At 43.3% G+C, this 288,358-nt stretch overlaps 4 protein-coding genes and 2 long non-coding RNA genes across 7 annotated transcripts in view; 1 reads left to right on the top strand and 5 right to left on the bottom strand.

The window, feature by feature from the left end:
* Positions 1–73,204: 73,204 nt before the first annotated feature.
* Positions 73,205–112,198, top strand: ALX4 (ALX homeobox 4). Its single transcript, XM_008919743.3, has 4 exons — positions 73,205–73,601; positions 101,475–101,785; positions 109,594–109,722; positions 111,782–112,198. The coding sequence occupies exons 1-4, from the start codon at positions 73,205–73,207 to the stop codon at positions 112,103–112,105; spliced, it is 1,161 nt and encodes a 386-aa protein (XP_008917991.2). The 3' UTR covers positions 112,106–112,198.
* Positions 112,199–122,301: 10,103 nt separating this feature from the next.
* Positions 122,302–193,850, bottom strand: EXT2 (exostosin glycosyltransferase 2). The gene is made up of 13 exons (XM_008919742.3): positions 193,296–193,850; positions 193,034–193,123; positions 188,337–188,453; positions 184,055–184,250; positions 180,611–180,750; positions 179,645–179,738; positions 159,526–159,657; positions 149,795–149,984; positions 139,952–140,118; positions 132,698–132,841; positions 132,039–132,167; positions 130,762–130,844; positions 122,302–124,929 (listed from the first exon to the last, which is right to left on the bottom strand). The coding sequence occupies exons 1-13, from the start codon at positions 193,829–193,831 to the stop codon at positions 124,791–124,793; spliced, it is 2,157 nt and encodes a 718-aa protein (XP_008917990.2). The 5' UTR covers positions 193,832–193,850; the 3' UTR covers positions 122,302–124,790.
* A 10,402-nt stretch (positions 193,851–204,252) lies between these two features.
* Positions 204,253–219,258, bottom strand: ACCS (1-aminocyclopropane-1-carboxylate synthase homolog (inactive)). Of its 2 annotated transcripts, none has more exons than XM_018083022.2 (15): positions 218,598–219,258; positions 216,854–217,467; positions 215,294–215,353; positions 212,566–212,636; positions 211,950–212,019; positions 210,749–210,815; positions 210,199–210,296; positions 209,546–209,623; positions 208,425–208,525; positions 207,633–207,722; positions 206,596–206,641; positions 206,306–206,447; positions 205,573–205,715; positions 205,042–205,195; positions 204,253–204,834 (listed from the first exon to the last, which is right to left on the bottom strand). In XM_018083022.2, the coding sequence occupies exons 1-15, from the start codon at positions 219,232–219,234 to the stop codon at positions 204,536–204,538; spliced, it is 2,670 nt and encodes an 889-aa protein (XP_017938511.1). In that variant the 5' UTR covers positions 219,235–219,258; the 3' UTR covers positions 204,253–204,535. The 2 variants fall into 2 exon arrangements, with proteins under 2 accessions (XP_017938511.1, XP_017938512.1); XM_018083023.2 differs by having other exon boundaries at positions 210,199–210,293.
* Positions 219,259–260,416: 41,158 nt separating this feature from the next.
* LOC108641326 lies at positions 260,417–264,821 on the bottom strand. Its single transcript, XR_001921893.1, has 2 exons — positions 264,481–264,821; positions 260,417–263,571 (listed from the first exon to the last, which is right to left on the bottom strand). It is a non-coding gene; the product is annotated as an uncharacterized LOC108641326 (long non-coding RNA).
* Positions 264,822–283,968: 19,147 nt separating this feature from the next.
* On the bottom strand, positions 283,969–284,487 carry CUNH11orf96 (chromosome unknown C11orf96 homolog). The gene has a single exon (XM_018082270.2). It carries the CDS (start codon positions 284,470–284,472, stop codon positions 283,969–283,971), a length of 504 nt encoding a protein of 167 aa, XP_017937759.2. The 5' UTR covers positions 284,473–284,487.
* A 2,363-nt stretch (positions 284,488–286,850) lies between these two features.
* The window catches only part of LOC115307932, a 2,553-nt gene continuing 1,045 nt past the window's right edge, over positions 286,851–288,358 (bottom strand). Inside the window, exons 3-4 of the long non-coding RNA XR_003916289.1 lie at positions 287,985–288,153; positions 286,851–286,970 (exon numbers count right to left, since the gene is read on the bottom strand). This is a non-coding gene — a long non-coding RNA (uncharacterized LOC115307932). The remainder of the gene's footprint in view (positions 286,971–287,984; positions 288,154–288,358) is intronic.

Below are 288,358 nucleotides of genomic sequence, written 5' to 3'. Positions count from 1 at the left end.
GAAAGACTTGTTATACAACTTAAACATTGTAAATGTTGGTTTTGCTTCACCACCCACTGGTGGTGGCCAAGATGAAATAGCCTGAGGAGGGTATTTAATACTTACAGTCATTGGAGAGCTCTGGGCCTAAGGCTGATGGGAGCAGACCTCTGTCTGCTGCTGAGAGTCCCCCATTGCCACCCAGCACACAAGCCACAGGAGCAGGTGCCATTAGAGGACTGTTTTGCCCCATGAGCCAAAGGAAGGGCAGTAACAGCTCTTCCTTCTGTATCTTCCTCAGCCTTCTTTATCTAACAGCTGCCTTCCTAAGGAAGAGTTCAGGGGGCATTTTCTGAAGAAATTCTCACACGCACATATACACACGCATACCTCTTAGAAAGTTCCAGTTTTGTCAGAACAATTGCAGTTGCAGGGAAGGGCTGATTTCAAAAGCTCTTCTGGTCTGAAGACCAGAACTTTGAGGAGAAACAATGGTCATACTATCCTATTTTGGCACATCCAGCAGGAAAAGGCAGGGGTTCTCCCACAGTTAATTGACATAAAATTAAAGTGAAAATCCAGGAGAAATATTTTGATTGACTGAATATGTGCTTGGTTTTCCTGTGGACTGTAGGCATGCAGAGTTATCAGAAAGCTTCCTCACCTCAGGACAGAAGGGCAGAGCCTATCCATGGCTGGTGCCCAGCCATCCCTCCCCACAGGCCCAGGAAACCTTGGCAGAATAAATCCTTACCTCTGGAGCATTCCTGGTGCTGACTTTACAAGACTGTTTACAGAACCATTGTTTCCCTTACACCACGTTTCCCCTACAGCATGTGAAGCCAAAGATATTGCCAGACCGGAGGGCCTTGTATTATTTTACCTTTAAGAATACTTTAGCCTTTGCTGCGAGCTCATCATCATTTCTCTTTGACTTTCTGCATGCATATACAAGGATCTGCTGCAGAATCACATGTCAAGGAAAGAAGGGTGATACTACCCTCAAGCAGTAGGAGGCCAGCCCATTGGTTTATTCAGAGGGTTGAAATAGGACTTAAATGATGCTTTTGTTTTTCCTAAGTTTTACTGTACAGGCAAGGTGTTCATGACTGGAATAGAGCATGGGTACTTGGCTATATATGTGTATTTATTGTATGTATGTAAACATATATAGATATATATATACACACATACTCTTCCTGGGAGACTTCTCAGTCAGGGGCAAGGAGTGAATGGGAGCTGGATTAGCTGTTTTCAGTTTCTAAATTGCCACAGTCCCACAGGTGTCTAGTATAATATCTTGCAGTACTGGATAACCAGCACTTCTCATGCAGCAATTTCCAAGCACTTACAGTAAAAATAACAGAGTAGCCAGGCATGACCAGCCCAAGGGCCTGCCAGCCCACCATCCTGTCTTTGTATAGACAGCAGTGCAAAACCACAGAAATCTACAGTAATGGTTATAAATATTAATGGTATGGTGAAGGAAAGACATTTTGTAAGCACATGAAGAAATCTGTATCCCAATCCCACTAACCTGGTCAACAAAGTCAGCATAATTTGGAGTTCCTAATTCTCTCCTACAAGGGAGGAAAGAATTATCCTTCTAACTACATTTTTGGGGTAGTACAAAGGTGCAACAATATTGAGGTAAAATAGTTGAGGGAAGTCTAGAGACCAGGATATGTTTCTGTGAGCACAAGTAATTATGGCAGTACATTTTAAGAAGATAAGAAGGTTTGCTTAATAGAGGTGTTGCTAGACATGGTGCAGTGAGTTCAAGAAAAGTACTGATTTGACTGAATGGTTTTCCACATCCTACACATTTCTCACCATACCTTTTCCTTTACTAAAATCATAGGCTTTTCTTTTTCTCTCTCAATATGATAGTGAGACTTCCTAAGTAATGTTGGAATAATATCAAGACATTTGCAGCTTCACCAATATCAAATCTTGACATCCGCTTTTTTCAAGTGCCTCAGCCAGCAAGACGAGAGTTTGAAAAGCTGTCATACCACAACACAAACAAGTTTGCAAAGCAGTGACTCTGTGAGCTCTGATAACCCCTTGATGGTGCAGAAAGACCTCCAGACATTTCAGGACTGCAAACTTTTGAACACTAAATTGATGATTACCATTGAGCTTGACAATAAACTTGGCTGAATAACCCAGACCTCATTTCAACCCGCAGATCTTGGATCTCCAAATGACCTCTTGCCAGATTTACATCTGTTTCCTCTATGGGGAATGTGGAGTCTTTTTTAAACTCTTTGAGCTTAGTTTTTCTTCTCCTCTTGGCTTTGCTGCCAGATGATAAAGATTTAATTCATTTATTACCACTACAATCCATCTGGTTTTGAGCACAGAAGCAAGCTGAGTTTTCAGAGTAGCTTCTGTTCCTAAGGGAAAATTAGTGTCCTCACCTATCCTATCCTGCTTCTCTCTTGGGTACAAAATTTCACTAAATACTGGGGTCTATCCTTGCTCTCCTCATGCCTTCCATCTCACCTGTACTGTAGCATGGACTTGGAAATACATAAGGATGACCCTTATTCCCTTAATTCTTCAGTCCAGGGGACTCTAACATGGAAAGTTCCCATTTTATCTTCAGTCTTGACTGAGTTTATGCTTGCTTTGGTTTAGAGTGGTATGGGGATAGAGAGCAGTCCTGAGCACCAAAATTCAATTGCTGCAAAGGAAGCAGTGTGCTGATATTCCCTTTGGTAGCCCCAAGTTCCTGCTAACCTCCTTTACAGACAGTTTAGTGACAATATATTGACTCACAGGCAAAACCTGTGCTTGTAACAATTACAGTGGGCTTTTTTTTATGAGAACTAGGGTATTAGCTGGGCTGATGCATATTGCTGCTGTAGAAATTTCTTTTACAGTGCAGGTAATGCATAGGCTATTATTTACTCCCATTGTGCATTGTTAGAAAAAATATTACATCCCAAAACTAGCTTCTGTCCACTGATGTCTAAAGTAGCCAAAGCACTTCCCTTGCCCTCTAAGAGCTCTGTGATCTCTGGATGAAAGCTCCTAGATATATGCAAATTCTTCAGTCATACAAAAGTTCTCACTCAACAATTGTGGCACCTCTCTGTGGAACATCAAACTTTTCCCACTTTTTAGTACAGCTCCAGGGGCAGTATTTCTCTAGAATAGGATCACCCAACACTTTGAGGATTTACTGTGAGTTTTCTCTGATATTTGCAGTGCCTAATATCAGAGGCCTCTCTAACCAACGACAGGACTACCAGAGACTTCAGCGAGGTTATTCCATAGTAATCAGGCATACCAGAGATCCAGAAATTCTGATATTAATATTGAGCAAAGTGTATGGAAAAAACCATAGTCAGATATTTCTGACGAGACAGCAATGCCTCACAAATACAGTCAGTCAGGGTGTGTTTTTACCTTTCAGTTTATGTGCTCATTTCAACCATAGCTGTAGAACTTTCTGCAAGCAAAGTTGATACTGGGGGTTAAAGGTCAAAACTAACAATCCAGACACTTCTCTGACCAGGCTGCAAAAGCAATAGAGTCAAAACATGAGAAAAACCTTTTCAGTTCACAGCTTACCTGCTCCAGGGGTTTGCTAGGAGTTGGATTGAGGAGATAAAAGAGAGTGGGAGAAACCCAGGACTGAAGCTTGGAGCTAGAAAAAGAAACAACAGTGAAAAGGTCAATGTTCAGATGATGGTATCACATCCTCCTTTCATCCCTGCAGTTCACACGAAGGCCGGGATCCTTGCTTTGCTTTACTTTGGGGAAAACTCTTGCTTTATTTGTTCATGTTGAAGTGCTATCAGAGCTCAGTGTCTCAGTGTTGTGTTTTAATAACTTCAGTTTCCCTGGACCAGATACATATGAAGTCGGTTAGACGATTCTATAAACAATGGATCCAAGTCACGCAACGCAACATTTCTGATTGCAAGATAACCTTTCCAAGGGCGAAGTTAGCGAGGTGAGGGGTTGGATTCCTCAGTCAGGCACGTAGGGAGACCTTCAGCATTCAGAGCTGCTCCAGTGGGACAAGGTTCATCTCCTCTTGTTTTGGGGGAACAGCTCCCTGGTTTGTTTTTCTAGTCCCCAGTCAGCACACTGGGTGACTTTTCTGAATTCTGGCTGCCCGGAGCATTCTTTGTTGACAGTTCATTTAAGGAGATCTGCGCAGAATATTTTCCTTTGAAATCAGTTGAGAAGAGGAGTTACACTGAAGTTTTAGTGAGCGCAATAGCCTTCATTTTTATTTTGGAGTTTAAAAAAAGCGACAGTTGTGGGAAGATGTTTCCAAACCAAGAAATGGGAAGGTTCATTTAACATAGTATGGGAAAGGTCAGAAAGGAAAGGAGGATAGAATCAGCCAGATGAAGATTTTGGAAAAACCTCCTCTCAATGTCTTGCATTTGTAGTTATTTGTTGATGAAGATATTAGTCTCTAATGTCTTTTAAGGTAAACAAATACTCCAGGATCCAATATTAAATGTTTGTGAAGTTTGAAAATTTTTTTCTCCCCTCTCTCAAATCACCAACCTGTAGCTTTACCTTCACCAGCTGACGAGTGTGGTTAGTGCCACATGTGAAGGGGTCTAGCCTTTGCATTTATAAACAACACCACTTTGGCACCTACAAATACTCTAATTCTGTGTCTTGGCATGAAACCCATTCCTACTCTTAGGAAAATTCATCTCTGGAGTTTTTTTGTGTGCTTGTTGCTCTATGGCCACACATGCACTGAGTACAGAGCCACACAGGCTTTTTTTTCCCCTCTAGCAAAGTTTATACGCAAACCTATATATTTCATGAGATGATGATGTGATTTTGTTTGTGTTTCAAGCCCTCATATGATGGCGTTAACTTCGGATACATTTGTTGAGTGTACATCACAGTGAAAACAACCCTTCACTGCAGCAAAGTGAGCAGTTCTGAAACATGGACTTTATTCTTTAGGTACCAGGAGCAATCTTGTAATCATGGCATAGGGCTTCATGCTTCCCATAGGCTGCTTTGTTCTCTACTAATGAGTTCAGAGGAGAATGAATAGGGGAATTTGATCCGGTTCATAAAATTTAGGTCTTCAGTTCAATCCAAAGGTGTAGATACTCAGACCAGACATCACAGTTGTCATCCATTTTTTTATTAGTTATACCCATAAATAATATGGGTATATTATATATACCCATAAATAATATAGTAGATATTTAGCTCAACCTGCATCTCCATAACTCTCATCCTTTGTAATAAGTGGTATCAAAGTTTCATTTAGGGAGAGCAGCTAAAGGAGTGAGCTATCAAGTGGAGGCTAGACAGCAAACTCAAATTCTTAGTCTCTCCCAACACCCTTTAAAACACTCATTCACTTCCACAGCAAGGAAATCCTGGAACAGACGCATAGAATGGCTTCCCGATTCAAGGGGTGGTCTGGAGTAGGATTACAACCATGGAGTATTCCAGATCCTTTCTAGTCCCCAGCTTTATGTTTGTCTGACAGATCAGCAACCAGCTGATTGTCAGGTGTGGTGACAATTGCAAAATTCCTTTGGAGACAGCACATGAAGGCTACATTGGCTGCAAGTGGCACATAGTTGCAAGTGATTGCCTGCTGTGTTTTATCAGCTTCTCCTTTATGTTGTAGAGAAACAAGTTCATATTGCTCAATAGTTAGGATCTCATGCAGCTATCCTGGATGCACTGGATTATCAGGCAGTTCCATGCACAGACAGTCAAAATGGAACACAGTTTTAGCTGCACAGACTGCCCTTGTGAACTGGGCTGCTGTATTTTAGATCAGTGATTATGCTACTAAAGTCAATCACCAGCCCATCCCTCTGTGCATGTTGCTGTCTGTCTGCTTTTCTATACAGAAAAGGAGCTAACATCTCACATATGCTTTTGGAAGATTTGTTTAATTAAGCAAAAATTAATTGACATAATGAGAGTTCACTTAGAGTTTCCAGTGGCTTACATATACACATATAAAGCTGGGTTTTGGAAATGGCTCTGGCTGAGTATCCTGGAGATCTGGATTCAATTCTCAGCTTTGCTGTAGGCTTCCTGTTTAACCCTAGGCCAGTCATGCAAGGACAGATCTGTGAGGTATCGAGGTATTTGGTTCCTAAATGTTTATTGATTTCTTCTGTAATCAGGGCTATGGTGCCTTTCTGCTTCATTTTATCCACCTGTAAAATGGAAATAATTGAGGGTCTCTTCATACACTGTGGCTAGAGGATTTGTTTCAAGCAAAGGATACTTCTGACTGTGCATCAGCAAGAAAAACTGGGTCTTGATCTCAGTTATGATCTTTTGAGTATTACTGTGCTGTGAACAAAAATAGTGCAGAGACAGTGACATGCACACTGACACTTAAACTAACACACACTCTATTTATTTGTTTGTTATATTTTTTTCTTGGAATACTTGCTGTACATTCCCCCTAGCTATGATACTGTGCTCCAACTGCAATGATTAACAATGGGAAGATTTCTGACCTTTTGTCCTGACCTAATATTAACTGAATGGATTATTTTAGCAAGAGGAAAAGTGAGTTTTTCCACTTCCTTCTCAGTTTAAGCCTTGTGTAACAGTCACTGTCTCTGTTGGACTTTTTCCGCTTTCTGTCTCCCCCTTTTTCTCCTCCCAGCTTTTTGCTGAGCCAAATAGTCTTTTCCACATGACATTATGCTCCATTGGTTTATAGTTTTTTTGTTTAAAACCAGTATCCAGAATTCCCAGTAAGCATTAATTATTGCCTCAATTATGACACACAATGTTTTTTTGGGTGAAATGAAAGCCACCATCATCAAGAATTCATGACCAGCCCTCTCGGCAAGGACCAGTAATCTACCGGGTAGACATTTTGGAAAGATACTTCACTCCATAAGTCATTGTATTGATTAAAAGCAAAATAGGGTTAGCTGTGTTAAAAACAAAACATTCTGTAGCTTTTCCAAGTTAATTATTCAGCCACAGAGCCATTTTACCACCCAGGAACTGCATTCACTTTCTTCTTGAATTCTAAAGGAAATGGTTTTTCAGGCCCTTTGCATTTGCCATCTCCTGGGCCAGGCTGGCCAAGATGAACTACAAAAGCTCAACATAAAATGCCTTGCCCTGGAGGACCCTCATTGCCAACAGTTTTTCCCATTTCTTTGCAAAGACATTTGGAATGATCCACCATTCTCCAGTACTCAGCACATCCATTGTGATGTGGGATTTCCCAGGTTGCTTCCCCATACTAGAAAAAGCCTCTGTATACTATTTTTTATTAATGTGCTGCAGCCCCTGAACAGGCTGACATGCTCAACACTGTTTTGTCCCTAATCACCTTAAGCTTCTAGGAAGAATAAAAAAACAGGTGCCACAGCAGGTTCAAGTTTTTCTTCCTTCATCTTCTATCCCCAAAGGGTTTTAAAGATGTGGCTGAGCTGCTCCTCAGCAGGGACCTGGCCTGCTGTTCAGTCCTGCTGGATTTCAAGCTCTTCTTGCCAGACTGCCCTGGTGCTGGTTCAAACACATGTCATCACATGCAATATGGACACAATACCCTCATTCCTACAGGCTCCAGGACCCAGCAGAAGAAAGCGCAGGCAGGAGATCAAACATGGAAGGAACAGAAGACAGAGGAGCTGCTGTTGCCGTCTGTGTCTGGAATAGAAAAATGAACACAAGGGAAGAGACAGGGTAGTGGGATAATTACTTTCATCCCAACTTTATTCCCACAATTCCCAACAACTTTTGAAGCCAATTTTCCTTTAATAAAATATACTATTAGTGACTCAAGTAGAAGCCTTTTGTGCAAGACAATACTCAGCTCTCCAGATGGAAATATTTTGTATTCTTCACAATATACATATATGTATATTTATATACATAAATTGAGCTGTGAGCATAGCCTGTATTACCCTATTTTTCAAATCAAGTAAGTTATTTCAAAATATGTTTAACATACTTCATTTCTTTGAAACTAATTCTTTCATAGCTCTCCCGCCCCTTCTAGCTCTCCCTACCCCTCAAAGACAAACACAAGCCAAACAGCAACAACCATCATTTCTGGAAGCCATTCATTTGCTATTTCTGTTCATCAGAGCTTCAGAGTGAAGGAATTTAAAGAGCTACTGATGCCTTTTGTTACTTGGCATATATATCCAATATTGTCTTTCAAGCAGCTTAGACACATCCTTCTTCTCTTTCTTCTTTAACAGCCTGTCAAAGAAATAGGCCTAATTAGTTTATTGTGGGTTTGTGTGTGAAGAAGTTATTGAGGGAGTGCCAAGTCAAAAAGTCAAACACAAACTGATTAATTTTCACAATGCACCCCTCTGAGGTGGGGAAGTTCTGACAAATCCACTGAGTGTTCACAGTTATCCTGTGTTCTGCTCACAGAGGCTGGGAACCATATGGAAAGCAGAGCGCTGGCACCGCAGTTCCCAGTTCCCAAAACTCACACTCCAGGTGCTGGGGCTGATGCTGAACCTCAATGCCCGCTGGGAGCTCAGCCCACCAGAACTGTCACTTCCTCTTCTTCCCCTGCCAGAGACACCTCATATCAGCCCTTCCTTGAGGTCAGCTTTTTGGACACAGCAGAATATACACGGCTTAGGAGTGCGACACAATAATTTATTGGATTACAGACTAGACAGCTGGGGTTTGATAAGCTATTAGGCTAAGCATTGGTGTGCCCATCACCCTGATAGGGCACCCAAATCCTGGCTGACCAGGCAGACACCAGTCAGGAGCAGCTAGTTTGGCCTCTGCAGCTCTTGGGAGCTACCTCCTCTGATTGCTCACTTGTCATCTTCCCCTGGCTCCACTGGCACCAACAATGCTGACTTCTCCATACAGGGCCACTGCAGTTCCTCATAAGCCTTCATGGGGTTTTGGATTTTTTGCTGTTTTTTTTTTTATTTATTTTTTGCTTTAGGGTTTTTCATATTTCAGGATAGTGCTTTCCCTATGAAATCCTTGAGCTATAAATGAACCCACCTCACCAGTGCTTTCTCTGTCAGTAATTTTACTTTTCCTATCTCTGTCTAGACTTTCTCACAGCTCTTCCTCAGCAGCCTGAATCAAGGTTATGCAGCTGTGTCATATCAGAGCAGGGCTTTGCTCCTTGGTTCACAGGCCACTCAAGCTGGAGGGGGTTTACAGAGGGCAGCTACAGCAGTTACTTGGGAAGGTCAAAAGGAAATGACTGGCTGGGCAGGGGTTACAGTCTGTCAGGAAACTGGGCTAGATTGGTGGCTTTTAGCTCAATGAAACTTCCAGAAAAAAAGTTCATGAGCCACAGTGGTTCCCATTTCCAACCAAATACAAATTAGAATGACCTTTAAGAGTTTGCTTAGCAATTTGCAATGCTACCCAATGCATTTGGTTGCTTTCTCAGATGCCAGAGAATATCAGGAAAGAGAAAGGTTTATTTCCCCCAATGGTTTTGTGAAACGTTTTGTAATGCCTTCCAGATCAGCAGTTGTTCCCCTGACACTAAGCTAAGAAACACTGTCCTAAATGATCTCCTAAGGCCCCTTCCAGTGCTATTTTGTTTAATTCTGGAAACTCAGAACCTCTTACATTTCTATCACTAATTCTACTGCCACCAGCTATGTGTCTTCAGGCTCTCAGGACTATCTTTTGTCCTCTATTATGCTAGCCGAATAGTTGCAATAAAACAGAATATTTGTCCAGAAGGGAGTTATTGTTCCTGCCGCAAAAGGTTATTTGAAGTTGCAGCTGCCACAGGGAAGAGTTTGATGGCACTGCAGCCTTCAAGGACACTTGGAATTTTCTCACTTAAAGCAGTTTCCAGGTTACAAATTGCACGAACTTGTGCAGGTTGCAAGGCCAGATCTCTCCCTATTCAAAAAAAAACCCCTTCAAACCTTATTTCTATGAACTTTAGATTGTATTTCAATAAAGCTATTCACCCCTCAGTCTTTAACAGTTTTCTCCAATGTGGTATTTTTTACAGTTGTGTGCTTCAAACAGCATCAAAACAGACACTGAAGCAATATTAAGAAGCCATCAACAACACATCTACTTCTACTAACAACTTCTCTGATTTCAAGTCTTACCTTTTTTTGACAGAAAATATATAAATATATATTTGAACAAATGACTAGGAGGCGAGAGGAGAAGTTATTTCTGTGTTCAAGGAACTGACAATCACAGCCTTGAGGTCACCTACCTGAAGCCCATGAACCCGTGTTTTCATAGGGGGCCCATCAACACACTGATCTGGCAGTGACTACAGGATCATTCAAGCCTCTTGCACTGGTTTAGGTTTAAACCTCTATGCACTGGGTCAGGTTTGCAAGAGTTGGTTTTTGTGGTAAGGCACTGTGCCGCAGCCATCAGCCTCATTTGGATTCAAACAATATTATGAGACTCGAGGGGTTTATATGAAATATGAAAACACCATAAATATTCATTTTGAGAAAATCCTGTTCAGACAGGGAGCATAGAGCAGACTGATTTGTGTCCTGCTAATACCATCCGGCTGTGAGTGGGCAGGGGGACCCCAATACTGCATGTTCATCAGACCCATATCAGATCCATGTGCCTGGCTTGAAGTCCTCTGCTATCGGCAATCTCACAGTCCCCCAGGGAGCTGTGGGCTTCCACTGAGCAGCTCAACAGTGACTTACCATTCAGCTTACAGCAAGAAAACACAGTTCCCATGCATTTCACATGTGCTGACTAAAATGTGTTGCACATGGGTGTGAGGCAGGCACGATAGAGATATATAATGCTGGTCTGATTTAGTGGAAATGAAAATAACATATGTTAAGCACTTTAAAAGTACTGATGCATATTATGCCCTGCTAACTGTTATTGGGTAATATCCTTCTTTTTTTTAAGGAAGATGTCTGTGCCATTAGAAGAACACTTTCTTGCAAACCCTCCCTCTGTGCCCACACATAGCTTCATAGGGAAGAAGGGCAGATTTTTAGAAAAATAGTACAAATCTACTCCATGGTCAGGATAATAACTGTAATGATTAGAATTCCATCCTGAGTCAGACGGGAACATTTGGTGGAGTTTTCACTGAGTGCAGTGCTGGATCTTATCCCCCTTGTCTGTGCCCCAGTATCAGCGACCCACAGTCCCTCGCCAGTCCCAGACATATTCAGAGGAAAAGGACAGGCAGCAGCCACCTTAATCCAATTTCATCTAAGTATGTAATTAGGGCTGTACATCTGGGATCACTTTTTCTCCCCTTCAAAAGTTAAAAAGCTTTATGAACTAGAGGCAGGAAGGAGGGTTTGATCCAGCTTTGGGTGTTGAAAAATTCCTCTCAGCTCAGCTCAGCTGTACAAGGCTCCAGAGACTCGCGCTCACAATTTGATGGCCCTGGGGAAAGCCAAAAACTTGTGCAGTCATACCACGGCTGTCTCATTATAACCACTTCTCTGCTGTCTCTGCACAGGACTTCTGTTTCTCCCCAGTATAATCTCCTGGCCTTCTTTTGCCAGGGTGAGACACTGCAGTGGTGGTCACTGCTCACCTGAGCATCCCACCAGTCTCTGCAGTTTTGCCTTTCCCAGTCATTGGTGTTTGGAAACACATGCTTTATGGGGGACATTCACATGCAATGCTTTGTGCAAAAAGGGGCATCTCTGCCATTCACATGTGCCCCTGTTGGGCCTCCACATTTGGTAAGATTCAACAGAGGCTGGATATTTTCAGAGACAGCAGAATTACTCAAAATATACTGTCTAATGTAAATGCATTCCAGCAAGGTTGTCCAGGTCCCTGCTTTGGGAGTGGATTTGCTTGGCCTGGCATTCACAGCCAGCTTTTGATCTGAGGAAAATTATTTAACATTTCTACCTCTTTGTTAAAAATCTTCCAGATAAAGTTATCTGGCCCTAGCGAAGGGATGAAAATTTTGGGAAGAGGCAAAGAGGAAGAACTGGGAAACATCATGCTGTAGAGGTACTGTTGAAGAAATTCTCCAGCCAGCATATGTGATCCAAAAGGTTTCCTCCTAGCCTTCAATAAAATTATCTTTTGCCCTTTCCAGTGGGACAACACTGAATCAACTATTTGTGTGGCCAGATCTCAGCTGATTGCTTGGAAACTCCACAGGCAAAGCACATGTGGGTGAGGACACAGTTGGATATGTGGAAGCAGTAGACACTTATCAACGGATTTCGGGGCTTAAACACACCATTTACTACCAACAAGTAGGAAAGCACAGAGAGAGGGAAGAGGATACTCCAAGCCTGCTCACAGATGTCTCCTCCTCAACCACACAAAGGGATGGTCAGGGCACACCAAGGCTGTGTGTGAGAGCTGAGATGGCTGCACCTGTGGGTGACCTTCTGCTGAGGTGTGGTGCATGTGCCAGACTCTCACATGCAGGATGCTGTGATGCTTGCCCACCACGTCCACCACCGTTGCCTCATCATTGATTCACCACGGGCTCCAAATAATCTTGAAAGATTAGAACACACTTGATTTTAAAAGATTCCCAAGAAGAAAAACAACTGTTTCTGACCCCTCCCTAGGCCTTGCTTCATCAGATTGACGGGGCCAGTCTCAGCTTTTATGGAGGCAAAAAACAACTTCTCTAACTGCAGCTATTGAGCCAAACCCTCAGCTGGTGTGACACTGTTTTCAATGGAACTGTGCTAATTTACAGCAGTCTTGTGTCTGACCTTCTTCTGGGGAACAATTCAGTGTGAAGGGAATGAGGATTATAGGAGAGTAACCTCAGCCTTTCTTTTAATATAAATCACAGAGGAGCAAAGTTGGCAACTGACACTGGTCAGAGAAAGCTGATGGAATTGCACTCTGTGAGAATATGCCATTCCATCAAGATAAAACCGATACTGCCATTGTTATGTGAAGAAGAAACATGGGGGAAGGGAAGGAATTTCAACAATGCCAGTAAAAAACACAAGATATTTTAACATTTTGGAACACAGAAATACCACTTTCCTTTTCGAAACAAAGTTTTGCCAATACTTTTTCTAATTCATGCCACATTTAGCATTAGAAAACAGTTAAAAAATTAGAAATCCAAAATCAATAGTAGGTATTTCAATGAATCCCAAATATATTTTTCTGTAGAATTTTCTATCATAGAGAGCTTACCCCATGGGGGCTGCTCAGATTTGGAGCAGAACCGAAGTCCCAAATTTTGCACTATTTCATGAAGCAAGCATTTCATCCCCTCCACTGAACTATTAGTCAGAAAACCTGGGTTTATCGTAGGAAAAGGGTGAATGCTTCCTGCTACTTCCTAACTGTTTTTTAACCTTCCCAAACACTAAAGAGGTCTGCTTTAGTTTTTGTTTGAGACTCAATGACCTCAGTCCCAGAAAAGTAACAAAGAAGCTTGTTTGAGCAACTTACACTTACCCACTTAAAAAATTAATAAATTCAAATGCACTAAGCGAAGGATTACAAAGTCAGATTTAGAGATAGACCCTGAAGAAACTTATTTGTAGATGGGCTTAAACTGTGGATAATAATACTGACTCACCATTATGAACTCCTTTGAGGTCTAGGGATAAAAGGATTTATGCTAGTACTAGGTATTATTACATTTTATTGTTAATTTTTAAAGCTAGAAAATTAATAACAAGCCGAAAAAAAAATCTTTCAGTGACATTAAAGACTTAACCAGATAAGAGATCCCAAATGTCAACATTGGCATTATGACTGCCTCTCCAGCCCTTCTTACCTTGCTGGCCCTTTTCAACCTCTTCAGTGTGGAATGGGTCCAAGAACTGCAGGCATTTGGACTTGAAAATTCATAGGGTTTTTCATAACCTATTTCCTTTGCTGTAGGTGTTGTCATGTATGACTCTGTTGCTTGTTACGCTGTAAGAGAGAGCCCCTATATGCACTCTCACACATTTTTCCTCCCATACACACTCTATCCTTGACAGGTAGCACATACAGCACAAAAGGGGGAGAAAACAAGAAAGCACTGAGAAATCGACATCTGGTTTGAATAATTCCCCTATTTAAATTTTTACTTAGAGAACTCCCATTGGTATTGAATAATTGAACTCAGTTATTTACAGTTAAAAATCTTGGTAGCACCATTTCTCTCTGGTTTCATGTGGTGGTTTGTCACACCTAGGATCCTAAAGTCTCACGGGGGATTTGTGTTGCAGGTACCACACAGCAAAAGGCAGCTCCACATTCCTCTCTGCCTCCTCCTGCCATGGGCAGACACTAAAAGATGCTGCTTTGCTGTCTCCCCCTCCTCTCCTTTATTAGGAAACGTTGAACTTATAACAAATACACTTCACTTTGCAAAAAGGCAGTGTAATTAGCCTTGCTTTTTTTGGCCTGCATGTGTGTGGTAAAATGTCTAGTAACAGTTGGCAAGACTTCTGCAGGGAATGAGATTCCCATGGTTAGATCTAAAGCCCAAATACTTGGAACAAATTAACACCAGCCAAGAAAGTGAGGTTAATTACTGGAACACTTGAAAGAGGAGGTCTCCCTAGTCTGGAAAACTGCAGTACACTATCTGCAAGTATGGTATGTGGCCAAGCAGGATCTCTCCCTCTCCTTCTCTCTCTCACTCGCTCTCTTTCCTTCTTTCCTTTTGTGTCCCAACTGCAGACAAACATCAGAGCCACTGAGAGCAAAGACCTAATCTTCCTCTGACCTGTTCTTCCATCAGGCCAGTACCATCGATGGCTCTGGAAGCTACTCAAAGCTCAGAAACACTGCCATCAGGGGCCAGCTCTCCTTCTGTCTATGTTTTCTCATTAGTGGTTTTGCGTTGTTGAAAGGCATCTTCATTGGAGGCCCAGTCTTCCAGCAACATGCTGCTTTAATCTGGGGTGGGCACTGAGGCTTTCAAAAACACAGCCTGCAACCCAACAGGAGAACAACCATCTTCCCTAATATGCTCTTTGGAGAGTAAATCTGTAAATCCTGTAGGCCCCTAAACATCTGCCTTTGGTAACATTTTAATGGGGAAAATTTGCCTAGTAACCACATTGCTGTTGACCTTTGATGCGTGAGGAATGTATACATGCACACGTCTGGGGGAGCTGCATGTGTGCGAAAACCTGTGAAATCAAGGTTGAAAAATCCTGTAGGTGGAAGCTACATCCTCCAGTTCAGTTACCTGTGCACCTTTAAGAGGGCTCCCTCATGTGTTTGCATTATTCATGACACAGACCTCTGTGGCATGAGGACAAGGCTTTCTTCCATGGGATGACTGCCTCACTCTGTGCTCAGGAGGGATACTGTTCATTATAGGAACAGCTATTGAAGATTTTGTTTTTTCTTCATTGTTCAGCTTGTGACCTCAAGCCTTACTGACTGCGCGCTATTCAAATCGTGCTCTGAAAACAACATCATTTTGTTTTCTCATGGGCTTTTCTATAGCAGTCATGACAATAGTATCAAAGTGTCTCATAAAGATTAATTCATCTATTTTTGCTACAGCCCCAGGAGGCAAGTTGGTATTTTCTTCATTCTCCAAATGTTGAACTGAAAGCATAAGCTCTGTCTATACAACCATGGGTGCAGTTTACAAAGCAGCTAAAGCCATGGTGTCCTCTGAGACCCCACGATTGCTTCAAACAGTGCCTGGATGGTTCATCGGACTACATCTGGCTTCAGCGTGTGCACTGCCTGACCCCCTGGCCATGCTTGCAAACTTACAAAATTGAATCTAGTCTTAAAAGCTGCCTCAGGGCCTTTGACAGTATAGACATAGCCATATGGTCAACAGTGTGTCTACAAGATCCGTGGTAAGCATTAATTTTGAATCCTGTCATTGAGATGCCTAGGTCTTGATATTTCCTCTTATTTCTCATTAGCCAGCACTGCAGATGTTCATAGCAGAGCTCCCGATAACCTCAGTTCCAGCTGAGACCCCAGGATCTCAGGTTGGGTCCCCCAGAAAACGAAAACCTACAGTTAGGAACCCTCTGTGAAAAGTTCACTGTAGGCAGCATGGCTTAGCATCTGCAAAGGGCAAAATCCCTGTTCCTCACAGCTCCATTGGGTACAGCCCCAGCCCTCCCATTGCTCACCCTGTTTTACTCGTTTCCCACTTGCCGCCACCTGTGATGATTGCAGCAGGAGTCCAGGGTCTGGAAGCCTTCCCTGTGTGGTGGACCATAGCAGGATACCTGTGGGAAACAGGCTTCAAGGCTGTTACGCTTGATCTGCCCAAAAGGGTGGAATTAATATTGCGCATGAAGGCCTAGTCCACGCATCTCCTGACTTCTGAGTGATCAAATAGAAAACCTTGGTAATGTTCCCTTAGGACAGGGATACCTCATTTCCTATGTTTTAAAGTAAGCTAGGTGGTAACATAGGCATACCAATGTGGCTGTGCCACGGACATCTACAGGGTTTGCCATCAAGATGGGAACTTTCTAGTACATGGTGTTGTGCCAAGATTTAAGCCAACAGAAGTAACAGATCCTTTCCACGTGGTTTTTCTAAGTCTTACAACTTGGCCAAATGCGAGTAGTTTTTCACAAGGACAGACAAAGCCCATCCCCAACACAAAAGCCACCTCTTCTGCCAAGTGTCCGATTGCACTTCCAAAGCACAGGGGTTCTAGGACTTTCCAAATAAAAGGTTGTAAAAAAAATGAAAAAAATAAAAGAGCAACAAGGCAAACAATGTATTTTTCCAGACTTCTTCTCAGAAACACTATGTCATTTTGGCTGAAATTTCCATAAATAATTCCGTTTGAGGCAAACACCCTGTACATAAAATTTAAGACCAAATAGTTGAAGCTGTCGAAGTTATAAACAAGTGAAAGAAGGACCCTATAATCAAAAACGCTAGTCAAACTTACTAATAAGCAGTTTCCCAGCTCTATATGTTGCTGTACGTGTGCATTTGCACATAGTCAGTATGGGCTGATACATCAGGCTGACTTTTAAAGCTGTTCTGGGAGTACTGTCCTGGGAAAAGGACCCACACTGGCTGCTTACTGTGCCATTTAGAAAAGAATATTGGAAAATGGACAGACAGAGGATGCAAAATACACTGTAGTGGCAAGAAATTAAACAGTGCAATCTATACAGCCCAGAGAGGCTCTCTTCTTCTGCCAACCCAGCCTCTGGGGCTCTCCAGATCCTTAGACTAAGGGGTCAAACAGAACACAGAAATACAGGGTTGAAAGCAAGGAATTAATCTAGCCAGGCCCTCATATCTAACCTAGGATTAAACCAATCTATTCTTGACCAATTGCCACCTAATTTTTCTTACAGCACTTCAAGAAGGGGATCTCCAGTACCAGCTTCTCCCAGTGCTGAACTGAAAGTGCTTAGATAGCTTCACTCAATTTCAAACAGCTTATTCACTGCAGGCTGAACATATTATTTCTACTTCTGCCCACTGTAACAGGGAGTATGAAAGATCACTGTCCTTTTCACAAGAAGCTTTACATATCAGAGGACTTTCACATTGCCCCCACCTTTTTCTCTTTTCTGGACACACATGGCATTTCTTTGCTCTTTCCCAGTAGCTGTGTATTCTAACTCTTATTATTCTGGTCTCTCTTCACTGCATCTTTCCTGAAGTACAATACCTAATACTAGAGAGTCTTCCAAATGGGTGTAAAGCAAAAGCCTTATCTAAGCAGCCCATCTGCTTACAGCACGAGTGTGTCTCAGCCAATGCTGCACAAAGAAACTTCATGACTTCTACTGAGGAGCCAGGATCCTGATTTTATATCTAAGTTAATATAGCCCAGCATTTAGGAAGACCCAGAATAAGGTGTAAGGTTTAAGACTTGTGTCTATAAGCCTTAAAAAGACTTGCCCAGTACTCTGGCCACAGAGTACAACAGGGTAATTGCCTTGCATAAAACATTCATTTTGCCACATTGCAAAATCTGTTTGGTGGGAGTTTTTTTGTTGTGCAACTGCATCATGTTGTTGACTCATGATCTTGGGGATTTTTTAACTAGTTTTATACTGTCTCCAAGCTGGTCATACTTTTCTGTTTGCATGGGAGGATATCTGAGAGTTTTCTTGATGCTAAGGTATACCATAGACACACATTTTGTCTATACCTGCCAGACTAGTTACTATATTCAAGAGAGAATTCTATTTTAGGTTTCTTTACCTGAAACCTTGGAAATCTTGTACAAAAAACCTGAAATCTTGTACAAAAAACCTGAAATCTTGTACAAAATTAGGACTTAATATGTTTCTCAAACCTATATATCATGGAGTAAGGGCCCCTAATTATCAGAAATATGTCCATAAGGGGATCTGGGTACCTGACATTGCTTCCAGAGTTCACAAAGTACACCTGTTGTGCCAGAAACAGCCAACTAGTAATGAGATGTACTACTTTATCTTCCAGTTTATCCAGTCTCCTAGGTGAATGGAGCAGGTACCTCTGCTCAGCAAAACAAATATATCTCATTAAATCCAAGTCTGCTTGCTGTGCTAGAACCTTAAATCTTTTCCCTGCCAAGATCTATAGATATGTCCTCTTTGCACTTCTGATTGTACTTTAAAACCACATTTATCTTGCTAACACTTGCAAAGCACATAAGCACCATTGTATACCCAGGGGATTCTCCGTGCTCTCTGTGATATCCAGAATCTCCTGTCTGTACAGACATGTGCACAAACAAATGATCCTGCAGCTTCCTCTTAAACAAAAAAAAATGTTTCTGAGCCCTGTTGGGTTTTGTGAATCCATCACACAGTACAAGAATTTTTCAAGTTCCCAGATTAGCAAAGTTCACTATGTTTATGCATGAAACAAATGGAAAGGGAGGTAGGTACAGCAGTAATGTAAATATGTGCATTATCATCTCCCTCGTGTTAAGGTTATGCACCTTCAGAAAAAGGAAAATGATACAAACGTGCCCAGGCTTGCAATTGCTGCCCATGGAGGCAGCCATCCCAAGGTCTGGGCACACTCAGAGGATGGAGGTTTGGGCACATTCCTGCAAGAGAGGAAAAAATGTTTCCTTCCTAGCCTTCGAATGCTAAGTCAGCAGACATCACAGATGATCTGTATGTCTTGCGTGTGCTCATGGACTGGCTTGCATTGGAGAAGGGTGAGAAATCCTCTGGCTGAGCCACAAGTGTGATCTCCCATCAGTAAAGTGAGGGCAGGAGTAGGGGCTGTGGGCCTATGGAGGTAAGCTCAGCAAGTCATTCAGGGGTCCTCCAGGGAAGACACTGTAAGAATGCAAAGATCTCTGATAGTAGTGTTACTCCACGCTGCTTAGTAGAAGGTAATGTGTACAATAAATACATATCGCAAAATGGGTTTTATTTCCTTAAAAAATCATTTCATTCTCTTCTTCAAGGTGTTGCTGAAAGCTGACAGTTTAGAGGAGCTGAGGTTGTTATTGTAGGGCTGGTGGGAGGCAATTGTATTTGGGTCATTTCATCACTTGCATATGGAGAAAATTTTGTTATTAGACTCTCTAAAAGTCAAAATCTGTTTTCCTGAACCCCAAATTCCAGCTTTGAGAAACAGAGACTTCCAACACTGGTGGCATATGAGGCCTAGGACATGCATCCTTAGCTCAAGCACATGAAGGTCTTGAGAGCTATTCTTGTATTGAATTTATGTTTTCCTGCATAAAAGCACAAAAACTGGTTTTTGTGTGTGCTCATGGATTGACTTGCATTGGGGAAGGGTGAGAAACCCTTTGACCAAGCCACAGATGCGAGCTCTGGTTGAGCTCCCTTTCTGTAAGATAAGAAATGCCATGGCTCTGTTTGGAATCCATTGTCCATATGTTCTTTCCTCCATAAGATCTGGCAAACTCAAAAAAAGCGTAACTCAGCCATTGATACGCCTGTGAGTAACCCTTCTTTAGATAATTTTCCTTAGGATTTCCACAAGCCTTCTGAGAGCCTGCAAACATCTTTTCCTAATAACTGCATTGCATCATGAGGAACAACATGCACTAGTACCAATTTGCTCTTCCTCCAAGATGTCAGACATAGCTTTTCAAAGATGCCTTAGTTAAGCCCCGTAATCTCTCTGGCAGAGCAGTTGGCACTGTTATCCTCTGAAGATGACAGATCCAAGGTGCAGAAAGATGAAGTAACTTGCCCACATCTGCACAATGCATCAGTCACAAAGCTGCACACAGAGTCCGAGAAGCCCAGCTCCCAATCTTTGGTGTTAACCACTAGACTATGATCTGTACAATACCAGAAGGATCAGGAAGGACCAAGAGGCTGCTACATAACAGGAGGAATGAATTCCTCTGGATGAGTATCGGAGAGGCGGAGGAGCAAAGTCTTAGCACAGGCTTTGCAATGATTGCTGCCTTACTCTTCATGGGCAGCAGTCTGTCTCCCATTCCTATATCTGCCCTGAATCTCACTGATCTTCTTTCTCTTTTCCAGTTTTCCTGTCTCCCATTGTCTTCTCACAACCTCACAGATGCTGGTCTTTCGACATCTTTAGAAACGGAATCCTGTCTTTTACCCAGATGCTTTTTCTTGACATTGATTGGGAAGAGCTCCAAAACGCCTGTGGTTCTCCAGGGGCTTAGGGCAATACAGCTCATCTGGAAATGCCACTGTCTCCAGGAAGCCAAGCTCTTAACCACCATGGATTTAAATCCCAGCACAAACCCCCATAGAATGTATCATCTAGTACAGTATAATAAAACTGCACAGTATCTTGTACCTATCAGCTGTTTTGTACAGCGAATTTTCATCAGAAATTAATTTCTCTTAAGATTCCTAATCCAAAGAAATTTAGCCTGTCTCATCAGTTTTTCTGCTCTGCAGAAGGAGGATTTTCAGAAGCTACACATCATTGTGTATCTACAAGCTTCTGGAAATTCATGGGGACCCAAAGGGGAGAAACCTGTATGATTTGGCACCGGGAGAAGGATATATTTTACAGGTTTTTCAAGAGAAGCCCCCTAGATAAATTTTCAGGATGGAGAGCCAGGCTGCCACTAAGCAAGTGAAATTTGAATGCTAGAGAGATGACCAGTAAAAGTGAAAAATTGTTGCAAATTGTAAATCTGAATGACCAGACCTCTGCAGCCCTGAATGAACTCTGAACTTCAGAATCAAAATTCTTTTTGAGGTAGACATTACTGCCAGTGCAAGTAAGCAGAAGGCTTAGAATGGCTCTCTAGTTCATATTTTGAGTGAAAAATTATTTGTGGAGTCTACTGATTTTTTCCAAATAAAATTCTGATATAAAGCATTAGGAATACTTACACAAATAGGCCTTGTCAAAGTCGTAGGAAGAAAAGAACATTTACAAAGAACAACCACATTTTGCCAGAAAAAAAGCCCAACTTAATCCCATTATAAGTAATACTAATTATAGTAAACTCTGCCATAACAGAGAACATTGCATAGAACTCATAAACAACATTTCTCCTGTAAAACAGGACTGTCAACAGCATACAGAATGCTAAAAGAGTTTGGAAAAAAAGCCCTATTTATTTCCCTTATTGGTCCTCCAGTGGTGAGTTTTGCAGGCCACCCTTTGAAGCACTGGTGATTGCATGGAGTCAGCATTCCTGTCTTGTTGCTTCCAGGAGCAAAGCAGCGTGATGAGTCACCAGCTACAGAGTTAACTGACAGTGGTATCTCTGGTGACTCCAGGATGCTTAGATGGCCCAGTTCCAGGCCTGAATAGTGTTGATGGTGCTGTTTCTAATGGAGAAACTGGAGTGCCATTTATCAATGTTTTTTATTTTTAGGAGAGGAGATATAAAATGTATATGGCTATGAACTGCCCATACACTACTGTACATATTCAGGTGATCAGAGACCCTGATGCCTGTTGAGTTAAATGGAGTCTTCATCAATAGGAAAGTGAAGTTTGGCCATCTGGTATTCATCAATCCTCTTACAATTTCACAAGTGTCCATTAGAAATCTATATGGATGATCCCTGAATTTCAGTTGTTAGAAAAATTAGCTGTTAACCACCAGGAAATTACCTGTTTCCCAGCACAGTCACTCAGACCCATTATAGGCCCTGTTCTAAGTCCTCTTCTTATTGAACACAATTTAACAGAAGTTCGCCATAATCCCTTTAAAATTAGATTTTTGTTCTTTCTTTCAAGCCGTTCAGATTGGTCCTTAAATAAAATCTTTTTATCTGGATGCAGAGAGAATGAGAAGCCAACACCAAGGTTGGTGATGTGTTATGTATGACTATGGGAGGGTTGGCTAATAGCTTGGGGTGCAAAATAGGTTTTCATCAGAAGTGGCTAATTTAAAAAGAACATCTCCCACTTATGGCACGGCGTTTCTGGTGACAGTTGGGAAGAGACAGGAAGAAGTTCAAGGGAAGACAGCCCATAACCCCAAACATGGCAAATCTTCAGGTCCTCTTTGCCCTCCTTTGGAGAGAGTGGAATGGTGCCCCTTTCCATACATGTCAGGCATGTGGCTATTGCCCCTGCTATCAACCTGCCTGCAGTCTCTCCTGCCAAAGCTGCTAGATATCAAAGAAATATTCATTGGAAAAGTGAGAAAAGGAGCCACAGCCTTATAGTTAAGCAAGGGTTTAAATCCACAGTATGTGAGCACTTTGCCACCAGGCTTATTAAAAATGTTTGTCTGGTTTTCTCTGTTTTTAAGGGGAAGAGAAAAAGGGAAGGGGTGGACAAGTCTTTCGGAAAAAAATATTTATGTGGTCTGCTTTCCATTTGGCTGTGCAACAGCAAAGCACATTTTTAAAGCTCTGAAATATTTTGTTTTAAGGAAATGCTCTCGATTTAAAATTTTCAATTCCTGCCTAGTTCTCACCAACAGCCCTTTAGGGAGATTGTCCATGGCAGGTATTCTGTCTTCAGCTATCCCTGTGCAAACTGCATGCACCAGTTTCCCTAGGGAAATTGGAGACTACAGTTGTGAGGTCCCATTATGGGATATACATCCCACACATGGATGCTTGTCTTCAGTCTTTAAGAAATACCCATTGACTGGTCTTGGTCCCTTTCTCAAACACTGTGGGGAAAGTGGATTTAGTCATATCAGGATGTTGAGACTGAGCTCTGTGTAGAGACTGGTATTATATCTGGACAGTGTTTGTACAGGAGGCAGAATAGGGCAACCAGAAAACTTGGGCACTTCAGAGGTGTCAAAAAGATATGACTGAGGTCCAAGACAAGTGTAGACACACAGCTCCCATCCTCATAATTGTTCATGACCCAGAAGAGTACAGTGTCCATGAGACTTTGTAGCAGAGGCACTGTTTGCATTTTGAAGAGAACAGAGAAAAATTCCAAACTAACTGTAAAGTGTCTGTTTAGAGCAAGAGCTGTGTCTACCACCCTTCTCCATCTAGTCACTGCCCTTCTGAAACTCATTTGCTGTGAATTACTCTAGAAAACATCATCCCAGTGGCAGACCAGAAGAAGCCACGGTGGAAAAAAAAAACATAATTTCAAACTATAATTAGAGGATGCTGAAGGCAACACTTCAACAGTCAGATGTATCCAGCACTGGAAAGTCTCTCAGGAGAAGCAATGGAAAGAATATTGCTTCAATCATAGTGACAAAGCACTGAGAAATCCACACTAGGCAGAAATTTCGCCTTAGCTGGTGTTGGTTATCAAAAGGCAGGAAGCCACTTCTCACGCCAGTGAAAGCACACAGCCTATGGCAGTGGGAAACCCACTTCCCACAGAAATCCAAGCCTCTGTTTAGGTTCACATACTGCAGGTGGAGGTAAGAACTCACCCTGATACTCAGGGAGAGCCATGAGTGCTGCTGGCATGATGCTCAGCCGCCCCAGTGCTTGCCATCCACTGGCTGCTGAGCTCACGCTCTCCCCAGACTGCCTTACACAAGTCTGGCCTCCCATCTTCAGCAGTACTTTCTTTTTTTTTCCAAGTAAATTTAATCAAGAGTTTACTCTCATCCCTAACTCACTTCATGTGAACCTAATTTCCAGCTTGGGTAGTTATTTTTAAAAAGGAATTTTTTAAATGCAGAGGGGTTTGAGGATGAAGGAAGGAGGAGGGAAAATTCAATTAACATCGCTTACAGTGTTTCCTTATTTCTCGGGTGTATGAACAAAGCCATTTCAAGCATTAGAGAAGTTGTTTAGATTTGGACTGTACCTTGCCTGACAGATCATGTAACCCGGCTTTTGGATTGTTGGACCTTATCCAGTAGGAAGGATGGTTTCTGCACTCCACCAATCCAGAGCAATGCCCATGGGAGCCCCTGACTGCAGGGACAGTTTTGTAGCATTGCCAGGGTTAATATGCATGAGAAGGTGTTACAGCCTTGGATTGTTAGTAGGTATTTAAGAAAACACAGAATCAAGGAGGTGTGGGCTAAGCCTATTTCAAAATAGAAAAGAACTGTGGAAAAGGAATGGATTTTATGGAAAATGAGCTTTTCTCCCCTAATCTCCAGAGCAAGACTACCCTTCAAGGATTTTAGAGTGAGGTATTTTTTTTTGTTGTTTTTTAATATCAGAAAGCATAGCTACTTTTAACCTTCCCGTTCAGTGGGAAGGCATAGGAAGAGTCAGTAAGGACAAAAGAATGCCTTAAAATAAAAATATATAGTTTTAGATTAATTTGTAATGTCTTTTAGTTTTAAAAAACTAGAGTCAAATCAAATAAAGTAATTTTGAAATAAAGCTGTTATATTCTGATTTGAATCAAAGTTCTAGTTACAATTTCCAACAAAGTAAAAATTATTCCTTTTTGTAGTCTTTTTTTTTTTTTAAGGAACAAAAAAGTGAACTTTTTTTTTAACTCTTCATGAAGGAGAGCACTAATTTGCATCCAATTACTTAACCCACCAAAGGCATGAGTTCCTAATGAGTATGTTATATGATCACCAATTTAACCATCTTTTCTTTGGCAGAGACAAAGTTCTCTGGGTATGGTCCAGGAGACAGGAGTCAGAGAATGACCTATTCCATTGAATTTGCTTAATCAATCCTGAGCAGTTTCTGATGTGTTTTCCATTCATCAACATGTCCAAATGTTTTCCCTAACAAAAAAATCAAAAATAAAAATGTGATGAAAGCCAAACATATAAACCACACTAATGCAACACACATCAATATTTTGGTGGCCATCCCTAGAAGGTCTATGTAACTCCCCATTACTATATACTTTGTACAATGAAGTCTAATGTGTGGGGGTTTGTACCTTTCTCTAACTTTCTATTTTTCAGAAAGATGTTCAGTGCTTCCTGATGATCCAAACTTTAATCCTGAAGAAAATGAGTAGTTGTTTGACTGATGACAATTTCAAAACCATGGATCTTGTTCTCCTCACCACTTGCCGGTGGCAAGGAGACCAGGTGCACCTTCCCAGGACCTCTCTGTCAGCAGGTGGCAAAATGAGATTTTTCTCATTTTCTTTCTTTCTCTATTTTTTTTCCCCTAGATTTTCTGTATGAGGTACCAATTTAGTAAAACTCATAAATATTCACAAAAAAGAAAAAAATTAATTTTAGTCATGCAAGAGAGAATTGATTTGTGTATTTCTACTTCTGGACTTGAAATCTGTGAATGATTTTTTTTCCATTATTTCTTTTTCTTTTCAAGCTGTAAATGCTCATGAGAAAAAAGATTGCCTTTCTCTCCATGTCTGGAGATTTCTTAGCTAGAGACCCGGATGGAGCTCTCTGAGCTAAAATGGATCTAGATGCAATTTGCAAGTTAGTCCCAAATATTTCTACCTTCCAGTAGCAGACAGCTATCAAGCATGAATTTTCGGGAGGAAGGCTATAGACAGTGCATTCCCCTGTAGCACTACTTGTCATAGCAAAGACCAACCTGATGGTGTGATGCAGCAGCAATTGGCACAGCAATGCACTCTTCCCAACCCCCTTTACTTTAGCAGAGGTTTTCCCAGCCCTCTCTGTAGCTTCCTTTCCTTTTCATCTTCTCCCTAAGAATGCCTCTGCTGAATCATTCCCTGGTACCTTGCTGACTCATTCCTTAAGGCATGTCACACAATACTGATCCTACTCATCGCTATTGAAACTTTTCTCATAAAGTCATCATCATCACCATCAATTACCACTTTTTTGCCCTTCTCTCTCTCACTAACTTGCCTCTCTGCTCAGTTACTCCAGCAATACAATCCCTAGTTTTCACTCTCTCTCACAGACCACTAGCACTTCCTGCTGTGATCTGTAGTTGGGACAGCAACCTCATTCATGGAAGAATTCCCCTGTACTTTGACATGAGACTTTTCCCTGCAAATCCTGAGCAGAGACTTTTGCTCCTGCTGGTCAACAACTTATCCAAATGAAGTACTTTCCAAGCAAGAATTGCTGTGACACTCAGTAATTTTCACTGTCTTTTCTTCTGCTTAGAAATTTGTTTACTGGGGAGTAGTGACAGTCCAGTTCCCCCAACTGGAGCTGCCTGAACAGTGTTTTCCCTTTGCTTGTCTTCCTATGGTAGAAAGCTTTGGAGGCTTTACCACTACTTTAAAATATTTTGGCAATGTGTGAAAATGAAGGGAAGAGCAGTAAAAATGCAGAGGCCAGCCTTGCAGTGTGGGAGGTGGCTTAGCAGTGTAACTGCAATACCGTTATCAGTGTCCGTTCTCCCCTCGGACACTTTGGCCCTTGGTGACACAAAGCACTTTACAAATAATGGTAAATTAAGTAAATTAACTTTCATAGCCTTGGCCCAAGCTGGACAAGATTTCTCCCCACAGTACATTTGGAAAAACTGAGACATCCAGCAACAAAATAACTTTGCTGAGCAATCCTGTGGTAAATCAAAGGAAAAAAAATTTAAAACTTCACTCTCCACCTCATGATCCAGTCATGAGCTATTATCTTCCCTTACTAAAAGAAAATAAATACATTATCCTGGATGATACCTCTACTAGTCTCCAGATTTTGTTTTACTGTCCACTTTGCCTCCTAAGCCTCACCAAAACCAAAGATTCTCAATGGACATTTTGAGAAAACAGTGCGGGACGGGAATGGAGCAGTGTGGCATTAAGTTTTATCACCCCCTAAACTGTAATACTTTCCTTTGCGTGCTCTGTTTCTTATTCACACGGCTATAAAATTTGCCACATCCGGGCAAGAACATCCCTCCAGTCAATCAGGCAGTGTTTACGAACTGGAAAAGGCGTTCTCCCGCTCCTCACCATAGGGGTGAGACAGAAACATTAACAAGTTGCTTGTGGTTTTCTCTTTCCAGGTTGGGCGTTCAGGCCTCTCTTAACACTGCAAGAGAGGACCTAACAATTTAGGGACATTTTATACCTCTGAAGATTTGCAATCAACAAATTGTCTGGAATGTGTTTGATTTTACCACCCACCTCCCCTCCACAGTGTCCCACCACAGCGCCTCTTGCTAGGGCCATCTTGATGTTTGTGGTCTCACAGATTCCTTGCTCAAGCCAAACATGTTTCTTGTAATGCTGGTTCTCAGTCCAGCTTGCTTTATATCATAGATGTAAAAACGTTTCTTTCATAAAAAAAAATGTAAAAATTTTAAAAAAAGACAAAACATATAACCAACCTATAAACAGAACATAAAAGCTGTTTAATGGAGTGCATAATGAGGCAGGGAGGAAACAGACTCACACCGATTTTCCCTGACATTTCACGTATTAAATTAAAAGCTTCTTAAGAAAAAGTCTGAATTTTTTTTTTCCAGTTAATTTAAGTTCTGTAATGAATAACAAAAACACTATTGTCCGCAGCAAGCTGAAGCTGCATGACAGGCAAGTATCAAGAAGAAATAAGGCCTGAGTACAAAGACCCCCAGGAAAATGTCCCTCTCTGGGACATTTTTTCGAACACCCTTCAGGCCTGTCTGGAGTCACTTCAGAAGAGATTCTGAAGGAAAACCAGGTCACAGAAAACCATATATTTGAAAGCAAATGAGAAAGTGAGACATCAGGCCAGGTAACCAAGCTTTGAGACTTCTGCCACAACCTTGGGCAAGCTGCTCAAACCCCCAACTACTTGATCTTGTCTTCTGCACAATAGGAGTAGCAGTGTTGACCATTACTAACCCACCTACTGAGGTTACTGGAAAGATTAATTAATCTCTCAGGCTCTATTGAAGGCAGTGTTCACTCTAAGAGTTTATCTGGAAGTCCTCATGGCAGTAGTTGGGAAAAACTATAAAGCACACTGTGTAGCTGGAAACTCGGGAGTAAAGTCTGCTTGAAAGGATTCTTTTCACACAGACACAAGTTCTCCTCCAAACCACTCACAGAGGAAACTAAAGCATATAACAGTGATGGGAACATCAGCTTAAGTAACTCTTAACTGTATTGTGATGGCTCACACAATTGTAAGAAAACATCTGCATTCTCCAAAAACTATCCAGTGCAGTAATACTGCTCTTCTGGTTTGCCATGTACAAGTGACTCAAATGAGTCCTTCTGACTAAATAATGTCAGCACACTGTGAAGCAGTGAATTTTGTGGAAAAATAAAGCAAATAATTGTCCTGGAAAACTTCTCTGACTTTCTCAAAGACATGTTCCTGCACTTCTGGAGACCTCGATGGCCCAGCAGTGGAGAGCACACAGGCCGTGGCACTGCTCCTTCACATCATGTGTGCCATCATGCAGGTGGGCAGTGATGCTGCCCCCAGCCTGGACCCCACAAGCTGCACTGAGTGGGGAAAATGTAGGGACTGATGTTCCGGGGGTCTCTCACAGTAAACCCACCAGGCAATGTGCCCACCCATGGGAGCATGGGTTTCACTGTCAAACCCCATGTGCACTGCTGTTGCCATCATGTCCCACAGGTTGTCAAGGGCCTGCCAGCTGTGGCAGAGAGGCATGGCATGCCACAGCATGGCACGGCGCGGGAGCTGCAGTGCTCAGCTATGTGACCAGGTCACCACTTTGTTTGGATTCACATAACTTCATGAACTTATTAGGAGGTGGGGGAAAGGAGACATTGTTTTGCTTTGGCTGTGAGATCTTGGATGATTCGCTTCCAGGCCTCCATCCCAGTGATCCCAGCAATGAGGACAGATTGAGGGAAGATTAAGTCAATGCCTGAGGAAATTTACAGTTGGAGCCTGGAAGAGAAGGTTGTCTCTGCCTGAGAGAAAAACGAAAAGTGATAGTAATGCAAATCAGAATATGTATACATGTATGCATATATATACACCCATACACAAACACTTTTTTTTCATTTATGTGTAGTTATGTCTGTGCCCATTTATTTCTGTATTTCTCTATTTTAAGTTCCAGGTAGACAGGGGCAATTGAAGAGTTTTCCTCCCACGCACACCCCGCTAGCAATAATGGGGGAATAGCACCACTGTAATTAAAGATCAAGATTTACAGTTATGTCTAAGTGCTTCAAAAATCCACGTGCTTATTCAGACTTTCGTAAAAATTGCTTGCCTTGAGGGCTCCTGGGGAAGAGCTCCAGCACGGCCTCCTCTGTCTGAATAAGCAGGCACACCCCAGACAATGCAGCAGCAGTGTTGCACTCTTCTCACAGAGTGCACTCTTCTTCACCACTGTGGCTCATACCTCCTCTTTGGTCCTTTCCACCATCTCACTCATTTAGGATTCAGGTCGTGTTTGACCCTCTCCACTACCCCTTTTTTAAAAAAAGAAATCTCTGCTTTAAGAGTTTTTGAGTTATAAACTGAACCATCAGACAAGGGCTGCCTTGTAAATCCTGTAAGGCAAAGGGGAAAGCTGCCTTTCACAGCTGGATCAGGCTGGGTGAAGGCTGGCTTATGTGCAGTGGATACTGCTTCTCAGGAATCTGTATGAATCACCATTGCAGGCTCTCCACAGTACTCTGTCTCCCCTCTTCTCTGTCCTGTAGTGGGGTAGACTCAGTCCATCACCCTTGGGCAGCAAATCTCAGGTTTGCCCATGCTGAGGAGAGTCTGGGGATCCAGTGTCAAAACAGTGAGCCCACTCTGGGACTTTCCTTCTCTGCAACAGAGGCCCCACGTGGCAGACTAAGTCTGTTCTGAGTATTACACCATGGGAAACAAATTCAGATGTCTCTCCACCCAGTGATTTTGAGACTTTCTTTTTATGTTCTTTAAAATCAGATATCTGCCTGTGTGATCCAGGGACTCCTGTAGAGGTTTTGCTTTAAAAGTAACAATTCTGATCCCGTAGATAACATTTCAAAATCTGCTAAAACATACATGCTGACTCAGATTTTAAATGGTTAGTATCCAGAAGAAAGTCATTAATCAGAGAGCTATTATTTTAGAGCAATACAACAGTGACTTGTGCCCTTATCCATTCCTGGACAAGGGGAAGGACTGTCATATTTTAAAAAAGGCTAATTGTTTATCTCCAAGAAAACAGCCAGGCATCAAAAAGCAAAGGTTCACAGGAGGTAGGACAACCAAAAAATGCCATAGTTTGGGGGAACAGGAAAAATCAGACACCAGGCCAACCTACCATGTCACCTTTCTTAGAGTGATTGTAATAAACTTCAAATGATATTTTAGGGAATACAGAAAAAATGAGTGGAATGCAGACAAGAATAAACAAATGAAAAACGTTTAACCTGAAGCACAGAGATCTGGCAAGCCCTTCTCATTTTCACTAAAAAGAAAATCCCCAGATAAACATGGTGGTGGTGCCACCACAAGTCTCCCTTTTTACTCCTGTGCCCCAGAAGGCTCTCTTTGTAATCACAGTGGTTTTATCTTTCCTCTTGTCTTGTTGTTTTCTGGGGGTGATTTTAAATGAATTTAGTATAACAGCAGGCATACAGTACACATCTCATTTTAATCACTACTGTAAACAAGGCCACGGATTAAAAAAAGGAGCCTTATTCTCTGTTCTTTTTGGGGGGAACTAAACCAGATATTTCATTGAATTAGTATTAAATTAGAGTGAAGCAGTGAATTAAAATTAAATTGATAGGGTTGAACTTAATCAACTGGATGATAAAAATAGAAATATTAAAAATGCTGTGGAAGGAAGGGAAAATCTTTCTTTTTCTATTACATGTTCGTTTGACGAGTGCAACCCTTGTTCTTTCGTTAATATTAGAATCCTCTCTTCTTTTGTGCCATAAACTTGTGTGTCTCAAGAGGCATTTTCCAAGCTGTATTTCCCATCCATTTCAGAGGCATATGAGATGCTCACTCTGCTGCTAGGGATGTGTTAAGTGCATCCGGAAGTTTATAGTTAAACAGGTACCATTTCTAAAGCACAGTACTAGACTTTGTGCCAAGAGACAGGCTTATTACCCTTATTATTTGCTATTATCAGCTTCCTTGCAATGGTATATACATATAAATATGCTGTAGCATTTCCAAATGCCTTTTGGGGAGCTGGATTGTATTCATGGTTGCTTAGGAGATAAAGGCTGCTTGGATGGTTAAGGTGAAAGACAGTTCAGGGCTGCTGCCATTCTCCTTTAAGCAGCTGGACTGAATGCTGAGGCACTGGAAGCACACAGGGAAGGTGGTATCTTGAAATAAATCAGATGAAAAAATCCATTTTGGAACAATAGGTGTCTTCTCAGGAATGCCTTTGACCTGACACAGAACTGAACCTCTAACCACCAAATTGAGAGATTTAGTCAGGGCTAAAGGTGAAGCTGAGGCACTTGAGACCTGCATGGTTTGGGAAATTATCTAATTAGGACTTTTCAGCAGTGACATCACAAGGAGTTCCTGATTCCACAGCTGGTTTGTAACTGGCAAGGTTTTTGTGAAGGCTCAAGAGGTCTGAAAGGTCAGCTGGTCCCTGAAAGCTAGTCTGTTCTCTTCTCTATTGTGTCCAGTGCCCCCTGCTTTGGGTCCCCTAAGATGCCAGCAGCAACTAAAACAAACCACAAAAATAGTTTATTTATCTTTTTTTTGCACTGCTAGGAAGAAACATTTCCAGATTATGGCAATTGTCAATTGTAGGAGAGGAAGTTCAAACATAATCAAAACCACTGATCCATCCCAAACTCCCTAGGCCACAGCTGTTGGCTGAATGGGGTTGCTCCTGGCCTCACAGGCAAGAAGCTGGCTGGTGTCACGGCACTGACCAGGGTCCCCTCTGTGGTGGCCTGGAGGTGCCTGCAGCTGGTGGAGAGGTTATTAGCCCTGCTGTGCTTTACAGGAATGAGTAAGGACAAATGAATGATAAATGCCATGTGACTCTCCCATTTAAGCCCTAAGTATCATACCAGATAGCAACCTCCTTAGCATTGTAATGCCCATCCATCCTTCTCTGCTGACTAGATGGAAGGCCTTAGTGGCAACTGACCTTTCAAAGCCTCTCTCCTGCATCTCTCTCACACAGACCCATACAACCATTGTAGGGTTGTAGGTCTCTGTATCATAGTATCTCATTTTCAACATGGACTTTTCCAGTCTCTTCTAAACGAAACACTCTTCTGCAGTTAACTGTTTCTTGCTCTATGTCTCAGACTCCTAAACCCTCTTTCCTGAAGTGCTCATTGTCACTCAACCTGAAGATTTACAAAGCATGGGGCCATTAGGAGACTGCAAAGAAAAGGTATATGACAACTCATCATGGGTTGAGTTATAATTACAACAATCTGTAGTTGGAAAAGCCACCTGAATTGTTATTTGGAGGCCTGAAGAGCTGAGGGACCATGAACAACCAAGAAGACAACACTGTCAGCGAGTCCTTAAGCCTAAAATCTTTGGACAGTAGATGTAGGCTGGTATTAAAAACCTCATTTGCCCTCTCTTGTCTTCTCATTTGGTCTGGTTCCTGTACTTTATATCCTCCCTTCACCTCTCTTTTTAAGTGCCTTTGCTGCATTAGAGGCAAATGTTTAGTAAATGTTTAGTAAATGTTTCTTTGTATGTTCTGCAGAGAAGGACTACTTTGTTCTTTCTCTACCTTAACAGGCCCTGGGATCTCTGGGTAGCATACTGCCTGCTCCCCATGACTAACACACTTTGGAAGGAACAGCACACCATCTCAAATGACTTTTTCCACTGTGGAAATGACTGGATCTGTAACCCTGTAACTTGAAAACAGGTAGCTTGAATATCCTTCTGAGGCCAGACCCAGTGTTCAGAAAAGCAGGTTTTTATTAAGGGTGCAAATTTCTCTCTGAAATTCAGCCAAATGAGAGAAGCATCATCCAAGACTGTGGCTTTCATGTGCAATGAAGCATAGCACAGAGACCTCCAACATGCCCCAGTCCCTGGCATTGACCACAGATACACAATGCATCATGGGACCAAGACAGGGAAGCAAATCAGTGCCATTGCAGTGTTGCTCCAGGTCAGCATGGCCATGCTACTTCCACATTCAGCACTCATTTGTGCAGATCCAGCTTCTGCCTCTCCATGTGCAAAAACATGCTCTTGGTCCTGTTACTCAGACACCATGCATAAGAATGATGTGATAAAATGTTAGTGACTATCAGTTTTGGGAATAAAAACAAACCAACCAACCCTGTTTTCTCTAATCCATCCCCAGCACACATGCCTATTTGAAGACCAATCTTCCTTGGTCATATGTGTGAAAGGTTGGGCCCAGCAAAGCTTCTCACCTCAGTGGAGGCAAGAGTTGCCTCTCAGTTGTTGCCTTTTCTTGAGAGGGCATTCTGGAGGTCTGTCTTTCTAATTTGTCTTGCTTATGAAAGAACACTGTTTCTCTATTGCTCCTTGTAATTGGGGTGCGATGGTTCTATAGATAAGAAAAGAAATGATTTATCAAAACGAGGTCCCAAGGCACAAATGGCAGTAGGAAGACATTGTCTTCTGATTTTGGGTCGTCTTAGTACGTGGGAACTTGGTATCAATTTCACACAGATTGTCATCATAACCAACAATTTCAAACCCTGACGAGGAGAGCTTGGAGAATGGGCCCTGAGGTGAGGGCACAATATGAAGGTGGGTATGATCTTTCCCTGCTGGTTTTCCTTTGTGAATGGGATTTTGGCTTCTGAGGACATAAGAGAGGAATTCTTGGCCAACAATAAAGAATGAGTACACCAACAATCTGCTCAAATTCTGCAAGATCAAAATTTCAGATTTTAAATGGCAAAGGCAAAACAAAACCATGAAGGTAAACAAAGAAAAAGAAAACAAAGAAGCAGAAGGGCACGTTTTCCAAAAACATCCTTGTATTGCAGTAGCACTAAGCTTCTTTGTTGGTAGAGCTTTCTGGGCTTTTTTTTTCCTGTGTTAGCTCTGGCTGCTCTGCTGCTGGGGAGACCCATAACACTGAGATATATAAGATGGCCATGGGCAGAACTGCTAATATTTACCCAGATGAGGATTTTTCTTACATGTTGACTTCCAAGATATTTCACAAGTATAGTGAATAGGGGGAAGCAGGAAGCATCTTCCATAATTTTGAGCATCAACCATCAATCTTGTTTTTCTCCACCCTTGAGCAAAGAGATTTCCCAGCTGCCACCAGGCCAACTTTACATATTTATGTGTATGGGGGTAGGCTGAAGGCAAAGGAATATCTTTCACCACAGGTGGATTTAATTCAGTTCATGCCCAGTTTTGAAGGAGCTGAGCATCCTTCATTTCCAACTGGAAGCATTGCCCAGACAGCAATACAGGGCCCATACTGTATGAGATAATACTACTCTATGTCTAGTACCACTGTTTGATCTGATGATTGAGCACTGCCTAGTGGTGTGCAATACAGATCACGGATGTAGAAAAAGCTACAAATGAAGCCCTAAGAGTGAATATGGGAGCTAACAAACTGATTCTGTCTTCAGGCTCAGAAATCTTTCTATAAGCGCTATTAGGGAGGCTGTTGAAACTCTCGATGGATTTTTTTTTTTAAAGGATGCTCTTTGGAAACAAATTCTCAGTAGCTTTTGCAGACAAGACAAGGGTGGGTTTCCAAGTGGTCTCTGGGTTACACACTCAAGCAAGAAAAAAGTGTTGTTGAAGAGAATTAATAGAATGGCACCTCACTCTCTAGCTTTTTAGAAGGATCCTAGCTTTTTAGAAGGATTCACTGCATCTCCTAGGGTGAAAAGAAGAAAGAAATAAGGTTGAAACCCATCACCCTCATTCACATGCCTGGTGCACTGTATGCTTTATGTTTCAGGTGAAATTTACAGCCCCTTGGGTAGGGACCCCATTTTCCCCGGCCAGAGCAAGAATGTGCCTGCCATTGTGTGACTGGGGAAAGCAGGGAAAACTGCATGCCCAAGGACAAGCCCCTTCTTTTCCAAAAGAAACTTCTCTGTGGCAGCTCAGATAACAGTTGCAGAGGAGATGTGTACACACATGCATGTGCCTGTGTATACAAGTATATGCTCAGATAAACACCCTCATCAGAGCAGTCACACTCATCACACCATATACTTAATTCCTGAAGCAAATTTTAGTTAGCTTAGATGACTTAGTGAAATGCTTTGACCAGGGATGTCTCATTCCAGCAAGATTCATACTGTCAGATTATGTCCTTGCTTCATGCCCTAAGATGTATAATCGCATTTCTATTCCTGCATGCTGTACCCCTATTACCTGGAGGGTTCTCATCCAGCATCTCCTTCCTCAAAGATCAACAAAGTGGTGATATGCTCTTCACAGCACTAAGTACTAATCATGCTAGGTCAGAAAGAGAAAAAGGTTGGAGAAAACTGGTTAGCATCTCCCTTTCATTTCCCTTCCTTTCTCTCCTTTCTGCTGTTCTTCCCCCCAAAATTGTCAGTCCTTCATTTTCCAACCCAAAAGCAATCAAGCTGAAGCAAGATAGCAGGATGTAGAGAGTGATCTGAGACAACCCCTTTTATATCAATTTCAGTTTCTGCTGGGTGTTCCTATGACATTTCAAAAGACTGCAATCCTAATGAAAACCACACAAGCTCCTGAAATTAAATTAACTGCTTTTGCAAAAATGCAGAAGCAGGGGAATGGGAGCAGGAAGGGGGTGGAGGGAGAGGGAGGGTTGTTGAGAAGAAAGAAAAAAGAAAAGGGAAAGAAAAGAAAAAGGGAAAATTAAAGAAAATTCCCTTTCAGATTGTATTGATGCATGTAAGGACCGTATCACTAATCAAGACTTATTCTGTCATATAAACTAACACACTTGTAGTTATTGCAGAGCAGAAAAGCTTAAAAGATTTTCAACTTGACTATTTTTGCCTTAAGAAACCAAAGTAAAATAAATCAGACAGTTTTTTTTTCTTTTTTTTTTCTTTTTTTTTTTCTTTTTTTTTTTTCTTTTTTTTTTTGGTGTATAACATCAGTCTTGGACTTTTTTCATATCTCTTTTTATATTATTTATTATTTTTTCATTCATGGATTAGCATGTTAAAAAGCCTTCTCTCTTCTTAATGATAAGGTTTCCTAACCAGTACTTTTTCTGAATGTTACCGACTTAGACCATGACTTTTTCCTGTGTATCTATACAGAGCTGAACACAAAAGAACTCCAAATCTTACTGTGCAACTGATTATCCTAATGTAAATTGAAGTAAAATAAACTACTTACAGTTCTAAAGGGAAGTAGTTCAGGGGTCCCAAAATCTAGAGGTGAAAAATAATTATACAGGGAGCATGGAAAAAGACTGTAGAATCCCTAGCCAACCCCTGGTGGAAAGAGGATATGCTGCTTAGATCCCAGAAGAAAGGTTGTTTGCAAGGCATTATTGTTGAATCCCAAATTGTGAGGAGCATATCCATCATAAAAATAGATACATAGCTAAGCCTTTGCCGGTCAGAGTTCAAGCAGCATCCGGACCATGCTCTTAGTCATATAGTTTAGTGTTAGGTGGTCCTGAGAAGAGCAGGCAGCTGGACTTGATGATCCTTATGGGTCTCTTCCAGCTTGAGATATTCTATAATTCTTTGATTGTAACATTTCTTGGCTTATTTTTAAAATAAATGTTCTTCAGTAATGTTCTTGAGTCACAGGGCATGTGTCAAATGAACAAAGCAGCAAGGTCCACTTGTCACCAGATTCTTTTTATCAGAGCTGGTGGGATATCCCCATGAGCCCAGAAATAGGGTAAGTTTGGTGCTACCCATTTCAGTAGCCCAGTTGGCCAGATGTCAACCCATCAGTTGAAGTTGGGCTTGGCAGCCACTGAACCACATGGGTAAGCACCTTCCTTAATGCAAGCAAGTGTATTCACCCTTCCATGTCCCCAGAAGTTCAAAAATTTCATTCCTGAGTCTTGTTACTTGATCTCCTGCTAAACTAGTGGGAACATATTCTTGGAACTGGAAGTTTGGTGCTCAAGCCTTTTCAGTATGTCAAGAAATAGCTAGAACCAAGCTTGTCTGGTTTTGATCCTGTCCAGGGGAGAGAAATCAGAACCAAAACTGTAATCAACACTTGGCTTTCCTTACTCTCTACTAGGTATGCCTTTGTATGACCAGTCCCAAAGTAACCTTTTGATTTTTCCATAATTTGCCAAGGATCACATTTTGAGCCCTCACCAGATTTTCCATTCTCCTTCAAGTGCTCACCCCCTAGGTCCCTATTGGAGAAAGCTCAAACATTGGTGGAGTACAGGTCACCATGGAACCCCAAGGAGGTTTGGATACAGATAATTATTTCAGACACAGAATGTGCTCAGTAAATCCACTGTTGTCAGTGGATTTGCTTAGAGTACAGGACCATGGCCTGGCCCTCTCTGAGTCACCTTGTGGTTCCGATAACCATTGACAAATAAATTGGAAAAAGCCCCATCATGTTGTTTTCGAACTAACTTGGAGAAAACAAAAGATGTTAACTACAGGATGACTGGAGAACTCTAGCAGGATTTTGCTTGCATTTCTCATAGTTTCTAGTGCATACAACAGGCAATAACCTCACATTCTTGGTTGTCATGGGCTCCATAGATTGTGAAATCCTCCAGAGTTTCAACATGAGAATGTGGCAACCACTACCAGTACACAGCTCAGACTCCTGGGTCTGAACCATAAAGTCAAGAAAGCTGAAAGTTGGAATTGCCCCTAATTGTATGGGAATCATCATATCCATTTTCATATAGTCAGAGTTATCCTCTCAAATGCCAAGACAAACAGGGAAAGCAAAGTCATAAAACAGATTCAAAAGTACACAAAGTTCACCAGAAAAAACTTCAGACTATGGACCTCACCCAGAACCCAAGATGCAGAAGCCATTTCTAGATGTGTTTTCAAGAGATTTTTTTAGAACAAATAAGTTGAAAGAAAACATGTCACCTTGAGGATGAAACTTCAAAACAGTCATTTTCTCTCTTGCCATCTCTCTCTCCTTCTGTCTTCACCAATATCCTCAGGCAGCTGGAAGAACCACCAGGGTGATCTCAGTGGTAAACAACGTCCAACATGTTTTTCCCTGCTTTTGATAATGAGTTGGTTTCATCAAAGCTTGGCCCATTTGAGGAGGCTCATGGGGAGTTCAGACCCACAAGGCTTCCTCCTTTGCAATGTGCTTTCAAAAGTTTCCAGGACAATGACATCATGAGAAAAATGCCTGTCTCCTGTTGCCTAGACAAGTTTTGGGAGAGGTGTGCCTCTTTCTACTGCTCTGCTTCATTTCAAGTAGGGAACTTAGACACAGTAGGCTTAATTTTTCAGAAAACAACAGCAGCAGCTCAGTTGTCCAGAGGTGCAATTGCACCTTCAAGGCCCTTCAAGAAGTGGCCTGATTTGCAGCCATCTCAGCTCACAGCATTCCGCTACAATGCATGCATATTTACAAACCTGATGATGTAAGTGGGAGGTCTTGGATGCTGAGAACTTCTGTTGATCTGACCTGTGGCTCTGTGAGCTACACCTTAGCTAGGCAGTGACTCAGTCCACAGGAGCTATTGCCACTGCCTAGAGTGGCTCGTGAGCTCCTGGCCATACAGTTCCTCCATGGATGCCTCCACTGGAACCAGGTATTACTTCCCTGTTACTCATCTAGGTTGCACTGCTACTGAGACTGCAGCTCATGTACAGCTCTCCAATGTGGAGTTAAACTACATGGCTCAAATACCAATGGCTGCCCAGCTGGTGCAGTCTGGGGTTTGTCTGGGATGAGAAGGAGGCATAAGAAGGAGGATGAGTGTCATTGGGTAACTCACACTTGGCTACACAACGCTGCAGCTCATTCAATTTCACACTGGTCCTCCCAGCTGTAAAAGAGGAGCTCAAGGCTTCATAGACCTAAGTTCCCGCCCCATAGATGTGGGCTGAAGCTAAACCTGGCATTTCTGTTGATGAAGAGTGGAGCTGGGGAGGATATGCTTTGGAGTGCAGGGCTGGCTGATTCTGCTGCCATGGGATGGGAGAAGCGAGGGGTTAGGCACAAACGGCTGGTGCTGGGATCAACATCGCTCCTACAATAAACACACAGTGGAGCTCCTTCTGCAAGCGAAAGCAACAGTATTTTTGGCTCTACAAATCTGTAGCATAGGCAAAATTTGTGGCAGCCACAGTAAATTGCAGGCAGCTGCCAGCTTTGTCTAAGCCCAGAGTTCACCCTGTGCACAACCTCCCACACATTCCTAGCACTAGACATGGATAGGACTCTAGCTCAGGTGAAAGTCCTAGAAATGACACTTCTAACCTGATGAAAGCAGATGTCACAGCAATGGATATCAGTGGGGTTTATTTATATATGTTAAGTGCTAACTTCTCCTCTCTCATGTCTGCAGTCGCACAGCCAAGGCACAGCTCACAGGACTTGTGCACACAGAGCAGAAAACACGCTTATAACTCCAGATCCCCAGAACTACACAGACATTTGCAGAACCGGAGACCGCTAATGCAGAACTGCAAATCAAGGTTCCTTCCCAGTTGGTATCTTGCAGCTGAGTTAATTCTCCTGCCAATCAATTCCCACAGTCTCCGGCCATGAAGAGGAAGGAAGAGCAATGGATGTAAAGAAAGCCAGTGCTCTGGGCCCAAAACTTGGAGACATGGACTGCAGCATTCCCACTCCACTGTATCTCCTCCAAAATCTTGGTCAAATCACTTCATTTTCTGTGGTTCTCCTGGTATAAGGCAAGTAATGCTCACTCCAAAAGGGGAAATAGGTGGTCAGTAGTGACTATTTCTACAGCCCTGCAGCATGAGCTCAAACAGATCAAATCCAGCAGTAGTTGGGGGACCAAACTCCCATAAATAAGACTGTTGCCTTCTGAAAAGACAACATATTTTTGTCTTGTAAAACATCTCCTCCCACTTCATTCCCTTTCTCCAGCCAAGCTGTTTACCTACTCCCCTCAAAGCAGCAGGCTGCAGATCCCCTCTAGGGCAATCCATACAGTAGTCACTTCTTTTTCTTGACTGCCACTGTTGTTTTCAGGTAGCTCTCACATCTGACTGTCTGGTGTGTTCATAAGCCAGTTACAGTTTGCCATTGGGTCTGTATGGTCAGGACTGGCTTTTTCCATATATGTTACTTTTACAATATTTAATTTCCTATTTTATAGCTAGTCATTTGTAGTTATGTTGCAACTCTTTCCGTTTAGTTTTTGGTTTGACTACCCAGATCAGTCCTGTATCATCTGTATTTTATCACCTCACTGTTAATGCCTTTTTCTGGAGGATCATTTCTGAATACCCTGAACCATGATCCCAGAAGGACTCTCAAAGGACACTGTGGGTAACCTCCCTCTATTGTGAAAGATGACTATTTGAGCCCTTTCTATTTCCCTGTTTTCTTTAACTTGCTATTATTCTAAGAGAGGAGCTTCCCTATTGCCCCAAGAGAATTTATTTTCATTAGACAACCTTTGGAAATGCTCTTTGGAAATTTGAGAAAATTGATCTGCTAGAATACCTTTCTCTATGTACTTACTGACCCCTTAAAGAGATCTGTTAGATTTTGCTTTCCCTCTACAAAAACATGTGGCTCATTATATTAGTTTTATTCTTATGTATATTTGTTTCCATCAATTTTTATGGAACTTTATGAAATTTGCCTGTAACCTGTCCTAAAGGATGAAGTTATGTTTGCCACATTCAGGGATTTAGCTAAGTGTTGCAGTATCCCTTAGATCAGCACCTCCATTTCAGATGAATTTTCAGTTCATCTCAGACTGCAGGGTGAATGCCAGCTCCTCTGCATCATCCTTCTCACTTCCAACTTCTCTTCTTCTGATACTCCCACTTGAGCAAGTGTCTCCACTTTATACAGCATAAGAGCTGGGTCTGGCATGAGAGTTGCCCACAACTAAAGACATCGGTCCTGCTGCACCAAGAAGCAGTCATTGATAGGACTTCACAATGTAATGTCCCCATGACACTATCTTAAAGCATTTGTCCCATCAATGTGGGGATGCACAAAATTCTCTCTTGTGCTTTCTTCCTTTGCAGCCATTTAAATTCCCTTAACATTTCTACAGATAGCACTGAAATTTGACAGGCTGATCAATGCTACATAATAGCCCCACTAGTACTAATTTTCCCTAATGAGCCCCCCATCTCTCCAGAGCTATGGTAAATAGAGACTCTGTGGTAGGTGTTGATGTGATTAGCTTGTTTCCCTTATTTGACATTAAGCTTTCTGTAATAGAGAGGGCCACCCCCAACAAGCACTATCAGATCTGTCTTCCCAACCCCTGGGTGGTAAATTAATGTTGTCATTCATATTTATCCATGAGTAAGTACTCTGAAATGCAGACAACTGAGGGGCCTCAAATATCAGCCTAGACCATAAGCTCCCTGGGGCAGAGATGGCATCTCTGCTGTGTATGTAACCAAGCTGTGCAACTTTTCAGACTTCACCATTTCTCCTGGTGAAGGGATTTGGCTGAACCACAATGTTCAAAGATGAAGTTGTGTAAATTTTTCCAGTTGTCCTGATTTCACTCAGTCATCTTCAACAAAAAGGCTCATGAACCTCTGGGAGCCTTTGGATGAACCTTTGCCAAATTTGCAGATGGTCACTCAAACATAAGCCCAGATAAATTTAACAGAGCTTCTGGGTTTGCAGCTAAAGTTTAAATGTGAGTTCTTTTATCAGAAGCACTCTTAAATCAAACTGGGGTCTCTTAAAGTACAGTATCTTAGTGATGAGTCTTATCCACATGTGAATTTTGCCATTCAGGTCAACACTCTGTCAAGAGCAGATATTAACACATGTGGTTCTGCATCCATCTCCCGCAAAGCAGTGCTACACTTTGCTAACTTTCTCCAGACCCGGAAAGACTCTCCTTTGCTTGGAGACAGCCACAGCACAGCCTGGCTAGATCACTTTCAAGTGACTCCTTTATCTTTCACAATTGTTTTTTCCTAACATTGCTTTTCCTCTGGATGAATCTGCTTATACAAAGTCAAAGCTTTGAACATATTGTATTAGTTAACAGAAAAATTCAGCATAGCTAAACTACGCCGTAAGCTTCTTTTCTACCCCTCTTCTTCACTGCAGAGGGAGAACAAAGGTTCTGCCCCGGGAAGGCAGGAGGTGGAAGAGGAAGGACTGGTGGGGCTGAGTGTGAGGCTGTAAGCCTACTTTTCCTGTGGATGCCCAAGGAGTGAAGGAGGGAAGGAAGGAGGTAAAAAGGGAAGGAAGGCAGGCAGGCCAGATACGTAATGTTGGATTACTGGGAAAGAATCTGCCTGTGAAACTTCTTCATGAAACCTCAAATTCACTGGAATAAAAGACAAAATGCAAAAACTACTTAGACGCAAAGTGAGCACTGTCATTAAACTATTCTCTCCGGCATAAACTGCTATCATTCACAGATTTTCAGAACATCCAGGGCCCTTCCTAGAAGGTGGAGAAGGGCAGTCACACAGAGACTGTGTGTCTTCCTAGGATATTTGGGAGAAAACATTACCACTTTCAGATTCTGCAGAGAATAGTGGGGAGCAGGAAGAAGGAGATGGCTATCTTGTAAGAAGAGAATATAACCCCCTGTGTTTATTTCTGCTGAACACAGGAGCATTGACCATCATCTTATTTTCTAAACCTTTGGGTTAGCAGAGGCTGAAAGCATTTTGGTGAAGCTGGTGCTTAAGTGGCAGAACAAACATGTCAATTCACAGTTCATACTACGGTGTGTTAAGCAGCTCAAAGTAGCTTGAGGTCTGGCTAAAACACAGCTCACAGCTGTCTGTCTTGTAACAATTCATCTTTTATAGCCAATTGCCTACTATGAAACAGAACATTTATGTCACAGAAGAGGCAAGCAATTCATCCACATCCTAGATTTTAAAAGATGGGGTTGAAGGTCTTGTTAAGTTTTAAATTTTAAAGAAAAAAATTGAAGCATTAAAGAATGAAGTTACAGGTTTTGATCAATACTGGAGTCAAAATTCCACAGCAGACAATGTAGAAACTATACTCCAGTACCTGTTTTGTCTTCCACTTCTTTCCTTCCTACTATGCCTTTTCCCCTGCCATCTCAAGAATCACAAATAATCTTCAAGTGGTTTGCAAAACTATCTTGTTCATCTACATTTGGGTATCTTAAACAACATGGCCAATGTCACATGAATGGGGCAAAAGACAACATGAGACTAGTGCAAGTATTTCAGTCTCATCTCATCCCCTGGGAAAATGTGGGTGCAATTCAAAATGTGCAAAACCTTTCACTATCTAGGACAGAAACTGATCAGTGAAGGCTATTGAGATTGAAAATTATGTTACTGCCCCCACTCCCAGACAGAGAGCAATAACCTTTCTTCTAAAAACAAAGTGGAAACAAAGCACCTCTAAACAGGTAAAAGCTCTTATAAGACCAACAAAGTTATTTCTGTATGCAGTCTACAAACCAAAGTTGCACCACTTCCAGATGTACCCCTTCATCTGGCTGCTGCCTCCCTGTCGTGCACCTGCCTCTCCCCCTGCCCTGCAAACAAATTATCTTCCACAAGCCAGGGCATATTTTCCTCCTGTTTTAACCCATGACCTAAAAGCTTGTGATGGAGCTGTATAAGCTTTTTTAATGAAATGATCAGAGGCAAAATAACACAGTAATAATATACCCATCCTACACTATGTGTCTTATCTGAAAAACAATCACCCACATCTTAAGGAAGCTCAAACAGCTGAAAATCCTGCAGACGATAGAAGGTCTGCTCCAAGATGCAGGGCTAAAGTTTGAAGAGACATCAGCGTGGGAGTGAAGCACAAAAATGTGGAAAATGAGAATTACTGTCTCAAATACCCTCAGCTTCTGCCTTTTTCCCTGGCTTTTTCTCCAAAGACCTACAGAGGGTCAGGTCATCCTGACTCAATGCAAAGACCTTCCATTCACCAAATTGGGCAGTTTAGGCACTGCTTTACTCATCCTCAACTGGCTTGTGCTCTGCTGTTCAAGGCTATCTATCTGTTCCCATCTTGATGTATACACTGCATATCTTGGTATAGTAGCACATCTGTTCATTTCGTAGGTACATTCAGGAAAGTAGCTCCAATAGATAAGGAGCTGCGGAGCCGGGCTGGTGAAGGCTGACAGTACTGAGGGTACAGAACTCACAACTGAACCACGACGTTTTGCTGCAAGTCAGAGATGTCCATGGTCAGAGTGGAGAGGAATAGTCAAGGTTACTAATTTTCAAGTGCTGGCTTCTGTTCGTGTGCAGGAGTATGTCACAGCCACCACTGCAGAGCAGAAAACATGACCATGGAAATCGATGCGGTGTTTTGAGAACAAAATGTTCCAATGCGTTTGGCTTGTGATCCTTTGTGCCACAGTCTGACTCTGTGGCTTTCTTTAGTCAATCAAGGCTGTTATAAATACATCTGTGTTCTCCCACCACTGAGTAAAGATGTGGCCTCTCCAGCTCAAAGGGAGGGAATTTATGAAATGCCAACATTAAGCAATGCCCTCCACTTGGAACAGTACAAGGCTTGAACTTCAAGTACTCTGTAGATATATTAATCAGCTCTTTTTAAAAATTATTATGGTTTCTATTTTCACTTCTTCATAGGTGTTCTCTGCAGACAAGTATGATTTGGTGGACACTTCAGTGAGATCCCTCTCACCCATTCCAGTGCCTGGTATTATCTACCCTTCTAAAGTAGAGATTTAATATCATAATAAGAACATCCAGATGGCACTAAGGTAGTTAACAATAAGGAACAGTGTGCTTCAAGAGAGGCCAAATTCCAGCTGCCTGAGGTCTGGAGAAAAAAGAAATCTCTTTAGAAAATTAGCCCAAAAATTGTCCATAAATATTTTTTTCCCAGTTTTTTATGAAGCAGTAGGCACCAACCACCACCCAGTTTGCTCATCCAGATAGTTCATCAGATCTAGCACAAGGATTTCTACAGTTAGAAACCAGGCAAACAAGTAGAAGCAGCTCACAACCCTGGGAAAAACCAAAGGCTGGCACCCCACTTCACTCTGATGTTTATCGTCGCCCCTGGGAGGCACTGAGTGTCAGCTTGAGGACTTTCATTGCAGGAGAAATTCAAGATCAGATCTTTGGAATTTTGCAAGACAGAAAATTAATGTCCCCTGAATTTATTAAGAAATGTTTATAAGGACAAAAGGCATAGAAATCAAAACTACACCTGAATTGCAATTAAATTTTTCCCCTTCTTCTCTGTACCTCATTCCCCAGCCTTCCTTCCTGTTCCCATTCACCTTCCTTATTGCACTTACGAGCTTTGCTTTCCACCAACATATCCCCTCTAGGAATGGTCTGCTGGCTGCTCTTCCCACCCCTCTCAGTCCCAGGCTCTTCTTGGTTGCCGTCCCTGTGCCTGTGTTCTTACACCCCATGCTGAGCACAGAGAGCTTAGAGCCTTCATCTCTGCAGGTGACAGTATTGCCCTGGATCTGCACCACACACAGAAGATGCTGACATGGCTTCTGAAGCCTGGCAGCACGTCAGAGCCCTCTCTGCTGAGAGCCATGGAGAAGCAGAGGTGGCCCTGCACGGTGTTCCCTCCGCCATCTGCTTTCCATGACACATTTAATTCCTACTTTAGCAGAGGGGATTTGAACAGCAGGATGATAGATTGCAAATTCATTGAGCTTTGCAGTAGTACACTGCATCCTTGTCCATTAATTGGCTTCAACAATTATCTGCCTGATCTTATTATTTCAATAATAGATAATTAATAATTATTTTCCCAAATGTACTAGAAGCACAAAGCTCAAGCTGGTCAAAATGCGTTTATTTCATTTGGTTTTAATGAGGGAAGTTGTCTGTTGCAAGACAACATTCCTATTTTCACTATAATATGTCTCAATTTTATATTTCAATGTTTTCATAGGAATGTAGGAATTGCTATCTCAGAGCAGCCTGAATCCTCGGACCCTCTTGTCCTGGCTCCAAAAATGACTTCAGGAGGCGTGATAAGTGACACGTCAGATATAAGACCCAGATTTTCAGATAAAGAAATTGTCTCAGGCTCCAAAGCATAAAGTCTAATGTCTCAGCCACAAAAGAATCATTATTAATTATCATGATAATGCATTTCTTTAGTGTCCCTTTAATGTATGACAACAAAAAGAACCACCTGAAACATCTGTGAGTCTGTTGGAGCATCAGAAGTTAAAGCAAAACCTTGACAATGGTTATTTTTTCCCTTAGCCTTGTGTTTTAATTTCAGCTGGCTACTTTAGGTACTTGATCACATTATTTTCAAAATACTTATTTTGAAATTTAAAAAAAAATTCAAATAAAATCTAATAAGAACTTTTCCAAACAAGATTATTAAGTGGATTTCATATGCTTAGCTATCTTGAATTGATCTAATGCTGCTGCAGAAGAGGTGCTCTGCCAATGGCAGTCTCCATTTTTCCCCAGGGAGCACAGTGTGGAGAGCAGGTGCTTTGCACAGAGAAGAGGCAGTGCCTGTTTCCGTAAAGCAGCGCTGCTCCTCTCTAACAGCACTGTGCACAGCTTGGGATGGCCTATTTCGGGATGGCCTCCCCCTCAGGTCCGGCCTGCCAGCTCTGCTAAGGCAGACTGCAAAGCACACGAGGACGTGCAGCAGGCTGCCTCTGATCACTCACTCAGAGGGGAAAGGCTGAACTGCCACAGCAAGCTCAAGGATTTCATGGCCTTTTTGGGTGATGGCTATCAGTTTCAGGGGCCTTCTTAAGGGGAAAATGCACCAATTTCATGTGGATTCTGGCCAAAAGATAAATTTCACAAGTCTGTCCCTGGAGGCGTGAAATGCATCAGTCATGAAAAACAGAGCCCCATCACTGCAACACTGGAGATGTCCTCTGAAGAGGCAGTTTGTTCAGCTTGGAAACAGCACATGAACTTACAGAACACAAACTGCAGCCTCTACAGTTCACAGTACCTGCTGGGCAGGCAAATATATTCTTTGCTGATCAGTCCCTTCAGATTCAAGACTTCACACTCCTCTTATTTGCTCAGTTGTCTTTACATCCCTTCCTTTCAGTCACATCAGCAGGGAGTCACCCCACCTGAAGTTTGCGGCAAAAAGCTCCTGAGCCTCCAGCACGCTCCCTGTTCCCATGGAGCATGTGGCTCAGGAGGGAGTGGTTTGCTGCTGGGGATGCTGGTCTCTGCACTGTCATCAGGATCCTGGCTCAGCAGCGACTCTTGTTATAAGGCAGGTGAGGTGGGAAGCAGGGTGCGGTTAAGCAAGGACTTTATAATTCTCAGACTTGAGGGCTTGTACTGGTAGTAGTCCCCAGAGTATGTTTTACTCTGCTCTTCATCCCCAAAGAACAAATCTTATTTTAACCTAAGCTGTTACTAATTTTGCCAAATGGACTACAGTTAGAGCAGTCAGCAAGGCAGCAAAAGATACATTGCACTGAAGACTCTAGACTATCTACTTCTCCCAAGTCTCTATGAAGGCCATGTGCAAGACCAGGGAAATAATGTGACTTTTAGTGCTTTCCATCATGCCAGGGCACTCCAGTTACACTTCCGTACCCCACTTCTACATGTGGAACAAGGACATTCAGCCTTCTGGAACAAGGACATTCAGCCTTCCTCCGCTGCGGCCAGTGTGCAGAAGAAGAGGTCAAAGCAGCTCTGACAGATGCCAATACATGACATGGGGAGGATTATTATTCACTAGCATGAGGAATAAGTCTGATATGCTAAAACTTCAGGATGAACTTTCTTTAGAGAGGTGAATCATAGGTGTGAGTAGGTCTGGGCAGACCATTTAGCTCAGTACTAGCACTGCACTAGTGAGAAGTGTTTCTTTTTTTTAGTTAAGATGCCAAAGTGAAATTTGGCCTAAGTTATAATTGATGACTTCAAGCTAAAATTTTAAGTTTTGAGGGAACAACAGAAAAATTATTTTGTTTTGTTTTGTTCCAGCTCCAAATGTTTTCTCCAACTCAAAGCGATTGGAAGCTATTTAATTTATTTTTCTCTCACTTTCACTTTTTAACTTGTGGTGGTTTTTTTAAGCTGCATTAGTTTTACACTTCTGTTTCCTACCATCACAAACAAAAAACAAGAAGTCCTATTAAAAAGTCCTATTTTGATATTTTGGTATGGTTTTTTCCATCCAACTTTTTCAGCTGGGTGAAATTTGGTCCCTACAGAAATCCCTTTGCTCTGTGATTTACCATTTGTAGAGACAGTCCAGTTTCACTCCACTGAAAACAGCCCTTTTTGTGTAAGGCACATCTGACTTGATACCTCTGTGAGATCATTGTGCCAGTACAGCACCAAAGCAACTGGCATCACCACCAGGAGCAAATAGGCAATGCAAAGAAGCCAGAGTGTTGAATCAGTTTAATTCATTGATGCCTGCAAGGATGGTACAAGGCAGCTGGGAAGAGAGGGGGCAAGACAAATATCATGTTAAACAACTACCTAGACCTGTTGGAAATAGTCAGCTCTTTTTTCTCCAATGCATTATACCCACTATGTGTCTCTGTCTGCCGCAGCCTTTTCCTGAGCTGAAGCTGAGGGATTTTTCCACATCCCTGAGGAGTGTGTTAGAAAAGCAGTGTTTATGTTAAGGGACTTCATTAAGATTACGAGTCAGGCTGTAGTACCCAGAGACTGTCACAGTGAAAATGAGACCTTGTTGCTTTGCGTCATTGGACCAAGCAACCATCAGGCTGAAACCTAACCCTGGCTGCTTGCCTTCGGGGGAAAAAATAAGAAGGGTAAAGTAAACAAGGCCCCTGTTCAGCTTTCCTGAGCCTAGATGAGAATTGCTTGCAATTATGTATCAAAACTCAGAGCTGACTCTGAGAAGGCTCGGCTCTGCTCCTCTGCAGCCACAACCAAGTGAAGAAAATCCATGCCCACAAACTTGCAGCCGCTCTGACCAGCTGCCTCCATCCTGAGCCACAAATCCAGGAAACTCTTAAGTACATGCTTAAATCTACCATTCCTCAGGATAGCACTGATTTTACACCAGTGGGGCTTAAAAGCAAGCATGAGGTTACAGGCTTTCCTGAACATGCTTGCTTTACCGAGTCTGGGTCTCAAACATTCATTATTTTATCCCGATGACAGCTGAGGTTTGGGGTTTTTTGCCTGCAGAGCTCAATCCCCCCACTCTCCTCTACATCACGGCAAGCTCAGCCATGCTGTCCCCCTTTCGTGCCTGCCCCTGCCAATTTATCCCACTCAGCGAGCTCCAGCAGCTAACTCCACTCCTCCTACAGCACTGGCTGCTCAGCTGCCTCCGCTCTGGTGGGGATGCCTGGGGGGGCAAACGGCCACTCGGCTGCACCTAAAACTCCCTGAGCACCCAGCTGGAGTTGCATCCCCTCCTCTGCATCTCCAGGCCACAGGCAGCATCAGGACAAGGAGCAAGGGCTCTCCACATGTTTGACCATGACTGTGGCCCAATGAACACGTACAGAGTTATATGCAGAATTGTTTAGTTATGAAGAAATGGCCCAGGACTCTCCTGTTTAGTGCCCGGGTGCATATTGGGGTGCTAAGGCTTCCACAGCTGCTTGCTGTCCCATGCTCCCTGCCTAGCCCCAGCTGCCACAGCACCCTTGCCTCTCCTCTAGAAGAATACTTCATCTGCACCACCTACATGGCGATCAGCTGCAGTGCCTCCCCATTACGCCATCACCACGGCAACACCGTGAGTCCCCCACAAAGGAGAAGGCACAGGCAGTTGGAGGAGAGAGGCAGCAAAAGGCACTGAAGGGTACAGATGCACCAGGGTCCCCTGCATCACCCTGTCCTCTTCAGTCCCCTCTGTGCCACAGGCAGAGAAACAGGGTTCCCGCTGCCTCCCCAGCCCTTCCCACTCAATATGCATAGGGCAACCATCTAGGATGCTAAAATCCTTCCTATCCTAAAGCAGCCAATATTCTAGCCTGTTCCTCGTTCTCTGACAAAGACAATGGGATTCCACCTGCCCTTTGAGCTTCAAAATTTCCCAACCTTTCAACAAATCCACCACATGGAACCGGAGGAAAGGTGTCAAGTAAAACCAGTCCTGTCCTTGTCTTGTAGTCTCTGACATTATTTTAGATGAGTATAAAGAAATTCTCCAAGCGTAGAGTTGCAGAATCTAGAGACTCTTGTGCTGGGTAGATTTTATATAGATGACAGGAAAATTTAAGCTTTGGATTTGAAGTGACAGCTGAAGCAATACAGCCTTATTTCACCATTAATTTCCCCTCCTTCCCTATACTGTGTAAGCCCACTAGGCTTCTGACCAGACAGCATTCCATGTGTCCTTCTTTCTCTTTTCTCTTCTTCTCTTCTCTTCTCTTCTCTTCTCTTCTCTTCTCTTCTCTTCTCTTCTCTTCTCTTCTCTTCTCTTCTCTTCTCTTCTCTTCTCTTCTCTTCTCTTCTCTTCTCTTCTCTTCTCTTCTCTTCTCTTCTCTTCTCTTCTCTTCTCTTCTCTTCTCTTCTCTTCTCTTCTCTTCTCTCTCTTCTCTTCTCTTCTCTTCTCTTCTCTTCTCTTCTCTTCTCTTCTCTTCTCTTCTCTTCTCTTCTCTTCTCTTCTCTTCTCTTCTCTTTTCTCTTTCTCTTCTCTTCTCTTCTCTTCTCTTCTCTTCTCTTCTCTTCTCTTCTCTCTCTCTCTTCTCTCTCTCTCTCTCTTCTCTTCTCTTCTCTTCTCTTCTCTTCTCTTCTCTTCTCTTCTCTTCTCTTCTCTTCTCTTCTCTTCTCTTCTCTTCTCTTCTCTTCTCTTCTCTTCTCTTTTCTCTTCTCTCTTCTCCTCTCCTTTCTCTTCTCTTCCTTCCTTTATTTTCTCTTCCTTTCCCTTCCTTTCTCCCTTCTCTTTTCACAATTCATAATGATGCATTTGATTAAATGTGCATAGAAGTTTTCTGGGCAGCCATATGACAGCTACATTAACACCAGATGAGCCCAAAATTGTTTATTGTTGTTACAGTAAATACCAAAGTGAATTAAGAATGATTGATTGGACACTTATTGTGACTTGACCAAATATATACATATTTAATAATAGGATGTTTCAAAAGAAGATAAATCCTGGCAGAAGAGAAATTCAAATATGTGCGCCTCTTTCTTGTTTGTTTGTTTAGAAAAAGAAATAATTAGCTGAATTATGTGGCCATACTTCGAAAGAAACAGAAGTATTCACTGTGTTTAATACCACTCTGCTAACCCAAGGTGACACCTACAGAAATATCTTGGAAGTGTCACTTGACAATCAGTCAGTTCCTTATGGTCAAAACCCGTTTAAAAAACCGTAGCACCAAAGGTATTAATAAAATTAATAGAGCATTTAAAATCCCGATGAAAGACAGAACCGCATCGGGCTGGGAGGAAGGCAGGAGCAGGAGTGCCCTGACCGGTATCCCCGCCCTGCCTGCGGCAGAGCCTGAGGAGATCGGGGCATCCCCCGCGGGGAGTGCCCCCGCGCTGGGCTCACCCGGGGAAACAAAAAAAGCAGAAACCCTTATTGAAAAGATTATCTTTCCCATCAATAATCCCCCTCTAAGAGTTCTTTATTAGTAAACCCCATGGCAAAACCTGACATATTTACAGCTTGCAGTAAACTTTATGTATCTGAAACAATATTAATAATAAGGAGCCAGTGACCACAGCAAATCATTCTGGCCTTCAAAATGATCAAGTGAAAGCTTGATTGTACTGAAAAGAGAGAGTCCTGACAAGTTGGAAATCCTTCCCACACACCCTTTCCAAAAAAGTGAACTTTACCAAGATGAAAAAAGTGTGTCAGAGGATTGGAAACATAAGAATACATATTTAAAAAAAAAAAAAAAGCCCAAGTCTGATATCACAGCCTGAGCTGAGACAGAAACCTGATCTTTTACATGGAATGGGCAACATTTGGGTCTGTTTTATGTGAATTGCTCCAAGCTGTTTTGGTTAGAAATGTATAGATTTTAAGGTAAGGCGTACCGTATAGGCAGTGCAGGTCACTCCTAGTACTGGAAGACGTTCCCCATTACTTTTCAGCTGACAAAGGTAGGGTCCAAACTTTTCTTTCTTTTCTGAGTAACTTATTTGCTTTAACGCTGAGCTGGATTTGGCAGGAGAGACACTTGCATTTTGCTGCCTGATTGTGCTTTTCAACACTCTCATTCCCTATCTCCCTCCCTCCCAAGGATTATATTGTTTTAGTCACCAATCTGTAGAAATTTTTATTTTCCTTGTTTCTTCTGATATTACCAAAAAAAATTTTTTTTATTTCTCAATAATTCTACAAACTTGTCTCTGCTGGGGAAAATGGGAAAAATTATACTGTTTAGAATAATGTTTTGTAGAAGATAAATCTGAAGATCTCCAACTCATTTTTGAGTGGGCTTTGACTCTTATTAGACAGCATTTATGTGTTCTTGCTATGATTTCTTCACTAAAAAGAATGGGGAAAATGCTTTCTCACTTTGCCAGTCAAAAATTATTTCCTTGTCTTGACATAATAGTTCAAGAGTATCTTTATATTGACTAAAGAAGAGAAATATTCACAGTTTGGAAAAGGCAACTAAAAATGCCAAACACAACATAAAAATTTTTGTAAGAATTTTAACACCTTACAGGATGTTTTCTAAAGTCTGTTTCTGCTGAGAAAAAAAAATCAAACTTACCTCCACTTTTATTGTTTAAATTATTTAAAACTAAATTTTGACACCAGCATATTTCTTACACATGCATGTTAAAAAAAGGAGGACAAATATTGCAATTTATTTTTGAATGGTTGATATGTCCTATTTGTAGATTTAAAATTTGCCACCTAAAAACATAACAAGAAAGCGATAAAACTCTATTTAATATGTTACATATTTAAGCAGTGCTTACTTGTCACATTTTGGCTAATAATTATGTAGCCTTTTAAAATGAAAATAAAATATCTTGACCATGATGTTGTAATTATGCACAGCGCATTCGCTCTCTTTCCAGAATGACTCCCTGCTTTATTCTGCTCTGATAATCACAAAGCAATGGCTTTCCTACATGGCAATTTATTTTTTGTCTTCAACATATTTCTGCTCTAAGAAGAGTTTGCATTTATGTGGCAACATATGTCCAGACAACGAGCTACGAATACATGTCACTCTGTCCCCATGTATGCATATACGTAGATTGATAGGCAGCAGGTATAATTAAGTTTTACAATGAGAAGAAGAAAATCCTTCAGGAACCCACTCCCTTATCTCCCTGCCTTCGAGTCATGCTGTTTTACCATCGGGGCTTGTGTGTTCAGCACACAAGTTTCCTCTGAGTTTGTTCCTTTAGAATTTTATCTGCTTAAAACGTGGGGTTTTTTTCCTCAGAGCATGAAATCAGATCTTATGTGTTTGTTTGCTGTGTGTCAGCAATTGTCACAAACCATATTTTCACTAAAACCATTTTGTTGCTGTACAATAGTTATAAATGCAAGGGGGTGTAGGAGGATGGATGACTGCTGGATGACTTGGATTTGCCCTCAATTGTCTTCATAAAAATAGACAAAGATTTCATAAAAAGGATGAGGGAATAATTTTGTTTGAAACAAAAATAATGCAAGAGGCAGAGATCTGCTGCCTACTGCCCCCAAGAAATTACTAGAAGAGACTTGAGAAAAAGCATCAACTATTTTTGCCTTGTGATTCTCTTTAATTTATTTTTATTGTCTATTATTATGAAGAGATACATCTGTCCATAAATAGATTGTATTACTTGCTTTCCTAATATAGCTCTGCTAATTAAATCAACCTCAAAAAAGAAATATTTTCTCATCACAGCTTCAGCTTAATTGCCTCAAACTTGGAATGAAAAATTGTTTTAATTTCAGTACACTGGGAGAACTCATATTTTAAAAAAATTAAGTAGCATTTTCTAAACTTATAGTGATTTTCCTTTAGCCTGTTAAGCTTTCTAATAATCTTGAACAGCCTATTTGGAAATTTTTAAAGACGACACCACTATAAACACGGCTCTTTCTATATTACCATGTACATGCATATATATATATTCCAAAGGCAGGTTATAAACTGCACCAAGTTGGCAGCTGTCGGGAACATTATTTGTGGAGCGAGTGCTTTAGCCTAGGGACGTAGTGGGCTTTTAATAATAAGCACGGGGGGGGGAAATTTAATGTTTTCTTAAATTAAGACTCAAGCACAATTGCTTTAATGAATATCGGAGGAACTCACAGGCTTCAGTTTGCTCCTACTCTAACAAAATTTCCTTTGTGGTTTTCACTGTAAGATCAAAAGGAGCCAATTAACTTTTCTAGAAGGTAAACAAACAGGGAACTAGAAATATCCCCATGAATGATCCAACTGGTGGGGTCTGGCCTTTTTTTGTTTTCCCTTTTTTTTCTAGTGCCATTTTCCCCATTGCCAGGGCAGAGAGAGCAGGGGTGCTCCCACACTTGGCTCTGTGGGGATCCTAGCAGGGGCTGGGGAGGCAGCCTGTGGGGAGGAGACCTTGTGGGGCTCAAGAGGGCGGCCAGGAAAGGCTGACGGTACCCACAGGGAGGAGCCCAGGGCTGGACAACACATAGATGGCCCTGGACTCACATTAGCTTTTGAGATGCAAGATGCAAGATGCTCCTCAGACGCCGAGGAGGGTAACATAAACTGAGACCACCATATAATGGGAGAATGGGAGCATTTTTTCACCCTCACAAGCTGCAGCCCTACTGCTGGCTTTGACAAGGCCCACCACAGCCTCCACACAGGCATAGGAGTTGATCAGGCTGAGGGGCTGGGGCACAGCTTGGCTGTGCTGCATGTCCCAGTGAGAGATGAAAGGGTACATGCTGGGGGTGCTCTGGGGAAATGTGGGGTAGGTGAGAAGCAACAAGTTCACAGGCAGATGCAAAAACAGGAGCAGGGGCTAGGGAAGGAGAAATAGAAAGCATGAGAAAAGCTTTCAGCTAAACCCTCTTCAGTTTTCTTCTCTCATTGTGAAAAAAAACCCAACACATAAATATGCAGGTCCTTGCCCCCACCTTGTATGTAACCAGGAAACCTGTTCTTTTTAACTTTTTCCTTGATGAATGTTTGCTTTGCTCTCTTGCCTAGTAAGCCATGGAACAGCTGTGCTGCTCTCCCAGCAAGGAAACAGAGCCCTCAGGATTGCGCCTCTCCATAGGGAGTGCCACACCGATCCCCCAAACCATCCCAAGCTTCAGGGAGCAGCCGCTGCTCCCTGCCATCCCCTGGACAGGAAAGCCCAGACGGCCCCCTGCACCGAAAAAAAAGTCACTGTGGTTTTAGGGAGCATCGGATATAAATAATGGAATAAAATTGCCTACCCTGGGAAAAAGAGAAAGATTTCCGAAGCTCCAGTTATGTTTAATTGAAGTGCCCATTTTATCTTTGAAAGAGCCACTGAAAGGGAGTGTACCACAGGTAGGACAGAAGGATGCTCATTTTTTATTAATTTTCTGATTTTCCACAGAAAAGTGGATAATTCAGGGAGGTGGTGGGACATGCTGATGCCTGTGCTTTGCTTCCAAGGTAGCTCTGCCAGAGTTAGCTGAAGTACCTCTGATCCCCACCACCTCATTGTGTGGGGCCCAGAGATGCTGGCTTGGAAACAGCAAGGCTATGCCTGTAACCCTCACAACCCTAACAGCATTCCTGCATAAGAGAGCAGCTCTCACATCAGGCATCAAAATATTGGGGTGCAGAAGCCCCAAAAAGTGTCAGCAGGCACAATGTTTTACCTTTAGCCATGGGGTCAGAGAGCCTAGGTTCTCAAGGCCAAGCAGGTCTTGGTCATCCCTGCAATGTGAAGTTCATTGACATTGATGGCCTTACAGTGTCAGAGCTAGAGGTAAGAGCAACCTCAGTGGTAGTGACACCAAACTCCTTAGGTCTTGGGTCAGATGCTGCAGTCACCAGCACCATGGAAATACTGCAGGTAGACAGGCTGAAAGATACCAGGATACATATGAGAGCCACATACTTTAACTGCAAAAATATCTCAGAATACTTGCAAACCTCTGAATAACAGAGAAATGCAGCCTGATCTGAGATGGAGAGCAGCAGATAGCGAACTAGAGCATTACAGAGTAATGGCAGGAAGGAAGGATTTGGCAGGCTTCCACTCACACCAAAAGGCATCCATGATGTTTGATGTCTATGCAAAACTATCTCCTCCCTCCCAGCGGCACCAAAAAACTGCAGAACCATCTCATCTTCATGCCCACCCCAGCCCCAGGTCCTCTCCCCAGGTGCCTGGTAGCAGAAAGGCACACCTACACTCCTGTGGGCCACGAATTTTTGCTGGCTCTCATTTCAGTGCCACAGCCTCACTGGATAGATGCAGGGAGGAAAAGGGTGTTCCAAGGGTTTTCCTCATGCTGCCACAGGCTATTCAGGAAGACAGAGAGGGCTGAGCCTAGCAAAGTGTTTTTGCCCCTGGAGAGTGTGCAGGGGTGACCTGAGCAGAGCGCTCTGGGTCCACGGGGCAAAGCATCCCATCATCCTTGTGCACTGAGTGCTTTGAGGAGAGGGGGAAGCAGGGTGATGACTGCATCTGAGTGAATAGATTTTTATTTTAACCCCCAAATGGGTTTCATTACTACGGTTTGGGTTTTTTTCCTATTCCAAGGGGCAGCTAACAGTTTCTTAGTTTTTTTAGAATAGGCTTTCCTGATCATGTCACCAATCAATGAAATTAAGAGTTTCTCTCTCCCCACTCCCAACCCCCACATCTTCCTGCCAGATCCCTATGGTGGGGAAGGGGAGTTAGCAATATTCATAGATCCCAGTCATTAGGCCTTTCCTGCGTAATTTCTAAAATGCACTAAGGGAAAAGCGGGGGGGCGGGGGGGACAAAGAAAAACTCCTTTATTGTGCTGAGGCTCATAAATTCTCTGCAGGATGATTTACAGCAGCAGAGCGTAGCACCTAGCTCAAGTCAATGCAAGAGGTTAATATGAAAGGTTAAGGAACTCGGTTCTGGCTGATTTATGGTTGGGCTGTCGGCTTTTATCCTGACCACAGCTCTGCAACTGTAGCTTGGGACTCTACAAAGCACAAGAGGGGGTGATGGTGTTAAAAAAATAATGTGCATTTAGACATTATCCCTGCCTATAAAATAAAGACCCCAAATACCTAAATGACCAAGGAACTTTTGTATCACCGAATGCCACTGCAAAAGCAAAGCACCTCCACCCTTCTATTCCCAGGCTCCCGGACCAGAGGGAATTGCTGTGATCATCTTGTTTGCTTCCTGTATTACACAGGCAATAGGTGTTTCCCAGAAGCTGGGTTAAAGCATGTCTTTCTGAAAGCTGCCCAAGCTTAAAACTCCAAAGCGCCAAGAAACTACTCTGTCCCCAGGACAGGCAGAAGTGCCTTTGGTGACAATGAAATTATACTTTGCTCCAAGGCTGAACTTGTTTAACTCCAGCATCCAACCATTGCATCTTATAAAGCATTTTTTTTGCAGAATGGAAAGGTCTCATGTATGTGGATATTTCTATTTGCAAGTGTGCACAGTCAGTGATGTCCCAACCTTTTCTCCCCAATAACATGACTGAATCATGCTCTACACAGCCTCCTGCTATATAATTTATTTGATTATTTTGCCAAAAATCTTTTCAACTTCCTCCACCACTTGTCCATCCAGAGGAGAGCAGAACTGGGTGCAACATTTGAGTAGCAGTCTTACAAAGTGTCTTACAACATTTGCTCCCAGAAATATGCAGTGTTACTGGTGGTGTCACACGGGTACTATTTTCGTTAAAATCCATAAAAAAATCTGCTTTCACTTTATAAAGTTCCATCTTAATTCAACATTTTAGAATATTTTAATCTGGTAGTATTAAGACAGGCATCCTCCAGAAATATGAGTAGGCAGATTTAATGTAAGTCGACTTTACCAAGCAGGCTGTATTCCTATTTGAAAAGGACAAACAGTTTCTCTCACAAGACTCATTCCTGTGAAGCAGTGTATTGGCAGAATACTTCTGTCCTTGCTGTTTACCTTAACCATTGCACTTTTAGTCCATGACTGATATCAGACTACTCTGTCTATACCTCCCTGAATCATCTTTCAGTCCCAGACTTCGCATTGTTCATTCTCAAAGTCTTGTGGATTTGCCCTAGGTTTATTTACCTGTGTGTAAATGAGAGCCCAGTCTGGGCAACTGGGAGCACTTCTGTTCAACCATCCATGCTGGTAAAGGAACATAGTGAGGATACTTTCACAGTAATATTTTTCAGCAATGATCCAAACCCACAAGAAATTCCTGTGCCTGTAAGTTTGTTACTTTGTTAGAGAAAATTGCATTTGTCCTTTGACTTTTTTATATAAGAGCATCTATCTTTCAAATATTCGGGGAGCTGGGCTGTGTTAAGGCTCCAGCCTAGAACTGGCCATGAAGTTTTCCTGCTCAGGAGGAAGGAAGGACCGGGAGCCAGAGGCAACCCTCAGGTACTCAGTCTTCCTTTTTTTGCTGCGCAGGGCAGGGTGTTACTCAGCTGCCCCAGCCAGGACACAGTGTCCTTCCGTGTCTGCCAGAGCTCTTGGCCATCCTGGTCTTTGACCATACTGTGCAAAAATCCCAGCCCCACGATCACCCCTCCCAAGATGCTTTTCCAGCAGCTACCTCCCAGCATGGCACAGAAAAAATGTTCATGTACCCGCTGGGCAGCAGCATAGAGGGGACAGTGTCACTGTCTGTTTGCAAATGCTCCCTGCACCAAGGATACACTCCTGGTCAAAAATAGCCTTTGAGTTTACATGTATTGGCTAAACAAATCATAAAGCTTTTAATTCCACTTGAAACCTGAATCTCCTGAGGATTTCTAATCAGTGAGACAGAAATGTACCCTTATGTGTTCAGGAAAGATATTATTTGTTTCTTATCTGTGTAACTAAGCTTTTTGTTCTCACTTCATTTTCTTTTCAGTCAATTATGGTTGAATGAGCTCAAATTTTAATATTTGCATGTTCATGCTACTAGTCACTGTTACTGCTGCTTCTAGAAAATAGAGGATATTGGTTTATGGCCCATATGAGGCAAAGAGAGAGACAGAGAGAGAGAATAAAGAAGTTAACTTTAACTTTAGACTCTTCTTTACCCAGTTTTTGAAAAACCACTCATGGGTCTTCCTGCTCTTGGCTCTTAAATTATTTGCATAATACTCAAAGTGCTTAAGATGTACAAGTACCTTTAAGAGTTATTTTGAGAAGGTGAAGTACAGAATAACTTTGCCAAGTTATTGTAATCTGGGAAGGTAGACATTTGCATAAAGAACCATACACAACTGGAAAGATGCTTATATGCTCAGTATATGGTATTTCAAGTAAAAAAAAATTGTCTCTCCCACTCCTCTTGCTTTCCTTATCATCAGTTGACATCAATAGTTAAAAGCCTTGGCAGAAAATCTAAATCACAGATAAAGAAGTAATACAAACAGAAAGCCTAATTCTGCTGCCAACAAGTTGAACAGCAAAAATTTTATTGACGTTAGCACAAGCCAGATTGGGCCCAGGCACAGAGAAATTGGGACAAGTTGCTATCTAGATTGTATGAGCCAACATAATGCAGTCTCAGGAGGTTAGGGAGATTTCCCTTTGAAAACTCCTCCACCCAAATGCTTGAAATGCTGGAGTTTCATATGACAAAGAGAAGGAGACAGTTACCGAAACTCAACTTCCCTCACAGACCCAGATATATGCTTCCTGGACAGCTCCAAAAAATATATATATTTCTCTTTTTAGCAGATAGGAAAACAAAGTTTAAGTGCCTCTACTAGTTGAACATATGTGTATGGGTACATATGTTTTTCTGGAATGATGGGCTGCAGAAATTAGGATTTTTAACACTTTTTAGAACTGTTGCATATCCCTTCACCCTTCAAGCTCAGACATCTGTTTACAGGTCACTGTGAGTAGTCACACCTGTAGGGAGGCCACTCAACTCTATGTGGTCCTTCATATTCTTACCACAGGAATCTCTCAAGAGATTGAAATATCAGTACAATGACCCTGAATTGGCCTCTGCTTCTGTAAGGAGACTATGCCAGAGGTGTATCATCAGAAGACCTGAATAGCAACATCACTGCACTGAGCTTTACTGGAGTTTTTTTCCTCCAGTGGATTAATTTAATTTCCAAATAAATTCAGTTCCCCATGACCATATTTGCAGCTCAAAGGACAAGGACATAATCTCTCAGACCTAGTCATAACCACACCACTTTTCTTTTCCTGCTATAGTTATTTAGGGATTTCAAAGGAGGGCAATCGAGAAGGATCAGCTTGGCAAACTCAAACTAGTTTCTGATAGCAAATCAAGACAGTGTTTGGCAGTTTGTCACATGCAGGTATGAACCAGAGGTCAGGGTCAAGCATCCAAGAGGGCGCCACCAGATCCTCCCCGCTGTCTCTTCCAACAGGTTTCCTGGGCAGTTGCCAAAACCAGGGCACTGACTCAGCCTGCCAGGCTTGCACCCAGGGTAACACAGAAATTATGCCCCTGGGGAGGAGGAACTGGACACAAGGCAATGGATGGAGTTCCATTTCATCCTCAGCCATGCAAGTAACCAGACTCTTGTTTCTGTGGTATCTCTGAAGTCTCTCTTCATCTGCACAGTTCAGTGATCTCATCCTTGCTGCCTGTCCCAAGGCAAAATAAATTTCTGGATTTAAGGTGACTGAAGGTTTTTAAAACAAATCTCTTCTTGTCCCCCAAGGAACCTAAAAAAAATCATATTTCAGCTTTCTGTTTTGTTTAAATGGCATCACACAACTCCATTGCTTCCCAGAAATATCAACTCCACTACCCTCACAGAAATATCACCAAAGAACTGCCTAAAATTTGACCTGCAAGAGTGCTGATGCAGTTGAAGTAAATTATGCCGGTCATCCAGAGTGAACTGTTATTCCCATTTTCCTTATAAAAAGAATATTAACCTAAAAAAAATGCTGAGTTTCTTGGAACTAGCTATTAGTCCACTGGGTCAATTTAAGGGTTTTTTAGTACATATATTGAGTATATTTCCTTCATGTTGCTTGAGGTCTTGAAGAGGAACTACTATAGTTCTTCCAATATTTTCCAGTGTCATGTGTTGTATAAAAAAAAAGATGTCAGATAGACACATCCCTGGACTCTCTCCTCCTGTCCAGGTTGGCTGAAAGTTTTGCTGATTCTGACTGTTGGAACACAATCAACTCAAACCCAAGCAGCCCTCCTTTTGAACAGCATTATTCTTTTTAAGCATTGTTAGATTTCTCCTTTTTTTTAATTGACAAAAATATTGAGGAGTCAAATGCCTTGTGTGAATCACCGTGATGTCATCAGAGCCATGCCAATTTCTGTGAGGTGAAAAACCAGCCTGGGTATTCAATACACTAAGGCTGCTGCAGACAATTCTGCTGGGAAGGAAGATGGGAAAATATAACAGGTAAAAAGATGTGTCTTAACCCCTTTAGTAACAGCAGGTTCATATTTCAGACCTGTGGGGTCACAGTCTGATGTGTTTCTCAAAAAGAGTCAAAGAATCACAAATATTGTTCACTAAGCGGATGTTCTCCAGGTAATAGCAAGGACAGGTTTGGCTGATACTGTTTTGCTAGCATATTTAACAGCCTTGACCTACAGAGCTGTAAGTTGCTCAATTAAATTTCTGTTCAAAAGGAGAGTGAAAAGGAAGCAAAGGACCAGCTTCTAGGTGTAAAACTAGTGCTATCCTCATTGAAACCACTCATCAGCACTGAAGTCAGTAGAACAAACAACTTTACGTAAGGAAAAATCGGGCATTTTCTAGCCATGTTCTGGCTGCAAATATGGGTTTGACAATCATTGGCAAGGAGCTGAGAGCTGTTCCCATTCCTGTCAGCAGAGAGTTTGGTGGTGGGCAACTCACGATTGCCATAAGCCTATTGTTTCCAGTAGACTTGAGTTCACACATGCCTTGCACACATGCTACATGTGTAACTAGAAATAATTCAAATAGAAATAATCATATTAGCTCGAAAATGGAGATCAGAAAGCCTTATTGACTTTACAGGCAGTTACACCTTCACTCTGATCAGTGTGCTCAGGACCAAGTCTTGATGCTCGTTTCATACCACTGAAAAAAACAGAGGCCCATTGCAAGACACCACAGGCCTCAGTACTAAATTTTGGCCCTCTGTGATCTGGGATTTTTTTACCTTTGATGGCTTGATATGACAGAATTCAATGCAGAGGTTCACTCAGATGGTACGGAAATTTCAGAATCATAGATAGCACAGAGTTCCTTTTAGGAGAAGCTGGGTATTGTGAACACTTACAAATCTATCATTTATGTCAAAGTATATCAATTAGTGTGAGATGATAGGTCCCTCCTCATATGTAAGTCATGACCATAATATCTAATTTATTAGATAGCATTTGCCCAATAAACCTAATGTCTTAAGCCAAACAACAGGGAGTTATTTTGTGCATAGAAACATCAGTGTTGGATGAGAACTCAAGAGTGAGGTTGGCCTGATTGCAAGAAGGGACTGAAATCATTCCTGTGCCACCATAGCAGAATTGCTTGGTGGATTCAGTGCCCTTGACCTGGGGCAGTGAATATTTCTGATTTCACTACTGAAAAGTGGGGAGAAGTGAATACCATATAAAAGTATTCAGAGACTAGAGAAACCCCATGGAAAAGGAAGCTGCTTGTGCCTTCATGAACCAACGGAATTTGTCCTAAAAGAATGTGTGCAGGCACTGATGATTCAGTGAAACATCATGGTAGCAATATGGTCAGCCTCTGAATCTATTTGGGGTCTAGAGTGATCTGAGGAGAGAAGGAGATCTGGAAAATTCAGGTCTGGACGCAACTGGATTAATACACACCAAGACAGAGACGCAGCCACACCAGCATGTGCCTGGGCTACTGCACAGGGAATGCAAGGTGAACTGTGCCTTGGAGAATGGGCAACCCAAAGTATTTTGCAACGTTTAAATCTAGTAATTCCTTAAATCCACTGGCTTTTCCTAGTCTGATGCAGAAAGATGGGTTTCACATGCTCTGTATGTGCAGTTCTCCACATGCATACTTCACACACACGTGTTCACTGTGGCCTTGAGCAACACCCCTCATTAGTTAGCAACCCGGTTATGTAGTGCTGCTGCTCTCAGCACGTTTTTGTCAACCACATCTGAATCAGGTTGAATTGAAGGGTTACTACTTCTGGGTAAGTAATCAGAAGTTTAAACTGCATCTGGGTAAATATTCACCACTGAATGAGAGTTTAAGCTCAACAGTCAGGGATCATCAAGGAAATGCCCATGGCTTGTCTGGGTGTACTGCCATCTGTCTGCGAGGTTTTGTCCTTTTTCAGTGGCAAATGTGGGCTTAGTTCCCGTGCACGTGAAGGACTGATGGCTTCACAGAGAAGCAGGTGTTTTGAAAGCTTTAAATAGCTCTGTCACATACTTCAAACATGACTGGCAGTGCTCCTAGTATTCTGCCCTGCATTACTTGGCCAAGAAGCCTCAGTCTTTAACTTCCAGACTTGGCCATTTCAACCTCGAGCCTCCATATGTCTCAGTCCTTCAGAGCATCCCACCACTGAGTCTTGCTTAACATAAGGTACAACTTCCTGGGGTGCTGTTTAAGCATGCCAGTGGAGGAGAACATAATGAGAACCCATGGCAGGGCATCTGTAATTTAAGCCAGGATTTGAACCCAGGCCTTGGCAGATGTCTAGGAGAATTTTGCCCAAGTGTGCTTGTTTTCCTCCTTTCTTTTTCCAAGTGTTTGTATCCCACTTTGCACTAAGTTTTATTGAAAACATCAGGCTAATAGCAATGGGGAGAGTGGTTGAGTAGTTTTTGCCTCTTTTTTCCCTTTTCTTTCTGGAATGCAGCCATCAAAATAAACATTAAATGCAAAATGCTGGGGCTTGAGTTATTACTTGTGAGGGTGCTGGGAGGGAAATTTATAGCAACATTACTGTGTTTTGCTAGAAATCTCTTAATGCACCAAAGTGGAGAGGTGTGTGTGTTTTTTATTAAAATGTTACACTCTATAAATCTGAGCAGCAGGGAGGACACAGGTGGCCCTGGTGCTCAGCTGACTGGACTGTCATTTTAAACTTGGGGAAGGTTTGTCTGACTGTCCTCCCACCCCATCCCAGCATCAGCACAGCCACAGGCTGTGTGCCTCACAGACTGCAATAGCTGTGGAGGCTCTGCATTTGTTTCATTATGGGAGCTCCAGTACCTAAAGGGGACCTACAAGAAAGATAGAGAGGGACTTTTTACAAGAATATGTAGTGATAGGACAAGGGAGAGTTGCTTTAAACTGAAAGGCAGGTTTAGATTAGACATTAGGAAGAAATTCTTTACTGTGAGCATGGTGAGGCACTGGAACAGGTTGTCCAGAGAAGCTGTGAGTGCCCAATTCCTCGAAGTGTTCAAGACCAGACTGGATGGGGCTTTGAGCAACCTCTCTAGTGGAAAGTGTCCCTGCCTATGGCAGAGGGGTTGGAACAGGGTGATCTTTAAGGTCTTTTCCAATTCAAACCAATCTGTGATTATATGATTCATTGTTGTTATTGTTGTTGCTGTTCAGTTTACTCCCTCTTTTTGTCCTGACCTTTAAGCCACCAAAGATGACAAGTCACACTGCTCCTACTTTGATAGTGAACTTCCTAATGACTTTGCCTTTTCGGGTTTTCTCGATGTCTTTCTCTTGTGCCCTGGCTGTAGTGTGTAGTGAGAAGGTTTCAAGAGTGGATGACCTCTAAAAGCTGAGGGTGGCTGCTGGGCAGAGGTCTGTTGCTGTGTCTGGGCAAGATTGTTGGCCGTTGAATTTGGAGACTTGGGTGCACTTCACCAAGATTGATCAGTAGTCTAAATCACAGTGGCCTCATTTCTGTGCGAGCTGCTGCAGCTCTCTCAGGCTCCAGGGAGAGCTGAGGAAGCTCAGGACGTAGAGAAATACCAGTCACTGGTGTCCCTGTGTCTGTCAGTATATAAGGTACCTTCTCCTGAAACTTGGGGGCTGGCTGAGCTGCTCACTGGAGGGAAGGGTGGAGACCTGCCGGACTCCTGGGCTCTTTCCCAGCTCCCAGTAGAGAGCAGATATTGTGGCTTAGTGTGAGTTAGGGCAATCACTTTGTTTGAAACTCATTTTCTCTGCCTTAAAACAAGGTTGCTTCCCTCAGTGTGAGACTTTACAATAAGTATGTGGCATCCTCATGGAATGTACATCCAGGCATCCCCTCAGCCCTTTTCACTGCTTGCAAAATTTCTTGGATGCTTTTTATAAAATCAACCCTGAGCCATCCTGTGGAGGGAATCTGTGAACCCTGTGAACTGATTCTCCCTTAATTAGGCATAGCTCTGACACAATAAGCCTTGATAGGATTTTTTTGCGAGAGTTCGAAAAAAAGAGTAAGGAATAGCAGCGTTCCTGGAAGGCTTAAAAAAATAAACAAGCAAACGAATAACAGCAAAGAAAAGGTCACAGCTATGGTCCAAGAGACTCGAAGAGCAGCATTAAGCCCCTGCTAGGAATCACATCTGCTCGGAGATCCCGTCGCTGCGGCTGTGAGACCCGGCCGCAGTGGAAAGTAGAGCTCACGGGGAGCCGCGGTGGAGCCGGGCAGCCCTCGGGCCGAGTGGTGTGTGCCCGCGGCCGCCGAGGGCGGCAGGTCAGCAGGCGGGCAGCGGAGTGTGCCGAGAGAACATGCCGTACGAAGAAGCCGATCACGTTATTTGCAAATCTCCCTTGTCCTGCTGCCCTCTCTTTTCGGGACAGGACTTTTCCACGGCTTGCCTGAGCTCCCCACAAAGAGTACGTTCCCCTGCCTGAATCTCTCCCCGAATGAACCTGCTGAAGAAAGGGGGGCTTTCCTCTGGATCCAGTGCCTTAGACACCGGCTCTCCGAGCAGCGGGATGGGGGAAAGCCGCTGCCTTAGCCTCGGAGCACGAGATGGGATTGCAGCGCGGACGCTCCCCGCCCGGGCCAGGAACTCCGTGGCACGCTGCAGCCATAGCCCTGAGCGCCTAAATCTTGCTGGTGCAGCAGATTTTGGCGCAAGTCACACGGAAAAAATTTGTGCGGGGTGCACTGACCGCCTAACATTTCTCTGTGATATCTGTAATTGGGGCGCGATTATAAACAGAAAAAAAAAACCCATTACGGTTATAATTCTAGCAGTGAGTCTGGAGTTGCTTTGTTTGGGGAGATCTGTTCTTGTTTGGTTTAAAGATGGGTTGAGAAAGCTGCCTGGAAATTGCAATGAGAAAGGTGGACTTTTTACAAACCACGCAGGGTGGAAATATCTGTCAGAGTGTAAGATAAGTAGAGGAATAAGCGAAATTCAAGGGTCGGGCGGTACCGAGGATGGGGCTAAGCCGGCCTCCCCATCGAGGCAGCCTGAGAGCTCGGGGGTGGGAAGCAGAGCACGACGAAGCGCGGGAACAGACGCAGGTCTGCCGCCCCTCTACGGACCTGGGGTCACCTGGCCCTGAATGCTTCATATTTGTAATTAAAAGTATCCACGCTTCCCTGGGAGAGATTTTCATCTTCACTCGGCAGCAGGCACCAGCTGCTCTTCGCCGAGGGATGGTGGAGATGGGTCGCCGGGCTGGGCCAGAGGTGTCCCCAGGGCCCGAGCGGCTGGACCGGGCCTCAGCACCAGGCGTGACAGTCCGGGGGAGAGCTCACTTTCGCTCGGCCTCCCCGTCTGCCTCAGAGTGTCTCCGTCCCGTCTCCCTGGTCTCCGCCGCTGCGGGCTGGCTCAGCTCTGCCCTGCTCATAAAGGTCAGGGAGAGCCGCTCTCACCGCACTGACAGGTGCACCAACTGCCTGCGGCTCGGAGCCCCCTTCTCCCCAGCCATTTCGTTTCTAGCTCAGGACAAGCAGGACACTCCCAGGTCGACACACCCCACGGGGAAAAGCCTATCCCGCGGCGCATCGCGGCCCTGGCCCCGAAAGGTCACAGAGCCGGGCGCTGGGCACTTGGGGCGGTGGCTCCTCCCGGTCCCGTAGCACAGTTCCAGGACAGCCGAGTGGTACCCGGAGCGCAGCGCCGCATGCCCAGGGCTCCGCCGCTTCGCCAAGCGGCCCGGCCGGACCCCTCCCTCTGCTCCCACGGGCTCTGCCGTGCACCGTCCCGGGGAGCCCTCGGCAGGAGGGCTGCCAGCCCGTCGTACCGCCCGGAGGGCCCCCGCCTTCCCTGAAGCTGCTCTACACCCGGGCTTCTGACTCAAGTAAAAAACAGCGCCTGACTTTAGAGCCAGTGCTGGCAAGGTCACACGCAAAAGGAAAGTATCGAGCAAACTAATAGCAAGTGTATTTTTCCCCTCTTGAAGGAAATTACAGACAGTCACTGAAAATTTCAGGCCTGGGATGCCATATTAGATACAGACACTCCCAGATCGCGTTCGGGGATGCTTGGAAGCGGGGCGAAGTGCGCGGAACGGCTTTAACTCAGCCCGGCATTACTGCCTAAGTCCGGGCTGGGGTCCGAGGGAGGCCACCGGCCAGAGCCTCCCTCACCTGGCTCAGCCCGGCCCGGGACACTGTGCCGGCGGGGTGCGCTCCGAGACGGAGTGGGGCGCGGAGCGAGGCGCAGGGGTCGTGGGGGCCGCCCCTGCTCCGTCTTCCCATTGGTTCTCACGCAGTGGCGTCACCCGGGGCCCCGCGAGCGCGATGCCAAAAGCAGTGATTTTCCATATTTTTCTGGGACGGTGGGGGAGGACGAGACCGAGGGGTTTGTGCTGCTCCGGAGCCCCCGGGCTCCACTGCCCACCCAGACTCCAGCGCAGGGCACAGCCCTCGGCCACTGGAGAGGGCCCAGCCGCCCTTCTCCGGCCGCGGCAGCCTCGGGGTTTGCATGCAGGACCGGGTGCAAAAATGCCCTTCCCTGCCACATCTTGCCTGAAAAAGAAAACAAACAAACAAAAAAATAAAAACAAACAACAACAACAAAAAAACCCACCAGAAATAAGAGAACAAAAAAGCTCGGCTGGAAAGCCCTTCTGGCCTGGAGCAGTGCCCTGCGGCACCTTACGAAGCCCGAGGCCGTGCGAGAGGAGTAGACCTTGGTCGCTCTGGCCTCCTCCTGCCTCCGTCCCTTGTGCCCCGCACGGAATGGGCAGAGGACCTCCGTCTGGTCCCCTCCACCCAGAGCGGGCACCGGGGCCCCACTATAAGCCGCTCAGTCCGCTGACCGGCAACGGAGGGCATCCTGGGTCCCTCGGGTCCCGCACCCACCGTCCCTCGGTGACCGCTTTGGTGACACCATCCAGGTACACGGACAGGTGGCCATGCACACCTGTGGACCTGCACGGAAGACACCGTCCCCGGAGCAGTAAGGCGGGCCAGACTGCGGAGCGAGGCCGCGGGGAGCCACGGGCAGCGCGGCTGCGGGTCCACAGCCGAAAGGCACAAGGGCTGAGGGATGAGAGCCTGCGGGAAGCGGAGCAGGCACTGCCGCCTTACTGAGATGGTGGTAAGAGGCAGCAGGGGGCAGTTCGGAGGAGGTGAATAGAAAAGCTTTGCCCACACAAGCCCGGGGAGATAGGGGCCAGCCTGTCCCGTCTCGGAGCCTGCTCCTTCGCTTTCCCTGGGAAGAGAAGAGCTGGTCAGCTCCAGTTCTCTGCAAGCACCTTCTTGACACGAGGAATGTATTTTGGTAACAACAAACATTTATCGACATTTATCCCTGAAGAAAGGCGCAAAAGGCAGGACAGCACAGCCCCCGCCAAGCGCTGCTCAGGCCCCAGACGGTGCCCGGCGGGAGGCAGGAGCCAAGAGCGCAAGGCGGCAGGTACTGTCGGGATGGTCGCTAGGCAAGCTCCACGCCCGAAATAAAGATGCAGTCTTCGTCCCGCTGGAAAAAAAAAAAAAAAGTTAGGGGAGATTAGCGCGAATACTTTTTGAATACTTTTTCCCTCTCTCCCCCCTTGCAGCGGTGTTATAAATAGGTCGCCTTCAGATCTCGGTTCAGTACAAAAGGAGCTCGCAGCTCTGAAGTGACCACACAAACTAACCCTTTGGGGAAACAAACTCGAGGCAGTTTCCAAGAGCAGGGCTCTACTAAAGTGCCGAGAGGAAACGGTGTGAAAGATCCCCCCTCTCTCCATTCCTCTCTCCAGTGAAATGACCCCGCTCCCTGAACCGAGGCATTTACTCTCCCACCTCTCTGAGGGAGGGAGCAGGACCGGGGGTTCTGGAGCCGGCACTCCAGAGTCCTGCCGGGACTCTCCTCAGCCATCCTGTTTCTGCTCCGGCTGCAACCACTGGGAGTGTCGGGAGGACGGTGGAGGCTTGAGGGGACACGGCGGGTTTCCCTCGGCCGTGGTTGGGAAAGCGGGGAAGAGCATTCCTGCCTCCTCCCCTCGGCCTCCTGCGAGAGCGGGGTTCGTCCCAGAAGCCCTCCCGGCTCCCGCTTCCCGCAGCCCTGCGCTGTCGCACCCGGTGTGCAGAAACCTCTGCCTTTCCCCTGGACTTGACACAAGCCTGACTGTTTAAATCGCACGGGAATAAAGATTTGTTTTTCTTTCAGAGATCGAGATGTAGGATCCGTCTGCTATCGTCTGCGCCTCGCACTGGGTTCTCACCCGGGAGCGACGCCCACCCTTGCCTCTGCAGAAAGGAAACGGCTTCTCGAAAACAAGCCAGGCAGGGCTGTCCTGAGCTGTCCCTGTTCCCTGGGGTGTCGCCGGCAGGCGACACCTGGATATCCCGGCGCTGGAGATTTCCGACAATTCCCCCAGCTATGACTCGCTCGGTGTGAGCTGCCGTCCATACAGTCGGACTGGTTGGCTCTCATATGGGCTCCCGCAGCTCTATGTGAGAAGGGACCCTCGGGAGTGACCCCTTCCAAAACTAACAGCAATCATACCTGAAAACCGTCTCCATATAAAGCATACATACACACGGAATTGGCAACGGGTTTCTGCGGAGCGCAGACCTTTCGGCTGCCCTTTCGCCCTTCCCTTTTGGACGCATTTGATGCAGGGATAGGGCAGGTTTGAGATCACTCTGAAAAAAATGGTGATATCGTGCCTCAAGTGTTGCTTGTCCCTTTGTGTCCCTGCTCTGCGGATCCTCGGTCCCGCAGGCAGGAGCGCGGCGAGACCGGGTTGGCAGAGCCCCGCGGCCCGAGGGACACGGCCGTGCCGGCAGCGCCGCGACAAGAAGCCCCATCGCCTTGTTTAACAGGAGGGGGCTACAGGCTCCCTGTTTGCTTCTGTATTCTCAAGGCTCCGCTCCCCGGCTAACGGGGGCTGCGGGAATCCCCCATCACACTTGCTGAGAGAACTGCACGCAAAACCCAATCCACCTAAACGAAAACCGTCAAGAAAAGTGACTACCCCGTTTTTCCCTCCCACCCCCGCTAGATCGCCAGGTATTTGCGCGCACCCTTTCTCCCGGTAACGATTCCCAAATTAACCTCCCGCTTCCAGAGACGGAAAATTGGCCATTAGAGAGAGGGTTTTACTGCAGTCCTTTCCAAGGGCTGCGGATCAGCTGTGATATGAAATTAATGGACTTTTCGTTACAGCTAATGCAAGAGAGGCTTGGGAGACTGCTCTGACCGAAGGGAAAAACCTGGGCAGGCCCCTCCTTCGGTTCGGCCACGCCGCACTGTCTCTTTGGAGCTTTACCTGCTCGCACTACTTCCGAATAAAAATTTTTATATATATATATATATATGTGTGTGTATTTATATATTTGTGTATATATATATTTGTGTATATATATATATGTAAAATCTCCTGCCCGATCCCCAAATCTCCGCCTTTAGATTTTACTCTTGATGTTATTTAACTTTGCCAAAGAGAAATCCCGAGGCCGAATATAAAGCCGTAGCATCGAGAATTGCCCTCACAGAATTTCTTTCGTTCCCCGAAATAATCGTGGGGGAAAGAACTGGAAAACAAGTATTTAACGTGCCCCTCCTCCGTGAGAGAGGCTGCGAGTCCGACGTGCCGGAGCCGAGGATGCGGGAGCTGGAGTGCTGCCGGTACCCAGAGCAGCTGCCCTTCGGCGGAGCCGCTCGAAGGCTGCCGGTACCGACAATGCCCCGGCCCCCTTGGCCGCCCCGAAGTGGTTTTTAGAAAGACTCTTATGCGTTGAGTTGGTTTGGTTTTCATTATGTGGCGGACAAGGGAAAGAGAGGGGGCTGCGGTGGGTTGGGGGAGTTTGGGAAGGGAGAGAGAAAAGACGAGAAAAGAATTAAGTAAGGTAATAAAGAGAATAAGGAAGGCAAATCCGCTGAAAGCTTTCTTGGACAAGAAAACTGAGCGAGCCCAGCGCTACTCTGAGTGAGACTTGCAAAATGGTTTGAAATCTCGTAAATGAAACCATCTCTGTCTGTTTTTAACGAGGACGTCGCTAGAAATCCCTTCTGCATACTGGTGCGAGGGGTGGGCGCCTAGTGTCACATCTGAGATAATGAAAACGGCGGTGCTGGCCTTGCTCTTGGAGCAAAGGCCTGGAGGCTGGCGGTGTCCACGGGCCCCTCCCGAGCAGTCGTCTTGGGGGTCGCATTCCCATTCTGCCGGCCCGCTTTCCCCCGAGCCGCAGCCTGCTCCCCCCCACTCACACAGATACACACACACACAGATGAAAGCCACGAGTCCCCCCGACTCTGCACGGGGTGGAGGAAGCTGCGCGGGAGAAGGGAGGACACATGGGCCGGACTCCGCGGGGAACCCGCTGGGAGCCCAGAGCAGCCGACGGTGCCCCGCTCCCCGCCCGCAGCCGGCTTCGTCACGGCCAGCGCTCCCGAAGGGGTTAAGGGTCTTCTTTTCTTCCCTTTCCGTTTCTATTTTCTGTTTTATTTACTTAATTTTCTCTTCTTTTATTTCACTTTTTCTTTTCTTTTTTTTCCTTCTTGACCGAAGAACTGCGCATTTAGTTTGCGTAATATCTTTATTACTGAAAACTTCAAGGTAAGTGAGCAATAGAAACCAGATGTGGGGATGGGAGGAAGGCAGGGTACGAGTAAGTGGAAGGGGTAGTAGGAGTTAATTGAGGGAGGAGGGGAGTCAGGTTGAATGGCGGGGGGGCGGGGGGAGATGGACGACGAAAGGTGAGTATTGATTTATTTTAAGCCCTTTTTGGTTTGCAATTGAACCCTCAAACCAAAAAGGGTTCCTGTCAGCCTCTGTCCTTTTACAAGTCACCTCTGGCAATCCCAGAAGCCTGGTGCAATTCTGTATGCTTGGTGATACTGTTAAAATCCCTCCCTGCTGCCCTCCCGTTTGGATGCAGTTGTTTTACACCTGGAGAGAGCACGTTTTTAGAGGTAAATAAATCACGACCATCATAAACGTGCGCCAAGACGCGATGGAGAGCTCGTCCGGCGATGTGCGGGGCGACTGTGGCACCGCCTCACTGCAGCGCTGGGAGAGCTGTCGTCCCTGAAGGGGTTAATACGATGAGGGGTGGGGGGGAGGCTTAAAGACATATAGCTGCGAGGGAAATCCGTATTGCCTTTAATACAGAGGAGGGGGTCGCGGCGGCGAGGGTCCCCGCAGCTGGGGCAGTGAGCAGGGGAGAGGGCCGGAGCAAACAGAGCGTGTCACGACCATTAAATCGTCCCTGGCGCTTCCGCCGGCGCGGATCCCGCACCCATTCCTTCGTGGCGTTCATGTCATCTGCTTGATTTTCTGGTTTTTAATCATAAAAAATTTTGGGGCTGGTTTTGTTTTGTTTAGTTGGCTTATTTTTTAAACTTTTTTTTAACGCAAAAGATATGACCTCCACCCCCCGTCTGCTTCCACACATCCCCATAAACACACACACTCTCACACACCCCTTCCTGGGCCCCCTCCCCTCCACTGTCATCATCTACATACTAATTGGGGGAGAGGTCTCTCTCTTTTTTTTTTTTCTTTCCTATTGTGGGGGGAAAGTGCGGAGAAGAGCCTCTTTAAAGTGTAGTTTAGAGGGAGAGACGGAGGGCAAGCGTGTGTGTGAGAGAGAGAGAGGGAGGGAGGGAAAGAAAAAGACCCCTTTTACTGTGCGAGATCTTAAGGGGGTTTGGAGTTCTGGTCAGCTTTCACCAACATCTGAATTCTCTTAGAGCTCCCCAGCCCAGCTGTGAGTGTGTGTCTATGCGAGAGGGAGAGAGAAAGAGTGGTTCCTGGTGCCCCTCCAAGCGCATTAAGGACACTCGGGCCTTTTAATTTTAGGAATGAATGCTGATACTTGTGTTTCTTATTGTGATCCGGCTGCCATGGATTCCTACTACAACGCAGCCTCCCAGGACACAGAAGGCTCCTCGCCTTTTAGGGCATTTCAAGCAAGTGACAAGTTCAGCCCTACTTTCCTGGCCAGCAAAGGACAAGGCTTTGGTGACAGCAGCACTAAGTGCCGGAGCCGCTACAGCCAGCAGGAATGTCAGTCCCTGGATGGCAGTGTGCAGGCTGCCGGCTCTGCCGGGGCTCCGGCCTCCTTTAACAAATACCCTCCGCAGCAACAGCCGCCGCACCTCTACATGCAGCGAGGCCCCTGCAAAACCCCCCCGGACAGCAACATCAAGCTGCAGGAGAGCAGCGGCCACAACGGAACTCTGCAGGTCTCCTGTTACGGTGAGTCCCTGGCGTGCGGCGGGGGAAACATTGGAGGCGAAAACGGAGAGATACTGCCGGGCCTGGAAAGGGCCTCCCGGGGACGTGGGGGGTGGTTGCCCGGCAGAACAAACCCTACTAGGGTCAAGGAGACCTTGCCCGGCTCCGGCGCGCAGCCCCCTCCCGCCGCAGCGGGTGCCTGCGTACCCCACGAGTGTCTTCCTTCTCAGACGGGTCTGGAGCCTCCGACGGCCGCGGGAAGCCGCCTTTCCGGCAGTGTCCCGCTTTGCGGTGATCTTAATCGTAATTTCGGAACGGGGCCGCTGCGCTCCCGCAAAGCGTTAGTTCTTGAGCAGTGCGGGGAAGTCCGCAGAAACTAGGAGAGAAAGAAAGAGCGGAGCGCCGGGCTGCGCAGTGTACTCTCCGCGGGGACACTTTTCCACAGGAAGAATTTCTGGAAAACTTCACCGAAATCTTCACTTTTCACTGTAACGGTCTCTCCTGTCTCTCACTTTCTCTCCTAATTGCCACTTCTCTAACTGATTTCTGCCCGGCTGTAGATAACTCCCTCGCATCCTCTCTGCGGGTCATTAGCAGCAATTAAGACACTCCCTCGCGCTGGCGCTCACAGGACAGCCGGGAACGGGGGCGCTCCTCGTGTCGTTTCCGAGCGTGGCTTTAAAAGGCTTCTTCGGGAGGTCTCCGCTGTATCTGGGGGGTTAGGAAAAAAGGAAAACAAACAATCAACACCCCCTAAAAACAAACAAAAATTCAACAACGAAACAAATAAATCCCCCTAATCAGTTTTCCCATGAAGAGAAAGTGGAAATGAAATCCCTCTTCCTCACCGTGATCTCTGTGTGGGTGAAGAGGGACTGTCCCGGCCTAGATTGAGCGCGTCGCCTCTGAGGTGGTCCCCATCCTGGGATGAGTCAGTCCACCGCGTCCCCAACGGGCAGGGACAGCGATAGGGCCGTGTCTCCAGGGAGACCCTAAGACGGACGGTGTCTACGGAACGAGGGCGCAGGGTAGCCAGGAGAGGTCCGGATCAGGCCGGCAATCCCACTTCTACGCTCTCGCCGTCATTTGAGCACTCTTTTCCCTCTTTACTTACCTTTTTCCCCCCATCTCTAGACTTAAAAGGGGGCAGAGGCGCCATGCCTCTATCCATCTCCGCTGCGTGCCGGCTCGCGTTCAGGCGCCGTCCATCGCCCCCTACTTGCATCCGAGGTGCCCCTGGATTCAGGTCCACAGCCCCAGTTCCTCCCCGCACAGGTGACTTCCCTTCACTGGGAAAGGGCAGTAAGTCCTCGCCATACAGCCGTGTTCGGGAGCGCAGGCACAGCCTGGCTACGGTGCGCCCGGAGGATGGGCAGGGGTCGATCCCGTCCTCCCTCTCCGGCTGCGCTCTGCTCCTTGCCCCGGCCCTCACGGGTCCTTGCCCGCAACCCTCCTCCCGCGGGTATCTCCCCACTGAACCGCACAGTGTCATGAGGGCTCTGTTTAAGGGCTGCTTTCACGTTTGTTCTGGCCATGATTGGAGCTTTTTCCTTCTTCCACGTTCCCTCTCTTCCCCTGCCCTTTCCCCGTTGGCGGACAACTCCCACCGGCGTCAAGGCCTCATCGGCAAAGGCCTTCTTGCGCCAGGTGAGGCTTCACGGGGAAGGACACGATGGGACCGGGGAGCCCCGCGGAGTTGCGGCCCGGGGGAGACATTCCCGGTCTTCGCTTCCTCTGGGAGTGGGAGTGCAGGGGAGCCCTCGTGCCTTCCCTATCGTCCTGCCATCCTCTCTCTGCTAACCGGCTCTCTTGTTTTTGTAGGTTGCAAAGCCCAGGGCGCCGGCATAGCCTGTGATGCCACATTACAATTCCCGGTAGAATCACACGAGTTTATTACCCTCCTTAACACCGCCGGGGTTCCCCTGATTTATTTTCAAGTGGGCCTCCGCGCTCTCCTTCAGCGGGAGCCCCGCAGCGGCGGCGAGCGGCCCGGACTGGCCCAGACCGTGCTCTTTGCGAGCCCCTTGTGATGTGGCTAGGGATGGTGGGCTGTAATGAGAGACACATGGTTCGGCGAGGATAATTAATAGCAATAGTGATAATAAGAGTGCTTAATGGTTGAAGAGAGAGACTTGCTAATAACAGCTAGAGCGGGGTTTCGCAGAGCGGCTGCAACACCCGTAGGCGCCCCTCCGCCTTTTCCCAGACGGCGAAACACACCGCGCCGGGCATAGGGGCTGTGCCCCGGGAATCACGCGAAGGGCTAAAGGGACCGGGAAACCTCCGAGTGCGGGTAAATAACCTCGGCGTGAGTGAGCGCGCGGGAAGAGAAAGCCGCCCTCGTTGTCTGCAGCGGGCACAAGGGTGGCCAGCCGGAGCGCAGGCGGGACACGGAGGGTGAGGAGAGCTACTCGGAGGGGTTTGCTCGGGAAGCCGGGGAGCAGACGGCTGCCCCGCTGCCTTCCGTCGAGACCCCGCGGCAGCTTCGGTGCTGGTACTGCCCTGCGCATTGTGCAGAGGGAAAGCAGCGCGGCGGCTGCGGCGGGGACTACTGGCTCCCAGCGTTCCCCGTTGTCCGAGCCTGAGCAGGATGCTGGAGTAGTGGCATGTCGTGACCGTAAATCCCTCAATTTGAAAAACAACAAAATCCCAAAAGAAGATTAAAAAAACCCTAAACAAACAAAATGCAAACCGAGGCCGACCAACAGGCAGGCTCTCCCGCCGGGCGATGCTCAGACGGTCGGCTTTCCCCACTCCCGGCACTGCGGCAGGCCCGTGGCCCGGGCCGGTCTCCGCATTCCCGGGGGGCGCTGCGCTCCGCAGTGCGGCCCCGCAACTCTCGCCTATGCCTTTCCCCTCGGCGCTGGTAGAGGCCTCGGTCGAGCCCGGAGCGGAGCGGCTGGCACTGAGGCGGGGGCTGGGCCCGGCGGGGTACGGCGGGCATAGCACGCACCTTCCGAGCCGGCCAGACAGGGTGTCCACTCCTTTTTGTTGTTGTTGTTTAATTTAATTTTATGTCTTTAATAAACAAGTCTTTTTGAGTTATAAAAAGCCCGAGCGTGCCATCTATTGCTCTCGGCTTCTATTTCTAGATCTAAGCCCTTCCACTGCATTGTACGGATAAATATAGGCAAAGGGCGAGCTGCGTCCGTAAATACACGAAGGACACGGACGGCAATCGTCGGAGCGCTTCCAGCCCGGCTGCTGGCAGGGACGGTAGCACCGGGCAGCCCTGGCTCTCGACCGGGCTCCCCGCGGCCCTCTCGCAGCGGCGGCTGCCGGCCTGGCCCTATGGGGCACCAGGCAGGGCTCCTCACGCCCTGCTGAAGCCCCCCTGCCTGTGCGCTGCGGCGGGCCGGCGGCCACGCACGGCTTCCCCCGCATTCCCTGCCGCGAATAGGGGTACGGGTTATTCCGCAAACCGGCACGGGTAATTAAAGCCGAATTCTTAAATAAAAGCCACAGAATCATAGAATTACCAAGGTTGGAAGAGACCTTCAAGATCATCTAGTCCTCCGAACAGGTTATATATCTTGGCTTATGAGAGAAAAAAGCTTTCGAATGATTTATGTGCTGTAGTAATCTGACTTGCTATTTCTATTACTTGGAGCTGAAGTAAGTTATATGTCTTGAAACATATGTGTTCACATACCCATATACACACAGAAAGGTATACGTATATTGCTGTCTAGAAATACGGGCTGGAATAAAATCCTTTGTGTAGTGAAGGCGAATGCGATGGGGATATTTGCTCAAAGGAAACAGGAGAAAGGAAACGGGCTTTCTCTAACAGAGGAAATTCTTTAAGTGCCGCGTTATGCAAATAAGAACCGTTTCTTTTATTTAGCGAGCAAATAAAAAGTTCAGCCACAAGTGCACCTTTTATTGTTAGAAGTGCAGAAAGCCACTGTTGTAGGAGTCGGAGGCTCGCTGCATGCTCTTTTAAATTGACGCTTTTAATGCATTTCTCCTCCTCCTCCCCTGATGTAATGTAAGCTGCAGGCACGGCAGAACGAGCTCGCTGGTGGTCCCTCTGCGCCTCCCGCGAGGGACCGCTCGCTGCCAGGCGCTCGGGGCTCCCCGCGGGGCCCCGCGGAGCCCCCGCCGACGTTCAAGGGCTCTGCGGCACCTGCCCCCTGCCCCGGCTCCCGCAGCAGCCCCGCGCCCTGGGCGGAACGGGGTTACGGGGTCCGTGTGCTCTTCTTGGGACTCTTGCGGGGCTCTCCGCATGGTCCGATACCGTACCCCCGCACCAGGATGTGGGCCGCCCGGCTGAGCATCTCCGCAGGAACCGCTCTGCCGGGAGGCGACTGCCCCTCGCGAGCCAGGGGAGCTGAGAACTTTGAGAAGGGCATCCCGAGCTGTGGTGGCCATTCGGTCCTGCCTCCCCTTCCCTATCCCCGCAGCTTTGGTCTCGGCTCTCGGCTCCTTCCCCTCGGATAAGGGCGCGGGCTCCCCCTGTACCTCTCTCCGCCGGGGTGGGGAGATGCTGCTGCCCTGATCCCCGCGGGGGGCAACAAAGGAGTATAAAGGGGAGAAGTGAGCGAGAGGGAGGCGCGAGTGGGGAAGCAGGGACGGGACCTAAGCTGGCATCAGGGAGCAGAAGCCGGCAAGCGGAGCCAGAAGGGCGAGGAGGCAAGGCGAGCTTCGGGGAGCGGGGTGGCAGAGCCGACCCTTCCCTCCCGGTGCTGCGGGGCCGGCTGCCCGGCGGGACTCGGCCGCCGGCTCCGGGAGTGCTGCTGACGCCGCCCTGGCAATAGCCCTCTCTTTTCCACAATAGGGCCACCAGATCTGCCATTCAAGGGTTCCGGCACCCTCCCAGGGAGGGGAGGGAGCTCTCGCCAGGAGTTTGGCTAAGCCTCTGTTTGAACAGACACTCGGAGGTGCGGGATCTCCTCCGCGGAAACCTGCGGGATTTCCTCACGGAGCCAGACGCGAAGGTAGGGCTGACGCTCCTTACCCCTGGGGCCGCGCAGGAAGGTGTATTCGCGGCTCTTTCCAAAAAGTGTTTTGCGCTTCTCTTGACTCGGATGGTAGATCTGGCTGGAGGTTTTTATAGGATTCCTGACCTGAGCTGTTTATAACACTCGTGTCAAAGGACTGGGAGCCTCCCTCTGCCTATATCCCTGCCGCTCCCTCCTTGCAGGAAGATTTCTTTTCGTACTAGAGTTGTTTATTTTCGACTTGTCCTCTGCTAATTGGAATTAACTCCGCTTTGGCCCTATACTTCTGCAGCGCACGTCTCTGACCTCAGCAGGACGTTACCAGCAATAAGAAGGGTGCGGAGAGAAAGGGTCTTAAAACTTTTGCCGGTCTTAGTTGTTTTGAAAGCAACACAGAGTGGAGCAGATGAGAAAAATACTGATAGGGAGAGAGATTTGGAGATGCTTATTGAGTGCGTCTTTTCCTAAGGGTTTGGTGTAGGAGTCCTATTAACAATATATGCTGATGCCAGATAACGCAAATGAGCTATGTATGTGTTATCTGGAGCTGCAGGCTGTTTATTTTGTGCAGCCTTTTGAGTGTACATTCAGTGTGGCTGCATGACTAACTGGCTGAAGTGATTCACTGGCTGCTTTATGGGTGACTGCTCAAAACACGGTCTGAATCAAAAGAGATTTCTTTGGCTGTGGTTTCTAACCTCACAAGTTAAATGCACCCAAGGTTTAAGGGGAGTTAATGTGCAGACTTAAATCCCTCAGATCTTAAAGATTTATTAATTTTCCAAGCCCTGCGTTCAAAGCCATGATGAGTTTCCCTTGTAAGCGGGAGGTGGTGTCTGGGAGGCTCGGAGCCAAGGTCCGCTGCTAAAGGACATCTCCAGACTTGTCCACTCGGTCACCCTAATTATCGACTCTTTAGCCAGTTTCGCTCCCTTGAGTCCTTAAGCTGCATTATTATTTGTTCAGGGCATTTCTGCAGCTGCAGCAATTCTCAGGTAAAAAGCATGATGCGTCCTGGGGCAGTAGGAGAATTTTCTTTCCATTCTGCAGTTGGAAAAACTGAAATTTATAACATCCGAGTAGCTAATGCAAGGTGAAGTTGTGGCCACTCAGTGGCATCAGTGTAACCTTCCCAGGGCAGTGGCTCCAGCAGAAAAAGGCACTCAGCCGGCTGTAGAAGCAGGCCCTGTTGGAGTCAGAAACTCAAGGAGTAGAGGTCCTGTGCTTGATTTTTGAAGGGATTTAACTTAGGTTTCTTGACAGCTCTGTCCTTATTCTGTGCAAGAAGCTGTAGCAACTGATGTGTTCTCATATGCTCAGGTCTCTCAGTATGTAAAGTAGGCTCAACCTGCCAATCCACTTTAATGGTCTAATCTTTTAAAAGCAACTCATTAGCGTGAGCAACCTATATTGGCCAACACAAGATACGAGTTTTGCATTTCAGAAAATGCAGAGAAATCCCTGCCCCAAAAGTCATATGTTTCTGAGATATTCCTCCTACACATTTGAAAAAAAACCGAAACCCCATCTCAGTTGTTAATTAGCTTGGAAAACATAGATCTAATATCTTCATGTAGATACATTTTCAAAAGGAAAAGAGATATAGTTCTGGATTTGCAGAAGTCTGAGTGGTAATGCAGCTAATATAGGACCCCTGTGACTTGAAAAACATTTACTAAGAGATAGATGGGAACATTTCACGTGAATGAAGTGTTAGAGTAATTTATCATAGTTACATGTCTCTCAGTTGCCTTAGCTTGTAAATGAAAGTTCATAAGCAAAAGAGGAAAGCTACTTAGATGTATTAAATAAATGACCTCCACTTTATTTTCTGTGTAAGTTCAGCTGAGTCAATGTTATTGTACATATTGGTGAATCTGCTTGGCCATTTATGCTTGCAAATCATCTTCATATTTTGACTATCACAAAGGTAGACATAATGTGAAAGAGAAATTGATATCAGCACAATACTTCTAGGGTTGTTTTTTTGGTCAAAGAGAGGGATCAGTGAGGAATAGGGGAGAAGGATGGAGAGGGAGGAACAGAGATCAATGAGAAGAGGCAGGGAAGAAGAAGAGAAGATACCTTGGATGGGTAATAAGCAGTGACAGACAGTGCTACTATGGAAGGTGGACTGCAACTGGTTTTATGTTATATATATTCTATATTCTATATTCTATATTACATATTATGTATTATATATAAGTATGTATATATAGTATATGTATATGTAGTATATATAAGTATATATAAGTATATATAAGTATATATAAGTATGAACCCACTAGTATAAAATTTTTTATATTGCCACTGAGAATAGCTGTGATTCAACATTTAGTAGCTGCTGTCTTCAAGTCCCAGCAGGATTTAGTCATGACAAGCTGGTATGTCATGAGCCCCACACACTCATCTGCACTGACTGAAGACCATTGCATTGCCTAACTCAGCACTAAAAAAAAGTCCGTTTGCATCTGATGATTTTTTTCTTTTTCGTGAAGATGTAGTTTAAGTGTTTATCTTGTTACTGTAAATCTGCTTGCTGGAAACAGGTGGTTGAATCAGTTTTATTTCTAAATATATTCCTTATTAGCAAGAACCGTGTTCATTAGCTGTAAGGCAAGTGGGTAAGCTGGCGGTGGAGCCTGAAAGGTTCACTGACAGACATGCTGTATGCTGAGGCTGTGTGAAAACTGTGTGGGGCTTATGAAGACAACAACCACCTTTCTTCAGTGGAAGTCTGAAAACCCGACAAAACCAAAGGGCAGGGAGTCAACAGCATCTAGGCCCATCAGAGAAGTGCTATCAATGGGTACTGAGGAAATGGAGGAAGAGACAGGATAAATGTTTTGGTCAGATTTCTGTCTGGGGGAAATAAAATAAACTTGTAAGGTCTCTGTATAACTCCTATCTGACTGCTGTTGTTCCCTATCTGGGCTCTGTGTGCAAGCACTGCTGCTTAAAAGGAATATCTTGTGTCTCATCAGTTCCTCCCTGTAGTGGAAGCAGTCTCCTTGGGACTTTGGATATTGACTGACTGCTTCACTTAGGAGCTGTAACACTGGTTTTGGGGTAGGATGCAATTTCCAAAGAGGGAAATAGGGAACTGTATTCATTCTTTTGATGTAAGAGGGATCAGATAACAAAGGTTCTTGCAGATATCTAATCTATTCAGGATCAGTAGAAAGTGAAAGGAATTCACACCAGAATCAAAACAAAACAAACCAAAGCTGTACAGTGTGTGCAGGGAGAGGAGGCAATATCAGGAATTTTCCCAGAAAGGGTCAAAAACAATCAGAGAATAACTGTATGCTGGGACAGTGCCCAGAGAGATCTGAAGGCCCAGCTGCAAGACGACAACTCTGTGAGGTGCTGAGGAACATGTGTGACACAGGCCAGAAGTTGTTTTACAAAACAGGGGAAATAGGAAAACATTGCTCAGCCCGAAACTTGATAGGAAACCTGTGCCACAGCAAGGTTTCTGAAAGAAAAGCAAAACATCTCAAAAATGACACCAAAGGCTCACCAGGGTACCAGCCTGCTGGGTATGGAGCTGTCTCATGCTGGGCATGCAGTTGGGTCTGTCAGGTGGGGATGGGTCACCTGTGAGATTGCCCGTTTCCAGTGTGTGTGCTCTGTAACACAAGCATAAGGAGACCCACAGCATCAGGTTTTTCCAGCCCCAGTGATGTCACTCAAGAAAGACTGCATGGGAGGATGATGCATGTCCATTCTCACTGTATAACTGACTGGGAAGAGGAACTGGATGGAGGAGAGCCTGAGGCCAAATGCTGGGGCAGAGATATGCTCTATAGCTTGGACCGTGGTTCTGGTCTCCAGTTCAGGAGGCTGTGAGATCTTCTGGAGCACCATGTAGTTCTTTTCCAACCTTCTCTGGGATGGTGCATGCCCAAACATTGTCTTGGAGTGGAGTCAGGAGCACAGCTGTGGCAAGGGCCCATAGCTGAGAGCTGAGAAACACTGTGTTATAGACATAACCTGGCTTATCAAGATTTGGTCTGAAACTTCATAAGCAGATTGGAGCCAGATATCAGTCTGAGCTAGACAGGACATAGCCAAATGCTAGAAGGCAAGAGGAAGAATAGACCTACCTAAATTGGCAGAAGACCTGCAGACATTTTGTGTTCCTCATGTCTCCAGTGAGGACTTCCAAGATAAATAGCTGATGGACCAATTGCTAGACAGTTAGGCAGATGGTGCAGAAGGCCAGAAACACTCCATGAAGCTGTGGGATTTATGGCAGAGCTTAAATATTTCATTTCAGCTCTTGAACAGAAGTCAGAAAACTGCTACTGGAAGAGAGGGAAGCCAGTTGCTTTATATAGGTATGAGGTCCTGTGCTGGAGAAAAGAGTATTTCCATTCAGTTCATACCACTTCAAGCTATTAGAAGAATATTCTATTGCAGGATAGAAAGCAATGGGGTATTGGCTACAACATCAAACATGAGTGCAGTGGCTCATTTAACTCTGGCTCTGTTGGGGAGGGGAAATATCCACAGAGAATGTTGTTATAAATATATGGCTGGTCAGGACAGAGCCCCATGAAAATCTACTGAAAGGCCCAAACTCAGCTCAGGAAACAGGAGGACCTGAAGGTGCACATGCAAAGCTGGGTGATGCCAGTTTTAAATTAAAGTTGAAGCTATAGTAAGGCTTATTTGTGGCCAGGGTTGGATATTAAGCTGGTGCCCAGAGAACCCTGCTCTTCCCTTGTAGCCTTTAACTAGTTTGGTTTTGTGGCTGGTTGTACTGGAAATCCCCTTTTCCTTGGCCTTGGTGGTAAAAATTGGAGTTCTTTGTTGAACCACCTATTTTTGTCCATTTGTCAGCAGTCCACTTCAGAGGGAGAGCTATGGGAATAGTGAAGTAGCAAGAGAGGGGTTTATCACTTGTGTAATCTACAGACATTGCAAGTGCTCGTTCAGGTGCTGGTCACTGAAACTAGACAGAAGAGGGAGATGATGGGACAGTCCAAAATGTAGCCCCCACAGGGATCTGAGGGAAGGCAGGGATTGAGGAAAGTGTCCATGCTGTGGTAAAATGCATATAGTAGACTGGAGTGCTGGGATCCAGGAAGTTGCTCAGCATAGCCGAAGTGAGAGATGAACTAACACTCACCACGTACATCACTGTGGCTGGGACCTGGTTGGTCAGCACCAGGGTTTTCAGCCTGTGGTGTTTTCCTTCAAAGACATGGCTTATATGAAAGAAAGAGTTTTGGGTAATCTGTTTGTGGTGTCTGCCTCTGTGGGCAAGCCCTGAGTTGTTTCTTTGAGCTTGTAGCCAGTTTTTGGACCTCATCTGTTGTCCTCGCTAGAAAAGAAAGCCAGCAAGAACTTTGCTGTATAATACATTAATCAGAGGGGGCTTGTGCCTCACCATTACTAGGTGGTATGTGGGATGTGCCTTACTAGGTTCATTTTGGTTTCCATAGTGAATATCTGGAGGTGAAAATGGCTTTCATGTTAACACAAGTCCATAAAATATTGTACTGTGGATCTCCCACTACCTGTGTACAGCAGCCCTTACTCAAGAGACCAACACAGCAGGTCAGCCACCCAGTCCCTGTGGTACAGCTGAGGATATCCTGGCATATGGTCAGCCTTTTAATAGGAACAGATGATGTTTTATGAACAGGCTATCATGAGCTCCAGGCTGCCAATCTAAATTGAACCCAGAGCAAGGTGAACTTCTGAAGAGAGGCACAACATGCACCTTGGGCAAACACTCAGCCAGGAGCGAAAGGGGAAGCAGTTCCCCAATGCCAGGGAAGGGAACACGGCACTGTCAGCCTATCTGGCTTTGCAGGGCACTGATCCTGCCTCTGGAGGCTCAGATGCAGACTTGCCAGGATGATAAAAGCTCCACATGCTCCTTGTGAGAAGAGAAAGCTACCGTGGTGGCAAAAAGAGAGCAGCTGGGCAACTTCAGAGCTGAAGCAGTTTCCGTTGAACACAGGTGTCTGTGGGGTTGGAACAGCACTGACACGAGACCACAGTCATGAAAGACTAGTTCTAACAATTCCTTATTCAAAGGCCTTTTTTTGGACAGACGCTTTCCTCAGCAGAACAGCAAGAAAAAACTGAGGATGCATCCTTTTTTATCTCCTTTCTTCCACAATGTGCAGGAATGAAAACATTCCTGTTTCATCCAGTAGATGTAAGTTTGCAAGAGCAGAGTTCAAGGAACTAAAAGTGTCCCTCAAAAAGGTTTGTGGTGTCAAACAAGGTGTGATTGAAAAAAAACCCCTCTCATTTGACAACCTTGTCTGCTTTTGACTGTAAATTCTCTTCAGACTAGCAAGGCAAAAGCTCTCTGGTCATGGTGGGAAATCTTGTAATTTAAAGATGAAATGTTGTATAGGAAATGAGGAATGTGTGATGAGCACTTGTGAGAGCTTGTTATAACTGAAACACTCAAAAAGGAGGTTCTGATGTTTTGTTATGATGTCAAAACCATTGGATATCTTGAGGTTGTAAACCCCTTAGTCAAGCCATGAGACAACTGGTTTTGAGGAAAATGCAGACAGATGATGGAAAATTAGTACAGGAAGTGTGATGATTTTCTTGCATGTCTTTTATTCCAAAACTGGGTCCCCAAAGATGGGGAGAAACCCTACTGAGCAGTGTCTCCTGGGACCTTACTGCAATTCATTGCTGGTGATGTTGTTGGGCCTTTGCCTGAGGTGGAATCTGCCAGACAATATTTGTCGGTAGCTATGGATTTCTTTAGAAAATGACCTTAAGTTTACCCAAAAAGGAACTAAGAGGCTGTGATAGCAACCAAGCTTCTAAGGAATGAATTTTTCACCATATTTGGGGACCTAGACATGAAGAGCATCCAACAAGGCAAAGGTTTTGAGGCCAAAGTGTTTAGACAGGTTTGTTAGATACTAGTAAATGCAACAGGAGGTATCCAGCATCCTAAAGATGGTGGAGAGAGGAAGCTTGGCTGGTGCTAGGAGGAGGCATTGAGCCAGCTGCATGCCACCTGGCCTAAGATGCCCCCATTTACACTGCCTGGTCTCCCTGTGCTGCTCCTCAAGGCCTTGGTATCTGCCCACCCCATGTTGGCCTCTGAGAGACCTTAGTGTGTCTCCCACAGCACCAGAAACCTATGACTGGGTAACTGAATCACACCCCAGACACTTTACAAGAGTGACAAAAGAACCAGGACCGATCCAGCCCTTTGCTTATTTTGTTGATTTTAATGACTTTCAGTGTAAAGGGAAAGTGCTGTCTGACCCCAGTTTTCCTTTTCAGTTATTAACCAGGAAACAACACAGTCCCTGCAAGAAGTTCATAGATCTGGCCTATAATGGTCCGACCTACCTGGACTCTGCAAAAATCAGGTGGAATGACCCAGGTTTTTCTAAAGAAAATCTAATACAATTATTGCCTCAGGCAACATGAACATTCTCTGATGTTGGCTTACGTGTGGAAATCTGTGTGATTTCCCGTCCCACAGAGATGGAGATATTAGGAGCCCAAAGCAGACAAAGCATGGTGTGTAGCAGTGATCACGTAAGTGCATTAACTTGTAAGAGTTATGGCCAAGGAGGAGTTAGGAAGGTAGCTGAGTGGGTCCTGAAAGCCAAGAATACAGCTAAGGATGTTGAGTCTGGTAGAAATTAGTTCCCTACTGGGGAAAAATAGGGAATGGCCTCATTTAGTCCACAAATTTCATTAAAACCAAAAACTTTGCTGAGAACTCCTTCTCAGAAGGAACTCCTTCTCCTTTCTTCAGAAGAAAAGGGAGCAGCAGCTGAAAGCCTGTAATAGCATCCCAGTGGGAGCAAAGTTGGTCCAAGCTGGCTCTTGAAAATGTCCCAACAGGAAAACGTGATACTAGTGTGTAGAAGTCTAAATTGGTTGCTCTGACACTTCCTCCCTGTGTGGCTGAGATGAAGTAGGTCCATGGGTCTGGGTTCTTCTGGAAGTAGGCTGAGCAAGGTGTCATTTTGCAGGGATTCCTGATGGTGATGAGCAAAGCAGTTTGATTTTGCTCAGCCCTGTGCCAGAAGTATTAACACAGTGAGTAGTGTGAGTGTGGGCACTGAGGACTGCTCAAGGCACACCCCAGAGCATGCTCAGACCAGGTGGCAGGGGTAAGCAGGGGCCCCGGCAGTATGGCAGTGATAGCGGTGTAGCACCATGGTTGAGGTGATCTGCTCCTCACCCTGCTGTGTCCTGCACAAAGTGATGTTATGCCAGACCATCCTTTCCTCTGCTCCACAGCCCCCAGCTCTCCTGGCAAAGCTTTCTCCTGGAGCAAAAACCATTAAATAAAGAAATGGCACACTGGCTTCCAGACTGTCCCTGGCTGGTAATAATCTACAGAGCTTCTTACTGTAGCATCCAAACATCACAGTACATCAACCGACAGGAGATGAAGCACCAATGTTTTATTTTCTGTTTATATCAGATCATATTCTTGACAAAGTTACACACACAGATTATTTAGTTCACTATGTACTACAGTTTGAAGTAAATTGGACTGTATAGCAGCTGTGCTATCCCTGTTTATAAGCCTCAGCTTCATCAGCTGTAGGAAGTGTCAGTGGGAAAGAACAATGTGGTTTAAGCCAATTTAGGAAGCTGCATCTTTGCTTTGGAAAACATAGGATATGAGCAGCAAATACTCAGAGGTCCCTAATTTCAGGCAAACCTGTATTTACTAGCAGGCACAGCCTGCTCTTGGAAGGCCTCTCGGACCCCATCTTTGGGATGGAGAGTTTCCACAGTTTCCTTTAGCACTAAAACCTTGGCTCTAAGACTCTGGCTTCTTGGAAGCTTAGCCTCATAAGTGTGTTCACTGAAGGAGTTTTGGACTTTGAAGTTGCATTATTTACATCTGACTGTATATCTTCCTCCTGGGAGCGCTATGAACAAGATGAATTGCAGAAGAAATCACACGTTCCCACACAAGCATGTTTGCCTCTCATGAAGTATGAAAAACTATGACCCAAATGTACTGTGAGATAGTAAATCTCAGGAGACAGCATGTCTGAGATGAGAAGGAAGGAGAAAGCAAGACACTGAAGCTCCCAGCAGCTCACCTTGAAAGCACTCTGAGTCCAGGAGCTGGAAATGCTTTGGGAAAGAGAGGCCAGCTGGTGGCTAGTGGCCTCATTAATGCCAGGAGCCCTCAGATCTTTGAAACTGAAGTGTTTATCTGTTCTTCCCAAATTTCATTCTTTCCAGACCCTATCTTGTAGATAGGCTCATTTTTAAAGAACACAGGGAGACAGCTGTTGAAAACGGGGCTTGCTTACTCTTGTCTAGGAAACTCTGAAACAGTACATACCTTTCAGACTGGTGCTTTTGATGTGTATTGATTCCAGCCCATGTTTTCTGATTGTGTATTTTATTCTCCCCTCTAGGCCATCCTTCCTGCAGCCACTCTTACCACCTGCTTTTAAAGCCTCCTGTTGCTTCCCACCCAGCTAGAATAGGCAAATTTCAAGCACCGAAGCTCTTCTTGTGGCATTGGCATCACAATGTCTTTAAGCAGGGACCTTCTGAGGTGGGGCCCATCTCAGCACACAGACATCCACATGCAGATCAACTATCTCCCAAAACAAGAGCTCCCCTAAGGGAGCATTTTGGGAGACAAGAGAGCAGGAAGAATGAATATGTGTTATATATGCAAATTGTTAGCAAGGTATGATTTTTTGAGGTCTGTCTGGGAGCCAGGATTGTTGTTGGGATGATGTTTGTGAGTAATGATTGGTCAGCAGATTGTGTGTGTGTGTCAACTGGTGCAAGAAGTAGGCAGCTGAAAGTGGAACTGTGGTGGTGAGTAGAAGGTAGGTAAAGGGTGGACACGAGATGAGTATTTGTTCCCTAGTTGTATGAGCATCTCTGGCAGAAGTAGGTTTCTGGGAAAAATCCTCTTTTTCACAAGTTCCTAAAGATGATCTCTGCAAAAGTTTGCTAATATTTACTTGACATTTGTTGTCACTCATGTCAATATGATCTTGTCCTGGAATGTTAACTGGAAGCAAACGCAAAAGTGGGCATGAACTCAGCTGATGTGGATACAGTTTTTAATTTAGGCTGATTTTCATGGTCATCATCTTTCACGTAGTCATCCAGTTCATCTGAGAGTGAGTGGTGCTCCAGGAGTTCTTCTCTTTCCAAGAGTCATGATTTTTTTGTTCTTTCTTAGGAAAGCGTGTTACCAGAATCACTGTTTTTTGTTTCTATTGCCTGACACTTCCTACCACAATTCTGCATCCAGTTGCTTCTAACTTAATCAAAACTTAACAATCTTGCCTAAAAGCAGTTGTTTCCCTCCAGCTGTTTTCATAATACTATTTTTTTAAAGTTCATCTAAATCAATTAAGCTGTTTCCAAGAATGTAACTAAAACTAAGCACATTTTTGTTTTCTTCATGTCAGGAAAAAATCTGATGATGACTCCTTTCATAAGTTCTGTGCTGTGGAAAAAATCATCAGACTTGCAGTAGAGCTGGGCTTTGTGTAGGAAATGTGCCCTGTGCCTTTCCTTTGAAAGATTATCTAACAACAAGCTATAAGGAGCTACTCCCAGTAGTGGCAGTTTTAATTTTCGCACCTAAACATACTGCAGATTTCTCATCTTCTGGGAGTATTTCCAACTAGGTCTGAACTTACTCTTCTTTCAGTGGCCCCCAGTAGTTGGTCCAGCCTTTCTTGGATCCAGGAAAATGATGCCATGCAACCAGGGAGCATTCCCAGCCAGCAGAGGCAGTCCATCAGTGCCAATGGAGTCACACTGCTCTGAGCACCATCTGCAGAAACTACACCACCATCTTCTCCCTAGAAAAATTCGATCCCAGAGTGGCTTTATAAAGGAATTTAGTGATGCAGGTGATGATTATCTTGGCCTGGCCTTGTCACTACCAAGTACAGCGAGTGGCCAGACCCCGGTAACTTTGGCAGTCAGGGTCAAGTGGCTGGAGAGCATGTGCAGGATGGGCAGACACTGTGGGAGTGTGGCTCAGCAGGCACAGACAATCTGGGCAAAGAAGTGAACCATGAAGGGGGAGAAGAAAGTAAATGTCAAATACTCTCGGCTCATGCAAACCTACTTCTGTTTTTTTGTTTGAGTTTTTTATTCATTTGTTAGTTAGTTTGTTTGGTTTTTTTCCCTGGTGACAATTACATGTGTTGCAAGACGAAGTAGTTCTCAAGCGAAATAAATCCCTTTCTCTAAGCTCGGAGTGCATAGCACTCTGAATTACTTGACAAGCACAGTTTACCCTTTCAGCAATTCAAGACTCCATTTTCACAAGTAAGAGTATGCTTTTGTGGATGTTTTCCCTGATCAGTACTACCTGATGGATTTTTTTTTTCTTAATAGCTGTCATTTCATCTGCATCTTCCTATTCCCAGCTCAAATTAAAAATGTAAGTTGTTGACTGTGAATACTATTTGTTATTCATTTACTAGAGGAATCTTAGGCACATTCATTCCATTTCCTCTTAGTGCCTCATTATCAACAAACCTTTGCCTCACTTTACTGCTTCTGTAAATCATTTTCATCCCTTTCATTTGAGAACCATGTGTTTGGGCTCTTGCACAAATGTCTCATGAGAATAATAGGCCAAGTCATGTAGTATCATTTTTACTCCTTGATAAGCTGTCAAAACTTCATTAAGAAGGGATTATTGAACAACACGTAAGTATTTGTTTGGATGAAGAAAGCATTGCACTTAAACCATGAAGCAAGCAGAGGTTTGCAGTATTTTACCAAGCTGGCTTGTGTCAGCTATTGGTATAATTCAAATGACTTAGATTAGCCTGTCTCCCACAGGCAACATATACCTTCTCTCTTCTGTGATATGAAGGATGTGGAGCTAACAATGCTCCAGCGGTGCCCTAAAAACTGAGGAGAAATGAGGGAGAATTTCAAACATTCTTTCCCTACTCCTCATAGCCCCAGCAGAAACAAATGCAAGGCACGAGAGTGTAGCACTCCTGACTCCTGGTGGGCTCCCATTGGAGGCTGCAGTGGCATTGGCTGCTCATGGCAAATGCCAGTGGTGGACACAGACCCAGAGCCAGACTGAGGTGGGGGGAACTGTGTGCCACAGAGGCTGGAGGGATCCTACAGAGGCCAAGAGTTTATTAAACCTCACTTTAACTGGAGCTGAAATATGTGCCCCTAGTGCAGGGCAGCAAAGGTTAAAAAAGTCCTTTCTGCAGACATTTTTATGACACTCTTTGGGGATACATATAAGAAAGCTGGAGCGTTGTGAACAATTTAAAAAAATATTTGTTTAGATTGTGTCAGGGTCAATTGGAGTTTCCAAGTAAGCCAGTCTTAGACGGATTTTTCTTTCTTTGCTCTTTCTTCACAGCTACAGTGTAGACATGCTGTAGGGTCATGGCCAGGCCATGCAGTGCAGCTATGTCCCCTCAATTCCTCAAAACAGCTCTTGAGACCATGAGAGCTTGAGGTCACTATGACCCCCTGCACTGCATGTGGGCTCATGGAGACCAGGGATGACAGTCCCTGACTAGCAGGGGTTGCTGCTGCCCTCAGACCTTGTCAGGAGTCCAGGCTTCCCCATCTCCATTGACACCTCTGCAGGAAACCTTATGGGGCTGCAGCACTGGCCCCACCTCGTGACAAGGGTGTAGAGGTCAGGAGAACAACCTATTACTCTCAGGTTTGTTGTTAGTTATTGTGTCTTCCTTCTTGGTTGGAAAATTCCTAATTTGGTTGTGCTGCTTCTTGCTTCAGTTTGCGATTTTGCTGCCCTCTTACTCTCTGCCAGTGAAAGATGATGCCAGTCTGTTGCCCAGGCTCAGTGACTGTGAATTAGTGGGTTTGGTAGCCAGAAACCTGATTTCTTTTTGGAATACTTCTAAAAGCCTACTGCTTGTAGGAGTTTTCCCAGACCTGGCTGGCCTTGAGTTTTGTGATGTGCAGTTGGAATGGAAATAAGTTATAGCTGTGCTTCCAAGAACAGTCAGTTTTGGGGAAGGCTGACAGTTTTTCTTCCCTCATCTGGGCCTTTCTTTACTAATCAGCTGTATAAAACTGAAGAATAGCAGAACTACTTTGTTAAAAAATCTGGCCCAAACTTTGGCCCAACATTTAAACTCAACTCTTTCTGTGGTTCAGTGATGTTCAGCCAACTTTGGGTGTTTTCTGCTTTTCTCCAGTTTTCCCATCACTTCTCCTTTCCAATTTTCAAGAGAAACTGATAGCACCCAAATCCCCCTGAGATGCCCTGTACTTGAGTATCACTGAGGCTGCCACATCATCTTATCCAGACTCAGAGTCCCCAGGTCTTCTCCACAGGGGCATCTGTGGCTCCAAACTGGGAAGCACGAGAAGCAGCACAGGAGCTGTGCTGGGAGGATTTGTTGGGGCTTGCCTGACTGCCCATCTGAGGTACATAACGCTGCACTTTAAGTGTAAGGGCAGTCCAGGGACACTCATAAGCTGCTGTGTCTTGCCGAATTAGGGCTGCAGGCTGGCTGCTTCAGCTGGGCAGGGTCTACTTGGACACCTCTCTGGCCAGGGCCTCTCAAGCCTTCTGAAGTTTATCTATAACTAATTTAAATCAGGACTCTATAACGCAGAGGCAGCTGAGCTCTTGCACAGCTCATTACAAAATGGCCCTAATCTCCCTCCTCCTGCCCCCCTTCTTTGCTGGTGATTTCAGGTTGCAGCTCCAGCCCTGCTGCCAGCAGCACAAAACAGGCACCTGGAAGTCACCTCTGGGAGGCAGCTGAACTTCAGCAATGCATTGCTTCCTCTGCTGAGAACAGTTTGCTTTTACAAAGCAGAGAGACAGAAGAATGCAGAGAGACAGACTGACAGACCGACTGACCAACCAACCAACCAACAGCGTGAACAGTGTCCACGCAGGCACAGACCCACAGGATGGGGTGAATCACTCTGCAAGCTGGCAGTAAGGAATTAAACTGTGCCATGGACAGACATCAGAGCAAGGCTCAACTCCCTTCAGGCAGTTTTGTCTCACCAGCCTTCCTCACGAGCTGGAAGTAGTGTCCCTCCACTCCCCTCTTAACTAGATGGGTGATTTATATCTTCTGTCACACATGGCGACTGATGGTGCCTCGCTTGGCGTGTGGTTAGCGTGGAACACACACTGAGATGTGGAAGGCTGTACCAGTGCCTCGTGCCTCTCTCTCACTGGGATGGAGCAGATGTCCTGCTTAGCCAGCGCCCAGCCTTGGGTGGAAATTTTAGGGGAATGTCCAGGGCATTTTGTGGGGAAGAGGGAGGTGCTGACTGATTGCAGGGGAAAGCTCTGGAGGAGATGACAGCTTGCAGTGAAGAGCCCCCTTTTCTCTTGCACTGCTCAGGCAAGGGGTCTTTTCAGATCCTTGCAGTGGCAAAAGGGCACAGGTGAGGTTAAGTTGAATACATAAGTCTGAATCTGATGAGAACACTTATGCTCTTTCTTTCCGAGAGAGCTTAGCTCTAAGCCCTGCCTCACTCTTATCTGTCACTCACAACTGAACAACCCTCAGTGCTACCACAGGCACTGAATGGCACGGTCCGCTGTCAGCCTCAGAGCTCCCTAGGGCTTACCTTTCCCTGCTTCAAGTACAGGGCCTGGTTTCATAAGGCCTCAGTGCAGGGAGGGGGGTTGAATCGTGGCTACCTTAAACACTATCATCATGTAACTTGGCTGGAGATAGCAGGGGAGGAGCAACCTTGCTGTATCTACATTTTTCTAAAAGAAGCACAACATTGAGAGAACTGAATGTTCCCAAAGTAAGACAGATAGGTGGATGGGGCAGTTTGCTCCAGATGCTGACAGTAGGGATATCCCAGTAGGGAAACTCAGCTCAGACAGGAGAGGAACAGAGCACCCACATTGGGACCGAGCATCAATATGTGCAAAACCCTACAGTGCCTGTTTGTGGAAAACAAAAGGCTCCAGCAAACAGCATTGGGGACCTCTCTGTTCTGCCTTTCACTTGGCCAAGGGTCTGTGGACACTTTTGGACTGAAATCCCAACAAACAGCTACTGGCCTGGGTCTAAGTGAGATGATACCATTCAATACTTTGTTCAATATTAGTGATACTGATTTTTTTCTTAATGAGATCACATATTTAATCTATTCAGCACTGAGTCAAGTCTTCAGAGCAGTTAGGTGCTTAGATCTGCTTCTGAGGAACTTGAGAAAAGCTGAGACCCTCAGGTACTCACTACCATGGCAAGGAAATGAAGGACTGCTTTGGAAGGAGGAGATTACTTATCCAAAAGATATCAAAATCTGAGCCAAGAGGAAACTGAAAGCCCTTTCAAGACCCCTTCCCATCCTTGCCTGTCTTGTCCATCTCTCTTGGCTGGCATACACTGGAGATGTATCAGTTCAGAGGTACTACATGGCTTTTGGTTCACATGCAGCGTTTTAGGCAGAAACACAAGTAGGACACTGCAGAAACCCACAATTATTTCCCAGATGTTTGTAACATGCCTATAGTGGGAAATAAAAGAGACATTTTAAAATGCAATAGCTGACCCATCTTGTCTGTCATACTTTCAAGCAGGGCCTTGAACATAGTCTGGTGTGCTGCAAACCTGTAGCTGAACACGCCCAGCCCTGCACCTGGGGCTGCCTGTGTGAGATATAAGGAGGATTTGATGCCACTGAAGGGGCTGTCATCTCCCTCTGCTGTCACTTAAAAAGTCATCTTGTGGTTGGTCCTGGCATATCCCCAAGGCAGGGGGTGTGTCACCTCCTGCAGACACTGAAAACCTTCAAGTGTCAGAGAGGAGGGAACCAGATCACTAGGAAATTAATGGGCTCTTCAGAGAGAACTGAGATGCCCAGCTCCAGAATATTTGGCATAAACAATAATCTCCTTTTGCATTCAGTAGTGAGGAAGCCATGATACACAAGTAAGCAGTTTCATTTTCACAGAATCACAGAATACGCTGAGTTGGAAGGGACCCACAAGGATTATCAAATCCAACTCTTAGCCCTGCACAGGACCATCCCCAAGAGTCATACCATGTGTTTCTCCCAGTGGAGGCAAGGGCAGCACATTTTCTTCCTCTTTCTCTTTCTTTATATCATGTTCTGGGAGCCAGAAAGTCAGCTGCAATTACAGTAGGTTGCTAGAAGCATTTTTGTGCCTTCAAAATTTCCTCAGTCAGCACTTTTCCACTGTTCAAATGAATGTGCTACATGAAGAAGGACTTGGAGCGTAAATTGTACCTTTTACTCTAGTCACAGCTTCTATGCAGAGTTTTTAGAAAATATTTGTTTATGTAAAAGCCAGTTTTGTTAGCATTCTTTAAATAACATGAAAAAGGAGCAAGCAGCATATTTTGCATTCGTACAGACAATGCTGAGCTCTCCCCAAGTAGCCACAGCGTGTGTGAATCCAGCTAATCAGGCAATAAAGCAAAATGTGCCCTTAAAACCAGATGTTTGTACTGGGGGGAAAAAAAGCTAGTTCAGAAAAAAAGAAAGAGGAACAGCAACTTTCACAAGAAATAATACACATTTTCCCCAGGCTTTCTGTGATATAAACTTCTCAGCAGCACTAGAGTTAATGTTTATCAAGCTGTCTGTCCCAAACCCACAAAGTGATTTAATCCAGAAGAACTACCCAGGAACAAGAGGGCTTAAAGTGCAGCCAGGGCTGAGGTAGATTTGACTCCCATGGAAGCATCTCCCAGGCACACAGTGGAGATAGAGCCAGTGACTTAAGTTATACACTGGCATCAGGACGACCAAAAGAAAGCTTATGGACTCACCCGTGCGATGTGGCACCTCTGGCACTGTCCCCAGACTGCTTTTCAGAACAGAAGGAGTTTTTGAGGTCTTTCTGCTCCGGGCTTCAGCATTATTCCTGTACTATACTGTGATCAGAAAAATAAGTCTCTTCTTGAAGAGAGGAGCCCTAGGTGTGGTCAGGAGGAGCACAGTAGAAAGAAATGCTGCTCTCCCCCTTTCATCCTACAAGTAGGGTTTTCTGTAAGAATTTGCTCTCTCTGTAATTAGCTCTCCAATGTGGTCAGGTATTTCACATCTACTTTTAGCCTGTGAGTTCCACTATGTTCCCCTCTTTGCTGTAGAGCCTCAGGAGGCTGCAGGCAGCAGAGCAGCAGTGCCAGCAGCTTTTACAGGCTTAGCAGAGATGGATGGTGTCCATGTAGATGAGAACATTCATGCAGTGGTTTCCTGAGCACAAGGGGTAGTCAATGAATCACAGAATCACAGAATATGCTTAGTTGGATGGGACCCACAAGGATCATCACATCTGACCCTTAGCCCTGCACAGGACCATCCTCAAGAGTCACACCATGTGCCTGAGAGTATTGTCCAAACACTTCTTGAACTCTGTCAGGCTTGGTGCTGTGACCACTTCCCTGGGGAGCCTGTTCCAGTGATCAACTACCCTCTGGGTGAAGAACCTTTTTCTAAAATCCAGCCTAAACTTCCCCTGATACGACTTCAGGCCATTCTCTCAGGTTCTGTCACTGGTCACAACAGAGAAGAGATCAGTGGCTCCCCCACCTGTTCCCCTCATGAGGAACTTGTACACTGCAAGGGAATGCTGTACCATAAGCACAGGAACAGCCTAGACTGTGTTCCAGCCTTCCTTCAGGTTCTGCAGGATCAACCAAATGAGGTCCCTGTCTGGGATAGATGGACAGGCAATCCTTATCCAGAGCTGAAATGGAGATTCTCCAACCAGTTTCTGCTTAGCAGCAAAGGGTAACTGCACCCTCCAAAATGAAGCCAATGGTTTGTGTCCTGTGTAGACTTCTACAACTCACATTTAAGCGATGAATGCTGCCCAGTTTTACATTTCAGTTGGGCCCAAGAGTGAAGGTATGATTAGGCATCTGATCATCACTAATAAAATCAGTGATGCCAAATACAGCTAAAAAAATGTGGGTCTTCTCTCCATCCTTAAACCCTTATCTACATGTGCAGACTGCAAGATTACTAACTCCCTGAACAAAAATAAACCTAAATATTTGGGTCCTTATTTGTTTAAAATCCAGCCACTCCATTTTTTCCCATATAACCCTAGATGTGGATATTTTTTAAATTATAGTCTTGTGCTGACTCCTAGACTTCAGTGACAGACAGGAGGCAGAAGGCTGCAGCAGACAGCTTAAGAACAAGCATAATGGCTTCAGCATGTGTTAAGGCAAGATCACAAGAACTGGATAAGGTTACTATGGCTGGCCAAGTCCTTGAGGTGTGCTGGCTGGGCTGTGGTGCAAATCTGCCTTGGTAAAAAGTGTGGAGTACCCTGCCCAAACCCTATCTAGGGAAAATTTTAGCACTGATATTTATGCAAGAGTTCAGAGAATGACATTAAGAGCCAGAACTGGATTTAAAAAGAATTCTTAAACATCTGCACTTGAGGTTGTGATGTTTTGGGGTTTTTTTAATGCATCATTGCTATGAAGAGTCAGACCATGGCTATGCAGACAGGGAGAGGCACCATGAAATGGTCACAGAATCTGGGGATGGGTGGGGGGAACACCCCTGTGCCCACACCTGGGCAGGAAGGCAGAAGGTCCCTATGTCATTTAGTGTGGGAGCAGAGAGGCAGCCTGGTGCAGCCCCACGCCACTTGTGCCGTGTGCTTTGGACGTGGGTTGTCCACCAACAGGCAGCCTCTCTGAGCTGCCACATGGTAGGTCTTCCAGGCTATGCTTGAAGCTTCCCAAGACTGGGATAGCATAAACTCCTCACTGAGACTAATAGCTTGGACATGATGCTGTCAGAGCAGTATATTGGCAATGCCAAGATCCAGGCTTTTTTGCCTGGAGCCCATGGGAAACTGCCCTGTGCTGGTTGTGTCCCTGGGTGTTGGCCATATAGCTGTCTTGCATCCTTATGGGCTGTGGGGCCACAGTCACAGAATCTATGGGAAGAAACCTATCAGCAAGGAACTGTGGCTTGTCATGTATGTGCTGTGCAAAGCAGACCTATCTTTTCAAGTTGGGCCCAAAGCTGTGTATTGGAAATGTCCTATCCTACATTGCCGTGTGGATGTGCCAAGCTGACTTTGCTCTAAATTAAATTTCATAGATAAGATTGTACATACTGAAGATTTTACTCCATCGTCCTCACAAAACAGAACACTTGAGGAACAAAACAGATACAAGCTGTGAATTCAAACATTCTGACAGCATGAGCAAAATGACCATTCCCTGAGGACAGTGTCAGCAGAGCAGCATGATGCTTGGCTCCCTCACGGGCTTGCTTACCTCATGGCCATATATGCCACATGGTCTTGTGTTTCCTGCACCCCCTTTCTCTTCTGTAGGGTCCCCAGGACAGACACGGTGAGATTGGAAAGGCATAACCCCTCCAGGTGAACTGGGGATGCAGGCATCCTGCCCAAAGAGGCTGCAAGGTGTTTGGGGCTCACATGCCCAGATATCCTGGGCTGTCCCTGCCCATTGGCAACTGACACAGGGTGACTCAGGGAAGGTCTTGGCAGTGCTGATGGTCTAGCAGGCACCAAGGCACTGAAAAAGCAATACATAATTGTGGGAAGCCAGAAAATATCCTTCTACTGCTACAAGGGCAAGGATGGAGTCATAAGCAGTGAAAGAGGCATCAAGCGGTCCTGTCGGGCTTGTAAGGGTGCAATGGTGCTCACATTAACTCCTTGTCATGGAGATCTTCACAATATATAACTCAAGGTCTCTCTAGGTTTGATTAGAAACAGACACCCCAAACTTTGCACTGAAACTTTGAGGCCATCTCCAGTTACAGGAAGTCTGGGCATATCCATATGCAGATGTATGCAATTTGTTTCACTTCAGCAGTTAGCGTGACTGTTTTGAGGTCAGAGATCCTGTTTCTAGGGAATGAGAGTTACTTCTTGGGATGCTCAGCCGAGGATGGATGCACACCATCCCCTCCCTACACTGCTGTCCTGCCCTCCATCCCACAGTTGCTGCTCCTCTCATGGAGTCAGCTCATCCCTGCCAGGGCCCTCAGGGGCTAGAGGTGAAGAAGCCCATGTCTGCTGCAGTGCAGGATCACGACAGCAGCATGGCTGAGCTGGCGAGGAGGGCTCTGGACTGGCAGCAGGCAGGCAGGGGAATACCCATTGTGTGCATAGCAGGGACAGTCGCTTGCTCCTTGGGGCTGATGGTTTGTGATGGAAGTAACTATCACTGCTGAAAGTCCGATGCCCAGCTCCCAAATGCAGTTTGGGCTATGCAGTCAATGAAATTCGAACAGACTGAGAGCTTTTCTGTGTGTATATGTTTCTGCAGACCCTTTCCCAGCTAGCTGAGCTGCCCAAGCAGATAAGAAACGCAGAGGAGTTCCCAAGGAAAGGCCTCAGGTGTTATGTTTGCTGCTGCTGCAGTTACAGGGCACCTGGGAGTTAGGGAGGCAGCCAGCACAAAGCCGTGGGGAACTGGGCTTCCTGGTATCATAAATAATAAAAGAAAGAAAGACAAGAGAAAAAAAAAATTCCTGGAATACTTTCATATATTTATTGCTCTGTCTCTACTGACTCTCATAGGTGGTAGTCTATTGCTGCAGACTTTCTGGAACTGTTTTATTTTCAGTTGTGAAATTTATAAATATCATGTCCGTATCATATGATTTACCTAGGCTGTGGAGCAGGGCCTCTTTTGGACAGGCCTGCCCACCTGCATCCCCCAGGAGCAGTGGAAGAGGTCAGCTGGTCAGAGAGGGGAGGTGCAAGAGGAGGCAGCGTGTCAGTCCCTGGCCTAGACATTGGTCCAGGGAGTATAAATATTGGCAAAATGTTCCTAAGGATCAAAGCAAAGACTGCTGAGACAGATATCATCAGACTTTGGAAAGCTTTACAGGGACGACCTCAAAAGCCTGAGTGAACAGTATCAGAGAAAGCAGCAAATCCGAAATCACAGCAGGGAGGTAGTCGCAGTTAGCTCCTGCAACTGTTACCTTTACCGACGTCTGCTTTCAACCCCACTGTACCAACTGGGCAATTTTTTTCTCAAAACCCTTTCATAGCTCATCCTACCAGACTTAAATCTGGACCTTCCTTGCCCTTGTGCCTGAGGGTGACAGCTACATTTCATCCTGGTTTTATCCCAATCACTTCAATGCAGTCTTTCAGCTGCAAGAGTGAGAAATGGGTGAGGACACGCACACCTTCTCACAAGCTCATTCACGGGCTTTTGGTTGTGGAGACATGACAGCTGTTCACAGAAGGGCTAAACTCTAAATATACAGTGAATTAGTGGAAAGATGTAACAAGAGATAAGTGCTGGAAAAAATGGAAATTGCCAAAGACACAGGCTAAGATGCCTGAGCTGGCGTTAATGACCCTGGATATGACACTGCTGGGGAAAAGCTCCCAGTGGGGACACCACTAGATGGTGGAGCTGTTTCCTAGAAAGACTGACCCCGGACTGGTAGCATTTAAAAATAGGCTAATGTGAAAATCAAAAAAAAGATCATCCAGTTGATGTACTCTTTGCTTGGTAAGGAGAGCATGAATAGGAAGTACCACTGTACCACTTCCCGGACATTTAGGAACTGAGAATAGTGGTTCAAGGTTAAAATCTGCAGTAGGGCTACCATGTTTTTTGTCCAAAGATCCCAGTCAGAAATGTGGCCAGGTGTGACAGGGAGCTGTGCAGCATATGCAGGTTGTCTATTGTTCACACAGATCCCTCTTTTTCTGGTCTGGAGATGGCCCACAATGCAGAGCAGTGGCACCAGACAAGGGAGAGCCGTGGTCACTTGTCAGGACGTACCAGAGTCCTGCTGGTGTAGCAGCACTCTTGCTAATGAAGGTGTCACCACTTCCACTGGAGGCAGGAGGTGGGCAGGAGAGGATGCTCCATCACAGCACATGGGCTTGAGGATACATATGCCCCATTATAGAAGCTCAAAAGTGGTTTTACTTGTAGCTGCTACCCCTTAGACAGGAACCAGCTTACCAGTTGAGTGGTTGAAATGTCCTCCTCCTGTATCACCGTACTGCTGTCATACCTCATGTCCCATTAATTATTAATTGTTGAGGGTAGTCAGGCAGGAACACCTTCCCAGGCTGCTGTCAGCCTCCCTCTCATTTCCTTCTGCCCTGCACAAAGGCTGGGCTGTTTCTGTAGATGTCTCATGACGTCCTTTTCTGTGGCACTAAGCCCAATTTATAGCCTTCTTGCCAAAAGCAGTGCAAGTCCTCTCAGAAGGCTGTGGGCTGACTGTGGGGTATCAGTCAGGAGCACCTCTGCTGACACACCACCACTGCCAGGGGATGCAGGACAAGAAAGCAGACATAACCAAGCACCACGCGTGGCTGCTGGGTACTGGTTTTGTGCTATTCAGTAGGGGAGCACCAATGAGCTGGTGACAGGGGACCTACTTGATGCGGGGAGCAGATGGGTTCCTCTATCCTCAGAGACCTTTCCTGTGGCCAGGACCAAGGAATGTAGTGCTCTGCAGGGTTCAGTCTCAATGTGGGTGTTGGAGAAGGGTCTGACTAGGTTGTGTGCACATGAGTGCACAGGGCTCATCCTTCCACCTGGCTCTTGGAGAGGGAGGAGTAGCTGGCAGAGCTTGCCCCAACTTCCTCTTCCCCATCTGTGCTGGCCTCTGTGGCCTGTGATCAACCTTCCTGCCATAACAGCGACCTCCTCCCATCGTTACAGCCTGTGACACCCCAAAGCTGAGCTCCAATACCTTCTGAGGCCAAGGCTGGCAGCTTTTCTGCACCCATGGCAGCCCTCTGCCTTGTCTCACCTCCTTCCTCTCTCCCTCTCTCTCTCTGTCCAAGGTTGGTGCCAACCTCTCTGCCCACCTTTGGGAGCTGCTGCCCCCCTGCCAGGGTGCTAGCTGAAACTGGTTGAACCAACTAATTGGTCAAAATATTTACATCTGTTTCCTTTTGTCTCTCCCCACCCCCTGCCTTTGCTGAAACCCTCCTTCCTCTCCCCTCCCTGCTCTCCCATCCAAATAGGTAAAGACAGTGCTTTGGGAGAGGCCGACTTGCAGCCGAGCTCTGACCCTTCGGGAATGGACAGCAGCTACCTCAGCGTGAAGGAGGCTGGGGTGAAAGTGCCCCAGGACAGGGCCAGCACAGACCTCCCCAGCCCCATGGACAAGGCCGACTCGGAGAGCAACAAGGGCAAAAAGCGGAGGAACCGCACCACCTTCACTAGTTACCAGCTGGAGGAGCTGGAGAAGGTCTTCCAGAAAACCCACTATCCTGATGTCTATGCCAGGGAGCAGCTAGCCATGAGGACAGACCTCACCGAGGCTCGTGTACAGGTATGGGGGAATGGCCTGGGGCTGGGTGAGGGGTGGGTGAGCTGCAAACAAGCCCCTGAGGTCCCCTGCAGCCCCACCATAAACTGCAGGCAGCCGAGCCCTACCCAGAGCCTGTGCCACAGGCTAGCATGCTTCTCCAGCAGGGACAGGCCAGGAAGGTACATCCGCATCTGACACTAGTGTCAGCTCCCTTATTTGGTCTGGTGTCCTGTGCTTCAGTGTTCACAGACACACCTCTTGCCCCTGAGCTAATGGGACAGCAGGCGGGTAAACCTCATGGCCACTCACAACAAAGCTTTTACAAAAAACACTTTTTTTCAGGAGACTCACAGGGGACACAGGTTCATTAGTCTGAGTGGGAGCAAGCTTTTCCACAAGATGGGCTCTTTCTGGCAAGATGGGGATGCAGAGGTGACCAGGAGCTCAGTAGCAGAGAGCATGAGGTGATACAGGACAAGGAGCTTTTATTGCCTGCTTGGTTAAGTAGGTGCTGAGGATGCATGAGAGCTGGAGACCTGGAGACAAAAGGTGCACCCACCACCTTGGGAGGAGCAGGAGAGTGAAACAGCTACACTGTTGACAGACTTCCAACCACCTCCACCCACACAGGTGCCTATGAACTAGCTCCCCCAAACTAAACTGGGGGTCCAGCTGAGCCAAAATCCACATAAAGGAGTTTAACAGAAGGCCTGGAAGGGCTCAGAAGCATGTGCAAAAAGGAACATCATTGCGTAGAGCAGACATCCACAACTCATGCCTTGGTGGTCAGCTCTTTCTGCAGCCTAGCTAATCATGTAACTTCCATCTGCAGGCATTTGTCAGCTCACCATCCCCAGAACCTGCATTAACATCAAGAATGTTGGTTAAGGCATGGTGCTAAAAATCACAAGGTCACGGGTTCCATCGCCACATGGGCCATTCACTTAAGCATTGGACTCACTGATCCTTGTGAGTCCCTTCCAACTTGGAATATTGTGTGATTCTGGGATTTACCTGAATAGTTGGCCTGTGGAGACACCTGATTGTATGTCTTACACCAGGCAGACTCCTAGCTCCCAGGCAGCCCAGCTTCCCTCTGCTTTAACCTTTACAAGTAGTTGTTGCAGACAGTCGAAGCAGTCAAGCCAGCATCCATGCTTAAGTCCATTTTAGTCTGTACTTTCACTTCCAGATTCAATTGGAAGCAGGATTTTTCTTGTCTGCTTCCTAAATTGGTTTGCAGGGCTGGTGTGCTCTTCTTCCCCACAGCTGTTTCTCTTCAGGCTGGACACGGCTGCATTTCAGTAGGAAGCAGCATGATTCCCATTGGTCCCGAGTGTAGCATGCTGAGCACTGCAGGATGGACAGAGGAAGGCAGTGCTACAAACATCAGCTCTTTACTTCTGTCACTGGATGAAACCCTTGATTTCCCAGGAACACATCACAAGTGCCGATGGGGTCTCCTGGGAGGCCAGGCACAGCATCTGGTTACACGCTGCACAGTGCATGAAATTCCTTTTGCTCAGGAATGAGAATGAGGTGCTGGAGGGTGGCAAGCTCCTCCTGCTTGCTTCTGAGCCAGTGTGTGCAGCTAGTGTGTCATCCTAGCCAGCACGCAGGGCTGCTAACAGAGCCAGGGCAGGTGAGGCAGATGCAATCTACAAGTTCCTTACATCTGGCCTATGATCTTGGGGGGTTTCCCCCACTGGATAACACTAAAGCTGAGGGCAGAAGCACCTCACCAGGCAGATATCTGGCAGAAGGGGATATCACCTTGTCCTGAGATAAGTGCCCCAGCAGCCTGTTGCCATGGCTGCCAGCACACACCCCTCACTTGGGGTGGCAATTACAGGGCTCGTGGCTGAAGGACTTGTCCAAGTGGGCTGGCACTCGAGCACTTACCCAGAGTTGAAAGGTGTCAGCACTTGCATTTCAGTCATTCCCCTGCTCTGACAGGAAGGGCCCAGTCCCCTGGGCTATGGGCTGGCACTCAGCCACCACCTCATGAGGAAGGGCTGCCATGCTGTCGGTAGAAATGCAGACTGCCTGTCACTGGAGAGCAAGAACCAGCAGGCCTGTGGGTGCTGGCTGAGCAGACTCAGGGCACCAAATGTGTTGGGTATCTCCCATGTGTTCCCAGGGGGCTGGAGCTGCTGTCTAGTGAACTGCTTAGCTTCATCGTGGCAGTGGCAGCCCCTCAGGAGGCATGGAGGTGCAACTGGAGATGGCACAGGGTTCTTCTGCTGATGCCACAGGGCTGCACTTCCCATGAAGGAAGCTTTTGGAGTTAGAGCTTTAGTGAATCATGCCAGTGACTGTCTCCAGCTCTGGGTTGTGTTATAGCTTGTTTAAGTTTGACTTTGGTCTCCCACTCTTCTGAGCAGCTCTGGGGGGGCCTTCCAGTGCCAACACTCTAACATTGAGGGCCATCAGCTCACAGCCAAAGAGTGGGTACAGGCATGGGCCAACAGCTCAGGAGACTGATGGCAAAGTAAATGCCTACGGCAAGGATGAAGAACCAAGGGCTAGAGGGTTGGAAATCATAAATTAGCCGTGAACCCCTTACTACTTTACCCCTGAGAGCCAAATAGCCATTGTGTATTCAGGCACCCTCTGCCAAGCTGGCAGAGGCTCCAGCTGCTGTGGGATATTGGGGTACACACCTATGGCAGCCCCATGGGCTTTGAGGGAAGCTCAACAGTCCCTCTCCCAAGGAAGGTATGGTCATCTAAGGGATGCCAAATGTCCTGGAATAATTTCATGGAGGCCAGCTTCAGCTGCCTGCAAGGCTCAGCTGAGCAAAGGAGAGTGGCAGGAAGGTGAGGCACCCAGCAGGTCTGATGCTCTCTCCCAGAGCTGAGCCAGCTTTTGGCTGGAGGTCATCCCCTCTGGCAGAGCTCCCTGGGGAGCATAACCAGCCACATTGCAGGCAGGAGCAGATGTGAAGCCTAGAAAGGCAAGTGGCAGCTCTGATTTTTCCAACCCTTTCCCAAGCTCACGCTTCATTAGTGAAATAGCTGCCAGAGTTCTCGGTGCCTGGAGAAGAGCCCATGCCAGCAGCATGCATGGGGTGGGCTGCACTGTCTGTGAAGTGGTGGCATTCCACAGCCTGGCCCCTCTCCTGCTCCATTTCCCTGCCTGCCTCTATTTCCAACCATCTGTAGTGGTGTCCAACAATGTCAAAGCTAATTCCCCTTGTGATGCAGTGCAACATTTTCCCTTTCCGAACCTCACAACCTGGCCCCTTGTTTCCATGTACTATTAAGATACTGCACATCCCTGTTTTCCAAAGTGCGAGCCATGTGTAAGCCCTGTGCAGAGGCAGAGCTACACAGCCAGGGACAGACTGCTGGGGCTCAGTCACAAGCCTGCATGGGCGCACAGTGGGTGCTGAGTTCATGTAGGTCCTACAAAAGGTGTATATTCCACTCCCTTATTCTTTTCCGTGTCTGGGGCTGCAGAGCTCCAGAAAGAGCTTCTGCTTGGTATTAGCAACTGCCTGATACAGCAACTGTCTGAGCTTCTTCCAGATCATCCAGGTCTGCAGCATATGTCTGAGGCAGTGGCACGAGAAAAACATGGTAGACACGTGTATTCACACATGTCTCCTTCCCCTTGCATATACTCACATACACATCCCAGGCCCTGCCAGCCTGGCCCTGGCTGCTCATCTCTCTTGGGCTATGAGCATCTCTGCCTCCTGGACTGCTCTGTGGCAGAGGAGAAAGGGATGGGGCTGGAAGAAGTCTTTGCAGCCAGGGAATATAACTATAACCCCTCAGCTAGCCCCCCTCAGAGCCAGCCCTAAGATTGCTGGGACCATTAATGAAATGTTTTTGGCGGTAACCCTGTGATGCGGCGGGGGATTGAAAGTGAGAGGGAAATGTCAAACTCTGCTGTAGCAAAATCACCGCCTTGGAAAAAAAAGAAAAGAAAAAAAGCAAAGCAAAGCAAGAAGTAATATATCTTGATCCCTTTTCCCCCATAAAACCCTGGGAGGCTTGTGGAAGGAGCGGAAAGACTGAGCTAAGCCTGCAGGAAATTAAACATGAAATGAAAACAAGCTCAAGTTATTCAATTCTCTCATCCCAGGCTCCAATTTCCCATTCCAGGCCACTGATAAAATGGTGTCCAGTTTCAGCACTCAAAGATGAATTCTGGCTCTGTTTTTGCAGTCTGGAAAGCAAAGGGCTGGTGGCCATCTCTGGGAAGAGGGGAGATGCCTAGCCTTTCACAGAGGGATGGGGTCCTAGACACAGACAGATGGAGGCTGAGCAGAGGGAGGAGGGCAGTAGGGTTGGAGGACAGGAATGGGAAGAATGGATACTGTGAGGCTGCCAGAGGAGAGCAGGAACACAAGAGAGTTGAACGTGGTGGGCAGCTGTTGTCTGCACCAGGGTAGTGATGCAATAAGGGTTGTCAACAGGGCGTGAGTGCAACCTCATGGCTGCCAGCAGCCCACCACCACATGTGTGCAGAGATCAGCCTCACTTTCCACTGCTGCACTGGTGGGCATAGGACACAGGGGAAAGCACCTTTTTCTTTTGCTTGGAGGAAGGATAAATGTAGCGATGCAGCCCACAACTATCCAGATGTGGCCAGAGTGGCCTGAGCGATATCCCAAATCAGCCCATCCACCTGTGCCCTGTGCAGGGCACGTGGGGCTTGGTGGCAGGGGCAGACTGGCAGTGCCAGGGTAGAGGCAGCAAGTCAGCAAGCAGGAGTCTCCTGCTTGCTTTCTTTGTCTCAGGCCATTCCTTGCCTCTCCTTCCCCAACAGCACATCAGCTGTGTATGCATATGGGTTAAGGTACCAGCATATGGCTGAATGTTTATGGAGACATGAAACATTTTTTGTTCTGTAGATTTTTATAGGGCTTATTTGGTACATCATGGCTTATCAAAGCATTGTCTGCAGGAGTCAGATACATGACATTACCCTACACTCCCACTCTAACTTAACACTGAGATTCAGCCCACAGTAACTGCTGGTCTCTGCACGAAGTACCCTATCCCAACCCTAGAGGACATGCTGCACCAGCCACTGCAACCTCCGCTGTCACATCCCCATCCCACAACAGTTTCTCTTGACAAAAAGTGAGAGGCAATGAAAGGAAAATGGACTTCGGTCAGGGTTTAGATTTGCTTTTTAAAAGCAGACATCTTCTAAGATTGTGGAAATACCGAGGATCAGCTGGGGTTTTTGCTGACATCTTCACATTGTCTTGCCTGTCTTGCTTTCCCTGGAGCACTGTGGAGGCTTGGAGAAACCCAACTGCAAAATACCAAGCAACCTATAAGTGTTTGGACCAGAGGTGAAAGGAGAACTTTGAAAAACAGTCCAAACCTTGCTACAAGTGTTTTGGACTCATGGCTTACTGCCGGCCTTCTGAGTGTCTCCGTTGCCCATGGCACCAACACTTGGACTGAAGTCACTCTTCTTTTTCAGCCTAATGCAATGATTTGCAACAGCCTCCCAGCCCACCAGACACATGGGGATTGCAATTCGGGAACTGCCAGTTTAAACCATTTTGCTCTGCCAGAGCCAGTTCAATCCAATGCATAAATGTGGCAGAGCAAAGGCTGAGACCCCACTCTGCTTCAACTGGCCCGAGGAAACCTCCCTGCGGTTCCATCAAGGCAGCTGCTGCGCTGTCCTGGGAAGCTGAGCACACAAACCCTGCATTGATGGCTTCAAAGGTCACACCGCAGAGCAATTCAGCTCTGGGGGGGCCTGTGCTTGGCCATCCTGCTCCCGGGAGGAATGCCCAGGCGGGCTCCCCTGCATGGCAGCACAGGTGTGCGGGCAAGGCCGCCGGTGCCTACGCCAGGAACAGAACGGCCGCATATGCCTGGCATATGTTCATTCCGGCCTCACGCACAGTCAGCACTCTGCTCCCTACCTGTTCCCCACCCCTCTGTGCACAGCGGGGCCTCCTCCGCCCGAGGAGGAACCGGGTCACCACCGCTAACTTTGAATCTGCAGATCAAAGCAGCATGATCCTGGCCAGCCCTGAGACTGGCCTGCAGCTGGGCTGGAGTGGCTGTGCCAAGAAGAGGGAGAAGAAAAGCAGACAGATGCCTGGGGCATCAAACCTGCTCCAGTAGGATGCTCTTCGTGTACTGCGTGTGTTCAGCTGGGATGATGTTAGGACCTTTCTGCTAGTGCTTTTTGAATCTGCTCAAAATACTCATAGGGTTTTTGATTTGAGGTGGGGGGATTAAGAACAGCTGTTTTGGGTAAGGCTAGTCTGGCTAGCTTGTGGATGGCCCATGCCAGTGACATTGCCATGGCCGTGGAGCAGGGCAGTAAACCCTACACCATCTGCAGCCTGCATGGGAAGGACATGTCCGGGTGCTGCATCATCTGCTCACTGCACCAAGCAGACCATAGCACATGGCCAGACCCTCAGCTGCCCACTTGTACCATGAGGCCGACAGCTGGGCCACAACGGGGAGCTGTGAGAGACCAGCGCAGGGCTGCCTATGGTGGGAAGGGGGAACCTGATGCAGCAGAGCCTGAAACAACTCTTCCAGCACAAGCAAGAAGGTCAGCTCAGATGAGAACCCCCAGCCCCTCGTGTTTCTCTCTCCCTGTAGCAGCTTCTAGTTGCTGATGCAGGCTACAGGTGCCACTGCTGTCGTGCCCCCCCGAGAATTGGCCTGCCACCCCACCCTCTGCCAAGTGTCTGGCCTGTCCTCCTCTTCTCCTAACACATAAGTTTCCTACCTGGTGTCTGCTTTCCCCAGCTGCTTGCCAAGCAGCAAAGCTGCCCCATGGCCAGGCATGGGAAGGGCCAAGTTGTTTGTTACCGATGCCCCTGCTACCCCCCCCGCGAGTCACCGTGTAAAACTCGAAGCAGAGCCAAGAGGCTCTAGGACTGCTCCTTTCATGCACTGGCGTGACCTGCACAACCCAGCCCCTGGTGATCACCCTCATCTCTCAGTGCCTTCAAAGAGGCTCTTGATTGATGTGTTTCCCTGACTCACGAGCTTCAAGAGGCTTTGAAGACACTGGGCCAGGCTCTGATCTCTCTTAGGCTGATGCAAATCAGGAGCAATGGTGCTGACAACAGTGCAATAATCCACACTGATGTCAAGCCAGTAAAAATAAGAGCAGAAAGAGAGTTTTGGTCTTTGCCTTGAAGGGATCTGAGCAGCACTGTGAAGCAGAGAGCTGCAAACTTTGCGAATAAAACTCAGTGTAAAGCAAAGGACACTGTAGAAGGACACTTGCTGTTTTCTGCAGCTAAGGAGGGAAGGGGTGTTAGGCTTTTTCTCTCTCATCACAGTTAAGAAAAATAACCCTTAAAGCTTGGTGAGAAATGCAAGCTTCAGCCAACAGCATTGTCATAGCCAGAATTAGGCCTGGGGAAAGCCCCGTCACTGCTGCTTTCAGCCAGGCAGCAGCACACATGTATTCACACTTCTTGTCTGAGACTGGCTGACAGCAGGAGAGCTGTAGGCAGAGCCTGGGTAACAAAGATTTCAGGGTGAGAGGACGACGGGCTATCCCAGGACAAATTAGGCTGTGGGAGGCAAGAGCTGTGAATGTTACCAGAGAGGCAGTACACCAAAAGATGGGCATCCCCTTTTGCCTTAGGTGTGCCCAGTCTAGCAGCAAAGGCTGGTCCCAGACCTCCAAGAGATGCAGGGCAGGACTGTCACTCTCCTGCAGAGCTTGTGTGTGGAGGAGCACCCATCTCCATGCCATGCAAAACCACCCACCTGGGGAGGGCCTGCCCACTGGCAGGCTCCTCAGGGCTGCCAGGCTCCCAGCCACTACCAGCAGCAACCCTTGGTCACAGCCCCCCTCTTGCTCTCTCCCAGGTGTGGTTTCAGAACCGGAGAGCAAAATGGCGCAAGAGGGAGCGGTTCGGTCAGATGCAGCAGGTCCGGACCCACTTCTCCACTGCCTATGAGCTGCCTCTGCTGACCCGTGCTGAGAACTACGCCCAGGTGAGTGCATTCCCCTGCCTGGGCCCATCTGTCCCAGTGCCTGCTGGACACACTGCCTCTGGTCCCAGTCCTCTCCAAGTCATGTTTCCCTTCTCAGGTTCATCCACCTGCCCCCAGGCAAGGTTGCAAGAATGCTGGTGCCAGGGCTATATGTGTTGTCAAGCACTGAAGGGCTGGGAGTTTTTTAGTCAAGTATCCTGCCTAGCTCCCTTATGCCCTCGCCAAGAGCAGCCATCTTTAAAGTAGGTACCAAGCCCAGCCCTGTGTGCCATAGTGCAGCACCCTTTGGGCACAGGTCACCCTGCTCAGCACATCCTGTTACACTGCCCTTCTCCCATCATGTGTGCTGCTGCCCACTAACTTCATTTCAGTTTGAAAAAGATCCAAAAGGCTAATTCATGCCTAAAGAACAGCAGTTCCCAGGAAGGTTTCCTGTTGCCGTGTCTGGGTTTCCATGCCCCTGGGACATGGTGGTTGGACAAAAGTATTTTTTCCTGGCAAATTCTTACAGCCATCTCCCAGTGATGGGCTCTGGTACCTACAGCGCACTTGATGATATCTGAGGATGCTTCCCAATGGACTTGTAGGTTTGTGCTCCAAAGGAAGTGGGGGGAGCAGCCTTGTTGGGGTACCTGAGGCTGCTTCTGGGTCCTATTGAAACTCTTCCTGCCCTGACCCTGGCAGCAGATCACACAGCTGCCTCACCTCCTTAGCTTCCTGTCCTGGAAAACTTTTGACCAAAGTAACCTCTTAAGCATTGGGCCAGCCCCCATTTCACAACGCTGCCTTCAGAGAATGCCAGACAGGCATTTGTTTGATCAAGGGCTAGGCTGTGCCCCTGCAAAGCACTCCCTCCATCCTGCACTCCTCTTCCCACCACCCAGAATTTGCTTGAGGGCAGAGTTCTGCAGGTGTGATGTTCTGAACCTGACTGTCCTCACAGATGTGCTGGGAGTCCTCCCTGACTCCCTGGCTGTCAGGTACCTCCCCAGCCAGTGCTGTAACAGTGCTACCCCACAGCCAATCCAGGAGCATTTGACCTCTCTCCTGCTTGGCATCTCCCCCAAACTGAACAAGAAACCTTTATGAAATAGCTGAGAGATGCCAAAGCAGCTTTTCAAGCAGGGGACACTCTCAGCAGCGTTTTCAGCATGCCCTTCTCTTGTCTTCATAACTTACACTCCCTCCACACAGCTCTCTTCTCCCAGCACTAGAGATCAAAAATTTGAAAAGCAATTGCTGGAGGTAAGAGATCAGAGAGGGCCCAAGGGCCCATGGTGGAGAGGTGCAGTGGGATGAAGGGCCCTTTGCCCTCTTGCTCCAGCCAGCTGCTCATCTCCTCCCCACTTTCATCCTGCATCCCCATGTCGCTCCCTGCCGCAGCACACCTATTTCCACTGCCAAATACTGAGCCCCCCTTTCTTCTTCTGCAATATCACTTCATAAGTGATACTGCAGGAGCCCAGATGGTCGCTCGAGGTGGCCCTCCAGGGCTCTGCTCTGCAGAAGGGTGGACAGTGCTGCCTTGATGGGCTGGGTAGAGGGGCCAGGAAACTGCCTGTGCTGGGGGCTGCAGGCAGCTCAGCTCCCACAGGCATGTCTGTGTGGTACAAAATAGCTCTTGCCTGGGCAAAGCTGCCCTGGGCTGGGGCAGGAGGGCTAGATCAGCAGCCTTGCAGCACCCCTTTCTGCCTGTTCCCTGCGTGATGGGTGTGACCACAGGAACACCATGGATGACATAAGGTTTTCCGTGCTGAGAAAAGTGCTCATGGTGCAAATAAAATAAGAGAAATGCCTGGGAGGGGCACAGGTAAACAGAGAGATGCTATGGCAGAGGCTATGGCACAATCCTGCTCCCTTCAAGTTAGCCTCCTGCAGTCCCTGCCCCTGTCTGGGCTGGCATAGAGGTTTTGGAGTGGATCTGCTGGCTCGCACTGGCTGCCCCTCATGCGCAGGGCTGCCCTGCAGGGCTGGGGCTGGACACAATCCATCCCCCCAGGCCAGCTGCTGGACACATCCTGCTCAGGGCAGCCCTGATGCTTTTTTTTCCCATCCCCAGATCCAGAACCCCTCCTGGATTGGCAACAATGGAGCTGCCTCTCCTGTGCCTGCCTGTGTTGTCCCCTGCGAGACGGTGCCCTCCTGCATGTCCCCCCATGCCCACCCCCACGCGGCCGGCGGTGTCTCCGAGTTCCTTGGCGTCTCCGGCCCTGGCAGCCACGTGGGACAGACTCACATGGGTGGCCTCTTTGGCACGGCCGGGATGAGCCCCAGCCTCAATGGCTACGAGCTGAACAGCGAGCCGGACCGCAAGACCTCCAGCATCGCTGCCCTGAGGATGAAAGCAAAGGAGCACAGCGCCGCTATCTCCTGGGCGACATGACAGGGCTGCAGCCCAGTGCCCATGACACGGAGAGAGCACATAGGGACAGCTGAACAAATCCATCCGCTTGGACGCCAGACAGCAGTTGCCTCCTCGGGGATCTGAATGCAGCACTTTTAGCTACCCTAGGCATATAAAGTACATATGTTAATGTAAGTGGAGTGTTTCCAGCATGAACATGGCAGCTCCTGGCTTCCTGGGATCAGGCAGGGAGAGGGAGGCTGTGGAGCAGCACTTCTTCCATCAAGATCTGGGATGAGATGCATCCCTCCTCACCACCACCTCCCCAGTAACCTGGGCATTTTTTCTCCCTGCTATTTTTTTTGACACCAGATCTGCCTTTCCAAAGAGCAAGAGCCCACTGGCTTTTCAGCAGCTTCTCCCATCCACCCACCCACCCACACACACATGCACATACTCTCTCTCACACACATATTTTCTGCCCTGGGCAGGGGACTGGATGGGAACTCTGGCACCAGCAAAGAGACACCTCTCGTGCTGCTTATGTCATTTTAGCGGGAGCTAAGACTTCCCACAGTTGAGCAATAACAGGGCTGGGAAGATAACTAAGAAGGCAACATTAGCCCACCTCCTTCTACCCAGCTTTCTCTCCACCTTGTAGTCTGAGATGAAGTCCATGAAGGGGATACCCTTTTACCCAACATGGCACAGTGCTATCATGCTGAGAGTCTTTGCCAGCCCTCTGGTGACCCAGACAAAGATGCATCCCAGCAGACAGTATCTTCCCAAGCATGGCTCACTGCCTCAGGGAGCGCCTGGGCTTTGCTTTTCCTGGCTGTGGTTGATGATGGGGCTTATGTGCATGGTGGGGCAGCAAAAGGTTTCCTCCAGCTTTCACTGGGTTGGCAATCACTAACCTCAATTTAGAGACAGTAGCTAAAGCAGGGAAGCACAGATGCTGTGTAAATCTCCAGGTCCCCAAAGAGACCGCTCTGAGAAACAGCTCAAGTGCTAGCACACAGCCACAGCGGCATGAGACCATCAAATTCCTCATATACCTTATCCTGGGGTCAGATACATGCAATGACAAGCCCTCCCTCAGCCCCCCACTCCAGTGCCTTGCTGCACACCACAGCTGCAGGCATTTCTGCACAACGGATGGCACAGGGAACAGGCTGGGAAGGGATCCAAAGGTGGATGAGGTGATGCTGTCCAATCTCCAGCTACCTTGGACCCTCTTCAGCTTGTTGAGGGAGGAGGAGACACCAGAACTTGCCTGGTTTGTCTGAGCCAATGCGCCTCCCCATTTTTCCCTCCCAGTGCTCTTACCTGCACAGCATTTTAAGTAAGATCTCCTTTGCAAGGCTGAACATTTTAGAAGTTTTTCAATGATCTTGTAGTGCTAGGAATAATTTTGGAACATCTTTTTACCACTGAAATACTACCAGAGAGAAGCTGAAAGTCAGCTGAGCACTATCACTGCCACGGTATGGCTACGCAAGCTGGGCTTGGACTGGGGCAACTGTCCTCAAGATTTGCAAGGGAACTATAGGATATTACTCACATAAAAATTGGGTTGTCACCCTGCCCTGTCTCCTCATGCATAGTGTTAGGGGATCTTGTAGTTCGAGGTCCAGGAATATCTAGTGGTCTTGGAAAAGGCTTCAAATAAGCTACAACCAAATGTCAGGTTTCAGGTTAACAAGCTATATAAGTATTTCCATAGTGTCTAGACTGTCATATACTACCTAAATGATACACCATTTCTAGGTCAAAAGTAATATATTTATTGGAATATGAAAAGATCAGTAGTACTGTCTCTTTTCTCAGAAATGCTAAGAGATGCCTTCCCTGGTACACACAGGGAGCCAGCATGCATTTAACCACACCATCTGTATGACCAGGGTCTCTCCCATCCCAAGCAGCCAGGATTTACATCCTAACCTAAACATTCACCTGAGACATTGGGCCATGGTGGGTTAGATGCTAGAAGTGGTGCTGATCACTGAACAGTCATGCTGACTAGTTGGAAGTGTACACCACCCCTAGTGGGTGCCTCAGAAGCCATTGAGGTTCCCAGCCACCCAGGGACCAGTGGCAGGAGGCGATTTCTCCACTAGATTTTGTGCAGGCAGCTGAGTATGGTGTTGAGAGCACTTTCCCAGGCACACCAAAGAGCATGATGCTTTCCACAGTCAGCAGGCAATCTGTGAAGGGCCACTGCCCAAACAGCCCAGTATCACTACTGACAAGGCAAATTAGCAACAGGGAGAGCTAAGGAGAGGGTGATGGGGCAGGCAGGCACATGGGAATGCGTTCCACATGGCCTACAGGTACCAAAGGCAGCTCCAGTGGAGAATTGTAGTTACTCAAGAACTTAGCTGCATTCCCTACTGAAGTTAAAGGGTAGCTTTTCCTCACAGACTTCCACAAGGCCAGGATTTCATCCAAGCTGTTTAATAGCCCAGAGGATTAAGTGCTGTATCCCTGTCTTGTTAGAGACTCCTGGCAGCCGACTTGGCATTTAGAGAGGCTTGGCCCCCACTTTCTCTCACCTTAAAATTCATGTGGAAAGCACATGTTGGACTCAGTCTAATTTAAATGCCACTGCACATGCCCAGCCCTCAGCCTGCCTGAAATCATCATGGGGGAGGGGGGATGTTGTTCCTTGGACCCCCTTACCGCAGGGCTCCCTTCCTGCCCCCTGCCATGGGGAGCCCTGCTGCTCACCAGGCTCTGCTCCACCTCTCTGGGTGCTGCTGCTATTCTGGCGAGCTCCCTTGTGGGTCATGCTGGAAAGCATGCCCCTCACAAATCTCCAAAAGCAGTTTATTCTGGTAGTTTTTAACCCATATACATCTGTATTTACACACATTTTAAAAATTTATTTCAAAGTTTTTTTAAAACTAGCTGTTAAATTAACGTGAAAAACTGTATAAATATATATATACATACATACATATATATGTGTGTGTATCTTAACCTAGCAGGTCTGCAGCTACTGCATTTCTTAAGGGTCACAGGGTCAGTGCTGTTCTTGCAATCTCAAGTTACCGTGATGATACCATTTTAATTATTATTATTGTTATTTTAATACCTTTCAATTCTATTTATGACTTTCTTCTCTATTTATTTCTTATTTAGTATTTTACTCCTGTCCATACATTGAGTCATGATTCCCTGTTTTGGACTTGCCTTCAAAGGTGCAAGCTTTGTCCCCAGCCACCACCAAAATGTCTCACAAGCTCCAGCCGCTCTGACACCTGCCATCCCCATAGTGGCATCCTCTGTGGATGCAGCCCAGCTAGCTGGACTCACCCATCCGCTCTCTCCAGCCTCATGACGGTAGCAAAACATTTCTCCCAAGCAGTCCTGGCCCTGCCTATGCAGCAGGTACCATACATGGGGGCCAGCTTATGTTGCCCATGGTTAGAAACTACCAGAGATGTCCCAGAGCTTTGAGACCAGGAGGATGGATGTAAATAGTGAGAACAGCACGGGTTCCTGGCACTTGTTTAAAAGCGGTTGGGTACCACTCGCTGCCAAGTACTCAGAGGCACTTCTTGCCTGCAAGCAGTAGTTAATGCTTTGGTAGCAATTGCAAACCAGTGGTGAACCAGGCTTGGGCTTGCTGGGCCCTGCAGGGTCTAGACTCTAAGGGCTGCTGTGCCTGAACAAGCTCATGGAGAGGAGTGAGACAGGGGCCAGGTCAGCCCTCAGGCATGTTGCCTGTTGCCAGCACTGCCACCCACCTGTGCTCCAAGTGGGCTCTCCAGCCAGTAGCCAGGCTCCAGCTGCCGCATCTTGAATATGCTACTCAGTTCAGGTCTCACTGCCCCAGCACCTACCTGAGTAGAGCTTATGGGGAAGAGTACCAAGACAGCAAGATGAAAAGAGAACCAACTTCGTTCTCCTCTAGAGCCCGTGGCAAAGTGTGAGTGAGTTTGCATCCCTGCCAGAACACGCATCCGTGATGGAACACATCTGGCCTGAGCCGTGAGCGTGGGCAGGGTGTTAGGGAAAGGCCATGTGTAGCGACAATGTGTCACACATGAGGTCGCAGAGCTGCAGCACACATGGCTCCACCTGCCCCATCAGCCACCGGCACACAGCACAACCCCGGGCAGGTGTACCCGGTGTGCTGCAGAGCAGTGCTGCCTGCTGGTTTTCTCCAGTAATGGAGGCGTTTTGGGGTGGGGAGGCGCGTTTCCCTGATTCCCAGAGCACACTCAGACCGGGCAGCACGTTGTAAAACACTTTCCAAACAAACAAAGGCAAAAAGGTAGTTTCCTGGAAAAGGATTGAAAAAATAATCAAGCAGAGGCAGAGCCCCGTGTTTATTTTGCTACTCTGACTGACACAGCAAAAAGCAAACAGACCGAGGGAGAAATTAAACCCAAATGGGAAAGGAGTGAAATCAGATGGAAAGTCATTCAGTCCTTTGCAGCTTCCCAAAGGGAGCTGGGAAGAGACGAGGGAGCGGCCTTGTACCCCCTTAACTCTTTGCTGGTAACACAGTTCCCCACTCCCCCCACATAGCTAGGTAGGTAGGTAGAGCTAGGACTTTTATACTACTGATTTTGAAGGACGGTTTTCAATGTATAATAATATATCGGTTTAGGTGTGCAGTGTTTGAAAGAGAGACTGGGAGAAAGAAAGAAAACAAACCTCAATCAATATTGTTGGTTTTTTGTTGTAAAATATTGTAACCTTGTATAAACGCAACCTTTTTTTTTTTTCCTCTTTAGCTTACCGGCCTGGGGTAGAACATACTAAAAAAATAAAGAAGTTTTTAAAAAGTTCAGGAAAAAAAAAGAATTAAAAAAATCATTAAAAATGTTGCCATGTGAGGTTTGTGCCATACAATGTTACTGCCTATGCAACCATGTATTACCTGTTCATTACAGTGGAATATTAAAAAAGAACAAACAGTCTTGCAGCTTGATTATTTTTAACTTTTTTGAAATAAGTTATTGCACTTGCAGGGTTTTTTTTCTTTGGGGGGGAAGGGGGTGGAGGTGGAGGGCTGGAATTTCCAGTCACCAATTTTATTTTTCTAGGTTTTGAAAGCAGTGACATCACTGGGAAGGACCCTGCTTCCCAGCCACCCTGGCCAAGGGGGAACAAACACTGTTGTTGTTGTTTTGGTTTGCAATAAACTCCTTCTCTTCTCTCCTCTCAACTGCAATCTGGCTGGTTTGTTCCTGACTCATGACAGATGAAATGTGATCAGAGGGGCCTCCAAAATCTCACGTTAATTGAAGTTGGCAAAAAATACTAACAGTGCCCTTTTGAACTGCTGACGCAGAGCAGAATGGATTAGCCGGGGGTAGATTAACAACAGGTGGCAGCTCACGGGCTGCTGCCTCTCCCTGTACAAAGAGATGGTTAACAGCCAGCAACCAGGCGCAGGAGTGTCCTGCCAGCCAGCTCCCAGCTAACGAGGGCCTCTCTGCCTCTGGGAGTGCATTCAACATCACTCGGCATCCTCGCTAGACAGCAGAGAGGGCACCGGGGCCACGGGGGAGAGAAGGATGGTCTCCTGTGCTTACTGCTCAGGAGCTGCTGCTTCTTCTAGCAGAGCTTAAGCCTCACAGGGCTCCTGCATGAGCCCTTCTCATGCAGTCCTTAGTGAGGCAGCAGGTAATCACAGCTGACAGGGGGAGAAGCTAAGTTGGCAACAAGATGCCACAGAACTGGGAACCCTCAGCCACTCAGTTACCTGTGCTATGGCACCACCCCTTTTACACAGCACAGTCACGCTTGGGGCACCACAGCACAGGGCAGCCTGAAGTCCAAAGAGATGACACCTGGTGCTGGCAGTGGGGGACTTTCCCTCCAAAAGTGCTCCTTTTCCCCACATTCCTGCAGGTGGTCACACTCCCTCCCCTCCTAGATCCACTTTAGTAGAAGCATCCAGAGGCATCCAAGCCTTACCCACCCTCTCCTCCACCGTGGCTGAGTTCCCCAGAGGTGCCTGCCTGCAGACAGATGCTGCTCACTGGGCTGCAGGGCAGACTGAGCCCTCTAGGTTTCACTTCTCCCCACACAAAGGAGAGGGCTTGTCTCAGCCCCACCAGTTCCCAGGGCACATCTCCTGCCCTGCTGTGGAGAAAACTGGGTTCTGTGTGGGCCATTTCTGCTGCTTTCACTCCATGAATAAATTCAGCTGCAAACCTGTTTCCTTCAGACAGCACAGACCCACCAGCACTGGGACCACCAAGAGCTCAAGTTCCTGGACCCAGATGCTGGGTGGATTGGAAAGTGCCCTTCTTGTTCAGATAGAGTTGAGAAGGTGCCCAGCAGCTGCCAGCAACCCACCAAGACCCAAAGAGCCCCTCTGGCCTTTCCATCAATTGGCTGGGAGCATCAGCTTGCCTTAGATGGTGCATGGCTGTTTTCTATCTTGCTAAGAAATGGATAATGCAGGTGCTGTTGCAAGTTTATCCATTCCTCTCACTTATAGGAGAAAAATTCCTTCCCTCCCCAAGCACTCCAGATTCTCCAGATGTTGGCAGAGTTCAGACTGTTGAGAGCCTAAAGCCAGTTTCGCTAACATCCTGCTTGTATGGGTTTACATCAGAAATTGCTCCTGACCTGAACATTGCCAAAGAGCTAAAAAGTCTCTCTATAAATTCTAGCTAGTGGCAAGACCCAGATTAGAAATGTGCATTCTTTTTTTGAAGCTGCACTTTCTTACTGGCATCACAGAAGTTGTTTAAAACACATGGAAAAATTTCTCTCTGGGAGATGTGGCTACAGCACCTAGGTTAATGTGTTCCTTCTCTGCTGGAGAATATGACTTTGAGGCAGGGCAAAGTTCAGGCACTTTAAATGAAAAACAATTTTTTTATTCCTGTAAACTAAACAGATTTGCCTTTTTCTCTTCCTCTTTGTAAAAGCAGGTTATTAACCTTTAAACAGATGCATGTACAAAAATCTTCTCATTGGCAAGGAAGGTAACAGCCATGCAAGGTGCATCTACTTATGGCCAGCTGGAGCCCACATGTAAAGGTGTTGCATTTAATCTGAGACAAACAAGTGTTTATTATTTGTGAAGGGATCTTCCACTTTCTCTTGCTTTTCAGTTCGTAACTTAGTCACAGGACAAAGACAGATGCTCTGAGTTAGCTGTAGTCTTGCTGAATTCCTGGATCTCATTTTACAGTTCTTTCTGCTTCGAACCTTTCCCCCTGCCTATTTGTATGAAGTGTGGCAAAGTGGTTATTGTTCCCATTAGTCCTCAGCTGAAGGCACCCAGGACTAACTGTGCCTAGCACCCAGCTGAGACCTGGCCCTTCCTATCAAAGAGAGGTTTCACAAAAGAAGGACCTGTAAGTTTGCAAACAGCCAGCAAAGCAGGTGAGAAACAGTGATTTGCTTAAGCGTATGGCACATGGAAAACCTCATGTAGGTCTGCATATCTCAAGTTCTTCACACCTTCGTTGGTCAAATGGTCCAGCTTTCACCTTTGTCCAGTCCCCTGCCAACTAAAACTCAGGTTAAAAATCCAGTAGATGTGACTTAATAATTAGGCTGGTATTTTCTTAGTCACAAAATCCACCTTGCATAGAGTCCTGTACTGACCACTAATGCAAGTTCATAGACCTAATGAAATCATGGTCAAATTGCACTGTTCTCTGTCCACAGTCACTGCAGAGTTGTCATCCTCATCTGGAGCAGGAACACTTCCTGTTTATGTAAGTAAACAGTCATTTAGCATGACTAAAGGAAATTTGAAAGAGAATTACTGGATCCTTTTCCAGACAAATGAAGACAGCAAACAGGCAACCTTGCAGGAAGAACCTTTGAGCAGCACTGTTTTCAGTCGAAAAACTCCCTGCATGCTGCTAACTCCAAGCCAGTCCACTTAATTGCCTCAATTGTCCCTGTTATCCTTTAATGGGAAACATAACTCACTTTCAAAGCAACCACAAGAAGCTGCAGACAGGGGAATCCTGAAGATCAGCAGAGGTGGGACTGCATTACAGACATTTCCATCAGGCTGAAATTACACAGAGTGCACCAGGAATGTCACTAAATGGCTTCAAGCCAGGGCCTGCTGAAACATGCTGATACTTAAAGTCAAGGCTAACGGTTCTCTACCTTGGTAGTGAGCTACCCAAAAGTCCAAATAAACAACAGTTCAGACAAAAGTGTGGCTGTTCTGCTAGATCCCAGCTTTGGGATACTGGTGTTCAGGCCTTGGGTATACAACAGCTTCTCTCCATTTCCTTATCTGCAGTTACAGATCTTACCCACACAGGAGGACCATGAAGCTCAGTTTCTTGCACTTGGATACAGCAGTGGCAGGCATCATAAAAAGAACTCGCACCATCCTACATGCACTCCCAACAGCATGAGATAAAACTTAAGGACCCATGACTCAACGGTAACCAACATAAACTCTAGCTGATTTTTCTGCTAAGCAAATGCTATCTCTGCCACATACCAATGTTAGAAAGAGGTTTGAAATGACCACCTACACATAGGATAACTTTCAGATCCTACAGAGTATTATGTTCAGAGGTTTCTGGCAGTTTTTGACAAAAATTAATTTTTTTCCACCCTAGGAATTAAAATGAAAAGACAATATAAGTGGAGTACTTGCCTAGGATTTGTTCTGCTCTTCCCAGCTCTTCAGGATCAGACCGAAGTTAGCAACTGGACCAATTGGATGCTCATTTTCTAGCATAAATTTAATCTAATACAAGTTTGCAGAATGCTTTTTTCTTAGTTCAAGCACATGGACAAGACTATCCATGACTACAAGAACTACCCATAGTTTACATCTCAGTTTACAAAAGAACTTGTTTTGCAGCAGTCCTTGTAAAATTTAAGTATGCAAGTCTTCAAAAAGAAAAAAAGAAAAATTCATACTCACTGTCTGGCCTCTGGCCAGGGCATTTAAAATCCATTTTCTCATCAGCACTATCAATTTTATTTTTTCTTCCCTGTATCATGCTTTGACCCTGTTAAGACAGCAGCTTCCGTGTAAAAGGGCTGGACACAAGATTTATGCAGTACCTGCTAACCATTCTGAGATCCTTCCCTACTCTCTACCTGTGAGAAGTACCCAAGGTATAAGACATTCATTATGGAGGGAATTCATGCCAGATCTTGGAGGTACCTTTAACATTAAAATTGCCCACCTAAATCCATTTTCATGTGTCTCAGTATAGCATTTTTCTAGTGCTCAACACTCAACAACACAGTCTAAAAGTAAAATGAGTCAGAAGTACTAGGCATCTCTTAAATCCCTCTTCACAATTATTTTGATATCTATGTCTCCAAGGGCCTTGAGTTTAAAAGGACCTTGAATTGATAATTAACAGGGGTGAACTTGTTGCCAAAGTAAAGCATATTTGAACCACACTGGTGGAAGCATGATGGATGGCAGGAGGTTCAAGATCAGGATCTGGAGATGGTAGGAGAGAGTAATTCAGAACATTGGGGCCTGAATTGACACATCCTCTAATAAGATAGTGAAGCTGTGAGGAAGGAAAGATTCAATGCATTGTAGGGAGAGTTGGTAATGCTAAAAATGTATCCTTAAGACTTACCATGAGTGGCAGGGAAGTACTGCAGCACATCTCCCCCTTGCTATGCTCAAGTAGCAAGGTGTGCCATGCACACACACTGTCCTTTTCCAGCATGCTCCACAGGGACAGTGCTGCAGGCTTCTGGAAACAAAGAGCTGCCACTGCACTGGATTACCCAATCTCAAAGAGTCAGCCAAAACTCTCTTTTCAAAAGCACAATTCTTTAACATCTGCTGTATCTCTTTGCAAAAAAAGAAAGGATCTGTTCCCTGTTTCTCCAAGGTAAATGATATTGTCAGATCTCAGCAGAAAATTAAGGTAACATCTACTCTCCCAAAAAAGGTGACTGGGATGAATTCATGCAGAGCAAACTTCTGCTTCAGAGACAACCATCATACTCCAGTTACGTGAAAGATAAAATATTGACAGATCTTGACAAAGTGCATTGTGGATAAGTTTAACACAAATTTATGTAGTAAAACAGCCTGTCGCTGCAATTGTTCCTTCTAAATTCATTCATGTTTCCTTGTGCCACTCCAGAAGTGAAATACAACAAACACTCCTTGGATTTACTTTTTAATAGACAATTATTAAGCTTTTTTGATATCATATATACAATGAAAAGTTAAAAATTATCTTAATTTAAAGATTGACAACAAACCCATTCCAAATCGGACATACAGGTACATCTTACCTTTACAGATTTTCCATCAAGAACATCACAATCATAAATGCAGAGGTGAAAGTAGGTAATTCTACTTTTTTTTTTTTTACAGTCAATTACCCAGTTTTCTCCCTGGCACAAAATAGAGATGAATTGCCATGTAAATGATCTAGCCCTATAAAAGGCCAAAGGACAAAACATGATTGTTAGGGGTCACTGGACATTTTGTGCAAGGGGAAACCACTCAGATGCTTTTGGATGCAGACACAAGGACCTGGTGCCTTTTTACTGACCTAAGACTATAGATCAGTTTAGCAGGGCTGGTTTGGCTGTCCACATCTAAAAATATTGAACCATCTATTTCAAATCCTCTGTGTCTTTTAAGACTGTGCAAAACATAAACTTTTTACTGGCTTACTGAGAAAGACTCTGTAAGGAAGATGTTATAACTCAGTTAAACTGCTAAGGCCTGCCAAGCTGAGATCAGCCCCAATAGGACAGCCAAAACTGACTACTGCACTGTCACAGCTACTCTTTTAAAATAAACTTCTCAAGGGAAATATGCTGATATCTCATGATACTCAAGCACCAGGACATAAATCAATAGGTAGATTCAGTAAGAAAGTTCATGTGAATGAACCTGAGAGGCTGCAAAGGAGAAATAATGAGCAACAAACCTTCCTCTATCTTGTAATACCCACTGTGCAGACAGCAGTTGTCACTGCAACAGCTATCCCTCTGAGCTCCCCAATACTCTCTCCCATAGCAACTCAGGAACGAAACAAAGACTGCAGTGAAAAACATTTACTAGTAATTAAACGTTCCCAGAGAGTCAGACAATACAGTTTACAGGCACATCCCAGGGAGGTTATGAAGTGAAGCATCCCCTCAGAGCTATTGTTCCAATATGATTTTCATTCACAGCACATCCACTGCATTGGGCAATAAGATAAGTCTTAGTGGGGGTGAGACAAATAGGAGCAGATGTTTCCTGTTTCTAGCCTGACTTTCATTTGGTTTCTGTCATTGCTGCCTATCCAGCTTAAGAGAGGGGGTGAACCATGATGTCTAACACTTGTCCTATTGTTTGGGGTTTGGCAAATCTAAGGAATAAGGTTGCTTGCAGTGTAACAGAAAAACAGCCCATCCAGTAGGATGTGTCTGTAACCAGCAGCGATGGAGGTTTCAAAAGACAGTGAAATCACCCTTATCTAGTAACAAACATTGTATCAGTGGAGGTAGAAAAGAGATTTCTTTCTCAGCCAGACTTGGGATCCTCTTTAATATCCAAGGGTAAGAGTAGCAGTCCAGGCAACTTTCTAATTTTGTTGCATTTAATTTTCACATTCAGGTTTACTTCGGTATTGAGAAACAATTCAAATGCTCCTAAGAAATGTAAATCTTCTCCAAAAGCCTTCCTAAGCTGTGTTTCAGTGGCAGCCTGTGGCAATAGGTTCTTTAAATTACAAGTAAAGACACAACAGTTTTTCCAACAAAACTAATTTACAGGAGTTTGTAAGTGTGCATTAATAGTGTCTCATACATACCTATATACCTGCACATTGAAGATGTAACTGGGAATTTCTGTAAATTTAGGTGTTTTACAAATCAGTACAACACACTGCTTGCTGAAGAGGATTCAGATGTGAAACACTTACTTCATACTTCATCCCTGTGGGTGGCTAAAATGTAAAACTGTAACCTGATAATGAAAATATAAAAATTAAAAAGACTAAAGATACACCTTTTTTTTTATAATACAACTAGTTTTGACAAAGAGTCAGTGTCTTGCATGGATGCAGCAGAAAACCTGAGATTCACGCAGGAGGCGCAGCAATTGCAGTTATGTCCTGCAGGTCTCTGCTTTGAAGGAGACTGTCCTCCCACCTACTGTGTGTCTCAATGTCCATAAAAATAATTTAATTAACTCAGAATGTTTTGCCCTTTAATCCATATGACCACAGAAAAATTTTTGCTGGTGATGTTGTAAAAAAATAAACATTGGTCTCACAATGCAAAAGAAAATGTTTGTTACACAGTTACTCAAGCCAACAGTTAAAGCTAAAAAGGCAGAGGCCCACCAGCCCACAGGCAATAAGCTCCTCCCAAAAGAGAGCAGCTCTACATTGTAGACAGTTGCTTTGAATGAATGGATGCTTACTAACCAGAGAGCTGCAACACATTTGATAGAAGAGGTGAATCATGCCAGTGAGACCATAGAGAGCAAGATTCTGTTTTATTCTTCCAGGTGCGTATCCTCCTTTGGACAAAAGTACGTGTCTGACATTTTTGAGAGAACCCATGAATAGACTCAATCCTCTGTGAGCAACAGAGAGCAGTTGTTCAGCTTTCCATTATACCTTTGTGCAAAGTAAGGGAAAGACAACATACCAGAATACAACATTAATTCCCATTTCCCTTCCCACTTTCTAGCGATTCTTCTCTTCGGGGCCTTATATTCCTTATAGCACCTTTTCAGCTGTCATATTCATCACTCAGGTTTGTCTCACAGCTGCCTCTACAAGCTGCCGATATTGGGAAAGCTCTTCAGCTTTTCAGGAAAGTCATCTTTGTACAGGACGGGGTCAGCACGGTGCTCCACCACTTTTAGAGGCATGGTCCCAAAGACAGAGGCAAACTTATTGATGCATTCAGATCTGGTGAAAGGGAAAGCAATATAATTAAGAACCCCAACAACTGGGCTGGCTACCAGATCCCACACCAAAAGAACTGGTAGAAACCTTCCCTCTTGCGCTTGGAAGTATTTAATCCATGCTGGCTACTAATAAATAAAAAGAGAGCCTCACTGCAGAGAGAACTGAAAAGAAGCTGGTGGTTTTTGATTTATCCATTTAATCACAGAGACGAGCAAGGGGATGCTGGCAGCAGCACATGTGCACTTGGAGGTCAAAGCTTCCCTTCTCCCTCCCCCTAGAATTCCAGTCATTCTTAAAGCAATGTACATGCTGTAAACCAGAACAGATTAACTGCCAACATGTCTCTTAAAGGGCCACTGTTGGGTCTATTTGGTTTCTAACGAAGGTTTTGCAAAAACCAAGGCTTTGTGAAAACTGAGGTCTTAAAAAAAAAATTTAAGCCTGGGTTTTTTCAGGCTTCTTCAGAAGCTCTATCTTTTCCCACAAAATAAACACGCCTCAGAGAATAGGCAGAGTTGATTGTACTGTAACTTAAAGGTGAAGCTCAGTCTTAATAATCTCAGGTGTCAGTAATGTGGAAGGGAACAGCCATGTGCTTCAAAAAGCAATCAAACAGATGTTTAACCTTACATTGTTCCTTTAACTCTTTCACTGAAAGGCACAGTACCTGTGGAAGCAAGGCAGAGAAAACTTGGTTCATCTCACCCCAGTTAGTGCTCCTCTAACATTAGCTGCCTACTATATAAACCAGCTTTTAAGAACTTCAGATACTAAGAATCATGACAACAGTTCCCCACACATAACTGAGATAGCTACAAGAAAACAGGTCACATTTCTTTTGCCATTCAAAAGTGAAAACAAAAAAGAAATGAGTATTTTGACTCAGCTACAGAGACTGACATGCTGCAGGCGCTCCCAGAGCAGGTCTCTTGCTCTCCAACCACTGCACCCTCTCTCGACCCCTTCAGAGGGTTAGGGGGTCACTGTGGCTCCAGGATAATTTTCCTCATCAGACCTGGTCAATCACAGCAACTGAGTGTGACAGTTTTGTGATGGGGACTGCTCAACACTGCCCCAAACACTCTTTTGAAGTAGATGGGACAGCAAAACTGGTTTTCAAAATTAATTTCTCAGTCTACATAGCTGTTTCAAGCTATAATGGTTATACTTGAGGCCATTTTCTGGCCTGAGAAAAGTGTCCAAAAACTACTTCATATGGGATGATACTTGAATATACAGGTAAATGTAGATGCTTCACTTTCTGCTACCTTCCCATCCTCTCATACCTCTTCCTATCTCATACCTTCCTACCTTCAGATTCAAATCATTGGGACCAGAAACAAAAGAAACAAAAGAAAAGGAATTCAGAGTGTAAGAGGAAACTCTGTACAGTAGGAAGTAACCTCTACACCAGTCATAAGCACTGTTTGCTCCAGGGCAGCACAGACCTGAAAGAGCAAAGGAGCCATCAGTGAGGACTGAAGTGAAGACCCAGGTTCAATGTCCGCAATAACAAGGAGAACAGCTGAGAGAGATTTGGGCTCTGGGCACCGAGAGGTTACAGTAACATGGAGAGCAGGAACTGTTTTCTCCAGAAACATTAAGCAGTTTCTGTTGCCTCCAGGAGATGCCCAACACCAGATACCTTAAACAAATCTGATTTTTAGGTAAGGTTAGACTTTCAAATCATCTGTTACTTCTGAGACATGTGGCTAACTAATCCATGATGTGTGTATTGGAGACGTCTCATGGCAGAAAACCCACAAACTTCACAGGCAAGGAGGTAGATGCACTGGGAGATGTGCATGTGAGAAGTTTGCACAGCTGCTGGCCCTCACTGGTTTCTGGAATACAAGAATACTTCTAGTCTACTGGTTCAAATCCTGCCTTTGCCAGTAATGACTGAAAGACATTGTAATGTAACAGCTGTTTGGTGGCCGGTGTGAAATGAATTAGTTATCTCAGCCTGTTGCCTGGTAGGCAGGTGTCCACATCAGACCAGCCATTGTCACAACCGGAACTAAGCAGCACCCTCAGAGCAAAAGACAAAACTAAATGGATAGCAGAGACAAAATTGACCTCTTCCTTCCAGAGGTTATACTCCCAAATCAAAGATGAGGTTTTAGAAAATATCAAGATGGAATCCTTCTACAGCCAAACTTGTTCTCATGGCAAATCCATTCAAGCATAGCAGTATAGTATCTTTAACAACCAAGAAACCATTTCATTGATAAAGAAATGGAAAAAAATGAAAAATGGAAAAATTAGTATGTTCTAAACACTCTGGTTGAAACAGAAAAGTTAGTCCTCAGGAAATCAACATCAAATTCAAAGATCAGAAACAGGATATTTTCAAGGAAAGAAATGTCATGCACAAGTCACAAAATGTGTTTGAAAGAAAGTCACCTCTTTCCAAAAATTTCATCTCCTGCACTGAACTAAATCACTTGAATTCTGAAGCCTTTGCCACTTTTGGAAAATATAAACCAGAAAGGATATCAAGAACATTAAATGTTGAAAGCTAGGTAGCAAAGTGAATGTAATGTGTCATCTTAATATGGAGGGAAGGTGTTTTTCTTGGCTCTGTCAATAGTTTTGCAAATTCATACTAACAGAGGCATGTTCACTTACAAGAATTATTCTTTTTGTTTTTCCCTGCTCTGCTGACACCATGCAGTTGTGTTCAGCTCAACAAGAAAATAAGATTATGTGAATCAGAAATTGAGAGCCCTACTGCTCCTGGACGACTGGATGAACTTGGTGTTTGTTCAGGTGTCTCATAATCAGTTTCCTCACTGTTATAATCCAAATAACTTTTTGGCAGGGTAACTCTGTACCTGCAGCCTTTGGCCAACTGTTACCTGGTTAGTTTGCCTCTTAAAGGAATGGCTTCCTATTTTGACTATAACAAACATTTATATGTCCTAAATAAAACATTGCTGTTAATGTTGCTGCAGAAGCAGCTCAGCCCTTTGCTGTATTTACTGCACAGGCAGTTGCCCTCCAGACTGCATTTTATAGAGTTCTCCATTTTTGAGAGCCAGATGCAAAGATGCTGAAGGTAGAAATCTCGTTGCTACTTAAATAATACCTGTAAATACAGGGATTATGAGATCTTCCTACAGTTTATTTCGTGACCTGATGTAAAAGTTAACCTAGGCCAAGAAGGGGATTCTTGGTTCAAAGCTTTCTTCAATTAATGTATTTTAATGATGGAGTTTGATAACCTTGGGGACTAAAGTCTTTTATTTATCTGAGATAAATTACACAGCAGGAAGAATAGCAGTGTTGGCTTTCCCATGTTTCACTGTATTGCTAAAAAAAAAATATCTTTTAATAAGAGAAAAGAGTTCAACTGTACCATCTTTCCTTTGTCTCTACTGAATGTGTCAAAAGGCCCAACAGAACTGGTTAGTTACATGTCTTTCCTGGCCAGATCTCCACAAACTTTGTGTTTGACTTCTCAAACCTTTTCCACTTACAAAACCATCAGGCAGTTACTGGGCATCTCTCTGCTATTTCTGAATCAGAAACCTCATGCTAAATGTTGTGCATGTACATGACAACCCTGATAAACTGTTTGTTTCACAAACAGTTCGTTTCACAAACAGTAGGTTGACCCCTGGATATCTGGGCAAGTAATTAGCTCAGACTACTTGCTTGCTATTTCTGAATGCTAAAACACAAGGAGTCAGGCACTTTGGGAAGCTGCAAGTGAGGCTGATAATGGCTGTTTGCTTGATACCTCAGATATTGTTCTTGATACCCAACACCGTGAAGTTATCAGTATGAAGTTATTCTTTTAAAATATGACAAGGATTCCCTTCTCTCCTGACCCTGAATATAGCTAGTGTGTGTGTATATATATATATATACACACAAGAGTCTTACTCACTGATAATTAGGGAAAATTTGCTCTAGGAGTTATCATCATTTATTATCCACTCCTAGCTTAGAAGATTAAAAAAAAAAATCTCTTTCAGATTTTCAAATAACTCCCTTATATTGAAGGTAGAGAACAAGCAGTTTCAGTATGATATCAAGGATTTTCAAAATGAAGACTGAATATACCCAAACTGTGTTTCTCTCCAGATATCCTCCTGCACTCAAACTCTTTTTCAGTATGTATTTCTTTGGCTGGGCAAATAAAAACATGTGGATTTGCAGTCAACCTAACATTTCTCATGGCACAGTATTCTCTACTTTTGGAAACTACAGAGAAGCAAAGCAACAGTTTAAACATGTTCTCAATAAACTGTCAATGACACTTTACTCTGAGGGTACAAGAACTGCTATAGACATGGAAACGTGACCTTTACTCTGCATCATAATGCACTTCGGAGCAAAAAGCACTTTTTCATCTTCTGTTTTTATAGTGTTTACCTTAATGAGAACCTAGCTCATGACCAAAATTCCTATGTGTTGTTGTAATGCTACTTGTAGTATCATAGGAAAGCTTAACTGGCTTCAGGTAGTCCATCCTGTAAGCCAGTGCAGAATTGCCAGACACCGGGCATGCTCTTGTGCTTCCCCTTCAGCTAATATTTAAGATTTACAAAACTTCTAGCCCCTTCCTTAAGTATTTTTCTGCAGAGTAATTTTTATGATCTTAATGGGGTATGTTTTACTTCTGACTTGTATACTCCTTGTTTTAATCCAGCCTTATTAAAACCCACATAACACTTTACACTTACTGAGTTCTGCAGAGAAGGACAGAAAAAAGCTCACTGTTAATATGATAACTAGTAAGATAACCACTTTATGCCTCTTGCTACAAATCTGAAATGGTCTATTTTAAATGCAGGTCAGATTTTGTTTTTGTCACCTCTTAGAATCATAGAATCATCAAGGTTGGAAGAGACCTTTAAGATCATCGAGTCCAACCATCTCTTTCTTCGGGTGGCCTCTTCTAGTATTATGCCCCTGCTTATCTACCCCATCAATTCTATGGCTGCAAATATTTTCCCCCAAGTTTGCAGGAGATATGCAAAAGCCCAAGAAACCTAAAGTGAAATGCTTTAGTCAGTCCTAGATCTCACATTAATGCCACTTAATAACTAGTATGCACATTTATTGTCAGATAGCCCACTTCAAACTTAGGTGTTGAACAGCTTTGCAAAAGTGAAGAAACTATCTCTTATCTTACACATTCAGAAGGTAATGCGGAGAGAAGTTTTGTGTCTTGGTTAAGCTTGGGAAGCCCTTTTGCTGTAAAGTAGGGATTGCAAACCTCATACTTACAAACTTTCAATATTTCAGTCTAAAGTCACTGCCCTTCCCAATGTGTACCTCATTTAAAAATTAAATTCTAACAAAAATATAATAGCGTTGCCATTGTTAAAAACTGTGACATGTAATTGTGCAGGCAAACGCCCTTCATTAGTGGAAGCAATGTGCTTCACAATCCTTGGAGAAAAGACAATGTACAAATATCACTTCAAATTATATTGCTGCTCTTTGGTAAGCTAGCAACTGTCTTGTTAAAAAAAAAATCATACTTAGTAAGTTGATATTCCACAGTAAACAGCGATGTGGTATTACTGAAAGTACTGCCAAACCCCTGAATTTCATCTATGTACCCTAGAAGCTTTACAGAAAAGCTGCTAAAAAGTGTGCCCTTTTAAAGTCCCTTTTTGTAGTAATCCACTTTTCAGTGACACATCACTGATTGTAGGAATGATTTATGCTAATACAATCCATGCAACGTTATTTCAAAATTAGTAATTTACAGAAAAACAGTCAGTGAGCATTTTTGATCCTAATTTAATGAGACACAGGATAAGACTTTAGGGATCAGAACAAGGCAATCAGAGAAAGAGAGTGGTCACTCACCTTTCCACCATGTGTGTCTGGTCCAGCGATAACCCATCAATTGCCGTGCATTCTGGACATTTGAACTTCTTTCGTGGGGTCACCTGGAGGAAGGCATGCCAGATATTATCAAATATCAACAGAAGGGACATTAATCTCCTTGCACAGAGAGCAGTGCAATACCTCTGAACATGCCTGCAGTGTAAGTTGAGCTGTTTCAAAAGGGGGGGGGGGGGCATATAAAAAAAAAAAAGCCACTCCATTCCTCCATTCAGCTCCATCTGGCCCAGCTGACTGCAAAATTCACAGGGGCCCAATAAAAACGGCTTGGAGGGTTTTTTCCTTCTGTAACTGAAAAGAAGTGGCGATGACAAGCTCCTTAATTCCTGTTTAATGACTGTTTTCTCACTGCCAAGGTCCCTGTATAAACACCATTTGTTCTTGCAGCCATAACAGCGATGAAATATAGCTTCCCATACTTCACCGTAACGTTAATCCAACAGACGCTCTTTTGCTCACTCCAGTTAATAGCTGCCTGGCAAACTCTGCAAGACTCTCCGAATCACACAGAGGTGCCAAATTACTCTGCTGTGCCCTCATACAGCTCAAAAACTTTTCTAGCAAAAACATACACTTTATCTTCTAAAGACTATTCTAAGAAATGCAGCCACCAGTCCCAGTAAATGATGATGGACAGATGGGAAAATGGACCCTGCTAATTGAAGTAACGCCTGGTGGCCTCTAAATCTCATTCCAGGTTGACACACTTTGAAATGAATGTACAGAGTGAATGTCTAGACCTGAAAACGTGTCGAAACATGTCAGGAAATTAATTCAGGGATAAAAAGTTCATTTAAAGCTGATCTTGCAATTAACGTTCTTGCAATTAACATTCCTATAAATCAGCTGTTGTCAGGCCACAATAGAGAGAGCTGTGGACAGTTGGCAATTTCTTTGCTCTAGCGCTCTCAAATAGTTAAAATATATGTATGTGGGCATGTACAGACATACACACGTATGTACAGCTGTCATTTAAATTATCTTTTTCATCCCTCATCTAGATGGCTAAAATAACCACCAGAAACAACTGGTAAAAAACAATTCTCTGTTCCCAGTTAGCATAAATCTTTTACTAAAAGGGCTTTTCTTCCATGGAAGCAGAACAAGACATCATACTGGGGGAAAATGAGAGAAAAAGGAAGATTAGGTAATATATTGAGGCCCACAAAATAAATTTATGTAAGTACTGTACATCACATTTTTAAATTCTGTAAAGCTAAACAGCAGAAAAGTCCCACCTTAATGACTGATTTGCCAGTGACATTTGCTACTAGAAAATTCATGGCAATATCTTCACAATTCATATGAGCATCCACCCAGTTCTTGATGTCTCCAGGCATTTTATAGGTGTAAAGATAGTTGAAATACTGCATGATAGAGGGAGAGAGAAAGAAGGCAATTTTAAATAAAGATACAGTAACTGCAAGACTAAATATTTCAGTCACAGAACAGCAGGCAGTTAAGTGATACTGCTGTGATACTGCCTTCAGCCAAGGACTACTTCAGCAGATAGAAAATAAATTTTGGGTGCTGAATTGCATAATTATTCCTTTCCTGACCAGCACACAAATTGCTTTATTATTAGTTTTTTTTTCTTAAACTGCTAGCTACAAAGCTACATTCACTGCAAAATTTGCTATTTACTTTCAGATCATGCAAACTGGCAAGAGTTCTGTAAGTTTATGAAGGTAAATAATGCTTATTTATACAGGGACAAATAAGTTGTTTTCACAGCAACTGAACAAGGTTTAGGAAAAGTCTGCAATCAGTTCTCTGACTGTTGTAAAAAAACATAATCATAGCACCACATAAAACTCATGGAACAATGGCAGACACACATACAACTCTTTTTTAAAGGTTCACATTGTACATTAGTATAGTACAAGTTGTATATTACCTTGTGATAAAAGGCTGCCCCAGTGAGCACCATTGAGACTTCATTGGTCCATTCTGATTCATATTTCCATTTGTTCATTTCATGGTCCCAAAGATGCAGGCGACCTGGATATCCAACCAACCTGTCAGGGAACTCACGCCAAACCTGAAGAGAAAAAGATATGACACCCTACTAACCAGGCCTGCACAGAAAGCAAATGCAAATGTGTGAATGCAACACATCTGCTTTGGAAGGGCAGAGTTACAGTGGTGCAAAGATCAGTTAAATTCTTCTAAGTCCAAATTCTTGGAATAAAAAGTTGCCTGGAAGAAGTACAAAAAAGCACAAGCTTGCTGTGGAAGGACCCTACAACTCAAAGAAGCCATGTCCCAGAGCAAAAGGCCACTAATGCAATACTAAAATAATTGTTACAGAGAAATACAAATGACTATTCAGAAAGATTTTAGCCCTAACTAAAACCAAGCATGATTAAAATGAAACTTTTGATGTTAACTTCAGCAGATATGGCTACAACTAACTACTTTCACAGCTGGCTTTGGATCTAACCAACCTGCTTCCTTTGACAGGAACCGGCTTAAAAAAGGCTTATATTTTAATATTTCTGGTATTCTTTAGTGGGTGCTTGGCTGGAACTACTGCTACATGGAAGGCCTCTTTGCCCTCGACTTGTTCCAGACAGCTGGATACAATCAAGATACCATCCTTGTCACTCCATACATTATTTTATAGCTGACTACAGGATCAAATACAGTAGACAAGAACAAGGAGAAGGGCATCATTAATGCAACCTCAGTTCTCCACAATGCTGGCCACATTAAATAGTGGATAATTTTTGCATTAGGAGAAAAGGGAGAAAGGATTATAATTATTTGGAGGGATCCGAATGCTATTTGCTTGCTAAATACAGTTTTTATTTTTGCTGATCAATAATGAAGTTAGTATTTATCTGCATTATTTGCAGACTTATTATTCAAAATCTGCTTAATACAAATAACTGCCAGGTTTATCGGAAGAGTATGAGTCCTGACTCTCCAACATACAGTTAGGTTACAAGAGTTTCTGGTTTAGTTTGGTAGTGTGTAAACAAGCAGATACACAAATTTTATTGTGTATGCAAGATCAACAAGAAGAACAAAGCATCTCAATAATCCCACTAGCCAACCTCTTTTCTCTGTACAAAAGGCAAGGGAACCCTACACTTGAATGCACAGTAAAGAAAGTATTCCACCATCCTGCAAACCTCACCTCATCAGCAGTTCACTTTGGGCACTTTTTATGTGTCAGTGCATTCCAGTTGGGAGGCCTGGACTATAAGGACTCTATGCAAGTATTTTGTCAAAGTAAATATGATAATACAATCAGTTTTAAGTTACTGCTTCTGCATCTACACTTCCACGATTTTGCATTACCATATACCTTTTCATCTATACATCTCAACACATTTTATTGCTGTCAGTTAATACAGCTTCAGAATCCCATGATGAGAGCAGTTATTATTTCAAATGTCCAGATGAGGAAACCTGCCAAAAATCATACAGGAAACAAGAATGGGAACCAGATCTTCGGACTCCTTGACTTGAATTTTATCCAGAAATCAATCCTTCTAGACAGTTCTAGGGCACAAGTACTGGGATAGTATTTAGATATGACAATGCTCCAACACAGAGGGTTCTTGAAAGCAGAGATAATTTGGAACTGAAGAAAGAGAATTCATAGGACACTTACAAGTTGGGGCCATCAGCTAATTAAAACAATACAGACTTTTGGCAGGCAAGCCAGAGAGGGCTTGAGATATCTATTTTAACACGATGTAAAAACTATTAATAAATAGCACAAAACTAAATGTATGACACTCAAAATTTTATTCCTCACTCTCTAGAACTCAAAAAATTAATGATTTAATTTTAAACTTGAATATTAAGATGTTGGAAGGCACCACCACATAAGCTACTGAGGCTCAACAGAGGATTTGACGGAACACCACAGATCTGCACTGTACTGGGCTAAAAATTCTTATAGAGGACATGGCAGCTGAAAGAGAGATTGAAGTTAGCTACTGCTTCCAAAGGGGCTTCAGTGCCTTCTCAACACAGAACCCTAGATTCATATCCCGTCTAGATTTTGTCCTCAGTGTCATCTTCAGGAGTCCAAATGACATAAAATAAAAGCCAGTTATAATGCACATTACTCATACAGATTTCTTGTATCACTCTGAATCTCAACCCTACTCTGATTCTGGCCTCTGAAAATTGTCAGTTCGATGCATCTAAAAAATAACTTAGGTGTTTTAAAACAAAGAATCCTTTCAAAAGTAATGCTTTCAAAGTCAGTGGAAAAGTTTGGCTTCACTAGCTCATTCAATGGTAATTTCTGGAAAGGCTCCCAGTACCTCCATCCAGCTCTTTGCCCAAATCCATACATATGCTTTGTGCCAAAATTAATATAAACAGCTACTGCTTATAAGGAAGCTTTCAGAATAAAAATAGTGGTAATTATTCTTATACTACTCTCTATTTTGTACTTCAGTCCACTTTCTTGTTTGATGGCTGCCTATAATTTATTAGTCTGTTAGGAATACATTCCATTTTAGCCAGCAAACTTATTAGCTTTCTCAGACTAAGACGGATGGCCTGATTTAATACTGGTAAGGGACACAACCAAGGGAAAACATATTGCCAAGTGAAGAGGAGGTATGCTTCTTTGCAGACAAGTCATTCCAAAGACTCCGCTAGTCAACCCTGAAGATAAATATTTTTGGACGAAGCATCTCCCAGATGAAATGTCAAACAGAAGTTCTGACTTAGTAGTTTCACTAAAGTCTTGTAAGAAAAACCAGGAGAAAATGATAGTAATTTTGTTTCCAAGTCAAGTTCCCCAAGTGACATTAACAGCACAGCTAAAACACCCTCCAGTCTCAACTCTCCAGAGCTATTTCTGCCTCACAGTCTCAACTATTCTGTGCTATTTTGCTGTGTCATCAGAACAGCTCATTCTCCACATAGCCAGAAGGACAGAGAAGTATTTCCTTTTACAAAATATTCTCAAACATTTATGCATTAAATTTAATAGACTTTATTAAGTCACATGCAACTTCAGCAATTTAATGAACAGAAAAATAATCAGCATTTCTAAAGCTATCATGGCAACATTTTAAGAATGAAACAGACTATCCTCTAGAAATGAAAGAAACCCCAACCTATCAGTACTCCTTCTGTCTCCCAGAGCCCCATCCACTCTTAATTCTCCCCCAGTCCTCAAAGGAACGGTTTGTGCTATTACTGAAAAAAAACAAAGCAAAATGTAAAGACAGAGTCCATTAAAAGATAAGCGATGCTTCATGTGCACACAATTTGTAAAACATCATCAGTTTGAAGAAGAGCCATGAATGAGGCCAGCAGTGGATAATTCTTTTGCTAAGAAGAGTTACAGTATTCCTCATAAAGGAATGCTGAAAACTAAACTTTCAATTGTCAAGATGGGTATGAAAGAACTTTTCTGAAGAAGCCATTCAAACTTTATGACAATTTCAGCCTAGTGAAAATGCAATTCAACAGAGAGTAGATTTTTTTAAAAGGAATGGCAGAGACATGAAGCACTGAAAACCAGTTCTGAGACAGAATAAGATAATCTACTAACAGAAGACCAGTTTTCAACAGAAAAAATGCAAACTTAGCAATGCACCAAACAGTACATTTTATGAACAAAAAACATGGACTCAGAGCAGTAATTCCCATTTAGATTATTTCTATTATTGCTGTAATAAAAACACTTTATCTTTGAAAGGACAAAGTGCTGCATAAGTATGTGATAAGAAATCTTCATGAACTTCATATTTGGAACCTGTTATCCCCATTTTTCAGGATGATAGAAATGCTAAGTCATCTGCCTCAAGGCCAGCTGAGATGCAGAGGTGGGAACACTACAGTGCTTACTTTCAGTCTCTCACTCAAACATCAAACACTTCAGAGGTGGCCAATGGTTCAGCTTTAATTTTTTTAAGATTATGATAGTCTAAATACTTGCTCCATTTCCTGGATCTCTCTGATACTCCCTCTGAACAACACAGATTGGTAAGTGGGAAAAACATTGACTAGTTCTAACAGGTTTTTTTCCAGTGTCCCAAGTCATGACTGTGATTTTATCATGTAATTTAACAGAAATACTTTTTTCGAAGTCAGAATGTCAAGAGTATTCTTCTGCTACCTTAATACAGCAGCACTCAAGGACTATTTTTCTGCTTGCTCCAATAGATTTATGCAAGGTCATAAATCACTGTACCATAATAGTTCACTTTTAACAAGTAAAAAATGTCTGACACTTTGAGTGTTACTATAATTTTTTATGGCTGAAAGTGTACAGAGATCAAAGTTTTCTGAATTTTTTTTTAGGCTTGCTCTATACATTCAGACAAGTCTGTGACAGAGGGGGTTTTGCCACATGTTTAAATGTAAAGTCTCAAGGATGTCAGGAGGAGAAAAGAAAATTACTGAATGTCACGTTTCCAGCCCTTCATATGACCAAAGCAGAAGCAGACCTACTTTTAAAAGAAAACTTTCTAGTAACATTATATGCTGCTACTGTTCCCTCTGGATTCCCCTGCAAATGAGTCAAGAGCTTGAGAGATACTTTTCTGGTTACACACATAAACAGATAAATAAATTATCACAGGCTGAGGACAATTTAAACATCTGGGAGCCAGCTCAGGCCTGTCAAGCAAGTCACAGACACTCAGGGCCAGAAAAGATCAATCTTCAGCCCCTGATTTCTGTGCCAGAGAGTAGGAATTACATCACCTACCCCCTATACGAGGAAAATTGTGTATTTATAAAATAATCCCCTATGCTTCTGTATTCAAAGACATTTCCATTCATTTATTTTACAGGGGGGGAAGCCAAATTCAAAATATAAGGATTCAGACCACTCATAGGTTTGTATGAACTATCTGCTCAATAAGGCAATTTAATTTTCCATTGACATTACTGTGTAGTAAGCTGAATTCCCAGAGTCAAAAAGGAATAGGACTTATATTAAAATGCAAAAAACTGCAAAAGCAATAGTTTTCAGTCTGCCAGACTAAACAATCTCATGTCCAAACAGTTACATCCACACACTGAATATAAGGACTGTTACTCAGACAGTCCCTGCAACCAAGGCACACCGTCCAAAGGCCAATAAATTAGCCAGCACACTCCAACAGCTAGGCCTGTTGGACTTCATCCTAGGGAATGAAGAGTTGCAAGTCCCAGCTGCCATCTAATCACACTGACTACAGGGGAATTCATGTCAACTTTTCTTTGCCTCATTTTGGTTTTCACTTTACTGTGTGAGTGACCAGACTCAATATATGTGATGTTACAGATACTCTTCATTGAGGGTGTTAAAATTAACAGTTCAGACACACAAACACCAAAGTTCTGCTTCTCACAACTTCTGGCTGACACAGCTGGAAATCAGCTGCAGTTTGAATCTCTACTTCAAAGCCCTTCAAGCCTGCTTTGCCAGTAGCAGTGATTCATTTGGAACTACTTACCCAAGTCACCTACGTGACTAAGTCACTACTTACACTTAGTCACTTTATTTACTTTGAGACAGCCTGATGAAAATGAAAACCAAACTGCAAAGGGAGCCAGGATTTACAAAACATGCACATTATTGATCTGCCATCTTAGACTCCATCAGATCACTCTCAAAACTAGTTGTTATAAGCACCAACACAGACAAAAGTAAGTCAGCTTGCAGAACTGCCAACACCTGATTGCTCTGCTGCTGCAGTACAGTCAGTGTAGACAACGAAATAGAGAGAAGGCATATGTGGCCAAAAAAACCCCTTCCTTCAGTTGTCTTCTCTTCATTCCATCTTTCACACTTCATGTATTAACCTGCAACTCTTAACCTGGCAAGGGAAGTATTTCCTTCCTGGAGACACATATGATAGATTAAACCTCTGTCTCCACTACTTAACATCTTTGTTATTACATCAGCATACCTACATCACCACCAGACATTTCTGGAGGACAAAAGTTTGTTACAGAGCTGCTAACAGTCTCTTTCACTGGAGAGGGAGAAAGAGCCATGTTTTACCACATACATATACATGTTAAAGGAATACTTCCAACATATTTTAAAAAATATCATCTTGCATTGACAACTCCACTAAAGACTGCTAAAAATGAGACAACTATCACATTTACAGAATCACAGAATATTCTGAACTGGAAGTGACCCACAAGGATCATCAAGTCTAGCTCATTGAATGGTCCATACAGGGATTAAAGCCACAACCCTGGTGTTATTAGCACCAGGCTCTAACTGATTGAGTTAACATCAGGGTCAATTTAGTTAGCTTCTCCCCTTTAGAGAAATAGTTTTCATAATTTCACTCCACTTAAGTAAGTTTCATGTTCTAGCTCTCACATACAAAGCCTAGTGCTGTTTTGCTCTTAATACGGGATATACAGATGTGACTAAATAATTCAAACCTTTCTTAAAACATGGTATTACATTTTCTAATGTTTATGATTTATTTACATATATAGCATGTTTGTCTTAAACATACACATAACAGCAATGTCAGATTGACGAGTGTGTCATACACTCAATTAAAAAGGGAAGATAAAACTAATTTGAAACATAGTTTTGAAAGGAAGACAACAGTGTTGCTTCAAGTGTACTTTCAACAAACAACTCAAATGACTATGAAGATGTCACATCTTCGTGCTGCCATGGGTAACTGACTTGGACAAACTTTCTTTTTGTCCATACCCTCATTACCACAGCAGCTGTTGAAGCTTCGCCATTTAAAGCATATGATCCATGTGTCCCCTCCTTGACATTTTTCAGTTCCTCTTTTCATTGCACTCCACCTTACTTTGGCATGTCCTCAAGAGGCCTTCTCTGTTCCCAACACTTAATCTCTGAAACTTGTCTGTCAAGACACTAACTTGGCTAGCACCTCTGATTTGTTTGAAAATTGTTTGGAGCTGTTAAGAGCAATCTCCAGACTGCTTCCACTATACCAATTATACAATATTTTCTGGAGTCTCTTGGCATTCCTATGCCAGTGACCAAAAACCTTCTCTTAACTGGAAGGTTTTTGCATAAAGACTATCTGTAAAAATATTTCAGTCAGCATTGAACTGTTATGGTGAAGAGGGATGCAACAATCTGAATCAGCAGACTGTGCAGTGGTTCCTCCACTTTATATACACATGCAATGTTGAAGTGGACAGCCTAAGAGACAGGAAATTCTCTTACCTCATAGCCAAACTGGAGTTCATCTGAGGTTAGCATAATGATATCATCATCGATAGCCAACACTGCTTCTGTTTCAATCTCATCATAGGGGAAGAAGCGGTTGCTAAGTTTATTTTCTGCAGTCCTAACAACTTTCAAGGGAACACGAATCTTTGGCCAGAGAGAATCTAGAGAGAAAAATGAGAATAGAATTCAGTATAATACTTTACTTCTGTGCACCTGTCTTTTTGCCTCTTTACTCTTTTTTCTTTAAATCTAACAAGACCGTCTTAATGGTGAATTTACACCTGTTTCAATTTGGCATATGTGAGCATATGAAGGTGAGAGACAGAAGTTCAGCCACCTCCGTAGCTCTCTACAGAGAGTTTCAAGGACAGCTACATGGGGGATAGCTTGCCCAAAACAACAATCTGCAACAATCACAAAAAAGTCAGAGATAATACGTATTGGTTTAGGACACACAGCAAGAAAAGATACTTCACTCAACTGCAACTAAAATAATTTGAAGTAGCAGTATACAATCACTGACTGCGAGTCTAGGGTCATAAAGAATTTGAAAAAGAATGTTAGTTCTATCACATGCTGAAAAAATAAAAGCAGCTGCTGAAAAGGATTAAAGGCTCAGAGTGGACATTAGTTCTCAGCACACTGCTGGGGCAAAATGGACTGATGCAATTTTTGCATATGTAGATGGGTATGTAGAAAGAAATGGGGGCAGAAAGAAGAAACGTTACTGTACACAGACTGAGACAGATGCTAAAATACTGTTTTATTCTGCTGTTTGTATTTTTCAAACCATATTAAAACACTGAAAATGGTGCAGGAAAGAACCATATAAGTTATTTGAGGTCATGACAAAATGCCTTGTGGTAGAACATGAAGATCAATTTGTTTAGCTCACTAAAAGAAGGAACAAAAAGTGGATTTGATTAACATGTACATGTACCTACACAGGAAGAAAAATGCCATGTATCCTCAACAAACTGGAGAAAGACATAACAAAAAACAATGACCGGAAACTGAAGCCAGGCAAATTCAAAGAATAAGACATTTTTAATAGTAACAGTGGTTAACCTCTGGCAGAAGTTAACAAGGACAGCAGCTGGTTCTGTACCTCTTATCTTTCAACAAGACTGGGTATTATTATAGAAGATGCACTCAAGTTAGAAGGTACTGGATTGAAAAGAAAAATAATGTAGTGACTCATGACTTAAAGGTCAACCCAAATGGTCTTACAGCACCTTCTGCCTCAAACTATGAACGGTGAGATTGTTGACTGTCACGAGGAGGAGAATAGGAAACTCATATATAAACTATTAGAACATGAAAAGTAAACACAGAGATTCAGAAAACAGCACAAAGAAGTAAGATAGTTGTTTCTGTGTTTTCAGAATGAAAAGTGGAAATCAAAATAGGTGACAATGAAAAAAAGCCACTGTAAGGACCAAAATAAGAGAAATCCTAACCTGAGAAAATGGTTTTGGTTTTTAAGCAACAACATATAATCAAACTCTGGAAGTGTTCTCAGCAGAAGAATCTGAAGAATTCTGGCTGACAGACAACATCAAAAATAATGGGTTTCAACATGATACAATTATGCACGGGCACTTCCAATTCCATTATAACCCAAGAATCAGGTCTGCTTCCAAGACAGTTTTGCACTCTTTCCACTGTCAGTCTGTTCCACTAGGAAGATAGATAGTACCAGAGAAGAAGAGGAGTTGCTTCAATCCCATATGCAAAAGTAAAACTTGCTCTTGGGAAGGAACGTCCACATCCTCATTGCCACTGGGCCTCTCAGATTTAACAGCTCACAGAACACTCAAAAACCCACAAAGCTGCGCACTTTTTAAAGACACCAGAGTCCAAACAGTGCTTCACTGGGGAAAACAAAGCAGTATTTCCAAACCACAGTAAGTCTTCAAAAGTCAGTTTTTCTTGGAGCTATACTTTAAAAAGGAGGATTGGCATGCATGGGTGGCCAAAAGAAAGGAGAAGAAATATAGTGTGATATTAATTGGCAAAATTTTTATTCAGTTTCCTACCCTGAGGTTTCTATTGTGGGATTAAAAAAGAGACTGTAAAATCTACCTTTATCTGTGTGGTCTTGTATACCATGGTCTGTATTTCACATGTATGCACGTTCTTGTCCTGTTTTACTTACCTCTTGTCCTTCTACCAGAAGGCATGAGGCATCAGCTCAAACAACACCACACTACTTGAATGGCTTATAATATTGATTAGTATCCAGCTGGAAGGATTCAACCCCATTACTGATGGACTCCAATGGAAGTCACAGTCACCCAACAGCTGGGGAGATACAGCAAGTTCCTTGGGGCCACAATAAAAATGTTTCAGAGCACTGATTCCAATTATAGTGTTATGAGCTCAGTAGGACACCACTGAAATTCCAAAATTTTCAGCTTACTAGTTATCCTAACCTCAGGTGTCAGTAACACTGAATGACCAGAACTGTTTACTGCAAATTAGTACTCTTGAGTCCGCTCACTGCTTTCTTACTGGTTTACCATATAATGTGCAAATACCCATTTATAAGACAGTTACAGGTACCTAACAAAGACACAAATCACTGCCTCATAAAGACTGCAGACTGTGTAATGTTTGCAAGTTACTTAAAGACCTTTAGATAATTGCCTATAATTATCCAAATGTAATCCCAGCATTGGTATCAGATAAGTTTAAGCAGCCTCCTAGATCCCAAAAATACCAAAAATTTGTATTTATAAGTATCAACAAAGTTTACATTTTATACATGTTAAGTGGCCTTTTATTCAGGCTTTATTTCCTTTCCTGTCTACTGCATGTTAAAAAAAAAAATGACAACCCAACTGCAACAAAGGAACATACTGTAACAAAAATTGAAACTGAAGAGTCACTAGGACTGAAAAATAATAATTCAGAAAAACAAGCACACATACACTTTTAACTTCCAGCTCTTCAGAAAAATCAGTGATTTGAGAGCTAACTAACAGACATGCCACTTGCATAAAATATGGTAACAGAAGAAAAAGTCATGAAAACTGTATGAAAAATGAAGATGTAATCTAATTATAATCAGCACTCATCTTGGATGTCAGTAAATCCCGTTAAATCCACATGATTTACTAAGGTCTTGGAAAGTCTCTCAAAATGACCAGTTCTCAACAACGGGTATGTTACTGTCAAATATTTGTGCTTTGAGAAACTTAATATAATATTTCTGAATTTAGCCTTAAACTAATGAAAAGAAAATGCAAGCATTTTGGATAAACTTTGAATAAGACATGAGGGTACTAGTTACTCTGCAGCATGTAAAATGCACAAGGCTACTTGCTGCCTAGAGGTTGATTTGATACTGAAGGTTGCTGTCCCTGCGGAGATGGAAGTGCACGGGAGATGTCACAACTCAGTGACACCTGGGTAGCCACTTCAGCAGTCTGGGCAAAAATGACTATCACAAAGGACAGCAGGCTCCACTCAGAGATCTAATTATTACAAATTCGCTTTGCCACAGGAACTCCAAAAAGAAATATGAAGTCAATAAAAAAGACAAACTCACTTCAGAAATCAAAGTTTTAGAATCCATCGGGAGGGTTAAAACTGCCTATATTTATTTTAAAGGACCACAAAAGAAGAGTATTTGTACTTTTCTTTTCACACAGGAGGAATGCACCTTAAAGAGAAGTCAGAAACAGGGTCTGCCACTTCTGTGATGTCACATTTTGAATTTTCAGATACTGCTTTGAAAGTTCTGAGAAATCTCAGCACTAGTAAAACATATATGGAGGAAATTCTCAGTTTATTACTTTGTTATAACCAAGGTAAAAGCATAGGCTTTATTCTTACAGTAAGATGGCACTGCATCCTTTAACAGAGTATGACAAGGACAAAAGAAGCCCAAGACAGGAAGGCAGATGAAATCTCACATCATGGCGTGAGATCCTTTCAGCATACAAAAATAAAAATGCATATTTGGACTGGGGACTACCCTTATTTTCTAAAAAATCAGTGAGGACTTTCTGTGATGCAGCAGAAGATAGAGGTAAATTATGAAAATAAAGCTCTCTGGAGTGTATACAAGTCTATGGATATATGGAGTTTGAAGAGAACGATATGTGTTGTTTAGGACTGATAACCTGGCTCCAGAGTATTAATTCACAGTATGCTCTTACTTCCCAAAACTTCTAAGGAGCCCACCTAGAAATATAAAAAGGAAAAACCTTTACAGAAGTTGTGCAAGGTAGACTAAGATCAATAATAAACTGGCACAAAACATCTCCAAACATGCTGTATGTACCTGCAGTTGCACAGAATCCCATACACCACACTCAATTTTCATACCTAATCTTTTGTACAACCTCTTATCCGATGCTCATTCTAAGTGGTCGATAGTAGTCTGCATGGATGCAATGAATTGAACATTCTTGATGAAACCTACTAAGTACTTTTTCATAATAATTCTAATACTGAATGGCAGAACTTAGCTGGAATCTGAAGTTTCAAAAAACTGTCAGAAACAACAACATCAAGCATGTTACCTGTATTCATTACCAGAATTCTTTCCATAACGACTGAGTGAAAAAGTCTGTCCAGAGTTCAAAACAGTTGCTTTCTACCTACATTACAGTGATTATATTGTTCTACAGAAATGCACAGAATTTCTCTTGTACATATTAAAATAGAATATTTGTTTCTAGGACACTATTTGGGGCCCAGTTTTGTTAAGATGGGTTTATTAGGCTAACTTTCTAGACTTTCTTAGGAAATAATATTGCAAAATGTTTGTAAGATGACTTACGGGAGACTAAAACCATCATGAATTAGTTCTCTAGCTAACCAAGGAAAATGGCATTAAATCCATCATCAAGAAGCCAAATTAATTCAAAACTTAAAGAGAAGTTAAATAAATTCCTATCAGTGTTGACTACTAAAGGCTCACTATGCAGAAAAAAACAGACCTGCCACTGAAGATTTTTATTTTAAAGTTAATGCTTTCTTAAGATATAGTAATCCAAAGGATACTCAGTTTCCTTATCCCCAACTGTTTATATCAATGTTGCCTATTAGTAGCGTAAAATAGAAATACAAATATTATTATTTCAGTAATATCATAAATCTTATAGTCTGTATCTTACTCCAAGTTTGTCAGCAACTTAGCATCAGGAACTACTACCAACACAACGAGATAGGAAGGACACATTCCTTAAAATATACTTTTAATTTTTATAAAACTGAACCTACAAAGGAATCAAGCTACCACATGTGATTTGTAGCTTTTTGCGTGTTTACTAACAGTAATGTATTTATACATTTTAATACAATTTATGGGTAGACAAAATGTTTTATTCACTTGTCTGAAACAAATGTGATGACATGTTGGTGGAAATTTCTATCACATATTATTTTCTTGAATTTCAGAACTAGCAATTTAGAAAAATACAAATGAAAGGACAAAAGTATTTGGCTGACGGAGAAAACCATCATTTCTATATAAATATTCCCAGCACCAGGCACTTGGACCACAATGTTTATTTTAATTGATGCAGAGTAAGTGAGGAAAAAAAAATTGGTTTTTTTTTCTCTGTAATATTTCAAAGCTTTTAATATTTTTATTAGTATTATCCACACAGTCATGGGCCTACTGACATTACTGCTGGATTTATGGGCTTCTTGCACACAATGCATGGCAGAGAAAATATGCAAAACTCAGCCAAAGACACAGAGCAGAGATCACATTCTCTAAATCCAGAGAATACTTAAGATGAACAGGCTGAAGCTATAAAGTTTTAAGGTTCCAGATTAGAATCATTATTGTGTGTGATATTTTCTCTCTGCTATTTCACCTATATGATTCAATATTTTTATCACCAAAAACACTCTGTAAACTTCAAAATGTTTGCACAAGACATTTGTGTTGCTCATAGATTTGCGTTGTTTCTTTTCACTGATCCTAAAGAAAACACAGAACAATAAGTTCAGACTTGCACAAGACAGCTCTCAAACATGCTAAGTTACAAGAGTGATCCTTGCAAACTCACAAGAAAAGGGAAAAACAGTGCTACTGATGTCCAGACCACATACATGTAGATCTCCAACTTTGCATTTTTATATGCTATTTGGTTGAAAATTTTTCAGTCAAGTGTTCAACTAATCCATTCCCCTCTTACCTGCTTACTTTTTTATCAGCCAATATGACCAAAAATTTGTCAGTTGTATCAGAGCTGCATCTGTCCTGATGGGCCTAGGTTTGCAAGGAGTTTGTTTCCACACACCTTGCACACCCCCCACACCTGTTACCACTACACAGCACAGCAGGCAAGCTCAGCTACAGCCCCTTACCTGTCCTGAGGGATGCTCAGCAGTACTGATGGCAGAGTGACCACAGTTCTATCTTGTCATTCATCTGACAAATTAACACCATTACTTCATTTGCAGGTCATGCTGACAAATACATCTTTTTACTTACACTTTACTAAATGATGAGGACAAGTAAAAAAGGGGTTTTATCTTATGGAATATTGCATTTGTTGAGGGGTACAATCTTTTTTTTCTGGATGCAATTCTGTGCCACAGGATGACTCTGCCTGAGCAGGGAGGTTGAACCAGATGACCCACTGTGGTCTCTTCCAACCTTATCCATTCTGTGATTCTGTGATCTTAAATTTCGTACAATAATTAGAGTCTTTAATTTTTATTCTGTTTTCCTCCTAAGTCATGAGTTTCGTTATGTAAAGGCATTTTTGCAAGTACATAGCATTTACTAAAACAAACAAACAAACAAACAAAAACAAAACCACCAAAACACAAACAAATAAAACCACAAACAAAACCCCCCAAATGAAAGACCAACATTCTTTTTAGAATTTGCATGTACTCCAAAACTTTCCATTCCTAGGGGCAGATTCCTTCTATTTCCAATACATATTGCTTTGATATTTTTCTGGTGTTGATAGAGGAAAGAAAGGAGCAGCCACATGTCACTTGTGTGGCACTATGCCAGCAATATCCCAGGAAACTTAAATCCAGTTCTCAATTTAGTGTACATACTCTCTAAGGAAAGCAATTTGGATGCTCTTCACCCAGCCCTCATATTTACACATGAAAAACAAAGTAAACACACAAAGGGTTGCAATGACAAAAGCCAAGATCTGCCTATGTACTGAAACATGTCCCTTACATGGAAAGGACCAAGAAATACAGCATCTGATGCTCTAGAAGGTTAAGCACCTCTGCTTTACTACAACCAATTAAAAGAGAATAGCCATAAAAGTGCAGATACTACTGTAGGGTAATAAACCAGATTTTACCAGTGACAGTGGTGCACATTACAAACTTCAAACTCATTCCTTGTTCTAATCCATCAGAAACTTCCTGGCTTTAACAGGCTATAAACAGCAGAAGCTTTGAAGTCCTAGGATTAGGATCACTAATAGACAGACTGAACAAGAGACTGGCTGAAGAGCCAAGTGGAATGCTCTGCATGGACCTGGAATAAAACAAGGTAATTTAATCAAACTGACCTCTCTCTAGCCATAGGCCAAGAGATTACAATGGTTGTAACAGCAATAAAGGGATAAGGGACACTAGAAACAAATAGTTATTCACTTTAATGCAATGCTTAGGCTAATACAAGGACAAAACTGCCTATGCTTTCAACTGTGCTCTTGAATCCACAATTTTAAGCTCTACAGGCAAAGGATTTTTTATTTTTTTTAACCAGTTTATGACTTAGCAGTAATAGAGGTAGAATTAAACACACTTTAATTTAAAAATTAAACACACTTTAACTTTCAAGATTAATACAATGATTTAGAAGAAAATGTCATTCTAATGATCTATTTGCTTCAACTCTTCTTTATCTCAGACTCAAGAGAAATGTGGAAATAATTCATTTGGGTCAAATCCACCTGCATTCAGTGATCACATAACTAAATATAGCACTAAGCCTTTTTGCTTCTAGAAAAGAACTTCTTACTGCAAAAATTCCAGTTGTTATCAATTTATATGCAACAATTTTTACTCTAAAGGGCTGTAAAACATTTAAAAACCCACTAAACTAAAGGTATTTAGCACAGCAGTATTACAAAACACTTTTTAAAGCAAACAGTAAAACTACTGTGCTTTAAACTGGAGTAAGTTGCCAAAATGGCAAATGAGCCAAGTGAATGGTAGCAATGGCTTGGCTCTGAGAAGTAGTTAGGAGATGGTAAATTGAGACAAGTGGTCAGGGATTTATCTTTACATTGTATCTTGCTGCTATGCAGAATAGCTAAGTGAACAGTAGAATGCTGCAGCAGCTGAAGCCTCTGAAAAGAGAATTACAAAGCAAGGAGTCCTAACACTACAGAAGACATAAGAATCCACAACACAGCATTTTTTTGAACATGTATTCCTAGAAGGCAACATTTCTTGTCCCACAAAATCACCACATTTTCAGATGAGAATGACAGATTCATATGTACAGCATATGAGAACCAGGCTCATATACAGCTACTCTATCTACAGTATTTAATCCAGAATGACAAGAGGAGGCTCTAATTGCCTAGCACAGTGCTCAGGATTTTAGTACTAGTGTTCAGAATCTGGAAGAAGGTCATCCTAGGAAGCAATAAGCATGGAAATAAAATGAGTAGCATTGGAGTGTCTGTCTAGCACTGGAAAGGACTACCAAAGGCCAAGCCTAGCTACCTTCCTTTACACGGGGCAATGCCTCCCGTTTACTTCATGGTGATTTCCTAATGGAATTCAGCAATGTCAGGACTTATGTTTCCAGCAGAGAACCTGGGAGAAGACCAGGAGCAGCACGTCCTCATGAGGCAGGTGGCCCAGGGCTGGGAAAGAAGGAAGTTGGTCAAACACAGAGCAGCCATGGAGCATGCAGTGAGGTTGCACGGAAGGAGTCAGAAAAACAGGGGTTTAGGTTCTTGGGTTTGAAAATGTAGGCAGCAAGCTGTGAGGACTGGGCAGCCTGAGACTGAGGTCCTGGCATGAGGGAATACAATACAGCAGTATGCCAGGTTGACAAAGCACGCTTCAGCTACTGAAATTTAAACAAATTCATTGAGAAATTTACAGCACTGAGTTCACATTGGAGTCATTAATATATCTTTGAAACCAAATTTTCTTCCAAAAATCTACACATTTAGATAATTTGGGAAAATGTCCATGAATGTGCCCTCATTTTAAAATAAGCATGAATTCAAAAAAATTAATATATCATGCAGATGTCACCAGATTCACTCAAACACTACAAAGAGCAACATAGTATATCATACAGCACCTGTTGTCTTACTGGGCAAGGAGTAGCATTTTCACAAGATATTCTGGTGGTGTGGGAATTCCTTTTTAGACACCCAACGTGTCCCAAGTTTTCATTTCACCAGTCAAAATATTCACTTATTTCATAGCTCCAAGCATTCAAACTACTTCGCTGCTTTGAACCACATTTGTTGTAGAAAATGGTCCAGCAGCAGTAGTATGTACACTGTGACAAGAGACTGTCTACAGAGAAATAAAACCAAGTATTGACAAATCAAAGATAGGCCTCTCCTTACCACTCCCCTCAAAAAAGTTAAGGACAGAAATGTTTCTGTAACTATAGTATTTGCTACTTTTGATTCAGAAGTTAGCAGTCACAACCACTGGTATGCTTTTTTCTTGTCATCTACTTCGTTTTTTCTCATTTCACTTTCAAAAACATTGCCACAAAAAAATTCAAATGTATTATTTTGAAAGAACCATGAAATACTCCTCAAATACTAATGAAGTAGAAAAGAAGTCATTCTGCAACAGGTGCTATGCCCCCTTTCACCTTCCTCCACTGCACCTACCACAAGGTCTTACCTTCTGGTGGATTCTTATTCTGGTTGTTCCAGACAACTAACAATTTTGATAGACTAGGCACTTTAGACACCTCTGTGATGACTCGGAAAAGGCTCTCCACTCGGTCATAGGTCAGAACCACAGCTGTGAAACCTTGGGACTGAGGTGGGATCAGTGGAAGGAAGAGTGGGTTGCTCACACTGCTCCATTTCTGTGAAGGAAAAAAAGAAAACAGAAAAACAATTTGATTAAAGTGACTTTTCACAGTAGGGAGTAATTTATATAGCCAGGACCAAACCATCAGATTGGAATTTGCTCAGACCAGGTAAGTTGACTCTCCAATTCTGACAACAGTGGACTTCAGAAATTTCTCAAAACCTTTATTCCAATCTCTTTCTTAATTCAATTTTCATTTTTGCCTAGCTGTAACATTGAAAAGAAGTAAGGGTTTCGGTAAAAAACAAAGTGGAAGAGGCAGACAGATTTGTGGAAACGGAAAACCAAGGTAAATTCTAAATCCAGCTGGCATGACTCTATTCTCATTTACTAATCACTATTTCAAGACACCTATATTTACAGTCAGGACTCATTAAAGAGAAACTTAATCAGAACTACAATTTCAGAAGTGAAAAAGCATTAACGACAAAACCAAAGCAACAAAACCATAAACCTGGTACAAAATGTGCACCCAAGTAAAAAGGGCAAAAGCAGGCATGAAGTGGAATAATGTACTAGCTTCTACAAAGCTGAGTTTGTTCCATGGTGGAAAACCCCAATCTATTACATTAAATAAATAAATAAATAAAACAAGGCATGAGATGCAAAGATGAATTTCAGAGAGTTATCTGCTTCTTGTGAATTTTAACTAGGGCTTCCCTTTTAAGGCTTTAAAGGTCTTACTTCAATACACTCTCAGCATAAGGAAGCCAGCCCAGCTGGCAAAAGACAAGACAGACAGCTAAATTCTCACTGAATGTGCCAACCTTCTTTGGAGCTGACAACGTGGGGGACGAAGCACGAAGGGACCGTTTGACAAGAATAAGGGCACCAGCATTTTAGTTTTGACTTTTGCAGTCCAACTGACATTCCAAGCAGGAGTCTGACTGAGAAGCAAAGGGGAAAACCAGACCCTTTGGGAAAGCAGAAACTTAGTGATGCTGTTTTGCAGGGAAGTTTTGAATCCTAGCCTGTAAAAACTATGAACACTCAGAAGAAGTTCGTAACTGCCAGCAGTTTACAGAAATACTGTGAAAATCTCCAGCTAAACTCATACCATAAGCTTGATTGTATCAGGAAGAAAGAAAGTTTTACAGATTCAAAGCTATCAGCTCATATTTGCAAGAAGTAAACTTTGCAATTTTCTGTTTTGCTATTTAGTCTGTGGTTACTTTATACACCCAAAAATCACCTTCCCATGTTTAATGGTTAGACACCTCTAACTAGAATAACTTCAAGGATGAGGAGAATAGAGAGCTTATTTACTCAAAGACATAATAACATTTTGACTATTTTGGCAAAGGAGAAAAAAATATGATGTGAATATGATTTCCTTCTATGAACAAATCAAAACTGAAGTAGGGATAAATATGTGAGGTGGGAAAGTTAAGCACAGAATTGGCACACTGTTTTGTCCAGGATGGTCTAAGGGTATGTTCCAGGCAAGGATCTGTCACTAGGAGCAGTATGTTCAGATTTCCTGAAATAGTTGGAAAGACAGACTGGCCTTCAGCTACACATAGTTTATCAGGTCTGGTATAAGCTGCATTCAACTTAAACCGTTTGTGAGGTTCCTAATGGAAAACATGAAGCTCTAGTTTTTACCCAACGGGAATAATAGGATAATGTAGAAATAGTAACAGTACAATATGGAACTTGGGTTCATGAAAGGGACATGGCTACCTGTGACAGCAGAGGACTATAGTTAGTAATTCAGAAAAGATACATCCATTACTTCAGCAACTCATATGTACAGAGACAAATCTGCTTTCAGATTATTACATTTTCTAAAATGAAAGCTTTTGTACATACTTTGTTAATTGTGCAAGATGACTGGTGGCAGACAGAGACCACCCTCTCATTTTGCTGCAGCTTCAATTCCTGCAGCAAATCACAATCTAAATGTTACCAGAGTGTAATTCACCTCATTAAAGCTTTACTACAGACTTGTTTCCACACAACCCCCACCCCAAGACTGCTATTATCCAAATGACCCTGGTAATGTCAAGCAGCTTCTTGAAACAACTTTTAGAAACCTCTTTTGATTAATACTTGAAACAGAGGTTTAACATCATAATCAGAATGCCAAGAAAATATTATGTTTCTGCCCTACAAGAAGAAATAACTGGTAGAGCAATCTATGGACAATGTTTTATTTATTACTTATGGGTGAGAATTGCTACCTTGATTAATGGCTCCCATTTGAAGTTTTTCTAGAAACTTTTTCTATCTCCACAGTACTTCCTAACAATTTGCTTGATATAATATCTTTTGAAAAGGATTATTCCTTTTCCATCATCTAAGACTATTTTAGGTACTTACAGAAAAAAATACATATACAAGCACATGCATATGTGTGCAAGCACATGCATATGTACCTAAATGACCTAAAATGGTCATTATTTCTCTTAAAAACTTAAGTTTTAGGTACGTTACTTAAATCCCAAATTTTACTACTTTCAGAAAGGCTTGAAAATTCTCCCCTGCTGGTCATAACTTAGGAAAACTAAGTCAATTTTTGAGGTGATTTTGCTCATGCACCTACTAAAGGATGATGGAGGGAGGGAAAAACCTGTAGACACACACTAATGGACAAGAGAACCATGCCTCTCGTTTGAGAAAAGCATTTCAAAAAGGCAATTAACCATCTCTCAAGTGCCATTAAGAGCCAACCCCCTGCTGCCTGCCTGAAGAGTGTGTCTACAGTCTGAGACCTATTGACCCCACTTTCTGCAGGAAATCGAGCAAATTCAAGCCTCCATAATTTGCTAAAGTCTTCCAGATTTCTGCTTGGGAAAAGCAAACCATACAGGCAATTAATTCAACAGCAACCTAATTAAATGTCCATTATGGTAGCAAAGCATGAAATGGTTAATGACATAGGGATGGGTTCTCTCAGTAACTGTTCAAGCAACCAAGTGGTGCCTGTTCTCATTTTTATTAACATTCTTGATGGAAATTCACAGGAACTTTCACTCTCAGAGAGGAGAGCAAACAGCAACAGTAGATTGATCATCCATCACCTTTCTTTGACAAAGTGCTGACACTCAGCTATGGATAAGACAGCCCTTCAGTATCGCCCTCCCAGCTAATATCATTAGAAGAGCCAGGATAATTAATCCAAGATTAATAGGTCACTTGCTGTGAATCATTTTTATGGGCAAAAAGGATCAAGTTCAAATGCCAGTTTCCTATGAGTAATTTCATGTCACTTAAGTCTCACAGTCTCGGTTGCCTGACAGCTCTTTGCAGTTCATATGAAAATCCAAAGCAGTGGGACCTGAGTGACAGTGAGAATTTAGGAATAGCCTGAAGTTAGGGAGAGAGGAGAAGAAAGGAATGGTTATGTCTACATGTAAGGATTCAGACTGCTGCATCTGTCCTGTGCATGCTTTCTACAAGTGTGCATGTATAATAATGCCTTAGCAACAAGGCACCTTCCTTTATTATAGATAGATCAAATACTGTCCTCCCCTTTGGTCATTAAAAACAACCTGATTCTACTTCAGGAAAAGTTAATACATTAAGGAGAAGGTATCAAGGGGGCTAAATTCTCATTATGTGGGAGGCTCAGACTGGACTCGATGTGGAGTCTTCAGGTTTAACTTGGCAGAGAAGTTTTTAACAGACCACTCTTAGCAAGATACAGAAGGGAGATAGGTGGGGGTTTCAGGACATCGGTGAGCACAACCAGACTGAGAAATGGACAATCCTAACACAAAAATGCTACAGAGCCTCAAAGATACTGGGAAAATATCAGACACAACTTAGATTCAGTCCCATCCCAAAACTTCTGATTTGGGTGTTCACCACTGAAAGACCTGCAGAAAGATATAGCAGACTCATTCCACAAACTGCATCACAGAATGGTCTATAGGAAAACAAGGTAAGATGTTCCATTTTAAAGAAGAATCAAGAACTTCCCAGATATCACTTAGTGGAAAAACTCAGCAACAGCACTTAAGAAGAATAAAATGTCACTGCTCCCATGAATGAGACAGTGGGCTTTCCTCCCTGTGTATTTTATTTTCAACACCTGGATGGCTTGTTATAAACCAAATATTAGCAAAACCACACAGTCTGAACAACAGCTCACTGTCTTTTAAAAGCACAGAGGTAAGGATAGCAGTGTGTTGAACTTAGTAGTTAAGCAGTTCTTCTATACATCTAAGCAAAACAGAGATATATTCCCTGACACCGCAGTTAAGGCTTTTTCAGGGTTGTTCTTAATATCAATCTAACCTCAATGTGGTTTCAATTATGAATTACCAGACCAAAAAAAGCCTTGATTTATTCTATTTTTCCCCAATTATTTATGGTAAGTTCCTATTGAATACTTTGAGAAAGTATTTCATCATGCTTCCCATCCTCAAGTGGTCATAGGGCAAAACCAAAGGAATTAACCCTCTCTACTTGTCCAGAGCCAACCTCAATGCTTACACTCAGCAGAATCACAAACCAAGTTGCAGGGGCCAACATTTCATGTTTTGATGAAGATCATAAACCCTCCTCCAAAAAAAAATTAGCCACAAGACACACGGGAGTTTCTACATACTGTAGAATAATCCACTGTGTAAAAAAAGAATCCTAATCTCTGGGCAGGTAAGTTAAAGAACCAACTGTTAGATCATGTTCCCCACTCACATAAAAATATCAATATTTACAGCCAAATACATGTGGTATACTCAATTTATCCATAATATCAACATCTAAAAACCATAAATAAAGTGAAATTTATTTAATATAAAAAGAATACCTATCTTCTAACATGATAAATACAGCAAAATTTTATCCAGTTGATTAAAACCATCACACAAAGCAGCTGGAAATGCAGCAGAAACAGAAATCTAATATTGTTCAATGGAAAAAATACCATGCACTGCCCAGAAAGGTGCTAGCTTGTTCTCATTTACAGATAAATAAAAAAGTGTATGTTAATATTTACTTAATGCTTTGAAAATGACAAATGGTACTAGGATGGAAGTACAGTTGTAACAGTGGCATTATCTGGAAACTGAGGGCTAGAAAATACTAGTCAAAGAGGTTGGGAATAGTCTAATTTTTTTACAAGTGTCAAGTGCCTGGTAATTGGCAGAACCCACAAACTATTCTGTAAATGAACATCCTATTTAGGTTTTGCTAAATGAGTGGCACTTTTGGCACTAAGTTAATTTTGCTATTTTAGTTTAAATCAATGACAGTGCTGTTTTCTGCCTCACTGGAAGAAATGAAATCTGGTATGTTTATTGTTCAGCATACCGATATTCTCAAGTGACTATTAAACTCTGTTCTGTAACATCCAAGGTTATAGCTCAAAAGCAGCCCTTGACAAAAAAAAAAAACAACCCTCTAATATTTCATAGATATATATTATAATCAGGTGTGAAAGAATTTCAATAAAAGCAGCTGAAGAAATCTGGAAAAACCCTGTCATACTCATTTTTCAGAAACCCATATACATTAGCAAGGTGTGAGGCAGAGAGGAGAATTTAAATTATCTACAAAGAAGCACAAGTGAGGAAGTAATTTACCTCTACTAGAACATAACAAAGTACTTAATTGAAGATAACAGATCACATCTCAAACGTAAGTCATTATTGCTAATCCAGCCCAAACTGGTAACCATCAAAATGCACACCATAGAACTGGTCATTTTCTGGCCTACTTGAACATAACTGACTGCCTCTGCCTAGTGGATAATGGCTAGCCCAAAAAATACAAAAGACATTAAACTCTCATGCTTGTAGCAAAAGACTGTCTGACATATAAAGGACTCAAATGGCCCAGGAGTGAATTTCAGGTCCCAAAAGTATCATTTGCTCCTCTTCATTAAAAGGAGGAAATATAGTGCATTTTTATTCAAAATACTATTCCATAACATATTAGCATGTTATATGTTTCTAGTTTTCCATTTCCTCTACAGGACAGTGAATGAGTAGAAAAATAATCCACTTTATAACTTTTTTTTTTTCTTTAGAAAGGCCAACAGTTTTCAGTCAACCCATACAAACACATAAATGTGCTTGGATCACCTCCCCAGTGCAACGTACTAAGTATGGATTTAAACCTATATGCATTAACCTTCTGTGTACCTTATACTCCCTCCTGGAAAAACACCCTCCTGTACTGCTGCTGTATGCACACTTCAGTGAAGATACTCAGGCAACAGTCTCACTAATATTTTGAGCCAATATAAGTCTAACTAATGCCAAGAAAAGCAGCCTTCCAGCTACCCACTCTCCCTCCCTTACACCACACCCCACTCCTTTTTTTTTTTTTTAATTTTGCCTGATAAGTTTTATATGAGGAAAATTATTTTGGCTAATTCATCAGAAGTGAATTAGAAAAATCAAAAAGAAGGTAGCACATTAAAAGAGAAATTATCCAACCATAGAAGAGTGCAGGATTGCTTCTTTGGGCAGCAGTACCTATTGATAGTGGTTTAAAGTGTTCGGGGAAACTACAGACTCAACACAAATAGGCTGGTGCTTATTTGTGTTGAGACTTGAGAAATATATGAGGAACAGGAATAAGGTTTATTTATGTGCAGATCTATCCATGAGCATGCATCACTGATTTTAAGTGAGTATCACTTTCATGCTGACTGTCCAAAAATCAATGCAATTTTGTGGTAAAGGGAATGTAATCATTAGTAAGTTTGCAGATATGTCTTAATTCCTAATCTGAAGTATCAAAATTCAAAAAAAGCAAAGAGAAGCCTATCAGTCCTACTTTGCAAGTGACAACAAACTTGTGGAAGCCTTTTGTGAAAGATGCAGCTTTTTTTCATAGGTGCTGCTGTTACAGCTTACTTAATTGAATACTTAAGGCCTCTAAAAATCTTTTATCCAGCATATTTACAGGCTGCAATCTGCTAAGTATTTGCTAACTCAAAATAAAATCTATTCTACAATACTATCATCAAAATGCTAAATGGCAGAACTATACAAAATCATAGAAAATAGACTGAAGTCAGACGATGAATCTAACTTTGGAAGCAACCTCATGAGGCTGCAATAGCTCAATAAAATGCAGAGTACAATGTGCACTTTGGAGAGTTATGAGCTATCTTAATTGTAGAACTAATGCTTATACTGCTTTATCTAACACCTGAAGTAGCTGTAACAATTGAGCAACAAAACAACTATTAATCAGAACATTTTACCAAACTCTTTTTCTGTTACTTCTCAGGATCCTAGTGACATATTAAACAAAATTAACCCCTATAAGCACACAAAGAAAAAGAAATCTTAAACCAAGGAGACAGGCAGGCAAGCAACCATGGCCAAGGATTCTTTCTAAGTATTCTCTGCATAATAATCTTACACAGTAAGATCTTCTTTCTGTTAGAAAGATGAATTTGTCCTAACAAGTAAGTTTACAAACCCTAGCAAGTCCTAGTAAGTAAGTTTATAAAGTTGGCATTTTCCGTATAAATATTCCATAAGCAAATCCATGCTCTCATTTTCAAAACCTCACTATTCAGAGCACAGGGATCTGAGCCCTGTTAACAATCTTGTATTGATTAAAGGAATCAGTAATTTCAGTAAGCCCCTTGCCTTAAAACAGTGATTCCACCTCCACACCTTCTGCTAATGTGCCTGCAGCTTCTACATATTCTTTCTGCACCTTTGTGTTCCTATCTAAACCACATGACAGGAACAAGAGCATACAGAAGAGCATTGCACTTAGTCCCTACTGACCACAACAGCACAAGGAACAATAAGCAGAGCTAAAGGAACTTGATGCTGAATCAGCTGAGTTCAAAGGCAGAATACACACAGCAAGTTTTGGAGGTTAGTTCTGACCAGTAACATAAGAATTTACAACACTCACTCACACTTTTCACTGTGATATTAATGTCAACTTGCAGGTGCTTCATTTTAACAGTTAGCTATATCCTGGCCCCGAGGCTGACCTGAAATGATTTGCTTTAAAAGCTTCGGTCATGGAGTTTATTTAGAGAAGAATACAGCAATATTCTCGTAAATCAAAAGCACATTCAAGCCATCTTTAGGTACTTTGTCATCTTATCAGAGTTAGAGGATACAGTTGCCATCTTCTGCTACCTCAAAAGTACATACCTACCTTCTTTCCAAGTATAATGTTTTATCCAGGCTTACTAGAAATTGTAACAGTGCTATGAGTAGATATTAGGCAGGAACTTAGATGAGAAACACACTCAGGCTCAAGCGGATCATTGTTCCCCTAACGAGCAGACACCAACTGTGGAATTCTGACTAGTACAGTTATTTAAAAAAATAAGCACAGGAGAGCACCCAGGAGAAGACATTTTTGCATTCCCTTTAAAAAGTGAGTGATTCTTTAGCCATTTTCTTCATTTTACTAGCCATTTAAAGGTGCTTGGTTTTGCTAGCATAATCTAAAGGTGTTAAGATACTCTGATGCCCTTCTTGTGGAGTACATCTTGTGCAGATTAATTTCGTCCTTAAATACTGACAAGGGCCACATTCCCTCTCCAAGCAATGACAACAGGAGATTATTAATGCCTTTGGCTAGGCAATGGAAAATCAACTCCTGAAACTCAGCAATGAGCTTCTAACTCTTTGTCAGCAACTGTTCACACCCATCGGCCTGAAGAGTTTAAAGTAACACATGCTCTACTCCTGGAAGCACTCCTACCCAGCTTTCAGAGAAACTCCCTCTAAACCATCATAGAGCAAGACAGTTACCAAGTTTTGGTTTTCTTAGTAAAACAAAACTATTTTTTGTATTTTGACACCGAGAAAATTAACTGATTATGAGTCAAAAACATCTACAGGCTTTTATACAGTAAAAAATCAGAACCAGCTGCTTAGTGCAAAAGGTTAATTAATACTCCAGTGTATTTTCTTAACAGAGGTGGGTTCAGTCAGTGAAACTTTAAAAAAAACCAAACAAACAAAAAACCAACCAACCAAACAAACAGAAAACAAAAACAAAAACCCAAACAAAAACCAAAACAGAACACCAAACCAAACAAACATACAAAAAAAAAAGGTAAAAAAAAAAAACACAGTAAAACTTTGATCATCAGTTTCTGTGTAAGAGAAATTATTAAGAAATAACATGGAGAAAATTGTAGGCATAGGAATAATTAGCTATTTCAACACAATGATATAAAAGATCCTTGCAGATTGTTTAAGATCTGCAGCATTTCCACTGACTATTTTCTCTGCGGTCATACATTTTTAAGTAGAAACTCCCTAAATTCAACAGAAATAAAGAAATGTGTGTATGTATGCATACAGGAAAAATAAATAAATATATAAACAAGGAAGCAATTTAGTGTGTGCAACAGCAAAAGTTAAAAGTTTGCATTTCAGTGCCAGGACATAAAACAAACTGCTAGTTATTTTGCCAGCTGTCATAAAATATATTAGCTTCATCTGTGCAAGTTACCAGCACAAGACATATACACACAAATTCACATACACAAAATTATTACCAAGTTTCATAGCACATACCTTTTATACAAAAAAAACCCCACCACATCCACAATTTGTTTTATGAGTAAATCAAACGAATTTACTTACCACAGCTGGGGGATCATTCCATTCTTCATAAGAAATGGCAGCATATGGGTAAATTCTGTCATTGATAATCTGAAGAGTAGCGAGAGCAATTGCTTTCATTGATCTAAAATATGCTTCCCAGAACCACCTTGCCTGTAAAGAGAATAAAGTTCACTTTCACATTGCACAGATCCAGTGTTTAACAATCAATTTTGGCTTGCCATGCACAGTCTGTTCCATGAAGTCTACATGTCAGGTGGAAATTAAATTAGGAGGCATGTTTATTGTAGATAGAGTATCTCCACAGAGCCTGAAGGCTTCAACTCAACTCCACCTCCCAGAATAAAATGACTCACAGCCAATAAAAAGAAGCAGCAGCATTATTTTCGAGTGATTAAATAGAATGAGAATACTTGAAGGAATCAGGTATTTTCACACTTTCATCGTAGGTTTTCGTCTTGAAAAATGTCAAAAGCAGTTTGACTGTAGAACAGAAGAAATTGCTGTTATACTCATTTTTTTTCCAAGGCAGAGGAATCCACAGTGCAGCTAAATAGCCAAGTAAAATCATTCTCCCTAAAAAGTGGAACTTAGAAGTCACTTTTTAACACCAATATTAGAGACAGTTGATCAGATAGAGAATTTCAGTACTCATGAACCCTACCAGACTAATACCTTCCCATTCCAAAAAACCAAATTTTATTTACACAAGTAAATATTAAGATATTTACACAAAAGTACATGCACATGCCAATTTTTTACAATTGTTAATCTTGGCTAATTTATAGTACAGGCAGTGTAAAACTGGTGAAATGAAGCATGAGATTGTTATGCACAGGTGCTCTGAATTTCACAGATGAATCATTCTCAAGCTAAGGTCCTGTGCAGCAAGTTTTCATCTTGTCCCAGTTTCTGTGTGGGACAGAAATGCTAAAAGAAAAGCAAGAGTTTCGAAATGAAAATGCTGACTTATCTCTGTTAGAGAAATAAACATAATTTTAAATGCCTAGAACCATCAAATGATCCTGGATGTCCCCATCCAACCCAGAAGGAAACATGCTTTACCAATAAATGTAGTTCAAGAGTTCTGGCCTAAGAAATATGATTTTTTTTAACCTAGTTTTTCTTTGGGAAATGGCAGAACCTGAATTGTCCAGAAAGTAATTTAATTTTCAATATTCTTATGGTTCATTATCAACTATAAGAGTATGTGTTTGCATGTAGGAGGTAGAACAATAAAAAATGCATTTTTTTTATTAATTGGAAACTTTAGAAGCTTTCAGAGTCAGAATACAACTGAAGACAATGTACAAATTCAGGCAAGTGCTATTTTACTCATGTTACAGATTTCTTACATGGCAAAAAAGCTCTACGAACAAGCCATTTTTAATCACATGCTATGAAAATATTAAATAATATTATTTACCTTATTTAATTACTGTATTATTTACTTTTTTTTAATTACTGAAGGAATACCAAGCTTCTGGAAGCACAGACCTTAGGATGAACCAAAAATAACTCTTGTTTAGCTGTTGTTAACAAGCACCAACATGTGTCATTCTGCGGGTCAGTACTTTTTAACAGAAGACAAACAGTGCTTCCTACATGTACACTTTCTTTTGGAATATTCCTAGGCTATCTAACAGTGTACAGGAAGGATTACAAGTAGTATGGAAAATGAAAATTCACAAGCAAAAACTTGCAGATATTCATGCTTATGCTACCCGTTCCTTTCCTTTGAGTGTAAGCTGTGGGATTCAGAACTACAGACTACTTGTCAAAACACCGGCCCTAAAACTCTACTTTGTGGGTAGTTTGTAAAACAGATTCTGCAGAAAAGTTCTGTAAATATTTAAGATGAAAACAATCCACATTACAATTAAATAAACAAACTAGGAAAGAGATTAATGTTCTCTGAAGCACTACTTCTCACTTTGATTGAGAGAACAGCCATAACTCCAACTACTTCAGACTATTTCAAAATTTTATTTAAGAGACTGATGAGTGTGCCCAAAAATGACATTACTCTGGAGCTTGTTATCCAGGGAGAATGCAAAGTAACTTCACTCTAGAATGGAGTCCCTTCCCTCTCCTTATTTCTTTCCCTAGTAGGACTTAAGAACTGGATAACAGGCTGATTACCAAGAACACAGAACAAAATGAACACTACATCCAACTGTAAAAGCAGAAGAATTATATAAACAGCTAAGAATAAATAAAAAGACACTAAATAAAGCAAACACCACATGCTAAGCAAAGGCATAAGTATTCCTTTCTCCACGCTCCACTTCATAGGAAAAATGTATTATCCAGAACTCAGCAGCAATTGATTTAAAAACAAAACCAGAAGCAGAATAAGAATTAAAATGGACTAGAACAGCCAACCATTCAAGTATTATAAATAAATAGGAGTAAGAACACAGACCTCAAATTTTATTTTCATGTTTAGAACGTGATTAGAGCAACAGCTATAAGCAGCACTAAGCAGGAGGAGAAACTATTTTATATAACCTATTGACATACAACTTTATAAGCAAGTAGCTATTAATAGTGTGAAATGCACACAGGACTATGTATTCCACTGTTTCTAAATGACAGCATTCCTATACCGTTCTAAGATTGTCTATTAATACTGTAATATCTATTATTATCTAGCTTCATAATAATCAAAGCTAGTTTTCCTCCTTCAGCAAAACTAGTATGGATCTGATCTAGCTTCTCCTTGCTCAAAGAATGCTTCCAATGTCAGGTAAGATTATACCTTTACACCAGAAGCAAATCTGGAGAAGAGGGCAGAGGGAATTAATATTTATGAAATTAATTTTTTGTAAAGAGCCATAAAATGTTCCCACAGTTGGTTGTAATATTTTTGGAGTTGTGTTTCTTTAAGGCAGAACTCAAAACCTTCTAAGGGGATTTGAAGTCCCCAAACAGATGTTTCAGGGTCTCATTACTTCCTCCCCACCTTGTTTGCTTTTATAAGGCAGAACTGATTAACATGGCTTGCTAGTGTCTGCTGCTCCACATGCTGAGTTACTAAATATTTTGGGCAAGTTTTCTATTGGGAAGATGTATGTTGATTTCATTTAAAATGTATTTTCTGCTCTACTTGGTGAGGTGGAAAAGCTTGTGCTGGAATGTAACAAACAGAGGGGATAAAAATCCCATGAACATATTCGTGATACAGGAGAGTAACAACAACAACAAAGATATCTGTTCCGGACTTCTATGCCAACTTACTTATTATTCTTACATAGTTTTACTGAGCTATCTGTTTGTCTTTTCCATATCTATGAATAAGAAGACTCAAGAGTAACGTTATTACACTGGGTAGTGTTTTTAAGGTATGGCAATTGTAATATACTAATTAGAGCTACCTGAGTGCATTCCAGGATCTTGAAATAAAAAATCCATAAGCCTAGATCTTGTCTTTCACATAGACATATACAAAGACTACAACTATGATCAAGTAAGGCTAGCACTCCTTTCAAGTTGAACTGAAATTAGCTTCTAGTACTCTAGAAGCCTGCTTGATGAGGTTTCCAAATTTTCTAAGGAAACACAGTATGTGGACCACAGACTTGTAGAGAATGCTAACTTTGTATACACCTACATATTGCCTAGGTCACAGGTAATCTAAGTGGTAAATAGAGATCAAACATGTACTTTGTACAACTGCCAAAACAACACAAATCAATGTACATTGATTACCAGGAACTGAAAACAGCTATTTAAGAAACGTAACTTCTCTTCCCCTTCGAAATTTCTGGATAAATAGAAAATTTAGGATAGATTCAAAATGCAAGACAGAAAAGCATTATATTCTGTAACAGTTTTATCAATGTTTCAAAGAGTCAAATGTAGCATACTGTATGACTTGTTTGAGCATGAGAAGTACATTGTATTATTGGGTTGCCCAACAGGTTTGAAGTGACTGGAAACTGTCATTACACAATACATTCCCCATGAAATTAATTCACCTGAATTCAATTTCTGCAGTAAATTTAGCAAAGCCATGAGAACCTCATCATGGAAGCCATAGACTTAAGGAATGGGAGGCCAAACTCTCTCCTCTCACCAGTGAGTTCTGCAGACCAAGGTCACAAACACTGGCATATTAGTAAGTAGTTCTAAGTTGTTGCCTTTCCTTTCTTCCTCCCTGCCCCACTTTCAACTGCTGCATCCTCCTTAGATCAGCCATGAAAACTTTATGTAGAGGCCAAAATTGCTTAATATAATATAGTGTTATAATTTATACTCTAAAAATACACATTCACACCTTGAGAAAGACTAGTAATATCTGAAAGACAGATGTTCCTTCAGACAAGTAAGCAACCATCCAAAACAAAAGTTCAGTTCCTCTACTTTTCAGTTCTGGGACTTTGTTCAAGCGGACTATGAAGAAACCAAACTGACAATATTCAGCACATACCGGTACATGCAAGAGCTTGGGAAGGGGGTATTTGCAGTTATTTTCATAGCAGACAACAGGCAGCAGCAGGCAGCAACAGGGTAGCCTACTCACTGAAAGTAACATTTATTTAGGGAAGGTGTTATTTTCCTTAGGAATAAACACACTTGGGGGCCCAGCATCTCTTTATAAGCTCTTTACAAGCCAGCAAAGCATCAGATTACAGAGCCCATTCATATAATGTTTATAAGTTCTAGTGTTAATGCCCCTAATGGTGCTCCGGTGTAGAAGGCAAGACAGATCAACGTAAATCTTTTGATTAGTTTGTGAAAAGACAAACACTGGGCATGAGGCAAGGAAAGAACTATTTTCTGTAACATTTAGATCAAGAGGAAACAGTCCATGAAAGGAACTTTCTAGCTTCCTGTCTTTTCACAGCCCATGATTTGGTCGGAGTTGGTAAAGTTAGCAAAAGGGGAAAAAACCAAAATTCACAGAAGAGTAGTAAAACTTAACTGCCCATAAACCACCACTTTTCTCAACTTTTAGGTCAGGCGCCATGATGCTGTAAGATTCTGCCCCACTGCAGCAGTTCAGTGTTTCTAAAATGCCTTGAAAAGGTTTATGAGGGCCTGAAATATGACTTTCACACTGGCTAGGATGACTCTGCTTAAATGCTTTCCCTTCTCGATGCCTCTTGATGTTCCTGGTTTTTACTCCCAGCTGGATTACAGAAGTTTAGCCAAAGAAAAGAGTGTGGCCTAGATGCTGCAACAGCACTGGCCTGGAAGCTTGGCGATCTTACTTTTATGCCTTTCAAATTTTAGGATGGATAGCAGAAAAGAAAAAAAAAAACAAAACAACAAAAAAACCCCCCCAAAAAACAACAAAACAAAAGAAAACAAGTTTATCTTCTTTTTTAATTTCTAAATAGAAACTTTAAACTAATAAAATTAATACTTGGCTAAGTAACCAAAGATACTGACTGCAGCAACCCCTTGCTAAACCATGTACCTTCAGCAGAGATATAAAAGCTATTACAATAAATATCCATAGCTCAGCTGTGCATCTGACAGCTCTGTGCATGTAAGTGCATCCACTAAGACCTTCTCAAGTTATATGTCATACTGTAATATAATCAAATGTTTTCTAAGTTAGTGAGACCTAACAAGTTTTGTCCATCAAGTAAACTACTAGGATTGGTCACAGGCAACCTTTCCTCGCCCTAGCCTATTTCCATTGTCCAGTAGAATTAGATGGGCTACTGGGGTTCAAGATAAATTGAATTTTTATGTTTGCCCTATACCAGAGATGCACATGAGGGTAGCTGATGTTATATAATAGTCAAGCAGCAAGCTTGAGCTCTCAAGCACCCTACTGACCTCCTCTGCAAAATGGGACTGAAGAAAGCATAAATTCCTCTTTTGGAGCAACAAGCATTTTATAAAGTTTCCCAAGATAAATTTTGGGTTCTATAGCCCCAAGCTCCCACATTTTCCTGCTTATAAATTGTAATCTGCACCCTTTTTCTGTACTGCTTTACTGTTTCTACATCTGGTTCTCTGTTTCAACAACTTCCTTGCTGATCATACATACTACTTTCAATACGTAGTTCTTCAGCAAAGATGATACCAGCTGGGGCAGCTAAAACCAGCGCAATCTTTGGGTTTTTTTACACAGGCTTACAAAAACCCTCAGAAGAATTTATACAGTATTTAGTTATTTCTCGAAAATGGTAACAATTTGGGGTTAAAAAAATTGCTTGATTGGTTTAGGACCCTTGGCAATATCACACAATCAAGTTCAACACACCTAAAACTGGCTGGCTCAATCTTTTCTCTGTAACCAGTGCAGGAAAAAAATCGGGTGATTCAGAGAGACATTTAGAGCTCTGGTACCTTAAAATACCTCCTAGACAATTCGTTCTCCTCTTATTAAGGGAGCATGAGAGGATAGAGTAAGTGACTAGCTGTAGGACATGATCCTTTTTCCCCTTAAAGCTATGTCTTCAGTAAAAACCTGAGATCCTCTCATTTTTCCCAGGGAGGCATGAAGGTTTGAAATGAGAACAAACAAAAATGTAGGCTATGTTTTTCCAAAACAATTAATGTGTTTCAGACTATGAAAAAAGTGAGAGAGATGTACTCTGGAAAGTTGGGTCACTTTTGGGGTGGAAAGTGCAATTCCCTGAAACTGGAGGTAAACTCTTTAGAAATTGCAACCTGAAAGTAAAAATTAGTTTCTTGTCTCCATACATAGACTATGGAGACAAGTCCTTTAAATCAACGGAATACTGGTAAAATAATGCTAACTTGCCAAAAACTGAAAAGTTTTCAGATTTATTTTCATGTTTTATAGAATATCAGCTTAAAAGCACCTTCCAAATTCAATCTAAGCTGGCTGTGTTGCATCTGTTTGTCAACACAGGCCTATCCAAGAAAAGCAGCAGTGCAGGCAGCATATAAAGAGGGCTCAGAACATCAGTGTGTCACTTCCAAAGCTAAAAAAATGGGGATTAGCAAGGAATTGCACCTTCGCGGGTGCCTGATCACCTTCAGAAAAAGACTAATCCATAATTCAACCTTGGGGTTACCTGAACCTCAAATCAGAAGATCCTCTACAAAGCAAAAAGAGGAATGAGCAGTGGAACAATGCAGGGTACATACTGTTGTTTCCAGTTAGCTGAAGCTTGCTTCTAATGTAACAAGACAACATTCTTTTAATATTATTTATGAATATTCATTCCATCTTTCAACTCTTGTTTCTGAGTTATGCATGATTCTCAACTAAAGCCCTGAAAATACTAAATTCATCTATTTAACTTATACAAATTATATGAGTGGCTTACAGAGGAATATTTCTTAATTACAACACACTTCTGCAGGATAAGAAAACAAAACAATAATTTGTATCATTACAGTCAAATATTTTAAGACAGAAATTCTAGATAGACATTTCATGATGCTGGTTTTTATTGTAATTCAGCCTCAAAAACTATCTTTTCAAAAGTGAAGCAGCAAGTGGATTTAATCATTTGGCTCAATATTCTCTACTATAGTAATTTCAGTCATGAAACAATAAAATTTGCCCGCTTCAGACACAATGGAGAGTGAAAATTAAATTTTTCCATTATCCAGATTTCTTTTTTTCCCCTTTTTCTTTTTGAAGCTGCCGATTCATAAGGGGACAGGGGTCAGAGTTCAAAATGCTAGTCTTACCCTTCAGATACCAGCCACTTGGGAGTAACTCACTTCTACTGGCTCTCAGTTTTACTGCTGTACACTACTTGATGACTCTTAAGAGTTAAGGGTAAAGGAAAATGGTAATGCAATGTCAGATATTAAGCTTCTTGCACTTCAGCTTTCCTCAGATTCTCCTCTTTGGTGCTTTCAAAAGAATCACTGACATAATTACAGTAACCCATATGCACAACAACACATACTGTGCATATACGAGAATAGTTCTTTAACAGACATGCCTCAAAGTTAATATTTTCACTCTTGCTTCCATACTTTCAAACAACTGTGGGAGTCTGGGGGGGTTTCTTGGTTTTAGATGTTGTGTTGGTTTTTTGGTTTTGCTTTGGTGGTTTTAAGGTTTTTATGTTCTGTTATGAAGAACCTTATTATGCTTAAATATATGACATAAAAGATGGTATTTTTAATAGAAGAGTTCTCATTGTCTCTCATGAAATGGTAACATAATATATAGTTTTGAAATCTTGCATTATCTTTACCCTTAAAATACGAATTTCCGCTATTCCTTGTCCCAGTGATAGTAACTTAGTTCTAAAAATAGCAAGAACACAAAACTTGAATAGATAAAAATATCACTGAGCACTGGTGTTCTCCCCTCCCTGTATATATTTCTGCACTTCAAACTTGCTTCTTTGATTAATGAGTATGTCAACTTAACAACTCTGTCACGGAAGGCAACATTGCACCAGCCAGGAAACCTGACTTACTGCCCTGGCACCCTACAAATCCGTGGCCAAAATACATTTCAGTTATGGAGCCGACAGATACCACCACTATTAGCAGCAAGGAAACACCCCATTTTCAGCTGTAGCTGGGAATACTGTTGCAAAGCACAGAGACAGAGCCAGCAAAGAGAGGAGCAGGATGAGAAGGAAAAAAAAAAAAAAAAGGTATTTACAGCTTTAGAAAGATGTGATGTAAAAACGGCTACCATTTTCTGAATTCCCTTTGCTTCCAAAGAGCTTTCAGTCGTGTCTTCCTATTTACAGGTAAATGACATCTGTTGACATCACAGAAATAACACAGCTGAAAAAAAGTAATACACCTGAAAAAGAGTAATACAGATCCTACTGTGGCTTTCAGATAGTCTTTATCTACATAATCATCAATAATGATGTAATGACACAAAAATAGGCCACTCTCTTCCCTCTAGTTTCCAGGAGTTTACACGGCAGCCTAATTACTCCACTTTCACCAGGCTGTTACTGTGAAGGAAGGGGCAGACACACCTAACCTGAGGAGTAGTCAAAATTACTTGGATCTGTATCATCTTTATTATGATGTTTGTCCTTTGCACTCTCCCTGTTAACATGAAACCAGACCTACAGTAAGCTAGACTTACACTATCACTGATTCAATGGCAGCCTAAAAAATAATGGAAAACAAATTCATGTATGTAATGGCAGGGAACATTCAACTACTGTATGACCAGAAGTTGGGGGTGGGAGGACATTTTAGCCACGTTTCTTGACAAGTGATGGACAGCTCCTGAAACTGAAAGCAATAGGTTTCTAGTCCTAGGGGTATTGCCTTCAAATATGTCTATGTTCTCAGGGTAGATCAGTTTTCCCTGCTGCAGGCATCCTGCTGAGAGGTGAGGTCCCAAGCAAAACACAGGAATCTGACTGCAAGCCTTTGAGGTGGCAGGAGCCAAGGGAGGTTCAAAGACAAGGCTGGCTGGTGGGCAGCACCTCTGAGTATTGCAGAGGTTAGAGGTTAGTAAAGCAGGAGCCACTGGCCAATAAAACAGTGTTTGGAGAGCCCAATCTACAGATAAATTGGGGATCTGTTTACACCTTTCCCAGCTTTCTGAGTTACACACAGTGATGCTTCCCACTGTGATCTTGTCCTCTGTCCACCAGCATCTCCCTTCCTTGGCAGCTGCCCTGCTCTCTGCTGGCTGGCTTTATAACATGCCTCAAGGATGCTTGGAAACTTTTAATCAGCATCCAGCATCAAAAATAAATAAATAAAAGCACAACCGCTTTTATTTGTGTCAACTGCTGCAACAAGATCTGGCTTGTTTGAGATTTCCCATGACTGCTGTACTAATGCTGGGAGAATAGAAGCTTAAATTCCCTTGATTAGAGAAACTAAACACAAAGCAAGCCCAGTGCCAATCACACACATGAAAGGACAGCTTTCTGAAGGAAAAAAAAAATCTAGGTAGGGTTACCACCATATTATAGCAGTCAAAAATCAGCAAATACCTCAATTTCAGAGCTTAAGCTCTATACCAGGAAGAACTTGCCCTTTTGATGAAGACATGTCTTGCTCAGTTTCCTGTAAGCTATATAGCTCTGTTTTATACAAACACAAACATAATATACATACCCCCATACACACAGTTCTCAACACTGGACAACTTTAACGACAGACATTACTGCCAGCATTGCCTGAACACAAGTATATCTTGCTGACTTCTGGAAGGATAAAAGTGAAGGACAGCAGTCATGAGGCTTTTTCCATATCTACTTGAAAAATTCCATTTAGAACATGGTGCTACTTTTTTCCTCTGCACTTTAAAAATAACTGATCTTAGCTCAAGCTATTTAAAAATACTTCATCCTTCATGGCTCAAACTGCACATGACTGCATGGCTATCTGATGAAATAGGTAAGGTGATTATTAATCACTGGTTGTGATAATACTATGTGGTAGTCACACTGCAATGGAACAGGGTTGAAAATAATTTTACATGAACAAAACAGTTGATAAACATCAACAAGAGTTATTTATTTCTTCTCAGCAAACATGTGAAACACCATGATATCCTTTACTGCATGAAACTGAATTTTGCAAAAAAAGAGAATTAATCTCAAAGATAAATATTAAGGCTTATTACATAAATCCTTGCTACCCAAAAAAGATGGAAAGTACTAAGCAGCATTTGCATATTTATTATGTATTAATCTTTTGCTTCACCTGAACAATTAAAAATGTGAGGAAGGAGTTGTTTTCCCTCTCCCCTTTATACATTCTGGCTATTACACATAGGCAGCAACAGATCAGAAACAAAACCAGCAGTGAGAGGAAGAGTGCAGAGCCTGGGCTGGTGTTGCTAACTTACTGAAGCATTTCAGACAGTTGGTTCATGGTCATGTTTAACCTAATCACTAGATTCAGGATCAGGAAAGTTTCTCCCAATGCCTCAACAGGCACCACTGATATTTTTTGCCTTTGTTTGCTACAGTGTTGGGAAGCATATTTATGATAGACTCACTGTGTGAGGGAAAAGAGATGAAATATTCTGTGGACCCCCTGGGACCAGAATTCCACTACCACTTGAATCTGGTTGCAGGAAACTGGATTTCTTAATCTTAACCATAATCTAACAACTTCTATCCATGATTCCCTACTTCATCCTTAGTATCCTGGAATATGCACACCCTCTGTAGTCCTCCTCTCCAGAGCATCTGTACAGATTTAAGTCACCAGGATAGAGTATGTATTGAAAGACAACTAATGCCAGGTGCCATTTTAATTTCTAAAGAGCATTCAGAACTGTCGCTAATGAAAAAAAGAAAGGAAAAAATTTAAAAAGGAGCAAAAGGGAAAGGAAGAAGCCAACTCCTAGATACAAATTACACAATTGGCAAGCCAAAGGGAATTACAATATATTCCTAAACAGCCCTCTATTCAATTCATAACAAAGATACATAATTTTCCCACATACAGGCATGTAAGAAACTATTGGATATATCTGCATAATTTACAAACAAAGATTAAAGGAAAAGGTGTCTAAAGATTACCTGGCAACAGATTGTTTCTACAGAACATGTAAAACCTTTCTAATTTAAAAGACAAACATTCCTACTGTGTTGTAAGATATATTTGATTTAGTCATTAAAACATGATCCAGGACTTCCAAATTCCATTATTAATCTTATTATTTGGCCTTGTACAAGTTAATTTATGTATCTATCTATTCATCAGTAAAATGGATACAAGACCAAGGCGTATTTACTACCACTACTGAATATACTCACATGCAAATTACTACAGCACTGCAGTGTACTTATGCTATACAGATAAATGCTGAAGTTGTAACAATTTCAATAATGAAAGGGGCTAAGTGGAGCAAGGGGATTTGATAAATGTGATGTGGTACACACTAAGCAGCAGCAGAGGGAAAGCAGAGATTAACAAAGAGAGTGGAACACCAGGAGATATGCTTAATCATCCATTTGTCTGCAGCTAACTGCTTCATGTGCACAACAAAATATTTTCAAATATTTTTTCTAAAACTATATGCCTTTCCAATTTTTGGATCATCTGGGTTTATTTGTAGTCCATCCAAGCTGTGTATAGCAACCTGAAAAGTGTAAGTAGCAAAAATCCACTGTGCAACAAGATGCAAACTCTTAAAATACAGGCTCTTAAAATCTAATCTTAAAAACAAACAAGAAAATTGTCTTAAAATAGCATAATTTCCCTCTTACAGTTAAGTTTCACCTTTTGTTGTTCAGAAGCTGCCAACGTAGATACAAAAGCAGCCCAACTGTGTCCTATAAAAATTATTCATTGAGGTGCTGATTGGTCTCAAATTTTGTAGTTCTTTCTCAGAGATGCCATGAAGACAGTTTTCTTCATTCTGAAAAGCAACAAGGCAGGAGAGACAACAAGAAAAAAATCTAGGATAAGGATACTCTCTGCAACAAATGAAGGGAGTGGGGAGCAATGAAAGTCTCATATATAAATGCCAAGGATTCTACAACTCCCATGGCGATCCTGGCAGTAAGCCAGGAAAAAGTTTTCTCTTTCCTTTGCTGTTTGCAGCAACAAATCTTTCCTCTGGGGGAGGGGTGAGAGGGCTGGAACTAACTTCACTGCATCTGATAAGATGGCAAATTGTCCAGGCCTGACATTTATGGGGGACCCAGAGCTCCACTGAAGCACTCTGGGAGGATTAAGGCAGGGTTAGCCTCTGCAGCCGCGCTCCTTAAAATGCTACAAATGGCAGACAGATGAAAGTTTGCCTAAATTTGATAATGATGAGTCTAAGGAACCCTGAGACAGAAGCTATCCCCTGTCAGGGAAAGAACTGCAGCTGTAAGTTTAATATTCTCATTAAATGGACTTGTAAAAATCTAACTATGCTCAAAGAGCTTCCAGTGTCCAGATATTGAAATGAATTTCTGTTTAATTGGTTAACAAGAACTAAATCCCATCTCTTTTATGTAAGTTGCACCACCCACAGAAAAACTCCACCACCCATTTGCTTTAACTCTATCCAAGACCATTTCACTGCAAGAATGGGATGTTTCACACGCTGGTAGTGATTGCCTGGAGCCAGCAGAAAGGCTCATATAGCTGTCAGCAAGCTGATAAGAGCTGAAATTACTCTACAGAGCTCTCTTTAAAGAGGAGCCAAAGAAGCACATTAAATGAAAAGGAGGAGGGGTCAGAAAAGCCAGCCACTCATGTTATTTTAACGTGGCACTAAAATAAGTCATTGATTTATGCATATGTCTTCAGCTCTGTTTGACCTGGAGTCTGAACTTTTCTTAAGGTCAGGGTTGAGGCACATGGGACATGCACTACAAAAACCACAACAGCTTGTCCAGGTATTCTGACTGTGGGAACAAACATTGCAAACTACATGCTTTCTATTCACATTTCTTACACTGAATTTACACTCCTTTTTAGTTTTTAATTGTCCATGTGGGCTGAAAACACAAGAGGTTGGGAGTATCTAAAACTTTAATTCATGAAAAGCAAGAATGCTGCATGGTCACTATTTGAGAAAGTACCTTGTGGGGCTTCAGGAAAGTGAATTACCCATTCATCCAAAGGAGGAAACTATACATCACAGTCAATATTCTACCACTAAAGTGTTTGGCAGCCAGCAAAGTCAAGACGCACTTTGAAAACCATTGATGATCTGACAAGGTTATTCCACAAGGCATTATAATACCAAGGTCTTCTGTAAACCCAAGTCCTGAAGTTGCATTACTGTGCCTGCACCAGGTCTGACCAAATGGCCTTCTGCTCCCATATTCTCTCTGACAATGCTCTGACAAGCAGGTATCTTAGGAACTCCCCTCCCACAGACACAGCAGGCATAAGCCACCACTTCCATAAAGTACTCTACAGCTTTCGGAACTCCGCAATGCAAGAACTCCTGAGGCAGAGGATATATCTTTGCTTTCATCTCTGACAGATTTTCCTTCTCTGGATTTCTTCATTCTGCCTTTATGTCAATAAAACCCCTTCACTCTCACAAAATGCTGACGCAGTGATCTCACAGACTATCTACTAGTTCTATGAGAAAATCATCTCCTTTTTAATTTTTTTAGACCACATTCCCAGTAATACAAGTCTTATGAAACATGAAAAGAAATCGTATCAAACATTGTAGAGTCATATCCATTCACTTTTTTTCACTACATTCTTATAGTTCTGTACTACATTCTTGCTTCACCTCATCGCCAATTGGTCATTCTCAAGCTGAAGAGTGTTAGGCTATTTAATTACTCTTCTCTTGAAACTTTTGATCATCCTTGTTCTGTAATATCCTTTTTAAGATGGGAGAGCCATAACTACAAACTGTATTCATGGTGCAGACAGACAACAGATTTACATGGTGGCATAGTATTTTCCATCTTGTTCCCTACCTTTTTTCTAAAAATTCTTGATTCTTTTGGTTTTGGTTTGTTGGGATTTTTTTATTAAAACTGACCATGGAATTTATACTTTCACGTAACTACTTATTACAGCTCCAAGAATTCTTTTCCAAGTGATTGTAGCTACTTGAGAGGCCATAACTGCCTACGAGAAGGATGTTTTAAATTGCTTTTATACCCCTTTCTTTGTATACTGAATTTAATTTGTCACTTTATCATTTGGTCATGCTGCATCTGAATTTCTGTGGCCTAAGGTGTGCCAGTTGCAAATAAAACCTTTCCCAAAGCAGATCATTCATAATGGGTAAATGCAAGTGGTTTTCTGTGACTATTAACTCGAGCTGCAAATTTTCCCTTAAAAAGCCATGTTGTTCTGGGATGCTTACCTTCTACACAGCTACATAGCTTTATGGAATTTCTTATCTCCAACACCTCCATTTCTCTGTAAGTTTGGTTGAAATCGAGCAGTAACAGATATTAGAAGAGAAATCAGCATGCACATTTGTATGTGATCATACCCTTGTTTCCCTAGGAAACCAGGATGGAAAGAATTCCCATGCTCAAAAACACTTGCTCTTCATTCTTGTACCATCAGAGCACACAAAGTCACCCAGTCTTCTAGAACAGATATTAATTCAGAAGTTTTATTTTTGGGAGATGGGGAGTATTATAAATTCAAAAAGGAATAGGCACACAAAGCCTTCTTTTGAAAGTAAACTCCTTACCTCAAATCTGTTCAGTGAGAAAGAAAGCCTAACTAAACAGAGGAATAACGCTTCTATTCCCACTACACAGTACTTCCATATTCTGATCCTATGCCTTAATGAGTCTAGTTCCATTGAAAGTATACTTCTAAGTATACTTTGCTATACTTTGCTAAGTATATGTTGCTATTAAATGAGGAAAACTATTTACAAGATGCTTGTATATTCAGGTAGACTGAGTCATCTCACAAAAACAGGAGGAAAAAGGCACAGAGGCTGAGATGGAAGCTGAGGAAAACGTTCATATCAGTTAGAGACATTCATATATCAACTACACTGCTGAAACATGTTTCCAGAGACTTAACAGGCTTTCAAACCAAAACTTATTTCACACTTCAGGAGCAAGACAAAATTTCAGATTTTACTCTCTATCATACAGGTCTACTACATTTACTTCTATTTCTTGCCCCTCCACTTCTAGAACTTTGCTGTTACCTGGGTGCTGGTTAGAGGTGCAGAGAAAATGAAAGCATAAATTCTGCTGCATCAGAAGCTGTGTAGCTGAGCTGCTTATCAGCTTGCTTCTGGGCACTTCTGCCAGTGTTTCAGACTCCATATGGAACTATTTGTGAAAGAGGGATAGTTCAAGGAAGCTTCAAAGAAAATGAGAATGACAACATTACCGTAGAAAACAGACAAGACAGCAATCCCAGAGATACGTAAGTTTCATCCAGACTGCTATTAATTTTAGCAGGTCAACTTGCAGAGATTGGTTTAGATGGTCAAAATGTCGCAGTTTTTAAGAGCCATCACATGCTAGTCTCCAATTTTCAGAAACATAGGCTGTACATGTAGTATTGAAAATATGTAACAATTTTTTACAACAGCGTAGACTAGGCCACAAGCAGAGAAACTATTCCCTTCCATGAAGAAAGACAGGAAATTGAACCAGGAATTGTTGAGAGCAAAATTTTCTGCCAGTTTGAACAATAAAAGCATAAGTTAATACAGCTAATTCCCAGAGATCTCAGTGCAATCAGGTATCATGTAGGACAGTAGAATTAATTCTGAATTCCCACACTCTTTCCCAGTGTATACCATGTACTATCTGATAAAACGACTGAGCAAAATGAAATTGTGTTATAGGAAATCACAGCTCAGATCGTATCAGTCACAAATCCTATTAGATGATGTCTCCATAACTAAAACACAGTATTGTGTGATGCCCATGATAGGTGTACAAACTATAAGAAAATACTTTCAAATATGGGTTCTTATATAATTTAAATGTAATGACTTCTCTTTAAGAGCTTTCCTCTCTTCTCCAGCAGATGTACGGCTAGAAGTATCTCCAAAAACAAAGCAAAAATATAAGCGTAGAGAAAATTTTACACGTTAAAAGCAGACAATCTATTTCAACTTGAAAAAAATTACATATATGTTTGTGTATGTATATATGTTTCTGTCTACATTTTAACCTTGATGGATGATCTCCAGAAAATCAATTGTAATAAAAGAATGCAAAAAGATTACCTAGTCCACAAAGAAAATTGGCAAGCTAACATTTACAATCATATTTGTTTTAAGTATGGTGTTTTCCAACTAAGGATAAGAATTATGTCACGAGACAACACTGAAACCAATGTAATCAGACAGTAAGGCTTCAATTCCACAAAGGCTATCAGACGTAGAAAGTCTGTTAGGTATGATGAATGCATGCTTCAGCCCACTAAAAACCAGGAGAAATTTAGAGCAAAGATTTGTTCTAGAGATAGGATGATCTCAACCGATCTCAACCCTATATGTCAACTGGATTCTTAATTTAGTGAAAAAGTACATTAATTGGTAGGTGCTTGCACAACATACTTCACAAGTCTTTATCAAAAATTTATAGTCTCCCCCAGTGGAATTCTTTTGTGCAATAAAACCAGTTTTTGAAATAAAACCTAAATACAACCTAACCACAAAGGAAACCATGAGAAGTTGTAAGACAATTTTCATACCAACTTTAATAAAAGCTCTTTGCAAAGATCACATTTGCCCCATTTTAATATCAGTTGCAAACTCATCTTTTTATAACTGTTATATCAAACTCCAAGTGTTCCACAATGTGAAAACAAGAAAGAACATAACTATTGTGATCTAACTATCTATGTTTCCATCTCAATAAGAGCAATGCTCAGTGAAAACTAGAGTGGGACTGGAAAAAAACAAACATACCAAAAGACCAGTGTCAGTCATTTCTTTTCACTTGACAAAAAACAAGCATCAAAATACTGTATATCAAGTGTTAGTAGCCCTTGAAGTTGAAGGAGCAAAAAAAGAGGCTTAAATATTATTGAGAAATAGGGTTTACTTGCAAAACCAGAATATTTTAAAGCTTTTGTTGCTCTTCCATGGCTAAGTAGCATGAAAAACTGCTATAGATCACATCTGAAAACATGTATAAATCACTCCAGTTCTTTTGCAGATTCATTCTATAAATGGCTATTAGTTGTTTCATTTCAGTAATTCCTTGCCCAAGAAACAAAACAGAGTACTTGTGATGAATTCATGTTGCTTCTGAACTACCCTTTAGCACCAGTCTCCTCAGGAAATTCATTCCAACTTCAAATTCTCTCTTCTATCATTTCAGGCTTATTATGCAAATCTTTATTCATTCATCCCTGTACATTGCTGCTGAAGTGAAGACACTGAAAAAATCAGAGATGATGTTTTGTCTAGCCAGAAAGTCCTAGGATACTTTCCCAAACCATTTAAACTGAAAACCAGAAAGTAAAGTGTGCAACTGCTCCCTACTGTGAGACAGAGGAGGAGGAAGGAAACAAAAATTTGAAGCACAGGTGTAGTATTAGTGCACATTTATCAATGAGGAAAAGTAATTAGGTTACTGGTAATCCACAAAGTATCAGTCACCAAGATCTCTTCACCACGTTAGATAGCTAGAACAGAACCATGTATCAGCAATGGAATTTCACTGGGATTTCGCCTTGTAAATAAGGCTGACAGGACGTGAAATGTATGGATTGCATGTTTAAATATTCTTAATATGCAGACAGAAATAAATTCATAAAGACAAGAGAAAGGCAGACCTTATGATTTTATCCTATTACTTTTACTATCAAAACACACAACTATATCCTTAACAAAAGCAAGAAGATGTGAGAGGAAGCTTTAGAAAAACATACTTCAGTCAACAGAATCACATTTTCCAATGATGTTCAGGGATGCTTTGAACCCAATGACAATGACTACTGCAAACCATCTATAATCCAAGAAAACTCACTCCAGACAGAGACTATTACTAGTATTATTATTGGAGCATTATTAGTATTAAAATATCTTCTATTTTAATTTAATTTTATTGGAGTTACAGATAACATAAGTAATTTATGCATCATCCGAATTTAGGGAGTTATTGTTGGTTTGTTTCATTGTGAATGTTTAAGGGGTTTGCTTACTTGTTTTCATTTCATTTGCTTGTTTTTTACAGACTGTAGTTGTTTCCTGATTTTATACTTTGAAATTAGTGTTTACGCTGCCCATAACATCAAGTGCATTCTCCATAGATGGAGAACACTATCCTGAAATGATGATTTTATGTTTTTAGTAAAATGGACAGCAAGAGAAGTAATGCACACTTTAACAGATGACTAATGTCAGTTTTTAAACTTTATTATGCAAAACCCCCTAGTGTTAACATCTCTAAAGCAAAATTGCATCTCTAGGAGCTGTAATGCCAAGGCTACTTTATCACCTGTGTTTCTGGTGGCGTGTCTTGCTGCCAGCAGGCTCCACCAAAATGGTTCATTTGTGTGAAGACACTAAAGAGAAAGGAGACCCCTGACGGCTGCTGTGGTATTTGCACACTCTCTGTACACAGAATGAAGTTGGCAACAGAATTCAAGTGTGAAAGACATCTACTTCTTAATTTGAGAGTCTATTTTCTCTACACGTATCAGTATTAACATACACCATGCAACTCTTAGCACTGCCTAAGTAGAAGTAACTAGAGTGTTTTAGGCTACACCCTGAAAAATCATGTCTTGGTTCACTTTTTACAAGGACCACACAAAAGATGACTTTGTCACTAAAGTTGGGTAAGGGAATTTCAGAAACATGACTTCACAATTCTTGCAGAAATTTGACTGCAGAAATTCCATGCGTCTTTAAAAGTCACCTGAGATCAGACAGTTAACTTTTTCCTTTCATACCTCGCTCTTACTTCCTCTATGTTTTTCCTGATGAGGAACTGAGGCGATAATCAGAGCATCTTCCTACCTTACAACAATATATGCTCAGGTACAATAAGATGTCAAGGATGAAATATCCTAGATACAAGTGTACCATATATGTTAATATCTTCTTTGCTGACCTGAAAATATAATCTATATATTCCAACCACCAAAGGAACAATGTGCTTGAATCCTAGCCCCTAATCTGACAGCAAAACTTCACAGTTTGTGAAAATTCTCATATGGCTAAAAGTCTTCATTGCTGAGCTTGCTCTTTCTGTGTAAGGTCTAGAATTAGAGCAACTTATGATGATAGTGTCCATAATAACAAGGCCAATAAATAGGAACTAGCATCAATTGGAGCTGGAGTAAACTAGGAGACATTTCCTGTATACCCAGCTGATACAGGCTTCATTCACAAGTTTGGACAGTTCATGGTCTCTGCTCTTCTCTTATTTTACCAAATAAGTAAAACATCCCCCTCAGAGGAATGATATTTAAAACCTTTTGGACTTAATGCTTCTCTCGCATTCTAAGCAATTAAAACTTACTACAAACCAAAGCTTCTTTTGAGATAAAGACAAGACTCTTGAACTTCTTTGATGCAATTTAAATACCATGTAGAAAAAAGAAACAAATATACACTGTTATTTCATCCGAAATATGTTAATAGATGTGAGTAGACAGTACATTCAAATTCAAGGAGAGCTTCTGTCCCATTGGAAAATTATGGTGAATGCAGATGTTTAGCATAAGGAAAGAATAGGGTCAAATAATCAAAATATTAACATGAGAGTACAGTGGATGTTTCTGCATTCCAACAGCTTTCAGAGCAAGGCCGGTATATGAACCTACACTCCAACTGTAAATAAAAGGAAAATAATTTTAACACAGTACATTATTTTACCTGTCTTTGCATTTCTTCAATCTGTCGCTGGGGGATACTTTGCAGAATACTATACATTTCAGGCATCTTTTCTTCAGGGATGACAACAGAGGCCCTATAAGCAAAAAACAGAAAACAAATGGCAAGAGGAGAAGAAAGAAATTCTACACTAAAAGATGCCAACTGCTCCTCTAACCCCGAATTTTTTACTATTTTAATAAGACATATTCAAAAGACATGAGCAGAAAGAAGCAGTCTTCTGTCAGTGTAATGACTTACTCTGTAGCAGTTCCTCCACACCACCAGCCAGTTTGCCCACAGATAATGTCGCCAAAGTCTGTAGACTGATCTGTCCAGACAATGTAATAACTATGGAAGGGACAGAGACCCAGAAATCCTGAATTCTCATCTTTGGAGATGATGACAGCTACTGAGTTGCTGTCAGTAGAGATTTTTGGATTGACAAAACAGTAATAGCATATACAGTGTAAAACTAGTAATTTTCACACATACTATCCCAAGATCACATAACTGGGCATAGGGCACACATAGAAAAATAATCCAAGCTCCTTACACAGTGTACTCAGCTACAAAATAATTATACCTTTCCATCTCAGATCAATTTGGGAATCATGATGCAATATAGAGAATTTACATTTCTCTGATGCAATCTTTAGTATATACTTTTAAGAGCCTGAATGGAGACCAGTCCTCATTGAATTCAAGCACAAGATAACAAAGCAAAACTGTTTCAGAAAAAATATGACTGGTTACAGGATAATCAAATGCTCTGTTATATCTGTCTCATTTATTTTCCTCTCCTATTTTTGATACACAATATATCAAGGGTAAATACTGTGTGTATCTTACTCTGTTTTCTACTCCATGTAGCCCCCAGTACACTTATCACACAGATTTTACTCAAATCACTGAAGGTAATGAAGTATCTAATGCAGCAGTATGATATACAACAGTGAGGGTACAGACCTCTTCCAGTCCAGAACCTCAGAGAAAGGTAAAATGTAGGAGTCAGCAATGATGACTGGGACACAGCCAGCTTGAAGAACATCACTCAGCACAGCCTGCCCCAGGCGGGATCCCCGTAGAACAACACAGAACGTAGACTCCTGTCAACAAAAGCGTCCAACACACAAATGAGTTAAAAAAAAGAAATGTCAGATTTGCATTGTGTGTGTGTATATATGCATTATGTTTTCCTGTTCTTCCCCTCATAAAAAAAACAAGACAAAAGGAAAACTGTCTTGCTCTTTGCAACCAATATATTCTGTATTATTAGCTAATTAAAAATAATTATACAACTAATAATAAAAAAATCATAAGTAGAGGGATGAGAAATCAGCTAGTGGATCGATTCTATTTATTTTAATGGCCAAACTGCAAGAATTCTAAGTGAGAGAACTCAAAGAGAAAAAGTTTAAAACATTTTGAAACTGTAGCATAATGAGATGAGCAACAATTAGTATGAACTTATTTGAGTACAAACTGTACAAAGCCAACTTAATTTTCTTCTGTTATAAGGTAATGTAGTTCTATGGACAGCAGGGAAGTGACGGACTTCATATCTCAATTTTAAAATTCATTTGACATTTTTGATAGCATTTTCAGAGACAAAATAAGAAATCTGGGGCTAAATAAGGTCCTTATAGGCTTTACAGTTACATAAATTACAGTCAGAGAACTCCAATAAAGAAGTTAGCAGTGGTTCACAAGTAAAAACAGTGATGGACCAAGTAATCTATCCTAAGTACAACAGCATTCCATGTGTCCTTTAGTTAACTGAGTAGCAGAATTAAGACCACACTTATTAGATCTGACGACACCTATGATTTTGTAGGATTAGCTGGTATTAAGGATAGCAGGATTAGACTTTGACATTATAGGGATAAATCAGCTAAAAAGTACTGATACGTGTAGGATTCAACACTTAGAAATAACAAACTGCACAAACATAAAGCATGAAGTAACTGGCTAGGATTTGCACTTTGCAGAAGAGGACATTAACTACAAAAGAAAAGGCAAAGAAAGGATATCCATGTGATAGCAATGTTGTACTGTCGAAAAAACAAACCAATCCACCCCTAGTAGCATTACAACACAAAAAGAAGAACAATTCGCGAAACCTGAATGATTCACTCACTCTTCTCAGTAACTAAAGACCTCAGACAGAGCAGTGTTCAGTCTTGGGCAATGCACTTATAGTGGTAGGCAAAGGATGGCTACTTACCTTGTAAGTATGATCTACAAGGAAGAATTGACTACGTCAATACTACTTATTCTGAAGGGGTGAGGACAGGAAGAAGGGAGCTTCAAAGACAAAAAAATCCACCTACTCACATCCATGACACACAAGACAAAATGCCATGAGTTTAAACTGCAGCAGAGAAGACTTCTTGACTATGCCACACTCACCTGTATATAGGGACTTTAGTTCTCACTGCCACTGAGGAATCTTGCTACAGATTCAAGATTGCAAAATAAATGCTAGTAGAGTTCGGCTACACAACAAGGAAAAATCCTAAGTCAGTACTATCCCTAAGTTTAAGAAAGAAAAATTTTAAAGTTGATACAGGGGCTCCCACAGATAAGAAAACATCTTTCCAGCTTGTATTCCGTGGCCTGAAGAAAAGGAGCCAGAAGCCTCAGTAGGGCAGCAAAACATCAAAATGGAACTAGGAAATACAAGGGGGTTTGCTGGCTCTTCACTTGTTTCCTACTGCAATCGGAAGACCTATGTTCATATCCATAGACTACTAAAAGCCTCAAAAATCTCATCTAAGAGAAGATTGCAAACAGGAAGCATTAACAACACAGAAGCCCAAGAGCCTGTCCAGTAGGAAGTCTGTAAAGGCAGTGCTGGAAAGGATGAACCGTGATCAAAGTCCCCCTTCCCCCACTCTTAGACAGGTAGAGAAGGAAAAGAAGGGTGTGGGGAATGGAAGGAGCTGAGAGAATGAACAAGCATTTTAACCATTGACTCACTAGATCACACAGCAGCAGGTGGAAAAGAATCTAGTAAGGTCTGGGAGAGAAAAAAAAAGCACAGATGTGGACACACATGCTCATCTGCCCAGATAACCATTTTTCCTGTCTAGACAAAGGTTACTATAAATATATCTCCTCACATCACCGCTGTTATCAGCCAGACATTCCAAAGGGAAATGCAGGGCTCTACAAAGGAAAGTATTTTAACAATCTCGGCATGCGCCAGCTCTCTTCTGAGTTACAAAATCATACATAGCAAGATATAGATTCCCTGACTTGCTGTCCTTTAGCAATCCAGTTTGTATTTAAAGAAATAAAGCAAACAAGTTTGGTTTTTTTCTTTACTCCAAGTTTAGGACTCCGGGTGACCCTTTCCTCCATCTCCTCCTCCACCACGAGGAATTTTAAACATATTTCCTACAAAACATAACAGGGGGGGTGGAAACTTTGCCTTCCCTCAGCTTGTTTGTTATTTTTCCATCATTTGCTGAAGTTCAAAGACGGATTATATGCTGGTGGCCACAGACAGAGCACAGTGGCCTATGGCATAACTCGCTTTACCACACTGCATGCCAAAACACCTCTCTGTTAGTGAATTGCCAAGAGACACAGGGGTCTGAGAACACTATCTAGTTTTATCTTCAGTGACACATCAAAAGGCCTCTAGAAGTTGAGTCAAGGCCATGAAACACATTTCACCTAGATGTTTTCATAGCTGCATGCTGACAAGTCTTGTAGCTCAGTCTGTCATATCTATACAGATAGTTCTGTACGATTTAACTACTAAACTACATACACAAAGTGTAATCTAACTCTCCTTAAATGTAACACTTTTTTTGGCCAAATACATCCACACATATGCTCTTTAAAGTTCATTTAACCTATCCAGTTGACAAAGCCATCTTTTGCTCCAAGCTTCATCTCACAAGGCCTGGACTGTCACATGTGACAAATCAATTCCAAATTCATGCCTGCTGAAGGGCCTTTTACCAGCTATTTTGGAAGCTGTAGATTCCAATGTTCCTCCCCAGTTTTGAAGTCAGCAGTTTTATCTGGCCTCCAAAAGTTTCTCCTCACATTACTGCTGGATTTGGCAGTACCTTCGTGTAATTTTTTATGTTTACATAACATTGTCTTGTGTTACTAGACCACCATGACCAATCTCAAGACGTTGTTATACACAAGCAGTGTTTTCAAATTGCAGCATAGTCTACATATCAGTTTGATTATATAGTTTTTGGCCCTCTTAAAAATAAGGATAAAGTTAGGATATAATATTCAAGCTTACCTAACAAATTATGCAGTTTCAAAACATAGTCAGCAAGTTAATTAAATACAAGGAAGTACCCTACCAGTGCTAAACAGGAAGAGCACTACAGCTAAGACAGACCCCAAGGTGAAGAGACGTTTGCAGAGAGACAGCCTTACCTGAAGCACCTGAGGATAATCAAAGACTTGACTCTTGTAACAGCGTTTGCGAACAGCAGGGACCCCTTCTGACAGATTTGTACATTTGTCTAGGATCAACACTGATTCCCCATTCTCAGCCTGAAGAGCTTCCAGTTCAGACTGGTATTCTGGGTGCAGAGCCATTTGAGATGACAGAATGAAATACCTGCGAGGACTGAAAAACCACAGCAAGGTTAGCTAGCAGCACTGGGAGGTTACTTCCAAGATGCCCTAGAACACATTTCCTTCCATCCTGGAAAAGCAGAGCAGGATTAACTAAACGTGGACACACTGCCAAGACCATATTTTCAGACAAGGCTGGAAAGGGTAATGGTGCAATATAATTGAATCTGGGATAGTAAGATAGTTATTTACAACTCTGAATAAATTTGTACTTGGAAAAAATGCTTATTACATTAGAATAGGCACTCACATTATAACCTCTATTACAAACTGAAATAAACATTATTTAGCTACATATTAAAATAGCCTGCTACTGATGCCAGGATTGTTTGTACTTTTGTTTGGTGCTAAAACAAAGTAGATAGGACACTGAATGCTGCTGCTAGTTTCTCCTCCCATATATTTTCTCATGAATTTTGACTGAAAAAAGATGCTGAACTGGCAACTCAGTATTTAGTACTTAGCTTATTTAGTGTCAATATGGTGACAGAAGCAATAGGACAAGCTCATCTTTTTTAACTGTGATTCAGTTCTGTCCCTTCTGGGCAATATAAAGGTAAAATTTCCAGGGAAGAATTGAGGGCCTGTTATCCCATACACTCTCAAGTTCCACCATGTTCCAAAACTATGAATATTTAAAATGTGCCTTGACACTGAAGTGCTTAAAAACACTAATTAACACTGGAGGTGAACCACACAGGAATACAGGCTCAAATTAGGTGCTTGTTGCTCTAAAAAGCTATATTAATATTGGAAAATAGCATGTCATTTAATTGTTATATTGGTCTACTTGGGTTTCCTTTTTAAACAGGTCAGCTAAGTCAGACTGCTCTACCACTCCCCACTGAAAGGAACACACAGAGAGTGACTGCCCTCATGCTGCCAAAAGAACACAGAAAGCAGAGGCTTGCACTTAGGATTCCAGTTTTACTCCATGTGATGCTATCTTTAATTTACAGCTCTGAAAGCACATACAAACACAGACACTTTATAAAGTCAGACCTCTCCTGCTGCTCTTCTCACCTCTTCTACTCATTTTCATGCTGGTCACTTTAGTTGCTCCAATTAACAGATGAGACTTGCATAATATTTTTTTAAACATTCTTTTTCCCAAGCTTCCAGCTGCTACCAATTTGCTACCAGCAGCTCTACAGAATATATATTTCTAGCAGAAGTGGATTTTAAGCAATCCAATTAAAAAGACAAACACTCTTCAGTTCAGCTCGATAAAAGGCCTTAAAAAAAAAGGAAATAATGATGCAGATGAGTGAGAATAAATGCCTAATATCAGCTAAAAAATATGTAGGTTTGTTTGTATGTTCAAAACCAAATTTTGCCTTGAAACTGTCCTTGTTCTATGACACTCATAATCTAGCTATCAAATCTTGCAACAAAAGAAAATACATCCTATCTCCCAAGAAATAACACAGTAGCATAGTAGAATGTAATAGTTCATCCCAAGTAAGCCTAAATTCTGAGGTGTGTCCTTGCCACACGACTCCCGCACAAAGCAATTAAGCTGAGATGCGTCTCACTAGCAACGCTAACTGGCCACTAGATGGCACTCCGTAGAGCAGTTTTCTCTTCACCACCAAAAAAAAAAAGTTGAGAAAACGAAAGCTGCTACACCTTCACTGAACACAAGACTTGTTTTCTCTTATCAGACCCAAAATCAGACATAGCGTTTAGCTGACTACATGGACACGAACAATATGACTATATCTGTCTTTACAGTTGGTTCTATACATGCTGAAGCCTATAATCATGTTCATGCTTTCCAGACAGAAACATAAAGTGTTTTCACTCTGTGTCAGAACGTAGTAATACTTGAGACCTGTGAAGAATCAATTGGGATGCAACCAGATGCCCCTACGCTGGTCTGGTCCAGGAGCACAAAGGGTGTGAGCAAAGTAAACCACCACTGCACAAGGTTGTTCTAATTGACTGCAGTATTGTACTTGGGAGCAGCCCAGAGGAAGAGCAAGAGCATTGCCCTTACCAGAAAAGACAACTTAAACCAAAGACCAACAACTTTTGTGTCTGACAGAGGCTGTGCCCTTTCAATCACAGTTTTCAACTTTGAAAATTCATATTCTCTACAGAATGCTGTCAGAAGAAAAGAGCCTAAAGTTTCTGCATTTCTAAACCTGATCTTCACGAGAGGAAACATCATTGATCCCCATTGCCTCAATCGACAGCACTTTTAAACCGTAGCAGAGTAAAACCCTGTTACAGTGAAACACTTTCAGCTCTGTAATTAAAAGATTTATGAAATGTTGAAAGAGCAGCCTTCCATAATCAATTAAAACATGTCTTTCAGACTTCTACTTCCTCTTGTTCTGAAGACATGAATGGATTAGAGAAACCACCATTTTCTAGGGTAGCTCATTTCAATGACTAATTACATTCTCTGATAAAATTAGTGCTTTATTTCCCAATTGTCTTGCTTTACTTCCAACTACAAGGTTTGGGGAGGAGGGGGTTGTGTTGTTTGTGTTTATGTCTTACTCCACTATTTTAAAAAAGAAACAAATAAAAACAATATTCCAAGCTCTGGATGTATGCATTCCCATAATCAAATCAGTTCTCATTTTTCTTTTTCATGAGATAACCACAGGTTAGGCACAAAGAGTTATAGTGAATGGGGTAACATCAGATGGGCATCCAGTCACTAGTGGGGTTCTGCAGGGCTTCATTCTCAGCCCAGTTCTCTTCAACATCTTTGTTAACGACCTTGATGCAGGACTGTAAAGAATACTAAGTTTGCCAATGACACTAAATTGGGAGGAGCTGTTGACTCCCTTGAAGGCAGAGGCCCTGCAGAGAGACCTCGACAAATTAAGAGGGCTGAGCAATCACCAACCATATGAAGTTTAACAAAGTGCCAGATTCTGCACAAGGAAAGGAGCAACCCTGGATGTATGTAGAGACCGGGGAACAGAAGGCTGGAGAGCAGTGATGTGGAAAGGGACCTGGGGGTCCTGGCTGATGCAAGTTCAATATGGTCAGCAGTGCCCTGGCAGCTAGGAGGGCCAACCATGTCCTGGGGGCATCAGGCACTGCCTTGTTGAAGCAGGTTATTGTCCCGCTCTACTCTGTGCTGGTGCGGCCTCACCTCAAGTCCTCTGTGCAGTTTAGGGCACCACAATAAAAGAAAGATATAAAGCTACTATAGAGAGTGCAAAGGAGAGATATGAAGGTCAAGGGCCTAGTTGGGAAGCCATATGAGGAGCGGCTGAGGTCACTTTGCTTGTTCAGCCTGAGAACAGGAGACTGAGGGGAGACCTCATAGCTGTCTGCAGCTTCCTCACGAGGGGAAGCAGAGGGACAGGCACTGATCTCTTTTCTGTGGTGATCAGTGACAGGACTCGAGGGAGTTGTATCAGTGGAAGTTTAGGTTGGATAATAGGAAAAGGTTCTTCACTCAGAGGGTGACTGGGGACTGGAACAGGCTCCCCAGAGATGTGGTCATGGCACAAAGCCTGACAGAGTTCAAGAAGTGTTTGAACAACACTCTCAGGCACATGGTGGGATTCTTGAGGTTGTCCTGTGCAGGGGCAGGAGTTGGATTTGTGGGTGGGTCCCTTCCAACTTAGGACATTCTATCTCTTTAAAGTCACAACGCACGTATAGCACACTTTTATCATTGCAATAGTGTATTTTGTCATTACTTTGCCTTTAAGTATCCTTAAATAAACTGTCTGAAGTGATAATTTATTAGGGAATCTATACTGCTTTGAATTAATGCCCTGATTTACTTATACTTCAAAGAAATCAAATATATTAGCAACTACTTATATTTATATCCAAAATATCTCGTCAGCTCACTGGAAATATTGAATCTAATTCTATCAGAAACACTGTCATGCTGTCATATTTTACAGTCCAGTTTCTGGTGTGAGAAAAACAGAATCACTCAAAAAAAATCTTCAGTTCATAGCTATATTGGCAGAGGAGCCAAGACTATTAGCATTGGAACCACCAGTTATAAAGTTAGTAGCTATATTTATATTTTATCATCATCAATACCAAACATGCTATTGAATATACTTTGCCAATTTCATGGTGATTACTTTACCCTGGTCCTCTTTCTGGCAGATCTACTTCTGCCGACAAGGGGCTGTAAACAGGAATACTGACGTCGTAGCCTTGCCGGTAAGTCCATGTGGAGAAGCCTCCACCAGCCAACAGAGCTCTGGAAAATAAAAGAAAGCAACTTTGAACAGAGAATCTGTAACATTCAGACTCCAGTAATTCACTGCTTGTGAATACCAGAGAAAGAAGATGCATGCTCTGAAGTAAGTTTTTCCCTCAACTTTAGTCAGTGGCATATTTCCACGTTGTTTTTAGGTTCACTTTAGTTTTCATGATCTGAGCATACTGCTAGATTGGAACTAGTCACCAACAGAATGCTTACATTTGTGTATGATCACTGAGGAATGGACTATTTTTGTTTTAATATAGGGAAATTTAATATATTGCTGTCATTATGATAATTTTGCAATTAGTGAGCTTACCTGTCCTAAGTCAATTTTAACTTAAAGAAATACAATCTGAATTATTTATACTAGTTAAGATATTCCTTGATGCCTGCACTAAAATAGGGTATGGTACAACTTCCAAAATGTTAGAGACATGCTACACTTTGGATACAAATGATGTACAGTAAGATAGTAATTTGGCATTTTATAGCAACTCTGGACTTCTCAGGCTGCAAAATACAACAGAGTTATTTGCCACTGTATTTTCAAAGTTATCATACAAGCTAGTGAAATTTATTTCATTTTTATATTACACAAAAAATTCTATAAACAGGAAACAAAAGAACAAGAAATCTGCATGTTATGAAATTAAGTTCCAGCAGCTGGGGACATTATGTGCTAGAGAGCATGGAAGTCACCAAGGACTGATAAATTAAAATGCAATTCAACCTTCCAACAGGATGACCCTCATTGTGCCTTTTCCCAGATGGAACAATCTTTTGCCACCCAGAAGTGCAGAAGACAACAAAGTGTACAGAAGAAAGCAATATATCATTTACAATTCCAGAAATTGTTACTACATACTATCACAAATCAAGCCTTACTATCACCAGCCTGCATCCTGTCACAGTTCAGATCGGAGCACCCACACATCTCATCAGTAATCAGAACAGACACATAGGAACAAAAAGTTAAGATGAGACTGGAAGAGGCACTGACAATCCATTAGCTGATATTCTTGTTTTCAGATATCACTGAATGAAATCCTTAGTATGGTGTCTGGAAAACCAGTTTTTCCACAACTATTAGACAACAGATTATCATTATACCTAATTATCACCAAGACCCATCATCTTTTCCCATCTCAACAAGACACCCTGGATGAACACCAGTATGTTCTGCCTGGTCTAATCCCCATCAGATGTCCCACAGGATACTTCACTTCCTGTTCTGACTGGCAACACGGTTGTTCAGTGTTCAAATATCATGATCACGCTTTGCCATAAATGTGACTGATTTCACTCAAGTAGTCAAGGCAAACACTCTTTGAAGATCCCAGGCTCTGGATTAGAGGTTCTGGATTGGAGATGCATTTCAGCTTGGTAACTACAAAATCAAAACAACTTGCCCTTTATAACTCTTCATTCAGAACACAAACAATGATAGGAGCAAAAATCAACTTGAAAATAGGATGATAAACCAAGTACATGCTGAGTTAGAATTTATATTCCAAATCAAGTGATTATTTTTAATTCTCTTCCAATGCTCCCCCATCTCCCTGCCTTTGGTGACATGTACTGCTAGAATTAGGTCTCACCCTTGAAGCTGCATGTTCCATGTCTTATCCATACTAATTCAGTCACAAGCAGGGAGAAAAAAAATTGGCTTGGGTGTTGCTGTTCTTGCACTCTATATCCCCCTCCTCTTTTTTACCCCCCAGCCCCCAACTGGGAAACCAGAATCAGATTGTTTTAATTGGATCCGGTGAAAACATGACAGCACCTCATCAGCCTTGAGAAAGCAGGTGTGTGTCATGCAGACTTCTACCTAAATAAACCCACAGGGAACCAACACCAGTTAAGTAACTCCATGCGGATTTTCATTTTACAGTGCAGTAAGGGAGTAGGAATATTAACTCCTAATGTACTCAAGACAAATAACCTTTAAATTGCACCGATAAGTGAGGAATGAGCCTGTTCCTGAGCAACTTTTCACCACTTTTCAAATAGTGATCCTTCTCTCTCTGCATGAAGTGTGCCAGCTGGCCTCTACTCTAAAAGTTTCTGCCCAGCTGCCAACAGCAGCAGCTTTCTGCCAACTGAAATCCAATTCACAAACTGTAGCAGAAATAAATAAAAAGTATCTTAGTTTGTATGTTCAATTCTACAGCTACAGATTAGTTTTGCAAAAGAAATCCTTTCAACATCATTATTGTACCAAATTCAACAGCACTAATTAACAAATAATATAGAGCTTATGTTTTAAGTTTCATAGCAGGAGATTACATGCATTATGAAAGCTAATACCAGCAACATAGTCTCCATGCCCACAAGGCAGACTTCCACCTTTGAAATTATAGGATAAAGCCCTTTTGTACTGTCTTTGGAAATTCGATGTAACAATTTAATAAACAAACAACCCCTTAGTGAAGTACCTTAGATAAGAACGATTCCAGATGTAAAATTATCATAGAACTCTATTCCCCTTTGTGTATAAGGTCTTACTTTACCTGGATTAATATTCTGCAGAAAATCAGCAGAACACAAATCTACCAAACCTCATGATCCACTGTCATTCAGCTGTTTATGACCTTTGATACATGCTGACTGTAGAAGGCAGGCCACACTCCCTGTGCAAACCTCGCAAATACTACATATGTATTTCACAAAATTCCACAAATGCAGTCTTTCTAGAGTTGTCTCGGTACAGTTCAGACAAGTCATTGAAAAACACCTGAACTCTACCAACATACGTTTAATTTGGCCGGCAGCCTCTCCTCCTGTGATGCTACAAATAACTGTCTTTCACACTTGGTTAAGTACCCATCCTGTAGCACCTGGAGACATTCTCAAATACAGAAAACACACTCAGTCACTTGTTCAGTTAGACTTGAACTAAGAACTCCAGAGGTCTCCAATATCATACTGAAAGCTCATATTGCATCACTCAGGCCTTTCTAGGACTAGGTCCACGCTAGTCTGTGACTTCTTTCACAGCTCTCTTGCCTTCACACCTGTGACCTGTGTTACAGGTTCTGTAGATGGAATACTCTAACTGTTGGCTGCCTACAAAAAGGAGTTTCCACTTTTTTGCTGTCCCAAGTGCTGTTATTGCCTCTCTCACATATTACAGCTCATGATCATACAGCTGCAGGGTGAGTCAATTTGGCAAGTTACAACAACAGCTGTATGCCAAAAAAAGATTTTAGCTTTTTACTTAAATTACTGAGCTTTCCATGATAGTATGAAAAACACTTAGGACAAACACCTACCAAAATAATACATTTCCTGCATACTAAACCATATATAAACGGAGATTTGAGATGAAAAGAGTAAAAAAACCAAAAAAGTTTTGCAGTAGATCTACTGCATTCTCTTAATAAATCCACTTCTTCAATAGACACATGCATCCACAAAAAAGCAGTCCATCCCATTAAACAGAGCATTCTCAAATGAAAATTATCCTTAAGAATCATAAATCTAAGATAACAAATGCAAGTATCTACCATGAGATTAACAGGTTTCGTTATGTGAGACTGATGCTTGACTGCCCTCTCCAGGCTAACCCACATACATACAACATATTTCATGCAGAGAAGTAAAAAACTAAATCCTTACTTCACAATGAGCAAGTTTACTCTTTAAACATATCCAGAAAAATATCTGTTCTGGCACTGGGGGATGTTTTAAATTTTCTTTGCTGTAAAGAAATCAAGACAGACTCCACACACAATCATCTCAGCAAAGATCCCATATCTCACGCAAGATTTTATTGAAATTTAGCAGGAGAAAGTTAACCTTGACCTTCAAGAAAGGCACTGGTTACGTGGGAGCTAACTTAGCAGAACTAAGCACACACAAGCTAATACACTAGAAACATATTCAGTAACAGCATCTAAGCTAAATAACTTTGTCTTCCTCTTCGTCCTATTTTCTTTGCCTTACAACCTCCTTTCCTCTTCCAAAAGTAAACTATTCTGCAAGTGAAAATGGAGCTCAGAATTTATGCCTTTTAAGTTCCTGACAAATATTTTCAAAACACACTTACCAGAGAATAACTAAGAGCATTTGTCCAATTACTAATACAGATTAATTATTAAGATAACAAACACAATTGAAATTCATCATAGTTTTGTCAAGCAGAGAAGCTGCTTTAAAATGCACTGAAGTACCTGACTTCTATCAGAAAACTGCAGCTACAATCATCTTAGAACTTCTAATTTGCATCAAATGGGACATTCTGTAAAGCATTCAGGTTCAGTAACACACCAGATCTAGGTCTAATCTCAAGATTCTCCAACCTTACAAGTCCAACACTTAAAAGCACACAATTTCAGCCACATCCTAAATAAAATTAAGGATGGGGATAAACTTTCAGATTTCAGAAGTAAACACCTGTTTTATACAAAGCAGGGACCTCTTTACTTCCCTTTTTAAGAAGAAAGAAAGTCATATTACAGCTTCGTAGAGGTTAAGGAGCATATTCTTTGATATCAACTGCCCTTCTGAGCTTGTTGCTTCTTCAGTGGCATTTAAACCCAGATCTGTGCACTCAAACACAGCACAACGCGTACCTATCTCTAGGAACATCTAGGGCAGTGTTATAATCTGGTGGCCCTCCAGGCAGCATATTGAAGAGCAGGTGATTTGTGCCCCGATCCCACCTACAGCAAAAGAAGAAACAGACAGTAATTAGAAAGGTGTTCTCTGCATATAGACAAATTCTGTCAAAGCCTAGCTCTGGCATGAACACACTGCATCCTCCCCTTCTGCATTAACCTTAGTTTTTTCCACTTTGTGTTCTTTAAATTGACACATTGAAGTTTCAGCATGTACCTGGATAATTGTGCCAAAGCCTGAGCTGTCTCCTTGATACGGAGCACATTCTGATTGAGGACATCTATGGATGGCACAAAAAGGCAGGCCCGGTTGACATCGTCAGTGTAGAATTCACTGTCAGAGATGGCCGTTAGCAGCTCATTGTATTCCCTGGAAATGGTGTTGCTCACTGCCGCCCCAAATTCATCCACATACTTTTTCAGTGAGTAGATGTACACCTTGATTTTGTTTTTGGGATTGAAGCCACATCTATAGACGTCGAAGCAGGTGTGCATCCTACAGCTGAGGTCTCCCCGCTCAGGAATGGGGCTATCAGCAGGAAGTTTGACCACAGGCACATCATGGACGCTGCGTTTTTCAACAGTCCAGTCACTGGATGACTCAATGGAGTGAGGCCAGAACTGAAACATTCCTGTGGCAATTAGGCCAAGCAGAACTATAGAAAAGAGAGTGATATAATAGATGCGATGCTTGGTTTTCATCCTTGGGATGAGGGCTGGACCCCGGGTGTTATATTTGGCCGACGCACACATAATGGAATCAATTATCTCTTGTCTCTACAAAATAGAGAGAGAGGTTTTAGGATGAACTCTAGAAGAGATACATAGTTACCAAAATGCAGAGAAACATCCAGTTAGCCCTTTCATGGAAGGTTCCTCATCTCAGCAGACTGCAGTAAACTTTCCTCAAATGCTCACGTCCAACTAGAATGTAAGATGCCAACCAGGACTGCCACCAGATCATCCAGGACAAATTGAGGATGATCTGCTGGGCCTGGTTGTAACAAAATGATGTTGGCCAGTTAACAATCACAAGTCAGAAAAAGGCATGGCTTGGACAGTGAGGGGAGGAGGAAATCTCAGACACAGCAGAGCGCTGAGACCCAATAGGTCCCACTCCACATACAACCAAGTGTATTGATAGTGAATACTAATAAAAAACCAAAACACTTATCTACAGAAGACAAACAACTTGGATGCCCTGCAAAAGACTTACAAAAGGGCATCACACAGAATGTAGGATCATGATACCATCTCTAAGGTAAAGGTGCTTTCAAACTGAATTTCATAGCAGCCCCACAATATCTGACTAGAATGATGGTAACTACTTCTGGCAAGAAAAAGGAATTAATTTGTCATCTTTGTCAATATGCCTTTTGGGGCAAAAAAGTGTTCTATGAGCTGCCAGTGCAGCCACATTAAGAAAAACATTTAAATAATAGTTCACCATAGTCTGTACTACAGTTGTAATGAAAAACATGATGCAATCTCAAGTATCACAAACAACTGTCACACAAATATTGTCATCTTTGATAGTTCTTACAAGTTTTTACACACAGAATTGTGGTTCCTGCATAAGGCAATTTACATTAACTACAGACTGGAGAATTGGCAAAAAAAAAAAAACTTGTTTAGGTTTCTGACTAAAACTTCCATAACAAATAAATTCAAACTGAATTCTCCACAGTGAGAGCCTTTTAAAAGTAGTAAGTATGTTTTCCAGAAAAAGAATGTGAATGGTATAATTATGTGTTTTCCTTTAGGACAAATGGGATGTTTTCTTGCTTTGTAAGCTACCGAGAAATTCTGACAAGTCAACTGTCCAGCAGACAACAAGTATGAATAAAATAAGTAACAATGAACAAAAGAAGTATCAGTTTCATTATCAAACAAATGGTCTTTATAACAAATTGGGTTATTTGGAAATTCTTAACAAAAGACTGTTAGGATAGGGTGGGTAACACATGACTGTACTTACACTCAGTAGCACTAAAATAATCTGAGATGATAATAAACATTCCATTTTAACAGCCGCTCTCATCAATTTACATCCACGTTCTGACTCTGGAAGAAGCTTCTAAAGCCTCCTGTACAGGGCGATACCTGTGTGATGCTGTTATCAGGACAGATGCCAGAACGCTACATTACTATCAGTTTTATAATTAGAAACTTTCCTTACGCTTCTGACTCTTAACGTCATTCCTCCTTCCTGACACAGCGCCAGAACCACCTGCGTGATGACAAAGACCGCACATGTGCAGCGAGCATTTCGGTCACCCGGCAAACCTGTCCAGACCTGAGCCCGAGGGGAGGAACCCTCAGCGGAAGGTACCTCTCCATCCATGGACAAGTTCATTCACTCTCACACAGCACACGGTCCACTGGGGAAACAAGGCGTACTCGCACTTGGAATATTGGAAGTAACGGGAACAAGAAACAGCAGAGAGGTGGCAACAACACTACGGGACATCAGGGATGCAGGACGGGACGGGCCGCCCCCCGAGGGGACACGCCGGCGGGCCAGGCCGGCCCGGGACACCGTCGGCAGGGAGCCGGGCCCCCGCCCGCCGCGGCTCCTTCACCTCCGCTGCCTGCCCACCGCAGGGACAGGAGGCCCCCCGCCGCCGCACTCACCTCCGCCGCAGTTCGCGGGGCCTCCGGCCGCTCCCGCTCCCCGAGCGGGGCCCGCCCGCCCGCGGCTCTGTACCGCCCGGCGCCCCCCCGCGGTCGGAGGCCCGCACTGTCCTGGGCCGCCACTGCCGAGGCCGGCACTGTCCGGGGCGGCGCTGCCGAGGGCGGCGCTGCGAGGGCGCGTGCTCCGGGGCCGGGCGGCGCTGCCGGGAGCAGCGCAGAGAAGGGGTCTGTGCCTGTCGTGCCAGGGCACGGATGGAAACCCGCGTTTCACACTGCCAACGGCCCCAGGTTAAGGCCGTACCCTCTTCTGCCCTCGCCAGCGCTGCCCACTGTACACCCCCTCACAGCTCCCTCGCCCTGGCTCCCCCCGGAGCCTGTTTCATTTTGGGGAGTTTTCTTCCCTGTTAGTGATTTTTCTTCCAACACTGCTCCGGATTAAGCCCCACCCCGGTGACTGAAGTCTGGCTGCAGGATTTGGGAAGGCCTCCCCGCTGACGGGACGCTTCTCCCATCAGAACAGGCACTGGGACAATGTTGGTGTTTACCTGGGTGTGCAAACTTTGTACCAATTGGCCACCACCACCCTGGCTTTCGATACATTTGCATTTTTGACTCACTTTCCTCCGGTTCTGTGCACCTTTCCAAAACTATATTGAGATTTCTTATTGACCAAGGACTTTTGAGTCATGTGTCCCTTTCCCACCTGCTGGATCACACTACTTGAGTGAAAAAACAACCCAAACCTACACCTTCCCCAAACATTTCTCAAAAGTGACTTGAACCAATGTCTCTCCTGATAGAAAATAGAGGAGGACAAATTTGTTGCACAAAACTCGAGCTGAGTGGGAATCATGGACACTGGTTTCATTACCAAAAATGGGCGCTGACTAGGTCTATAGGAAAGGCGGGGGGGGGGAGGGGGAAGGCAGGTAAGATCACAGAATCATAGAATGGTTTGGGTTGAAAAAGGACTTAAAGATTATCTACTTCCAACCATTCTTCCAGGGCAGGGCAGGGCAGGAACAACTTCCAGGACAGGGACACTTTCCACTAAATCAGGTTGCTCAAAGCCCCATTCAGCTTGACCTTGAACACTTGCAGGGATAGGGCATCCACAACTTCTTTGGGCAACCCGTGCCTCATCAACCATATAGTGAAGAATTTCTTCCTAATGTCTAATCTAAATCTACCTTCTTTCAGTTTAAAGCCATTTTCCCTTGTCCTATCACTACATGCCTTTGTAAAGTCCCTCTCCAGCATTCTCATAGGCTCCCTTCAGGCTGCTCTAGGGTCTCCCCCGAGCCTTCTCTTCTCCGGCCTGAACAACCCCAATCCTCTCAACCTGTCTTCATAGCAGAGGCTGATGCTGCAGCTGAACTGTGCACACTGCAAAGGTACAGTGGAGATGTTCCAGCAGCAGCAGTGTAGTGTCCCTGCATGAGGCACCCATATTCTTTATCTTTCTCTGCTCTCTGGGCTGATACACCCTGACTATTTTTTGTGCCACTGAGGTGAAAACAGGGATTACTTTGTATCTGTCACCCTGTAAACAGTTTTAACTGTTACTATTTTGATGGTTACAGTTTAACACTAAACAGTTTTCGGTAGTTTCCAATTACTTACTGGTTTCTCCTGCCAAGCTGAGGACAGATATGGGCTGTTTGAGGAGTAAGTCCTCTGCTTCGCAAAGCTGCAGGTCTCCAGGGAACATTGCCGCAGTCTGCCTCTGGAGCTACCAGAGGTCAGTGATATCCTGCCACAAAAACTTCTCCTGCTGCAGCCCCTTCAGCCACCCGATTTCTGGGACAGAAGCATCTCCAGCCTCATACCTGGTCTCTGCTGCCTGGGCTACCAGTCAGGCCAGCTCTGCTCCTATCCTGTAATCCTTTGTGGTTTAAAAGACTCTTACCATGTGTGTCTTATAGTGTCAGCTTTTGGTGGCCTGAAATGTATTATTCCCCTCTTCAATTTTTCTTGTAGTCATTTTTATGTATTTGTATCTTACATACAACGGTGAGGTGGTGGTGGGCTATCCTTTAATGTGGAATTGCAAAAGGATAAGAGGTTGCACCTGTCCCTGCTCCAAACCTCTAAACTGAGTCTCTTTCTCTCTGTCACACACACATGGAGTACAGTGTCCTTAAACAGTCTTAGCTGTCCACAATGGATTAGTTCTCTTTCATTTCACCTGCCCTTGGGAAAACAGCTTTCTGCAAAGCCGTCCACACGCACGCACAGAGACAGCCTGGTACTCCCACAGGAAAGGCAAAATGCTGTCACTGCAATTGCTTTCTCTTTTCTTTCAACCTCTCCTGATACACGTTGCATAGCAGGTGATGCAGCATTCTGCTCAGTCTCACTGATACCTTCTTCACCCTGTCTGTGACATTCAAAGCCAATGACAGAAAGCACTCACAGATCTTAAAGCATCTTTCTGAGGGCTGGTACTGGCTTCTCCCTCCTCCCAAGTGCAAGCTACTGAAGTCTGTTAGAGTACATAATGTTTCCGGGTTTAACCCATCAGCTTCAAATTGCTGTGAACTGTACCATTCATAAAGCAGAGGCAGGAACTCTCCTTCAGGAGGTAGATGGACCGTGTCCAATTTTTTGTGAATTGGAAGGGGTACCGTTCATGTATTGGGGCTGCCGGAGTGAGCGCTGGATCTCTGCAGCTACGGGGCTCATCAGCATAAACCGTGCCTGGATGTGTCTGAGCCACAGAGGGGGGTCCCCGTCCCTGTCGCGTGACAGGGACACTGGCAGCTCCACGTGCGGAGGGGGGTCACCGAGCGCAGCCTGCGCCAGCCCATGCAGTGCCCGCGGGCGCTTCCTCCGCCTCCCTGCTCTGCCAGGGAGAAGAAAGTGCATCGAATCAATTGTAGCTGAAATATTCATGGAAACCTGATGATCCTTTCATCCCTGTAGGAAAATCTGGAAATCAGTGCAATTCTATTAAAAGCTAGAATTAAACAAATGCAAGCAGCATCAGCTATTTTATTTCAAAATCACAAGAAAAATGGAGGATGTAGTCTGTTTTGATAGAGATTTCCCTGAAACCACATCAGGGAGCCTGTTTATATTCTAGTGATGTAGCTAAGCCAGACAAGTCTGCAGCACAGACTATTTTTAGACTCCAGGTTGCCATTTATAGCTTGTAAAAATATTCATCAGCATCTGGATAACAGGCTATCAATTTTTATAAATGCACAGGAGAAATCAGATATTTTACCTCTCTTTGCTTTGCCCTTTTTTGTCCTGTCTTATATGGCTTTTTGGGGGTCATTTGGAGTTCGTTTTTAAGGGCTTTACCATCACATCATACATTAGCCTACTGTCACATACAGCATCCTGTGTTTTCTGCTGGGATGATCAGTACACAGAAGAGAAAGAAATGTTCAGAGAACCTTCTGTTAGCTATTGTATCTCCACATATGAAGTAGCTGCATGTGAGATTATGGTGCACCTTATGCAGTCAGTGATGAAAGCAGCATATTCTGAAAACACCTTTATAATAAAAGGAGATAATTTTAGAAGGCAAATATGAAGGGGAAAACTAATGGATTAAGGACATCTTTTCAGCCTTATTTTCAACATATGGCATAGCATAGCCAAAAACTCATAGCTCAATTTATTCTTCTGAAAAATTTGGTAATGGTTACTGCCAATACATAAGGTACTGAACTAAATGAAAGAATTTCTATTATTAAAAAAAAAGCAGAATATTGCAACAGCCTTGGTTCACTGTTCCAGTTTAAGTCTTACAACTAAATGATACCTGCATCAATATCAGTAGAGTTTTAAACTAGTCTGATCAATAGCTAGCAGCCAATTGCATGGTTCTATCTATTGATCCAGACTATCATACATTTCCAATGCTGCTCCTTTGTGATGGATGGCACTGCTCAAAACAGACCTTATGTCTGTAACTATACTTCCTCTACCACCTTCCTAAATTGAAAGGAAAAAGCTGAATATACTTTGGAGATCTGCTGCAATAGCAACCACTGAAGGATGTGAGACACAAGAAGATTCAGTTAGGCAAAAGTTCCTTTCAAAGAAACTATAATGTAGCACAAAGGTGCAGGTAGAAACACTCTTTCAGTGTAGGTTCCCCCTCCCTAAAGCTTTCAGCTGTCATGGTCTGCAGATGCATTAATCTTTAATCAATTGAACTCTTTCTGCAGTGAGGTATCCAGGGAAAGGACAGGTCACGACAAGCATTCGCCTAGAATAACTAAGCACTCGTGCATGAGCTGTGCCATCAGACCTTGCTGGATAGCAGCAGGGAATAGACAGAGAGCTAAAAATAGCCTCTCCTTGCAGTGTTTTTCCAGACTATTTTTGATTCTTAATTTTGATAAGGTCGACTGGCTATTTGCTAAAAATAACCAATCCAGGCAAACTGAGGACAAAAAGTAGAGTATTTATAACCATCTCAGACTCTTTAGGACATTTGTTGGCTGCAGATAATTTAGGATCTTGTCGTCAGTCAGTTGACAGTGTTTTATGTAAGTCGGTAATAAATAAAGCATTAATTGGAATGGAAAAGGAGTGTATCTTGCCACTGATTTTTTCAGATGGAACACATATCTTTTTGTCTATATATCTTGCCCTTATCCTTTTGCATGCTTAATACTTCAGATGCAGAAATTTTCAGGGGTGTGACTCACGTAGCTTAATCCATGAGAGTTTTTTTTATCCAGCCCTTGTGTGCCACTATCTCTCTGATTAAATGAAAACACCACTCTACCAACAGGATGAGAGCTACAGAGGGATTTTGTAAGCAAGTAACTGGAGGAAGACTGCAGAGAAATTGTCAATATAAATGATAATTTGACTCCCAGGCAGGTTTTAAGAAACTGGGTCGCTATGGGGATGGGAGGAGCACACAGCAGTCAGCTCAACTGTACAATCTGTTAGATGTTCCAAGACAGAAAGACACAGTTAAGATATTAACATTTATTTAAAAAAAAAAAAAGAAAAAGAAAAAAAGAAAAAAAACCCAACACCAAACCAAACAACAAACAAAAACCAAACAAAACAACAAAACCCCAAAACAACAACAAAAAACCAAAACCAAATGAACAAAAACCCACAAAAAACAAACAAACAAACAAACCCACCCCCTCCCACACACACACAAAATACCAACAAAATCTATCATATAGTATATTTTAGCAGCTACCCTTCTTTAGTTCAGGTTGTTATTAGTGAATATTTTCCCTTACAGATATTTTGCTTAGGATCTATTCAATTTCCGTAAGGGAAAACTCAGCTTCACAGATTCTTTCTTTAGGAATGCATGATCCTTCTTAAATACTTATTTAGAATGGGCCTCACTTATGTTGTCTGCTTAACTACAATGTAACACAGGTTAATAATTTGGAAATCCAGAGATTTTCCCCTCCCACAAGCATGAAAATGTCAAGTCTATGCCTGAAATGTGTGTTAGGGAAGTTTCTGTGACTGAGAGCAGTGCTGCACAGGAAATTCCCACTTCTAACCTAAAAATGCTGAACATTTCTCTGGAGTAGAGAGAGAGAATGGGGTGGGGGTGTGGAGGAGGTAGACAGAGAGAGAGACAGAGAGTGTTATTGGAACATGGCAAGGACCATTAAACTATCTAGGATCCTTTCTGTGGTCAAATAGATGATAACTGGAGCACAAAAGTTGTATGCAAAGCAGATTTTATCATCTTGTTTGATTATAATGAGCACAAGCTCACACTGGTATATCAATCTTGGTGGTGTTTCTTATTTTAGATGAAACGCGGCAATTTTTAAAAATATAAATCTGACTGGATTCATTTGAGATGCTGCTCCTTTTGCCTATTGCTTGACAAACTGGTCAAAAGAAATGCAGGGGCAGGGGTAGGATGGGAGAGTCCTTAATCATTTCTCTATTTTTTTTCCTGTAAAAATTTGACACACAGGAAGAAAAAAAAAACGCCATTAATGAGAATTATGGTATACAGCAAGCAGAGAGAACATCTAACATGGAGGCAGCAGAAGGAACAAACAGTTTGTACAGGCAGAGTTTGTGTTTTTTCTCTCAGGGTACTCAGAGCAAATAAGAGTTGATTTAGCTTCTATATACATATGCACAGGACTTTCTACATGTTTACCAATTCTTGTCAACCAGTAAAGGCCATTTGCAAAATTTATGGGGTTTGTACAGCCGAAAAAAAATTGCTTATTTCAACAGCATACTCATGACACCACATTTCTCTCTTGCCTCATTTCCAGTTAATTTTTTGGTTTCTGTGACCAAGCTAAAATTCCTTAGCAGAGAACTCCTCAGTTGAAAAAAACTGAACAAAACATGGAAAATACTCCATGCAACAAAGTGTGTGTTTGTGTATTCTATTATTTTGAGTTCCAGCAAGCTCAGATGGAAGTGACTGTGGGCCATACTATATTAGCTGTGAGGATTTTGAAAGCATATTACACCCTCTTTCCTACAGAGGTGTGCTTTATCAGCTGCATCCACACAAAGACACTACAAAAAAATCCACTTTCTGAGCAGTAAACATATATGTGTGAAAAATATTATATTAATTGTTACTATTGTATATTCACATACTCCAATCATAAGAGTGACCAGAACAACAAAGGAAAATTAGGAGTCATTAAGAGGTTGAGTTTGTTGTAGGAATTCCCTGAAATACCACTTCAACTAATGCCTATACTGTCTTATCTGGTTCTTGATTTCAAACAGCTTGCTCCCTAAATTTTTGTTGCTTAGATCCTCCTTGGGGTACTAAATATGAGGGGGTAAATCAGGAAGTCCATTTGTATTTTGGCTGTTCATCTCACCCTCCATTCCATTAAGGAGACTTGTCTTCTACTATAGCTTACTTTGTGAACACCTAAGATGAAATGGAAAGTAAATTACAACAAAGTATGTCCTTTAAAATATTGTACATGGACAAATGCCAAACTAGTAAGCAAATATGATGCTGATAACTATCCCTGATACTGGTCTTAACAATCACCCTGCCTCATTGCTGGCTTCTGAGGGAGGAGTCGGTTACTGCTAACAGCAGCCACGTGCAGCATCATCTTCAGCCACCGCTCAGACTTTTTACTATCCAGAAAATTCTCCACCATCACCATACATTAAAGTGCGATCGCATTAATTATTTGCTACCTATGCCTGGGTAATTTGGTTTATAATGCAGACATATGCTTTTGTCGCTCTTGCCCATCTGCCAAAACCTATGATGTCCAAGAAGAAAACTAACAGAACAATAAGGGTACAACTGTGAGCCAGCATTCCCTGACATCCCACCTCACAAAGTAACTATAAAATGGTTTTCTTAAAGATTGAAACAGAGACTAATCTGAATTTCCTGTTAATTCTCAATAACAACCTTCTTCTGAATGAGTTACAAATCTAAGCAAGATGCAAGACTTCATGGGACCGAGGATTTTTTTCATATTGGAGCTTGACCAGAAGAGTAGAAGATGGTTCTTCATTTGTGATCAGCAAATTTCAACTGTTTTGACAGCACAGAATTTAGCCAGAATTTTATCTTTCATCTCTCTAGCTCATTATATAAACAGATTCTATAATGCCACCAAGATGAAACTTGGTTGCTATTAGAACAAATTACAGGAGGGGAAAGGTGCACTTCCATTCCATCTTCACGGGCAATTTCCTTCAACTCTGGACTAATTTGTATGCAGAAGAAACAGCTTCAATTTCTTTAAGATACCTCAAGTTTTACAGTACCAGAAATTAAAGAGTTTTGTATCTGTGAAAGAAGCTTTCCAACTGAAATACTCTATCACCAGCATACAGAAAAGTATCTTAAAATGGGAAAGGAAGGAGCGGAGGTGGAAGAATACTGTTTAGTCAAAAAATTACCCTGCAAATTGACATACATAGATGAAAAATTGCCTTAATTATCCTGATAATGGTGGAATGTGCCACCTTGAAAATCTGTGGTAGGTGACAGAAGCAGGTGTACTTGTAGGAACACCTAGCATTCTCTGCACTGTCCTGCCAATATACTTCACGGTTAACCAGACAGGATGGACTTCCAGGAATACGAAGGTTGTAGAAAGAACATTCAACTGCCTCTCTGTTCACAGCTCTTTTGTGGACATTCTATCAAGAGACCAACGGATGCTGTTTATTTACATGAATATAAAAAAGTAGAATAAAAATGGGCATTTTACCAACCGAGGGTGTTGGATACTGTCTGATCTGAGGTTAGATCTGGTTTAAACTGAAAAAGAAAGCTTTACAGAGCTCAGTCTAGATGACCATGGCTCAAACAGCCTCACTCATGCAGATGAATCCATACACATGCTTATTTACCCTTAACTGGGGCTAAGTTCGGGCTGACATCAGGTTCTCTCTTCCCAAAACACCTCTTCGAGACAGCAGTCATCTTTTGTCCCCAAAATAGACACATCTGATCATCATTTAGGAAAAGGGAAACTTTACACAGGAAACTTTACTCAAGTCTCTGTCTTCTTGGAAAGTGTAAAGTAAGAAGAATAAAAAATAACGCCACAGAACCTTATAAGAGAGTTAAGAGCATATTCATTAGAAATGAAATACAAAATACAATGATGCTGCAGGACAGGGAGCAGCAGACAAACAAGACCTCCCCATTCCCTACCCTCACCCCAATCCAAGGAATACACCTATATAGTACAAATTAGAGATCTCAAACAGAGGGAAGAGAAGGGGGTTTACAAAGTAATTTTCTTGCTATACAGAAAATATATTATTTGCTGGGAGTCACTCCTGAGCTGTAAGGGGCCCAGGGTCAGTCACTGCTCAGGAACAGCCCTGAAGAAACACGGACCGCTACTGCTTCCCCACCAGTTTGCTGAACACATCATAGATCTCTGGTTTTTCCTGTGCAAACTGCTCGGCTGTATTTTTCTGTAGCCAGTCAGAAGAACGCATCTGTTGCTGCAGGAGGCCAATGAGGTCACCAAGGTTGGAGTTGCTGGCGCAGGTAGGCTCCTGGTGGCGGGATACAAAAATGACTTCATCTGTGCTATCTGCTTTGCCATCCTGATCTGACTGACAGGGCTGCTCCTTCTCCTCTGCCAGTATCTCCTGCTCCCGCTCTTCCAAAACCTTGCGTATCCGTTGCATACCTGCAGTGGTATAAGGAGGAGAAACACTAGTAGATTAATTTGAGCCACAAGTGCCCCCAGATCCATCAGATCCAGAGAAGGAGGATGGAGAAAGGAAAGACAAACAGAGAAGACAAGAGGATAGTAATAGGCTTAGGATTAAGGAGAGAAGGGAACAGTGCCACAGAAATTCTGATGAGAGAAAAAAGAGAAGAAAATATTACTTGCCTAACTGTAGTCGGTGGGTCTTGTCAGCAAAGATGATGCGGAACCATCCAGGTTCACTGCATTCAAAGGCTTTTCCGCAGGACAGGAGGACCTTATTATCCAGAAAACGCTTCCAGAGTAGCAACTCCTCCTCAAATGTGCCTGTCTTAAGGTACTAGAAGAGTCATCAGAAGGGCCAGATGTTAGTAACATATAGACTAGATCACTGAGATCCTCATGAATTTGTGATTCCCATGAGGTCTGCAAAGGCCAAGGGAGACACCTTTTACCTCTGAAGTACAGCAGTTGTGATATAAAGGAAGAAATGGGGAGGAAAGTAGCTTGAGAGTAGTAAGATTCCTGCAAGGATGGAAGTTCACAGATAGACGAAAGGAAAAGAACAGACTGAAACACCTGACAGTCCTTCCCTCATTAGACAACAGATTCATTAAAACAAAATGCTTATCACAATATTAACCTTTCCCCCAGACACAGTTGCACTATGTACCTGCCCTCATCCCAGGAGAAGCCTCATTTTCTAAGACTACCAACCTTTCGGAAATCAATCCAGACAAAGAAGCCTGCATTGCGGTTGAGAAAAGGAACCCCAAGTGTCTTCAGCTCATCTGTCACATACGTATGGGCAGCTTTTAGGCGGGCATGGTTGGCCCTCAGGTACACCTGGTTGATCCAGTCTGACCAGAAGGAGAAGATAAAGAAAAGAATTGCAAACTGAGAAAGTATTCTGATCTGTTCAAGTTTCCAAAACACTCCGTGTCTTTTTCCATTTCACCTCTTTTTCCCTTCACCTCCTTCTTTTGTTTTCTGTTTACTCAAATAGCAAAAAGACAGGCAAGAACTACTTAGCAGTTTCATGTCTGTGCAGAAGAGTATCTTCTTGACCTTCCTAAGGAAGTTTCCCTACATTCATAGCTCTCAGTTGTTGTAGACTGTTAGCATTCCATCCTGGGTGGAGTTAGAAATCAACTTCCATTTCCCTTGTCCCACAAGGTGTGGTTCGACACAACACTGGCTATTTCTGTACAAATAGCTACCACACTTCTTCCAAGTTGCTCCTCTAATTCTGCTGATCAGAAGCTCTGCAGAAATGATCCTTTTATGTAGAGCTGGCAGCCTTGTGTTGCATGGGCAGTTTCAGGGTAACAGAAGACTGTCAGTTAAGCTGTACAAACAGGAGACTACTTAAGAAAGTGAGGGGAGGGGATCCTTCGGGTACCAAGACACACAGAATGGCAGAGGATTTTACATGGAGCTACTGACTCACCTCTGTCTTTAAGCAGCTGCGCAACCTTGTGCTGGATAGGTCCACAAACCCCATGGAAATAACACAAAGAAGCCACTGCGTTAGCAACGTCTTGGTTCTCTGTATATAAAGTACCAAAACGAATCCCAGAAACAGCAAAATCCTGGAGAAGATGCAGAGAGACTACTTTATTAAACAGGAAGGCTGGGGTCCTATTACTACTACCTTGCTCTTTTCAGCATGAGAACCTGAGGACCCCAGACCAACCCCACCAGCCACAAAGCCACAGCACAATAGCAACCAGCACTCACCTTGGTTATTCCCCACATCACATGAGTCCGCTGTGGATCAGGCAATCTGTATGTAGAAGGATGTAGATGGGCAGTTAGTGTCATAGGTGCTGAAGCTTTTGGATCACCAGTGCAGCATTGCAGAAACAGAGAGGCAGCATTACACAGTGATAGATAGTGCACCAGGAACATTAGTCAAGTAGGGAAAATTCAAATGCAAATAACTTTAGAAGCTAGGAACTCCCTGAAAGTAGTTTTAGACAGAATTTTTAAATATTTCAGATATACAGATGCATATCAGTGCTACATTTTATACACAGATTTCCTGAACATATGAAGCTTGTACATATAATGCTAGAAATCAGGCCTGTGCCAATGCATATTCCAAGAATCAAAAGTCATTTTCTTTTAGATCAATCCTAGCAACACTGTGCTAACACCTAACAAAGAATATTTTATTTCCTTGCAGCTGTGCACAAAAAGAAATATAGCACCACTGGTAAAGACTAGAAATTTAACAAACAAACAAACAAAAAGCCCACCTCCACAACAACCCCTCCCACCATATTTTAAAAAGATTTGAAAAGTTTTTCATCTCATTAAAAAATACTTAATAAAAGCCTTTATCAAGTCTGTAATACCAGACTGTGATCTGTGACTACTCTATTAAAAAAAAGGAAGTAAACAGCAAAAGAAAGTTTTTCCAGGCATCAACAGAAATGTGGTAAAGAGGTGTTTAGGTAGGAAGAAAAGTCTCAGCATCTTCAACAAATGAAACATCTGTTTCTAGTTTTGGGGACTGTCACAACCAAATATTGAAGCACACCTTGAAAAGTGTACCACAACAGAAAGCTGTCATTTTTTACTTGCTAGATTGCACACAAAATGCATTTGCCATTCAGAAATTACAAAAAAAAGAAAAAAAAAAGAAAGAAATCAGTGTAAGACGGATTCAGAATTTGCTTGCTCATGACTTAACTTCCAGTCACAAGTTCTCAGCAAGGCATCATGTTGAACTGTCACTGGAAGATGGCCAGGGAAGTAGGAGCTGATTTTACCTGTCCATGCTTAGGACACTGTGAAACGTGGCTGATTCATCAAAAACTGACAGCATGTAGATCTCATCTACTATCACATGCAATTCATGTCTGCAAAAGGACAAAATGGAGATTACTAAAGAAGGCTGCTTCACATTTAGAAGCAGGGATAAATTCAGGCCTGCAAATACTTGCTTTAAATAAGGAAGAGGGGATGCCAAATTTTGCAAAGTAAAGCAGTTTTTCTTAATTCAGGTCTATTATATGTACATTGAAGTGATTTGAGGTATATCCACTTAACTGTCACCCACTGCAACCATATAACAAGACAAAAATCCAATAATTTTCAACGCACTAGTGAAAATTAATTCCTGTATGTACTATCCATCTAGAAAAAGTTGTATTATCATCCACTCAGCATCTGACGGATTCAGAATCTCAGAAAGTATTACGATCCATGATGAAGCTGGGAACCCATATTCCTATACTCCTTTGTCTTAACAGATACAGAGAAACCAAAAAGAAAAGAACTCAGCTTTCTACCAGGGAAGTACAGTACTACAGTGTTTGCTAGGATTACTGAAAAATAAAACTTGCATTCCTTGATGCAAGTTGCTTTACCACCCCAGATGACTGCATGGTCCATGTTCCCAGTGCTCCCCTCTCCTGTCTTAAGTCCATTACTGTGTGTGAAGAATAGACAGTTTGCCTGACTTGAGAGATATTCACAGCAATTCAGGGACATCAAGCAGCACACCAGGTTCTGGAAGCTCTATCTGACTCAGTATGCCTCAGCCTTCCAAACTGACATACCTTTTTGCAAATTCCAGGTAATCCCGTAGCTCTGACAAGGAGTAGATGTCCCCAAGGGGATTTTGGGGATTCAGAAGAATTAAGGCCCTTACAGTGACACCCTGCAGAGTACAAATAACACAGTATTAAGAGTCCCCATTATGGGATAAATTTTCAGTCCCTCTACTTGAGCAGTGAGCTTGACACAAGATTCCCCTTAAGCTTCCACCATAATTTTTCACCTCAAAGGTTAGATTTGTATGAGAAAACTTTTAGCCACAAATCAAGATTTTTTAAAATAATTATATCACTTGCGAAGTGAACTGAGGAAAATATTATAGAATGAATCTCTGATTTTTAAAAGAGGGAGTTGCTACAATCACTGCCATCTGGTCAACCAATTAACAAGAAAGATGCTCTCACACGTTCTCAGCACGGGAGCACTTTCTCTGAGCTGTATCAGTAATTGCGAAGTAATAAATTACTGAAGATTGCCCACGAATGTGGCAAGAAAGATGAGAATTTGAGTTATGTGGATGCAAAGTTACTCATTTAGAGCACACTTGGCTGGAGATGTCAGAGCCAGTAATGATCCAAAGATGCAGCTAAACATTTATGGGACTTACGACAATGTCAAAACTTAGAGATTCACTCTTCAGAAAAGCAATATTCATCTGCATTTTGTTGTCTAGATTTGTACCTCTCTCTCTTCTGCAAAGACTCTCAGCCTTCTTAGTGGATTCATTTGCACTGCTGTGGCTGTACAGAGCAGTCAGTTTTGGGGTAACTCAGCTGGCCTGCCTTGAAGGTGAAACCCTGGGTAGTCCCAAATTTTAGTGCAAGCCCAAGTACTTTATTTTTTTTTTAGTGATATGAATGGGTTCCAGTGCTTTGTGAATGGTCTGGTACTCCTAGTTTATCCTTTCTGCTGTGACCAAAATTGGACAGACATGACACTGAGGGAGTCCCCCTAAGACTGCCCCCGAGTTTGCAAGCAACCTAATCTCAGGAGGTCTACAAGGACAAACAGAAAGCCAGGTGATAGGTTTTGAAAGTGCTTTGATCTTTAGGCCATCTCTGGGACATCATGTCTCCAACATATTGTAGACTGAGGTAGTAATGTGAACCTCAGTTAAACTCACCTCTGCCTGGGCATCCTGCAAAGCTTTTTCCAGTTTTTCCACTGTGAGCTGAAAAGGCCGAGTGTTTGTTCCAGTAATCTGAAAGACATAAAAGAGATAAAAAAGGCCAAGTTATTTCAATAGTTATTCAAAAGTTATTGCCCTCAGCCAATCCCTTGAAAAATCTTTCCTGAAAGAAAAAAAAACCAACAATAATGACCTAGCAACCATCTTCTTATCCTTTTATACTACAGAGATAATGAATAAATAAATAGAATCAAAGAAATGGCCATCATAGGCTGGCCACAAACAGAATTCTCTGGTTATCTTTGAATAACTAAAACAATGCAAGATCTCCATCTGCTCTTCCAACCTGGGACCATCTTTAGTAGGACAGACACACTTCTCTCTCCAAGGTTCAAAATGGTCATTTTTTTCCTTTCAAGGGCTGTTATTGGGAGTGAGATACAAGAAAAGGACACAACTGGAATCCAGATTTGCAGTCTCAAATTACTTTCTTGCAAATTATGTGCCCAGTTTCCTAGTAATAAACTGGGAAAATGTCCACTGGTTGCAATGTATCCTTGTTCTGAGAACGGCTTCCAGAGGTTCCCAAAGTTCATCACTTCCCAGTACCAATTTCACTACAGAAGCTGGTATTCCTCAGATCTTACCTTACTGTCTAAACAGACATACACCAGCTTGACATTACCATAGAGGAAGATACTCTGGGTAATACCACCATAAAAGGGAGTAGCAATCAGAACAGCTTCTGGAAAAGAGAAAACAAAAATGGTTATCAACAGGTCATAATCCTTCTCTCTCCTACTGTGCTTCAGCTAAACATGAAAGCTTTTTTACAACTGAGCCCTCTGGAACCACTGCAGTGTTACTGCCTTTGCCTTCACTTTATTTTTACATTAATTCTTTAATCTTCTGCAAGAACCCAGGTAAACATGAGTATAGCCCATGTTTAGTCTAGCAAACTAAAACATAGTGAAGGCAGACAGGGCAGACATCAAGTGTAAGTGCATGACATCTGCAGACCATGAAGATGAAGAATTTCACAGCACAATCTTGCAGGAAACAAGAACTTTGAAGAAGGCAAATGGCAATTCCACTACTTCACTTCTGTCAAACAATATTTAAACGAAGTAACACAGTATTTTATTTCCCAGCAAAAACCCAAACCAAACCAAAAACATGTTCCAAACATCCACTTACCCCCTGGATCACAAAGGACTGTAGCTAATGCAGAAAATAAAGAGCCACAACCATTTAAAACAATCACCTAGAAAAGAAAGAGAGAAGATAGTGATAAATCTGTACATAGAAAGACAACGCTATAATAATTCCTGACAATATCACTGAAATAAATTTTCTCCCCAGTTGTCTAGTAGAATTTTTTTGCTGAAATCCCACTTCTACCAGAAATAACTTTAATCCTGTTTTTTGCTTCAGAGACACTTTGTTCTGATGCCATTATTGATTCTAACAAGCAATTTAGAAAAAGAATAGGGAAAAACTGGGGAGCAGTTCTGAACTGCTATGAAGGCAAACTACTTCTCAACAGCTAATATGTGATATCGTCTCCTTGTGGTAATAACAGCTCTGACCTCCTAACAAATTTGTGCAAAAGTGGAAATAGGTCTCGTACACGAGCAGGTTTGACTCCTGCTTCCAGAAGACAAAAGCTCACAGGTACCATGAGTTTCATTCCAAGTAGCAGGAAGAATCAGGTGCCTTGGAGAGGCAGTGATCGGCAAACTGACCAGTAGTAACTTCAGTTTACGAGAAGAATGGGATTCTGCCGAATCACTGCAGCCAGAAAAGCAGTGGCTGCACCAGTTCCTGTTGCCCTGAATGCTGTAGGGAGTCCCTGATCCCTACAGGTACCTGTATCTCTCCCAAGTCAGCAAGTTCTGCAGAGACTCAGGTCTTGATCCCTTCCTTACAACAACGCCATGAAGTTTGAAAAGGTCTATTTTACAGGCTAAAACTAACTCTTGGTTCAATTACAAATCTTTGTCTTGAGGTATAAGAGCAGAATGGGATGAAAATAAACTCAACTGAAACAATGGGCACTCTTTGAGTGAGGAATACAGGCATAGTAGGACCCTGAGCTGAATAAAGAGATGAAAACATAAAGCCCCACTGAGAGTGCTGGCAGGAGACACTGGCACACAAAAGAAAAGCATGAGGCAAATATACAGTAGACCTGAAATGTTTTGGCTGAAGTGTGCATCAAAAGCTACTGAAATGAAAGTGTGCATCAAAAGCTACTGAAATGAAGAATCACTCTCATTTACATGATAAAAGGCTGCATTCTTACCAAATCATTTGTTTAAAAAAACAGAAGTTGAAACTGATTACCAACAAATGGCAATACATTAGAATATACAGCAATGAACACTGGGTTACTTACATTCTCTGCTTTAAGAGGTGCAGGGGCCTTGCAGTAATAGGTCAAAAATCGAGCCACTTCCTCACGTAAACTGAAAAACACACAAAAGCAAATATTGATTCAGCTTATTCTCCAAGAGGCTGGGCTTCCAAGATAGGTTCACATCTTAGGAAAATAAAGTCAGGGCATAGTAAAGTGTGATGGAAATGGCTAAAAAACAGGATAGACCCATGCAACGGACAGGATTTTTACACAGAGCAGAGGTCACGGATAATGTTGATAATGTCAACAATGGTGCCGGTATTTCTCATGAGCTTTAATCATGCACAGAAGAGAAGGATTACTGTCCCCAAGCATTCACTACATTTCAAAGAACTGCCTGGAGTTACCCAATTTGTTAATGTATGCAGTGCTTTTAAAACTGTGTTTTATTTAGAAAACTTGCACTTTCTCTCCATAAAAGAGCTTTTGATTGGATTAGCTGGTAGGACAGCTAATTTACAGTTTTGCAAAGAAAAAGATGATTATATGACCTAGAAAAGTTTTAACTAGCGAATGTAGCATAAGTGCTTTGTCTTCATCCATTCTGCTTATTAAACAAGTAGTCAAAAAGAGAAGCATTACAGAAAAGACTTACAACAGATGTCCCTTCCAGTCAGGATACTGAAGCAGTGAAGGTTCCATGAGATCCATATCAGTCTGCGTCAGCTGGAAGCAATGAGAAGAACCATTAAAAGCACATTCACTGCTAAGGGAAACATGCAGATAGATGGGATCCACGTACAGGCACACACCTGCATAGACACACACCCGTGCAACTTCAACAGTTGTAAAACTGGATTGGGAAAGCCAGTGACCATCAAAATTAATGGATGTAGGAGAACAAAGGACCAGCAAACCGATCAGTGATAACTTCAGGTTATATAAAGTATGGGCTTCCGCTAAGTTGTTGCAGCCAAAACTTCACTGCACAGAGATCTACAAAAAAGGATACAGGACAGGCAACACACATGATGCCCATAACAGAGATGCCTGCAGAAGACTTTCGCAGCAAATGAAGAAATCCCAAGAGTGTTTTGCCCAAGCTCTGAGGACAACAGCTTTCAACTCGAAAGACAAGTCCCAGTTGTAAAAGTTCATGTCTAGACTGTTAGAAGGAGTTAGAAAGAAATTTGAATCACAGTCAGATACATATTTTATTCAATAAACTTTCGATATGTTAATTCTTCATTAATTTCTTTTTAATGAATAGCTTTCATTAATGTTTCAGTTCCAAGTTACTGCAGCTCCTTCAGTTCTATAATTCTGATCAGTTTTGGTAAGTGTTGAAGTATAATGTGAGCTTTCAAAAGACAGAAGAAAAATGAAATTATCTTCTTGATAATTCTTCCCCTGGGCAGGTAGTTTTTTCCTTATGAGGAGTTCATTTTGCTCTCAAAGACAGATTCACCTGAACTGTGGAGTCCTTTTTAATGTTTATATTTAGATAAAGTATGTACACTGCTTTTACCTAAATATTTTCGAGGTTATAAATATCAGGGTTTCACATAATCCAGTTCTGTGAAGTTGCAAAGGAAAGCAAAGCATTGATACAGATAAAGAGAATAGGACATTTTAGATAAACAAAAAGGGAATAAACAAGTATCCTGTACAATGTACCTTCCAAATATTTAACAGCAACCAAATCTATGAGTTAATATTAAAAAAAGTAAAGGCGGGGGGGGGGGGACTCAAGTAGGTGATAGTGCAAGGGTGGAGGAAAATTCAACATGCAGTGTGAAAATTTCACACATGATAACAAAACCACAACATTTTGTATAGGTGTTCTAATATCTGGTGCTAAGCTCTGGAGTTTAAAGGCATTGTCCTTATCCCATGCAGAATTACAATCTGATATTGTAGGATTAAAGTTCCTTTATTGAGCTGTAGATGTTCTTGGAGCCGACACAGCACAGAACTGTGCCTCAGATCTCTCTCTTAAACTTATCTAGAGAATGCTACACAAAACGTATCAGCAGACTTGGTGAAAAATGACTATGCAATAATAAGAGGAGAACTCCTAAAAAAAACATGTTAAGGGCTAAGGAAACCAGATGGGCTAACTGAAAGGAAGACCATCTGAGATCTCACACACCACAAAATATTCTCTAATTTAAGGGTCAGAAGTTGAAGACAGAAATCAGATACATTATTCAGTGGCAAAGTTAAGTATTTATTGTCCCAAACAGCAAAAAATTATTTGCCTACAATCCCAGCTGGTGCTGCATTCAGTGAATCCATACTGTAACGCCAGGCTGCGATGACTGAGAAGCTGGCAACAGTATCTTTGTTCAACTTGTTGCCACAAGCTTGAACACTATAGCTGAAGTCTCAACTCATTTTCATAGAAAGGCTAATTAGGATGTAGCTGACTACTGTCTGGCTCTGCACTACTTACTGCAGGCTTGGTGTTAGTTTAAAGGGGAAAGGACAGTGAAGGAAGGAAGGTACCACCTATGCAACCTAGAAGGCACCATTTTCGTTCAGGCAGCAGCTCCGCCTTACCTGTTCTTTTAGCTGGAAGGCGGAGTGGTGGGGTAGCATCCCCCCCCCGAGTCAATGGAGTGGCAGGCAGAAATAAAACAAGGAACATTTTGAAGGTGGGAACTGGTGGAATGGGAGCAACCATGAACTTCAAAATGTAGAGACTGAGCGTCCAACCCTGAGTCACCTTCCCACCCCACAGACAACTACTGGCAAGAGAAAGTACCACCTGCCCACCTCGAAGGCTGCCACCTGGGCAGTGATTTTAATGGAAATCTAGAAACATTCCTCTACAATTCCTTCGTTTTGGCTTTTTCTGCTTTTTCAGTTGTGCTGCGTGTTTCATTCCTCTGCCTGGTGGAACTGAACAAAGTGAGCAGGTAGTAGCTGACCCAGTCTGATTTTGAGGGATTTCACTGCTGCCACCCTTGCACATTTCAGGTGAGTTCAGAACCATTTATCCAAATTGTGTGACCTCATAATGGACAGATGTGAAGATCCTTGAAATTAAATAGAGTTCAAAACTAATTTCAAAGCACCTGTATTAAATCATCAACTGTCAGCAGAGGAAAATAAAATAAATCTTATTTTCGTTTCATTTTCTGAACCAAGTACATCCCCAAAGGGAAACCCATCATAAAGAGGAAGAGAAAAACACTCATGTTTTTATCCTCCTGGAAAAATAACATAATGGATTCAAAAGTGACTTCCAACAAATAGGAAATTCACAATGAAAAACTCTACCAGAGAAGCCTGAGCAACAGCAGTAACTCTAGGAAAGTGCAAGCATTGAGGAGGAACTACAGAGTAAATTCAGTGTTTCTTTTTGGAATAGAACTTACCCGCTTAGACATCAGGTCAAAGCAGAGTTTATTCTCACTGGTGCCAAAGTTTATTATACCCTAGAAAGACAAACAGTGTATTGTTTATAGACACATAAAATCTGCGTACATCACCTTAGCTATCACTTCACTAAATTTCTTCCAAAAAGCTTACCAAGGAAAAATCAAAACACAGTTCACATAAACTTCACCATATATAACTCGAGACACGCATCTATGTATGTGTGTTTCCATATATATCCCAAGTACTCAGCTTCTGAGCTAATAAACAGTCTGTAAATGAATATGCACTAATGGTTTATACTTCTTTACAAAATACGTTTAACTTAATCTTGAATTCACTTACTGGTATATGTAACTAAAAAAAGAAACCCTAAAACAACTTTGAAAAAAAAATGGAGTTTACCCTTCTGCAGCTGTTTTAAACAATGTTTTGGACACGTTTCTTTACCTAAAAGCATTTGTGTATCAGACCTTACCATTCCACACCACTGATTTGCTTAGAAACCACATAAACATGTAGTCATGAAAAGTGGTTATAACACTGAATTTTCCCCTCTGGAGAGATGGTCCTACAGTTCCATGTACGATTTGGCCATATATAGCATGGCATTAGCTCCTGAAGAGTTCAAATCTACTAGCACATTTTCATTATTGAAAGAGGTTGGGTGAATAAATTTTAAAAATGTGAAAGAAAATCTAAGTAACTGTATGCTTCTAATGTTATTAAAGTACAAGTCCAACTTCAAGTATTTGTTTAAAAAGCTGCTTTCTACATAGACAGCAGTTGGTAGAAGTGGCAGCTTGTGCCTCATAAAACACCTTGTAACAAAAACTTGCCCACGTTTTTCTAGCTTAAAAATCTAGTTTTCACCTCCCAACACAGGGTGACTAAGTCAGGACTAATAATAAAATATTTTTAAAGTTTCAAGCAGTTCAGTATCTGAATGAAGGATCTATTTTAAAGTAATCCACATATAAATCATTATCTATATTTACTATACTTGTTACTCAGCAATAATTTGCCATGAAGTATTAACATACAGCCTTTGTGCCACAAGAGGGCTATGATGAGCTACTTAAAACTGAACAGCTAAGCATAAGCAGGTAGAAAAAGTGCCGAGTGTTATTAAAAGTAATTAAAAAAAAAGTCTACTACTCAGCAGTTGTATCTCCTGCACCCATCACATGCAATAATCAGATATAATTAGATAATCAGAGATGGTGTTCATTGGGTAATAGAGGTGATGAAGTGCAAAGAGGAACATGAGCTCTGTTCCTATAGATTTCTTACATCTTTTAAGGTCTTCTACTGGTATTATTACCCCAATAGAGAAATCAGAGTGTGCAAACCTGAGCTGAACACAGCATTCATCTTTGATATCTAGATGATCTGCAAAACTATTTCTAATTTCTTTTCCTCAAACAAACAGTTTGATCCGCCTTATATTAGAAACATCAAAACCCCCACACTTCTGGCATATCTGTCAGCAAACCTCTAAGAAAGTGTTTTTTTTCCTAGCTATAAAGCCAGGAAAACACTTTGAGCTTTTCACTCACATTGGGGTTCTTGTCTTCATCATATTTGTCAGCATGATAAGCTTTGTACCCTTCCTCAGTGGAGCCCTGAAACATGTTGGCAAAGTTGCCACGAGCAGAGAGATAGGGGCTTCTCTGGAAGCCATTGGGGTTACAGAAGCCATGCATGTCAACCCTCCTCTTGGTAAGTGGACGAAACCTCATCTCTTGCAGATTGCCCCCTCCTCCTCCCATTCCCTCCATTTCGGACAATGCCTGGCTGAAGTCCAAGCTCCGAGGCATGGCAACAGAGGAGGAGGAGCTGCTATGGCTCTGCTTTAGGATGCTGAGCATTTGAGCAAAGACATTGAACATGCGAAACTCATGCTCCCGCTCCAGTTCAAACCGTCGCTGCTCCAGTTGCATTCGACGCTCCTCCACATCCAAATCTCGCTGAAATCGGCGTTCCTCCATCTGCAAAAAGCGCTCTTCCATGGCCCGCTGAGATGTCAGAGTCTTCAACAAGAGATCATCAAGCGGGTCCCTCATACGCTGGCCTTTCCGCTTTTTTCTCAGTCGATGCAAGGCAGAGAAGCCAGGCCTGGGAACAACATTCTGGATCCGTGATGAGTTTGCCATGTTGGGCTCACTGAAACCTGTGAATACATAAAAGCAAGGAAGAAAAAGTAAATGCGCAGCAAACAAAGTGGTACGGACATGCTTTGCTGCCTTTCCCTGCCCGTCCTTGGAATGCCTTTTGATCTACTACAGGGTTTACAGAAAAAAAACAAAGTAAAACCTGTCAGGTACATCTTGAGGTTTGCAAATTTTTTTGAAGTTTGTTTTTTAACAGCACGCATTGGGCATACCACTATGGTGCCAGCTCCAGCCCCATACTCGGCCTCCGTATTAACCTGAATGATCGATCACCAGTTGCCTCCACTGGACTAACTATGCAATCACCACAGTGAAGAGGACATAGCATTTCTTGCTGATCTCAGACATTAATCTCACACTGGTTATCATCCCTCTTCTTCTCCAACATGTCATGCTCTTCCATCAGCCTGTTCTAGACTGGTTTGAAATCCCCAGGATTTCCAGACTGTACCCTTCCTGACAGCTAAGCAGTGGCCAACTCTACTGTCAGTGCACGAGTCTAATCTCCTATAAACAAATATGCTGTTTCTGCCCATGACTTCTTTACAAGTCCCACTAAATAGCTTAGAAAGCCAGACAATTTATTCCCAAGTACTCTTCATTGTTGAATATCCTAAAATATTAGATCTGGAATACATTTTAGAAGAACGCAAGGGAAGTTTCACCTGCAGGTTTATAACGCAACCATGGCAGAAGAGGGTCTCCTGATACAATTCAGCATGAGGACTGCAGACAGCCCTGGTTATGTTCAAATTATACCAAAAAGCATGCAATTGGGTTTTTTTTTCAGTAAGGTAAGCACTGTCAGCACTATATGCAGAAATCCAGCACAAACGCCTAGCCCAGCTTATGGCTGACATTCCAGCCCTTTGGATTTCATACAGAGTATTTAGCCTAGCTCAGTAATTCTAGACTTTATTTACCTGCAGCAAGATACATTTTAGGAACGGTCAGAAGACTATGAATGCAGATACCAGCCTTCTACTTTAAAGCTTTTTGGGATGTGGAAAAACAAGGATCCGAACGTCAGTGTGACAACAAGGTGTCTACCTCTGCACCAGGAAAAAAATCTCTCTTTCTGGGAAAATGGGCAGAAACCTTATGCTGGAATTTAAAAGGCTATCCCTACCTGAAGGTGAAACATTGGTTTCAATGGGAATCTCCACCCTGGAGATGGGAGAGTCGTTTTGGGCCCTCTCCAAGAAGGCTCTCTCCATCTCCTGTTCTTCAGGGGAGCCCTGCTGGTAAGACATGGCTTGTGGGGGCTCTGGGGTCAAGCTGTGGTCATCAGAGTTCACCTCCTCACATTTGATTTCCATCAGTTCAGGGTGCTGGGAGTGTCCAAAGGGCAGGGCCGAGGAGGTGAATTGGTGGTGGTAGCTCTCCACCATGCTGCCCTGCAACACCTGCTGAGCCATCATGCTGCTGCTCAGGGACCCATAGGCCAGGGCTGGTCGGCTGGTCAGCACCCGGTCCATCACCTCGTAGAACTTCCACGTCCGCCCGCCCCGCGGGGCCTTGCTATTGTCCTTGATCCGCCGGTACTCCAGCTTCATCTTCTTGATCTTCTCCCGGCACTGGTCGCCCGTCCGGTGGATGCCCTTCTCCCGCAGCACCTCGGCGATGCGGTTGAAGACGTGCTGGTTGCGCAAGCAGCTCTCCAACTCTATCTGCACCGACTCATCGGCCCAGAGCTGCAGCAGCTCCACCACCTCGGGGTCCGACCAGTTACTGCCGCGCTCGTACTTCTTCCCCCGAAAATCCATCGCTGCCGGGGGCCCGCCCGCCGCTCGCCCGGGCCTGCGCCCTGCCCCTGCCCCGCCGGGAGGGGCTCTCGCACTTCGACCCTCGAGGTCGCCGGGGGGCCCGGCCTCCCCAGCCCTACCGGGCTGCAGGGACGCGGGCACGGCTTGGCACGGCTCGGTTCGACACGGCTCGGCTCACCATCCCTGGAAGCCCAGGCGGAGCGAGCTATGCGGGGAGCCGGGCGGCATGTTTCACATCCGGGGTGACGCAAAACATGCGTGCAAAGCCTTATTCCGGGATAACTTATCCGTGCCAGGCATCTTGTCGCTTCTCGACCGGGGTCGGGCCGGGCCGAGCGGCGCCGTGGGGTCCCTACGTCCCTGCCTCCTTCCTTTCTTCCCTGCCTCTCTCCCCCCTTTCTCCCTGCTCCCGGCCGCCCGGCGGAAGGCAGCACCGTGCCTGTGCCGGGCCGTGCCGGGCCGTGCCGCACCCCCGTGCCGGCCGTGCCGAGCCAACAGCGCGCCACGGCCGCCCCGCCCCGGCCCGCCCCGGCCCGCCCCGCCCGCGCTGCCAGGCCACGGCCCGGCAGCGGCCCGCCCGTGTCACCCAGCACCCGCCGAGGCCGGAGCCCTGGGAAGCGGGGCCGATCGGGGCACGGCCCCTCCAGCCTCGAATGCCGAATCCCGCTCCCGCCGGGCCCGAGGTCACTGGCGGCGGGTTGGGGGGCGCAGGCCCGGCCGGCGAGAGCTGCGGGGTGCGGCGGCAGCCCTACCCCCGCGCCTTGTGCCCGCTGCCCGCCCGGGCACTCGGGCAGGGCTCGGGGACAGGCAAGGGGACGGGTCACTGCCTGCGACCCCTGGACGCTAGTGAAGGACTTGTGCTTCCAGGCTGGCCGTCCGGAGGGACCAGGCACTACACCAGTTCGCTCCTGTGTTTACACTCCACCATCAGTCAGCTGCTGGTTTCCAATCCTTCCGAGTACCCCCCGTCCTCGGACTGCAGAGAGCGAATGCAGGATTTCTTACTTTCCCTCTACACCACCAGCTCAAATTCCCTGCAGGGATCTATAATTGCGGAACTCGACTTCACAGAGCTGTCTTGCTGCATCAGCCATGAAGACGCCTCAAGCCACACTGCAGGGACGGAGCTAGCAGCACCGCTGCCCATCGGTTTGGAAATTTCAGTCCAGACTCGAGCCTGGCAGGATAAGGAATGAGCTCTAAGGCAGCAAGTACAAACATAAAAACAATAATTTATGAGAAGACCGGAATGAAACCCAGTGTATCCATATCCTGTGTCACCTGTGGCCAATGTATAGGTGGTGAAGCACATACAAAGTTCTCAATTTTCCATTTAGATCAAAAGATCTACTTCATTGCAGCACTGTAGGTTTTTTATCCCACTCTTATTAACTTCACTCTGGATTTTAATAAATCATTCACAGCCACTATTATTCCATTTCTCAGTCTGTGAAATGGAAACAAAGATCTTGATCTTCATTACTTTTTGTGAAACACTTCGAATACTTGTCTGTATGGGGGGAGAAATTAAAAAGAAAAGTGGCAAGACAGCTTTAAAAATGACACTACCTTTCTTAGTAATTTATGATCAGAGAGTAGTTTGGATTTTTTTCCAGTGGTCTGCTTAGCTAGACGTTGTATTTCCACATGTCCATAAGAAAGATGGGCCTTTACTTTCTTCTTGTGGGTTTGTTTTTTTTTTTTCCATGGGAATGGCACTCTATGTTCTACAAGTACAGACTTAATTATATAAGGATTTTTACATTGATTGTATGGGATAGCACACAAAGACCAGGGCAACAATGAATAGAGCCACTGATGATAGAAGTTTAATAGTAAATATAAATAGATTAAAGGCAGCATGGAACAGTCTTTTTAAAAAGCTTTTCAAAGAAACCTGAGAGCTTGGCTGCAGCCTATTATACTTGAGGGCCATAACTTAGCCAGACAGCAGTAAACCATTCTCAAAAGTAACTCAACTTATGCACTGGCTTCAGAAAGAGCCACTATTTCAAAATCTAAACATTAAAAGGAATGGAACCTAGATTCATGATATAAAACAATAAATAAATCTTGAACTATTGTTCATGGTTCAGTTGTTTTCACCTTGTTATGCCTTGGAAAGTGGAACCTTGATTTTTAAAATGAGATTAAGAGCTTCCCTTGCAATCATGGGTCAGGCACGCATCGGATTGAGAAGAAACATATCATGTGCTGTTATACTGCTGAGATAGTTGTTTGAGCTGCTAGTTCTCTGAGCTGCTTTTCCAGTTCAAATGGAAAAGAGGTCTAAGTACAAGAAGCGATGCTGTTGAAATGTACACAGAGCAAACCACTGAGAATTGCAGAAACAAAAAGAAAGACTTTATTTTCTGAGCTGTTTTGTACACCTATTGAAGTGACAAAAGTATAGGTGCCATATTGAAGGGTGGATATTGATGTATCCAAGACAGGCTAATTCTTTTAACACTCTTTTGACAAAAAAACCCTTCTCTACCTTCGCTTTTCATGCAACAAGCTCAGGAATGCAAACCAAATACTGCCATACAGTTCCTTCCTTGTTTACAGCAAATTTAATGCTTCAGTTTCATCTCAGCAGATGACAGCCAAGTGCTGCAGTTACAGAGCATTCCTTCCCCAAGCAAACCACATACCACAATTCTGCTTCTAGCAAGCTGTGATGTGTAATCCTGAACATACCACCTTTAAAAGATGGTATTAAGCTTCACTATTTTGTTGCTTTTAGTTTATTATAGGACTACAAGAGGTTGATGCAACTAGTTGACAATCAGCTAAATCTTAGACAATGCCCTACACATTGCAAGCTATTGGAGCAGGGGACTGTGCTCCTCTGCCAGTGCTCCTCTGCCAGTGCCCATAAGCAATGATATTCAAAACAAATGTCTGTCAAATCTGGAGTCTTGCTCAATGGTATGGTCACAGGCAGCACTGAAATTAAATCCCTGGAAGCCAGAATTTCTTTTTATTTCCAGCACGTTTGAAAGCTGAGTGGAAGCTTGAGTATGAGGCCTTGAGCTGGGAAATAGGACAACCATCACAGTGGTTTTGGTAGGGAAAACTTTCACAGAAGCAAATGGAGGCCTTGCAACTTAGTTCAACGTTGGATGGTAATAATAAATTATTTTGTTAATTACAGAAGTTTTTCTTAAAGAATACTAAAGCCTTAAAATTATAGATACCTTCATGCTGCAAAGAGGATGGTTCATACCAAGCAGCACTTGGGTTAGCATCTCCATAATCATGCCGCTCCCCTTTCCCAAAGTATGTCCTTCGCATCCCCTCCCAGCAGAGCAGGCGTTTTGCAGCTCCCACTGCTGACACTCCCTGAGCCGAGGCGTCGCACAGCACAATCCCTCTGCCCTTTTAGCTCCGTCCATCTCGACAGTGCGGAGGAGCGCTGTGGGCTGGAGGTGTCCCTGAACACCTCCTCCCTGGCAGGCGGCTCCGCTGCCGGTGCCGTGACGGGAGGAAGGTCCCTGCAGAGGGTGCTCCAGCCCCGGCTACCTTCCTCCGCCTGGCGCAGTGAGTGTGCGTGGAAAGTCACCGGTGGGAAGGAACACGTACGAGCGGGGACTCTGCCAAGTCGGGACTGTGTTAGCAGGAGATTTAACCGGAGGGACAGTTGCCCACAGGCCTATTTTCCAGAAGTTAAGTACATGGTCCTCCATGGTTTGGTGTAAATGGGAGTTTCTGCTGCAGCAGAGTAAAACAACCATTTTCAGCAGCCTCCAGCACGTGGAAGGATACTGGTTTGGCTCTTACAATGCTGTAGATCAGAGGAAGGTTAGTTCCCTAGGACGTAGTGGCTACTGGCAGTAGTTAAGTAAAGCCCAGAAGCACCATGACCAAAACCACAACTCTCTGATGCCCATTTCTGTGCTGACTTGAGTCTTGAGCAGACTCAGGTCTAGTTCCTTGAAGGTGGCACTGGTAAAAATTCATTGCAATAATTGCAGCTTACAAATTAAAATCCAAATAGACTATTGAGAAAAAAATATTTTGCATCTCTCTAATTTGGTAGATACTATAAATAAATATGACATTTAGCCATGTTATTGGACAAATGAGAACAAATTGAAACTCTCTTAATTCTGTAGCTTCTCTGGAGCTGAGCTAATGCCCTGGACAGTAATGGTGCAGAAGAACACCCCCAGGCACTGTCTGTTCTGCATCTCATTCCCCAGATTACCAAGGGACGCGGAGCAGCTGAAGCTAAAAAGCAGTAGTTATTTTTACATTCTTTAAAAACTGACCATTGTAGAGAAATGCCAGAAAACACCATTTCTGTTTCACAAAGAGTTTCTAATGTATAGTCTTATCAACAATATTTACTATCCACTCAATTCTCTGGCAAAACCTCTCAGCCCAGCCTCTGAACACCACAAAATGATGACTGAAACAAAGCACCTCAACCAAAACTAAGGCAGGATCTCATATGTATCAGGATCTTCCTTCCCAACTTATCAGTAGTTTTTTCATTTCTGTATGTTTCTTTGGAGATGAGTTTATATCTCACTGGCTTTCAGAACAAGCAAGACCAAACAGCCACTACAGATGCCTTCTCTTAGGCTTCTTAAAGCATTGGCAGCCACGTGGGGGGTGGGAGGGTGTACAGTTGGCCTTGTTAAATTAAGATATCATTTTAATAAGCAGCTGCAGCACATGGGCATGAGAGAAGCAAAAGTTTCTGAGGGAGTCATGTCCCAACACATGCCCAAAGGGTTATTTAAAGGTACTTTACAATAAAGCCCACAGAGGGCAGTAGGACAGTCTTCAAAAATCTTTTGTAAAGTGGAGCTGGACAAGGAAAACTGCAGAAGAAAATAAGAGTTTGTCTATTCAACTCCTAGATTTTCTGAAACCAATTCTTCTTTTTTTTTTCCTTTCTCCCCCTCCCCCCCCAGGTGTCAGTTTTGTAATTGATTAAACAGCACATTGTGTTTTTGGTGAAAACTACTGTGGGCAGAGGGAGCTACTGGAAATGCTGAGGGTTTTCCACCCTCACAGTAAGTGTAACATCTACACAAATAACTAAGAAATTGTGTTTTTCACACTTTCTGTGCAAATTACTTTGATAAAAGCCAGGTCTGCTTACTTATCCCATGCCATTATTTAAAGGTGTTCCCTGGAGCAGGAAGCGGTGTTCGAGTTGGATGTGTTTTAAGTACTGGCTAACCCTGTGACTAATAGCAAACAGAGGTAAAGTGAATCTGAGTGTCTAAATTCATTTGCTAGAGGGATGCAAGAGAAGAAATGGAACTAGATTCCTATGACCAAGCCTACTTCTGCAGTTGCAGTCCTGAACAGAACTAAACCAAAGAGAGACCAATTCTCTTCTTCAAAGATATCTAAATTCTTGTAGATTTAGCTGCCATAAGATGATTTCTGTAAGTTGTGACTGAATAAGTGTTCATGTTACAGATGAAATAGTGGCAAATTTCAGGGCAGGAGCAGGTTGCACTTCTGCTAAACTGATGAGCACACTGCGTTCAACTAGGGAGTGACAGGGCGTGTGTTTTCTTCTTCATGGTGAAGCAACAGTGGCTGATGCCTCAGGCAAGAAATCAAATCCAGTATGTCTATTAGGGCAAATAAATTTATCTTTCCATATGACACTGACATGTGTCATACTATATGCAGAGAAAGCTCTTGCAGTACTTCATGTCCTCCACTAAGGTTTGTCAGGCACTCATGGCCAAGACAAGCAAAGGCATCTCTGCACTTGCAGATTCACATGTACATGTAAGTTCCTTGCAGGGCCTGTTGAAACCTTCCATTTCTAAACACAGAGATTTTTGTATTGCCCTAGAGAAAGAAACCCTGAGAGGCTTTACCATGAAGGACATGGTGTGGCAACTGATAAAGTGATCTCTGTTTGCAGATTCTTCATGGTCACCGACTCTGGAAGAGGACAGCAAAGAAAAACCTTGTTGCACAGAGTAGAAGAAAAGAAGAGCTACTGGCTCTAGCTAGGAAATGAGCACTAGAAGTTGTTTCCCTTTTGACATGCTGTTTATATTAGTCATGCATTTTTATTTGTCTGGTTTCTTTCTTTTTTGGTTATTGCCGCTTCTTGGACTGACTCTGGTCTGCGAGTTCTTTGCAAATATTTTCTCCCTCTCTGCTGCCAGAAAACAACGTGGGTCATTTCAGAACCCACAGACACTGAGCCAAGAACCCCTTGGCCCCTTTTGTGGCCTTCAAACTGACAATTGCAGATCACTGAGGTAAATAAAAGAGATAAAATTCCCCAAGTAATGACACAACAAAATGAGGTATCAACCCATTTCTCTTGATGTGGCTGGTTGGACTGTGCCCTTCAGTTGCCATGAGGTTTTTTTGTCTCTCTAGTTTTATGTAAGGAATATTCAGGATCTGTTACATTTACCTTAAAACAGAAAAGCCATGTGATATTAAAGATAGACACAGAGACCTCCCTGTTTGATCTGATAGAGTAAACAGTTGGAATTCAATTTCTATATAAAACCACAGGTGAGAATTCTTCTGTATTTTAATTTATAGTTGTGAGGAGTTTACACTGCTTCTGCCTGAAATAACTATGTGAGTTGAAACAGTGATCTTGTTTTCTGTAGTATGACTAAGAGGATACTTCTAATGTCCCCCCAAATGACCTGTTTGTTCACAATAAGTCTTTTTTAACATGGATGATGATGTTAGTGAGGGTTGATGGTGTCAGTGTAGTTTTTTGCAATTATAGGATAAATGAAGTATTTTACACACTGAGAAACTGTGTACATAAAGACAACTTTCCCTTAAAGCTGTAATGCTGGCCTGCAACATCCACTGCTGTGAATGTCCTTGGTTTTCACAGGGCTCTACCAGTGCAACTCAATCCTGCCAGAGCTCCACAACTATTCTGCTCCAGCCTCATTGCACTGACAGCAGATCATCGTCCTCATCCCGACCTTCTTTTCTGCTTTGCCAGGCCTGAGAATCACAAATGATGCTAACACTGGTAGCCTTGGTGCTGAAGGCACAAAACTTACGACTGCTTGCCTTGATCAGAGAGCTACAAAGGCAACATCAACATACCCATACAGTTCAGCTGTGCTCAGCTTCTGCTTTCCTGAACCAAGTATAATCCACAAAAAGGGATGTTTCCCTCACACGTTGTCAGTGCTGTCTATCCTTTCTTAATAAGTGCTAATAAATACTCTTTTATTCTGGGTTGATTTTTGTTTTTTTTAAGCTTTTTCTTGCAGTCAGTTCATGAGAGCTGGAGACCTTTCTGTTCTCCTTCCCTTGTTCTCCCCATCTCTGAATAGGAGCAAGAGCTCCAGTGCTGTTGCCCTTAAAAAGTCAGTAATTTCTCCGGGTAACTTTATTGTCCTTGTGTAACTACCAGCATACTCAGGGAACAGCCTGAGACTGTGGGTCAACACTGGTCCTGCTGACCAGTGTGATGTCAGCTGCCTGAGCTGTACAACTGGTGCTGCATCCAGCTACACTATCATTATCTGAACTTGATGTGGCCCAAAAATAAAGTCCCATTTTTTAAATACTATTTTACTATTAAATACTATTTTACAGCAAACTTACTGAGAGAAGGCACTGTCTGGCTGTGCAAGTGAGCAAATGAGAGGGAGGTTTTTGAGCTTCCTGAAATAAATTTTTAAGTAAAGCTAGCAGAAAATTTATGCTAATATTTAAATTAAAATAACCACACTGGATTGACTGTTGTCTGGAAAGGAGACATAAACAGAAGTCAGACTAGTACAAAGTTCTGATACCTGTAAGTATCTGTATTAGCCAGTGCTGCTAAGAGTCTATCTTCTCTTCAGAGTAGTGAATGGATGAAAAAAATTGGTCAGGAAAAGAAACATGGAAGTGGTTGGGATGGAAGTAAAATCTTCCAAGATTGGAAATCCTTCCAATTTGTCATATGGCTCCAGAACCAGAACTTGAAATCACTTTAAAGCCAGTGGCCCCTAGACCATTAAATTGAAGCTGAGAAGATCCTCTTGTTTCAACAGTTGCACAATCTGTCGTTAGTATTTGGAGACTAAAATAAGGCAGAAATAGTCAATAGAAGTGTGCAGGTGGTGCTGCTACCTCTGTTTCTAAAAACGCTGCCAAGCACCTCTTTTCTTGCTGAGTGATTTCTCTTGCCCTCAGCACAGACTGGCAGGGACACTGTCTAGTCTATTCCACAGCAAGATTACCAATAGGTTGAGACTGGAAAAGAAACTTATTTGCCCAAAGGCTTGTCTAGTTTTCACAGCTATACTATCTGGGTTCTCTGTTGTTTTTGTGTTATTTACGTCTCTACCCATGGCAGCACTACCGTGACAATTCCTGGAAGATGCGAAGTTTTTGAAATCTCTCATAAAAGACTCCCAAGCTCCCCTAAGCAACTTATTCAGTGCTTTACTTCACTTGGCCTCAGAAGGGCTTCCTAAAGCCTAACCCTTATATCTTCTGCTACAATGTAAGTTGTAAAGGAGCATTCTTATCCTATCTACCACTGACTCAGAAAACTCTCTGCTTTCTTTCACAAGAAGCTGAGAGGTTAGTGTATAGCCTTCTCAACAAATCCAAAAAATGCAGTGACTATCTTCTCTACATTTCTGATTATTTTTGTTTTTCTTGTCTCAACTCTCTTTAACTAATCTATAGCTTTTGTGAAATATTCAATCCATAGTTATGCATAACACTCAAGCCAAAGCCCCACCAGTGCTATGCAGAGACAGGAGGCTATTTCAGAGTCTATACTCATGTCTGTTTGCCCCAGGATAATGTTGGTCTCTTAACAGTTGCAAGGCATTTGAAACATTCATTTTGTGATCCCTTAAACCCACTAAAACCTTCCATTCCCTTGCTGTCCTGCAAGCTGTCACCTACCTTGTATTGGTGCAGTGGATTATTCATTCTTATTTTGTACCTGTCCATATTGAATATTGTTTCATTTGGTCCTCCCTTTGAATTCTGACCCTGTTCTCCCATGTGCTTGCATGACTGTCAGCATGACACTGTCATGACATTTGATAAGCATTATCTCTGTCGCAACTATGGAGCCATTAGTAACAAGTCCCCTCATTACTCTCTCGTGTTTGATACAAAGTTCCAAGGACTGTTAGTGAATAAGCCTTCCCCTTGGACTGTGCACTCATATTACATGAGTTTCACAGGGTGTGGGTCTGTAGCTGCCTTACGAGTGTCGTGGGAAGGAATATGGAAAACTTTACCCAAGTCAGAAGAAAGGACATCTTTTTCTTCCCTGATTGGTTCCTCTGTCAGAAAGAAGAGGGCAGGTGGCTCCGATAGGATTTCTTCTTGACAGGCCTGTGTGCCTGTGACTTACCACCTTGTTATCTTCTATATGCTTATACACTGCTCATTTGTTCCACTTTTTCCAGGAATTGAAACTTGGGTGACTACTAACCAGTTCTTTTCACTTCTTTTTCTCCTTTCTTAAAAGAGTATATCACTGCATACACTCTTTTCCTACATTTTGAGATTTCGTCCATTTCCCATAATAGCTCTGGAATATTCACTAATATTTCTACAGCTGTCTTAGCCACTTCCCTTGGTGCTGGACTTCATCAAGTGTGCACAAATACATGGATCTAAGTAGTGCCTGAACAATCCTAGGACTGGTTTTGTGAGTGGTACTATACAAAGCCAGCTCCAAGCTTTCAGAGGCCCATTCCCTCCAATGCTGATCCTGAGACAACCCAGTCCTCAAAGCACAACAACCACATTCGTGCAACATTGAGTTTGACACCATTATCTCTGCCAGACCTCACTGTTTCTTCTCACTCTCTGCATTACTATGCAGTAGAGGGGTGCAGACACATCCAGGAGATTGCCACTAAACTATTTAGATCTGCTGGGCCTGGATTTGATTTGTTTCAAGATGCAGCTCCTCCATCCCAATATCTATCTGTTCTCCCTTTCCAGCCAGTTATTGGTGTGTTGACTAACAGTCAGTCCACTGCACTGGTCCAGTTCCAAAAAAGTTGGCAGAGGAAAATAATTACTCATAAAAATACAGCTGTTTGTCATCCCAGTCTTGTTTACTCTTGTAGAATAGGCAAGTGCCTCATGTGAGTTTCTGAGTGTAACATCACAGCACAGTCATACAGCTTGCTCCCACTTTATGTCTAAGAAAAAGAGGCACGGAGCAATTCAGAGGCTTGGCACAGGTCAAAAAAAACATGTAGGGAGAAGCACCATCATGTCTTCTCAGAGTTCAGTGCCTCATAACAACAACAGTATCATCTATCCATATCTAGAATGCCTCAGAAATTACTATACTCATTGTCTAAAGCAAACAAAAATGCTTCTCCATACCTTACAGCTGAATCAAAACAGAGTTGGAGTAAGATACGAATAGTCTGCTCTTACCTGTGGACTTCACTGGTAGAAGAAATGGACGGACTGATTGACAGACAGTCAGATTTTGCCCTATGATCCTAGGTACAGCTACAGTTATAACTCTGGAAAAAGGCTGAGGAAGTGTTCTCTGGTGTTTGTTTGCTTTGTCAGGTGTGTTCATTAGACTCAGATTGCATCAAGGAGCTCCCAGAAAAGCACGTGTGAGAATCACACACCCCCTTACAAGGTTTTCCCAATCAGAAACCACGTCCTTGTGCCCTTGGTTAGGGTCATGTACCTTTCTTACAGTATTTAAAGAGCAGAATGTGTCCTGGTTATAAATTATCAGCTGTATGCCTTCTGGGGTGGAAGGGAACATTCAGAATTCACAGCTATTGCTAGAAACTTCTGAAAATCTGATTATTTGGAGGCTGACAGGTGTTTTATTGCATTAAGGGAAGGAACAGAGTTTGTTTTGCAGCTTCTAGCAAATCTTTTCTTTGAAGACTCAATCTTAGTTCAGACTGTACTATGTTCAAATCACTTTAACTGTATGATGTTTACTAAGCTGTTGTTAAACAGTGATTCATTCTAGGGAATTTCATAAAAGGTTATAAAAACATTTAAGAAAATAATTCTAAATCTACAAGTGACAGGCTATTCAGCTACTCACTGTTCCAGACGTCAATAATAATCAGATGTTGGTGCATTGAAGAATGTCAATGCTAACTATGTTTTTCAACCTCTTACTTCAGAATTGCAAAGATGAGGGTTTCTGCAGAGACCACCTCCTAATCTGAGACTGTCACAGCAAATTCTCATTCCAGAGCCTGTGGCAATACTGTGGACCGCTCTTCCCAAAGCTAATAAATCTCTGGCAAGTTGAGGCCCAGCACCTTTTGCAGGTGTGTGTCTCTCAAGCCTACTAAAAGCCAGTTCCTGCTGCTGACAAATTGAGGTCACTTTCCAAATACGCTGCATGGTGGGAGCAAAATAATCTCCTCTGGTTTAGTAGGTTGTTTTTTAAAAGAGTAGGTAAGTGCAGTGCCAGCGAACTGAGTATGGGTACTCATACCCTGAGTGCAGCCAGAAGGGTAATGTCATGTTCAGTCAACAAAAGAAGCTTTTCCTATGCAACCTGTCATCATGGCACAGCTTGAAACTGGTGGGTGACTGCAAGAGATTAAATAAATTTTTGTAGTCACTGTTTAAGTCTTCAATGCATCTGGCAAGACTTCAGAAAGAGAACTGCTTTTGTGCCATGGGAGTTGTGCAGTGGAAACTGAGCAGAGGCCAGTTCCACCAAACTCTCCCCTCCAGACTACTGGACTGTGTCCAGGACCATCACAACCCTAGCTGACAGATGGAAGGAAATGGAGATCACCAGTATTAAAGATGTGAGCTGCTTGGCTTGAATTTGAATTCAGTCTATAACCAAGACTGTAGTAGCAGCCTTCATCCTTCATAAATCAAGGACAGGTGGGAGAGAGAGGAAACTTGATCTTACCTGCAGTACTGCCAAAGACTTACAAAGAAGAGTCTTCATATCATCTTCCCAACTTCTCAGCCTTTCAGTTTGTCCTGTTATCTGACTGTACGTTCCTTGAGTATGTCCCTCACCCTTAAGAGACTTTGTTTTAATTGAACCCAAATTCGAGTCTACCCTAAAGTTAATTTACTGACCACATTTAGTTCATGTCCCTTCACCCTTTCTCCTCTGCAGTTTTGGATCCATTGTGACAGAGTAGGGTAATTATCAAGGAAGACACGCATAAACTTTCCCTTTGCAATGTGTATATTATGGCCATCTTTTCTCCCTCTGCTTTCCTGTTTTTCAGTTTGACTGAAGCTGCTTTCATTCAGAAGTGACGAAAATTACAGAAAAACTTACGAAGGAAATTAGTTACATTTCGAGTCAGTTATTTAGGAATGATGAAAAACTCATAGAAAAGTCATTAAATGTTGCTGGCCCAGAGGTTATGACTCAAGCAGGTTGTTTGTCCCACAGGGGAACTTGCCTTTTTCCAATTGGAGGTAAGAAATATTTTGGCAAGCAGAGGCAGCATACATTGAAGTGTGTTCTGCCTGTGCCTAGGCTGCTTGAGTCTAAAGGATAGGATTTCATTCACTCTATCTCCATGCAAATATGCAAAAAGAGAGATATAACAGTATAGTTATGGTCAGAAAGACAGCACAAATTTCCAAACCAACTCCCCTCATTAGCATACTTTGAATTTCTTTGTCTGCAGACAGAAGAATACCTCTCTCAGAAAGTACTAGAGTCTGTTTAAGCTAATATTAATCTGCTTTAACAGTAGGAGTTAGTTTTAAACGACTCCAAATTTCATCCGCATTACCAACCTTTGATGCGCGGGCTTTGCTAAGTGGCAGTGGTCGCTCGGTGCTCTGGAGGCAGCGTTGTCTCTCACATGTCTCCAGGAGTGGAAGGCCTTGAAGCAGAAGATCTGTGAGCAAGCAGGAGTCACCTTAGCTGTGTTGTTTCACCAGGCACTCTGCTGTGCCCCAAGCCACTGTGGCAAGAGCAAGATCAGTGCTGTCTCTCTTCCAAACCCAGGTACAAGCCACATGCCTTTCCCACGTGGAGAATATACCAGATGCTCACAAGTGATGCTGGGGAAAAAGCACAGCTGTTGCACTGATTAAGTGGTCAAGGTCTGGCCTCTAGTCCAAAACCAATTGTAGTTATTTACAGAACAATTTGCAAGAAGGGAGAAGAAAAGAATTTTTATTTACAGCTTTCATAGATTTTTTTTCTCTATCAGATGCTTATCTGAAAGAAAAATATTTATATTAATAGACACAAAAATATATCATTCCCTGAGGTCTGTGTATCCTCCATTCCAATTAATAAAGTTAGCAATCAAACCAGCATCTATTTTCCACCAAAAAGTTTATTATCAATATATTGAGTTAGCAAGCATTCAAAAATCATTTAAATATGAATAAATAAACACTGATTTCCATGAAACTCAGGCATTAAGAAAAGCAAAAGCACCCACAATGTTGATAGAAAAATCCAGACTTCAGCATGCAGTTCTAGTTCACTTCCTCTCCCATTTGCATTCAGTCAAGTTGTTGCCTTAGCTCTTCCCTCTCTCTCTCTTTCCCTCCCTCTTATCCACTGGAAATATTGATTTGCATGTGACCAGGCTTCATATGTTTTCCACAAAGTGATGAGCTAACAAGTACAATGCTGTGCCTGGGCTGGTGCAAAGGTACTGCACATCTGAGTAACCAGTAGCCCTGTTTTAATACTTGCTTGTAGCCCAGAAGCAAACCAAACGGGAACACTTGGTGTTATTGAGCGTATCTTGGGCAGAGGATGGAAGCAGGTGTGCAGTGTCTCTACTCCCTCTTCCAAACCTCTTCAAGGCCTTGTGCCAGCTGACAGGCAACTGATTAAATATAGTGTTGCCCTAACTTGATTAGAGAAGCTCTTAAAACCTTTAAAATGGGCAGGAGGCAACTGAAAGATGCAGCATGCTCCAGTCACTACCTGACAGGGCAAGCACATAAAGGCAGCTGGTCTTTGTGTGTCTCACTCATCTGGATGTGAAGGATCCTCCATGTGGAGTAACTCCAGAATTTCTCCAGAATCTCATTTGTTTTCAATTTCCTCTACTGCTTTCTTGTCCAGGGTACCTGGCAGTAGAGGAGAAGGATCTGCTTTCATGAACATGTCCAGTCTGAAGGCTTGGAGCTTGATTCCAAGCACTAACACCCAGAAGCTACTCCAAACTTCTGGTACATTTTTCAGGCTTTGTGCTCTGGTTCACAGACTGTCAAAATAAGCTGCAACAATATAAGTAAGGCAGACAGTCCCAGCTATATGTTTTACTTTTCTGCTGAAGAACATCGCTCCTACAGGTTGTGGTAACCTCTGGCAAACTTCTGCACCAACTTCTAAGAGAGGTTTAGAAATCTCAGGAACCTTTGCAAACTCCCTGGAGCCAGATTAAGCTCTCACAGCAGTAGGGTGATGTTTGTCTCAACAAACATATGCTCCAACTGAAACACATTTATCCATAATTCCTCTCCGTGTTCAAAGAAAGTACTGAAATATTAAAAGAGGAATGAGAGGAAGAAACACAAAGATGATGAGCTTCAGTGAAAGAAGTTGATCCAGTGCTAGGAGGGGTCTGGGATCCTACAGGATTTAAAAGTCACTACCCCACTGTCATCTTTCAGTGGTCTGGGGCTAGAAGTGAGTTGAGTATGGTGGTACTTTAACTCTGATATCAGACTTAAGTGAGTTGCTGTGTTGACTATAATGGTTGATAGTTTAAGTATAGGCCTTTCTGCTCCAAGACCTTTTATAGAAATGGTGTGATACATCTTTTTCTGCACATACTAAATAATAACATTTTATTCTAAGGGATATTCAGAGTTTCTAGTGACACAGATTCATTGCTTTCTCCTAAATACTTGGCTGTGCAAGTTCATGCTGTTCAGGTCTGGAATGTCTCATGATGCAAGATGGAAATGAGACTGCCTGGAGCTGGGCCCAGCATTTCTCTGGCAACTGTGCATTAATAAAACAAAACATTTACAGACATAAATAAGAGATGAGAGATCATAGGGGAAGAGGAGGGGGGAACTCAGATCTCTCTCCCACTGTGTCCAGCTTTAACTCAAACAAAAATATTAGAGATGGGGGAGAAGGGACAGAGGAAGAGGAGAACACAATAAGCAGAAAAGAATGTGAAAAAGCTGTGTTCCAGCACAGTCTCAAACCTTCCAGGGAGACAAATGGGAATAAACAGGTAACACCATATGGCCTTTTATAGGAAATCTTCCATTCATAGTAGTTCTCTTCATTTCTGCTTGACCACATCTCACTGGTCTTTTTTCCCACCATTGTCTGATTCTGGATTCACAGGTCGCCTCTACAGTTAACTACAGCAAATATTCTGAACACAAGTCACTTTGCATCTCAAACAATTTTGGAGAAGAAACCTAAGACAGATCCATGAAGAAAAGCCCCAGAGCTAGTAATTTACTCTAATAATAAAGTGATCTCTTTTAAACCAGCATGTTTAAGATAAGTGGAAAAGGATGCAACCTTTCATCAATGGATCAGAAAGCAGTGAACTGCATTTCTCTTTCAAACTTTTCTTTGTGATGTGATCAATGAGATGGAAGCTGTGGTGGTTTCTGCCTGGAGCAGAGCTGCCCCTAAGAACATGCTACTAAACAGCACCAGGTGAGAACTTGATTGCTACAACCTCATGAAGGAGTCAAGGAGCTGACAGATGCAAAAGAATCTTCTTTCATTTCAGAAGTGTCTTAAGATAACAATGTTTTCATGGACTTTGAGTCAATCAGTTACATTCTTTCAGGGAATTTTAGCTTTAACTTACTTTCCATGAAACCAAAATATCACTGTATCTAGAAATCAGGAATGTCTATGAGTTGCTCTCAGAGATGCATAAATAGGTGCTGACAACTCTTTTTCAGTTTCCCCCAAATTAGGTGATATTGGGATAGGAATGCTCATCCAGAAAATTTCAAAATAACCATTTCAGCAAAAATGCAGGAGGTGGAAATCTGACATAAGCATTCAGTTTTGGCATAGGAGTGTCTGAATGAGGGTGTGTATCATTTACCCCTGACATCAAGGAAAGGAAACGTTAGGAGTTTCAGAGGTTCCTAACTCACCAAGAGAACAGGGCAATGAGAGACTAGGCAAACTGCCTTTGCTGGTGCTCTAAAAACTAAATTACTCCTTACAAATGATTCAGTAAAAATATTGCTCAATTTTTATCAGCAATCAAAACCAATTGATCTTAAGGCATGCTGAAAAGATCACAAATACTGAAAAGTGTAAGGAATTAGTTAATACTGAAAATATAATGGAATTATAGGAATTATGGTAGTCCGTTTTTTGAAATAACAGTGTTCATTTTTCTTTTTCAAAAGTAGTAGCCAAAGTAAAACTAAAAACTGTGAAGGAGGCACTAGAAAGATCTGGAAATCATATAAAAACATAGAGAGGGATACAATGAAATGGTTCTGTTACAAGTGAAAGAAAGCAGGTGAACAAGGATAGGAGAAGGCAGGCATAAGCATAACCATGGGAGAGATCATTTAGGTATGCCTAATGACCTCCCTGTAAAACATAAGACCCAGAGAACACACATTTACAAGAGTCTCCAAATGTAGAACTGTCCCACCCACCCACAGAGTTTGCTACTTGCCAGTGAAATGGGTAGAGCTGAAGCAAAGCCTTTCGAGTTACGACGTGCAGAGTACAGCTGCACAGATGGCTCCACAGAAATTTAAAAAACACGGGCCTTGTCTTCAGATCTTGCTTGAGACAAAGTGTTCACAGAAATGCAAAAAAATCCAGCAGAGATTTATGGAAACAGCAGAAGTACTCTCCATAGCCAAACATGGTTGTTAACATATTGATACCCACTGTCCATTTTAATCGTGTTTTGTGCTTTCTGGTGAAGCAATGAAGGTTTGGCTCACTGATGAACCCTTCGTTTAAACCAGTGTGGCAATTCCTGTGCTAGAGTAGTGCACTCATAAGGTTCTGGTAGACATTTCATTTTCTAAACTACTTCCACTAAGGGAAATCCATCTTTTTGTTTTAGATTCCAGTGGTTTTCCTTCATTTTTCCCACTGAAAAAAAACCCTCCCAATAATTCACCTGTATATTGCTCAGGAAATTACGTGTAAGCAATACCTGCTGCAGCACAGGACAAGGGAGCAGCCTCCCCCCTGACTTCTCTGAAGCAGCTGAATTTCTGTGAGCACAGCCTCACTTTTTTGGAAGACATACCCTCACATCAGAGAGGCTACCACTGTTCACTGCTGAATTTGAATTAACAAAAGGTTTTTTCTATTCATTGTTATTCAATGACTTCGGAATTTTCAAGAATAGAACAAATTGTAATGACCAAATTTCTGCATTCACAACAAACTAGCACGAAGAAGGGGATAATTAGTCAGATGAATTAGTCTGTGGAGAGGGAGTCAATATGGGAAGCCTGTGTTTAAGAGAGCAATCACAGAGCTCTAGAGACAGGCTCCCGGGTGGGTTTTCCAGGGATCAGAGAAATTACTGAGACAGCCAGACCAGCAAACAGCTGCTGTAACAAAAGCACAAACCAAATGCCTGACCGTATGAGCTCAAGCGAAAATACAAATGAGGATCCGATGTTGAATGCATGAGGTGCTGACGTCAACAGTGTTGCACCAGGAATACTCTTGGCCCCTGCGCAAACCCAGCTCCACCAGAATTCCCCCCGCAAATTCACCATGACTCCCGTCCAAACCCTCTGCCTTTTGAAGATACCGGACCCCTTTTGTGTTTGTCTGTTGAGAACAAGTGGGGTTGAAAGCGTTTTCCACTTTGCATCCCACTGTACAGAGTCTGGCATCTGTATCAATTAAAGCCAACTGGCTGAGTCTGCACTGATCCCAGCTGGTGAGCAAAACCCAGCCTGGAATCAGGCGAGGTGCCCCTGGTCTGGGGTTTCATTACAAGCTGCAGTGAAGGCAAAGTCTGCTCAAGTTCACAAATGCTTTGCAAACCAGGTTATGCTTTGATCACATCTGACTGTTTTGAGAGTTAAAATGTGCAGAGTGGAGAGATCCAGAGCTAGGTTTTTTCTCAGAGGACTTTGTATGTGAGAGCTCAAGAAATATCCAGGCAGCTGAGGCAGCCAGGATTGTCAGGAATTTCGCTCCAATTTCCATGGGTGGGCTGGGTTGTGAGTCAGGCTATGACCTGGAATTTCAGGCCACAACTTGGACAGGCACCTGAAAGTCTTGATCTCAGTAAGAATGAGCAAGATGTTGCCCAAAGCCCCCTTCCAGATAAAACTCTGTTGGAGCAATAACAAAGCCCTGGATGAGGGTTTGGACCTGGTAAGTTCAGCCCCATCTCTGAGACCTGCCTTGTCTGGGATACTTGCTCTGGGACAACCTTTCCTCCAAGACTTTTAGCTTTCTAGATCCTGGTAAATATTGTAGATGGTGGTGAACCAAGTGCAGTTTCACAGCTCTGTATCAGATACATAAAGACAATGCACACTGAGAAGAGTAAATACTTTTCAAACCTACAGCAGCAACAAACACCTGACCTGAACTTCTTGTATTTTCAGAGGAGGTCTGAGCCAGTGGAGGTTCTGGCAAGAGTCAGCAGCTTTTATGCCCATTCCATGTAGCACATCACACCAAATCACAAGGGAAGTTTTCTCTGCAGAGACTCTGTTTTGACAGATCCATTGCATGTAAGGCCTTGCAAAACATATCACAGTACAAACAAAGAGCAGATGAAACAAAGAGCAGATGGAAAAGTCCATGAGACTTTTCCAGCTGTGAGTCTACAGGGAGCCAAAGAGGAAACCATGACAGCTGCTGACCCCGGGGGACCCAGAGCCCCAGGCATCACCTGCAGATCCGGGAAAAGGAGCTCTGCCAGCTGTGCTCACCCTCTTCATCACTCCCTGTTTGCTTTTTGCTAAATCAGGTGGGAAAAGGTTTCCCTTTTCTAGTCTACTCTTCATGACCCAGCTTGTCTTTTGTTAACTTCTATTCTCCTTCCCTTCTCCTTCAATCTGGATTTTACCTATGTATTTGTCGTGATTTAGGAATGGTACTCCTCAATTCAGTGCCCTGTTAAGGCTCTCCCAAGCCACATGCCGCTCTCTCACCTTCCCCTGACTCTCCAAATGTCCCTGTCAGGTATTTCTGTGCATGAGGGAGGTGAACCATGTGGAAGCGTGGTCATCTTGTCTCTGTCCTGTGGTCATGTGTTTTTTCCAGGTGGGGGAGGCCAGCTACCATCTAGATTTGGTACAGTGGGTAGGGCTTGGGAAGCTTCTCCTCACTGTTGGTTTAACCCAGTTTTATCAGTATTGTTATTAGCTTTTCTTCTTGGTAAAGAGTTATTTTTTCGCTTACATCTGGACATATTTGGTCTCTCTCTCTGTATTGGAGAAAATCGGGAGTATTGAATCTGAGGGAGGAGACTCCTGTTGGAGTTCTCCACCCCTCTAAATTGTCTCAAACTGAGATAAAACAGCAATGAAATAAGAAAACTAACAGTAACAGCAGAAATATTAATAACAAAAGTATACAAAAGACAGGGTGATTCACACGTAAAAATGCTCACCACAACCCCAAGACAATGAACAATGTCAGATACCTTCCCACTCTGCCCACCATATTTTTTCAACTGGAAACCCCACCCCTCTTCTAAGAAGCCAGAGAGTCCCTTCCCCCCTGCCCCTGCCAATCACATGAGGTAGTATAAAATAACATCTGGGTCCTTATCAAAACCAGGACAGTGTTGTTACTCCCTCACAGAAAATATCAATCAGTCCATGCACATACCTTGGATGATGTGCAAGGGCAGTTCTTATTCATCACCCATGTGCCTCAGCTTAAAAACCAGCCTCATTTCATCTGAAACACAGCCTTTAAATTCAAAACTTTCTACTGCAAATAACAATCTGAGAGATCCTATGGGTTATATAGACTGCCAGACAGAATATTCTCACAGACTGTGCAGTTTGGTAATGCAAAAGCTACAGGCCTTCCAGGTACACTAGTCTCAAGGGATTCATCCTTACTCCGAAAGGATTAGCTATTATAAGGATTAAAAACTACAGAAATAGGACATAAGCAAAGTGGGAAATAAAACAAAAAGATGGGGAAGGCATATTCTTGACCTACTCTATTACCTAATTTCTTTGAGAATTAGAACATTGAGACCTCTGGTAATAATTTGCTAGTTTTTTATTATTATATGCTTTCTCAAAATATTTGAATATATGTTATCGTTTTCACCCACACTTTCAAGGGTTACAGTAATAGAAGGGTCTCCATACAAAGTGATGTCACAGCCAGCATGGAAAAAATCTCTGCAGCGTGGGAAGATTGCACTGAATTACAAAAAAAAAACTTCCTAACTGAAGAAAAGGGGGCTGAACTGCTTTTGCCATGAGAAGAGGAACAGAGAAAAAGGGATAAAGGAAGGAAAGAAAGTAGGACAGAGCTCACTAGGGAACACAATAACCAACCTGACTTGCCAGTACTCTGGCACAAGTGCAGCAGGGGTCCACAACCCGATTTGCTGTCCCTGGGGGTCTCTTGCCCTAGATCTGGCAGGGTCAAAACCTTCCTCAACTAAACCTGAAAAAGTCAAGTCTGTGGTAGTGTGGGGGAAGCTATTCTGCAAAAGGTTTTTTTGTCAGAATCTGAGAAAATGTATCATGCCCTGAAGGACAGAAGGGACAATCCAATCCTTCTGGTTAAGATCTGTGGGTGATGTTCTCTGGATATTTTTGCTCAGTTGTGTGTAGCACATTGCTGGTAAGACATTATCAAAGTGCAAATTCAGACAAGAAAAACAAACTCTAGCTAGACTCAGAACTGAGCTGTCTCTGCCATTTGGCTGAGAGACAAAACAGATATGCTCTGAAGTCTGCAAATATGGCAAAAATAAGCAGAAGATTTTTTTTTTAATGCGTGTGAAAAGGACTTTACTAGAAAAAAAAAGAAACACTTGACTAAAGAAAATATAATGTAATAGAGTAGATCTAAAAGCTTCGGTACAAGAGTACTTTTCAAGTGAGACTGGCCAAGATACTAAGAAATCCTGCAGAGGGACTGGATTTGTTTTAGCAGAAGGGACAAGAGGGAAAGGAATTATCTGTGATGCTGGGAAATCACAGAATGAATTAGGTTGAAAAAGACCTCTGATGTCCAACCTTTGACCTATCACCACCTTATCAACTAGACCATGGCACTAAGGGTCTTGTCCAGTCTTTTCTTAAACACCTCCAGAGATGGTGACTCCACCACCTCCCTGGGCAGTCCATTACAATACTTAACAACCCTTTCCATTAAGAAATTCCTCCTGATATCCAACCTCAACCTCTCCCAGAGCAGCTTAAGTCCTCTTGTCTTGTCGCTAGTTGCCTGGGAGAAGAGGCCAACCCCCACCTTGCTATAACCTCCTTTCAGGTACTTGTAGAGAACAATAAGGTCTCCTCTGAGCCTCCTCTTCTCCAGGCTAAAGAACCCCAGCTCCCTCAGCTGTTTGTCATAGGACTTATCCTCTAGATCCTTCACCATCACCATTGTCCTTCTCTGGACACATTCCAGCACCTCAATGTCCCTCTTGCAGTGAAGGGCCCAGAACTGGACACAGCACTCAAGGTGTGGTCTCACCAGTGCCAAGTACAGGGGGACAATCACCTCCTTCTCTAGTCCTGCTATAAGACACAGTATTCCTGATACAGGCCAGGATGCCATGGGCCTTCTTGTCCACCTGGTCACGGTGCTGGGCTCATATTCAGCTGCTGTTGACCAGTAACCTCAAGTCTTTTTCTGCTAGACTGCTTTCCAGCCACTCTTCTCCCAGCCTGTACACTGCCTGGGAGTCTTGTAGCTGAAGTGTAGGACCCAGCACTTGGTCTTGTTGAATCCCATACCACTGCCCTCAGCCCATCAATCCAGCTTGCCCAGATTCCTCTGCAGGGCCTTCCTACCCTCCGGCAGAGCGACAGTCATGCTTGACTTGGGGTTGTCCATGAATTTACTGAGACTACACTTGATCCCCTCATCCAGATCACTACTAAAGACATTAAACAGGACTGGGCCCAATACTGAGCCCTGACAAACCCCACTCATGACCAGCCACCAGCTGGATGTGGCACCACCGCTCTGAGCCCAGCCATCCAGCCAGTTCTTAACTGAGCAAAGAGTGCACCTGTGCAAGCCGTGGGCTGCCAGCTTTTCCAGGAGAATGCCATGGGAGACAGTATCAAAGGTTTTACTGAAGTCTAGGTACATCCACATCCTTTCCCTCATCCACTAGGTGGGTCATCTGGTCATAAAAGTCAAACAGGTTGGTCAGGCAGGACCTGCCTTTCCTAAACCCATGCTGGTTGGGTCTCATCCCATGGTTGTCGTGTATTGTGCCATGTGATTGCTCTCAAGATTATCTGTTCTATAACCTTGCAAGGCACCAAGATCAGGCTGACAGGCCTATAGTTCCCTGGATTCTCCTTCTGGCCCTTTCTGTGGGTGGGCATTACATTGGCCAGTCTCCAGTCGTCTGGGTCCTCCTCAGTTAGCCAGGACTGTTAATAAATGATGGGGAGCAGTTTAGCAAGCTCTTCTGCCAGTTCCCTCAGTACCCTTGGATGAATCTCATCCAGTCCCATAGACTTGTAGTGTCTAAATGGCACAGTAGATCACTAACTACCCCCTCCTGGGTTGCAGGAGGTCTATTCTGCTCCCTGTACTTGTCTACCAGCTCAGGAGGCCAGTTGCCCTGAGGATGACAGGTCTTACTCTTAAAGACTGAGGCAAAGAAGACATTAAGTACTTCAGCCTTTTCCTCATCCTTGGTGACAATGTGCCCCACCATGTTCAATAAAGACTATAATTTTCCTTGGCCCTGCTTTTCTGGTTAATGTAATTATAAAAACAATTTTTATTATCATCTTTTACAGCATTGGCCAGATTGGGTTCTAGCTGAGCTTTTGGTTTTCTAATTTTCTTTCTACATGACCTAACAACATCCTTTTACTCATCCTGAGAAATCACAGAGATCCATTTTGTGATGTCTGAGGAAAAGATGTCAGGTCCTTGGGTTTTTCAAAGACCTAAATGCTTTTTCTGGAGTACTCAGCTCTGATGGTCTGGGGAAGTTATTCCATTTCTTGAGTGAGGATTCATTGAAAAAGGAAATGTGAAGAACACTGCATCTAACTCCTTGCTCTCCAAAAAACTTCACATGTCCATGAAAGACATGGCATTTCTTGGTTGCCCACTGAATGCCATCTTTCCACCCCACTCATGTCAGCCCATCTGCTCCAGTCTGGAGCTTACAGAAGTTACTAAACCACTCAAGTGCTTAAGTAACACAAAAGTACATGCAACATAGAAAGGTTGTGTGAAGGCAGCTTTCATCATCACCTCTGTTTACCTGTCCAGCACTTCTTCCTGTACTTCACTCCCCTAATTGAATCCTGACCTGAAACGACCTGTGTGTTTTTTAAAAACTTTTCACCCAAGTGACAGCAGAAATCTTGCTGATTTCAGCATGCAGGAAGAAACCACTCAAAGTAAGAAATAATAATGACACCAGGTCCTAAAAGTTTAGATTAAGCTATAGAAAATTACACTAGTGACTCATTCTGCCTGGTGACTCCTCATTTAGGATGCTGAGAAATACAGCTCTGTTTGGAGATGATTTTTGTATGTGAGTGTGCTAAGGGGAAGGATGACAGATGTACCAGAGAGAAAACCTGCAGCACATGTTGGTGTAATGAGACAGTGAAATGGAGCAGACCTCACTTTTTCCTAGGTATGTCCAGATTTTAGACTCTGTGAAATCATAGAATTACGACAGATCAGTAACATCCCAAAAACAGCTGTTGTGTGTCTGAACAGCTGAGCAGTGCAGTCCATCTGCTCAGAGTTTAGCACTTTGGTGTGCCCTGGCAGAACAGCATCAGGTGGAACGTGAGAGCCGGGCAGGCAAGTGGTTACAGCTTGGGGCCTGCAGCAAAGTGCTTTAAATCACAGACATAGAGAGAGGATTCATCAAAAAATTCTTAAAAAATAACAAACAGTGGGGAAAGGTCTGGGCAGCCCTTCCAAATGCATGAAGAAAACAAACATAATTGAAGTCTTTGTAGTGTGCCTCAGAGCAGGGCTGCACACAAGGGTTTCCCAGCAGCAGGGTCCTGTGCCTTGCAGCAGTGGTCAGGAAAGCTAGAAGAGCACCACTCAGCTCCAGTTAGCAGACAGGGTGGCAGGTCACCCAGCCTTGCTAGGATGCTGGGGTCAGGGGAATACAGTAGCAGCTGCTCTGCAGAGAAGGGAGGGAGCACTCAAGCACCATAAAGCACTGCAGTGGGGGTGGGAGATGGGAAGAAGCAAAGTGTTTTGCTGGTTTCCATAAGAAGGGAATAAAACTGAAAAAATGAGGGCCTTAATTGCAGAGTAGAGACATACCTTCCCCTCCTCTCTGCACCCCTGTGAGGATGTGCTGCGCAGATGTCTCTGTCTGGGGTGGTTGCCAGCAGGGCTTTGCAGAGGCTTTGTCTCTGGGCTGTGCACTGGCAAAGAAATTATGGCTTTTATGTGCTTGGTAACTGCAATTGCAGCTCCAGCTTTATGTTCCTGCATTGCTGGAAGACAGTTTGTTCCTCCTCTTCCTCATGTAGCCCTTGTGAGGAGCAGAGGGGAGTTATCATGGGCTGAATGACAGATGAGGAGAGAAATGACTGATGAGTAAAAGCACAGATTTGACATTAGAGACTGAGGTGAAGGTATCCCCATAACAGACAGGCATCATGCCTGCAGGCAGAGTTGCTGGGAAACAAGAGAGCCAGAGGCAGCAGCTGCAGGGGAGGAATGAAACTAAAGCCACAGCACCACCATGTCCTTCCCTGGACACTATCTTTGGTGCCTGGAGGAAGGTCACTGTCATGACAGCAGGAACTGTGATCCTCGATACTGTTAAGAAAGACAGACAACTCGAAAGAAGCAGCATCTCAGTGGTCTCAGGGCATGTGAAATGAGCTGTTCAGCTGTCAGTGGGTAGAGAGGAAGGTGCCCAAAGGACAGATGGTGTTGTGAAATTCATCCCTTTGTCAGAGGACAGCCCTGAACCTATGAACTGCTCACATCTCCTTTTGCAGGGCTACTTCTTCACTGAGAAGCGAACAGGCAGGTGTGACTCACTCTCTCAGTCATGAGCTAGACCTTGGGTTCAGTGGGTGCCCCCTTATTGATCCCCCCAATGCTTCCCTCAGCCTGAGCCTCCTCAAGGCAAGGGGAAATAGTGCTGCCACACTTTTGCTGCCTTGCCTTTGGCATGAGAGGTGAGGCACTAGTTAATTAATTCTGTTCTGTCATGGAACAGGAAGAAAAAAAAAAAAAGGAAGTGTTTTTGTGGGTCCCTCTGAGAATGACATATTTTGGAATATCTGGCAAATTGAAAACATTTGGCTTAGATTAAGTGAAATGTTTTATTAGGTGGAAAACAAATAATTTCCCTTGGGAGGCATTTTCTACAAAAGCCAAGGGAATCAGACAAAATGCCTGGATTCCCAAAAGAGCAGAGCTGTTCCCAGGCTACAGAAGAGAGGTGAGACTGCATGGGCTGCACAAAGTACCTATCCATGGAACCCACTTTGACCTTAGGAGTTATTGGAAATGAAGAGGATCAGAGTCTTCCAGAGACGGTTAGACAGCAGAGTAGCCCTGGTACTGGTTGATCATCATGTAGGAGAGAATCCCAAGTTGGTGTACTTTTATCTTCCCTCACTATCCTTCTTCTTAAAGGGTCCCAATCAACAAACCATCACATATGCCACCAAACCATCAAATATGTTCCCTGTGTGTTTCAGGCTTCTCTTCTGAAGGCATCCGAGCATTTCTACAACAAAACATAATGAAGACTTCCTGGTGACTGAAACACCTGAACATCACCCTTTGCAAAAGGAGGCTTGGATGTGGGTCTCTCACACCACAGGATCTTCTGCCCTAGTGAGTGGACTGGAAAACCCAAAAGTAAGTGGTAGACAATTCTGCATAGGATCCTAGCCTGAAAGACATGAAACATTCTATTACAGAAACACCAAAAAAAACCACATGGGTCTACATTCAGTCAAAGATAACCAAAACAATCTGCTTGTTTTTACATAAACTAATCAATCATTTTGAGCAATCAGGTACTGCAATCTTTGGCAAAAATAAAAAAAAATCTGCTAAGGTGGGGGGAAAAAAGTAATATACACATATTTCTGGATTTAATTTCCATCATAGCTTTGCATTAACTATTTTTCCTTTGATCAGTGACCAAGATGGGCACACGTTTTATTGACCACATGCAGCTTTGTCAGTAACATTTGAATAGGCAAACCAACTGTGTGGCAGAGCCCTAAGCTGTGTGATACCATGCGGATGTGCAATACTCCCAGAGAGATGTAAGCAAAGCCTCCTCTGTTCCACTAGTATGTGGGATCAACAAGGGTATGTGGGATCAACAAGGGTGCTGTAAATACTAAAGGGAAGGACAACCAGATTTGGCATAAACAACATCAAGGTCCTTTTGTATCAGTAGTCAGCACCTCAGAAAATTACCTCATGACAAGGCTTTCAGGGAGAGAAAAGCTCTACATAGATTTCCAGCTTCCTTGACGTAAGTGCTTGCAACACACATTTACTGAACATGCTCTTCTTCAGGGTCAATTTATGCTTGTTTTAATATCCTTTCCAAAATATCTTGCTGGGGTCATGGGAAGTGCTACACAGCCAAGTCAAGTGACAAGCATCAGCATGTTGTCAGCCTATGAAAGCAAAACCAAACTTTTTTGAAGGAATTAGAGAGTCTAATGACTGAGCTAATCTGAAACAGTTCCAGCAAAAAATACATCCAGTAAAGGAGAGAAACTAGAGGATTTTACCTCCAGTTACTCCCCTAGGTGAAACTCCTTTGCACTTCAGTTGCAAAGCCAAGCATAGCAGAGACAGCAAGAGGACAGCCAAAGCAGGGATTTGGCATCAGAACATGCTATTCCCAGCCTAGACTGATTAGTCCATCATTTCTAGCACTGCCTCAGACAAAGCCAGCTCCTCACATTGCCTTTGCCATCTGTATAATCAGGAGAACAGGTGGATTTGTGGTACTTCCAAACCACTAATGGCCAAGTGCCTCACAAGCTGTACTATATTCCCATGCCTGTAAGACACAAAAGTACTCCTACCCTCACTTGGAAAATGAGGAACCAAGAATAGGTGAAATATAACTGTTTGCCCAAATTTTCCCATAAAACTGGTGACAGAGCAGCTGACTCAAAACCAGTTGGCTTGTTCCTAGGTCAGGATTTTAATCCTTGACACCTTCCTCCCAGCTTGACCTGAGATTTGATCTACAGGTAAATGCTGATGACTGTGGGTGAGTTTTGCATTCTTCTTGAAGGATTGCAGTTCTCAGAATTCATCTGATTAAGACCTTGGTCTCTGTTTACTTATAAGCAGCAAAACTGCAGTACAGAGAAACTTAAGCATCCCCTAGCCAGTGTAATTTCAATATCCTGTGAAGCCACTTGGAAATGAAGGTGGTAGGCATGCCATGGCTTTAGAGTCATAATATATTAGATTAGATTTCAGTCTATAATAGGATAAAACTACACAGAATTGGGTCATAGGATCTCTTTAGCCAATAATTAAACTTCCCTAGAGATTTTAGTTCTCTGGAGTGTTTGTGTTTTTTTTTCAAGCACTAAATATACTTGTGACCAAATTCCCAAGAAAGTAACCTCAATATAGAAAATAGCAATACTTTTTTGTTGTTCTTGCTGTTGAGCTTCAAACTCATTCTGTAGAGACAAAACACAGCAATATCTTAGCCTGTAAAACAATTTTCCTTCTTGTGAAGAATTTCAGAAATGGCCAAGTGTGGCCTGCCCTTAGTCTCCACTGAACGAGCCTCTGGAGCCTGTGTGCAAGTAAACCTCAGTATATATTGTATTATACAGCAATTAAAGTAACTGCTATCTAGGAGCATAGTGGTTGTCATAACACCTCCAGCCACATCTGCTCAAAATCTCAGCAACAATAAGGTAAAAGTCAGATCTCAAGCTAGCTGAGTAATAGGATTTCGTTCTGTAGACATTTTCAATAGCTTGAAATGTAATTTCAAATAGGCATAAAAAGGTTCCAAGTTTCCTCTGAAACAGAAATCCTGTAAGATTTAATTTCAGAAACACTGATAACATAGTGTTTCTGAAATATTAGATGTAGCCCAGGACTTCAGTAGCTATTGAGTAAAGTTGCCATAGTCGGGTATTTTTCCAGTATCATGGCTGCTCAGCACCAAATAGGGACAGCAAATTTATTTGGGAGCACGCAACAACAAAACTGAAGAGTCACATCTGCCTCACACAAGAACCAAGTTTCCAGCTTTTAAGGAACAAAAGAAGTCCCATCTTGGCCAGTGAAAGGATGCCAGGATTGTGACTATGGGGTAGTAATTCCTGGGCAAACCTCAGCAGTATTTTTTCTCTGCAGTTCCAAGATCAAACGTGATATAACAGGCAAGTTATATCAAAAGAAGACTGACAATGGAAGTTTGTCAAACCACGTGTTTCTATGAAACAATTCTGCTTCAGCACATACACATTTTCTAACTGCATCATCTTTGTTGAAACATTGCTAACAAGCTCTACTCAGCTCTGCTTGCTCCCAAAATTGCAATTTCTCCTCATATAGGCTACAGGAGAGCAGTCATGACCTTATCAATAAAGACACTTTGGACATGTAAATGGACTGTATAATTCTGTCACTGGCAGCATCAGCTGTAGCAGGTCATGAACATGTTCTCCCTTAACCAACTAGTCACGGTACTTAGAAACACAGTGGCCCAAATTAAATAGGCAGCATTGACCAGCTCTGCAACTCTTCAATAATTACTGTAGAGTCATAACCTAGCACAGGTAGATCCTTTTCAGAGGGGAACCACAGAGATTGAGTCTGTTCTGGAAACAAGCACCTGGAGAGTCCATGAAAGCACAGGACATCTAAGAAAGGAGAGCACATTCCAGCTAACCACTAGTGACTGACTTTCCTTTGTGTTGAACAGACTGTGCTGAACAAAGAAACCTAGACCTTGGAGTATTTAAACAAAAACATAAAGTAGTGCATTGAGACACTATAAAAGGAAGCAATATATAAGAAATCTCATTTCTGCATCCTCTCACCTAGGAATGAACAGTACTTGGTACAGATGCAGTATTGGGGCTGTTGAGTTCTCACACTGCAGTAGGCAACATAAGAGGCATAAGATGCTCTGCAAATGACCGAATTCTATATTAATGTATAACAAAAAACTCAGTCACCTTCATTCCCACAATCAAAGAGGTCACATCAGTGCGTGAAGACCATAAGGTCCCCACTGTCACAACAGTCCTTGCCAAGTCACTGTTGGCCATCAGGGATCCTGGTACCCAGAATACAGACAGAAGGAGCAGGACAAAGTGGTAGGGTCTCCTAGATACGGGGACTCTTCACATGGGGTATGAGAGCAGCTAGAAGCATAGCACGCTCAATGACCTGCCCCCTCATTAACAGCCTCCAGGCCAGACTGCAGAGTAGCCTAAATAGATGTGCCCAAACACATGACATCCCAGGAGATGGTCTCCAGACCCTCATGAGATTGTGGTGCTCTTAAAGGAGTCCTCCAGCTATGGTGTCACACCTCTGAGTGCTCTTTGGAGTAGGGATTGTTTCTTGTTATTGGCCTGTATCAGGTTTGAAACCTCTGGATGTCGCTGTCATGGGGGACCAAGAAGGCTCAAATTAGATTCCACTAGATACAATTAAGTAGATGTATCAATGCACTGAAGAAATTACCATGGCTCATTATTGACCAGGGGTTAGTTTTACCACGCTGTGCTCATCTGTACAACCCCTATATCAGGCACCATATTTCATCCAGTAGAAGATAGAAGACAGACAGACACCATGAGAGCTTTTCTCTTCCACAAGTTCAAACTAAGAAGAGTTAAAACAAAAAGGACTTCTGCCCCAGCTGCATAAATAAGAATATTTCCATTCAGAACAGAACTGAAATTGAGGTTAGATAAGCAAGGCCTTGGCAGCAGGAAAAACAAACAAGCCTGCTATGCCCACTGAAAAGCAGCTTGTTTTGCCATCAAGAAGTTTGCCACGCAAGACCTGCAAAGACTCAGTGGCAGGCTTTTGCCTGCCAACTACAACCCAACTACATTTCTGTGAGCCCAGTCAGGAGGACAATTGGTTCCTGGATAGGATTATCTCAAGTTGCATATTTCCAGGTTGTGACAGGAAGGCAAAGCTGTAGCCCATCCAGGCAGCTCAGCAGCTTGGCAGCAGGTAGATGTTCCCTGGGAAGAAGGCTCACCTGGAGGCCATCCTGATTCCTACACACCATGTCAGTTGAGAACAGGGAGCTAGTTTAATCAGACCATGTAATTGGAAATTCTCATTCTTGTTAAAGAGGCTTTCCATTAGTAACAGCCCATCTTGGCTCAGACGCTGGTGGGAGGCTGAAGTCCTTCTGCTGAGATCTCAACACCAATTTGAAAGCAAGAGGTATATGAGACCTAGTCACATGTCAGAGCACTCACCTCCCCACACCTCTCTAAGGGATCCCAGAGTTTTAGGAGAGAGATCTGGGTTCTCCCTAACACCCTCACAGAAATAACACCATTTGCAGTTACTCATGGAGGAACTACAGCCCAGGGGCTTTGTGCTGCTGACAGCGGCAGCACGGCTGTGCTGATCCCAGCTGCATCCACTAGCCACCTCTCCCCTCTGGGACATCTTGCCCTTTGTGCCTTGGGTGGGCTGGGGGATGATTCAGGTATAACTCTAGCAAGAGGAAACTCTGCTATGACAGCAGCACAGAACACAGCATCATCTCTGTTGCTCAAGTTTCCTTTCCCCTCCTGCACCCCTTTCAGCTCTCTCCCTCTAATTTTATTCCCAGAACCCAATGACTGCTTTTAACAAAGATGGTTGAGTCATTTCCCAGCTCTGATGTGCCATCTACCAAATACTTCAGATGACTGATATCTTAAGAATGAATCCAGTCTGTTCCCCTGCTGCACTTCTTAAAGCTGCCAAAATGGAGCGATTATACCCAATTTCTGTGACAAAGAACAAGAAGTCCTGTCATTATCACAGCTTACCCTTGGAAAGGCAGTGGGTGAGAGAAGGAAATACATGAGCAGTGTCACAACAATAACAGGCTGATGAATGCCATGAACTGCAACCGGCTGTGAGTTGGCATCAGGATGATGTCTCTTCAGGCATGCAAAGAATAAAGCCCATGAGAGATTGACCTGGGCATTACTGGAAAGCACCACTGTTCGATGGTGGGCCCAAGGGAGCAGGGGTTGCCCCTGCAGAGGATCCCCTACCAGATAGTTGCCACTGCACCCAGGGTCCAACTCTGGGCACTCTGTACAGACTCCAGAGGACATTAGGCATGACCCACTTGACTCCCCACACCATGCAGCCTGGGCTTAGCAGAGCGTAGGATACCCAGGGCCTCCAGGACAGGCAAGGCAGCTCTGTGGGGAGGTACTTAATAGAGCATTACTCTGCCTTTAACTTTTCAGCACAACACTAACCTCTACAGGGACAAAATGCTGTCAGACAGCAGACAAGCAACTTTTTTATGAGGCTACAGAAACCTCTGGCTTCACATCCACTGCGGGAAAACACATGTGCCTGAGGCTTTTCCCTCCTGTACATAGTTCCATAAGGAATGCTAAAGGTTGTCAGATAGGCCATGCCTACGATCCCTGGGCGACTCTGGTATCTGTTGTGGATTTGGGCAAGTAGAATAGCACCTTGCTGAGCACTTCCCTGGACACCTCAAGCAACCAAGGTCAAACAGCATACCCCTCCATCCCTGTACTCCTTATGTTCTTCCCCACAACTCTCTCACCCTTTCTCAGTTATCAGTCTCTCACAGACATAACTGATCGTCTGCTGCCTGGATCAGAAGATGCCTGGAATGCTCCAACATGCCTGTGTTCTCACATGCCTGACAGCAATGACGAGTCCTTTCCTGGAAACAAGCAGGCCATGCTCTCTACTCTATACAAGACTCACATGCTGCAGGTTGGAAACCTCCAGCTTTGTTCAGCTACAGTGTCAGGTTGACAGAAGAAGGAAGAACAAGAAGAAGAGACAAGGGAAGTGGACAAGCCACACTCCCTGAACTTGACCTTCTTCGTGTGACCACTTGTGTCTGAATGTCCAACTAATATTTAGAACTTGGATTTTGTCACAAGTTTCAACAAACAACACAGGAAATCTTTGGCCAACCTAACTATGCTCTGACTATGTACCACTCCAGCTTTTCCCTTCCTACTTTCCCACCCCATTTTCTTACGCCTCATATTCTTCTACTCCCCACTCTCCTCCTCTCTTTTCACAGCCTGTATCTCTTCCAGCTCATCACATGGATTTCTAAAAGATAGGGACCAGTTACACCCAGTCAAGCACTTTGCAAGGTTCTCCACTTCCCACTCCCCTCTCATGAGCCCACCAAAACCCCTTTCCCCTCTGACTGCTGTCTCCAACCAACATGGACATTCTACACACCAGTGCAACCACTACCAGCCACTGCTCCTCACCCTTTGCTGTTTTAAGTTCAAACTAACAAAATATAACCATGCAAGTCCCAGGCATACCTTCCTCCCCTTGTTACATGCTGTGATTTGCTAAGGTTTGATCTTGAAGGTCAAAGACCAGACAGATCTCAGTTCTCCCAGTCATCTCCCGTGCTCAACCTTCAAACTGCTAGTTGGGTCCCAATGAAACAAACTGATGAGCAGCCTAGGGCTTGGGCCTGCCTTTAAAGCTAAACGTTTGTCTCTCCAGAGCAAGTCTCTGCCTCATACACCACTGCCTGTCAACTCATTTCTCTGTTGTCATCCAGAAGAAGGAATAACAAGTGAAAATCACACACCAGGGTGGCCTGGGAAAATTTTGACAGCCTGACAAAGGAAAGCAGAGGAAGCATCTACTTGTTTATACAGTTTCAGATCTTTGAATAAAGATTTGCCTGAAAAAACATCGTGACTTCCTCTAACCAGAGAAAAAAAGAAGATATCAGCTTGTATCTCATCAGATTTTCTGGTGCGAAAGCTAAACCAGGTACTTAGATAGATCATGTCATTCAATGACAGTAATGTCCCTTCTGCAAAGCACAGCCTGCATTTAAAACACAGACTAAACCAAACTCACCAAAAGAACAGAGTGTACAGAAACTACACACCACCCACTCAGTCTCGCAGATGCAAAACAACTGAACTCACAAGGACGAAAACAAACAGCGAAGGCAGTCAGAGCACGACACCCAGCTCAGGCAGCAGCGATAAAGCAGCAGCTGTGTCATCAAGGTGGGCAAAGGGCTGCACAAACACAGCCCTGGGCATGCAGTGCCCTGTGTCACCCAGAGGCCTCTCTGGAAGCTGACAGGGGTCCCAGCTGCCTCCTGCCTCTACCATGCTTCTCTTTTCTAGCCCTAGAGCACATTTCTCAATATGAAGCACATTTGGAGAACCGTAGTGCTCCAGACTCCCTCAGGTACAGCAAGTGCATGCTTAGCCCCTGTTAGTTTAGACACTTCAGGAAGGGCACCAAGACTAATATGGGAAATGAAAGGGAAAGCTTCATGGGAATATGTTAGATCTCAATAAAGTGGACAACAACAGGATTACATGCTGTTGACAAAGGACAGAGACAGGGAATTTTCCGTGGGTATTAAGCCACAAAGCACTGTTTGACTCTGATGAAGATGGTCAAGCAGTGCAAAAGATTCTTGGAGAGGCTGTGAAATTAACATTCACAAAGATATTCAGTAATCAGACAGATATGGCCCTAAGCAACCCAATGTGGCTTTGCAGTGGTCGTGTTTGGAGTGGATGTAAGGATCATATGGTCTTCAGAGATCTCTTTCAATCTAAATTAGACTCTATTGATCAAAAGTTACCATTAAGTGTTGAAATAAAACAGTAGCTTGAGAATGACTATTTAAGTATTTAGGAAGGGAACTGTGATCAGTGTGAAGAAATTAAAAGCAGACAAATTTGGAAACATTCTGCTATTAAAATAAACTTGATCAAATAGGTTTTAGGGAAATCACAAGTCTGTCATATGCCTGACATTCCTGATATTGCTAGATGCATCTGGGATGGGAAAGGCAGACTGAGAGAAAAGGAGCAATACCTTCCTCCACCTTCAAGAGCTGACTTTCCTTCCCACCATGCTGTTGCGTGTTGAAGAGGTGAGGGTAAGGATCCGCTCTGGGAAGAGGCAGTCCAGTGCTGGCAGGTTCTGGCAGACAGGAGTGACCTCTCCTGGAGACTGCCAGCCTGGTAGTGCTGCTCTAGGAATGGCAGGAGCACAGCCACAGGCTCTGGTTGCCTCTCTTCAGGCAAAGTGCAAGAGAGAGGCCCCCAGCAAATATCTGCAGGCTATCCAGTGTCAGCCCCCAAGACACACACCTGACAGCAGGCACCCTGCAGAGAAAGACATCTTTTGGAAGCACCTTTGATTTGGGTTTGGCATGAGTAGGATTACCTGACAATGAAGTGCTCTCTATTTCATCTGTAACCACAGAGTTCATTAAGCAGATTAAATATAAAAGATATTTAAATCTGTGGGGCCTATTCCAGTTAACCTGTCATTGGAGCAGTATGAAATGCAGAAAGGTGACTATAGAGAACAGTGACAGTTATTATAAGTAGTAACCTAATTAGTCACGTAATTACATAATTACAGAAAAATTGGAATTCGGAGGGACCTCTGGAAGTCATCTCATCGAAGCTCCTGTGCAAACAAGGTGTGATTACGTGGTCAGGTTACTCAGGGACTTGTCTGGTTCAGTTTTAGTATCTGCAGAGACAGAGAGTCCCCTTTCTCTCTAGGAAAGGTGCATATCTTTTTTATGGGAACAGGTCTTATTAAAACACACTTGGTCCTATATTTGATGAGATCGCTAGTTTATTTAATGTAGATAACTCTATCAGTATATTTACATCAGGAGTAATTTTACAGCATCACTTGACATTGTCATATAAAGACAGCAACCCACAAAATTAGTATTGCTCATGAGAAGCAGGTGGCATTCAGAATGATACAAAAATGGTAAGCTTGGAAAGCCAAGGAGCGTGGTCAGATGTACAGGCTTACCTAAAAGCCTGTCCAGTATGACAAATTAATTTGTACAATATGGTGGTTAATGCATCCAAATTGGGATGACTCATATGGTAGTGAAGGATGGTGATGGTTATGTGTGTACAGGGGAAGGCAGTCCCTTGCACAGTAACACCTCCATAAGGGATGATTACAAATCTGACTCTACCCAGGGGTCATGGAACACTGTCATTTAAACATGATCCCTTGACATGATACTGTTGGTAGGATGAATGTAATGCTTGGACCTATAAGCATGAAAGTATCATGCAAAGGAAAGAGGTGGCATTACCTCAGTATCCACTGCTGTTGAAACAGCAGCAGAAACTACTACACTACATCAAAAGAGAATGTGTGGTTATATGTCAGTGTTCACAGTTCAAAAACAACACAGCAGTGGTCAAGAGTTCAGGGAAGAGCTTCAAGAAAGATACAGCATCTGGAAAACATACTTCTAGCAAGAAACTTAAGAAGGTCAATCCAAGTTTACCCAACAGAAGGTCAAAAGATTACTTGAGCACTGTCTACAACTATCAGAACAAGAAGAAATTCTTAAGATTAGGGCTCTTTAATCAGGTAGAGAGAAATAAAGCAGGAATATAACTTCTTGTGGTCGTTGGAAACAGAATCCAAGCAAACTCAGAGGAACTGTAAGGAGTACTGTTTAACAAAAGCCTTTAACTACTAGAACCATTTGTGTAGGAATGGAGTAGAACTTCCACAGTTTGAGGTCTTGAAGACTAAACAGCCTTTTTTCAAAAATACAATGCATCTCAAGAAACGCTGAAGCAGAAATTATTGAGTGAGATTTATTGTCAGAACAGATAATCATAAAGACCCCTCTGGTCTTAAAAATATGAAAAGTGCCCAGGAAGAACAGCAAAGACCTCTGAAAGCACTGAAAGATATCAGAACAAATTGTGCTGTGTTATGGAAGAGATTTTAATTACTATTAGAAGTTGCAAGAGAAAGTGAAATCGTTTTGAAAGACACAATTTCTTTAATAAATATTAAAAATCCAGTGAGGAAATTCTTCATGTAGCTGCCAACAGCTGAAGGAAATAGAAAGGGCATTTGTAGAAAACAAAAAAGAAGATGCAGAGAAATATTTATTTTCTCCTAAACTTGAGTATAAATCCAGATTAATTTTGGTGCAACTGAGAGCAGAATCTGGCCTCTCATTTTAAATGAATAAGGTAGAGTTTTGTACTCTCATAAAATCAAACACAAAAAACAAAGAAAGGTGTAAAAATTACACTCTAGAGGTTGCTCAGTGTTGTTGGGTTTGCTCTGCCCAGTTTTTTAAAGGTGGCCTTGTGCCTTGTGTTTTTGCATATTTGCAGAGTCTTCGTGGGTGCAGAATACCACCAAACCAGCCACTCTGTGCTGGTGCCAGTGATAATATGCAGTTGCAGGCTGCAATGGAGAGTCAAGCAGCTGACAGAGGAGTGGCTGAGAAGTGTGCTGTTTTGATGTGAAACCAGATGGTGTTTCAGCGGTGTTTTGCTTTGAGATTTCTGGGTTTGCTCAGAAATCCGGGAAACTTGGGAGGAGGGGAACCATAAGCAGATGAAAACATGCCGAACTAAGAAACAGAGAGTTTGCACAAGCTCCCCTGCACACAGACCCAGGAGAAACGTAATCCCACGCCTGCCCACTGGAGCCGCACTGGGACCCAGCACAGAGGAGCCATGCTGTGAGTGAGGACATGTGGACAGTGAGAGACTTACAAACCCAGCTCCTTGGGCAGATGGGAAAGGAAACAGGAACTCAAAACAGAATAATGCTTTACACAAGATGGTTTGTTTTCCAAAATAAATCCAAAACAACCACCAGCTGGTTCTCATTTCGGTCTGCAGATGAATAGATTTTGAGCAGAAAAGCAGCGACATATGCCTCGGTGCAGCTCTGCAGGAAGCAGAGAGGCAATTATCCACATGGAACTCTCCCCTGGGACTTCCAACCCACGAGGCTGTGCAGTGCAAAGCTCGCCTGGGGCAGGGGAGCTGCACCCTGTCAATGCCTATTGCTTTTCCAGCCCTAGGTGAAACCCTTTTGGGAGGCACAGGGTATGGCTGGGCTGTGAGAGCTGGAATAAAGGCTGTCCCTTCCTTTCACACCCTCAGAGCTGCTCATGAGCTGGGCAAGGGTGGAGGGAGGCACAAGAAGAGTGATGTCTTGGGACAGTCATGGGAGACAAGACTTTCACAAGTGCCCTCAGAAGGCAGGACGGGACCTGTGCTGAGCTCTCAGTGGTCTTTTGGGGATGGAAAGTAAAGCTGATCTGGCAGTTACAGGTTTTTACCTACTCAAGTCCCTATAGTTTTTCACAACTTACACACAAGGGTCGTAGTCTCTCAGGAAGCATGTCATCTCTCTCCCTGTGCAACCAACCCCCATGCTCACCTTACTCTGGGTGAAAAAACCCCTTGAGACCAGCTCTGCACAGACCGTGCTGGACTTGCTCTGAGGGCCTCTCCACTTCATCTGCAAAACTGTTTGGACCTTAAGGGTTTAAGTTATATCAAGTGACACAGTCTGGGACATAGTCCAGCCATCCAAAGCCAAACAACCCCCTGCCTGGGACTTACCACTTCTCATGCCACCATCCTCAGCCATGGGGGTCTGCCTGATAGAGCAGCAACAGTCTGGGCAGCTTCAGAGGGAAGCCAGGCAGGTAGGGAATTGGCTTTGCAAGATGGTTGCACATTTCCTGCACATTCAAGGATGACCCCTGTGCCAAGAAGGGGACCAGGAGGCTGGACTTGCTTTCATGGCTTTTGCAGAGTCTGCAAAATCCTCTCTCCAAGGTGGTGTATATAAGGTAGCTGCACTGGCTGATTAGTTGCAGTAGAGCCTTGAGGAGGAGGCAATAAATGGATTGAGGTTGGGATAGGACACATATGTTCATGCTACAGAGGCAACCTTGTCCTTTCTGAAGTTTAGCCCACCATTCGCAGGGCTCTTCCTGGGGCAACTGGCTCTAGGGGTGCTGCAAGGTTTTCTGATACCTGCTGGAGCTGGGGTCAAACGAGTAGAGGCAATACAAGTAGGGATTTAGCACAGTGGGTTTGTGGCAATCACTGTCTCTTACAAGGGCAGGGTCCTGTGTGTTTTCCAGCCGTTCCCACTCATGCCACAGTCAGCATTCTTTAGTGCTAAGTCTAGATCATAAGCTTCCTGGGATGGACTCTGCGTGAATTTGTGTATTAAACAGAAGGAGAGCACATACATGCTTTATATAAACGGATATTGAGTAAGGAACTCCAACCCAGTTAACATTATCTCAGGTCAATCCGAGTTCTTGTTATGATTGCAAATGGTTTCTCAAGTACAGCTCTTCCCATCAAGGAATGTGCATTTAAATATCTGTAACATATCTTGCACAAATACATCGCTGTATAAACAGTACACACACATACACTCTCAATACTCCCGTATTATGTGGTTACATTGGTCTCATCTCTCTCTATCCTGATCAACAGCCTTCTAAAAGCCTGTGTGCTTTTCAGATATCCTGTTCTGAGAGCAGCCTGCTAGTTAATGTCACATCATCTTGTTGTGACAAATCAAGAGCATTGATTGGCTTTTTATGGTCCTGGAAAAGAAGGTTATGGTTTCTTTGAGACTAAATAGTCCCATTTCTCTGACTGTTCCTACCATCAAACAGCTACCTGGCACAGAAAGCTGACAGCCTTGGTGAGGGAGAGAGCCACAGAGGAACACAAGACTAGCAGGCGATAATTCTTGCACTTGTTTAGAGCTAGACTAAAAATAGAGGGTCTTGAACCCGTTTCACTGTTAAGAGCCTGCATAATTCAGAAAAGTTTTACCAGGAAATTGCAACTATAAAGGAAAATCCCACAGCCTTAAAAGGTCTCTGGAAGCCCATCCAAAATAGTGTTCTGCCAAAGTGCCCTGTATGAGATGGCGTTGGAGGATTGGGTAGGAACGCAGATGCTAAAGGCAGCTCTGGCCTGCTGGGAAGAGAGCTTTGCCCTCCACCTCTGGTGTGTGCCTACTGTCAGGACAGCATGTCCAAGCACTCTGAACTCAGGGCAAGAGGCAACCTTTGCTTACTCATTTCTGTACTGCACCCTCAGTACATGCGCACACTGTGTACTGCCTCTGCCTTGGGAATTGACTTCTACCAAGGGAACTGCAGGAAATGATGATAAGGAAACTTTGCTTGCCTGACTGCAATGCAAGCCTTTTAAGATAACTTCTACCCATGTATTAATACAAGTATCCAAAGACAAAACTAAACATTAAGTGCACAAGACCTCCCCTTTGTTTCTGCAACCCTGCAAATGTAAGGAGTTGACATTCTCCACCAGTCTCCTGCCTTCAAGTGTCATTTCTGCTTTTCTCTCCTTTTGTTCCTTAAGCCCCTGCTTGCTTCCTCCTTCCTTCTCACAGTCTGCTCTCAGCATTTCCTCAACACAAAACAGAGGCCGTGACCTTCTGCAGATGGTGTAGTCGAGGGTAAACTCTGGCAAAGCTCATCCCTTCCCATTTTGCCTATAGTTTCCTCACAAGTACTCAGTTTTATGTCATCCACTACCACTTTTAGATGTTCAGAGATGCAAACTTTCTTTTAACTCCAAGTGTTAGACCCTCTACAGAAATTCAATATCTTAAATGCCCCCAAACACTAGGTGAGGAGCAGCACCTATCCCTGAAAATACAGGGAAGAGAATACAGCTGAGCCAAGGTGACAAAGATGCATTTATTCTCCAGTTGAAAGCATTGCAGCACTTTTAGTAGTCATGAGGACGCCCAGGCTTTACTACCTAAAACACATATCGAAACTGACTTCCACGGCAGAACTGCATAAGAGTAAATCCATCTCTGTAGTGAGTAGGAATAGCTGTGACAAGGCAGTTGGCACTTCAGGCTGTGAATGCAGGAGTGCATGAGTGGAAGGGCATTTGTGACTCAAACCTGTTGCTAGGATCGTAAAATTTCCTTTCCAGCTTTCCCTGAAATCATTTGGACTGCTCTCTGGCACCATCTCTACCTGAGATGGGGATGCTTTCATCTGCACTCGCAGCAGGGGTATTTATTGAACTAGTAAATCAGTAGCAGCTCCCTTAAGGCTCTAGCTGGCACAAGTAAGGCACCAAGGCAGGAAGCAGCCAAGAGAGTGGTGCAGTGAGCCAAGAGCAGCTGCCTTCTCCATGGGACTGCAGGTGCCATCCCTGCTATCCTGCATACTCTCAGCAGCCTGGTCCCTGCCATGCTCTGGCTGTGCTGTCATGGTGCAGGGGGCTTGGAGTCAAGCAAGGGAAAACCATGCTGGGGTTTCCCACTTGGGACTGCAGCATCATAACAGAGATGGGTGCACTTACAGAAGACAAATGCAATTTTTCCATTAAAGATCCACCTAGAAATAACGGGGGAAGCCCAGGCAGGGAAAACAAGCATGGCAATAGTCAGCAAACAAAACTCCTCTACATTCATGATAAATTAATTAGTCTGGAGGCAGCGACCAGAAACTTCCCAGCTTCCTGCAGCAGAGTGAGTCATCCTATACTCTTCCCACTGCAAAGTTCAAAGACTGTCCCACTCAACAGCCAAACATACCTGTGAAACAAAATGAAACACAATTGACAGGAGCTGGTAGGTAAGGGCTGCCATTTGTTTTTTGCTGGAAACCTTACACAATCCAGCTAAAGGAGCTGTATTTCATTGTAAAAGTGTAACTGCCCTACTGGTGTTGAAAGGATGACACAAAATGGTTAAGTCAGGTTTATTAGCATTTGTCAGGCAACAAATGCACATGTCACAAGACCCTGACAGTGCGCTGATGGAAGTCAAAAGTAGCCACAAGGATGGTCTAGTCAGACTTCAGACTTGAGATAATTAGAAATGTGTTCTACCTGTTCACCTCCAGCCAAGTCTCCTCTCCTCTCACAAAGCCAGTGAAATCAAATAGGAAGAAAAAGATTGGCTGATATTCCTTGAAGGTTTGTTTGCATCTACGCAAAGACATGTCTGAGGGGTTCTGTTACTACCAGTCTTTATCTTTTTAAATAATAAAGAAAGAATAACTTAGCAGCATTGTGAAAATTCCTATGTCATCCTGACATGTTTATTGTGACTGTCAAAACACATGACACATATTTGACACATCATAAAACATATAATTGTGGTTCAGGTCAGGAGAGAGAGAAAAATGGATGTGTACCATCGTATTCTTGAGGAAATGCAACATGTTTCCACAGCATAGCAAAAAATTTATCATTGTTATGTTGACTTGGGGCCAGGATCATGGATCCAAAATTGCACCAAGTATCACATACTCAACAGACTTTCTTCATAGTACTGCTCATGAACCTCTTCTGATCTACATTTCAGATGCCTGGTTTTGAATACAAAGGTATCAATAGATTAAAACCAGATCAAGTGGTCTTCAAAGTCACTCTGACAAATGAGGACAGCAATACACACAAATGTAGCAATATTTTCCTAAATTTCTCCTATGGTAACCTCTGTCAAGCCCCAAGATCTCTCATGTTACCCTCTCCCCTTCTGTTGGCTCTTTCTCCCTTGCCTGTCATCCCCTTCCCTAGGGAAATCAGGCAGTAACCCCCTCCCACATTATTCCTAAGATATGTTAAAATTGATTTAGAACTGACGAAAAGTGACAGTCCCAGAGACCCAGACAGATCACTGAGATAGAACAGTAGGGCAAGATCCTGAGGTACTGCCTGGTATCAAAATTCTTTCAGGGAAAGGGAGAATTTAATCTTCACAGCCTATTCCAGGTTTGGTTCCCTGGGAATGCCAATTAGTGTTCAATATGGTATTTTCTAAAATATAACTTTGAAGAATTTATGAACTTGGCAAAGATCATAAACCCACCGGAGACCACTGAGTGGCCATGAGATGACTGTCAGTGATGAATTTTGAACACAATTAGCCAGGGTCATGTTCTGAGCAGTGACTCAGAAATGAGTGCCTCTCTAACCTTTTTGCCAACCTTGCTTCTTGCCTCCTAATGATTGCTAAATTGAATCTGTAAACATCCACACTGATGACAAGAACAAGAGCTCTGATTCCAGGGATCAAGAGTTGATGACAGGGGAATTACTGGTTTTAGCAAAGGACTGGTTCCTAGGCTCTGCTCCATCAGATGAATGTTTCCTTATTATGTCCCCAAAATCCCCTGGGCAGGGTAACATGCAGTAGAAGCACACTCAGTTATTTTTCAGAGACTTTCCCCTCCAGGCTGTCAAAGATCTGAAGGAGTTGGCGACAAGCCCACACTTATTCTGATAAATGCTGTTTGCCACTAAAAATGGATTAAAATAGCCTCTGAAAGCTCATCTGAAGGGGAACAAGCAGTCTTCTTCAGAGATGCCATTAGTAGGAAGATGTGGAGAGGGCTATTCTTAGGGCTGCTTATTTTTGGCTTTCACCCTACTTTGTCATATGCCCTGACCAAAGCAGAATAAGGAAATTATAATTAGCACTTGGGGCACTGTCGATGGGAGCAGCAAACAGGCTCTGGTGAAAATTCAAACCCTAGGTTCCTCTGATTCTTCATCCATTCCCCTCCACATGATGTGGACCCGGGGAATCTGAGCTTTGGCCACCATGTCCATCAGATGGCATGGATTCTCCATTCACCACAAAGTGGCAATACATCAGGAGCTAGGCACTGGCCATCTTTTTTGCCTGCCCAATCCTGCTCTTAGTCTTTCCCTTCACGGATAGCTGGAAGTGAGATAAATGCCAGAGTTTTAAGGGTTAACAGAGGGACAGTGCCAATTTCCCACTATGATTTTTAATCACTAAATAGCCATGTTATTAAATTAAATGCTCTAACTGGCAGGATGAGATGAGCTGGAGCTGTGAGGAGACAGGTGCACAGTGAAAAAAAAGGGGGGCCTGTGGTCTTAGAAGACGAGCTGGGTGGCAGAGGTAGGTCATGATTTCCAAAAGCTCATTCTGCTGCTGTAAGACAGCAGCTGACAGCAGCAGCAGGAGTTTTGCAAAGCATTGCACTGGGAGCAGAGTGAGTCTCTTGGCCCTATATCTGCCCCAAATGCAGGAGCATTTGCTGTTGCCGAAGTTAGTCGTCACAGCTCAGCTCTCCAAATTAATACTTCTCAGATGGGACAACCCAACCAGACCCCAGATAGGACTAAATAGAGGAAAATGGGGGTCTGTCTTCATCTGATGAGCTGGTTGGTCTGTATCCCCACCTCCTCACCACCATGAATCCCCCACAACCAGCAGACCAGGTGCCCATTACAATCTCAACAAACTACTTCTTACTTCTTCCCAACCTCCTGGGGGTCAGTGTGTCTTGTCAGACATCACAGCATCAGCACACAGAGCAATATATTTGGGCTTCACAGTGAGGTGGGTTACAGTCTGTTTCTTAGAATAATCTCAGGGGTTTATAATAAAAAGTTCCCTACTGCAGCCATGACCTGGGACACCAGGGATGCTCTTAATCACTCACATCCTGTTCTTGTGGCACCTCAAAGTTGTTGCAGGTTTTGTCCTCCATTCTATAGGTCTGAAGTTAGTTTGCAATTAAAGTACTGTGGGCAGGGAGTGGTCCATGATCTGTGGTGGGAGGGATGCAGGAGGCAGGCAGGAAATTCTCATTGCACTCTTCCAAATTTTGGGGTACCTCACTTAATGGCAAGTCTTCCTTAATGTACACTATGACTCAAGAGCTTTTCTGCCTGTCCCAACTTTCTACAGTCTCCAGACTTTTCCTTGGCTACAGGAGATTGTAGCAACCCTACATTACCAGTCTTTTCTTCTCGTAATTTATATTCTGATAATCAGCAAGCCATGAACAAGAAATTCAGTTATAGCTGATACTGATACTCAACCCAAGGTGGCAAGCTTACTACTGCTTAATATCAACAGCCTTCTGCCTCCATGTAAATATAATTTTGCATTGGAAGATTTCTACTTTACGTATTTTTAGTTGATTACAAATAAGGAATTAATAAATTAATCCTATGTATATAATGAATCATAAATTAATGTACAATATTTTCACTTGAAAGCATCATGGATAACTGTAGGGAACTCGTAAGAAATTAGCTGTCCATTTCACACATCTTCATAATCTTCACCTTCCTCCTAGATTTGCAGCTTGTGGATTTTTGCACTGGAGTTCTACTAGATCTGTTGACTGATCTAGTAGGATACTTCCAGTCTTCCTGCTTAGACATCCACATTAACCCCTGTACAAAAATTAAGAAAGGTAAGATACAATTAGTTCTCTGTTGCCTTTCAGTTAAATGGTATAAAGTTACAAAGAGTCATGGTTCATTAAATAGAAAGGGTTGTTTCAAAACCTCCTTGACTCCCTCTGATATGAAACTGCTAGAAAGCCATGATTATTTTTTAACAGTTGATGCATTTTCCCTCTCTTCTCCCAGCCTACCAAGAATACTGGAATCCCATTTTCAAGTTGGTTTTTTCCATAGACAGGAAGTGTGGAAAGTGTTATAAAAGCAAAAGAACAGATTTTTGTCAGACCAGAGGCTTCCAAGAGCCAAGATAGTAAGGAAAAAATCCTGAAATAGCATAAGATTTACAGTCAAATTGCCAGAGCTGGGACTCAGAGTTGGGTTATGGTGACACGAGTTACCGTGAGTAACCAGCTACGCGCACAGGACGAGGCAGGACTATTGCCAGGCAAATGAAATTAAGCTCAGCCTGTGATGAAAGAGAGTAAGATGATCAGCTCATCCTGGGCTGCAGCACGTACGCACAGACAGCTGGCCCAGTTCAGCAGCTGCACTGTGACTTGCGATGGTATGGCAAAGCGAGGGAGCGTGGGAGCCCTTTGCAACCCAGAGCCCTTCAAAGCAAACTGTCCTTTAGGGACATCTTTGTCACCAGGGGCCAGAGAAAGTGACAGAAGCAGGAGAGACTACCACATGGCATTCTGCTCCACCTTCCCAGAGTAGGCTGGGTGTGCACCCCGGGGAGCCAGAGGAAAGCACCATAGCACCAGGCAGAGCATGCAGCAGCAGGAAAGAGCTGTCACTGCAAGAGGAGTAGTCACCACCCCCAGGGTTTGCTCTCTCTGCCCTCTCACATGTCACCTTCATCCCCTTCCCATGCTACCTGCAGCCAAACCCTACCTTTTGTGCTTGTCCGTTTCCCTTTATGGAAATATTCCTTCCCTCCTCAGCTTTATGTCAGCCACCTCCTGTCCCCATGTAGCCAGGTTAAACAGCAGCAGTAACACATCAACAGCACTGCAAACAGCTCCGAAGGCGGTCTGGCTTCAGGAAGATGGAAAGCATATTACTCAAAATCACCCAGGTCCACAGCCCAGAAGCAGCACTTTGTTCATTGTTACCACGATGGCTCCCAGAAAAGGTTTGAAGTGTGACAGGAACCACCACACTGGAGCACCAATTGCATCACATACTGGCACAAGGTAACCCTACCAGCTATAAGAGGGAGCAAAGCTCAGCCCTAGAGAGAAGAAACCTCTATGTACCCAGTACTGCAGGAGGGGCTTATGGTAGTGTGACAAGTGTCCCACTCTGTCCAGCTCTTCTGGACACTCCCTGCCTGTGCCTGCAGCTGGCTCTGGAACATTTGAGCTGCTGGGCTTCCATTTGACAGATTAATTGACTCTGTATGCTAAAAATTGTCCTGGAGATTTCCTCACCTGAAATGTCAAAGGGATGTTTTAGCACAAGTGCCCACCCCATTTTGTGCTCATGGCAGGGTCTGATATCAGGAGACATCCTATAGCAAAGTTTTCTACCCTGTTGCCCCACTTTGGTCCCAGAGCTGACAGACCTCACTGACCTCACAGGGCCTTTGGTAGCAGGGAGACAGGACTATAAATCAGTGGCAAGAAATGCACAGCAAGGAACGTATTTCCAGATAGGCTAAAAATAGAGCTCTGACCCTGTTTGTTCATATATAGCAAGATCTATATGTGCACTTGCTGGCAGTAAGACAGTGTAGGGGCAAAGACATCATGATGCACACACCAATTTTGCTGAAAGAGCAAAACTGCTGGGTGCAGCTGCCAGGTGGCCCCAAAACAGTGGCTCCCGAGGGCAGAGGGGCAGCAAGCAGAACTGCCCCATGGGCAGAGGCATCAGGTCCTGGTGTGAAACAGCCCTCAAAGTACCTTCTTCTCCAGGACATCAGATGGGACGACATTAAGGTGCATGATGGGGCAAATCCACAACGTGGGGAATGACACTAGCTCAGAGCTGCAGTTGGAGGATGTTCTCCAGCACAGGACTTCTATAGCATCCTCAGGGGCCCCTTGGGAGCAGCTGCAGAGTGGGAAAGAAGGTATGGTGCTGTAATGTTAGAAGGTGTAGGTCTTGTAACAGGGGTGCAAAGTCCAAGTGCAAGACTGCTGGCTTGTGGCTAACAGCTGGACTGCAGAAGAGAAAACCATTTCCCTTCACCCCACTGCTCCCAAACACTTATATTCCAGTCTGGTACTTCATCCAGCCCCACGTTCCTTGGGATTTTATCACGATAGCTCAAGACACATTCATCACTATCTTTAAATTCCAGCCTTCGTCTTTGCATAAGACTCTCGGTTTCTGTTCAGAAAAGAAAAACATTTCTGGTCCTTCTGTGTACAGAAAAGTACTCGAGTCTATTGACCTGGTTGTACCCAACAGAATATAGGCTGTAGTTGGAAACAAGGAAAAGAAACTGAAATGAATTCTTAGTTTAGTAACAAAACTTTTTCTGCACATGATTCATGTTTTTCACAGCCTGGAGTCATGGCTGAGCAGGCAGGGGCAAATGGGGCTGATTGCCTATGAGTCCTCTATGCAGAAGCAAACCAGGTGTCTGATCCTGTTACATCAGGTTATCGCTCTGCTGAGCGTGTATGCAAAGAGTAATCCACTCTCTTGCCTTAGGCCTCTCAAGTCCTCCTTGTTCCCATGGTATTAAACACACCAGAAGAATTGCTTTTAAAAATCAACAAGATTATAAATATCAAAGGCAATTCACAGCCTTGTACCCTTCCTCAATACCACAGTGCCCACAAGGTGTGTACCATAGACCTCCGTTGGCTGAGACCAGACCTGTTCTTGTAAGCATCTCCTGAGATGCTTGTGAGCTCCAGGATCCGGAGCTGGTTTTGAAATCTTCTTCCTCTTCTGTGATTCTTTGAGCATCCATGAAAGGCTTAAATAGTTGTGTACTGTTTTACCTCACAACCAGCTTCTCACATGCTGCTGCTGAGCTAAGATGTGATTGCAGCAAGCAGGGTTCACAAGTAGCCCAGTTGCATGGCAATGCCAAGCTCCTAGGTGTCTTCCCATCCACAGACAGGTGCAGTCTTGGATTAGGTTGCCAGGGCTTACCGCACAAGATGGGGAGATTGTTAAGGTAGCAGTAGAGCAAGCTGGAAGTACTGAAGTAGCTAGCAGGAGCGGCCAAGAAGAAGGGCTTAGGTGGCAGCCTCTGGGACAAGAACAGCAAGTCTCTCTCCTCAGAACCACAAAGCTCAAGACACTGCCTAGGGTGACAAAACCAACCACAGAGCTGCATCCAGGGGTTCTGCAGTTGCCTCTGGCTGCACTCTCCTCCAGGAAGTGGAGGAATCAGGTTTAATCCCAGAACCAAATCAGGCAGAATAAGGATGGGACACAAGTCTTCATTTCTGTCCCTCCAAAGGTTACTGCTCTATCTGCTGGACTGGCAGATAAAGTAAACAAATATGGCAATGTTTGTTGACATTTATCTGAGGTCTGTTCTAGGAGACCTGGTCTGAGCACATTTATGGGGTGAGATTTCAACCCATGCTATTGGGTAGAAAACCAGAAACCTGATTGCTGTGAATAGCTGAGCAACTACAGCTTTGAAGTGGAATGACTGTGATACTTAGATGTCAGGTGCAGAATTCTAACCACATGGTGAGTCCCATTTGGACTTAGGCCTTCAGGACTAAAAGTGCTGATTTCAGGGTGGATGTTTAGCCTTAGCTTTGCTCTCTGAGATCTGGCAGGACAACAGTTCGATATCTGGTATTGACATGACTAACTCCACTGCCTGTACTAAGCACATAACGATGTAAAATGCATTAATAAAACAAAAAGGGAAATGTATTAAAGAAGAAAGAAATAAAATTAATATAGATCCATAATAAATAATGAATTAAATTAATAAAAAACAGCTCCTGGAGGCATCTGGTTCTGGTATGCCATTTTCTGAGGCTATAAACCTGCCCATAGATGAGCAAGCTGGAGTGTCTCCCACCTTCAGCATGACACTGGCACAGCCCTGCCAGCCAGTCCAGGGGAAGCAGGGGGCACTCTTTCTTTGACCACAGTAGCCCCACAAGGTCTGTGGAGGCCCTAGGGCCACACCAAAAGCTTCTGCCACTCTCCACAGCTGCAGACACAACTGCTGCACCCTCAGGTACCACATGGTCATGTGTAGGGGAGATTGCCTGGGTAATACAGAACACTTCCATAATGCACAGTACAATTCCCCTTTGCTGGTTATACAGGCAAGGCCACTGATACAGACATATGGCTTTCTTACCTGAAGGTTGTGCTGGTCCATGTCAGATCCATCCTGTCTGGGCTTGGATGCACCATCACACCAGTCCAGGGAAAATCTCTTCTGCTGCAAGCTGGTCCCGCATTGTTTCCCTTCTAAATATCAGCACCTCCTGGGATTTGTTTCCTACCCAGGAGAAGAGTCCTGGATCAGACTCATAGAAGCATCACATCCAGTCCCGATCTGCTCACCCAGGTTCATGTCCTGTAGACAGGACGCTGATGTGCATCGAGTGCGTACATTGCCACGTTCAGGCTCTTGGGGAAGGAACTTCGTAGGTAGGGAGAGGGAGCTGTGCTTCCCACTCATGCAGAGACTTTGGAAGAATCAAGAAAAAAACACTAACCACATCCCTCACCTCATCACAAAATCCTCTCTGTTGACCCTGTTGTTATAAGCAGAAGTCAAAAGCGAGGTCCCAGTGAGAAGCATGGGGTCTGCCGTGCAGTACCCTGGCTGTACTTCAGAAGTCAGTATTTGATCTTATTGCTAAAGATACAAAGGTATGTGGTCTCCACTGCATGTGGAGCATTTTGTTCTTTCCACTGATCAATAACCAATGACTGAGCAGAAATTTCTCTTCTAAAAGCCTTTTTGGATTCCTATCTGCTGGAACCTGATATGTGAGGAGTTGAGTATTCTGTCTCCAGGAAACAGAAGGAGACCTGCTGGTTGTTAAATAACAAATCCAAGTTGCTGGGACACACAGAAAGGATTAGCAGACACCATTTATCTCTTGGATTTTATTTGCTGTTTCCTTGTCCCAGGACAGCTAACAGCAAGGGAAGCCTGACCTCAGCTCAGATATGGCCTCATAGGAAGTGTGGGAAGCATGAAGTAGGGCTTGAAGCAGTCTCAGTGGTGTGACCAGGGACAAAAAAGTGTCCCAGAAGACACTTTTTCATGTGTATCACCATGCTGCCCATCTGTGCAGCAAGTCTCCCAGAGCCCAACCCGCCCTTCCTAGTTCTCCTGTAGCCTGATGCTATCAGACATCATCTTCTTTCACAGTGTAACCTGTGTTTTCCACAGGATGCAGAACAGTACCAGCTTCCACAGCTTGTCATAGGCTCAGCACTGCTGTGTATCAAGTGTCAACAAAGATGCCCACAGTGTCCAAGTCTTTGTAGCATTCACCCCTGTTTTCTTCTAATCTTACACTACTTTTTCTGCCATGTTTAGCTTTCCTGGTGGGAGAGAGAATGGAAAAGACAGCTCTGATACCTTCATGTTGCATCCAGCAAGAATTCTTCCCAAAACGCTCAAGTTTTTTGGAACAAATAGCACTTACCTCATCTGGCCCTTCCAACCTTAAATATTTGAGATACAACATTCAGAATCCCAAATTACCATAAGGTAATGCTGCTCTGATTTTGTTTTTGGAAGAGGAGCAGTGTGGTACATGAGTGGTTATGCTAAGAACAACATATTTGAGGTTTGTGCTCTTTATTTTCCATCTCAAGAGCTTTAACTGGAACTACTCATGCCCCCATTTTTCCTCCAAGGAAATTTCCTCTTCCTAACAGGCACCTGCACATTCAGTCTTGTCCTGGACTTGCTTGTTGTTCCCCTCCTCCAGCATGTACCTGAAGTATGAGAAACCTGGGCTGAAACCTTGGCTCATAGGCATGCTATGACAGTGGCTTTTCAAGACAAGAGGAACTCTAACCTTCTGCTTCAGCCTTGTTGGGCTGATGTATATACCATGAAAACAGCTGAGCCAGCAGGAGCCCAGCCTGCTCCGGAAGTTGTGCCTCAGCAAAACCCACCTGAATCCCTCAGTTTATTACATGGTCACTTCAAACTCATGGGGCAAGAGAAGACCCCAGAAATTCCCCCCCCCCAGCCTGGTGAGATATAAATTCAAAGCTTTGGGTTATGTCCTTGTGAGATGGCTGCTAAAACACGGTGACCGTGATCCGAGGACAAACAGTCATCATTTGAGGGCTATCTGGGCTCTTTCTATGGCTTTCAATTTCAAGGACAGCAAGCACTTGCACTGTGCGTTTGTAGGTCCCTTCTCAACAAGCCAAGGGCTGATTTTGACATGTCAGAAGTGCCTCTCAGGGAAACCAGAGGCTAAACCACCTCTAAAATCCTAGTGGCATTTCAGTTTGAGGTCTGCCTTCTACACACTGGTCATCCCTAAGAGCCTTGCCTGCTTCTGTCCCACAGACAGTGCCAGAGGCTGCAGTTTCCTCCACACAGAGAGGTTTTCAATGAAATGTGTAGTTCTGGCACTTAGGTGTGCAATGCGTGTGGGAGCCTGCACGTGGCTTTATGTATGCTGCATAGGGTAGCACTGATCTTACGGATTTACATACAGAAACTCAAGGAAATGTGTGTGCAGGGTATATGCTAAGTGCCCACGTTTATGGATGGCTTGCGGAGCTGTGCATGTGGGTCAGGTAAATATTGATGCAACAGTTTTCTCTTTAGTTCAGTCTGGCCACAGCAGCCCCAGACTACAAGTAGTCTTTGTGTTCAGTTGGCAGCTCTGGCTCTGGCGGGGGCCAGATGAATCTGCTCCAGCAGCACAGCCACCCCTCAGCAAAACTGGGCTGGAGGCAGCTCTCATCCTCTGCAGCTTCTGTCTTGTGCAACTCATGTTCTGCTGCACACAAAGGTTAGTCGCATTCTTTGAAAGACAAACCCTATGCCATGAGGACATATTTTGCATTCACTATATACATGTAGTGCCAGGGCAAACAAAGCTGTAAGTTTGTGCACTCGAGCAGGAGGTGCATGGGATGTGCTGCATTAGCGTTTAGCACACACATCTGTAAGCGGTGTATAAAATGAGAGGGCCTTGTGGTTGGTTGTAACCCGTGTTTTACAAGTTGTGTGTTTGTGTGGGTGTTTGGGTGCATTTGCAGGTGGCTGGAGGATCTCCTAGGAGCTGTAACACAGCTAGAGTAGCTGGGGCTGGGATTGTATTAACCATGCTAGAGGAGCAACACAGAAAGGTCAGAGCTCTTTCTAAGTTTTCATCACATTAAACCATCCCCAAAGGCAGGTGAGGCTGAGGCATGCTGGGCTTAGATATCTGCACTGGAAGACTTTACCCAGAGCTGTGGCCCCAAGGTTAGTGAGCAAGCAATGTGTACCCCCAGGACAGGCAAGTGCCTGTGACTGTGCCTGTGCCATGGGATGCTCCCATGCTTGCACTCGGTCTCCTGCAAGAGGAAGCCTCCTGTGTTTTGCTAAAACAAGGGAGCCCTAAAGCTTTCCTAGTATAGCAGCATTAAATAAAAAGTCTTAACAATGTTTTTCTGAAGTCTGAAGACTCTGACAGAGGCACTCAAACAGTTTTACAGGAGTAATTGCAAAGGTTACCTCAGTCCACTGCCTCTGCTGATGTGTAGCAGCACGTGTCTCCTTCCAGCCCTCTGCCTTCACATCGGGCTCTGCTGGCCTCAAATCAGTGGCAGCTCTAAGAGTTTGACTGAAAAAGAGGCAAAAGCAATCCCCTCCCAAAAATGGCTGTGTCTCTGGTGAAAGAAGCAAAAGAAGAGCATTTTGAAAATTTGACTTCAGCTGTCAATTGGGCATCTCCCACTGCCCTTCTGCCCAGGTCCCCCAAAAGGGTACACCTCCTTGTCTGCATGCCATCACCCTTCCTCTGACAGACAGCACTGACTCATGAGGTTTGCGCAGCCCCGGGGTGGGGAGGAGATGCCCTCACCCACCCCAGCCAAGAGAAGGGCAGCATCAGGCCACAGAGCTGTGCCTCCCATGAGACACTGCTGCAGGACAGGCACAATTAGATTTTTCCAGATTTAATCAAAAGCAGGCTTTTAAGCTGGGCAAAGAAAAATCAACAGAGAAGAAAAAAAGTAACAATCAATTTCCTGTCAAAACAAAAAAAAACCCACAAACAAACCAAAACAAAACAAACAAAAAAACCATAACATTTTCACAGGAAATATATACTTATTAATGTTTTTATTTAATTCTATGTGCTGTGGCACTTAGAAATAGGATAAGAGATCTCCATAATGCATCAAGCATGGTGCAGAGGTTTTTGCAGGCACACAGAAGGTGAAGCATGTGGAAGACCTGATTCTGGCTGAGGGAAATGAGGCTGGGGATGGGAGAGAAGCCTCATCATCTCCAGGGCACAGGCAACCCTCACCCAGTCCGCCCATGTGATGCTCCCACCTCATTGGTAAGATGGAAGCTGTTGACCAAATTGTCTGGTGGCTGGGACACCACTGTGGGAGCTTTCAGATCAGTGCCATCAATAAGCAGAGGGAGATGGTAAAAATAACCCTTGCTTTGAGAACTGTGATGTACTTATAAGCTGCTAAGGAGGCTGAGCCTGATGTACTGTCCTACTTGAACAAGCATCAGGCTGAGAGAGAGATAGCAAAATGGAAAATGTGAATCTGCTGGGGTACAGAGACAAGCAGTCTCTGGGCTGTAAATCAGAGCTGCCAGCACAGGGAAGACTGGGGAGAAGCAGGCAGGCAGTACAAACACTAAGTAGAGTTACAGCTTTTCATGAATTTTTTTCACTTTGGGATGATGATAAAAAAATGCAGAACATTGTGTGACAGATGGGGCATACAGCTGTGGGAAGAGGTGCTCTGCTCTGTGGTCTCAGCCCTGCTTCCTTGGGGCAGGTTTTATTCATCTGGGAACACTAACAAAACAGAGCTTCACAAAACAAAATGTACTTGGAAAAAGCTGAGCTAAGCATGGTGTCAACCATATTTGTATTTTGAGGAACATAGCCAAAAGAGGTAGCTTTCTGTGGGCTGGACAGCATATAACAACCCCAAAACGGGTGTTTCACAGGGACATAATGGCAGGAGGTGTGACAGAACAGTCCCCAAAGTTTCTGAGTCCTGTCCTCTTTTCCACACAGCCTTGCTGATGTGCAGGGAATGAACCAGAGCAGCCTGGGAGGAGCTTGGCACATAGCTCACAGTCTGCAGCTAGCCCAATGAAGCCCAGCAGAGCCAGCTTGCTGCAGTCTGGCCTAGTGGATTTTCCTTACAGTCCTCAAGTCCAGCATGGTCTTAAGGTGTTCACAGAGGACATGGCAGCATGTTGCAAGCTTCAGGTTACAGAAGCCTTAAGGATGGGCAGGATCCAGAGGGCTTCCAAGGGCCCTTGGACGGGCAAGAGAGCCCTGACACTTTCTTGCTTTACCAGCATTTGGGTTTTTTCAAAATCTGAACAGTATTAAAAATTAAAAAAAAGGCCCGAAGGCCCTGAAGGAGAAGCGCAAACAATTCTTGCAGGAAAGTCAGCAAGGTCTCTTGGCCCCAGTGATTTCCGTAGGTAATCCTGCTCCTGCCTGTGGTGTGCCAGGGACTACTGCAGACAGCAGCAGCCTTCCTCTTCAGCCTGTCTCCCACTCAGGTGGTCCTGACCCTCTGAGACTGTGAATCTATTCTGAAGTGCTAGGAAGCCACAGGCACAGGTCTACTGGGGGAGCCAAGCAAGAAGGAGACTTGGAAAGATCTGAGCATAAGGGTCCAATGGGCTCAGCAACACGAGAACTTTCTCCAGAGTTTCACTAGCCTGGTCAAGCCCAGCAGATAAGGAGCAGGAAATACGTCAAACCAAGCTACAAAGATCAGCCAAGACCTTGCACACATGTATGAGTTTGTTTGTGCAGGAAGCAGGGGCATCACACAGTGATAAGGGCATTCAGCCCATCGTACATGAGTCAGGAACGTGCTTGATAAAAATAGGCACTGCACATTTGGTAACAGCAGGGAAATGCACAGCCCTGGCTTTTCACATACAATTCCAATCTACCTGTTATTACTGTTTGGGCTCCAGCAGTGAACCCTGAGCCAAATTCTGGGATGATTTATTTCTCACACAGTATAATTCCATTTATTGAGTTACTTGGTCATTATAAAATTTGGCCCAATTCCTTTTATTTGACATCTATTTTATTTTTGTAATCATGCCCACTGAAATATTAACCCTGCAGCTTATGAAAATAACCATTTTCTCTAGCAGGACCAACATGGCATTTGGAAAATAACCATATGCTAACACTCAAATTCTACTTTATTTAGATATGTTCTGGAGGTGGTGTTGATGTTCACTTTAAGATCAGTCTCCAAGTGCCTACGCAGGAATTAAACACAGGGTAGGAGATAAAGATCACGTCCACTGGGACCCAGACATGGGAGGACAAGAACATAAATCTTTGCTTTCTTCTCATAAAGCTGACTTTCCAATCGCTTGAAAGCAACCAAATCTGTCAGCATGCACACACACACACAAATGCATGTGCTGGGCATGGCATCGCTGCAGGGCAGAGAGGGGCTGCAGAGGACCACACAGCCTCTCACCTCTGCCCACCCGTGAAGGTGCCCTGTCAGCTGGGTGGCTCAGTCCAACAAACCTTGGGGGGCCTGGCTCCTAACAAAACTTTCCCCCAGTTTCAGCTGTAACATAGTATTTGTACAGCAAACACCATGGCCTTGAACACTCCCCTCCACGGCAGGTACCTATAATGCTCTTGGAGGGACCACCCCAGTGCTAGCTCCCTGTTGGATCCCTGCTGGATTCCTGGGGCCATGTGGGGAAGGGGCTGTTACTCCACCACAGCCATGAAGACTACCTTGGGCAAGAGCTTCCCACCACTGCCAGGGGAGCGCTGTTAGGGGATCAGCACCCCTGACCTGCCCTCACTCTGCCCAGACAGGGAGCTGTGGGGCCACCCAGGATGGATCAGTTGGACTGACTATGCCCCAGAGCAGTTCAGGCACTCAGCACAGCTGGGTAGCAGCTCAGGGGTGTCCAGAGGCTGCTACCACTTGGATAAAGGTCCCTCAGCCTGGGTGTAACAGTGGCCATGTGCACAGGCTGCAGGGAAGCACCAGCACATCACTCAGGAGCACCCGCTTCTGTACGCCAATGGTTTGGGGAGCCTCTGTCACCCATCCCCATATGATCATTACTATCTCTACATAAACCTGTTTCCTAGGAGTTTGAGTGGGTTAGTCCTTTTGGCATCCACAATATCCTTTGACAGTGGATTCTGTTATTCATTGTGCAAAAAAACGTATCTCCTTTCATTTGTCCTAAACATGCTGCCCCATAACTTATACACTGTTCCAGCTCTTGTATTGTCAGAAATAATTAAGAAGGTCCTTACTGATCTTAAAAAATCATTCCTGCATCTCCCTCCTTTCTTCCTATTTATTTTTTTTCAAACTTAAAGGTCCGACTCTTACATTTCTGTTCAACAGCATGAAATATAGATCCTTTTCAGAATTTTTTTTCCTTACTAAACCTAAATAGAATATTCAAGATACCACAGCACTGTCATTTTAGACAGCTGCCAGATTAAGATTTTTGTTTTGCTCTTGATTTCTTTCCTAGTAATTGTAAACATTCTTTTCACTTAGTCTGAAGTCCACTTGCTGCTCAGCAACGACTATCCCCAATGACTCCAGCATCTCTTTCATCATCAATAACTGCTGATTTAGAGTACTTGTATTGAATATATAGTCGAATGTACATAGTTCATGGTGTTGCAGGGAATAGACTAATATACATAGTTCACAGTGTTGCAGGGAATAGACTTAGATTTTATGATACTGTCTTATTCTTCTTGAGTGTTCACTTTAGTCTCTTTTTAGCCAGGGGGCCAAAGACTTTCTAGTGAGCTTTCCTCTTCCAAAGTGTTTGCAAAAGTTTTTAGCAGAAGCTTCTAGCTTTTTACAAGCCATTCTTCAAGATCTTTTTTTAAGCATGTCTTATTATGATTTCACATTTAACATCCCCATATATATGATCCTTTCTGTTTTCCCCCTTTGGATATGACTTATGCTTTTTGTAGGATATCTTTTTACTTCTAATAATATTCTTTAATCTGCTATTTAACTATGCTAGCTATTTTTATTCTTTTTGAAAAGTCTTTCTGGTAGTTAAATTTATCATGGACTCCTAATAACCAGAACCTAGATATCCTCAAGCTTTTTTTACTCCTTTGGCTTCTTTTAATTTTTATCCTTGAAGCTAAGATTTTAATGTAGAGGATGGGGGGAGGAAGTTTCACTCTATAGAGCTAAGAAATTTGAATGCTTGATTATTGCAAAGTGCCTCCTCGTTGCATCTGTACACTCCTTGAGCAAAATCAAGAGTACCCTGCAGCTTGTAGGTGCTCAGATTTGTTGCTGTAGGAAGCACTGCCTATAGTACAAAAACATAGCATCACCATCATGCCCTTTTGTAAATATTTACTCAGTCTGTATGAAGTTAGGTGAAAATTCTTGCTATTCCTTTATTGTGCAATTTCTTTCTATCAGAATAGCTCATCCATTGCAACATCCCCTTTGGGTGGACGATTTTGGACCCTGGTCATATACAGAATCCTACAGAAACATGACACCTCTTCCTGTAAGGACTCTGTGTTACTTACTGACACTGTTTAGTTCAGGTTTTCTTTCACTGGTTGACCTACTCAGCCATCATGTACTTTGATGTCCTACTGGTCAGTTGCTTTCCACTAAGTTCCTGAAGCACCCACATTTCAGCTCAGACGCAATGCTGCCCTCTCCCCTCCACTCCTTCCTGATCCAGACTCACATTCACAATGACAAAATAAGCCCTTTTCTAACATAGAAACACCACTGAATCCCTACGCAGCAGAAGGAGGAAAGCCTCCAGTCTCAGGTTCCCGAGCAAGGTTATGGAACACCTGAGAAGGCCTCACGCAATCCCGTTATGTGTCTATACCATTCATCAGCTTCCTCAGCTGAAATCCTAGCACAGTTCACCAGCAGTGGCAGAACACTGTTTTCTCACCAGTTCCCAAAAGTATCTGCTGAACAGCAGAAAGTGTGTGTGTGTCCCCAAAGAGCAGGTGCCTCTGGCCAGTCAGGGGCTGCACGCAGCCTCCAGCGGGTGGAACTGAAAGAGGGCAGGTTTAACTTGGATACTAGAAATAAACTCTTTATTCTGAGGGTGGTGGGACTCTGGAACAGCTGCCCAGAGGAGTTATGGATACCCCATCACTGAAAGTGTTCCAGAGCAGGTTGGATGGGGCAATCTAGTCCAGTGGAAGGTGTCCCTGCCCATGGCAAGGGGGTTGGAACTGAATGATACTTAAGGTCCCTTCCAATCCAAGCCATTCTATGATTCTATGACTCTGGACTGGAGGAGCCTGGGCTCTGTGCCATGCTCTTCAGCAAAGCAAAGCCTCCTCTCTGGTACAGGTGATCCTACCACATAGCCGTGATTTTTTAAACCATGACATCATATTGCTGGGCATTTGTCCTCTGAATAAATCCAGGTCCTTTCCATTAGCCAATCAAACATATTTCCCATGGCTGCAAACCAAAAGATGTCCATCTGCATGGATTAACAAACTGAGCCTCATCAATTCCTAGTCTTTCTACAGGGAAACTGAGGTCCAGAGAGAAGCAGCTTGCTCAGGATCAGGCAGCGCATCGTCAGCAGGATCGGGAACAGCACTCTCTCCCCTGACTCTCCATCTCTCCCTGAGAGCACAAGACCATATTCTGTCCCCAAACAAGCAGTACACCCTGTGAGGCCCAGCTGCCAGCACCCTTATTCTGAGACATGGAGTGCCTTTGTGTTTAAAACTAAGCAGAAATCTCAGTGATCCTGGCCCCTTTCCTGTTTTGCCTATTTGTTTGCTTCAACTTTATGGTAAAAATACATAGGGACACTGTATCCAGCAGTAAACACATACATAGACACATTCGTACAATTAATAACTAAACTCATAAAACTAGTGGATTGGTTATTTTGGTTTTATTTGCTGGGAAAAGGAGGAGTTAGTTGATAACTCGGTAACTCCCACATTTATTTTAGGAAAAAAAAACAAACAAAAAGGTCACATAAAATTGTCAATATACTTCAGAAGTTGAAAAAGCAGGCAAAACTTCATTCTTCAGTTCATTTCATTGGATCCCAAGAGTGCATTAACTGTGGAGTACTCCTCATGGAAGTTGATTAAAAACAGGCTCGTTTGCCATTTTAGGCAGGAAGGCTACATCCAGTTTTGCTCTGAGGTTGAGTATTTTTGTCTCCCCTCCCCTTTCCTTCCTTTCCCTCTCCCCACATCATTTGGTTCTGCTCCAGCAGCTCCATTCCAAAAGAAATCTCCCTTAACTGCCTCTATGCAAAGCGACAGAGCTGTGTTCTTCCAGGTTTCCATGCTTCTGTGTATTTCCACCCCTTCAAAACTCAGCCATCCAACCTGCCTCCAAAACACAGAGAACCTTGGAGCATACATTCCCAGCCAACAAATGCCAGTCATGTACAATTGAAATGCATCCAACTCAACAGCAAATGTTTAACAGTAAGCATGAATGATAATCTATGTTTCTGATGCTGTTTTTCTGCTGTTTGCTTTTACATAAGAAACAGTGGAAAAACCATGTTAACTTGCTGAACTTCCCCTGAAACATTCAAGGCATCAGAATGAAAGCTCCCTCAGACAATAGAGGTTGTTGTAAAAAGAGACTGACATGGATCTTTAAGCATCATGGTCAGGACCTCCGAATACTTCTCAAAAGGAAAATACTCACTTGCAAGAACCCAGAATTAAAAGTAACAGGCACATAAACAACCTTCACATGGTTTTGTATTAGCCAAGAGCTGTTTCACAAGCAAGCTGTGTTGCCTCCCTCCCTCTCTCCCTCCTCACCAGTCACCTTCTCTGCCCAAGAAAGGTCATTTTCTTCACATGAAGTGAAAAAAAAAAGAAAAAAAAACACCAATAAAACACTTCTACATCAACAGCGTTTTAAATCATTCCAACAAAGAAAACTTCCCTTTCACAAGTTCCTAGTAAATAACTTGAACCTCTTCAATGCAAGCAATTCCAAACAGAGAATCTCTGTTCAAGGCAGAGTCATAAATTATTGTGGTAGATCTTGCTTTGTTTGAAATTGGATCCAGGTGAACCTTGGTTTGATTTCAAAGAAAGTCTTCTGCAGTCTCATATTAGTATGGACTCACAGAGGAGACAGAGGAAAGCTCTCTCCCCTCTTGCTCCAGTTGCCCCAACCTCTCCCCATCATTGCTGCTGGCTCCTGCTCCATCTGGGAGCAGGGAATAGATGTCCCAGCCAAGTGGACATATGTCATCCACACTGCTTCCAAAGCACAAGGATGGTTGAAGTTGTGTAAGGTTGTGTGAAGCTTCAGAGTATTCTGGGCATGATGCAGCAGGGGAAAAGTGTCTTGGACATTTCAAGCCAGTCCAGAAACATGCTCAGCAACATCAGCAAATTGTATGAATGCACAAGGAGCAAATCCAGATCAACTCCAGAGTACAGCTGGACCAAAGCCAATTTGACACCAGTGCAGCCAAAATCAGGATCTGTCCCTAAGCTATTTATAACATCGCATGGCATTTGCCAACACAGGAGTCATAAATGCATAATTACTAAGTTCACACATTTAATAGCTCCAAAGCTGATGCTCTGGCACGAGACACCATTACATGACTCTGACTCCACAGTTATTGGCTTTGCAGGAAGTATTTTCTTCTCCCCTGGTACCAGTTAAAGTAATTGCACTGTCAATTAAATATCTGGAGGTGCTTTGTTCTACAGTCAAGGGTTGGGCTGCTCTGCTGTTAGCAGCACCCACTCTAGACTAGACAGACCAGGCACAGGGACACATACATGCATACATGTGGTTAGATGCTGCTTAGAAATTAATTCCTTCCTACAATTAATTAAGTCCTCCAAATTCAGTCACCTGACTTCAGGTGGCTACTCAAGGGGAAGTGAAAGACCATGTACTACTTGTTGATAAAGCCTGTAGGGTTGAGATGGTGACCTCCCTGTACTGCACAATGGCCTCCTACTTCAGGAGAAGGGGAGATATTCTTGTTTGTGTTATTACTGGACACCTGATTATTTTCTGCTCAGGATGTAATCTTGCATCTTTACAGCATAAAAAATACCCCTACAGTTAGGAGCCAGCCTTGCTGAAGCACTGTACACAGCTTGCACGCTCTATTTAAGATGGCTGTGAAAAGTCAAACCGCAAATCCAGGGCACCATCACTGCACTGCCAGTCTGAGCTCTGTACAGGGATTTCAGACTATTTGCACCTCCCCAAGGTTTTTTCCCCCCACAGAAATGCAAGCCCCATGTACAAAAGACAGCTCAGGCTGAGCCATGCCATGGGAGCTGAGGTTTAAACAAGGCTAGACGCAGCCTGGAGAACCATGCTGATCTCTCTGGTGGTGTCTCAAAAGCCTGCATGTAAGACCAGGAGCCATGGAGGTTGAGGTCTATGAACAGTGTCAGGGAGCCACAACCTCATGGAGGGCAGCCAGCAAATGGCTGGCACTGCTGACGTTTTAGAAACCACAGCAATCAGATTTGCTGGAGCTCACCCATCAGTCCCTTTTACACTGCAATTTGTTCGCTGTCAGCCTGACAATTAAATAGATGCCTGAGTTTGTGTTTTGTCCCACGGGTCTGCTGTCATTTAGAAGGTTAGGTAACAACAGTTGTGTGGTGCTTCTTACCCACAGCAGTGTCCCACAGTCCGTCCACTGTGCTGCTGCAGAATCAGACCCACAGCACAGGTAAAGGTCACAAGATATCATTAACCAGCTCCTAAAGCAAATGCATTTTCAGGATCCCAGCACAGAAGCCTGTAGGAATTGCAAGCACCTTGTCATATTTGTTCCTGATAACAGCTCCACTCCAAAGTGTCCCCAGTGAATCCCTGGGAACTCAGGGGTAAGAGAAGTTATCCAAGAGCAGAAATGGGGCACACACAGCTAGGAAAGGAGACTGTCCTCAGCCTCTTGAAGTGGACACTAAATTGCACCCAGAAATCCTCCATGAATTACTGAGTTAAATTTAGCTAAAATGTTTTCAAAAAGAGCAGAAAAACCTTGTCCATAAGATGTACAAAGAGGATTTTTTCCCCTGATGCCAGTAGAGCAACAATACTACACTGTTCAGATCCCCTCTACACTGGTCAGGCCAAGTAAGGTGCAGAGGTACAGATCCACCACGCCAGCATGATCAGCTTTACACTAACACAGCGTTTCAACACAAGCACAGGGGAGAAATGCTGACAGGCTTGAAGGGGACTGGACACAAAACAGAAAGAGAGTAAAAAAATTGCTCTCAAGTTCAAGCTTTTACTGACAGGATGATCCTCTTGCCACAGAGGACAGAATGATTTACACATGAAGTGATACGAGAATAAAAGACAGTCCCATTAAAGACAAATTTGCTGTGCAATTTCCTGTAACTTGGAAAAATAGTGCTGAAGAAACTCCTGGGATGCTCAGTCTCCCCTCTGCCCTGAGACATCTCCTGCTGCACCATGAGCGATTGGCTCCCAGCTCCTTCCTGTGCAGACATGGAATGCTTGTGCCTACTCACTGCCATGCTGAGCATCACTGTAAGTGGCATCTGTTGGATGCTTTTAAGCTGTGAATTGATGAAGGGAATTGTACGACCCACATCTCAAGCCTAGGGAGTGGGTGATAGAACCCTTTGATACAGTCATTACCCTCACTAAAGGGAAATTAACAGGTCTTCCTGAAATCCTTACAGGACAGATAGTCACATAGTCACGACAGTCATGACACTAAAAAACACTGCAAGAGAAACCTTCAAAATTAGCAGCACAGGAAGACTGGAAGGGAGGTTTATTTTTCCAGCTGTATTCAGGAAGGCCTATCCAGGACAGAGCTAAATCACCCTGGCTTTTCACCCTTTTGCCTTGATTGTAACTGTTTGGAAGATAAACACTAGCCTATATTTAGCACTGGCATCTCCCATGTTATTCACTCTGAAATGGAGAAGAAAAATGTTAACAAAGAACAGTTGAAGAGAAACTTATTTATTCAGCCTAACAACTGGAATATGCCATTTTCTCCAAAGATTATGCTACAACAAATTCTCAAATCCTCTTTGTCCTCTCTGTTAACACCCACATTTGTCTTTTGAAGCAGGCGTATTTTCCCCCTTCCAGGAAGCGAGTATCCAATGCTCCACTGCTGGTTGGTGCAGCACAGCCTCCTGTGTGGTGGTACCACAGCTGCAGGATGAAGCAGGGATGGGAAGGGCTAGTAATCCCAGGTGCTGAATAGAAATCATGAGCATGGACAAGGATCATGCACTCACAGCCTCTTGAAGCTATAACACACTTTGTGTGTCACAGGGATTTGTACCAGAGGTGAAAGCAAAAGGAGACTGAAAAGTAGCCTAAAGCCTGCAGTATGGAGAAGATGCTATTCAACCTCTGGAAATCTTATGGAGCTCATTAGCTCACTGCATACATTATGCAACATTTAGGCACATGGTTAAATGTTCCCATAGATGTTGCAAACCCTTCCACAAACCCAAAACTCACAAAATTGTAACAACATTGGGAATTTGTTGAGGAAAATAAGCCCAGCTGCTGGTAATTGATTATGTCTTACTGATTCCAGTTTGCCTGTCTGGCTGAAAGCTGTTCTGGAGGTCAAGTTGCTTTGCTTTGTGCATAGATATTGCGTATATATGTACTGCATCTACAGAGAAAGTAATCATCACAGTCTAACGGCTAAGGGAGACAAGCTGTTTCACAGACTGCATACAGGAAGACAGATAGGGTAATTAATGCTTTTTTTACAAGGAGGTTGAGTCAGAGTCCAGATTTGTTTCCTTACCTGCTGAATTCCATGCACAACCCTCCCCTGGTGCTGGAGGTCAGATGGCTCTTCTACTGCAAGGGAGCTTTAAAACTCTTCCTGTAGTTGGTGGAGGACTTGTTCAAAACCAAGCCACCCCCCATGCCCTCTGATTTTTTTCAGCTTTAAACTAGAGAGAGACAGGCTTCAGCTGTGCCAGAGCTGGCAGCCACCACCGGGTTCCTTGCTCAGGTCATCTGCTTTCTTCAGTGCCCAGAGGGTACAACTCTGTGGTTGCAGTCCTAACTAGGCATCCTGTTCTCATGCACCATGTCCATCTTCTTCCCTCTGCTCCAGCCCTTACCTCTCTCTTTTGATCAGCATGATTGCGCTTCAAGTCAGGACATAAAAGATGTAACTCCCCAGAAAATCATACCAGAGACATATTAGTTAGAGGCTACAGCTCAGTATCATCTAATACCTGCTAACTGCCAGAGGCTTGCCCTGCAGGAAGATGCTCCCATGGGATCACGCTATTAGCATAAGAATATTTCAAGAGAATGGAAAAAATACAGGAATGGAAGAAGCCCAGGAATTTGCTTTTCATTCTGCAGAGAGCTTCAGATGCTCCTCAGGACATACGCCATAGACAGAGAAAATCTTACATGCACCTGCACACACACACACATGCAGAAGCCTCACAGAAACTTCAGTCCTATAACAAATGAAAATCCCTATGCTTTTTAACTCCAAGAGAAGCATGACCACATAGTACCGCTTGCTCTAGTAAATAAAATCACATTCTACCCAATTACTAAACCTGCAGCACTAAATAATTCAGAAGGGGAAGGGGAGAAGAGACAAAAACAACTTGGATGAGAACAGAAAGTATATATGCACTTTTGTGAATGCAGGAGGCTTGCCCAGTTGCATTAAGGTTCTCAGACACAACCAGTTACAAACACTCCTTAACCATCAATTCAGGTTAACATAAAGATCTCAAAGAAGCAAAAAAAGTTGTCTAAAATCCATCTAACTTGATTTTTGTCTCAGCAGCTTATACCTGACAGTACAGACTGTAAAACCACTCTGAGTAGCATCCCCAGGAAAGCGCAGCTGGCTCCCTACTAGCTACCGGCAGCATTTAAATTCCTTTAGCCTACAAAGGGGAAAGGCAGCTGAAGGAGGACAGTTGGATCACCCAAACAAGGACAGCCCGATAAGTACTGTGCAAATATATCGGATTTTATTACTCTTTTATGGAAATGATAACAGACATTCAGGTAGAAACATATTAAATTAATGCAGTCAACAGTTTAAATGCAAAAATAAATATAAAGTCCAGCAGCTCAATGCATCTAAAACAGCTATTTTCTTCTAACGAATAGAAAAGATTTTTTTTTTTTGTCTTTTAAATGGAGAGTTTCATACAATCAAATAGAAACGAAGGTACAAGCGCTTTCTTAGAAAACATCCCAACGCGGCCGCCCGCTTCGGGCACTCTTGGGCCTGCGGCGGGGCAGCTCCCTGCAGCCCAGTCCGTGCGCCGCGCCGCGCGTCCCGCCATGTCCCGCCGACCGCGGGTCCCGCCGGCCCCGCTGCCCTCCAGAGGCCGAGTCCGAGTCGCTGGAGTCGAGGCTGTTGCGGAGGCGCAGCCTGCCGCAGGCGGTCCCCGCTGATACTGAGGTTCTGGTGCTCCGCCGCAGACACTCCAGCGACTGCAGGAAAGACTTCTTGGCTTTCTCCTCCTCCATAGGGGACACCCCCTCCTCCTCGACCTCCTGGATTTCGTCGAAAGTCACCGGCTGTGTCTTGAAGCGCGACTGCCGCGGCCGCCGCAGTTTGCCCCTGGGGGCCTTGGCGGGGCGGGCGGGCGGCGGGAACTCCTCGGCCACGCACACGAAGTGGGGCATCACCGCCTGGTAGCTGGAGCAGATGCCCATCAGCTCGGCCGGCTTCGCGGCCATCCTGCCTCCCGCGGGAGCGCCGCCGCGGGGCCGGGCCGGCGGAGCGGGCTCGCTGCCTCGGCCGTGCCGGCGCCGGGGCTCCGGTGGGCAGCGGCGGCCGGGCAGGACGGGCCCCGCAGAGCGGTTGCGGTACCGCGCGGAGCAGGCTGTCCGAGAGGCGCGGTGGCAGCGGAGTGCGGTGCAGTGAGAGTACGGAGCGCGGTGCCGAGACGCGCGGTGCCGAGACGCGCGGTGCCGAGATGCGCGGTGCGGTGCGGGTACCGTCCGGTGCGGAGCGATGCCAAGAGGCGCGGTGCGGGGCGATGCAGAGGCGCAGTGCGATGTTCCCCGGGTGCCTCAGCGGAGCCGCTGCCGCTGCCGCCGGGCTCGGCAATGTTATATAGCCGGCGGTGCCCCGCGGAGCATGCTCAGACAGTAGCATGCTCACACGGCAGCACGCCCAGACGGCAGCGGAGCTCACTCGCGCGCCAGCCCGGCGCTCCCTCCTGCCTGACGTGTCCCCGCCACCGCTGTTCCCCGCGCCGCCGCCCCGCCCCGCGCGTCCCCTGGAAGCGGGGGAGCCGCCAGAGGAGCCTTCGCCCTCCATCCTATCTCCCCTTCCCGTTCCCTCTCCCCGCCCGAGGCTACGCTCTCTCCTCTCCCCCGGGCGCCGCCGCCTGCTCTGGACCCCTCTCCCCAGGGCATCCCTCTCCTGTCTCGCGACGCCCAGTGGAGCTTCAGCTGGGTCCCGGACATCCAGGGCGGTAGTTCAGCTTTCCGCATCTCACCTCACCGCTGTTTTGTTTTGTTTTTAATCAATACCATGATTTCTATGGCCGTGAAAGAGTACCAACAGACTCGTCACAGCAGCTTTCAGCTGATCACCAACGTCAGAGTAACGTACCCATGGTTAAAGGAACCCCCAAGTCAAGCCCAAATCTGAATACCCTAACGGTACATTGACCCAGATCTAAACTACAGAGATCACACAGGATGGTCCCAGGCAAGATACATCAGCTGCTGAGAGTTAAGCAGGACTCTGGGATCTTGTTCCCAATTCTGCCACCTCTAACATAGCTTAAACACCTGCTTCAGTGTGACTCCATTTTTTTCCTTTTAGAAGGGATCTTAACATTTCCCATTCCCCTGTGGGCTCTCTTCAGTAGTATGCAGAATCAGATTCTCAGACAGAAAGTGGCATACAAGTATTATTGAGCTGAAACAGTCTTCAAATTAGTGACGGCTGGAACTACACTCTAAAGCTGCATGTGCCAAGGACTCTCAGTGATGGAAAAACCCAACAACGTAATAAAAACATTTGATGGGAATAGGAAAGGACCCGGAGGGAAGCAGAGTAGAAAAGTATGAAGGAGGAAGAGCCTGAAATGGTAAGTCTGTCTCCTCTTCAGGGTTAATGTTAGACTATTCCCATAAAAACATTCTCCAGGATAGCTTCACCCACTCGAGGATATTTTTGAAGCTTAGTTAGGAACTGGGAAGGAAGCAGAGGCTTAGCAATGTTATCAGAAATCCTGGTCTGTGCTGCCAAGGGGACAAGGACAACACACTCAGGGCCCTGGGGTTTGCCGAGCAGTCAGTCAGTGTTCAGTTGCACACGCAGCACAGCACTGCAGTGCGGAGGTACTCGAGGCATTGCCACTACCAGTTAGCCCACAGAGGGATCTACACACACTTACTCCAGCAGCCCTGAGTCCTATGACCAAGCTGCAGACACTGCGAGTTTGTTACATTTTGCCATAAAATACGTTGTTTGTGCCAAGAAAGACAAATGGTCTGAAAAAAACCCAAAAGATTACATACAGCATACACATTCTGTGCCATAGTCCAGCACACAGAAATGGCCTTATTTTTGTGAGTTCACCATCAGAAAGTCTCAACGTTGTCTTTGGGTAAGGTTTGGGACTGGTCCTTCCTCTTCTCAAACTGCCTTAGCAGTGGCAATATTTCGGGACCTGCACTGGAAACAAATCCCTGTAAATTACAGCCCTCTCTCAAATGGAATAAAATGAAACAAGAATACAGTTTAAGGAGAGAAGAGAGCAGAAGCACTCGGTAGTGTATTTCCAGAAGGCTGGCTGCTTTGCCCCTTGCCAGTGTAAAAGAAACATTAAGAGACTTGGCTTTATGAAATACCTGGCTGCAATCTCTTGGCTTCCGGGCTCCCCAAGGCAGCTTTAGGGCTAGGTTAGTTTGAAGCCTTTTTGTTGGGAGATACAATTAGCTTAACAAGGGAATAATTTTCTTTTTGGTCAAATTGAATCATTCCAGCTTGCAGAAGGCTGTGTTTTCGCTGTTGATTTTAATGGCTAAATTTAGCCCATACAGCCCTTCTGCCGTACAATAACTTTCTCTCAAAGAGCTCCATTTACAACTGCTTTAATTCCTCACAACTTGATTCTGCAGCACGGTGAGGGCCAAACTGTTTCCTCAGTACAGCTCTCCAAGAAGACAAGCCTGATGACCAGTTTGGAGGCCTTCTGGGGCTGAGCATGTCTATCCTGTAGAAATGAGATGACACAGGAGCCTTATTCTGTCAGAAAAGCATCTCACATTCATTTGAAGCAAGGTAAATTTAATCTGCTCCAGCCCAAAAGGATCCAAAGTTCAGCCGAAAAAAGGCTGGTTGACTTGATATCTGAAATTCAACACGTGTCCCCAGTCCCAACTGCCTGTCTGGTTTCCTGCAGAAAGTTCAGTATGAAGGCAAACTCAAGTAGAGCAAACATTTGATCCCTCACAAATATGATTATAAAATGCTCTGGGAAATTTCAGTGCTGAGTCGGAGCAAGATCACCATGGTAATAACCGGGAGGCCTTGAAGATTTTGAGACAATTCAGAAAAAATATCCTGTGACATAATCCCTCAAGTTAGATCTGCAACACGCTAATGTAAAAACTATATTTACTCCAGTGGTTTAAATCATGACTTTAATCTCAGTGGCTCCCGGTATTGAAATGTGACCGCATGGTATAGATTACAGACACTCTCTGCCACATGGATCATCAGATCCTGCATAGTACAGTGTTGAAGTCACTTTGTACACCAGCACACTGCACAGGGACTGGAGGGAATCTTTACTCACAGCTGAGAACACTTCAATGTGTGTTTGGGGCCTTGGGAAGTTCGAACTCCAGTTTCATAGGAGAAGAAACAAGTAACACTGCTGAAACAGCACTATGGAAATTAGTTTGTCATCTGTTCATTTGTTTAACAATGTGATGATAGAAAACACACACGGCCTATTAATTATTATTCCTCTTGCTGACTATCAAATTGAATGCCACAGAAGGGAAAGAAAGGATTAAAAAGAGGATGGAGGGAGATAACCACCTGTAGCTGGGCAATCCCAGTGTGAATACCCTGAACACCACAGTTTGTGTCCCAAAATGGAGCAGTAACCCTGCTGTCAGAGTTGATGGGGCCCCTTGAGAGCCAGCAGCATAAGCTGCTTCCCAGCAGGATGCTTTAGTCCATCCACAGCACACAGGTTTCAAATATCCTCAAAACATACTTGAGAGTAAAAGCTGCCTCTTGCTGTCCTGGCAGGTGGCATTTCCAGCCATACTGCTGTGCCATCACACCTTGCTGTGCACATCTCCACTCAACATCCTACTCGTTGAACTCATTTCCGTCAGGACATAGGAAGGAGTTGCTGTTCCCTCTCCACTACATTTCACACCCTGAAACAACCATTTTTAAAATAGTAATAAAAACATTCAGATAACTGCATTCTAACAGATACTGGCTTACAAACTGGAAAGGACACATCAAATAAACAGGCAGCCAATACAAGCTACCTCTAAAAGCAGGTGAGTCTTCCTGTCTCTTTCTCTGCATGCACACATGCACATTTGATTTAAACTTGAAATTGCACCTTGCATTCCC

The sequence above is a fragment of the Manacus vitellinus genome, unplaced genomic scaffold (genome assembly GCF_001715985.3).
Source record: "Manacus vitellinus isolate BGI_N305 unplaced genomic scaffold, ASM171598v3 scaffold_6_pilon, whole genome shotgun sequence".
In the NCBI taxonomy this organism is placed as follows: domain Eukaryota; kingdom Metazoa; phylum Chordata; class Aves; order Passeriformes; family Pipridae; genus Manacus; species Manacus vitellinus.
The sequence above is the reverse complement of the archived record's forward strand: the minus strand, read 5'-3'. Positions and strand labels throughout refer to the sequence as shown.

Excerpts from the sequence above, each read along its gene's own strand:
- CUNH11orf96 (XM_018082270.2), bottom strand. The coding sequence starts at position 284,472 with ATGGCCGCGAAGCCGGCCGAGCTGATGGGCATCTGCTCCAGCTACCAG.
- EXT2 (XM_008919742.3), bottom strand. The coding sequence starts at position 193,831 with ATGTGTGCGTCGGCCAAATATAACACCCGGGGTCCAGCCCTCATCCCA. Across the intron at positions 179,739-180,610 it reads GAGGTTCTGGACTGGAAGAG|GGCCTCTGTTGTCATCCCTG; the intron begins GTCTGTACCCTC and ends TTTTGCTTATAG. Across the intron at positions 132,842-139,951 it reads AACTCCAGTTTGGCTATGAG|GTTTGGCGTGAGTTCCCTGA; the intron begins GTAAGAGAATTT and ends TTTTCTCTTCAG.
- ACCS (XM_018083022.2), bottom strand. The coding sequence starts at position 219,234 with ATGGATTTTCGGGGGAAGAAGTACGAGCGCGGCAGTAACTGGTCGGAC. Across the intron at positions 209,624-210,198 it reads ATGTCTGTTTAGACAGTAAG|ATTACTGGAACAAACACTCG; the intron begins GTAAGATCTGAG and ends TATGTCTTTCAG. Across the intron at positions 205,716-206,305 it reads GCAGCTGCTTAAAGACAGAG|ACTGGATCAACCAGGTGTAC; the intron begins GTGAGTCAGTAG and ends CCTTCTGGTCAG.
- ALX4 (XM_008919743.3), top strand. The coding sequence starts at position 73,205 with ATGAATGCTGATACTTGTGTTTCTTATTGTGATCCGGCTGCCATGGAT. Across the intron at positions 73,602-101,474 it reads TCTGCAGGTCTCCTGTTACG|GTAAAGACAGTGCTTTGGGA; the intron begins GTGAGTCCCTGG and ends CCATCCAAATAG. Across the intron at positions 109,723-111,781 it reads GTGCTGAGAACTACGCCCAG|ATCCAGAACCCCTCCTGGAT; the intron begins GTGAGTGCATTC and ends TCCCATCCCCAG.